Genomic DNA, 288,358 nt, shown 5'->3' on the forward strand with positions numbered 1-288,358 from the left:
GCAATTGCAAACGGTTTTGAAATCCATATTTGCCTCTTATTTTGTGAGGGAAGGTCAGATTTGAATTCTGTTTGCTGCCTCATATCGCTGCTGCTTTTTCTATCCACTCAGAATGCGATTAATTGGGGTTTGAGGGAACATTGTAGGGGGAAACCTTAACTCGAGTGCTATCTACCCAAATAGAAAAAGTGCTTCTATTCATCTGTGCTTTGAATATGTTCTTTTAGAAGGTTACCCAAGTGTATTTCAGTGGTTTTCATTGTAATTATCACCCCATTGGTGATTGCTGACCAATATAAAAATGGTGTGATTTTATTTGAATTTAAAATAAATAAATATTGTGTTACCACCCACCGGCCTGGTTCATGTTCTATTGTGACCCGGGGTATTTGTAAAAGGGGGTTGGTTGGGTATCAGCTCAATTCAAATTCGTAGAAAATAAATAACAAGTATTCTCATTGAGCTCTATATCCGAGGCTAAGACCAAGGGTCCTGGTCCGGTGTGTGACGCCCGATTGGAATCCTTCACAATGAGTAAATGTAACTCTAACAGCACACCAATGAAGACCTACATGAAGGGAAGCTCTAGACTGTTTGTTTGGTTACATGTCATTCTGGCAAAAAAACTGAAAATTATGCATTCTTTCATTTCCATACATGCTGAGAGCAAAGTCTGTATGTTGTTGTCTCCCATACATTTTACATTATTTCCCTCTACTGTACTCCTTGGCCATGCTTCCTGTCAACCCACAGACTACGGTCTGAATGCCACCCTGGGCACGGTCAGAATTTGCCTCTAAATGAAAAGGCTTGGAACTTTACAAACACTATGGTGGTGATGTACACATAATAAAATAAATATAATACAACATTCGTTTCTTCTACTGTTTCGTCTGCTATCTCCTCCTACCTACCCTCTTACCTCTGAGTCTTCTTGCTTGCTGATCCTGGCCATGACAGCTTAAAAGAAAGGTACTGTGTACCTGTAGCTATTGACCATGAACGGCTCATGAATGTGTTTTGATTCAATGAACACTCCTCTGCTCCTATCCCATTCTAGGTATACAATGCCCGACCCTCAGCATTCCTCCTGTTGTTCTATTTGCCTAATTCATCTCTCCAACCCCCCTCCTTCTTGTGTAGTGTGTACTTAGAACACATTATTCTGTATCTCCAACGGTTGGCTCTTGTTTTCCTGCTACTAAATGTGCATCTACCATCTTCCTTCAATTTCCACTATGTACAGTTAGTGTTTATGGTGATTACTGTCTTTCAACATGCATGTAGGACTTTTGAATAGCTGCTGCTTATCTGTTGCTAACTGCATTCCTTACAGTGACGTATGTCTTTGCGGAAGCATTTTGTATGTACTGTTATGTCTAAATGTAGACTCATGGTCAAGGTACTATCACTGGTCCTCCATATCCACGTATTCCCATTTCCCACACAATGTTGTCTTTACTGCACTGTAGGTACTAGCAGACTATTTTTTTAAATAAATATTCCCAACTCTCAATTATGTAAGTTCCTCTATTTCTATTGGCAAACTGACGCTTTATACCCCTCTGTTGCTGCTGCCCAGGCATCCACCAGCTGAATATCAAGCCTAGCGTAACATCTTAACATGAGTGACTGGCTAGTTGTTTTTACCATTCCACTGATTACTGATAGCTGACCCATCTTTAAGGAGAGATTCACCATTAACATCCTACCACAATGAAGTTGGTGATTACATCTATTATAACGGAAACATTCCTGTCCAAAGCAATCATAAAAATCCTTCAACTCTTTGATCCCTCCCATTCTATACATCACTCCCATTATCCAGGAGTAGTGATTATAGTGAGAATCAACCTAGCAGGGCAGGACTTTCCACTTTCATGGTCAGAGAACCCTCCGGCACCCAAAAACAAAAATCATTGTTTCTCAAACCACAATCTTGAAAGCTAAGACATTCATACATGTGGACACTTTAAATACCAGATTAGTAACATAAATGCATCTAGCATACATGAGCTAATAGAGAATCAAGATATTGGCTTTCTGGAAATGATGGAAACCTGGTTCATGGACAGTTGTACTCATCAGATCTGCACTCTACTACCAACAGAATACAAAATCAGGGCTATCAAAATATTAACTACAACTGGTGGGATAATGTGTCTCATCTCCCTACTTAAACCACTAGTATCAGGATTACTGCAGCACCCAGCTACTCCGTTGAATGCATAGTTTTACTCGTAAATGTTCCACTAACTCCAACAACTGCCTGATGGCCATGATCATCTATATATATCCATGCGACTCCCCCATAGAGTGCCTTCTGACCTACATACCATGAACAGCTATCATTCTGTCTCTGCATTGGATATTGATCCTATTTCATTGAACCCCATAATCTAGTTGTGCTTCCCAGACCACCGGCTCACCACTAGTCATTCTTGCCAACTGCTTTTTGAATATTTGCCCTACTTCTAACTCTGTGGAAATAGGGCCTCTCGAATATCCCAGCTTGTAACCTGGAATTTATGACCGGTCTACCCATCTCAGACCCAGAGCATTCCCTGAAATCACCTATTCCCCTATTCCACCTCGTTAGCCGATAAAAAGAAAAATAACCAACATCTATCACATTCCCACCCTGAGCTGTTGCCCACAGGTTTCCATCATTGCCACAATTCAGGCAAAAGAATAACAGACCTGCTGTTCTTTGAGAATATAACCTGTTTGCACACAAAGTTAATAGAATCAGACTTTGTAACTTAAAACCACTTATAGAAGACAGCAATAGCTTTGAAGCCAATCTAAGCCTCCAAGGTAGCTCAAATACCCAGAGTGCTTTATAATACTGGCACCTGAGTGATCCTGCAAAACGTATAGCCTCAAAAAATTCTTGATCCATGGCCTGTCTAGAGCACATCGCACCCTGGCAGAGCTAGCTCCACCTCCAACATAACTAAAAGACTAACATATCCTCCAAAATAAAAATTTTCACACTCTGGTACCATAAATGTACACCACTAATTAGCGACTAGAGCACCCTCACCAGAAAGATGCTGTAGCTCCTGATCAGGCATTCTATGAACGTGATAAAAAAATCTGCCACATTAGCTCTCAGAGAATGAACGGGCAGCAGTTTATCTGCATTGCATTCTTGCAAGATAAACAACAGCATGCCTTCTTGACCAGAAAATCTTTACTAACCCACTCCACTCCCCCAGTGTAGCTCTCCATATAAGCCTCAAGACGCTTGCCCCCATATCTTTGAAGTGTGCTACAAATGCCTTCCAGCATGTTGCACTCACCTCCCACAAACAATGAAATCAATTTATTTAGTCAATCTTCTCTTTCGGATTCTGACAGATCATGTGATAATCACCTTCCGGGGCATGATGACAGATTCCTACAACATTAGGTTCCATCCTGCTCAGGTAATGATTTACCCTCCACCATCCACGCCCTCCACCCTCTGATGCAATTCTGGTACCCTATTTTGCCCTCATTGTTCCAGCCAGCTGAGCCCACTTTTCTCCACAAAATGACATATTCCCCAGCGATGCATGATCACTCTATGAAGTCACTAGCAATCTTTGCCTCATGCCAGTAGATTGAGGGCAAACCCTAAAAAAATACCCACTGTGACTAAAAGAAAAATAATAAATGCTATAGAAGGATTCAATATGGGCATTGTGAGGGCATCAGAATGGGTAGAAATACCTGCATACATGGAAAAGCTCATGCCTACTCCATGTCGTTGTCATCCCCTTCACTGCACTCGGACATCTTTCAGCAATGACATCATTATACTTGCTTATAGGCTGGGATTTCGTTGTTCCACAACACATGGTTCCACAACACAAATGACAATGAAGTCACAGCTGCTGAAAGTACAGGAGGACAAGACTGAACTCTATCAACAACACATCCTGACATCAACTCAAACTTTCATTAGCATTGAAAAAGACCTTGATAGTGCTTTGCTTGTAGAAATAAAGCAACAAAAAAAAATCTAAATCCCAAGGATAACAGAGACCAGGATCACAGACAAAACCCACAGCATCTTCAACACTCTGCTCCACCTGGATATAATATCTTCAACCAAAATAGGTACTTGAATCTAGAGGAGAGGATGGTAGCAATTATCACATCTAAGAAACTCCACTGTGTTCATCTGCTCCAACAGCTTCTTATCTTTCCGTGCCTAAAATCGGTGACTCAGCACGAGCCATTGATCAATTGACTCTTGGTGAGTATGAAATGGTGTCCTTTGTGTAGAAATGAGGAGGTGAATGACGTTTTATGTTGAGCTAGCAACTTGCAACCAGAGCCTACCAAAATACCAATCCTTCCATTGCCCTAGTCAAGAGCACATAGCCCTTTGGGCTACAAAAACAAACTTACAAAACGATTGGGCAAACTTCATAACACACACTTTAACTACTTGTATTAAGTGACTTCATCATCTGCACAAGACCTTTTAAGGACTCTGGGCCTCATTCCGAGATTGGAGGTAACCATGGTGCTACTAGCACCATGGCTGCCTCCAATACCGGTACTGATTTCGACCTAGTTCAATGGGGACTTACCGGTGTAGTCCGACCTTTGCGGGATCGGTAAGTCCCCATTGAAAAAGAGAATCCCCATTCCCATTTGAGCCCCCATTGGGCTCAATGAGAATGGGGAGGGAGCTAATAACGGTACAACAATTTGCGGTACCGTTATTTGCTCCCTGGTCCCTTTTTCTGGGACCTCGTAGTAGGGCGTAGATGGATTACCGGCACCAATGTCCTTAATGGTCCCGGTATCCCTTTGCTCCCTACTCGGAATGAGGCCCTATGTCCTAAACCTGATTCTCACAATGTATCAGAGAGCCAAGAGGCAAAGCGGACCGACCAATCACTGGATTATCTATTTGCCCATAAAATCCTGATTGAGAATGCCACTTCCTTGTTCCTATTCTAGTCACAAAGTAAGCTAATGTCATTGTCTATTCCTAGCCCAGGTGAAGCTTACAAATGGAAGAAAAAAATATCCATCCTTGTAACCTGTGTCAGAATTCTAATACAAAATGTCACCCATGACTTTCTTGAACAGCATCTGTAACTCATGCTTCTCTGAAAACCTGTATCCTGCTACAGACATTATTCTGAAAAATTTCAATAAATTGATAAGCAAAATACTTGACAAACTTGCTCCTAAGATTTAAACAACAAGGCACAACCATCCTGATAAAAGCTTTAACAGTATCTTACCAGCTCATAAAAATACCCAGGATCTCCTCAAAACTTTCAATGTAATAACCAACAAAAGCAATCATATCAGACTTGTATCCTTCACACAATCTTAGCGATGCACTGTCATCTTTCTCAATCTATATGATAGCCAACATCATATAGGTATTGTCTCATATAGCCAGGTATGTGTCCCAATGAAGCTAGATTGATTCCTTGCCCCCTAAGTAGCTTACCCTGGTGCCTAAATGTATCCCCATTCAATGAACAACCCGAACAGGCACCTTTGAACTACATCTCCCAGTGGACAGTGAAGTTGCATTTGTTTGATGTGCATGGCTGGTATGTTTTCCCCTTCAGATGATTGTTATAAAAGCTGCAGCTCTTTAGGGGTGTGTCCAAAAGACAGAAGAAGCATCCCACACTCGAGGGGGATAAACATACAGACAGAGCTGGGGAATGAAACAGGATTGGCCTTATCCGCGGAGGAAAAGGGGACATGCAGGCCTTGGCAGAGTTACAAGACTACATTTCTGGGCTTGAGTGATATATACATACTCATTTTTGGGAGATAGGTGGATACATTGTCAAGCACAGGAGTGTGGGGAAAGGAGGTTGCAGGCATGGGCGGGGGCATATCTCAACTCAGGGGTTCGGGCCTGGATAGAGACTGCCTTGGGAAAGTACCATGGCGAATAGATTGTAAAACAGCCTTTCAGCCTTCACACTCTACCAACCAAGAGCCAACACAATCATAAAAGTAAACAGGCACAGTTAAGATATATACCTCCTCTGCCTTTTGTAGTAAAATGGGCCATGGGAAAGCTATGCTTTTAAGAGGGATGTGAATGTGATTAAGTAGCAACCCAATCAAAAAAGCATAACAGTCCAAAATAAAGGGAATGTCCTGTCAAGTACTCAAAGGATAAGGGTGAACCCCTATGTTATTTCTCTTTGTTTTCTAAAACCACCATCTCTTTATTAGTCAGTTACAGCTGCAGATACCTAGCATAGACTGTTATTCACTATTTGTAGTAACATAAACAGTTAGGGAGTATGCACTGAGTCTTGTTTTAAATAAACCAAGAATTACCATTCAGTCAATTTGGAAAAAGCACTCTACTTATAATAAATGTTTTTATGTATCTGAATTGAATTTCCCAACTGCCTACATTTCCGAAATGCCAGCATTAACCTATTGGTGCAGGTCATTCTTGGGTTATTTAAAACAAGACTCAGCACATATTGCCTAACTGTTTATGTTACGAATGTCCAATCAAGGTTCAATACATAGACATACTTTAATAAAACACACCATCTGCAAAAATAAGTAAATAGAAAAACACTGTAGAAAACCAACCCTTGCGAAAAGAACAGTGAAGATGCAACATACAGAAGGATGTATCATGAATACAGGAGTGAAGGGCACATTCTAAACCACAAAATGGATATGTCTTGGGATGAAAAAGGTACACAAGTGAACTAACCTGTCTCTAGGGCCCAAGATTGAACAAGGTTGCAGTTACTGGTTGATAGTGCCTTTTTTCGGGTCTTTGGCGGGTCATCAGTGTTGAACCCGGCTTCGAGCAGTGGTGCGAGCGGATCAAGCTCAATTTGGGCACATTGGATGTTATGGGCCGAAGCAGTAAGGGAGCATCGAGCAGATTCAAATGAGGTAGCTCTGTGCAGCTGCAAGGCACAGCTTGGCGACATAGGTTGGGGTGCTTACCAGGAAATGTTTGAGGTTGAGTTGAGCTGCAACTGCCAGGAAGGGTTGATGTGTGACACTCCAGTGCTTTGAGACAGTGGGTGGTGATTGTCGAAATGGTGGCAAAAGTGTGCTTTGGCAGCAGTCCTTCAGATATTTCGGAGTTATTGCAAGCAACTCCTCTGGATTCCAGTGCACTGGCTCTACATTCTATTATTTTGGTCTGTATGATCGGACCGCAATTGTTTTCCCTGCTGCCTGAAATATTTCAAACAGAACACGGCGTGTAGTGCGCACATTAGAAGTGTGCTTTGGCAGCAGTCTCGCAGTGTGATCTGTATTCTGTAAGCACTGCAAAGACTTGATTCCACTGCTAGAAACATTTACCTAGGAATACCGATAATTTATATAGAATACAGGAATCTGTGTACTATGTAATGGTCGGGGTTCTCCCCCACGGTGTGATTGACCCAGTGAATAAAGATACTGTGAATAAGTGTGATATGCTCATGGAATCTTCTTTAGTTACACAACAGTCTAAGCGCCTTGGGATTGGGTCAGACTACATTATGAAGACAGGTGCAAGCTTCAGTTCAAAACATAATTTGGCTATTATATTGTCACAATATATTAATGTACTGACCTGGAATGGAGCAGTTGCTGTGACTACAGCACATGGTTGTGCCATCAGCACTGATCGGCCCCACTTTAGTCTAAGCAGAGAGCAGTCTGCAGGGCCTTGCATGAATGTTGTCCCAATGCCTGAAGACACTGGCATAGCCGGGGCCTCCACAGCTCCCGCGGTGCAGGGGGCACCACCACCACATGTCCTGGGAAGGGGCCCACTCAACAAAAAATGGACCAAACCATAACTTTCTCTTTTAAGTGTGAAAGCACCCACTTATGGACTGCTGTGAGAATGAGTGGTCTCCTGTCCCTTCTCTACCCTTCCTATCACTCCCCTGGTACTAAACCCACATCACAATTTCAATTGCCTAAAAAATTATGCATTTGAGTGGAGGTACTAATTGTGAAATAATGTACTTTAGTAAATGCCGGGCCTTTGTTAACGGTGAAACCCAGGCCGCTTTTAGCATCTGTGTCCTGTTTGTCAATGGCTCTGTAGGTCAGCCAGGTCCAGTCAACATAGCCCAAAATTTCAGGGGGGTGGATGGCTGAAACCTAGTCAGATCAACAGTGTTGCGCCACTGCTTGTGTTTAATGCCATGCTTACTTATTGGTAATCTTCATTACTCCTAGCCCAATTCTTCCTTGTCCCAGTACTTGTCTCTTTGCCTAATGCACAAGTACTGGGATGAGGTAGCGGGATATGAAGGTAAGGACTGGCTTATTTACCTGTAATATTCATTACTCCTAGTCCCACTCTTCCTCGTCCCAGTATTTATCTCTGACTCAAGGTGCCTCATATGTAAGCACTCGGACAAGGAAGAGGTAATTGGAGTTAATCAACGCTGAGGAGAACATTTTTGGGGTTGCGGCTGGGGGTGGGAGGGAGAGGGGGTGTGTAGGGGGGTAGGGTGGGCCTGGGATTGTGTGATAAATCATAATGATATGATATGTTATTTATAACGCACTTAATACCCAGAGGTCTCTAAGCACGGACCCGTGGATCGAACATGTTGTCTTGTTTCCAAGGCAAGCATGTTGCCCCTGAGCTATCCTCCTGAGACTCTAATGGTGGTAGTCGTGACTAGAGAGGCATTTTGATGCTGCCATTCTAGTCATTTCTTAGTTTGGCATCACTGATAAAGCAGTCCTGCTAAATGTATTTACCAGGCTAGGCTATCCTTTGGGTGCTGCCAGTCTAGCCGTTTCTTGCTGTGGCATTGTATATTTTTCTGGGCATCTGTATTGCTTCGAATGGCATTTTGGTGCAACCAGCCTAGGTATGTCTAAATGTGGCATGGCATGTTTTACTGTAATATGTTATTACGTGTCTAGACTGGACTATATTGTGCAGCCTCTTGTACGTATTTTCATTGTGGAATGGCATTTTTAATAGCAAAACATTACATTAACTAAATCATGAATGTACCTTTGCACTGTTGGTGACTTGGAAGTATTGGGTTTTTGGATTGGTTTTACCCTACAAAACAATTGAAAATGCTCTGGCTCTTTATATCTTTCTCCTAGTGCAGTGTGCGGCGTACCCCTGCAGCAGCATGCTTCTGCATATTGCACAAGCGTGGTGATCTAAGCCGGCCAAGAGTGTGGCGCAACCCGTTATTTGTTGCCAAGCTGGGGGCAGGGTGGTGCTCGGTATGGCTTGCAGCGGGGTGAGCCACATTTTGTGCTATGCCACTGCCTAAAGAGCTTGCTTCTACTCCAAATGTACCTGTAATTGGAAATCCTCTCATAAAAGCTATGGGCAAACAACAGCAAAGATGATGGATTTCTTTCCAACGGCTGGCACCAGTACCGTTTTACGTACAACTCACACACAGTGCCCTTCCATATTTGGGGGACCCACATGTGATAAACAACGGTAGTCTATTAGAAATTGATCTCAATACTGCTGAAGTTCCACAAGTGGCACAAGTTGTGTCCCCAAATGGAAATGATTTTCAGGAGAAAGGAGTACAGGAGTTAGGAGCCCCTAAACTTGATTTGGACAATATCCCATCATCAACAGGTAGAAACAGGACCAATGAAATCTGCAAAGAAGTACAAAAATGGGTGTAAAAATAATGAAAAATTCTAGAAAATTCATTTTCAATCACCATTTCACAGAGGAAGAAACTTTTGTCCGGCTAAAATGGATGTGCATTTGGGAAAGCACTCTAGTGTTGTGGTTCATTCTGTAGCAAATGTTTCTTCTTTGACACTCTTGATCAAAGAGGCCTTGACTCAGATATTGACTTTGTTAACTGTCCCATTTCCTATTGAATTTACAGGGCCAGATAAACCTGTGGTGGTGGATCAAAAGTCAATACGATTAGAATCTATTTCATCAGGGAAAAAACAATTATCAATTACAAACTATACTATTCTTACTTTAGATAATTCTGGTTAGCTGGGAAGTTTGGGCCAGGAATTGCATTGAAAAACCCAGGCATTGCCAATATTAGGATCTTTGTCTCATGTAATTGGAACCTAGTTAAAACAACCTAATGTAAATACCCAGACAGCATTGGGTTTTACAGCTCAACGAATCTCCCCAAATGTGGGGCCAAACCATTCTCTAATGCTGCCACTGTGTTCCCTCTCAGCTCAACTAGCCATTAGAGACCCTGCTTTGTTGCAGGACTCAAGTGTTTCTAAAGAGCTATTTGAGGAAAGTTGTTACTATTTTATATTAGAAGTGATAGTTATATCAGACGATCCAGTGATTCTAAATAGATCAAATCGTTTAGGCCTCTTTCAGGAGACTCCTTCCTTGCATTTCCTTACTTCTCAAGACATAGAGAATAGATTTTTCTTTGATAATAAGCATACGGATAATATGGAATTGTGTATGAACACATTGCTAATGGCTAAATTGATTTTGGAGGAAGCAGAGTCGATTTATAAACTTGGCTATGATATTCTTCCAAAAAGGCAGAGTAATGTATTACATAATAGTCTTTGCCATCCCAGGAGTGGATTAGCTGCACCTTATGACCCTATGGATGTGCTAAAAATCACATGCAAAAATACTCTGGGTAGCAACCATATGGTGCATTTTGAAACTCCAATTTGTAATGTAGCGCAAGGAGAGGGAAACAATTGGTCATTGGTGTCTGGATCTCATTCAAGAGTATTTAAGAGACTTGTGGACAGTGGCACTGGGCTCTAACCCTTTCTCATCTTCAGGTCTTGGTTTTGCACACACAAGGGTTTAAGAGTATTATGAACGATTTGACAAGGGCTCACATGTTCTCTAGTCCTGATATTCTCATTCTGCAAGAAACGTGGCTGATGTCCAACATTACTATTGATGTTTTTTGATAATTGAGCAACATGCCAAGACTTCAAATGGATGTCGCCTCTATGGCAGTTGTTGGTCGCTATGAAAAATGGCTATATAAAGCAGGCAGAGGTTGTTTCAATATAAAGAGATGGAATATTGACCCTGAAATTGTATTTGAAAATGGATTCTGATCTTTCTTACATGCTTCTTGTTGATTTGTATTGGAATCCTCAGTTATTGATCGTATTGTCCCATCTCGCTTGATGTTTTTCCAAGTGCACTTTTTTTAAAGTGGAAGAAATGCCTCCCAGTGACCATAATGTGCTAGTTGCAGGTTTTAACATAGGTAGCAAATCAACATTCTCCTTGCCTTATGTTGACCTTAGAATAAACCAGGGGCAAATAGAATGTCAAGATTCCCCGCTGACAGCTCCATATTAATTAGAAACTTGTGGAACTGCCTAGTCTCCACTTCTTGGGTGGAACAGTTGGATCACGTGACTGCTGGTAAACCTCTGGAATTTTTATGGAATCTTGACTCTATAAGGATTTCAATTGGTACACGGGCTTGAGACAGCAGGCATTGTTTTGATTACGTAATTTGGGACAAGAAAAAAAATCCTAGACAGAAATCTTACTTTTTTTTTAAACCTAAATCTAGCAAACCATGTGGTATGTCGTAAGAAGAGGACTCTGCATCAGTAATATATATATTGCCTCAGGGCCCATCACTACTTGGTAGCTCAAAGAGATGGTGAACATATGTTAAATGTATTGGTTAGAAAAAACACCTGTTACTTTTTGGTCGATGATAAATGAGTTTAATAATCCATAGTTATGGTCCCTGTCAAATCAAGTGCCATTTTGAGGAATTTCGAGCTCTTCCATTTGGAGAGGTTAAAGATAATTATGACACCTCAAATTAGGAACTTGACATTGAGGTGGATGTTAACGTAGAATTTAAAACAAAAGCACCAATATTCTGCACTAAAGGGTCTTACATATCACATTTTGAAATTAGATAGGATCCTGTGGTCCAATATTCTCGCTATACTTTTGGGGACAATATTAAAAATAGTACTATTCCACCCTCAGACCATCTTCCATCATTAAACCAATTTACAGGAAGGGCCATCATGGCAAACTAGCTAATTATAGGCCAACGCCCTTCTTGACGGTTTTAAAGGAGCTGGAGGCCTGGGCCAAGTGGAAAGGTGTACTAAAGAAGTTCCAAATTGGATTTCATAAGGATATGGGCAATGACTCAAATGGTCTTGTTTTAAATTGATTACAGCAAATGCTTGGGCCAGTGGTGATAACTGCCTTCAATACTGTTAATCAAGCCTTGCTTTGGGATAAATTGGAACAGTGGGGCTTGCTGGTGACATTATTGGCTATTATTAAACATATACATGAAAACACAATAATTCTGGTTAGGCTGGATGGGCAGGGTCATTTGACTAATCCTATCAAGACATAAAAAGGCCTATGCCAAGTATGTATATTGGCCCCCTGCCTCTACAATCTATACCTGGCAAACATTGATGATTCATTGTGAAAAGCTCCTTTTGTTTCACTAAGATCAGCAACTTGAAGTTTGTTGGATGGCCTCCGCCTTATGAATGCCATGGTGCGGCATGCCTCTGTAAATGGCCTTGTCATAAACCCAGATCAATCATAGGTAATTCATTTTGTAAAGAAGAAGGGGAAGGAATATGGTTTTTCATGGTCTTTACAAGATACTAATATGCTCCCTATGTTGAAGGTCACTTATTTGGGGTTTGAAATCCTAGCCTCTTCTTCTCAGCCTCTCATTTTAACAAGGTTAAAAATAAAATGGAATGATTTGCTCATCAGATGTGTAAAATCCTGAATAAGTACTGCAGATTCTCTGTTAAGCCTAGAAGGAAGACTGTGGAAAAAGGTTTTTAATCTCCCTACAAGCCTCACGATGGCTTTGTTATGCTTTGAATTCGGCCTCATATCATTAAATGGCAGTTTTAATTGGTAGATTTTAACATTGTATGGTAAGTTGCTATCCTCCATTAATACCTCATTGCATTTTGATTTGAAAGTTAGTAAGGAGATGGGTAAATCAAAGGTTTGTTTGATTTCCAAATTCTAGCTGAATCTATCTTATATAGTTGTGGTAGATCTTTGAATGATCTAACTACAAACCCTGTTTTGCTAAAAAGAACTTTGTTTAATTTACATTCATTTGCCACTATTGAGAGTACTCGTAGCTTTTGTTTGCACTCTACTTTTTCATTAATTGATAAGCCACTCAGTACTCTACCAGGATATTTACTCCGATTTCCCAATGCCTACTGGAGAAGTACATTTTTCCAATTACATTTTTGCATTTTTGTTTAAACTTACTCTACACTAATGAAGTACTTGCTACTTGTTCGAGTCAAACGAATAAGGATGGCATATGTCATTTCTGTTCAGAAAGCAAATGAGCTGCAGACCCCCAAACATCTACTGATTAAATGTTTAACATCTCAGGAGCTTAGCAATCCTGTTCTGGGGTGCTTTGTTGACAATCCGGAACGGCTAAACGCATATGCATTTTGGCATCATCTAAATGGGGGCGATGAGACCTTTTTAGCTCTGGAGGTTTTAAAAATGATAGGAAACATTTCCCTAATTGAGAAGAAATGGTGATTTTATATTTTTATTACATGGTAAATATATGTAAATAACAGTGGATTCTAATCATGTATTTGTGATATTGTTTATGTGATTGCCGATTGTGTCTCTTTTTAAATCTTAAGCATTAGCTATTTGTTTATATTAAAATGAAGGTTTTGTAGTGAATTTATATGTTACTGTTCTTTTGTGAAAGGCCAAGTTGTCTTGATCATAACATAATGTTAAAAGAAATTGTTGAAATGGTTATCCTGTTGCTCTGATGTGTGGTTTAGCGAAGCAGCAGTTGAATGATACAATGTGATATGATGTGGCATTTATAACGTGCTTGTACATAAGTGTTTTTAGGCACGATAGGGAAACAAGGGAGGAAAAAATAATCATCTTACTAGGCCTTGTGTCATTCAGATTGCACAGGTGCAGGGAAGAGGGAATGGGAGAAGTGCTGGGGAAGCGGAAAAGGGAGAAGTGCCAGGTGGGATACGAAGGGGGGAAGTGCAGTTAACTATGAAGTGCAGCTAGCGGGTGGCTCATAAGTGCAGAGAGAAGGGACTGTAGGCTTGTAGATACAGACCCTTAAGTGCTGGTGAGCCCGGCGGCAGTGCAAAGGCAACTAGACATGCAGGAGCCTGGGCCCAAGTTCAGAGAATCCACATGATCTGCCCTCGGCAGAATTTGCTGCAGCTTGAAAATTTGCATGAGAATGGTGCAAACTACCAAAAGTTTACACCTTTCTCATGCAAAAAACAAATACATACCCCCACCCACGCCCACAACACACCCATTACACACACCCCACCCACACCCTCAACACACCCCCACCCATACTCCAACCCCACTTACCTTGTCTTCACGCTGGTCACCTGCGGCGCCAGTTACCTTTCACTTCCGTGATCAGGAACCAGCGCTGCAGGATCCTTTTCTTTTTTTTTTTTTTGCTTTTACGGGGGCTGCAGGGGTTTCCCCCATACCCCCGCTCACTATACTGTAAAGTATAGTCAGCGGGGTGTTGCGGGGGACACCACCGCAGCACTCCTGAAAAAAAAAGAAAATGGGGGCTGCGGGGGTGCACCCCGCAGCCCCCATTTTCTTTTTTTTTTTTTCCGGGAGTGCTGCGGTGGTGTCCCCCGCAACACCCTGCTCACTATACCATGGAGTATAGTGAGCGGGTTGTTGTGGGGGAGACCCCCGCAGCCCCCGCATTCTTTTTTTTATTTAACTTACCATAAAGGTTTGCATGGGCAAAAAATTCTACCACCAAAGGTGCAAACTTTTGGTGTTCGAACCTTTGGTGGCAGCATTTTGCTGACTTTTTGCCCATGCAAACCTTTATAATCTGTAAAAATATACAAAACCAGTTCAGAGGGTGACCAGGTAACCAGTGTGCAGAGCAGTCAGGTGCATCAGCAGGGGAGAGGAAGAGCAAAAACAGAAGTGAAAAGAAAGATCTTGAGCTGTTTCCAGAACCAGAGGTGGTTCTGCTCAAGTTTGAGAGAGGCAGGGAGGCTGTTCCAGAGGGAGGCCCCAGCCAAGGAGATCAATCTGCCCCCAACTCTCTGCTTGGAGAAGCATCTGACCCTCAGAGAGTTGGAGGTGGATGAGCGGAGAGCTTGAAAAGGTATATGTTTTGGAAGAGAAAGTTGGAGGTAGAGCATTCCCAGGCCCCAGAAATCCTTGTGGACAATACAAAGCATCTTGAAGTTGATCCTTGCACACACGGGGAGCCAGTGAAAAGATTTCAGAGCTCTGGATGTTGTCAGACACACCTCATGGGCTAGAGTACAGCATGAGTCATTTCATGTTCTTCTCCCCAGCTTTGGGAGCTTCTGGTGTAGAGAGTCCTAGTCCACAGCAAGAGTCACCCTCAATGTGCCCGGGTTTGGGCAGAATTTTAGTCTGCCTTGGACTGCTCTTTCTTCACCTGAGTTTTTGCGGGCTTTGTACCATACAACTCTCCCAAAAGATGTCCAAGGAATCCTTCTCATGTGTTTCCTCTAGAGTGAATAAAATAGGTGGTGTGAGACTCCTTCTTTAAAAGGTCAAAGTCCACAGGTGATTGAAACAAAAACTAGCCTGATTTATGGTTCCAAAATCTGCTCTTGATATAAGTGGCCTTCACCCTTCTGACATTGCAACCAAAAATATTTGTGCTACAGGAAATGTAGTGGCCAGGAAGGAGGGATAGAGGCAGAGAGAAAGAAGATGATGGAACCTTAACAAACTGCACAGAGATCCCCGGCCTAAACTAAACCTACCCCATACCTTCGCAATGTGATCAAAGGCCCCTTTGGTATGCAGCACCATGGTGTTGGGGTTACCCCTTTCCAATGGCTGCCTGTTGATTGGCTGTCTCTGGGGGAGGGTGTTATCTACCCTCCAAAGAGATCAGAGAAGGGGTGTGGCCATTCAGGTTCCTGCCATGTCACTTGGCAGAACCAGTCTGTTTGGCCAGAATACACATCACCTTCAACAGCTGAGCTGGCACACAGGTGCTGGAAAATTTGTAATATCAAATTGGATGTTGCTGCAATGATTATGAGCAGTGCCATGCACAATGCCCAAATTCAGGAAATGTACCCCTATGTTGCAGTTACTTTGGGTGTCACTTTAGCTGTCAAGATGATGCCTGTGACAGAACCTGCTGTGCGCCACTTTAGGCCAGGCATTGCAATCAGGCTAATGGGAGGATATCTCAGGGGCAACATGCTCGCCTTGGTAGCAAGATGACACAGAGCACCACAGGTTCCATCTCCGGGTTCTGCTTTGATAAGTCAATAGGCCTTGTCATTAAACAATATGCTGCAGAACACACAAACTGCACCCACAACCTAGTATAGAATTTATTGGTTGTATACTAATTGGACCTCAGGAGAATTTACCTAATTTAGAAGGTCAATTAGGACATATATGCGGGGGGAGACCCCCCAGCCTGACCCAATCCAAAACCCCCCACAAACCCCCACCCAATCCCCTTATATTATTTATAATCCAAAACATATCTAAAATAACTAAAATAATATAATAATATAAATAATAAATAATATAAAGGTCTATAATTAGGTAAATTGTGCAAAAGGTCAATTGTAAAAAAGGTCAATTTGGGTAATACCAATTTATTGGCATCACCTCTGCTCCTAATATCCCAAATCACGCGGCGTTAAAGGCACATCTCCCCCTTATCTCCTTCAATCCCCAGGTGCCGAGTAATGACGTGACCAGGGCCCCACTCTTGAGCCTGAATTTCAGTGGTGTATTTGTTTTTGGCAGTGCGTCTCCTTATCTTTCAAATTGTATGACCACTCTTGGGTGAGTGCAGTAGTTCTAAAAATTGTTGCCTGGGCTATTGACATCACATATCATCATGCCCTGTTCTCATGAATTTGCCATTCACAGTGTGCATCCCTACCTGCCCTACACAGAGCTAACATTCCAGTCCCACTGTATTCAGGCCCTGCAGCTGGATACAATTAGCACTTATCTGTGCACTGTGGGCGCCTCTGACTTCAGCTTCTCTCCTGGAGTACGGAAAAGAGATTTGTCTCGGGACTGAGGCTAAACGGAGCCACAGCTTCACATCATGGCCTGTGTTCTATTCTATTCATTGTGTACTAGGCCTTAAACTCTAATGTGACAGCAGTTCTGCCATGTTAAGACACTGACCTCATTCTAACCACAGTACCTTTCTGACTTCATCTTCCATCTACTACATCTCTTTCCTCGCACCTCACTGAAAAATTAAACTTTATATTCGACTACTAAACACACGGCCCATAACACTGCCCTCTTACCTTTGCAACTGCAACATGAATACATTTATTATTCCTTCTGTGCTGCAATATTTGGGTATCTAATTTGTGTCAAAAATAACTCCAAGTGATGTATACACCTTCTGCCATGTAAAACTCACCCTGCTACTGTGGTATGTGCTAATAGGTTTATCTCAGCCTGAACCTTTTTGTATGGCTGGGATGCTGTAATGCACCCGAATATTCCCCTCCTTTAGTTAGTACTCAATTAACTAACCCTGCTGCCTCCTTCCTTCTATAGTCATCATATATGTGTACCCATGCCCTACACACATGATGTAACCCCCCCCCTTTGGGCATATTATTCCGGAGTGTATGTCATAAAGCAACACCCCTCATCGTCTGCTGAGTCAACCCAGTGCTCTACATAGTTGTTTGGATCGTTTGGGGGTGGGTGGGGTAATCATGGTCTGATATCCTGCTCTATTCTCACCATCCATGGTTTTATAACTCCATCCCATCTATCAATCTGGGTGTACTTGCGTTTTGTGAAAGGCTAAACTCTACCCAGTGTTATTGACACTTTCATAGTCATTCTTTTCGAGAGGGTCTTCATACAATATCTCAGGATCATCTGACATGAACAGAAAAGCATGTGCAGAAAAACCACAATGGGAACCAATAACTTTATGGCTATTGCCAACCACAACGGGGCTCACGAGAACATCAAATCGAACCAGTAATCAACGTTTGCTCTTGCTTCTTTCTCCATGGCAATCCTCAAATAATGAAGGGCCCCTATCACAGGGAGCAAAGACCTGTTGTTTTCGTCATTTGGAGGAGGTACATGCAACAAGACAAACCAATGTTCTTGCACATACCCTCTTCCATAGCCTTGTGCAAGTCCAGAAGGTATCTGCCTGATTGCCCGTAATTCAGTCTTTATTGAATGAAGTCCCTGCTCCATTTGGTTCACCAGCTGAAGCATCTCTCTCCTGGTGATCTGCAGCCACTTGGCATTAGCTGCAGTCCTGACACCAGGAGGGAGGTAAACAATTTGAACTGGTCCGGGATCGCCTTCAATTTATCAGATGAGTAATTGTACCTTTTGTGGTGATGGAGCCTTGGTAAGCAGTGGTTGTGCTGGTCAGCTGGGGCTTAGTTGTTTCTGGGGGACACATTTATGACAGTTAGATGGGTGTGAGAAAATACCAGAACCGCTGAGTATATGGTGGTCAGTGAACATAAGCCCATCTGTGATGGCTGAAGGTAGTGGGTACGGGTATCATTCACACATCCAGCAGACATCCATTAACACTGCTGTACCTTCAGTCAGGTCAGGGTTGAATTATGTCTTGTTACAATTAATGTTTGTTCAAACAGGTAAAGTACCCTTTCATCAGAAGCAAAATCAATAATCTACTGGCATCTGCACTTTTGCTGGCTTCTCACTTAACTCGATCCACGTAAATCTCAGCGCATAATTTCCCCATGTCCTGCCACAGTTCATATTCAAACGAGCCATTACATCCTCCGAGAACCCTAGTAAGCCTCCTGCTACACAGCTTACTACTTCTACAACCCATCTTATTTCGAAACAGGCTTTCTCTTTCTTCTTGTCATGCTCTTCATCATCTCTGTCCATTATTACTGTTTGGCCCATGTGCCACTTGAAAAGACTTTGTACTCTGCAGAGGACCGGGTGTACTAAACATTGGGCTATAAGAGGCAGCATTTCTTGAGGTATTAACAACGTGGATGCACCTGTCGGGTGAGGTATCAAAGAGCATACATAGCAGCTCTCTTTTCAACTCTGCCTCCCCACTTTGCACATGTGAGAATGAGAATTATGAATGGAGAGAGGCTGGGAAAGCCATGTATGGCTGCTACTCAGCAGGAGAGTCCACAGTACGCATAGGCGTGCCTCTGGAAACACATCCTGGAGGGGCAGAGCTACGCAGAGAGTGGAGCTAGTGGTAGTTTAGCAGGAGTGAAGCCCGCAAGCTGCAGGTTACAAAGCGGGTATGCTGAGCAAGCAGGAGGCTCTGAGCAGGAGGGGCGTTTTGGCAGGAAGCTACCCATCTATTCTGTTCATGCTACAATGAGAAGTCAGTGGTGGGTGCCCAGCAATAGATGTCAAAACTAGAAACAAGAGAAGAGCCAGAGATGCCAAGCTCCACACAGTGTATGCTGTCCAAGTGGGATGAGCACAACCACAGAAGTGAGGGAACAACAATGAAGGAAAAACACAGAGGTGTCAGCCACTGCTGTAATCATTGCTGGTATGAGGCACCCAGAAACTGAAACAAGCAAGACCTAGTGAACCCAGAATAAGATTGTTGCTAAGTTTACTTGGTAAGGCTGGAAAAGTCACCATGAGATTGGTAGCTGAAAAGCATGGAACTTGCATGAAGCCCCTTGTAAAAATAGAGAAAGAAACACAAGTACTTTCAATGCAGGCTGGGGAATCCAGGTTCATTATCAGAAAGTAAGAAATATTCACAGACACATGTATTGTGGACAAGGGAGAAAAAGGAATACATGTGATTTGTTTCCTGGCTGGGGAAACCAACATGTATCAAAGTGTTGCCATTGAAGATAACAAACCCACCACAGAGTCACAAGACTCCGGGGAGACACAGTGCCACAGGAAGTGGGATCAAAGAAAATATCTGCAAAAGTAATCCTGAAGGGATGTGTGCAGCTGGAAAAAGCTAAATTCATCCAGAAGGAATGTAGCCAATGGTAAACTACAAATGAGATAAAGCAATAGGAATTGGCTTTTGTTTCCCATAGAAGGGTAAAGCAAGAACTTTATAGAAATACTCTTTTGTTTTACTGACAAACTATATCAAGGACTGGATATCATGTAGGGGTATCCTGATTGAACTTTGGGACTGAGAGAATTGCTCCAAGAACTGGGTCAGGCATAAGCACATGCCAATGTTGTTTTGCAAGTCTTTTTTTTTGTTTTAGATATTTTTCTCTAAAGTGGGTTAGGAACCTAGGAATTTGGACTCTTAAGTTTTTGTTTGACAAGGCAGAGAATCTCCCTCATTGTGATGGGGCAAGTTAGGCATGTTCTTTTTATCTTGAATAAATATGTACCTACCATGACACATTGCTGTCTGAGTCCTCCTTCTGGTTTGCCCCAACTAGTTACTTTGCCCCTTTTCTACCATAAAAGATCTGCAGGTTGCACATATTCACATTGTTTGATATCTCTTGCCATTCTAGAGGTTGAGGGAAATGTGTAGAGTGCTAGATAGTCAAGTAAGAAAAACTTGATTAAAAGAACATTAAAATCAAACTATATGCAGTTTTTTTCTCTTTCAAATCAATGGTAAGTGAAGCATTTGTAGTGAGTATATTAATATTTTTAAATGAATGTTCAATAAAATAACCTGTGGCCTGCTACTCCATTCATCAGCATGATGTTCCTTGTGGGACTATTGTTTTATTAACTCAATCATTTACACCAAAGAAGAGACAGACCAATGCACTGACCCTGTCCACCGCCCACCACACTGTTACAGGGGGAACTGCCTTGCCTCGTATCTCTACATCATTGGCCAAATACACTCTCTCTCGGTTAACAACTCTACAATTAATGTAGATCTGTCCTAACAACTCTCACAAAATACATTGTCATGCACACCGCAAGATAAGACAGAGAAAGTGTCCCTAAATGCAGATGTCCCAGCTTTCCCTCGAAACCCAAGTTTAGCAGGGAAGCACCTCATAATGTGAGAATAATACTACAAATTAACATGGTCAATCTAACTAAAGTCTCAAAGTAAAAACAAAATGTTATCCTAACTAAGCGAAAGAAGGATCCAGGCTGGTGTAGGCACACAATCTGAAAACATTAAGAAGAATTCAGAAAGATTAATATAGAGTGAGGTACGAATACATAACTATCAGCTGTTGGGAGGGAAACCTACATGAAACTGAGATGCAAGCATGTACATATGAACATGTCAGACATTCTAATTATTACTTAAATAAAGTTGGTGAAACCAAAATATGTCATCAGTTGACCGTTAGATTGTGTTTTCCTCCCCCTTCTGTTGCTGGTCTCCTGGTTTTGATAGTCGTTCTGGGTGAGGCACAGCAGACCTTGACTTTTCCTGATAATCCAAAATGCTGCAGGAGTAATGAGGGAACCAGTGTCCGGGCACCCTCTCCCAGAGACAGACAAATGATGGGCCCGCAGGACCTGGCACCCTATGCCATAGAACAGATCTGTTGATTAGCGTGGTGAAGAGACAGTGAGGAGCGCTGGCCAAGGAGCTGGATGTTAAAAACAATGTTCTTGCACATGCCCTCTTCCATAGCCTTGTGCAAGTCCAGAAGGTATCTGCCTGATTGCCCGTAATTCAGTCTTTATTGAATGAAGTCCCTGCTCCTTTTGGTTCACCAGCTGAAGCATCTCTCTCCTAGTGATCTGAAGCCAACTGGCATTAGCTGCAGTCCTGACACCAGGAGGGAGGTAAACAATTTGAACTGGTCCGGGATCGCCTTCAATTTATCAGATGAGTAATTGTACCTTTTGTGGTGATGGAGCCTTGGTAAGCACTGGTTGTGCTGGTCAGCTGGGGCTTAGTTGTTTCTGGGGGACACATTTATGACAGTTAGATGGGTGTGAGAAAATACCAGAACCGCTGAGTATAAGGTGGTCAGTGAACATAAGCCCATCTGTGATGGCTGGAGGTAGTGGGTACGGGTATCATTCACACATCAAGCAGACATCCATTAACACTGCTGTACCTTCAGTCAGGTCAGGGTTGAAATATGTCTTGTTACAATTAATGTTTGTTCAAACAGGTAAAGTACCCTTTCATCAGAAGCAAAATCAATAATCTACTGGCATCTGCACTTTTGCTGGCTTCTCACTTAACTCGATCCACGTAAATTTCAGCGCATAATTTCCCCATGTCCTGCCACAGTTCATATTCAAAAGAGCCAATACATCCTCCGAGAACCGTAGTAAGCCTCCTGCTACGCAGCTTACTACTTCTACAACCCATCTTATTTCGAAACAGGCTTTCTCTTTCTTCTTGTCATGCTCTTCATCATCTCTGTCCATTATTACTGTTTGGCCCATGTGCCACTTGAAAAGACTTTGTACTCTGCAGAGGACCGGGTGTACTAAACATTGGGCTATAAGAGGCAGCATTTCTTGAGGTATTAACAACGTGGATGCACCTGTCGGGTGAGGTATCAAAGAGCATACATAGCAGCTCTCTTTTCAACTCTGCCTCCCCACTTTGCGCATGTGAGAATGAGAATTATGAATGGAGAGAGGCTGGGAAAGCCATGTATGGCTGCTACTCAGGAGGAGAGTCCACAGTACGCATAGGCGTGCCTCTGGAAACACATCCTGGAGGGGCAGAGCTACGCAGAGAGTGGAGCTAGTAGTAGTTTAGCAGGAGTGAAGCCCGCAAGCTGCAGGTTACAAAGCGGGTATGCTGAGCAAGCAGGAGGCTCTGAGCAGGAGGGGCGTCTTGGCAGGAAGCTACCCATCTATTCTGTTCATGCTACAATGAGAAGTCAGTGGTGGGTGCCCAGCAATAGATGTCAAAACTAGAAACAAGAGAAGAGCCAGAGATGCCAAGCTCCACACAGTGTATGCTGGTCCAAGTGGGATGAGCACAACCACAGAAGTGAGGGAACAACAATGAAGGAAAAACACAGAGGTGTCAGCCACTGCTGTAATCATTGCTGGTATGAGGCACCCAGAAACTGAAACAAGCAAGACCTAGTGAACCCGGAATAAGATTGTTGCTAAGTTTACTTGGTAAGGCTGGAAAAGTCACCATGAGATTGGTAGCTGAAAAGCATGGAACTTGCATGAAGCCCCTTGTAAAAATAGAGAAAGAAACACAAGTACTTTCAATGCAGGCTGGGGAATCCAGGTTCATTATCAGAAAGTAAGAAATATTCACAGACACATGTATTGTGGACAAGGGATAAAAAGGAATACATGTGATTTGTTTCCTGGCTGGGGAAACCAACACGTATCAAAGTGTTGCCATTGAAGATAACAAACCCACCACAGAGTCACAAGACTTCGGGGAGACACAGTGCCACAGGAAGTGGGATCAAAGAAAATATCTGCAAAAGTAATCCTGAAGGGATGTGTGCAGCTGGAAAAAGCTAAATTCATCCAGAAGGAATGTAGCCAATGGTAAACTACAAATGAGATAAAGCAATAGGAATTGGCTTTTGTTTCCCATAGAAGGGTAAAGCAAGAACTTTATAGAAATACTCTTTTGTTTTACTGACAAACTATATCAAGGACTGGATATCATGTAGGGGTATCCTGATTGAACTTTGGGACTGAGAGAATTGCTCCAAGAACTGGGTCAGGCATAAGCACATGCCAATGTTGTTTTGCAAGTTTTTTTTTTTGTTTTAGATATGTTTCTCTAAAGTGGGTTAGGAACCTAGGAATTTGGACTCTAAGTTTTTGTTTGACAAGGCAGAGAATCTCCCTCATTGTGATGGGGCAAGTTAGGCATGTTCTTTTTATCTTGAATAAATATGTACCTACCATGACACATTGTTGTCTGAGTCCTCCTTCTGGTTTGCCCCAACTAGTTACTTTGCCCCTTTTCTACCATAAAAGATCTGCAGGTTGCACATATTCACATTGTTTGATATCTCTTGCCATTCTAGAGGTTGAGGTAAATGTGTAGAGTGCTAGATAGTCAAGTAAGAAAAACTTGATTAAAAGAACATTAAAATCAAACTATATGCAGTTTTTTCTCTTTCAAATCAATGGTAAGTGAAGCATTTGTAGTGAGTATATTAATATTTTTAAATGAATGTTCAATAAAATAACCTGTGGCCTGCTACTCCATTCATCAGCATGATGTTCCTTGTGGGACTATTGTTTTATTAACTCCATCATTTACACCAAAGAAGAGACAGACCAATGCACTGACCCTGTCCACCGCCCACCACACTGTTACAGGGGGAACTGCCTTGCCTCATATCTCTACATCATTTGCCAAATACACTCTCTCTGGGTTAACAACTCTACAATTAATGCAGATCTGTCCTAACAACTCTCACAAAATACATTGTCATGCACACCGCAAGATAAGACAGAGAAAGTGTCCCTAAATGCAGATGTCCCAGCTTTCCATCGAAACCCAAGTTTAGCAGGGAAGCACCTCATAATGTGAGACTAATACTACAAATTAACATGGTCAATCTAACTAAAGTCTCAAAGTAAAAACAAAATGTTATCCTAACTAAGCGAAAGAAGGATCCAGGCTGGTGAAGGCACACAATCTGAAAACATTAAGAAGAATTCAGAAAGATTAATATAGAGTGAGGTACGAATACATAACTATCAGCTGTTGGGAGGGAAACCTACATGAAACTGAGATGCAAGCATGTACATATGAACATGTCAGACATTCTAATTATTACGTAAATAAAGTTGGTGAAACCAAAATATGTCATCAGTTGACCGTTAGATTGTGTTTTCCTCCCCCTTCTGTTGCTGGTCTCCTGGTTTTGATAGTCGTTCTGGGTGAGGCACAGCAGACCTTGACTTTTCCTGATAATCCAAAATGCTGCAGGAGTAATGAGGGAACCAGTGTCCGGGCACCCTCTCCCAGAGACAGACAAATGATGGGCCCGCAGGACCTGGCACCCTATGCCATAGAACAGATCTGTTGATTAGCGTGGTGAAGAGACAGTGAGGAGCGCTGGCCAAGGAGCTGGATGTTAAAACGGGTGATAGTATCTGTAGACAGTAGCTGATTGCAGCTGGAGTTCTGGAACTAGATGGCTGAAGGGCATGGAGTGACCAGGCATAAAGGGGGAACCAGCAAACCACAGGCAAGTAGATATAGCCAAGAAAGAGGGCAAGGCAAGGAAAACAGGCCAAGATGGGGAGAACTAGAAAGGGGAGCAGAAGGTAGAGTCCCGTAGGACAAAAGAGGTAACATTCCAAGGAACCAAAGTGGTTGCAGGTGAGCATACAGCAAATAGGAAGTGTTAAGACGTATCCATGTTCTGGGTCTTGGGTTTTATTGTCAGAATCCGCCTCTACTTGCCTTTGTAATGTAACCGATGGATTCTTCCCAACAATATAACCTACTGTCTGTGAAAAATAAACAGGACAGTAGGATCTATTCGTTGAAAGAATGGATCCCACGAACACCAGGATGAAGAAATAGAATGGAACCAGGGAACGGCAGATGACCTAAGAAGATAAGTACACTAATTAATCCTGTTCTCTCAGAAATGACTTTGTTATGTACGTAAGAAAATAACCAAACTGACCTTCGTATAATGAGGACAGAACTGCTGATGTCACCAACTGTTGGAATAGTCTGCCGGAAAATACAACCTGTAAGTCATGTACCCTGATGTTTAGCAAAATGATGCGTGAGTCTGCAAGAGAGAGTGTGTGTGTGTGTGTGTGTGTGTGAGAGCGAGCCCCTTTTGACTATACCCGATGAAACAAGGACACCTGAATTCGAGAGTAGCTAGTCAGAGCACTAGCCTGACGAAACGAGGACGCCTGACAGTGATTGCTAACCACACATAGAAATTCACCAGTCCGTGTGTAGCAACACATAGGGGTATTCCAAATTCAGCTCAGTGGGAACATCCAGAAAGACCAGGAGGTTCAGCAAAGGGCAAAGAATCCAGACGGCAAAAACGTTCCCGGGTCAAGAAGGCTGAAGCAAACGTAGCAAACCAGGGAAAGGCAAAGCAATTCCAGATGACGTTCTGGGTCGAGAAGGATGAAAGCAGGAGTTATATGGCAAACGTAACAGACCAGGTGAAGGCGAAGCAAATCCAGATGGCAGGCAAAGTTCAAAAACCAGACATTCCAAAAATAGAAAAAGAAAAGCAAGGCAAAAGTCAACGCACTTCCGCAAATTCAGAAGCACTGCGGAATGGGATGGAGGTGCTCAAATGTCACAGGATGGTAACACGTGACCAGAATATGGCGTGAGTTGCAACTGGGCCAGTGTCAAGGTTGTCATGTCAATCTACATGGCAACCTCCAATCCGGGCCGTAACGTCCGCTCTTGCGGGAGCGCAATCTGAGCTTTGTAGTGTGGATACTGCAAAGGGGAGAAAAGACGGCTATTATTGGGCAGGGAAAGTAGATGTGGTTGCAAGTGGAAATTGTGCTCTCGTTTTCTCATGGTGTGAATGTGTCCTGAGTTGCTCAAATGAGGAAGGCGTGATTTAGACATAGTAGAGTAATGTGCATTCCTGACATTTAAATACTCTGGCACGAGGCATTCAGGCCCCACATCCTCAAGCATCATTGCTGTATCAATGTCAGATTCTAACCAAATTGCACATGTGCACAACCGTGACACTTGTCCACAGCGCATGCACAGTGTAGAGGTTATGGTGGTGCCCACGGTGCGGCCACCAACCCATCCCCCATGACCGGGGTGAGCCACTGGCAGCTGTTGGATACGGTAAAACACCCTCCAGCTGTCGGTGTACTGACACAACAGCGCGGCTACAGGAACCACATAAGCAGCTGCAGCCGGAGGTGGTGATGTGGGTGCAGTGGCTGCCTGACACTCTGCCCCCCTGCAAAACAGCTTTTAGCCCGTGGTTTCCAGGGAAAGTTAGGAAAGTACTGGCGGATCAACCGGGGTGCATGGACCACCGCGCAAGCAGGAATCACAGATCTCTTGCCCCTTATACTCTGCTCGTCCATCAACATCCAAGGGTGGAGGACGGGATGGACCCAGGCAGTAGGTATCCAAGCGGTATGGTTTCAGAAAGGACGCATGGAACATTTTGTTGTCTCTCTGACTCCTGGAGAACTAGGGCTGCTTCCTACTGCACATGCTGTATATGTTGTATCAGGGCATCTTCAGAAGGTATGGCACATTTCATGGGCATAGACAAGGGCAAGATCTTCGGATGCAGGCCATAATTTCAGTCAAATGGACTGGTCTTAATGGAGGTGTGAAATGCGTTGTTATAGACGACTTCAGCGGTATCCACGTACTGACACCAATTGGATTGCAGGGCATTGGTGTACCATCACAGGTACTGCTCTGGGGACTGATTGGTGCACTCGGTCTGGCCATTGCTCTGCCTGTGGTATCCAGAGCTCAGTGCATGATGGATGCCGGAAAGGATGCAAAAGACCTTCCAGAAGTGAGAAACAAATTGTGGTCCCCTGTCAGAGATTACCTTCTCAGGCAACTCATGCAGTCAGTAGACTTCATGGAAGAAGACTTGTATGGTTGTAACTGCCGTAGGCTCGGTTGGCACTGCTTTTAAGTGCACTAGTTTAGAAAAGCAGTCCACAATGACATTGTACAGTTATTGCCAAGGGATTCGGGCAACTCAACAATAAAATCAGTGGCAATGGTATGCCATGGATAATGGCGTTTCTCCACTGGCTGTAAGAGGCAAACGGGATGATGTCTACTGGTTTTCTCTAGGGTGCATAGGGGACAAAGAGCAACCTATTCCTGACCCTGCTGACAGAGGACAGGCCACTAGAATTGTCTTGAGACCAAGTCCAGAGTTGCCTTTAATCCCCAATGGAGAAAGGATGTAAGAACATTGAAACATGGCAGGTAAAGACAGACGGTTGTTATGGAACAATTATCTGGGGGTCCTGTAGGAGGACAACTTCTTCCGGATCCCGAGCTGTCTTTTCCCTTTCTCGTTGTTGATAGGGTTTGATGGTATTCTGGACATGTTTGGGGTGCAAGACATGTTTGTTCTGACCATCGTACAAGGACTCATGATGGTGAAGCCGTGAGAAGGCATCAGCTCATTGGTTTTGTTATCCAGGAATATAAGTCAAATTGAGAGAAGAAGAGGACCCACTGGGCGTGATGGCTATTGGTACAACAGTTGGACCACAGAAACTATAGATCACAATGATCGGTACATACCTCAATCCTGTGGAACCCGCTGAGTCAACGGTGTCACCATTCTTCAAATACCTCTTTAATTGGCAGCAGCTCATTTTCGATGAACAAATGGCGTGTTATACAGAGTTTGAGGTTTCTGGAGTGTTAAGCAACGCAGTGATCAGAATCTGTGTCAGGATTGTGTTGAAGAAGAATGGCCCCTTGTGCCTTATCTGAGGCATCACGTTTGATTATGAAAGGATGCATGTCCTTCAGATGTTGCAACACCAAAGCCTTCATTAAGGCCTTTTTCAGGGCCTGCAAGGCAGCTTCTGCCTTCTCGTTCCAATGGAATCTCACCTTGGAACTGAGGACACAGGTGATATCAGCGGTGGTGTCAGAGTACCCAGCAATGAAATGTAGATACGAATTGGTGAATCCTAAGAACCTCTGCGTGGCCTTGAGATCTTGAAGACTGGGCCATTGAAGAACTGACCGAATTATACTTGGATCAATGTGGATTCTGGAGGGACTAATGATGTAGCCTTGGAACTAAATTCGTTCCTAATAAAAGAAGCACTTCTCAGGTTTAGCATGTAGATGGTTGTCTGCCAGGAGAAAAAGGACTTCTGAGACCTGAGCCTTCTGAATTTTTAGGGTAGGGGAAAAGGGCAAAGTCTGTTTCAATGTAGTTCCACAAAGCACTGGAATTGAGCAGTGCATTTGTGGACACCTGGATTGTTCTGTTGTTCCACTGCAGTTGTATTTCCAAAGACATGAGATGGGAAGACATCATAGGTAATAAGGAGGAAATCAGAAGATGTTTTCTGGTAAATTGGGCTGCTGCTCCTTCCTGGTCCAACAACAAGCTCTTCAGTTTCCATCTGGTATGGGGGGAGCAGGGGACAGGTACTCAAGTAATACCTGCTTCCTTCACAGTGAACACATAGCCTATTGAGGCATTGTCTTATATATTTTTCCTCCGCCAAACGGGTCTTGTAGGTCTCCTAGTTGCATTGGTTCCTCCGGGGTAAGGTCAGAGTAGTTATTGCTCTAAAGGGACCCTCTCCAGTCATCCTATGCTTGCTTCTTCGCTCTGTCAGTTGGTGTGCTATTCGAATGATATGCTCTACCAGTCCTTGAGACATCTCTGGTTCCAGTGAGTGGACAAGTTCATCTTTATATGCTTCATGAAGGCCCCTACAGAAGAAAGTGTGTTGCATGATTTCTGGACACCCGGAATCAGCAGCGAGCTGGTGGAAGTGAATGATGTAAGTAGATGGAAGAGATGGTTCTGGGCGGTGGCTGCTAGATTGGGTAATTGAAATACCACCAGGAAGGATTTCTGAAATTCTCTGAAGTCATCTAGGATTTTACTGTTAGTAGAAGAAAACAGGGCTACCTATGCTAGCACATTACCTGTTAAATTGGTCAGGATGAATCCAATTTTAGCTTTGTCATGTTGGAAAGGATGTGGTCTAAACCTAAACTGGATCTTGCAGTGTTACAAAATTGCATGAGGTGCAGCCGTATGATGGAGATCATGTATTGTCACGTATTATGTGCATTCCTATGAGCCATGGCACTCTCAGCCAGAGAAACCACAGGGTATCTTTTCATGACTCACATGAGAGCAGTATTATCTTGCTTCAAGATGACTACCTCTCAGAGGGCGCTAGAGACCCGACCAAGATGGCGGCTCCCTTCAGAGCTCTGTGAAGCTCTGAATAAATCCTGTGCAATCGCGCTCTAATGGTGTGTAATCAACCCATATAATGAACGAACAACACTGAAGGACGTCGGCATCTGCAACACGTTCTGCATTGCCCCTGAAAAGACCTCTCTGGTCCACACAATTGTGATTGCAGAGGGCCGTGGGGAACAGTGCCTGGGCCGCGTTGCTGCGACCCAAAAACATGGAGCTGCGGTCCCTGGGAACAAGGAACGGAGCCGTGGCACCGCGCTCCTAGACCATCTACTGACTGGCAGCAGACACCACAGAACAATCGCCCAGCACCTGCGACCAGGTGCAGGTCGTCTGGAGAGGGCGCGGAGATGCCCGCCCACGGGCCGCACAGGCAGAATCAGAACCAAGGTGCCTACCATGAATAAGAGGCCATTGGCGGTGGAGGGGCCCTGCCCCGCAACAGTGGTGCAGCCTCTGCCCTCCTGTCACCACAAGTGGGCAGCAGCGTGGAAACCGCTCTGAGGATCGAGCACAGGCCACAGTGGTAAGTGCAGCGGTGAGGGAGCATGACGCAGCGGAGGTCCTCTTGCTCCCCCCATACCAGACCCAGTCAAGGAGAGCCCGCAAAGCCAAGACCCCATCGGTCCCGGCGGGCGCTGGCCGTGGTCTGCTTTGGACGCCCTATGATTCATACCGGGCGGAGAACGGCTTTCAAAAACCACACTAAGCTGCTAGGCAATGAACACTTTCACCTCTCCTAAGTAAGCCTCAGATCCCTGCCGGTGCCGGCCCCCACACCATTCACGGCCCGGGTGCCAAACCCCTTACACCCTGTGGCCCTGCAGAAGACCCAGAAAGGGGCTGTATATATTCTAAAGGGGCGCACAAAGCTCAGCAAATCAAACGCCAGACAGCATTCAAAACATGTTTAAACATTGGTGACAAGGCAGGCGCTCTGTTGCCAGTCAAGTTTTGCTGCATTAGCTTCTCCTCCAAACGCACATTTTCATGACTCCATCAATCTTCAGGGAGGCTGTGTTTCTTTGCTTTTTCAGGCATGTCTTCATTTCCTTTTCAGGTGTGGCAAGTTAATTGACTCTAAGGATTCTGGTACTTAATTTTTGTTGCAGGTGGCTGGAAACAACTCCCTCCATAGCACAAATCTTCCCATTGATGGGGGGGGGGGAAAGCCATGGTTGTGGCTCTCCATTGTAAGGCATGATGGCCGTGCTGCTGCTGCCTTTTGAGCCCGGGACTCCTGGAACAATGTTTAAAAATTGGTGACAAGGCAGGCGCTCTGTTGCCACTCAAAACATACACAACTCTGGGCCCCCGCGCCCACAGGCAACAATGGCCTACAGCACACTTCGAATCAGGAGCCCATGCCCGACGGGTGCCCACAGGTTGGGGACCACCAGCGGAGAACGCCACCCACAGCACTGTATCAACATCCAAGCAGTTTGAAGGAGGGCACTACTCCAGTCCCCTGAGCTACACCAGACGCAACCCAATAACACACGCCCAGCATTCAATAAGTGGCAATGACAAGATGTGCACCGGAGATAATGAGCTAGTGAGCTAGTGTGCCATCTGAGCACCACTAGTTACTGAGGATCACCAAAATAGCCACAGATCACTGCCACAACTAACCAACGCAGCCACGCAACTAACCCACTACTGGCGTTCTTGAAGACACCAGTCCTCATCAACTCTCACCCCCTCTCACCCTGGGCATTACAGATAACCGTGGCTTGAACAACTCTGTTATACACAGAGACGTTTTTATGGGAGGGCAAAAGGGGCACTTGCCCAGGGCTCCCACCTCGGAGGAGGGCCCCACAAGGCTGCCTGATGTAAAGAAGTAAGATTCAATTGTTCACCAGTCTTAAATAGCACATGTCAGGATATTTTATGGGGTGCTGCTGAGGCTCTAAACCCATTGCCTTTCTGTTTTGACAAGTACATTCTGCATTGATCAATTCATCATGTATTTCATCCTGTGTTCAGTGTGGCATTCATAATTTGTGTGTTCCTTACAGCACAACTCTGTAGCATTCTTTCCATCCTGTGGGAATTATGTTGATCATGTGCAATAGGCAACGATGAAATGCATATTGATAAATTGAGTACCACAATGGTTCAGAAGTTAGCTCAGTGTGTGAAGCACCCATTACAGAGATATGTGTTCACAAGCAAAATTAGAATATCACATTCCAGCAAGGCTGGCTGAGCCTTTCCTGTGTCTGAAATTTATAAACCTGCCTGCATATGTACCTGGTTTTGCAGAACAACATCTGCTATTATCAGCAATGTACCTGCACCAGATGTGGGTTGGTAAAAAACAAACATCATCTGTATGGCGAAGTCTAGAAATTGGTTTGTTCAGATGGGGTGTTGTAAAACACAGGCAATCGCCTTCAACAACGGCATAAACTGTTAGTCCAAGAGGTGAATAAGTATCCAAATTTGAGATTATGTAACAAAAGCATTCATGCTTGTATCCTGGATTTGCCAGCAGATGATACAGTGACCCTGGTCAAATCGTCTAATGTATCTTACTTTACTGTGCTGTCCTCTGTGAGGTTTGACTTCTTGCATGCTGCTGCTATCGTGTAGCCCATTACTTGATCTTTCTTCTTATGTAGGCCATGTGGGTGTAAGGGTTGGTAGACAGAAGAGAGCAGACCAAATGTTGCAGGCCTCAGGCAAGCATATTTTAAGGTCTGCTTGTTTGACACAAAAAACGGTTGGCTTTTTGGTAAAAGTCAAAGGTTGTTATGCACGTTTATAACTGAAAATGTCACAAGCCATTGTTTTGGAAGTATTTAAATCTTTAAAATACAAAAGTCAAACCCAGATTAAATTTGTTAAATCACATCAATTGGTATGCTGGTACTTATATACATCCCTTGATGATGGAGAGCATGAAGCTAGAACCATTCCCATTTTGCATAACACCCTTCCATAATATTTTGTTTACAAATGGTCATGTTTGGTAATGGGATTTGTGTACTTTCCAAGTCCATTTTTATAAAATGAGATTGTTTTAGTTCATAGTAAGAACTGGAAAAGAAAGTGATCAAATGCAGAAATTGCAGAGTTGGCACAAATCCCAGCTTCACCTATTAACCGATGTGTGATCCTGGGCATCTCATTTAATCTTGCATTGCCTAATCTCTCAATATTGCCAGTCCCTAAACCTTTCAACATTGTCAGCCCTTCAGAGTGATTTCCATCTCATGGTATGATCTTTATAAAATACTTATTCATGGTTTCACTGGCTATAGGGTTGTTTCCACTTTAATAGTGAGCATATTTATATCGCACACCACAGGCATTTGTTCCTTTGATAACTAATGGCTACACTATTTGAAAACCATATCCCACTTTTAATCTCTGTCTGGATAAAGACACCTTCATGGTAGCTTCTAATCTGCATCCACTATCCATGCTACGGTATGTGAAGCTTTCTCTTTCCTTCAATTGGTCTCCTCTATCCATGCATGAGCACTTTTGCATTGTGTGAGGCAGCTAATGTGAGTTCTCTGTCTATTATGGGTTGCATGTACCTTTGACGTAAATCCTGCATTAATACTACAGGCTGCATACCTTCCTGGATGTTATTGATGCACATTATCCTGTATGAACTAGAACAGTAACCTCTTCGTAGACTGCTTATGTTGGTCTTCAAATGCTATTTATTTATCATTCTGATTAGAACAAGAAGGAAGAGGGTAAGGGGACTTAAAGGGAGTAAACATGCTTATTATGCTGCGAGACCGCATATCAACCTATAGGTTGTGAGCACAATGGGTAGGGTGCCGGGGGCGCGACCTGTATTCTTGATCCTTAATTCCTTTGGTTTGGTGGAGGGGGGCCCCAAAGATGTCCATGCCCAGTGCCCCAAAATTGCTTAAGATGGCCCTGGTTATACAGCACGCCGAAACAGCACGGTGACGTCTAAAACCTAACTCTCGATCCCCCCCAACTCTCAACATGGGAAAGACTGACAAATCACAGCGCAAGCTCAATGTGGAGCACAGAACCTCCTCCAAGACACCTAAGCTGAATAGGAGGTCGGAATCACCTATACAAGATGCACCCCAAGATGAAGAACTCCCCCAATTATTTGATATTAGGGAGATTCTACTCGAACTAAAAAACTGGGATAGGCAACCTTGACTGCAAAATTGACACGCTATCCTCCAAGGCAGACCTATTACAACATCGTCTTGACAAGCATGAAGATAGACTAGACGCAGTCGAACAAAGTGTTTACGACCTGGATGATAACTCGACTGCACTGACAGCTAGAGTGTCAGCATTGGAGGGTAAGATGAAGAAGGTAAGTGCAAAGAATGAGGACTTAGAGGGACACTCTCACAGAAACAACATCTTACTGGTCGGGGTCAGGAAACAACAACTGCGAATAAAAATGAAAGACCATGTTGAAAAAATCTGCTTCAAACTTTTTGGAATCGAGGCGCTATCTCAACTGTTTGTAGTGGAAAGAGCTCATAGAATTCCAACTACCAAACCCATTACGGGAGCAGCCCCACAACCGATTATTGCTAAGCTACTCAAATACAAGGATAGGGACACAATCCTGAGACTCGCCAGAGAAAAGGGAGACCTCCAGTTTGACGGCGATAGCATCCAAATCTATTGAGACTTCTCCCCAGCTGTCGAAGCACAAAGGTGATCCTTTGCAGGTGTCAAGCGATGTTTGCAAGATCAACAGCTGACAAACTCGATGATCATCCGGGCAAAATTACGCATCCAACACAATGGGAAGACCCAATTCTTTCATTCACCCGAAGAGGCTAACACCTTCCTCGACAGAATTGGCTGCAGACCCCCCAATAATAATCTGCAACCACCGCCAAGAGACCAAGCTAGAAGAAACCCGCCATGAAGATGCAACACGACATGGAACAATCCACTTCCAACACCAATACTACCACCAAAGGAACATAGTTCTTTAATATGAAAGGAGCCCATTTCCTTGGAAAGCCACTAGCGCCCCAAGCGCAGTCCTGTTACTGTTTTAGGTTTTTGGGAGGGCAATCACTTTGGGCCAGTTGGGGGTTGCCCGAGCATGGGAGGCTTTGCTGCAATTGTTGTGGGAATAAGCCTCTTGCACCCAGTACCCCCGTCTCCTATACCCCGACTATCAACAGCTGCAATTATGCGCACTACAAAACGAGAAGCAAAAAAGCGCTCTGCGAGCCTCCCCGCACCATCATCACCAATTCAAGCCAGCAACAGGAACCAACACTATCGACGCCACGACACCAACTCAACAAATTCAAGGTAGCCACCTGGAACATTAGAGGGGGCAACATACCAGCGAAAACTTGTGAAACCCTCCAATACCTCAAGAGGCACAAAATCTATGTGGCCCTAATTTAAGAAACCCACCTCCTTCCAGAGTCAGAACACTGCTGGGCCTGTGAATGGGGGTGTCATAAATACTTCTCATCATACGCCAGAGGGGTAGCCATCCTAATAGATAAAAGAGCCAACTTCAGTTTACTAAAATCCGAAAAGGACACAGAGGGCAGAGCACTCCTGGTAAGAGGGATTCTGGCGGGCAGGGAGATGGTCTTTGCAAACTCATACAGCCCCAATGTTGACGGTTCAGACAACTTCAATTGGATCCAATCACATCTCGGAAAATCATGTCCAGTGACAATCATCTGGGGAGCTGATCTAAACACAACACTGAATCCCCAAAAGGACAAATCGCACAACATGAATTCAAAACCGTCCAAAGCATGCCTCCAGGTTAAGGAAATCTGCCAAGCGTTTGACCTGATAGACGTGTGGAGACACTCCATCTGGGAAATCAGAGAATACACTTTTCACTCAGCAGTCCACAACACTAGCTCACGTATTGACTATCTCCTTGTGTCCACAGATAACCCTTTTCAGTGGGGGACAAGCCAGATCCTTCCTAGAACACTATCCGATCATTCCATGGTGATGCTTGAATTCGATCCTCCTAACATTAAACCAAGCCCACCCCACTGGAGATTCAAACCAGGTTCAATGTCAGACCTGGTGTTTGCGGCGGTACTTCAAAGTGAAATCACCACATTCCTGGAGTTCAAGCAAAACTCAGTCGATTCAGCGGGCACACTTTCGGAAATGCTAAACTGCTATATCAGAGGCGTGTGCATAGCAAAGGAGAATGGGATCCTCAAACTGATCAGACGTGATTTGAACTCCAGCGATACCCGTCTAAAGGGACTCGAACTCAAATGTGCCAATTCGAATGACCCACACACCCAAGCAGAACTTAAAGAAGAGCTGCTAAAATTCAAGGCCACGGCCGAACGTGAGATAAAATGAGATAAAATTCCTTGATCACAGACATCAGGTTCGCCAATATGGTGAAGGCCAGAAACCGGGAGCCCTCCTGGCCTGCTTCATAAATGCCGATAAAAAGCCCACCTACATAGAAAGAGTATGCAACGCCCAAGGCACACTGGTGCACACACAAGGAGAAATTGTTGACACATTTCACTAATTCTAGCAAAGTCTATATAGCTACCAGCTCAACACTCACCCTGAAACTTTGCAAAACTATTTAAACGGCATCGAACTCTACTGGGTAGAGCAAGAACTTTGTGAACCCCTAAACACTCTCATCTCATTAGAAGAGATCCTAGACACCATAAAAAAGCTTCCTAACACTAAAGGCCCAGGCCCCGATGGACACACAGGTGAATTCTATAAAGCCTTCGCAGCCACAGTGGCCCACTCCTCCTTCATTTATACGAGGAGGCGCTAGACCGTGGGGTACTGCCAACGATCCTACGCAAAGCCAACATTATTCTCCTACACAAAGCCGGCAAACCCCCCAAAGAGTGTGCTTTTTATAGGCCAATCTCACTGATTAATCTCAACAACAAAATACTAGCCAAAAATACTAACAGCGAGATTACTGCCCTTCATGCTGGATTAGTATTGGGTGACCACTCAGACTTTGTGCCCGGGCGGAACACGTCTTTTGGCATTAGAACGTTATTCTGTGTCATGGAAGCTCTTGACCCAACATGCCAGGTGACACCAGTCCTGCTCGACGCAGAAAAAGCCTTCGACTCATTCGAATGGCCTTACCTCTTTGCAGTACTACACAGTCTGGGCCTAGGGACTATTTTATCAAGCTAATCTCACTATTGTACAATAACCCCAAATCCTTCATCACCTTGGGTACCTCGAAGTCGGCACACATTAATTTACAATGAGGAACCAGACAAGGCTGCCCACTCTCAGCTTTAATATTTGCATTGATCATGGAACCCCTAGCATACACACTACGCTCCCGACAGCTCCACAGAGGCTTGACACTGGGTCCCTACCAAACTCGTAGTCTCTCTCTACGCAGACAATGTAATATTCTACATCCGCAATCCCCAGGAGAACTTGAACCCCGTAATGCTCCAGGTTGTTAAATTAGGCACCATTTCGGCCTTAAAAATGTACCATTCTAAATCTGTAATATTTCCCTTGACACGAAACACTAAACACTTTAGAGACGATTGCAGATTTTTTAATTTTTTTTTACTTTTATTTTTTCAAAGAGAGTTACATCGAGACATAGCTACAATCAGTTAATAGGTTATAGTAACAGACAGTGCACACGTGTCTATTTATAAATTATGTTCCTTTCACAGGCAGTTAGGATGGTGACAGGGTAGTACCATCATCTTCAGGGAGCATATTACACAGGTCAGTTCGGAAGAGTGACCATATGTCCTTAGGTCGGCTCGCCGACGGTACAGTTATAATAAATTGTTCCTCGCATTTGTTTATCATAGATAAGTCTTTCAAAAACTTTTCCCTTTTGGGGGCCTCTGCAGATTTCCAGCATTTCAGGATGTTTCTTTTCGCATCAACACGGGCTACGTTGAACAGTCATCTGGTGGTCTCCGCTACCTTGCCGATGTCCCCAAACAGGTATTTCAATAGGGAAGGAGAGGCCGGGATCATGGTGATATCTTTTAGGATTTCTGCGACCTCCCCCCAGAATTTCGCCACCGCTGGGCAAGTCCAGTACATATGGTATATGAGTCTGCCTCACATTTGGGACATTTACCTTTGTGGCCTTCAATGAACCTGGCCAATCTGGTGGGGGTGTGGTGCAGCTGGTTGAGTACCTTAAATTGGATCAGTCTCAGGCCTGAATTCATGGAGACGTTCTTGGTGAGTTGGCAGTATCTCAACCAGCTAGGTTCGCCCAGCTCTACTCCCAGATCCCGCTCCCAGGCCTCTTTGATGTCATTGCATGTTTTGGAGTGTGTTTGGACTAGGTTATATAGTACATAGACTCCTTTCCTGTTCCATTTCGCTTCTGTCATTGCACTAATACATTTGTGTATAGGTGGTTCCATCAGGAATGTGGGACATTTAGCAGTGAAAGCGGTTTTCATCCTATAAAATTGGAATTGTTTTAGGTGTCCCCCCCACTGCCTCGATGAAGTCCCTCAGTTCACAGAACTTGCCATTTGGAAACATGTCTCGCATCTTAAATTGGTTATTTGGATCCCATGCCCTCTGTATTGCTTTGTGAAATGTGGTTGTTATGCCAGGGAAATTCCACAATGGTATCTCCTGGTCATATGGGCTCGTGAGACTGATTCTTTTATATATCTTGAACCACTCGTGTGTGGTGGTACTTATGGGGTCATACTCGCAAGCGTCCTTACGTTTGGGGTTGAACATTACAGATCGCAAATCTGTCGGGGATCCTGCATATTTCTTCAGGGGGATGTGTGTGGCTGTATCCTCTGGATCAAACCAATACTATCAAAGTATGCCTGTGATACCAGATAGTATAATTTGAAATCAGGGGCAGAGATCCCACCCTTTGAAAAAGGTTCCACCATTTTGGACCATTTCAGCCTAGCGGTTTTCCCACCCCACACAAATGAGGAGGTTAATGTCTTAAGTTTTGCAAAGAATGCTCTACCTGGCTATATCGGCATGTTACAAAAGAAATATAGCAGCTTGGGGAGCACCACCATCTTAAGGAGTGCTACCCGTCTGTACAGTGAGATAGGGAGTTTGGTCCAGAATTGTAGTTTGGTGGAGAGAGTCTGTAGTAGTTCCCCCTGGTTCTCGGCATATAGTGTGTTTTTGTCCCTGGATACCATGATTCCTAAGTAGCAGACATGGTCGGGGGACCATTTGAATCCTTGTATGTTGGACATATCTCCTATGTTGGAGTTTAGTGGGAACAGTTCAGGCTTAGAGATATTTATTTTGTATCCTGAATATTCAGAGACCCTCTCAATATCTTCCATAATGGGGACCAGGTTATCTTCGGGTTTCGGATGTATAGTAGGGTATCGTCTGCATATAGGGAAATTATTTGTGGGGTTCCAGTCATTCTGAGACCTCTGTGCGCATGATTTTGTCAGACAGTTTTGGCCATGGGTTTGATTGTACGTGCAAACAGAATGGGGGAGAAAGGGCATCCCTGCCTGGTGCCTCTGGTGACATGGTATGATTAGTTAGTACTCTCGCACCTGGGTTCGTGTAGAGTAACTGGACACACCGTACAAAGTACTCTCCCAATCTGAATCTCTCGAGAACCAAAAACAGGTAGGTCCAGGAGACGGAATCAAAGGCCTTCTCGGCGTCCAGCGCAACTATGGCGGCATTAGCCTTCAGGTTTATCTGTGCCATTATCCCGAAGAGGCGTCTCAAATTCAGGGCCGTGGACCTCGTTGGTCTTAAGCCGGCTTGGTCAGGGTGTACTAAGATGGGCATATAGGGCAGTAATCTGGTCGCCAGTACCTTTGCAAAAATGTTGGTATCTATATTAATAAGTGAAAGGTGTCTATATGAGCCCATGTCTTGTGCGGGCCGACAGGGCTTAAGAACCATTATCACTGCCTCTCGCATGGAGTCTGGCAGTATTCCCCACTCCATTGCTTCTTTCCAGACTTTCAGCAGAACCGGGGCTAGTTTGTCTTGGAATTCTTTGTACAGTTCGGCTCCCAAACCGTCCATTCCCGTGGCCCTGCCTGAAGTTAGAGCTTTGATTGCCTCTACGATTTCCTCCAATGCGATGGGCGTATCTAATAACGTTTGTGTTTCTGGGGTGACTGTCGGGAGATCCAATGTTTGCAGATAATTTGTTATCTTCTCCTTCGATGTAGTATCCTGATTGGACTATAATGTTTTATAGAATTCACCAAATGTATCGTTAATACCTTGATCTCGGTTCACTATGTTCCCATTGGGTGTCTGTATGCTGGTGATGGGGCTATGCTGGTTCTCGGCTTTCAGTATCTGAGCCAGGAATTTCCTGGCCCTGTTGCTCTCCCGTATCTTGGCGCCCGGGCTGGGATGGCCATGTACTGGACCTCCCACTCGGCGAGCTTACGAAATTCTCTCAGTGTAGTGTGTATGTCGGAGAGGGATTCAGTACTATGTTTGGTGGTGTATTTGAACTCAAGTAGTTCGAGCTTCGCTTCTGCAACGTCTAAATCTCTCCTGACTGATCTCAGCAGTCCGGTGGTCTTGGCTATAATGGCGCCGCGCACCCATACTTTGAATGTTTCCCATATCGTGGCATATCTGTCTACCGATCTATCATTTAGTTGGAAAAATTCTTCTATTTCTGTGTGTAGTGTTTCGCACATGTGGGGGTTTCTTATCATGGCGATAGGCATCCTCCAACGTTTAGCGTGTGGTGTAGTGTTTCGGATAGTCAAGGTGATTGATATTGTGGAGTGGTCCGAGAGTGTATGTGGATACATCTCACTGTATCTGAGAGGGATGAGCTGATGAGCCAGTAGTCGATCCGTAACTTGGAGTTGTGTACTGAAAAATAATAAGTGAACCGCTTTTCCTGGGGGTGTAATTCTCGCCATATATCCACTATGAACATTTGCTGCATTATCTGGCGTATGGTCAGTGCAGCCTTAGTTGGGGATCGAGAGGCAGCTGAGAACCGGTCAAGGGTTGTGTTGAGTATCGTTTTAAAGTCCTTCCCCCATATTACTGCTGAGTCGTCAGTTGTGGTCAGCATGTTGTGTATAGTGCTGTAAAATTCGGGGTCGTCGATGTTGGGACCATATGCATTAACAATAACCACCTGTCGCTCTGCCACCTCCCCCCAGACCAGCACAAACATGCCTTGCGTGTCTATTTTGCTATCCCAGAGCCGGAATCCCAGTTTCGGATGAATTAATGTGAGAACCCCCCTAGTGTGAGTCCAGTATTCGGTGTAATGTCTTAAAGGGCCCCATCTTGGGAGAAAGCCATTGCAGTCTTGGCCAAGTGCATTTGTCTCTTGAAGTAATATGATCTGGGAGTTATGTCTGGTAATGTATGCTGCAGTTTTCCAGGCCTTCATCGGATTGTTGAGGCCTCGGACGTTCCATGAGAGGAGTTTGATGGTCATACCCTTGTCAACGTGTGCCATAGTCTTTTTTAATCTTGGATCTGTGTCGTGGACAATGAAGAGGGACTGCTAATATCACCCTGTCCGATGCAACAAAACGCTCTGATTTTAAACATTTACCAAGTATAACCAAACTTCGTGCCCCATCACCTCCCCCACCCGCACCATCAACCCCAACCCGATGATGTATCCCATTTCCCATAACTTGAACCCTTACGAACTTTTGGAGTTCTCCTGGGGTTGCCATGTTACCGTCACATGGTCACCTCACGAGGCATAAGAAACATTACTGTTACTCAAAAGGATATTGGTTCATTTCTCGGTCAGTCTGCTGGATCTTGTTTTTCTTCTTCGGGAATCGGTTGGCCGTTCTGGTCTGGTCCCCGCCCCCTAGGTGGCAAGGCTATAGAGGCTTCAATGTATGCCATGACCGCTGCCGGAGTTTTTAAAAAAAATGGGCTCTGCCTCCATGTTGAATTCTCATTTTAGCTGGGAATATTAATGCATATTGTATTTGGCGCGCTCCCAACAGCCTTTTAACTGGATCATACGACCTCCAGCTCACCTGCACCCCCGCCGCGAAATCCAGGTATATATGGAGACAGTTTTCTTCAAATTGCAAGTGCCCTGCTCTCTCGCCATTTTAAGTATTGCATCCCTATCTCTTTAATTGAGAAGACGGGCACTTATTGTACAGGGGAGTACCCCAGGTTTAGGCACAGGAGCGAGTTTTCAATGCGCCCTCTCGACCAAGAAATGGCCAGAGAAGGCCTCAGAACTAAAAAGAGATTTAAGGAGCGATTCCACCTGGGGTTCCATCGCACCTTTACCAAATTTCTTGGATACACCCACAATTCGTATGTTCTTCCTTCTGAATCTTGATTCAAGATCATCACACATGTTTTGCATCTTGGATAGATTGTCCTTGAGTTGTGCAATATCTTTGCTATGGTCAGCAATAGTGTCCTTGTTGGAGCTGATTCTACCCTCCGCCTCTGTTATCTGTCAGCTCTCCTTGTCCACCCTCGCCCTCAGGGATCCGATGGTGGCTACAATGTCATCAAGTTTGACGTTGATGGCCATGAAGCCATTTTGTACTATCGTTGTTAGCCGGTCTTCTCTTTTGCTGCCTCCAGCTTCGGATTGTGAGTTAGGTGTAACCGGTATCTCTGTCGAGGGACCCGGGATTTGGCTGTTCGGATAGGAATCCATTGGGCCACTCTTCATCGCTCCTGATCCTTTAGTCATCTTGTCGATTACCAGTGGATTGGCTTCCTCGGCTCTGCTCTCCACCGGGATTTTTTGGATGAAGCGGGTCCAGCTGGTTGTGCCTGACAGGGATGTTTGCAGAAGGTCAAAGGTGTTCAGTCTCTAGGCTCTGTATGGCTTGTTGCGGCTGAGCCAGGAGCTAGGTATTGGATGTTTGTTGTGTATTCCTGAGGGTTGGATTGTTATATAGCCCACAGGGTTGGTGTGGCTTTCACAGTGTCCCAACAATCTCAGCTCGGACCGCCCAAACACCCTCTTGTGCTCTGCAATTGGTGCGTGGGTCTCTCTTCGCACACATATGCAGAAATTAATGTAGCAATTAAGTAGGTAGTTGGGTTTAGTCTGCCTCTGTTCAGCGCCACCAGTATTTCCCTTCAGTTTGTAATGGTGTATGAGTGGACTGTGTTCTCTCATGTAGTCACCCAACCCACATAAACTACCTTCCCATGCGCCGCAGTTCCCTGAGGGCCTGAGGTTCCCCTGCACAGATTTACTTCACAGCTGCGATTATTTGCCCACTGGTTCTCAGAGCTTCAGTGTGCGATGTTTTGACCCAAATATAGGTATCTTTCCCACGTTGCTGTGGAGGGGGTTGCAGAACTTGTTTGTCCTTCTCGCTTTCTTGTTAACTATGGGCTATTAACTTGTTTGCACGACACCATCGCCATACTTGATGATATAAAGTGGTATTTGGGAGTCACCACTCGGAGTCACCACGTAAAGTCAGGTATTTCGGGCTGTGCCCACCACGTCCAGCCTCCAAGTAGTAAAGACAGAGTCTACTTACAGCAGGAAGCATTGCTCACCTTCCTCTCTACCAGTTCTGAATTGTGAATTATGGCTACCAGATGGGTCACAAGTGCGTTAGTTCTGCTTTAGTGCACAGGGGTTATGTCACGGCCCATTGAGGGAGTCCCTTGTGTCCTTCACTGTAGCTGTAGCTGAAACTGTCGCGGGCACTGAGCCCGTTCAGGGACCAGGCATCCAGTGGTCTTTTTTTGGTTCACCGGGGCTGAAGGCCCACACAGCCGCCAACCCGCTTTTCGCAGCCGGGTGCCAGCGGCAGCGCACCCATCGCCCCGTTCTGCCGTTGGTTGCACCAGAAACCACCGGCTATCTCAGCACCAGCTCCACCCTTAAAGGGAGGCAGTGCCGGCCCAGAGCAGCACACTCACTCAGAGGCTCCGGCGGGATTGTGGGGAAATGACCACCTCCGGCAGGCTGCATTCAACGACCGCATTTCGCCACCAGTCCGGCAATCCTGCAGTCAAGTAAGTGGGGGGGCCTTGGGCACCGGGAAAGGGTAGGTCGTTCAATGTACTTGCGTGGGTCCTTATTTCCGCATGCTGGAAAGCCACCGACCACCACCGTACCCGCCTCGGACAGGCCCATCCAGGGCAGGTGGCCCGCTGGTCGCGCAAGGTTCAGCAGATTGGCAGGTCCTGAGTGCCGGCCTCCGAGCCGCCCACAAGCAAAATCCACAGCCAAGTCAGGGATAATCGAATTTCCAACCGTGCCACCCGTGTGTGAGCATGAGAGTGGGGCCCACAACAGCTTTCAAGCTCCTCCCACATTCGTGGCAGCAGCGTATCTGTACAGTCCCTCTGAGCGTGAGCCCGCTGAAACTTTGACACAATGTCACACAGAGCTGGTACTTTGCAGCAGCCCCATATTTTCGCCAGTTGTAGACCAGGATTTCAGTTGCAGACAGGTCTGTTTCTGTGCCTTGCAGTGACCCCCTTGCAGTATAATCTTGATTAAGGATTATTACGGGCCGGAGCACCAAAATCAGGCGGCCATTTCTGATGTGCGCAACAGCACCCCCCAGACGATTACGGATTTAAATGGGAATACTACCATGTGCGATATCTGGGCATTTGTATGTCCCTTAACCACCATGACATATACAAAGATAACTATGAGACAGCACTAGGATCACTCCAAGACCGAGTTCACAGATGGAAAACCCTTCCACTGACATTATGGGGCAGAGCCTCGTTGGTCAAAATGGTGATTCTCCCTAAATGTCTTTATCTGTTTGCCAACATACCCTTGCTATTACCGCTATCCTTTCTCAAAAGAGTTAAGAGCTTAATACTGGAGCTTTTGTGGATGGGTAAACCAGCACGAGTAGCATACACAGCACTCAAATTTCCAACATCCCAAGGAGGCCTCGCGCTTCCAGTTCTAGAACGATACTACTGGGCAGCTCAGGCACATTATCTTAGTTATTGGTACACCATTCACTTCATTAAACCACATTTGCACATACAACGGGCTCTCGCATCTCCCAATCTACTAAGAGCAGTTATCATCGGCCACCTCGCAGTACCGCACAACACAATGAACATTGTTCTGTCCACATATGCCAGCTGGGAAAAAATAGCACGAAAGTGTGGCATACAAACCAGATTTTCACCCCTCCTACCAATTAAATTCATACCTGGAGTTCCCCTCACTTCAGAAAAAGTCTTTCATCAATGGGTAGACAAACTACAAATACAGACCATAGGTGACTTATTCCCCGAGGATATGTTCTTGACACCCCAGCTAGCCAGGGAGAGAGGAGGCAACACATCCCTAGACACATTTGTATACTTCAGACTTCGTCACACCCTACAAACACTGTTTCCAACATTTCCGCAACAACCGCCCACGTGGCACCCCTTCATGGTGTGATACAAGCAAAAGGTGAAGGTAGATTGATATCCCTGATACGCAATTCCCTACTAACAGATACCGTGCTCACGGATAATCACATGAAAACATGCTGGGAGAAATCACTACATACCACGATACCTGATGATGATTGGTCCTATATGTTAATGTTAATGTTGAAGGATATTTTTACGGTGCACTATCACCATTGGAGGGGTCACCTGGCACTCGTTCGACAAACCCAAAAAGTGCCACTGACCACATGTTTTAAACAAATCCACTTCAACTATCTTCATCAAACTTACTACACACCAGCCAAAAAATGCCGACAGCAGCCTGAATCCGAGGCATCATGTGAGAGATGTGGTACTCCAGCAGATGACTTTCTTCATCTTGCCTGGAACTGACCCAAGGTGGCCCAGTTTTGACCCAGGTCCTAAAAATAATAGCCACAATTATTAGAGAAAACCCGACACCCATTTCAGCCGTAGCCCTTCTCGTCTAACAAAACATTTGTTACCAGCAATAAGAAAACTCGCAACCATCCTACTGGTGCTCACACGCAGGAGGGTCGCAATGTCATGGGGCCAAGGACCAGCTCCCACACTGGCAACCTGGAAAAAACACATACTATATTGCCAAGACGTGGAATCAGAATGTATTAAAAACCTGTCCCTACATGCACGCCCTCCTGACATATGGGGCCCATATGTCACATACTTACTGTCCATGTCAGCAACCTCTAACCCAAAATCACCTGCATAGTGGAGACCCTGGGACACTTAACAGACACTGTGAGCAGGATGTCCTTTCTTCTGTGCGAACAAACCATCCTGAGTACCAACCGATTGGGAGGGGTGGGGGTCAGTCGAGACGGGGAAACCCAGAGGCGCAAAATGTGTTTTACACCCACTGAATGTTAATTGAGTTGTAATTGTTTTGAAAATACCAAAAATAAAGTTTAAAAAAAAAAGATGGCTTCCTCGAGTCTGAGCGCCTGTAGCTCTGCCTACATTTCTTGCACATCTTCCATGGCATCTGTGAATTGTAGACGTCTTAAGCTGTCAAATGGCTGATCGTGCCATTGTGGGGTTCCTGGTGTTGATAGTCATTCTGGAAGAGGTACATCAGAACTTGGACATTTTTAGTAATCCAGAGCTCCACCAGTCCACAGTAGTAATGACACAACCAGTGCCCAGACATCTTCTCCCCGAGACAGACACAGGATGAGTCCCTGTGTACCTGGCTCCCGACGCCATGGAACAGCTCCCCAGATTTGCGTGGCGTAGAGACAGCGAAGAGTGCTGGCCAGGGAGCTGGATGTTAAGCCGGGTGATAAAATCTGTAGACAGCCCCTGATCGCAGCTGGAGTTCTGGAACAGGCTGGGCAAAGGGCAGTGAGTGACCTGGGATATAGGGGAACCAGAAGACCACAGGCAAGTAGGTATAGCCAAGGAAGAGCGGGCACAGTAAGGAAAACAGGCCAAGATGGGTAGAACGAGAAAGGGGAGAAGAAGAGATAGAGCCCTGTAGGACAAAACAAGGTAACATTCCAAGGAACCAGAGGAGTGGTAGGTGAGCATAAGGCAAACAGGAAATGTTAAGATGCATCTGTGTTCTGGGTCTTGGGGTTCAAATTCTCTAGCACCAGGCCCTCAGGCCCACACCCTCAAGCATTGTTGCCAGATGCTAGCTGAACTGCACATGCGCAGTGTAGAGGATATGGTGGCATCCACAGTGCAGCTACTGACCCATCACACGTGACCGGGCCAAGGCACCAGCAGCCAATGGATGCCGTGGCCATGCCTTCCAGCCTCTGATGCAGCAGCACGGGTACAGGAACAGGAACCAGTTAAGAAGCCGCGTGCGGCTATGGTGACATGGGCATGGCAGCGGCATGCATGACACCCCTGGACAAAATGTCTTATTTTTTATATTCTGAATAACAACAACGTAATGGAAGTGCCAGCACTGGTGAACCATCACAAAAATCGCTTCCCATGACCTCTGTCTTGTGTCCAATTGTACTGTGTATAAACACTATAACACCTTATTTGTCTGATATCATCCTCATTACAACTCCATTTGAAAGTTCATGGAAATCCATTTGACATTGTTTGATGTACATTCTGTGTCTGTTTTTTTTTTCCCACGGGTATATATTTTTAGCTATTTGATTTTACTCCAAGATATTCACAACATGCATTAAAGAAATGTCATGCCTGAATCGCTGAAAACGGCCTCTGTCTGAATGAGGAACGAAACAGAAGTAATCATCCTTGACGATTCCAAAATACTTGCTGCTTCATGTGGTAGAACATTCTTCTGGTTCTGAACTACCACCATAATATGGTGATTTAATGGTATCCCTGGTACTAATAATTAAGGCTTTTGTATAGTAATGTCTATGAACGTGTTATGAAAACCACACTTTAACATTTTCCACTATTTCTGAGCAGGGTCCAAAAAGAAAAGACTTTGGGCCTCATTACGGGTTCAGCAGTGTGTGAACAATTGGTTCTAACAGAATTACCCCATACTTTACCACCACTTTCACGCACTGCTGAATTTGAACTTCAGTGGTGTGGTAGAGGAGAAACCTCCAGCATTTCTCTAGGGGTCTTTCCTGCATTTTAGCACCATAAGTGCTGTTAAAGCCACCTGCAAAATGTCCTGCAAATCACCCATGGAATACAATGGTTTCCAAGCATGGGGACTAACACTACCATTCTGACAGTCATAATCAGGTGGATTTAGCCCAATTATGGTATATCCACATCGTTAACAGCAATTGGTGGGTTTCTCATTGAACACCACCAAACCCAAAATGGGGGATATGCTAAATGCTATAATCCCTCCACTTGTTGCTGAACAAAGGAACCTCTTTGAAATAGGTTGTATGATATATTGATCTGTTAGTTAGCCTGGCCAAAATACATTGAAATTTTTTTTAACTAATGAGACATTGGAGACCAGCTCACCAAGGCAGATGATTCTCTATTAATATTAAGAAGCTACTCCCGGGTCGATGATCACTGAAATGTCCTAAAATGGTGGATACGCTTTCCTGAGGAATGAAGATGCCTGGTGAAAAAAGAATAGTTCAGGAGCCACTAAAAGCACTGCTGTTCACCAGTAAAAAACACTGACAGCCCATAGTCTTTCTAAAACCTCAGGCTCGTACAACCACAATTAGGATCCCTGCTCAATCATAAACAATTCAATTGTGGCCAGCTGTGAAATATTATTTCCACCCATTGCTTTCATTTCTTCCCCTCTCTAAAGACCCCATTAAGCAAATGCAAGCATCTCAATAAATACAATGTGTGTGTGTTCCTTTACAATGAACAACAAATTGGAGAAATGAAAACAGAAGCATTTCTGATGTAAGCTCATACATATTGCAACAATTGAATGTGCTGTACGTATACCAAATGTATCATTTACACAGAGATTGGTTTGTTTGCATAGATGAAAGTTACAGCTTATTAGGTTTTAATAGACTGCACTTTGAATGATCAGGGCCATTATCGAGGCTGATGACAAATAGAGCGCCTGGGCAGGCCCTGGAACTAAAACAGAGAGAATCTGAATTGTTTGTAATCAGTGAATATCTTGACAATTAGCATTTTATGTTGCTTTGCATGCAAGAAGCATAATGTGATTAACCAATGTCATTGTAATTCACTGGAAACAATGTGTATGTAATGTTCTGTGAAATATGCCAACCGAATTTCTAAGAATGCAAAACATTCCTATCTTGAGAAGATGCACAGACTACTGGAAAAGGGAATAATTAAGAAGGATGAAGCCACTTCCTGTCAAATTGTATCAATGTGCAATGTCCTCGACCAGTATGCACTACACGATAACTGCAGCGGAGACAGATGTGAGCCAATTCATGACCCTGTTATTCTAAAGGTTCAAATCAGCAGAAGATAATTCCTTCTGTTTTCTAGTTAAATTAGCACACTTGTCAGCTACAGAAGCTTGCATTTACTCAGTAATTAGTAAAATAATATGTGAGCTTAAAGAATGAGTCTTGTAACATCATATTAATGCACACAGTCTTGTCTGGCTGAACAGGAGGTGGATAGTGGGATTGGGAGGAATAGGAAGCACACAAATCTACCAAGTTTTTTTCTCTTAGGAAGTATGTTGACTAGAGGCAATTTACAGAATAAACACCATCCACCAAAGTGAGCCAAACTAAATATTTCTGCTCAGGTGGGCACTCCAATCAAACAAGGATTACACAAAGTGGAGGGAAGGGTGAAAAGGTCAGCTTCTGGTAAAGGATGGTCACAAAGAAGATGAAACACATTTCAAGAGTCTCCTTTTCTAAACTGAGTAGTGAGCCTCAGTCAACTTCCTAGTGGGTTGTAGGTAGTCCTGGTTGTTTATCTGTGGGTTTTCACCTTTTCCGATTCTAAATCTGAGCATTTTTACCCCTTGCTTTTCAAGTTCTGAATTCGTATCCTGCAGTGAAGCAGTGGAGGCAGATATTATCCAGATTATGAAAAAGTAAACCTCAATACTCCAAATCCTACTGTTGTAAAGGTCTAGGTTCAATGTGCTAAGCGGGGTGAATGTACCAGTTGTACAAGTAATGGGGTGATGTTGCGAGTGATGTGGTGGGTGACATCGGGAGGGGAGGGACTTCATTGAACATGGCCCTGCTTGCATCAGGGGACACAGAAGCAGGCTCAGTGTGACTAGTCCCACAGGAGAATGCATTGAAGGGTGGGTGATTTGGCTGTAGTAATGGGCAGTTGTATAGTGTGGGCACCGGGTTGGGGTGCAAGGGGCGCTTGGGGGTAACGAGGTAGGGGGTATTTTGAGCAATATGTAAACAGTAGAGAAGTCCTTTTCTCTTTGATGTCCAGGGTGTTAGTCCTAGCAGTTCTCCTGGTGTAGTCCAAGTTGTCTAATGGGAAAAGCGATACTACAAGTCCCAGAATGGAAATAAAAAAATGAAGACTTGATAAGTACCTACAGATTAGAATGGGTCATGTTGGCAAGTATGCATCTGCTGTCAACATATTGAGCTTCCACACATCAAGTGCCACTTAAAAAATGTTCTGCAAATAAATCTACTTTTTATTTATTTTAGAAACAAGTTACACAGAGCTGCTATAAAGGCACATATGCATTTTTTTTTACTTTCATGAAAATTCTCCTAAAAAGAAACATTTTGTAAACGCTCATCATTTTCCATTTTTCTTTCCATACAAATGTCACACTTTCCAACCTCTCTCATCAAATCCCTTATACTGCCACCATTCTCCACCTGGTCACACATATGCACATACTGCCAAAGTATCTATATACAACACTTCACATTACATATAAAGTACTCCTCTTTCCCAACCTCTACTATAAGACACCAAACACTGCTGCAAGAACAATCCGCCATTGCATTACCACTAGACCACAGTTTCTCTATTCTTTAAAAACACTGCCACACAAATACATTGCACCACAAACAGCACTTCTTTTATTAAAATCCCCAGCACAAATGTAACCTAGACATGCATCTTTTTGTCACACCCATTTTTGCCCTGTTCCTGGTAATGTCCCCAACAACACTTCTCATACTCCTATTGTACTAACAACATAGTTAACATTCTTTACTACACCACCCAAAACACAACTTTATCAACTCTTTTCCCCATGAACCCCTCCTACCTTCATAAATAACAACCTCTCTTATTAAAAGTACTTCACCATTACCACATATACCCACTAATCCTCTTTCACAATTACATGAAAAAGGACACTGACTACTGAGAAAAGAACACTCTTCACATCCTACAAAGTAAGTGCAATTATATAGCATGCATATATCTCTAATTGTAACAATGCACTTTCACTATATATTAGCCTAAAATATTCTTTTCTTTCAAGTTAACATTTATTACACTCTTACTCATTATATTGCAACACTCACCCTCTTTCTATTCCATTAAAACATTTATCTTTATTGAATACCTCACCCATTCTTTACCAGCTAAAAATACATGCATCTCTCATCAACTTATATATCAAAACTGTACTTCCTTACTATTCCATACCCTTATCCACATGAGGTCCTAATTCCAACCCAACAAGTTTCACACTCATTGCATTCCAAATCACTAATACACATTACCACACATATACACTTCCTCACCCAATGTCCATGATAGCCACACAACCCACATACCTATTCACTAAATTGCACCATTACAACAACCACTGTTTTCCTCAAAACATCATAATGTCCCTACTTATTCAATCACATCACCACTACCTTACTCACTAACCCAACCCGTCACACCTGTACAGACTCTTAGTCTTACAACATTCCCGCACACAGCTCTCATCCCACGTCACAATCACAAAGCACTATATTCATCTCAGCAATCATGCCCACACACCCATGGACAATACATGCATATACATTCTGCAACGTTCAAAGCCCAAACTTTCTTTTTTTCCCAACAGACAGAACAGAATGCCTATTAATAACCAAATCTTTAGAAAACAATGAAAGAATACAGCAGATAAGAATAAAAGCAAGCCATATAGTCATCCGCCTCTAACACAATGTATTGAAAAGATTAAAACAAAACAGTTAGTAACCTCACTGAATAAAAGAAAACCAGCCACCACTAAAACAGTAAGGCACCTCTTGCAAAAACGAAAAAGTAAAACACGATGTAAAAACAAAAACAGACCTACTAATGCCCTTAACAATATATCTACCAATGTTAACACAACCACAGTAAAGCATTCCAAAAGATTAATTATACAAAACATTTTCCACCGTAGAGATCTTCACAATCTGATAAAGGCAGCTAAAAATGCACAATCTACCCTCAAAAACTACTGCATAAGATTAATCCTCGAAGCTCTAATTGGCAGTACATTTCTACTAAAAAAGAATGTTGTTTATATTGATTTTAAACTGAATGAAAGCACTAATTAAATTAATCAATTAATTATTTTAAAAAGTACTTCAGAACAGGCACAGTGCCATTATAGATACCTTTTCAAACTTCTGTGAAGGTGACTGGATTCACACAAGCAGCACAGAACCATATTTCAATCAAGAGGCTTATAAACAAGAACAAAAAAACAATTGCCATAGATAGTAATGTCTGAGGGTCTGAAATATTAGGAGACACCATTATGGCAAGAGACACCCTTATAGAAAAGTATTCCTCAACAAACTTTCAACCAAATGTTCCTTTTGCCCAAACAAACTGTCCAGTGTTCAAATGGACATGCAGCTCAATTTGTAACATATACCAACAATCCTTCAAATCTTTACAACAATTCCTCAATCACTATGTGAAACTAAAAGACAAACGTAGAATGAAAACTTTACAAACCATAGACTCCTGCCAAGTGCACAGCGACACTGGAATGCAAGGACATTCATCAGCCTGCATTTCAGGAACTGCTTGCAAAAGCACCTTCCACCACTTCAAAATGTTAGCAATTCACCATTCCAATAGACAAATTCTAGTGCATAGACTGTAGAATGCAAAAAGTCCTGCTCTAGAACTCCAAAATGTAAATAACTAAATAACATTCTCCTACATGGAACAGCCAAAGAACTCCTTCAAGAAATAGAGTACATCCAAAGTAAATATTGTGGAACTGAAGTTGACTTTTGAAAATTCAGTAACTTCACAAAACATTAGAGAAAGCCTCACAAACACCAACCTCCTAACAAACACATACAACACAGACATTGCTAACTTTCAAAACACATCTGCTGAAATACAAGACCAAGTATGTGTCTGTTGTTGCAGGCATGTTTATAAAAAGAGCACACAAATAACAGACATGGCCTACAAAATAGAGGACAACGAGTAATCCCAATGGTTCCAATTAGCTTTAAATCTAACAGAAAATAAATACAAAATAACTGACTCCTCAATACTTTGCATGTACTGCAATACAAAGCTTGACAATATCCAAATGCCACCACGTGCTATCACTAATAACTTAGAAATATGTGAGAGCATTATAATCCAAACAGTACACACATTTCAAGCTATGATATGCCTTCAACCGAAAACATCCAAATTGCCTACATTTGAGTTGCTAAAAGGCAGTATGACGAAATCCGCCAATGCAAAATGACCCAATGGGATGTCGATCTTTACCAAAGCATCTGGCTCTCTTTCGGCCTGAAGTGCCAGCCAATCATGTCACATGCTGCGGCTGCAAGTTTACACATGACTCGTGGCCAACTCAACAAATAGATCAATCACAAGTTGCAATGTATTGCCGCGGATACACCCATGCCATGTGACAAAATCTGCGCATGTGAAATCACCCAATGGGATGTCAAGCTTCTTCAACGCAGCTATGCATCTTCACACCTGATGCACCATCCAATCATATTGCATGCTGCTGCCGCACGTCTACACATGATTCCTAATTTGCCTCAATGAATGTTCCAATGATAACTTGAGTAATATTGACGCTGTTACGCCCACGCAGTACGATGAAGTCCATGCGTGCCAAAGTAACCAATCAGAGCACGAGGTAGTGCATAGCCGTGAATAATCACCACTCACAAAAAATAAGTTTATATTGATCATTGATACTAGTGCTTGTTAGTGAAAGGTTTACCAAGTAACTACAATAACTTTGGGTGATTTAACCCTTTAATTGTTCCTCCATTTTACACACTTGTACCCTAATTGTCTATTTCCTTGTCTTGTCAATTGTTCAGTTTGCTAGTTTTCGTTTCACTTTTTTTTTGTGGCAACAACAGCACTGATGACAATGCCATCTGGGTCCCCAATCCATCACCACCCAGGAAGAAAGCCACAGGAATGAAAACCCTGGCAGACAGTTGGCGATATTTTAATGTAAAAGAACACTGCTCTAAAAAGGAGGCATAGGATGTACAGTGCACATTGTGCATGAAGACTCTAAGACGCAGACCATCAAATGTGCCATTGCAAAGCCTTGGAACATCGCTGATGATCAATCATCTGGTGAGAGTTTGTTGGGATGATGTGGATGACACATATTGGAAATCGCTCAAACATCACAAACTTAAAATGCATGGCGCTCATGGATTACCTGCACGAAAAATACAAACAGCAGCACGCCTCATGTTGTGTGGCTGCAAAGTTAATGCAGTCATAGTTGGGGAGAGGGTACAGGTGTACAGATCGACAACAGCGCACTTCAAATTACGAGGGCTACGGTGGTCATGCATGTTACGGCAGAGAGAAAAAGGCAAGAAAACAATGATAGGTTTCAACATCACTAGTATTTTCACTTTGGCAGAGGGAAATGTGCACTTAGGCTCTTGAAGATGCCACATAAAGGCTTCATCTACGATCAGTATAACAATGGTGGAATAGGTCATATGGCGGACAGGGATGCAGAGGTTAAAGCAGTGCATTTAGTTTGAGGTCAGAAGGCATTGTTAAGCGTCCCTTTCAAGGCGCGTGAGACCACAATGGCAAGGCCTGGTTGGTAGGAGCATGGAACAAGGTGACCGAGTCTCGGCACTGAAGCCAGGGTATGCAATGGTAGAGACAAGAGGTTAGCAATTTAAATAGTCTTTAGAGTGTTCCGGCAGAGTTTAAGATGAAAGATAGTGATGTAGGGATCATTGAAAGTCACAAGCAACACCGCGCACAGGGGCAGGTAAAGTACGGGTATGGTCCAGGTGAAGGAGAAGGGGAGTATGGCGTGTTAGGTTTCGCATACGAGCGTGGTACAAGACAAAGTGGCAAGGTAAATGATAGACAACCTGAGTTGGGTCGAGGATCATGAGAATGTACACCTCTTACCCGATGTTTGGAAGGGCATGTCCTGAAGTGGAGGTGGGAGTCTCGAGGCCCAGCACTCGCACGTAGGATAGTGGTGTGATCCCATGGACATGACAGGAAAAAGACAGGGGCCCTAAACCAGGCCTTTAATACCGGGTCTCTGCATTTGTTATAGAGATAAGCCAATCCGATAAGCCAATCAGGTGGCTCCATGTTGCTAGGTGTCTCTCCCTCTCCAGGCATTGCAGGTGGCCTGGACTGCTGCAAAAAGATGGTGGCCATCTTCAGAGAGGTCGGGATTTCTGTTGTAAGTAGATGGGACAGCACACTTTGCCCCACAATGTTAGTGGCCACATCCTTCCAGCACTGCAGTAAGCCTAAAAATGAAGCCTAAACCTTTGCAACAGTGTCAACTGCACGAGTTTCAATTGTGCCGGCTCTCAATGTCTGACTATGAGAGTCATGTGTGAATTATGCCACCAATGCATTGACGTGGGTGGTGCCACAACTAAGCATTGTGAGAATTTAATATCTCAACACCAGATTAACTATCATCCTTAGTTATTTATTTTTTAAGCAGATATTTCTTTTGACACCTTTTTTGGAGAAAGGAAAATACAAAATAAAAACAAAGACAATGCCCCCACAAATATGTACCTTTGTATTTTAATTGCCTTTGTTTTTTTGTGTCATCCTTATGTGTTTTCCATCCTTGTTCCACGTCCCCTCTTTCCTAACCCCCAAAACAGCCTTTTTACGGGCTACTCTTTAAGTTACAGAAACAGATTAAATTGAACAGAAACTGCAAATATATATTACAATATCTATTGTAATTTATTTTATGTAGCTTGCATGATTAAAATCCCCCAAACGTAATCACGGTTACAATGCTGCCGGAGAGGACTGTTGCTTTAGATATAAACACTCCAGTCGTTGCTCACCTTAGCCGTGCCTGTGTATACCTGCATCTCATTCGCTGATGCTGTAGCTGCAACTATAAATAAAACTATAAAACAAATATACAAATCTGTCTGCATACAAATGTGCATTCGGCATATGCATATTATATTTATTAGATGTCTTACCTAATTCCTTTATATGTGTCATCTCCTTTGTACAATAAGACTAATTCTGAAACAGAATAAAATGTATTTCACAAAACAATTAAAAGAATGATTTTTTCATAATTTTACTAAGTGAATACTGAATGTATTCATAGTATACAACCTGTAACGGTTGTATTCATTAATCATGCCACAGAGGAAAAAAATTCTCGTTGCAGAGAAAAAAATCTCTATGCATTTCTTTAAAATATTTAACAATATATATTATAGGGTGGAGGTTGCCACCCTGTAGTTAAGGTGATTAGGAGACACATAGGAACCCCTCAAAATTCTATTGTTAATAACCTTTGATTTGAGTAACAGATTTCTCAAAAATTTTGAAAGTGATAAAAAGTCTGCACCCACCCAGTCTGCAAAGTTTCGTAAAGATTTGTTCAAAAATAAAAAAAAGTCCTTAAGCGTCCCAACATTTTTTTTCCTCCAAAAGCACTGCCTACTTCCCATTTTTTGTCCCATAGAAAAGGGTAAATTTTTGGCAAATTGCACAGCCTAAACCACTGGACGGATTTCGACCAGTTCGAAACAACTTGGGCTGGAAGCATTGACAGGCGATCCATGTGTGGTTTGGGGTTATTCCGTACTGTATTTATTGTAAAAATATGACAGAGATAGGGGTGCACCTTCCCCAAAAATTATAGTAATATCTCCCATTGTGCATTGCTGGATCATGGTTTTCAGAAATGAAACAACCGCCATCTTGTTTTTCTCTCGATGCAAGAGGTTTTTTGTGGCTACCGACGAGATTCTAAGAAAATGAAATGCAGTAAAGAGCTATTTGCAGGTCAAAACACATACAAATGCCATCACAGTGGAGGTAGGGGATGACTAGAAAGCACTGAAATTGAAATTAGGGAGTTGATGGGGGTCTAGGGACTGAGTTTGCGACACAAAGCTTTCTGTAGCCTCAGTCTATATCTTCACAATTTGGAAATCGCCTGACCTTGCACTTCACCCCGATGAGCCCAGCTGACCCAAGTAATCAGCTCCATGCCAGACAATCCGGGAACACCACCCCTACAGAATGGATACAGTCCTGTCCCCTTCATACAATGACCACAATTCAATGTATCCTCTATAACACACTTCATAGATGACGTGATTTTGTAATATAATGTGCATTTTCTAATGTTTTGGCAGAACGCTCTCAGAGTTTGCAGAGTTCTCTGCTTGCCCTATTTGACTTTAGATAAACTTTACTTTTTATTCTCACCCGCACTTGGTCTTAGTCTCATTCCCTCCTGGGGTGTGTCCATTATTGACTCTCATTGGGGAGTTCTGACTGCATTTTTGGGGGATGCTAACTTTCACATCCTAGCATAATATTCTAAACACAATGCTGAGTTTGAAATGATTAGTAAGCAATGAGCACTAAATACTGTGTCTAATGATGAATATGTAATGAAAAGCAACAAGCATGCTGGTCTCTGGCTATTTTCTCTTATGTGTCAACCACCTGCCAGTTACCGGTATGTAACATTATCTATATTATTTGATCCTATAATTTTATCTACAAATTCTGTAAATATATGTTATGACATTATCTGTTGTAACTTTTCTACACAAATGTACAGCCATGAAAATTAGCAGGTGTCGAAAAACGTGTTGTCTGTTAATAAGAAAATAAAACAAGAGCACAAACAAATTGACTTTGCAAATTACTGTATTATATAGGGAAATAAATATTCTTTGGCAAAGTGCTAGTCTCCAGCACAATATTATCAGTTGTACTTATAGGGAACACTTGTACATATTAATATATACACTGTTTTCCACAATAAAACAAAAGAAAAAGATTGCACAATATTGTTTTGTTCTTCTAATTTATGTAATATTCATGATATCTTAAAATATATCCTAGTAACAATCCATTTTCTACTTGACATAAAACCCTTATTACCCTATTCTTCTATTACAAACTTTTATTTTGAGTGTTTATATTCACAAATAATATAAAACATATATTTTAAAACTTTGGTTCAAACAATATTAAGTAAGCATTATTTAAGCCCTTTGGCAATCTAGCTTGGTGAGTGACTATAGAGTCATTAGAAACAAGCAAATCTACTTCTGTATGCACCCATGTTGTGAAATGTCCACAGTGAATGGATGCCTTCATTAAAAATAATTGCACATGTCTTAAAAGTTGTCCTACTAATAGAAACGTTACTATTCACAACATTAATTACTGATGTGTCGATTTTCCTACCATCTACACTGTATCTTTGAAACAAAAACAATACATACTTATTGAAAACTAGATTTTATCCGGAGTAGTGTAATCTTTGTTACATTGTGGACACATATGAGTCCACTCATAACTAATTCCTACATATCTATCTGCATTAAGCGTTTCCTGCAGTAATAAGTCAAAGATAGTAATTACAAATTATTGACTATCTTCCTGTGCACTATGTGAAAATTGTAGATTTCCACTTGCAAAAGCTTTTATGTTTTGGATTGGCATTGCCGAATGTGTTCTGTGTGGTTTTTCATCTACAAATATTTTAAGAAAGGAAAGTTCCACACATAGCTGCTTGTATGCTTTGGAAGGTATTTCTTGCACCAATGGTGTCATTTTAAACAACATACACAAAGCTGGATTAGAATAGCATTCAACTCCTGTTTCATTACTAAATCTTCAATGAGCATAAGTCATAGTGGAATGACTTTCCAACTCCGGTAGGTTGTGATAGTCATTAGTCATAAAAGGAATGATCTCACTTGAATGTACTTTCACTGACTCCTTAGGTTTCCTGACTAAGTGCTTTGTAGGTACAGGTATAAGGTTCAGGTGAGGAGCATACAGTACACAAAACATATTATGTTCTTCAATGCACAAAATATCAGCTGTCACTTTTCTTTCATCAAACTTTATTAAAAATAAAACTTCATTTTTTTTTCACACGTGACAGAGCTACATATGGCATACCTTCTTTAAACTCTGTATGACCAATGCCTATAAGGGCTGCTTTTAAAGTCAACCTTTGTGATTTATGAATAGTAATTGCATAAACTGAGCACAATGGAAATTGCACTCCCTTTACAAAGGTATCCTTAAAAAGCATGAAAGGTGCAGAGATCTGAGAAATCAAATGAGTATCTTCTACACGATCAAACTTTACTTCAACATGTTCAATATTTGTACTGTGAGGTAAAGTGTGAAATGCAATCACACTTCCTATCGCTCCATTGACTAGACCAATAACTACATTCATGTTCCTTGTTGACATTACTCGTGCATTGATGCACACAGTTTCAAAACTGCTTCTAGATCTGCTGTTTTAGAATTTGAATTCTCTAGTTGAACTTATCAAGCTTTTGGAGTTGTATCCAAATCTAACAGCATAACATGACCATCTAAAACCTCACATGATTTTATATGCACAATATTTTGCTTCTCTGACAGTAGCCTTGTAGAGTTAAACTGGTTACACTCTGCAAGTATGCACATAAAAGCAACACAAGAAATGTGTATTTATTATAAAGTAAACATGATATCAGACAGACTGCAATCTGCATGAAACATGTTAGAAATCAGTTTTCCCATTAAGACTGTTTTCACATTCTTCTCAAGAACACCTATACAAATCTTATTAATCATTTCTGCATACTCTACGTTTGCAGATGAACTCATATTAATGGTAAATTCCTGGAATTCAAAACTATTTAAAAGGTTAAAATGACCAATACTTCATATAGGTTTATGACTATCCCTAGATTGCAGCATTTTGAAAACTGGTTGACCTTGCATATGAGGTTATTGTAACACGTCTCAAAAAACAAGTACATCAACAGTCAATGTAAAGTAACACCTCCTACATTGAATGCTGCTAAACCTGTTGTAGCAGTTACAATGCATGACAAAGAGCAATCCATTGCATTTTAGATTATAGCTCGTATTGCATGAATTTTAAAAAATGTACCTGTTCCTGTGTGTCCACTAACATGCAACAATACAGGTTTGTATTGGACACAAGAACATTCATTGATGTCATGCTGTAAACCATTTAAGAATATATCTTTGATTGTATAATAAACTTATTTTTGCTCTACATTAGGTTTACTAAATATTTCATCATAATGTGCATCTGCAACTTTTGTTTGTTGAATTGCACTTTCGACTTCTTCCATGGCAAGCTCAACATCAGTTTGAATAATTAGCGCACTAAGCACATTTTGACTTCCTGCTGCAGAATCTTGACTTCCCTCAGTAGTCTCTTTTGCCAATTCAGATGCCAAAAGTTCTTCTTGACGTAGTTCTTTCTCCAGTAACTCCAAGTACTGCTCACATTTTAGATATGTTAACAAGCTTTTGTTTTAGCAAACAATGATTCTTCAAAAGTTTCAAAACTTCCAAACAAATCACTATCTGCACACCGTGGGAAGAACAACTGCAAAAGACAAAAAAGAAATAATTCCTTTTTCTCTGCAGTTTGCCAGAACAGTTTTATGTGGGAATGATACTTGCCATGTGCATTAAACCATCCTCTGTCACTGTTTGCTTCAATATTTCAATATGAGTAGTGTTCTGTTACTTCATATAAACAGAGATTCTCCTACTCTACAGATCTATTTGGATAATATGTATCAATCATGTTGGTTTTCAGAATCTGTCAAGTACTGTCAGTTACTGTTTCAGCTAACTGCGGAAATTTACTCAAAAGCTTCAGTACCAGATTTCTAGTACTAGCTGGGCCAAGACTTAACCAAAGTACATCAATGCTACGTCCATAGAGAGGCAAACTAGTAAGTCGATCTGCAGCTTCTTAGTTATCACACTCTCTATGTGAAAGCATCTTCAGACCAAAGCTCAGAAGTTTCTGACTAAGACTTTTGTATGCTGATAAATCTGCCCATACCTCAGATGCATTGCTCTTTTCAGCTTTTGTCATGTATGCTCTAATATAGCGAGCAACAGCTGTGTAACATCAGCAATATACTGTACATCAGTATATGCATTTCAAAGCTGAGCAATGATAGGATTGTTATTGGCATTCTGTATCTCTTTTTAAATTATAGGTATTTCTTGTTCACTTACCAGTAATATGGCATTGAACATATGGCATCAAACTATTCACTCAACTAACTGTGGTCACAGGTCTTGGAAAGCCAAATCTGCACTATGTGTAGTACTTGTCTTTTGTATTTTTTCTGCCAGTACTTTCCACATGAGTCCCTCTGAAATCCTTCCACCTTGTTCTGTAGATCAGAGTTCACATGTTGAGCAGGAATGGAACATGTAACACATGTTTCTATGAACGCCATCACACAGCCATAACTTTTTTTTCCCAAACTGAGGAGTATCTTTCATCCACAACAGCATATGTATATGTGGAGCCCCATGTGCCTGGAACTATTTCCTCTAAAATAAATGTTGTGGACAAGTGCCTAGTGGACCATTTTCTCTATTAACGTGTCACATGGCTACACATCTGTGATGAAAGGACTGAGATACACTTATAGGGTCCATGGAACACAATTTTCCTGGTGTCATGTGTTCTATGTCTTCTTTCTGTGGATTACTTTCACAAATCAACTCTGCCAGATCATCCAAACCATACTCAGCGCAACCTAGAGTCACAACCAAGTTGGAGAGCCCACATTTTTTATCATGCATCTAACCTTGCATTGTCTCCTAAACCAATATGCCTTGGTTCCTCTCATTGTAGCAAGAACATTGGTAAGTTTACCCTCTAAAACTAATTATTTTCTTTCACCTGTTGCAGCATTTCACATGTAGAAAGATTTTGAAATCTAGTTCCAGTCTGAAGTGCATGAGCAACAGCATAACATAATGTTGAATATGCCCTTTCATACAATCAGTGAAGTGAGTGTAGAGGATGAATAATATAAACTATTCCCTTCTGCAACAGATAGACATTGGAACAGACCTTCACTGCTTCTGTTTGTTGGCTCAACATCAAAAATAGACAATTCTGGTACAGTCAGACTGTCTTTGTATAAATCAGTGTGAGCCAATAGAAATACCAATGTGTTTTTCACATTTCCAATATCTATAAGCTGTTGCCATATGTTCTTATCTTTAGTGACAACATTATTTACTAAAACAAACAACAAATCTGCATTGTCATACTTCATTTCAAGAGTGTTGACATTTCCGTCCAAATTGAGAGGTAATACACAACTTTGCCCTTTCACACCTTGCACTAATGATTTTATAGGCAGGATTGTCATCTTTGTTTGAAATCTAGCAATAGCTTCAAAGGAAGGAACTGTTTGAAATGCAATCACTTCAAACATGTTCAATGTTTGAAGCACAACAAAGATATAAGCCACTACCATGCCATTCAAGCCACTTCTTGTAGGAATACTTGTTTGATTATAAAACGCAACGCAGTGTCTACAAACTTATAGTGCATTACTTTTGTCGGATCGTTTTCCTACAAACAAATACAAATCGAGTTATTTCCAAACATCATCTACACTCTGTTTAATGTTCTCCTGAATCTACACTAGTTGCACTTTAGACTTATGAAAAGTGTGTCAGCAATATATGCAAACAATGTCAGTAGAAGACAACTCAAACATTACAATACTTATTTTATACTGTTGAAAAAGCAGATCCTTTTAAATCATAGGATCATCATTTCCACTTTCTGTAAGGGTTTCATCTATGTACGCATTGGGCCTCATTACGAGTTTGGCGGTAGCTGTGACCTTAATAAGGGCACGGCTACCTCCAAACTCGCTACCGGCACCTGAGAATGGGCCATTACCGGCCCATTACGAGTTGAATGGGCCAGTAATTGCCCATTTGCGGGTGCTGGTATGGCCGGGCTCCCGATCCTGGTCTGACCAGGTGTGCAGCGCGGTACCCACAAGCAGAACTCGTAATGTGGCGGGATGGTAACAACAGCACTGTTGTTGCCTTACCACCACATTCGTAATGAGGCCCATTATCTTTTAAATGCATTATATTTATCATTTGCAGTGTGGAAACTAAACGTTCTATAGTTCCAGTCAAAGAGACATACTTGGTGTTTTGCCCTAGTACAGGTTAACTAGAATGTATCTCATTTTAATATTATGTGCAGCCAGCATCTGTATATGATGAAACTGCCTCTTATATCTAGTTTTATCAAAACAAGCTGGAGAGTGATCCAGAATACCTGTTTTTATCTTAAACTTCACAGTCATCTATTCTCTGTAGCATCTTGATCTGTCTTTGAACATAATAAATTGTGTGCAAAACTTGCAAAAATCTCTTTAAGACTTTACAAGAAAACATATAAATAGTGCACAAAAAATTCCACGTTCTTATCTCACTTTGCTTTTTTGGTTTTTATTATAGACTGACCGAAACTTGCAATTTCTGCATTATCAAACCTTAGCATTCCTTCTTTTTTTTTTAGAAATCACACCATTTTGGACTTCATAGCTATACCCACTCTCATCAATAGCAAGAGGCACATTATTTCCTTGGATGTAACTCACCTCATTAGAAAATCTTTCTGTATGAGAAGTGTGTTTCCACTCTCCGCCAAACACTTCACAAAAGTTGTAACGTGTAAGTACGAGAACTGTTTCTGCATTTCTATGGAATGGTGTAGTCACCTTAAATAATTTCTTAGATTTATTCATTACACAAATAAAAAATGTTCTTTTCATATGAAAAGATTTATTAATTATTACTTCTACTTTTTCTTTTGCAAAAAACGCTTTACAACATATCTAGATTTTGGTTTCACACTTCTCCATATGTTTGCAAACATTCGAGAGTAGTACATTTTCCGAAATATATCTTTTTTCCTCTGTTTCAAATTGACAGCAGATTTGCTATCTTTTCTTCTAAAAAATACTTTTTTTCTACTTACTACTAACATTTTTGATACGTTTATTTATTTTATTACTTTGACTAAAACATTCTGGGTTACATTCATTTGTTCAGTTGGCACATCTCCTATTTAAAATTGCACCTTTTCAAAAGTGTTATCAATAACAGATATTGTTGTATTATCTACAGAAGTTTTAATTACAGATTTGAGAACACTAATTAAAAAAAAATGTTACATTGTAAATGTTTACTTCCCAGCATATGATTCTTCCCTCTGGCACGCTGTTGTTGCTTGCTTGATGGCATCTTAGAAAAAAGCTGTAAACAAACAAATTTGGGATGGGGAAGGTCAGTGATTGTGTTTTTTTATATTTCAATATATAATATAAATTATTGCTTATATCAAATGTATTCAGTATATTTAGGTTTGTAATTTAGTAGAGTTTTGGGTATTACTTTTATGGAAAGTAGAGTTTTCCATATTGTATTTCTGTGTATTCTGAAGAGTGCTCAAACAGTAGTATATGTTATGTTGTGGTTAGGTGTGTGAAAAATGTATTTCCCATATCGAATGTCCTTGCTTCTTTTTCTTAGGCTGTGAAACAAATTGTCAATATTATGTATGCAATTAGCTAAGGTTTCATTCAGGTTTAGCATTTTGAATATGTACTGTGCCAACTACAAATGCTTCACAAACTGAGAACCTCAGTTGCCACTCATTGAAACTCTACTTTGCTCATCTTATTTACGCTACATGCAATACTTCACACACTTTCTCCAATCATATGAGGCTAATCTACAAGAGGTATGTCAGCCTATTAGACAAATGGTATTCCTTCACCAGAAATTCAAAGGAAGGACACATGGTCTTCTCTCCCAACATTCATTGATCACTATAAACGTAAGGTGCAAAGTGTGCATCTTACTCCTGAGAACAGTAAACATAGCATAGATTAGCATAACTTTTTAATTCCCACTCATAAAGGTGTTGCAAGATAATCTGTTAAACATCTTTGGTTAGATGTACCAACCTGCCATTCATTCATCTCTTGTGTGACCTCAATTCATGAGGAAGGTTATGAGGGAGGAGAGCAGGAAGGTAATGTTCTGCCACTCAGTTGTTCACACCTTACATGCCTCTACTTAAGGACTCTAGGCCAGCTATATATAGCATTGAGTAGGCTGATGGTCACATGACCAGGCCCTGCCACTCACTTGCTCCTCCCACTAAATATTTAATCAGTCGTCTTTAGCCATCCTCATAAAATGACGTGCAAAGACAAGGACCTCACCTGTTTGTACCTGTTCATGCCTCATACGGCCAATGGCCTAACCCGCTATCCTGCATTTCACCTGCAAATTAATCGCTACTACTGCTACTCAACAAAAGATATCACCATGCATGTCTTCCCTCCACTGCCCTTTCAGACTCTCACTAGGGTTTGAATGGCCAAGTGCCCTGGACAGCCATAGAAAGCTACCCCAGTGAACCTCATCAATATTGCCCTTGCCCCCATCCCAGTGAACATTTCTGGCATCCTGTAACCATAACTTCATTGTAAAATTCCCAAACCACTTCCAAAGAGAAGAAATGTCTACTGTAAACTTAACAGTTAAAATTAACTTTCCCAGTAAGCAGGTAGAATCAGAAATCTCCAGAAATAAGCAAAATTACATTTGCGAACATCATAACCAACGGGGAGGCACTGCCATTATTCTGAGAGAATCCTTTGCGGTTTTCTCACAGACACTATTACTGTACTGTTGAATGAGTATCAATATACTTTTGTAAAGATAGGTGTTGATCACAATACCACCATTGGGATTCTCACCCTTTATCGCCCACCCATGACTACTCCTCTCTTTGCAGAACAGCTTCTTGCCATCATTGGGGTGTATAGAAAATCCTCATTGTATATTCTTTTACTTGGTGATTTTAATTTGTGAACTTATCATAGTAATGATAACCAGGCAGAGTTTCTTCTGTCATTCCTCCAAGCCATTGGCTTCTTAGAGTGGATTTAGCTCCCCACTCATCCATAAGGCCACATCCTGGATCGGGTCCTGACCTATAAAATTATGATTTCTTCCACTGATATATCACCATGTGCATGGTGTGATCACTTGTTGGTCACCTTCACCCTGATGTTGCCCTCAAAACCTATTAAATGGAATGTTAACCCTAGAGTCACTACTAGGGTAAGGAATGTCAATAACATTTCCTATGCAATATTTACTGATACCATCTGCCCACTTTTGGTTAACTTGACATCTTCGTTAGATGTATGCGTTCTTACAGATCAATTTCTTGATATCACCACCTAAGTTATAAATACATTAGCCCCTGTAGTGATTAAAACACGCAAATTTGAGACCCTATGCAAAACCTAGTTTTCCGATAATATTGCTGAGCTTAGGAAGGCTAAGAGACGGGTAGAAAGAGCGTGGCAGAAATCCACTGATCATTTGACCCTGTCCTCCTATCAGAAGGCAGCCAGCAAATATAAGAACGCTACAATCTCAGATAAAAGGTCCCATTATGAGAATAACATTCTTATGGCAAAATCCTCTCAAAGAGAACTATTTTCAATTCTCAAAGATTTTAAGGGCAAAACCAGTATCTATCCTGATATAAATCAATCAATAGAAGTTTATTTGGATTAAAAACAGCCATTAAACACAGACGCATCATATACACATACAAATTATTAACACTAGCCATTACCTCACATTTTAAAACACAATACCATTATAAGTGGAATTTGCAGATAAAAATACACTAAATGAGACCAGATTCCTTAAAACAGTTAAACCATTTTCCATTCAACTATGCGCCCAAGAATCTGCCCACTGGTAATAGTATGTGTAAAGAAGTGTAGAGGGCTGCAGGCGGTTTAGGGTAGGAGAGTGGAATATGAATGGTTGCAAGTATACCGCCACAGTTTGTGGGTAGGTCCTCTGGCGAGTAGCTTATGTGGGGACTTCAGGCAGGCTTCATTAGGGTAGGGGAGTGGATTGTAGATGATATGGGGATGTTTGTATAGGCTGCATTATGCTGTGGTGTGCGTGGCCAGCTACTAGACTCTTGGGTGCAGGGCAGTAGGCCATGCACCCAAGAGTCTGTCCACTGGTTGAAGTACTGTAATAGTATGTGAAGAGAAGTATGCAGGGCTGAAGGCGGTTTAGTGTAGAAGAGTGGAATGTGAATGGTTGCAAGTACATTGCAGCAGTTCATGGGTATGTCCTCAGGCAAGCAGCCTATGTGGTGACTTCAGGCAGGCTTTATTAGGGTAAGGGAGTGGATTGTAGATGATATGGGGATGTTTGTATAGGCTGCATTATGCTGTGGTGTTTGTGGCCAGCTAGTAGACTCTTGATTGGAGGCCATGCACCCAAGAGTCTGCCCACTGGTTGAAGTACTGTAATAGTAATTCAATTACAGACATACAACCACACTGCACCAACGAGTCCTTGATATTGCATTTAATTAAGAAATTTGCAAGGCGAGAAATGTCTGAACCAGCCGACACGTGTTTCGAGCGCATGCTCTTTCTCAAGTCTGATGTCCCTGTTGCATAGGGATGAAATGAAGACTACTGTGAAGAAATATATAGAGCGGGTCAGTGCCCAAGGCTTATTCAGTTCAGAGACGCTGTTGCATGAAATAATTCAAACTGTGCTGGCCTTTCATCCATGGCATCTGTGTATTAAATTGCTTAATTAAATGCAATATCAAGGGCCAATTGGTGCAGTGTGGTTGTATCTCTGTAATTTAATTGTTTAGGTCCATGGAACTGTAAGGAGAAGGTCCACATCTGACACAACTGCCCGCAGCCTTGTGCCCGTTTCAACTCACATGCACCTTATTTCTAGGTATAAGCGCTGGGAATCCAGTTCTATTCTGATTCTTGTTGGTTTCTATACTGTAATAGTATGTGTAGAGAAGTGTACAGAGTATGCTGACTAGTTGTATGTACTGGAATACTACGTGTCAGGTGGTTTGTTGGACTGTCTCGAGAATCTTGGGTGCATGATACTGTATGCAGTGGAGGGTAATTGTATCCAGCTAGTATAGTTTTGGGTGCTGTAATGGTATGTGTAGAAAAGTGGACAGGGCCTCAGGCGCCTGGCTTATTGGACTCAAGTGTGTGCTGAGTGGTTGCATGTACTGGAATACTATATATATATAGAAGTGTACAGGGCCTCAGGTGGCTGGCTTATGTGTGTGGGTTGTGGCCAGTGTACAGATTGTTGGGTGCATGGCTGTATTAGGCTATGTTGATTTTGACCAGCTACTAGAGTCTTGGGTGCATGGCCAGAGGCGATGCACTCAAGAGTCCAAGAGTGTGCCCAGTGCTTGAGGTACTGTAATGGTATGTGTAGAAAAGTGGACAGGGCCAGAGGCGGTTGGGTTATTGGACTCAACAGTGTGCTGACTGGTTGCACGTATTGGAATACTATGTGTGCAGAAGTGGACAAGGCCTCAGGTGGATGCCTTATGTGTTTGGGTTGTAGCCACTGGGCAGATTCTTGGGTACTTTACTGTATTATGATGTATTGGTTGTGGGCAGTTAGTAGAGTCTTGGGTGCAGATGCCATGCATCTAAGAGTGTGGTGGATTAGGCCTCTGATGGCTGTGTTATGTGTGTGTGTTTTGGTAAGTGGGCAGATGTTCACATGCATGGCTGTATTATGTTGCAGTGGTTGTGGCCAGGGTTTAGACTCTTGGGTGCATGTCCGTAGGCCGTAGGCCATGCACCCAAGAGTCTAGGCCCTGGCCACAACCACAGCAGCATAATACAGCCATGCACTCAACTTTTTTGATACTGGCATATGGATTGCATAAATAGGTGTATAGAATATGAAACATGACACCAATAATTGTATACCCACTGTATGTATTGTTGAGGCCATGTGCACCTTTTCTGTATGCAATTCAGAATAATGTTGAAGCGGCAATAGCAGATTTCACTAATGTGGTATGTGGGAATGCAGGAGAAATCATTGTTTCATTGTCTGTGACAAAAGAAATCATAACATGTTAAAGTAGGTACTTCGTAATATCATATTGTATTGCATTGCAGACATTTGTGTACTTTGTGGACCCCCATAATTAGTAATTCACAACTACTATGCTTGAACAAGTGTACGGTGCAATGTGCTTAGTTCCTGTGTTTGTTCGAATAAGAATTGGGTCTGTGGGAAAAGAAATCCATGCAGGATAAAACAAAAAAAAACTTCTGTGTAAATTTGTTGTTATGTGGAACACTCTGTCTCAGTGACATGTGCACCGCGCACAGTAATGTTTAAGGTGCATATATATGCAGTATTCTGGTTATAAGCACTGTTGCAGTAGGAAGAATTGAAATGTGTATGATTTTCCTTTTGGAAGTGGTGGTAATATGGTTGCAGTTAGATACCAGCTGGCGTAATCTAACTGTATTTGTTTTCTATTTTTAGCAGTAGTTGTTTATGCATTTGCTTGCTGTTGATGTTTTCTCAGTACTGTGGTATTGCAGAGTAATATTATACAATTGTGGCAGCAATTAGATTCCTGTTGGCTATTCTAACTGTTGGTAGTTTGATAGTTGTTGAGGGTATGTGTGTAGCACTGTAATTGTTAAAGGTTTATTTTGGCAGTTTGACCGCTGGAAGTAATATTGTTGTGCTGCAGGTGCAGTAAGATACCAGGTGGTGTATGCTGGTTGTTTATATTTAATAAATGTTGAAGGGTTTCCTCAGAAGAACTTTCATTTTTGGAGGTGAATTAATGGGAAGTGATATTGTAGTATTATGGTTGTAGTTAGATACCAGTTGGCGTATTCTATCTGTTAACAGTTTCTCATATGTGATGGTGGGTATTGGGTATTAGCTAAGTGAGTACATTTTGGTTTCAAGAATATTAAGTAGACATTTATAAGATTTGCTGGTAATCTCTGCTCCAGAGTAATGGAAGTATCATTGCATTCAAACCATCCACATTTCTTTTTAATGTATGCAGTATAGTGACCTGCACTGGTTGTGGCGCCCATGTGGTAGATTATGCTTACTGTTGTGAAGGTTTTCTTGCCAAGTGATACTTGTCCGTGTGTGGAGCTAGTAAGCCTGCAGTTGTTTTTGGTACCATCTGCATTGTATCGTGAACTCATTACTATTATGTATTGGCTATGTGATTGTATCTGTAAGGTGGAACGATTGTCGGAATTGCAAGTAGTGCATAATATGCCATGGTTTGCATTTTGTACCAGCTGCTGAAATGGAATGGGTTCACAGTTAGGTATAGATACATACACAACACGCTCGTTAGGGACTTGTTTGTGAACCATGTGTCTGCAGAGAGTGCATGTATGTTTCACGTGTATGACATCTCAAACTCTGTGGAGGATCAGGAGAAAGGCTCTGTGGGGTCCAAAGTGGACACCAAGGATGCTGATAAGGGTGGAGCAGCAGGTTCCGATGAAGGGAGGATGTAGGACAAAGACAGAGAGAAGGAAAAAGAAGAGAAGACAGAATTGAGAAACAGAAAGAGTGAAGAAGGAAGAAAGGGAGATGGATTGGGGAAAATAGGGACTGGTCCCAGACCCTCCAAACAGGATAGGTTGGATGGCGATAGCTGGTGATGCGAAAGATGGAGCTGCCCCTGTGCAATGAACACAGTTGCCCCTGGTACAGAAAGGCAGGGGAGGTGCACAGTATATAACATGGCTGAGCCTGGACAGAGATCATTTGATGTATAGCTTGCCATCCCTCGCAGAGGGTGTAGGCACATGGATATATACTCTTGAGAATTTGACAGCAGGGATTTACCTTGCATTTGGCGTCATGAAGAGCTTATTCACAGCCATATTGGGCGAACGAGGAGAACATATAGGGGGGAGCACACAGGAAATGTAGTAACATTGAGTAGAAACATACCCAACAGTGCACCCTTTAACAACTGCCACACACATGTGGAAAGTATTAAGGACTTTGTAGCCGGGCACATCCGACATGGGGGCCATGTTGGCACGCAAAATGAAACCAGATGAGGACCCTGCAGAATTCATACACCAGATACAGGAGATGTGGTCATTAGAGATGCGACAATAATGGGACGTGAACATACCCATTTGTTACCACTGATTGGTCTGAGGCCCTTCCTGAGATGCACAAAGATGCCTAGAGAAGGTGTTTGGGATTGAGGCAAAGGGATGGCCAGAAATACAGACCACCACAGTACACTTTTGTAAGAGGAAACAGGAAAGAGAGAAGGACATGGCAGACAATGCAATTAAGGAAGAGGCAAAATTGGTGCAAAAGAAATTAGCAAAAATATCCATGGAAGGGGCTGTACTTATCAACATTGCCCCAGGACAGCTTGAAATAGCACCCACCCAAAAAGGGAATTTTCCTGCAGGCGGCATGCCACACGGAGGACTGTACAGGGAGGGTATCCCACAGGGAATGTATCAGCTAAGCAACAATGTGCTTGCCTTGGAAGCAAGACGACACGAAGCAACACAGGTTTGATCCCTGGGTCTGCGCTTAGAAACCTCTGGGTATTTAAGTGTGTTATAAATACACAACTAAGAGAAAAAAAACAGCTACGCAACTAAAACAAACATTTCCTGTAACAGCGCCTTGATGCCCGTGGGCTGTGTGAGCGCTTTAAAAATGCAAAAATATAATAATAATAAATAACATCGAAATCACCTACAAGGGGGTATTACCCACAGACAGGATTTTACCAACATGGTAGAGAATACTCACTGAGGGAGTTTGGATATGGAGGAGTGGGACCCAGATTTGGAGGACCATGTTTTATATGTCCGCAGAGGGACACTTTGCATGGATGTGCCCACATGGACAACAGCAGCATTATGATTAAGGGCGGGGCAGGTATATGCTCAATCCAGGCAGTCACAGATGCAGCCTATACAACCATAGATGCAGCCACATCAAGCACAAATGCCACCAAAACAGGTAGAGTCACACTTCACACAGACAATACAATCTGTAGGGCCCACAGTTGCCTAGACACCACAGGTAAACATACAGCAGCAGGCAACAGTACTACAAAACACCTTATATGCTCAAGCAACTTGTAAATGCACAGCACAGTCATCCGGTCATCCAGTAGGTGGATGACCTCCAGCTGTGTAGCACAATGGAGAACCAGTGCAGGAATGATTCAGTTAAACTTCTCACATTGATAGAGCTGAGAATGGGGTACAAGGTAGACAAGGAGAAATTGCAATACCGCACCTAGGTCAGATAATATCAGTAGATGGCAGGAGAATTACTCCGGAGAGGTCAGAAGCAATACCCAGCACACCTCAGCCATGCATTGTCAAGCAAATTCTGCTGTTCTTAGAGCTGAGCAATTATTGCAGGGCCTGGGTGTTAGACTATTTGACATTTATGAAGCCCTTCTTCAGGGATTAAAAGAAGCACAGAAGGAAAAATGACCTAAAAAATGGACATCTGAAATTAATTACTCTTTTGGCAAACCTAAGGAAGCATTAGCACACAGACCAGTTTTTTGCAGCCCCAAATTATAAAGAAACATTATTTCTGTTTTTTCATTCTGATAGTGCAGTGATGACAGATGTTGCCACTCAAAAGAAGCCACGAGGACACAAGCACCTGCCCTACTACTGTGGTCTTCTAGGCCCAGAAAAGCAAGACCACTTTTGATGCGAACAGTCACTCACCTCAGCAGCATTTGCACTCAAGAAATCAACACCAATAACGATGGGCTGCACAGTGACGCTCTTTGGAGCATTCACTTTTTGCAACACTAGAAAAATCAGTCCATGTTAACAACTCAGAGAGCATCAGGGTACAAGGTCATTGTGTCTAATCCAGCAATTGAGGTTGTGAGGTTGTAAAGACTGGTAGGGGTGTCTGGACTTCCGCTCTCTATATGGTAGAGGAGAGGCACAGAAGACCCCTGCTAAGATTCTCTATAAGGTAGCAATGGACGAGCAATCAAGGCCTAGCTTCTCAGGAGGTGATGCGGGCTGGTTCTTAAGTACAGTGTAGTCCCCGAACCCCCACAAAGGAATGTCCACACACTGTATTACTGAAAACACAGTCTTTATATAATTAATATTCAAAAGTATGTACACAATCACAATAACGCACTTTGTACTTGGAAGTCAATAATGATAAATATATACAGTTCTAAAGTGGTACCACTAATGTTATGAAATCTCATTAAAGTGCACCAACTGTACAGTTAAAATGTCACACAGATTATTAACGAGGAAACCAGCAATAGAGATAGGCAGGAATGTGAGAGGGTTGAAACCATAGGCAGAATGCTGACCCCTACCGCTAGGCACAGTTCTGTGTGGAGACCCCCCCACCTGGGCAACCTGTAAAATAAAGATATCGCACAAGCCCAGTCCATATGATCAATAGTCTCACTTCTTCCTATTAAGGTTTTACCCCCCCCCAATGTACCTGGTGGAGTAGAGTTCTCTGACGATGCATTGACCGATCCTTCTTGAGTGCCTCCCTTTCAGGTGGGAGCCACGGATCGTCGAGAGGTGTTGGGGAACTTGGCGTTCGGTGTCCGGGAATCGACGGCCCTTCTTGATTGCCCTCCCTTTAAGGCGGGAGTCGCGGGTCATTGAACGTCTGACGGTGAACAGGTTGAACTACGGCAGGGAAGTGGCAGCTTCGTTCCTAGTGGTCCTCGTCGACGACAGAGCATTGGCATCCTGCAAGGAAGAGACGTGCGGGGCACCTCAGTGACGATAGTTCTGGACAGCAAAGAGATGATGAAGAACTGTGGCCCAGCAAGGGCGTCGAGTCATTGGCGTCTCTGTGGTCCTTAGGTGGCGGGAAACCCACCGGTGGATACTCCTTGGCGCGTCGACGGTTGGGCCTTCTCCAGCGGGAGACAAGCGGATGACGATGCAGGCGAGAGCGTACGATGATCAATGGAAGTCCTTAGGCAAACGGAAGCACGGCGGCTCAGTTCGGCGACGGCGGTCGTCGACAGTGGCGGACAACAGTCCGAGTGCTTCTCCTTGGAGTTCCGCAGCAGTCCCCGTATCGGGTCAGCAGCCTGTCGAAGGTCTGTCTACCAGGGAGCGTTGGCAAAGATCAGCTGTGCACGATGGTCCCTCGTAGCTCGGGAAGAGGGCGCCTTACCAGGTCCTCTCTGGGTCAGTCCTTGGAAACACAGCAGCCTTCAGATTGCGAGGGAGAGCCACAGCACTCCTTCTCGTCCAGTGGGGCTTCAAGGTCAAGCGTCAGTTACTCCAGTTACTCGTCGTAGTGGACTTCAGCTTCTGAACACGATTCCTAGTAGTGAGAGGTCCCCAGATATACTGTTGATCTCCCATTCATTTTGCTGGGTCAGACTCAAGCATCCAATCACGACTACGGGCATTCATGCAGGCAGGCAGCCAATCAGGCACACGAGGTATTCAGGCCATTCACTTCTCTCCAGACACTCACAACAAGTTATGTGTATTGGGGCAAGTACCGAGCCATTCAACACTCCAAGCTGCATTCATACCGGTTTCGGGCAGGGTTGTCTCAGTCATTGTGTCAACCACCAGATACTAGACACCCACAACACAGAATGCATATTCGTCACACACTCTATTAACCCAGGTCCCACCCACAGGAGGTACCCACCACATACATCACCGGGAAGGCTCCAGCTAGTCTGGCCGGGCCTTCATAACAACACCATATATGGCATTTCCACCCAACAGCCAGTCAGGGGGAAGGGACAGAGTTAGGGCTTCCAAGGACTTTGGGAAAACAAGGTAATGGGTAATAGAAAGCAAGAGGCCACAGGGGCCATCTTGTTTTCCATTAGTAATCAACTGATCCCAATGGCAGGGCCGGGGTATCCCAAAATGGAGGATACTCCGCGCACCTGTCAAATTCAGCATGGAGCTGCCACCAGCCCATACCCTCCTCTGCGGGCCACCCACAGGTGCCCAAAAACATATACTAGGGGCACAGGGTTGTACCCCCACCCATGGGTGCCATAAGGGTATCCCACGGGTCCGTCCACCAAACCAAAGAGAGAGAGCTGCACCACCAGGAGTCCCACATGAACTCCTGTGCAGAAAACACGACAGAACACACAATAAAAAGCAGTAAAGGACAATGATACGAGGCCCTGTCCCTCCGATGCATTTCCAGCACCACAGAGGTGTCGGGTTGTCAACCCAGCATCATACATAGCACATCCAGCAGAGGTAGGAGAATATGTGCAAGAAAATGTGCCCCATATATAGACAGGATGTGGGTGATGCCAAGGTCCATAGAAGTAGGAGACATGCCCTTTGTTTAATGGTTCATCAGCGATAGATTCAACCACGGGTTGTCGGCATATGGATGTGATGGTGGTTTGGTATCATGAAGGAGATTTTCATGTGTGTGCTCAGAGGAGGTTGCCACTACAATATTTAGTACAGGCCGCTGAGCTATCAGGCTTGATAATGGCCATACATATGTCAGAAGGAAATGCTGTCAACATCTCATCAAATTCAGCATATGTCACATCCACAGTGCATTCGGGATTGGCCCGATGGGAAAGGGGGGGTTCCAGAGGAGCAATGATTCCCCCGTACAACTTGCAGAGATATTGTCCTGGTTATTAGACATACTGCCCCTCCCAGTAGAAATGGCGATAATAAAATCAGCTGCCCATACCAACGGCACAGATGTAATTTCACACGGCAACAATAGGACCAATTCTGCAACAAACGTAGCAGCATATTTGCCACTACACACAACACTGTTGATGCCTTTTAATAATCATAATAAATCAAACACCCTTGTAAATCAAACGCCCCTGATAGTATTGCTACAAATGGCAGCACCCCACACTAACAGAGTAATTGAGCACATTGCCCATTGTCCAAGGGAGTTACAGGGGCTGAACCCCAAAGAGAACAGGAGTTATCTAAAACAAGGGGTTGCTCACTGTCACCCATTGACCTGGTGGGGAGATAGAACAGTACAGGGAAACTGGTAATGCCCCAGGCGCTGCTCCAAAAAGCCCATGATCAACTGCTTTACACAGCACATGTGTCAAAAGAGCATGTTGCTGTAGAGATTAATGAACAATGGTTTGTGCCTAACTTGCAAGATCTGGTAACTGAATTTGTAAATAAGTTATATTATGTTATGTTAAAAGTTCTTATACCACACACTGTTGCCACCTGCATGGTCTATTGGTGCTCTGGCGGATCTGTAAAGCAAGGAGGGCGAGGGGTAGGATTAAGCAGGAAAAACATCAAGAGAGCTGTAATGTGCTGTTGGCAGCTTCAGTTTGGATACACTGTTCACTGAGTCTAGGGAAGTTTTTAGGTTGGTGCCCACCATGTAGTGTTGAGCGAGATTATATGTGGTTTGTTTCCTTGTTGTGGTGTTGTGAAGTATGTGCAGTTTGTGGTGCTCTAGAGGTATGGTTGAGTTTAGTTCAGAGTTTGAGTGGTGTATGCGGAAGGGTGATTTTTTATCATGGTTCGTTAGTAGCTGTGCATTTCCTATCCCTGCTGTTTAGACTCAATGTGATCCATTTCCCTTCCCCTGTCGATCATTCAATTCAAGAGATAGCAATTACTGCCCCCGCCGGTTCCTACAGGGGTAGTGTATTCTCAGTGCCTCATGATCAGCCCACAGACTTCCTGGTTTCTGAGTCAAGCCCTATTCCTTCATGTGTGATGAGTTTCACATCCTCGTTGGTCCAATTAAGTGGGTCACATCTTCTTCCCATGTGTATGTATAGGAGGTAACACATTAAAACTGTTAAGGCAACATTACCATGCCCGGAGGGGCCCTTTTGGCAGTTGCATTTTGAGTTTGTCAATATGCAGGATTGATGTAGCTCTTATGGGTATCTGATCATCATTGCATGTCCTTTTTAAAGTTGGCTTGAGGCTTATCCATGTGCTCATAATGATGCAAAATCTGCCGCCAACATTTTAGTATGTGAAGTATTCCCAAGGTGCGGGATATGTGACATGTTGAGAATTTAGCCAGCAATCTTTTTGTGAGGCAACCTCCTTACTGGGCATCAAGCACAAACTGTGCTCTGTGTACCATCTCCAAGCCAACGGTTTTGTTAAGAGCCTCAATGGCCTGCTTAAAGAGCACCATGCCAAGCTGTCAGTGATTCTTGGTAAGAATTGGCTCTATTGTCTGCCACTAGCTTTATTTGCACTATGCAATTCTCCTGCCATGGATCACCATTTTACTCTGCAAAGAAATATCACTGGGAGGAGAATGTATGCGCCTCTCACTCCTTCACATATATTTTGGACCCTAACAGCCCAGCCCAACTCTTGGGAGATGAATTCAAAGTATATTTGCCTGAGCTCACTAAATCTCTCGCCTACAACCACATCAAGGCAAGTCTGCTGATTCAGCATTGAGCACAGACACTCCATCAGTGTCATGATCCCATTCAGTGAGCATAGTCCTCATTCAGGTATTCATGCTAGGCAGGGAACATTATATCAGTCAGCAGGTCAAAGGTGGGTGTTAGCCTGGCACATATGGCATTAACACCATTCACAGCATATTCTTTCATAGACTCTCGTGATGTTTTACAATACTTTCATACACTAAACATGGCCGCCGCAAGATCCATTTACAAATTGATGCACGTTCTATGCATATCGCAGAGGGAACTACTTAAGCCCTGCCTCTCCTGGAATGGGCACTTTGCATCTGCTCTGCTGACAGCGGGTAACTCTAACGGCGTTTCTCCTCACAGAATCTGTAAAATGAGAAAATAGAGACATTAGCTTCACAGAAAACTACAGAATGCTATAGTTAATAGAAAAGACTTACCTGATCGAAGTTATCTCCGAAGCAGTTATCTTAGTCAGAAGTTTCACTCATAGCCGCAGCATCTTCAGTCAGCAGTTTTCGACAAACGAACCTAACAGTTAAAAAGAAAAGACTTTTAACAAACATTTACGTACCTAAAGGTTCTTCAAGTTTTCACCTCACAGTTTTTTCACGCTCTTCCTTAAAGGCTGCAGTTACGCCGTATTGGCGAACATACGTGTTAAAATAAAAATGTTCTCATCCTGGGTAACTCTGCAGCCATCCGCAGCCATAATTCTTTTCCCACATTCCAAGAACCTGCAAAAAAGAGAAAATGAGCAAATTGTTAGAAAGAGAGATCTCTCCAACGTAGGAATCAATTAAAGCCCTTAAGGAGTACAGTATTTCACCAGCTTACTTGCTAAAAGACTCATCCTTAAATTATAGACATTTCAAGGCAAGATGCTATAGAGTACATCAGCTATCCATTGTTCCTTCATCTCAACGTGCACCAGTAGAAAAGCAGGATGGAGAGCTCCACAGTAAATAAACACAGGTGAGAAAGGAGGGATTGCAGGAGAATACATCTCATGCAGTACTATCTCAGTTAATAGATGTTATAGCATTTCTACTGTTGCTATTGTTTGTTTAAACAGAAAGAGAATTCTAAAAGTGCCAAGGTACCAGGTCCACAGGCTGGGAAGGCATTACGCTCCTGAGGAGTCCAGGTAAGCATTACAATCAGCTCAAGAAACATAGACATTCGTAGCAGAGCCTCTTCTTTCGCTGGGTGACAAGATACTAATAGAAAACTTCATGAGATCTTGGAAGGAACCACGCTTCACTGGACCCTAAACTGTAGCTTACTGAACCCCAACAGCAGTGAAGGTAGCAGAGAGTAGACCATGGATTCATCTGACAAACCTTTGCTGGGACAAGGCCAGCGCTACCCTCACAGGAGAAGAGAAGCTGGTCCACTGATGGGAAGTATACACCAGTTAACCATAACATTGTTATCTTCCTTCCACTTTAACAACTGACCAGTAAGCAGTCTGAAGGAGTTGCAGCTAGTTGAAATAGCCAGAGTGGGAAGGACATTGAATATGCTTTGTTGTTGTAGTATAGTGTTTTTGTTTTTTGTTTTTATGTTTATTTGGTTTTTAGTTGAAAGGGGTCTGTTTGCCCCTAATACAAGTAATAAAGAAGGAGTACACAGCAAACGAGAAGCATTTACTTCTGAATTGTTCGAAGATGGCATTACGGGCAGTCATGGCCATGTGCCTGGCAAGATACGGTATAAAAATTTAATACAGGTGGGGAGAGAGAGGGCCTATGACACATGTTATGTGTGCTCTTTATGGAAGGCATATTATCAAAGTAAGACAGACACAAGTGACCACAGTTCAAGTGTGTTTATTGAACCTTATCAAATGCCCATCTAAACCTAAATCTAAGATAGGAGCAGGCTACGACCATCCAATAATAATAATGCAGTCCTAGTAGAATCTCGTCAAAATTAAAAGGGCCTATAATAAAAAAAACCCATTGCCAATCCTTAATTCTAATTTTCAAATAGTGTGGGGAAATGTTCATGAAAAAGAAAGAAGTGTTCACAAAATGATAAGTCAGGATGTTCAGGCCGTTGGTCTCCGTTCCCCATTTTCAGCACGGAACAAGGTAGTTCACTCAAGCACATCACACTCTTGGGCTTCTTTGGCATGAGGACATAGTTCTTTTACAATCACCAGTGCATTCTATGCCCAGCTCTCTTAAGTTATCAAATGTCTCTTGATACAGAGGGTCTGATGTATCAAAAAAACAAAAGAGTTCCTTTTCAAGTAGTAAAGTAGGGCGATTCACTCTTCACCCTGGATCCCCCTCAGCCGGGGTCAGATCCTCTTTTGCAACACAATCTTTTCTCGGGTGACATATGGTTCACCCCGGATCCCACTCAGTCGGGCTCAGATCCCCTTTTCACAATTAGTCTCCCTCAGCCGGGCTTGGACCAATTACAGTTCTTATATCTTTTCTCGGGTGACTCAAGGTTCACCCCGGATCTCCTTCAGTGGGGCTCATATCCCCTTTCCACAATTAGTCTCTCTCAGCCGGGCTCAACTGTGGACAGGGTTTGGCTTGACCCATTACAGGACCATTTTGATTTCACAGTTTACAGTTTTACACTCTCAGTTGGATACCTTAAATATACCTTTGAATGCACACCCACGTGGTGCCAGACCACTCTGTATATGACATCAACTTTGGTTTCAAAAGTTCACACACTCCTTAGATATTCATTATATTTGCATTGCTCATCACATACACCTCAAGCTCTGTTCTTTGCAGATTTCTTCATACACTGTTGCCACTTGCAACTTTGGTTCTAATACAGACTGGTTTGCTCTCAGTCTCTAGACTCACCTGCTGTGCTGACTTTACTGGAGCGGCATTGTTGTCATTGCCAAGGACAGTACCACAGCGTCAATTGCTCCTCCTTGCCTTGGCCTTCGTTATGGGAAAGCCCCGGGTACCTTTGACACACAATGTACCTTTCTTCAGCTTTAATTACCGGTCTTATGTTTCTTATCCTCGAGAGCTTGTGAAAATAACGTTTTTCTTCCTCTGAAAAGGCCAAAGGCAATTCCCTCCTTGCATTCATTTCTGGTCTTGCTGCCTTTCTCCTGGGATTAAACTGCCATCTTGGAACTGCTCCTTCCTCAGGTGCTTTGCCTCGCTCAGAGTGTGCTTTTGTGATGTGCCTTTTATCCATGTGGGAAAGTGTGATGGAAGTCAGGTATGTGTAATTATCAGTAATTGCCTGGGTCTGCCTGACACTTGTGTTGGGACATGTCAGGTATACGGCTCTGGTGTTATTCCATTGTCGCTCACAGTGAACTGTCCATGACAACGTGTTTGTGTCAGGAAAGGGGGGGGTTGACTTCCTGGGTATCCTACCTGGTAGGATGGGGAAAAAGTGTTATAAGGAAGGGGATAATGCGTCTCACCTTCCGGTATCCCACTCCCCTCCCTGAGGACCCCTCATCGAGGTGATCCTCCCACACTGGTCCACCCCTTGAACTGGATCCAAAAACGATGGCCGCGTCCTGGCCACCTGGATGACAAATCCCTGGGGATTACCGGGTGAGACACCTTCAGGATTCTCACAGCTCTCTCATTCAACACTTTACAGGGATGCCCAAGCTCTTTTGCCCCAAGAAGTGTGAGTTGAAGGGGGGCATTTATCATTATATAAAACAAGTATTTTTTTTGTTCAGGGACAGTCAGTCACTGTCCAATGGATAGGTGAGGGCGAGGACGTATATGCCGACAATTATATGAATTTCACGAAAATGGCGAACAAGGAGGCCACAAAACACATTTTATTACAATATGTGACAGAAGGGATAAGAAGGGGGAGAAACTGTTCACAACCCACAGCAAATTAAAGTGTCACAATGCCACAGGGCACATTATTCTGTGATGCCATAGAAGACCATTGATGCACGTTGAGGGGATTCTTTTCTATGATGGGCATGGGACGGGGGAATGTTACAATGTAGGGTGGAAGGGCTGGTAAGGTGCAATGAAAATGTAGTGAGAAAAATTCATGACAGTTTACAAATAATTTGGAACAAGTATGTTCATGCTCTAACATGGATTGATGAGAAAAAACAACGGTTGCACATAAGGGAACTCACATGCTTTTCTTTGTGTTCTAGATCCACCTGCTTGATATATTTTGGGGCCAACATCGGTTGCAAAAAAGTGATAAGTCTCCCTTGGCTGAGGAGTGGGTATGCAGTTATTATGGACTGATGGTGGGCATGCAGGTCCCAGGCATATGCTCAGCTTCCTCCAGATTGGGGAGGCAGTTGCTCCCTAGTGACTCTACACTGCCCTGATCTGTTGGTGCCCCGTTCAGAACTCATACCATTTTCGATCATCCTGCACTACTGAATAAAGATGTACACACTAATAACTATTTGAGAACGGCAGTGCATACATGATCAGCCTGAACCCTGAACTTGTACAGAATTTGCACGGACAGCAATTACTGGTCCCAGAAATCATCTGACAGATTTGCTGTTAATCCACCAGAATATTGTTTGTTCAGCAACGCATCTGCTTTTTTTGGATCATTATTCATTTCAGGTTTCCAGGGAGCGGCCAATCCAAAGTGGGTGCAGATCACCTGTTACAAAGTATTAGATTTGGCAAATGCAACTGAAAAGCAGTTAAATACTGTGATAGAGGAGGTAAGGGCAGTAAGAGTGGTTGCTTTTCAAAACCGGCATATTTTGGATTTGTTAACAACAATGGAGGGTGGAGTGTGCAAGAAGATCAGAAGCAGTTGCTACACTTTCATGTCTGCAAGTGATGCCGCCAACTTTACTTTGTTGGAAGCTATTGTAGAGCCATTAGACTATGACAAAAGAAACAAGCACAGTTACGTATGAACACTGGCTCACTAGCATATTTGCCTGTGTCCCCATCTGGTTGGCTAACGCATTTAAGAGGCTGTCCCCATCCTCTTGTCGGCACTCATCACCTTTTGTGCATGTCAATTAGGGTTAATAATTTGTAAAGGAAGTCTATACAAAAGAAAAGATACAAATTAAACCTTCACATTAAAAAAATAATATATGAACTGCATTATGTGCAAAGCATTTGAAAGAAACACATTTGAGGACATGTTGTAATATCAGCAGCCCATCTACAACAAAAGTGTATTGGTCCACATTAAAGTTACATGGAAACATACAGCAATCTTTAATAAACAGCGAAGCGTGAACCTGGTGTGAAAAAGGTCTGCATTTTATGAAAAAGAGTGAACATTGAATTGAAGCATACTTTATTTGAGCTTTCTTTGCGAAATTTAAAAGGACTTGAAGTGTAGATTTTATCCATAGGCCATTGATTTCAAAAATGTTATAACATCCCCTTTTAATGAGCATCATAAAACATGGAAATCTGGAAAAGAATATGATATTAAATGCTACAATTGTGAATGAAACAGCAACTTTGTGTCAGATTTCTCTGAATCCGGGAACAGTGCTTGGGAAATGTTTTCCAAAGAAAGCTGGACTATACACGTTATGCCATTGCTTGTATTCACCTTTCTTTATTCCCAACAACATGCTTTGCTAGTAAAAACAAATTCTACTCACATTAACAAACTCAATTTGTCACTGGGTCTATCCAAGCATTCCCTAAAAATACAAGGAACATATTCTGAAACTTCAGCTTGCAGTGGACTTGCCCCATATTTTCAGCATTGTTCATCAAACAGGTCTTCCATTAAGGATTCCATGTATGCTTACTCTAACATGACATCTGACATAGGTGACAGCAAATTGGTGTAATCACTCAAGGGGCACAGGACTGCTTTAAACAAGTGGCTTTGAGCAACTGAACTTCCAAGAACCTTTGCTTTGACAAGCAGCCCTCTCTAGTGTAATAAATGGCCCAGCTCTGAGCCTCAAATGAAAGAGCACCACCATGTGGCCTGTTACCAGGTCAAGAACTGGAAAAACCCTTAATATTTTGTGAACCAATCAAATCAGAAGGACAATTATTGCATTTTTTTATTTTGTATATGCAATCACATTTTCTTGAATGTCCTTTGATAGCAATATCGTATCTGCTTGCTGTTTTTAATTGTTCAGAGGTAACAACTCTATCAGCTGGATGAAAAAGAATATGTTTTTTGTATATGGAAATTATACAAATATGATATTTTTGCACTCAAACATTGCCAATCAGGTATTCCTATATTCTATCATCCATGCCTGCATGTGTAGTTAAACAACAAAAGGTGATTTAAGTCTCTTGAATAGTTATGAGTCCATTCCAACATTGTGCCCATTGTTAGCTTGTAACAAACCATGATACACATGATACATCCAACAGTGATTACGTTACCTTTATTTTTGTAACACCAAAGTATTGGTTTCAGACACGGAAAATCAACTGACAATAGACACTTAGGATTGGCAATATGAAACTGCAGACTTTGAAATCATAAATTCCATAAACCGCTGTAACACAACGATAATTTGGTTTGTTTACAAGCGTCAAACTTACAAATATTGCAAGGTGATGGACCCAAGCGGACACAAACTTAACCAGAAAATATGATTGCTATCTGAAAACAAATTCTGAAATCATTAAAAAAAGTTATAAAGAAATAATGGTGAGACACAAGTAAGTGAAACATATTGAATATGATAACAGTTATTACAATTGCTTTCACACTGATCATTTCCCTGTGAGGTGCTCTGAAAACAAGACGATTTTGATAACAGTAGTAAAAGAGTTTGAATTGAGATACATTGTACTGACCTCTGTGCTAGGCCACTAGAAATCTATGTTCGCTGTACATTGTCAGGCCTAAACACACCCAAACCTAAGACAATTTAGTCTTACATTTTTAGAAAATGTGGTATTTTAAAACAATTGCTTTACAATGAGAGCAAACCAAAAGCTATCAATAACGTAATGTGACGACTTAACATGTTATTTATGAACTGGAATTAGTAAGGTTAAAATATGTTCCTTACAGGTTGTTGGCACACATACTATGCAATATGACATATACTGCATGACAATTGGATTAATGCCACAAATCAAGATTGGAGCAAGATATTTCAATATAAATCTTTAAAAACCACCACTGAAGAAGTTCATTTATTTGCATCGTACTGAACCCCAGTAACGAAACATGTTGGGTTACTTTTGGCTGTAAAAAGTAGCCACACATCAGTAGATTGATCCTTATGCAATTCGGATAATTAGAACTGTGTTGAATAATTGAAAGTGTTGTGATTATCAGAGAAAACATTGTAGCATTGCAGTGATGGTTTTACGGAGCACTAGTCACTTGAAATGTTGATGACTTATTGTATGAATGTAGAATTATTAATGAATATATATTTTTGTATTGGTATAAATATGTGTTGCATGTTTTACAAATTCCTAAAGGGACTTGAAGAAATGTTGATGTGTATTATGTCCATGCAGGCTAGGCCATTAGTCTGAGATGGGAATAGAATATTTGAGTGAATGTATCAGAGAATAAAAGGTTAAAATATGTCACACACACAAAATATTGTGCCAAAATAAGTTGTCTAGGGTCTTTGACAAGACAGACCTAAACAGTATGTTCAAGGCCTCTATTAGGACACCCCATAGTACAGAAATCCATGAAAGTGTAGGAGGTGGAGTGGCTATTGGTAGAAGATGGAGATATTTCATCTTTGAAGGTTAAGGATAAAATAGTGTGATTTTTCTTACTGTTATACATGCTTTCCATTGCTCTAGGGTTCGGGATGATGGTATGAAAGTGTCTAGCAACAGAGTAACAGTGCTGACAATTAGGTACATGCACAGTATCATATGTAACAAAAGGTTTCAAAAATGGATGAGAGTACATAGAAAAGTGGAAAGGATTAGAAAACGTGAAGAGGAAGCATAAAGTACACATGTTTCCTCTTTTTAAAATAATATTGATTTGTGAAGTGTTCTGCCATGTCTCTAGCAGCAGTTCTTGCTGGATATAATTCGTCGGTATGAAGAGGATTTGAAAACAATGTATGAATGCAGTCCAAATTAGTGGGACACTCTAAAAGGCAAATGCAAAACCTATGGTGTAGATCAGTGCAGGTCAAATGTAACTGGTGGTTCATGAGTGACAATCTGCTTCTAAAGCTTTGGCAGAAGAAACCTGGGAGTATGTTATCCTTGAGAGGAGGTAAAGCACTGATACACGACAATGTTCTAGTTTTCATTAGCTGTTGACGCAGAGGAGCACGGAAGTGCTAAAGAGAACAGCCAGGGTTCAGATAATATCTCAGTCATAGCTCAATTTGTGTTGATATGCTAACAGCTAGGGATCTGGCAGCCTTCGGTTGGGGGTTATGTGTATAGTGAAAGGTGGTAGGTAGTAGTTAATGCTAAAGGGAGACTCTTAGTTGGGGCAAGACATGAGTAGGCCATTGAACAGTGCTAACACATTTGAGTAGAGAAGGTTTGTATTGGGTGTTGAATAGTGTGTGACCTTCAGTGCATAGCAACTGCTTTTGAAATTATTGTCCAGGAATGTTAAGGAGACAGAGATAAACAGTGTGTTCAAGGGCTACCAAAACGCACATTGTAGTGCAGAAATGTTTAAGGCTAAAGATTGCATAGTGAGCTTGTTCTTAGCATTGTACATCATGATGCTTGCTGTTGTTCAAAGGTTGTATATGCTGTCTGGAAATTGTCTAGCCGGAGAGCTACAGTCCTTGAATATAGTTACATGTACTGTACAGTGTCATACGGAAAAAACATGTGTAAAAAATGGATTAGGGTACAAAAGAAAAGTGGAAAGGATTGTAAAAGGTAAGTGGAAGCATACAGTACTTCTGCTTCCTTCCTATAGGACAATACTGATGTGTTAAGAGTTCTGCCAGTTGTTGGCAGTGGTTGTTCCTGTAAGCAGTCTGTAGGTGTGCATAACATTTGCAAACAATGTATGCATGCAGTCCAGAATAGTGGTAGAATGTACGTCATCTTGCATACTGCCTTTCTGCCACTATTAGTGGCCTTGTGCTTAGGTCTCTTACAGATAAGGAGGCTAGCGTTCATTAGTGGGACACTCTATCTGGGGTACTACAGTGTTTTGGTTCTGATTAGCCACTAAAGCAGGGGAATGCAACAGGGCTAAATAGAACAGCTTAGTCATAGCTCAAATAGTATAGATTTGCTAACAGCTAGGCCTGTGGTGACCTTCTGTTGGGAGCTTATGTGTGTAGCGAAAAGTACTATCAAAGTTTGTGTTAATGGTGGTAATGCAGGGGTAGGCCATACAAATGTGCTAACAAATGGAGTACAGAAGAGTTTTATTGGATTTTGAATAGCGAATGCTCTTCAGTGCATATCAACTGTTTTTATGCTTGTGGTCTAGGGTTTGTAAGGATACAGAGCTAAACTGTGTGTTCAAGGCCTCTTGTTCAGCACTTTGTAGTACACATATTCTCCATGAGGAACAACACATGCATCTTCAAAATAGCAGATGAGCGGATGGGGCAATGTAGAAACTCAGACATTACTGTACTCTACTAAGACTTTTGTGAGGCAAGAGCCTAAGCTTCAGAGAAGAGGCAGCTTAATATAGAAAGACCTCAGACACACATTTCACTTTCTTCACTATAGCAGGCGGAGATATGCACCAAACCTTATAGATTGTCATTAGTGAGCTCTACTATGGTTCAATAGGCGTTATACAAATATAAATAATAAACTTGCCTAAACCAATAGATTTTGATGTTACAGTTTTAGGCAATTCATCTGTATCTTCTTCATCAATTTTGTCCTTCGAATGGTAGTTGTCTTCCAGCAATTCTTGAAAGCTTTCCATCTATTTTGCAAAAATGTTTGTAACGAATAATGTTTTTAAGAATTATGGACAGGCTCTTAATTTTAAAGCTATAAATAAAATGAAATAGTTTATCTATCAAAGTAACATATTGTTAAAATATGTTTTTGTATAAACGTTTAAATATGTCTCTAACAAATTAATATTAAAATTATTTAAGCTCTTATTTGTGAAATTAGTCCTTATGTTATCCAATTGTTTCTGTTCATATTGACATATTATTAATATTTAATGTCATGTCAATGTGTTTGCTGTCATATTTGTTTCTGTAATTTTATAATTATTGAAGCTACTCACGTTTTCTGTTCCTTTCTGACCAGTAGACTAGGAATCTTTCCCCTTGCTTGTATGAATTGAAAAATGAAAAAGAAAACATTAATTTGAGAGTCAAGGGTGGGTTAATTCTTTTTGATATGTCATTGTTTCTATGAGCTTTGAACAGAATATAAAGTAGCTCAGCTGTTGTCCTGCTATTGTACCACTAAGACAATGGGCCTCATTACAACTCAGGCGTTAAGGGTTTAACGGCGCCGTCGGCGCCGTTAACCCTTAACGCCTGATTACCATTTTAACGCCTGCTTTTAGCAGGCGTTAAAATGCAAGGCGCTAACCCGCCTTGGTGCTAATTACGGCACCGTAATTTACGGTGCCGTAATTAGCGCCTTCCCCACTCCCATTATGCCCTATGGGGCAAAAATGGGAATGGGGAAGGGTAAATGGGGAATGGGGATTTACCGCCCCACTCACCTTGGAATGGGGCGGTAAATCTGCCATCCACCATGGTGTAAACAGAGTTTACACCATGGTGGTAAAGTAGGGAACTTACCGCCTGGGTTGCAATGAGGCCCAATGTCATGTTATAATGGATGAGTCTATGGACTAATGGAAATGGAGACATTTATTTTTTTAAATGACTATGTAGTTTTAGTTCAGTTCGTTATAATCTGGTGATATTTACATTAGCTTACTATTCGACAGGATGGGTGATGATGGTAATGAGAGCTTCATTTTGATGAAGACCTTGATTCATGCAAATGCAGCATTATTACACTAGTAGAGCAGGAAGTGCAATAGAGGATGACTAGAGTGAGGAAAAGTGTTACTGTCACTTTTTTAATTATTTACCTGCACTTTCAATTGTATTAAGAAGAAGACTGCATTGCCACAAGATGTGATCAGCTCTTCCTCACGGGTTCCCAATAACTTTAATCTTTAGGGAAGAACAAATTAGTTTCTCATTTAAAAAAAGAAAACAATGTGATGTATTCAGATCACCTATACATGGCACTACACACTGGCATATTAGAATACTGTTAATGATTTTTGATCTGAGTATTTTGTATGGGCTCCCTCAAAACCCATAGACTCTTTTAATTGGTGACAATGCATTTAAATGTAGAGGAAAAAAATGATACAATTTTCTGAACTTGTAAAATGGAAGCTCGTTTTTGAATCGATATCTTTAAACATTGCACAAGCTTTGCACCATATGCCTCACTACCCATAACATATAAATGACATTCCACAAAACCATACACTAATGTCTTTCTGTTTCAATAATGCTATGCATTTGAGGTCTCAATCTTAGCCTGGCTGTAATTGCGGTGCTCAAATCTTGAGCTTCAGCATGGTGTCCCTCCTCAAACAAGATCTCATGCATTCACATTCACATTGCATCGTTTCCAAATTTGACTCTAATCATCTTTCCCTTTTACACCCCTTACTTCCTACCGTCACTCAAATTACACTTAATCACATCATAAAATCAAGGTTTTAATTTCATTAGGAATATGTGCAGATCGAGATCTGTGCATAGGGATACTTTCATTCGAGAACCTGTTGCATTATCACCACCTCCAGATCCCTCTTCCTCCTCCCAGTACCTCAATATTATTCAGTTCCATTATCCACACATCCCTATCTCTCATTCAAGTACCCCATTCAATCTCAATCGGAAACCTCAAAGACAAACTAGCAATCAAACACATTGAATATCAATATTTTATACTTGTGAAATGTTTATTCTTTTCATAAATAGTGTGGACGATTATCCGTGCACATTCCACCACTTTAATCGCATCCAAAAAAAAAGTTTACAGTTCATTAGACATATACAAAGATCGAGGCCTGTGCAGTGGAATATTTGAAATCGAGATTGAAGCTTTTACGTCATGAAAAACACTTCTCCAATCAAGTAGCAATCAAAGCATGCCTCAGTATTGTTTGTGCCTCTGTACCATATTATTTTATCATAAAACATGAGAATATATATATGTAACAGGATATAAAAAGCCCAAATACCCCCACCTCAGACCTCCCCACACATTCCAATCAATATAGCAATCAAACTGTGCATTTTTATTTTCTAATTCAAATTCACAGTTTTCGTCTTAAATGAACTTGAAATACTTATTTTCCCCTAACTAGAACGTACTGTGCTTCCCATATACAAATATGTTATATTTGTAAAGTATTTACTCTTTTCTTTTGCCTTTTACAGCAGATCGAGATTTTACATCTCGATCTCAGCAAAATCCTAAGAAAAAGGTTTTGTACTATCACTCTTTGACATCGCTACTGTAAAAATCTTAACCCTAACATTACTACTTTGCATAATAACTGCTACCAGGTACGTTGACCTTAGAAGCCAAGCATACTTTGCTCAGTTCCCGCCTGCATTTACTTTAGACTCTAGCATGCCCACCTCTACTAACATAGTAACGAACACAGGCACTATGAGCCAACCTCCACATAACTAGGCCCTCGTGACAACCACTTACGCTTCTCTACCCTGTGCCACGTCTAATAGAAATGCCAGACTCCATGCCAGACTATCTAAACTACATGAACCCCTGAGAAGAGCCCTCCCGACTACGAACCCTAAAACTAACATTAAGGTTAACCTGACACCTTGTCTTTCAAATCCGTCACCGCCACAGTCCACTTCAAATACACATGTCCTCCAGACCAATAATCACAAAAGTAAATCATGTATTAAGAACTCTGACAAATCTACCCTAGTCAATATAGCAACTGAGCCCCCCCGCACCCCTTCTAAGGAGCGCTGCGCAATGTAAGATCGCTGGTTGCCCATGCCACTGACACTGCAGACATAATTACAGAAGGTAATCTGTATTTCCTGGCAATTACAGAAACTTGGCTCCATAATGCAGCAGGGCCCTCACTCATGCTAGCTATCCCTGATGGCTACGCTATAGTGAGACAAGACAGTGACAGCGCCCGAGAAGGCGGCATCGCCATCATCCCTAGAACATGTCGTTGCCTAAGACTAGCCCCTATCCATTTGTCACAATCATGTGAAGTTCTCTCAGCCAAATTCCAGATAAACAACTCACAAACACTCACCATTCACCTAATATACAGACCACCTGGTCCTCTTGGTACCTTCGAGGATGATTTGCATAATATACTGACCAGCAACCTCAAACCCTCCTCGCAAATACTCTTATTACGGGACTTCAACCTAGGCTTTAATGACCAAACGGACAAAAACGCTACAGAGATAGTCAACATAATAAATTCACTAGGTCTCTCCCAAAAAGTCAACAAACCTACCCAACAAAAAGGGAGAATACTGGACTGGATTGCGGATTACAACTGCACAGTGACTATCTTCTCCATCCTGCCACTTCCATGGACAGACCACTCTCTGGTGTCCTTCCACCTATCCACCACAAGACCCACACCATTGGCTCTTCCATGAGCGCCTCCATGCTTAACTAGAAATAAAAAAAGTATCACAGTAGAGAAAGTTATCCCTGCTACCTTCCCACCCTCAATGCACTGTCAGATAATCTTGACCCCAGTATCCTAGTTTACAAATTCAATAATATCATGCTCACCTCCCTGGACAGATTTGCCCCTCTTAAACACAGACCCAGCAAACCTATGGCCCACTTAAACAAATGGTTTACACCACAACTTAAAGACCTTTGCACCCTAAAAAGAAAAGGTGAATCTAATTGGAGACTCTGCCCTTCCAGTGAGAACAAAGCCGAAGTAACCTCACTTTCCTCACATTACAAGAAGGACATTTGCCTGGCAAAACTTAACTCCTATGATGAGCGTATTACCAAGTCCAATTCTAGTATGAAAGAACTCTTCTCTATACTTAAAGAATTAGAGTCCCCAATAGCCACACCAGACATCTGTACCAAAGATACATTTTGGTGTACAGACATCCAACATGTGCTAGCTAATAAAATTGATATGCTCCAAAGTAAAATTCAGCTAAAAAAAGAGACATTGAACCTTGAGCACTCTCCCAATACCCCTTTGCCTAGTGCCTCACTACCGGTGTACAATAATACTTTACTTCTCTAAAATGACCACCCTGGAGGTAGAAAAAATCATCCTGTCACTGAAACTTTCTAACTGTAAAGGCAATATCTGCCCAGAACAACTAATAAAAGATGCCGTTAGAGACTTATCCTCATTTATCACCAAATTGATTAATGCTTCCTTCGCTACAGGCACTATCCCAACCAAACCTAACCAGTCCTGAGTGCTCCCCCTCCTCAAGAAACAGACATTAGACCCTCTCATCCCTACCAATTACCGGCCTATCACCACGGTCCCATTCTTACTCAGATATTGGATAAAGCAGCTTAAAACCAAATTCAAAAACACCTTGAATTACATAAACTCCTAGGTAATAGACAATCTGGCTTCCGCCCTTTACACAGAACGGAAACAGCCTTAATTGACTTAAAGTGCCAAATAGATGAGCTGAGAGACAAAGGGAAGTCAGTACTTCTGCTCCTACTTGATCTCTCAGCTGCATTTGATTTGGTCTATCACAGTGTAATGCTCACCAGGTTCCCACGGGGGCACTGGTCTAGTCTGGATTGCTGTGGCCTCTTCTAGCGTGATGCGCAGGACCCGGAACACCGATTGGACAGGACCTCCAAATCGTGCTTGCCTGGCCCGTACGAATATCCTTCTGCAGATGAGAAAGGGGTTAACAGTCTGCAGAATAGTGTGCTAGCTCCCCCCTTTTTCCCTTCGTTCCTCTCTAACTTCCTCCAAACCCCGGTTTAAGCTCACCTTATGGTTTGGAAGGATGAACTCTCCATCCTGCTTCTGGTGCAGGGGCGAGCGTTCGTCCAGTTACTTCACTGGTTTTCAGAATGGCGCTGGCAAAATCCACTTGACTTTCCTGAGCGATGCGCCGTAAGTATGAAAGTTCAAAGTTCAAGTGAGGCCCCCTTTATGTTGTCTTTCTAACCTGTGATCTGCCCTTTATTTCAGGTGCAGAATGAAGGCGATGCGTCGAGGGGTTAAACTGCCGAGGTGAGTAGTGATGAGGGCGATCCCTCTAAATGTCCTTATCATTCCCCAGAAATGTCTCTTGTCCTTTCCCCATGGGGCCGGGGTACGGTACTTGCCAACGGTGCGGCGCCGACCCGAAATGTGGAAGAAAAGCCGGTAAGTATTATGGCTGTTAATCAGGCTTTCCTTCTGTGTTCCTTCTGCTCACCTTTTGTGTCTTCCTCTCTCCCCTAGGTGCAGAGATCTGGCGTCCGATGCTGACAGCCACGATGGAGCCGGGAGATGTCTCGAGGACAGGTGAGTGAAGCGTGGCGCTGCAGCGAGCAACGCAATGATTTTAAATGGAAGTCTTTCTTCAGGGATGCTGGCGAGAAGATTCCGGATGCAGGTAAGAAGTTTGAAATAGTCCTTGATTTTCACCTTTCTCTTCTCTTCCTTCCTTGCAGGTCTTCCAGGTTCGAGGCGGGCGTGGCTGGAGTCCAGGAGCAGGAGCAGACACGGTGAGCATTAAGCTGCAGGAAGCAGAACAACGTGAAGCATGAGCTGCTGTCTGGGCGTGGCTTAAATAGCCTCCAAAGAAGTCCCAGGTATGTATCCTTTCCCAACTAGGTATGTATCCTTCCCTGGCCACGCCCGAGTGAAAAAATAGTCCCTATGAAAAAATAGTCCCTTTCAGGTCTCAGGGAGGCCTGAAGCGTGCAGCATGGTCTGCATCAGGTAAGTGCATAAAACACCTGCCTTTATGAACCTGGCGCCTATGGCGCCAGGACTGATGTCCAACATGAGCCTGGCGCCAAAGGCGCCAGGACTGAGTCCAAAGAGCCCCTATAAGGGGCCGCTGGGCTTTTACCCGAGGGCATGATGCCTGCTTCCGGGGGTGCTGGGCCTGGCCTGGTGCTCCGGGGGTAAGCATCATGACACACAGAGTACTCTGTCGACACCTTGACTCTGCTGCCCACTTCTCCCCGGAAGCTATCAAATGGATCGAATCCTTCCTGAGTGAGAGAACAATGAGAGTCTTCTCTCCCTCAGCAGCTGCAGACCCAACACCGATCCTGTACGGTGTTCCCCAAGGCTCCTGTGTTTCACCAACTCTATACAATATCTTCACCAAACACCTTGTTCGATGATCTTGAACATCTGGGTATTACCTATACTAATTATGCAGATGATACCCAGATTCTTTTCCCGCTTTCTGGGGATCATAGTAAGGACTCGGGGTTGGTGAACTGTCAAGGGTTTTGACCCATGTTGAATCAATAGATGGGTAGATGTGGGGATGAGCTGTCGCCGCCCACACACCAGAATAGGAGAACTGCACAGTTGGCACGAGACCACTCCAAAGATACAACCTTCTTGTGGGGGGTTCCACATCACCACTCTACTGTAAGGATGCCATCAAAACAATGTTAAGCAAGGGTCCTATACTATCAAGCAAAAGACCACTCTATTGAAATGCAATAATTCAAGACAACTCAAAAATGGATGCAGTACCGGCAAATTCCCCAAGGTGGCGCTAGCGGTCTAAACTATGAAAGGGAAACTGTATTTAGGAGTTGCAAGAGGGGCAGGGACTTCAAAGCTTGTTAGTTAATTGGAAATCTTAGCCACCTGCTGTTCCCAGCGGCCAAGAGGCTGGGAAACCTTAACACCTCAGAGATCCCACACTAGGAGGCAGGATATCACATGACCCTGTTGATTGATTGAGGAGAGACTTCCAGGCAGCCTGCTGGAGCCCACACAAAAGGGTCTTTCTGTTGAATGTGGTATGTTAATTTTGAGTGTTTCCTGTCAACAGCCCTCTGCCAGCAAGGAGAGACATGTGATCACTGACCCACCCAGACTCCTGGAGGCGTACCCAAACACTTGGGGGAGTTGAATTGCAACAAATATATATTTTATAGAAACAGTGATAATTTATTGTAACCAATGACAGGAATGTACAACTTTGAGAGTCTTAGTTTGAAAAATGCCCTCACGATTTGAGTCCAAACTCCAATTTGTACCATGTTCTGGGGCCAAACCCCGCTAATTATGATTATTGTAGACAATGGCCCTCATTACGACCCTGGCGGAAAGTGACTGACCGGAGCGCCACAGCGTAAATAGCGTTTCCGCCATTGCACGAAGGAGCAAAGTGCGGCCCATTCCGACCCATCGGGCACGAGCACCACGCCACGGAGGAAGTGCAAAGTCCGCGATGGCGGAAATGATCCCAAAACGGCCCACACCGCCGCCGTACGGCGCCCTAGGTGCAATACCGCCACCCCTCCTAGCGGTCACCGCAGTGTGCGCCTACCGGAAAGTACGGTGACCGGAAATATACGGAAACGGAAGTTAAAACATGGGCCCGGAACGGGAAACATCCCGGCGTACACCTATAAAAACACTAAAACCACACAACCACTAAAATCACTACCCTGAAACACACCCCAACCCGTCACCCACCCTAGCGAAACCAAGAAAAATGGGAAAAGTAGCGAAGAAAGCGTGCGACCGCAAGCGGCAGGTCCACTTCTCCCGTGAGGAACTCACCGTGCTAACAGAGACCCTCCAGGAGAATGCTGCCGTCGTCTTCTCCACGCAAATGACCAGAACGGCACTTGCAAACAAGAAGACCATATGGGCTCTTGTGGCACAGCGGGTAAGTGCGGTGGGGACCGCACCCCGCACCCCACAGCAATGCCGCAAGCGATGGGACGACCTGCGGATACCCGTCCGCAGCATACTGTCTGCCAACCGCAACATTGCCACAGCCACCGGGGGAGGTCCTGAATCACCCATCAAGTTGACCCCCTGGGAAGAAATCTGTGCCTCCACCATCGGAATGGAGAGCATAGAGGGAGTCGGAGGGATGGAGAAAGGAGTGCAGACATCCGAAGATTCAGGTAGGTGGCCCAGATAAAACAATGCCAAATCCACACAGTCCATCCATGTGAAGTACCATGCGTCCACATAGTGCAACAGAAACACATGTCCAGGAGAACGTCCACACACATCGGCCTGATAGCGCACGTTAAAACCCACAATAAATACATAAATAATTAAAAACCCCTAATACACGCACTACACGTGCAGCAGGCACACCCAAACTGCAGGCTGCCAAACAACTGCACCCTCACTCCACACACAAATGAAAGCACCTCCAAGGCCCCGACCCAAATCACCCTCAGGTACCACCCCAAAGCATGTGATACAATGCCATTCCAATTCCCACAGACCCATCAATAACCCTCGCCCTCCTTTACTCCACCACAGGGTCCGATCCAAACGACGAGCTACAGGACACCCCTACCAGCACACCTGCAAAGAGGGCCAAGACCAACGGCCAGAGACCCTCCACCTCAGCTGCACGCATCAAGACACGGCAGCAGCACAAATCAGGTGGCAGCACAGAGGAGGGAACATCAACAGGCACCCCAGCAGCCAGCATGGCCACAACACCACCACCACAGGTCCCCCCAATGGATGCCACAGAAGGCACTGCCTCTGGTGGCAGCAGCACCATAGGTGACACCCCATTGATGGCAGCATGCTCGGACACAGAAAACGGGGATGTCGAAGTCAGATCCATCCATGACCTGTCCCAATCCCCCTGTCTGTCCCATCCCGTACAACATGAGGATACCACGCAGGTGCAGCCACAAGACGACGACTGGCCATCCCCCACAAGCCCTGTGGCAAGGCAACATGAGGACAACAGCCCCTCTGTGACACCCCCGCAAATGGCCATGGCCCAGCAGAGGCAACAGTCCCTCGACAAGTTAATCGTCCAACAGCAGCAAATGGCCACACTCCTCAAGGACCATGCCGATGAATGTGGGGGCACTAAGGCAGACATAGAAACATCAACTGAGACACTTAGGGCAGAAATGGAGAGAGGTACAGAGACGCTAAGGGCACAAATGGAGAATAGCACAGAGAGCCTGAGAGTCCAAATGGAGAGAAGCACCGAGAGCCTGAGGGGGGAACTGCATGCGACGTCCAAAGACGTATGTGCCGAACTTGCCGCAGTGCGCCGTGTGCTCACTGAGCTCTCGCAAACCCTTAGGGACATGCATGGACGTGAGCAGGCAGACACATCATCCGTTGCAAGTTCCGTCCAGGGCAGCCCCCAACGTAGATCTGGAAGGAACCTGCGCTCCACAGGCAGGGGTGCCCCTGATACCCGCAGAGGGGGCTTGCAATAGCGACAGCCCACTGACAATGAGCATCTTTGGACACTGGTGATCGGGGGGGAGGTAGGAGGGTGGAGGGGGTGTGTTGGGCTCACTTGGGTGGCGGGTCGATAGGGTGTTCAACATGATATCACATATGCCATAAAAAGTGCACGATCAACCAATGAGATGTGTGGACATTGATCTTTGTGTACTAGGCCATCATAGGCGTACAGTCCATATTGTGCATGTCCCAGACACACGCAGTGCCACGAGTCCCGTGTCCATGTATCAGCCACCAGGCGTGAGTGCTAGAAGCATACATCAATGAGATGCTGACGAATGTCACGGGCCTCCGGTGCCTCGCAGACTCCATGAGGTGCTGCCACATCCCCACCCTCATCATGACCATCATCAGGTGCTTGCAGTTCTGCGTCAGGGGGCATGGGCACATTTCTACGTACGCACATGTTGTGGAGCATGACACATGCCATCACCATCTTTGCAACCTTCTCATGGCGGTACAGGAGTGCCCCGCCAGACCTGCTGAGGCAGCGGAAACGGGTCTTCAGTAGGCCGAATGCCTGTTCTATGACTACACGGGTACGTGAGTGGGCATGGTTGTAGTCCTCCTCATGCTGGTCCCGTGGGTTCCGGACTGGTGTGAGGAGCCATCTCTTCAGTGGATATCCAGCATCACCTGTATGTGGACGAGAAACGTATGATGTGGAATGCCATTGATACGTACGCACACCCCCCCCCTTCCTGCCAGGTCATTGCCAATTCACATACCCCACATCATCATGCATGTAATGAGACTCACCGAGTAGCCAGGATCTGTTCCCTGCGTGTCGCTCCATGTAGCGTGGTATTGTAGAGTTCCTCAAGACCATAGAATCATGGGTTGATCCAGGGAATCGGGCACAACAATGTGTAATGATCCTGTTGGAGTCACACACCATTTGTACATTCAGGGAATGAAATTGTTTCCGGTTGCGGTACTGGGCCTCCATGGTATGTGGGACGACCAATTCCACATGGGTGCAGTCGATGGCACCAATGCAACCCGGTATGCCGGCTAGTGCATGGAATCCCACTTTTGTGTTGGTAATTTCCTGCTCCGAGCGTGGTAGAGAGATGTAGTCGTCTGCGTGCTGCAGGAGGGCATCGAGCACTTGCAATAGTGTCCGTGAGAACAGTGGCTGAGAAATGCCGTGCAACTGTCCGACTGTGTGCTGGTAGGTGCCTGTGGCCAGGAAGTGGAGTACAGACACCACCTTCAGTAGGGGTGGGATGGCGGTTGGGCTATCAATCATGCTGACAAGGTCAGCCTGTGTCATGTCCACAATGGCGGCTATGGTGTCCCGGTCCAAACGGTAGAGGGTGTGGATCTGCTCATCAGTGAGGTTGAATGGATGTGCTCGGAGGCGTGGGATTGCGGGCTGCCTGCGTGGTGGTAGTGGCTGTGCTGGCGGCCCTTGCTGGCCCTGCCTTGGCCTCCTCCTCCTCCTGCGTCTCCTCCGTGCGGCTGGTTGTAGATGGTGTTCGTCTTCTTCTTGGAGTCGGAGCACTTGCAATGCTATCAGGTCCCCCAGGGCCAACATCGCGAGTCCTGCCGGTAGCATTTCGGTGTGGTTGTGGGAGGAGGCTGGCTGTGCAATTTATGTGTTTTCAGGCTGTATGGCCTCCACCTGTGGTGATTAATTCCACCTGTGCAAACTGCTCTCCCCTTTGGCCGAGCACGTCCCGCGCACAACGCTGCAATTCGGGGAATGGTATCTTGCTATTGCAATCATGTATTTGTACCCGATGGCCGTGTAAGATTGGTTGATATGTTCATTCTGCTGTGGTCCCATTGTTTCCCATACTATCTGTGCAGTCGCGAACAGACTTGTGAAGGGTCAGTGGAACGTAGTACTCGAGTAACGGTGGGCCCTCATGCATCACTGTACCGAGTTGCAACGACGGGCGGGGCGTCCCATTTGTGGGTGAAGGCAGTTGCCATTTTCACACACAGCCGCACTCGATTGAATAATTAGTGATTTCAAACGGCCACAGATGCCTTTTCGACGTGATGTTGCAAATGAGGAATTCGAAGGGCGGCGCTTTCGGTTTCCAGCTAGCGGCGAGGAGATGCCCACAGGTCTGACTGCAAATATAACGTTCTATTGTTCAGTGTCCTTGAGCCAGGGCCCATGGCGAGGGAGCAATGATTGATATGAATAGTTTGGGATGCGCAATAGCTACGTGGGAGATGAGGCCGGCCGTTCCCAGATACATGTTACTTCACAACACTGGAATTACGGCCTGGGGCACTGTGGATTTAGCAGGCTGCATAACGCACAGACTCAATGGATGTTTCTAATGTCATGTGAGTAAATAATCAGGCGTTTTGGTCCCGGGATGGGGGAATGATGAATGGATGCATGGGCAGGTGATTTGATACAGAGTTTGCCATGTACAGGGCTTCTTGGGATCTTTCCGCCTCCCCTACGCTATGTGATGCAGGGCTGCCTTAGTGGGACCATCGTCTATCTGGCCTTGTTGAGCCCTCCCTGTCTCGAGGCGCACTCAGACACTTGTGTCCATGCACGTTGACATTCCCATCTGATGGAATCTGTTTTGACAGACGCATGCACAGGTACACTCGTTTGTGATGGTGTTTGCACCTCGATATAGATGGTTATGAGTCGCAAGTGGTTTTGGGGTGGTGATGATCCTTTTGAGTGGGCTAGCATGCATATGGCTGTGGATTTCGTGTGATCATTGAAGTGAGTTGTTTGAATGTAGTTCTGATGGCCATTCTGTTCTTTTTCTTTTCTTTTGGTTGACAGGTATCTCCTCCCCTTTTGCCACTGCCATCTGTATGCCACTCCTGCAGATGGGGTTTACTCCCGACACCTGCTGCTTCGTGTTAATCAGTGGAGCAGCATTACGATCTTATGGGACGATCGCCAATGGCCCACATGCCCTTACGCAGTACTGGTGGCTCGGAGCAACATTTCGGCCTTTCAGCTGGACTAGTGCCTCCCCATTGGGACGGCCCTGCGGTTCTGTGCGCTTCCATGTTGCCTTTTCGTACGTGATTGTGGCTCTGTGTACCATGGGGGAACAGGGCGACACACAGGTAGTGGCTGGTCATTTCTTGCGGATGCAGCCCACGATGGTGATTAGTGTTTTGGAGTTCATGGCCTGATGGCTGTATGGGCTTGGTGACTTTGATGTGCATTAAATTTCTATTCTGATTTGGCCCGTGTAGCGTTTTTCTTTGCAAGTGATGTGGCATATGCCGATTTGGGGGGCGATGTGTTGTGAGGAGATCTGCATTGGGTTCCAACTTCGGGGTTTAGTTGCGTGGTACTGTGCTGGGCGCGTTTGCCTACGAAGCCCAGTGAGGTCAGGGATGGGGGCTGCCAATATGACTGTTTGAATGTTGTCATGCTCAGGGGCGGGGGATTGGGTTTTGTGTAACAGATGCCGGTCAGCCAGGTGGACTGGTGGAATGATGTGATTTTCGGAATATTGCTGGTCTCAGGTGCCTGTGTTAGCATGCGTTTCTTGGTGGGGGACTGTGGTCATGTCCATTGGGATGGCTTCTGTATTCGTGCCATCTGTGCCCTGCAGCTCCCATTGGCACCTCTTGTGTTTCTTTTGTTCGTTGCCATGCATGGGTGACTTGTACTTTTCAATGGTTGCATTGTGACTTCATTGCACCTACGGGGAGTTGTACTTTGTGGGCAGGGAGCGGTGTACAGGCACTCAGTGGGGCCGTTTACGGTTGATTCGCGATGCCGTACTTCTCGCCATGGCGGAATGGTACATTACGCCATGCCTGATGGCGTTAGGTACATGTCCGCTAGGGTCGGAATTGGCGTACCCTTGCGCCATGGTGGTGTTTGCGGTTTGGCATGGCGCGCGCGCGCGTGCTTGGTGCAGTTAGCGTTGGCGTTCACTACGGTGTCGCTAATGGCTTCGTACTTTGCGGTGACGGGTCATAGTCGCACCGAGCGCTATTCGATGGCGGTATTGCATTTCCGCCATCGTTTTTCGATTTCCGCCAGGGTCGTAATGAGGGCCAATGGCCCTCATTATGACCCTGGCGGAAAGTGACTGACCGGAGCGCCACAGCGTAAATAGCGTTTCCGCCATTGCACGAAGGAGCAAAGTGCGGCCCATTCCGACCCATCGGGCACGAGCACCACGCCACGGAGGAAGTGCAAAGTCCGCGATGGCGGAAATGACCCCAAAACGGCCCACACCGCCACCGTACGGCGCCCTAGGTGCAATACCGCCACCCCTCCTAGCGGTCACCGCAGTGTGCGCCTACCGGAAAGTACGGTGACCGGAAATATACGGAAACGGAAGTTAAAACATGGGCCCGGAACGGGAAACATCCCGGCGTACACCTATAAAAACACTAAAACCACACAACCACTAAAATCACTACCCTGAAACACACCCCAACCCGTCACCCACCCTAGCGAAACCAAGAAAAATGGGAAAAGTAGCGAAGAAAGCGTGCGACCGCAAGCGGCAGGTCCACTTCTCCCGTGAGGAACTCACCGTGCTAACAGAGACCCTCCAGGAGAATGCTGCCGTCGTCTTCTCCACGCAAATGACCAGAACGGCACTTGCAAACAAGAAGACCATATGGGCTCTTGTGGCACAGCGGGTAAGTGCGGTGGGGACCGCACCCCGCACCCCACAGCAATGCCGCAAGCGATGGGACGACCTGCGGATACGCGTCCGCAGCATACTGTCTGCCAACCGCAACATTGCCACAGCCACCGGGGGAGGTCCTGAATCACCCATCAAGTTGACCCCCTGGGAAGAAATCTGTGCCTCCACCATCGGAATGGAGAGCATAGAGGGAGTCGGAGGGATGGAGAAAGGAGTGCAGACATCTGAAGATTCAGGTAGGTGGCCCAGATAAAACAATGCCAAATCCACACAGTCCATCCATGTGAAGTACCATGCGTCCACATAGTGCAACAGAAACACATGTCCAGGAGAACGTCCACACACATCGGCCTGATAGCGCACGTTAAAACCCACAATAAATACATAAATAATTAAAAAACCCTAATACACGCACTACACGTGCAGCAGGCACACCCAAACTGCAGGCTGCCAAACAACTGCACCCTCACTCCACACACAAATGAAAGCACCTCCAAGGCCCCGACCCAAATCACCCTCAGGTACCACCCCAAAGCATGTGATACAATGCCATTCCAATTCCCACAGACCCATCAATAACCCTCGCCCTCCTTTACTCCACCACAGGGTCCGATCCAAACGACGAGCTACAGGACACCCCTACCAGCACACCTGCAAAGAGGGCCAAGACCAACGGCCAGAGACCCTCCACCTCAGCTGCACGCATCAAGACACGGCAGCAGCACAAATCAGGTGGCAGCACAGAGGAGGGAACATCAACAGGCACCCCAGCAGCCAGCATGGCCACAACACCACCACAACAGGTCCCCCCAATGGATGCCACAGAAGGCACTGCCTCTGGTGGCAGCAGCACCATAGGTGACACCCCATTGATGGCAGCATGCTCGGACACAGAAAACAGGGATGTCGAAGTCAGATCCATCCATGACCTGTCCCAATCCCCCTGTCTGTCCCATCCCGTACAACATGAGGATACCACGCAGGTGCAGCCACAAGACGACGACTGGCCATCCCCCACAAGCCCTGTGGCAAGGCAACATGAGGACAACAGCCCCTCTGTGACACCCCCGCAAATGGCCATGGCCCAGCAGAGGCAACAGTCCCTCGACAAGTTAATCGTCCAACAGCAGCAAATGGCCACACTCCTCAAGGACCATGCCGATGAATGTGGGGGCACTAAGGCAGACATAGAAACATCAACTGAGACACTTAGGGCAGAAATGGAGAGAGGTACAGAGACGCTAAGGGCACAAATGGAGAGTAGCACCGAGAGCCTGAGAGTCCAAATGGAGAGAAGCACCGAGAGCCTGAGGGGGGAACTGCATGCGACGTCCAAAGACGTATGTGCCGAACTTGCCGCAGTGCGCCGTGTGCTCACTGAGCTCTCGCAAACCCTTAGGGACATGCATGGACGTGAGCAGGCAGACACATCATCCGTTGCAAGTTCCGTCCAGGGCAGCCCCCAACGTAGATCTGGAAGGAACCTGCGCTCCACAGGCAGGGGTGCCCCTGATACCCGCAGAGGGGGCTTGCAATAGCGACAGCCCACTGACAATGAGCATCTTTGGACACTGGTGTTCGGGGGGGAGGTAGGAGGGTGGAGGGGGTGTGTTGGGCTCACTTGGGTGGCGGGTCGATAGGGTGTTCAACATGATATCACATATGCCATAAAAAGTGCACGATCAACCAATGAGATGTGTGGACATTGATCTTTGTGTACTAGGCCATCATAGGCGTACAGTCCATATTGTGCATGTCCCAGACACACGCAGTGCCACGAGTCCCGTGTCCATGTATCAGCCACCAGGCGTGAGTGCTAGAAGCATACATCAATGAGATGCTGACGAATGTCACGGGCCTCCGGTGCCTCGCAGACTCCATGAGGTGCTGCCACATCCCCACCCTCATCATGACCATCATCAGGTGCTTGCAGTTCTGCGTCAGGGGGCATGGGCACATTTCTACGTACGCACATGTTGTGGAGCATGACACATGCCATCACCATCTTTGCAACCTTCTCATGGCGGTACAGGAGTGCCCCGCCAGACCTGCTGAGGCAGCGGAAACGGGTCTTCAGTAGGCCGAATGCCTGTTCTATGACTACACGGGTACGTGAGTGGGCATGGTTGTAGTCCTCCTCATGCTGGTCCCGTGGGTTCCGGACTGGTGTGAGGAGCCATCTCTTCAGTGGATATCCAGCATCACCTTTATGTGGACGAGAAACGTATGATGTGGAATGCCATTGATACGTACTCACACCCCCCCCCCTTCCTGCCAGGTCATTGCCAATTCACATACCCCACATCATCATGCATGTAATGAGACTCACCGAGTAGCCAGGATCTGTTCCCTGCGTGTCGCTCCATGTAGCGTGGTATTGTAGAGTTCCTCAAGACCATAGAATCATGGGTTGATCCAGGGAATCGGGCACAACAATGTGTAATGATCCTGTTGGAGTCACACACCATTTGTACATTCAGGGAATGAAATTGTTTCCGGTTGCGGTACTGGGCCTCCATGGTATGTGGGACGACGAATTCCACATGGGTGCAGTCGATGGCACCAATGCAACCCGGTATGCCGGCTAGTGCATGGAATCCCACTTTTGTGTTGGTAATTTCCTGCTCCGAGCGTGGTAGAGAGATGTAGTCGTCTGCGTGCTGCAGGAGGGCATCGAGCACTTGCAATAGTGTCCGTGAGAACAGTGGCTGAGAAATGCCGTGCAACTGTCCGACTGTGTGCTGGTAGGTGCCTGTGGCCAGGAAGTGGAGTACAGACACCACCTTCAGTAGGGGTGGGATGGCGGTTGGGCTATCAATCATGCTGACAAGGTCAGCCTGTGTCATGTCCACAATGGCGGCTATGGTGTCCCGGTCCAAACGGTAGAGGGTGTTGACCTGCTCATCAGTGAGGTTGAATGGATGTGCTCGGAGGCGTGGGATTGCGGGCTGCCTGCGTGGTGGTAGTGGCTGTGCTGGCGGCCCTTGCTGGCCCTGCCTTGGCCTCCTCCTCCTCCTGCGTCTCCTCCGTGCGGCTGGTTGTAGATGGTGTTCGTCTTCTTCTTGGAGTCGGAGCACTTGCAGTGCTATCAGGTCCCCCAGGGCCAACATCGCGAGTCCTGCCGGTAGCATTTCGGTGTGGTTGTGGGAGGAGGCTGGCTGTGCAATTTATGTGTTTTCAGGCTGTATGGCCTCCACCTGTGGTGATTAATTCCACCTGTGCAAACTGCTCTCCCCTTTGGCCGAGCACGTCCCGCGCACAACGCTGCAATTCGGGGAATGGTATCTTGCTATTGCAATCATGTATTTGTACCCGATGGCCGTGTAAGATTGGTTGATATGTTCATTCTGCTGTGGTCCCATTGTTTCCCATACTATCTGTGCAGTCGCGAACAGACTTGTGAAGGGTCAGTGGAACGTAGTACTCGAGTAACGGTGGGCCCTCATGCATCACTGTACCGAGTTGCAACGACGGGCGGGGCGTCCCATTTGTGGGTGAAGGCAGTTGCCATTTTCACACACAGCCGCACTCGATTGAATAATTAGTGATTTCAAACGGCCACAGATGCCTTTTCGACGTGATGTTGCAAATGAGGAATTCGAAGGGCGGCGCTTTCGGTTTCCAGCTAGCGGCGAGGAGATGCCCACAGGTCTGACTGCAAATATAACGTTCTATTGTTCAGTGTCCTTGAGACAGGGCCCATGGCGAGGGAGCAATGATTGATATGAATAGTTTGGGATGCGCAATAGCTACGTGGGAGATGAGGCCGGCCGTTCCCAGATACATGTTACTTCACAACACTGGAATTACGGCCTGGGGCACTGTGGATTTAGCAGGCTGCATAACGCACAGACTCAATGGATGTTTCTAATGTCATGTGAGTAAATAATCAGGCGTTTTGGTCCCGGGATGGGGGAATGATGAATGGATGCATGGGCAGGTGATTTGATACAGAGTTTGCCATGTACAGGGCTTCTTGGGATCTTTCCGCCTCCCCTACGCTATGTGATGCAGGGCTGCCTTAGTGGGACCATCGTCTATCTGGCCTTGTTGAGCCCTCCCTGTCTCGAGGCGCACTCAGACACTTGTGTCCATGCACGTTGACATTCCCATCTGATGGAATCTGTTTTGACAGACGCATGCACAGGTACACTCGTTTGTGATGGTGTTTGCACCTCGATATAGATGGTTATGAGTCGCAAGTGGTTTTGGGGTGGTGATGATCCTTTTGAGTGGGCTAGCATGCATATGGCTGTGGATTTCGTGTGATCATTGAAGTGAGTTGTTTGAATGTAGTTCTGATGGCCATTCTGTTCTTTTTCTTTTCTTTTGGTTGACAGGTATCTCCTCCCCTTTTGCCACTGCCATCTGTATGCCACTCCTGCAGATGGGGTTTACTCCCGACACCTGCTGCTTCGTGTTAATCAGTGGAGCAGCATTACGATCTTATGGGACGATCGCCAATGGCCCACATGCCCTTACGCAGTACTGGTGGCTCGGAGCAACATTTCGGCCTTTCAGCTGGACTAGTGCCTCCCCATTGGGACGGCCCTGCGGTTCTGTGCGCTTCCATGTTGCCTTTTCGTACGTGATTGTGGCTCTGTGTACCATGGGGGAACAGGGCGACACACAGGTAGTGGCTGGTCATTTCTTGCGGATGCAGCCCACGATGGTGATTAGTGTTTTGGAGTTCATGGCCTGATGGCTGTATGGGCTTGGTGACTTTGATGTGCATTAAATTTCTATTCTGATTTGGCCCGTGTAGCGTTTTTCTTTGCAAGTGATGTGGCATATGCCGATTTGGGGGGCGATGTGTTGTGAGGAGATCTGCATTGGGTTCCAACTTCGGGGTTTAGTTGCGTGGTACTGTGCTGGGCGCGTTTGCCTACGAAGCCCAGTGAGGTCAGGGATGGGGGCTGCCAATATGACTGTTTGAATGTTGTCATGCTCAGGGGCGGGGGATTGGGTTTTGTGTAACAGATGCCGGTCAGCCAGGTGGACTGGTGGAATGATGTGATTTTCGGAATATTGCTGGTCTCAGGTGCCTGTGTTAGCATGCGTTTCTTGGTGGGGGACTGTGGTCATGTCCATTGGGATGGCTTCTGTATTCGTGCCATCTGTGCCCTGCAGCTCCCATTGGCACCTCTTGTGTTTCTTTTGTTCGTTGCCATGCATGGGTGACTTGTACTTTTCAATGGTTGCATTGTGACTTCATTGCACCTACGGGGAGTTGTACTTTGTGGGCAGGGAGCGGTGTACAGGCACTCAGTGGGGCCGTTTACGGTTGATTCGCGATGCCGTACTTCTCGCCATGGCGGAATGGTACATTACGCCATGCCTGATGGCGTTAGGTACATGTCCGCTAGGGTCGGAATTGGCGTACCCTTGCGCCATGGTGGTGTTTGCGGTTTGGCATGGCGCGCGCGCGCGTGCTTGGTGCAGTTAGCGTTGGGGTTCACTACGGTGTCGCTAATGGCTTCGTACTTTGCGGTGACGGGTCATAGTCGCACCGAGCGCTATTCGATGGCGGTATTGCATTTCCGCCATCGTTTTTCGATTTCCGCCAGGGTCGTAATGAGGGCCAATGGCCCTCATTACGACCCTGGCGGAAAGTGACTGACCGGAGCGCCACAGCGTAAATAGCGTTTCCGCCATTGCACGAAGGAGCAAAGTGCGGCCCATTCCGACCCATCGGGCACGAGCACCACGCCACGGAGGAAGTGCAAAGTCCGCGATGGTGGAAATGACCCCAAAACGGCCCACACCGCCGCCGTACGGCGCCCTAGGTGCAATACCGCCACCCCTCCTAGCGGTCACCGCAGTGTGCGCCTACCGGAAAGTACGGTGACCGGAAATATACGGAAACGGAAGTTAAAACATGGGCCCGGAACGGGAAACATCCCGGCGTACACCTATAAAAACACTAAAACCACACAACCACTAAAATCACTACCCTGAAACACACCCCAACCCGTCACCCACCCTAGCGAAACCAAGAAAAATGGGAAAAGTAGCGAAGAAAGCGTGCGACCGCAAGCGGCAGGTCCACTTCTCCCGTGAGGAACTCACCGTGCTAACAGAGACCCTCCAGGAGAATGCTGCCGTCGTCTTCTCCACGCAAATGACCAGAACGGCACTTGCAAACAAGAAGACCATATGGGCTCTTGTGGCACAGCGGGTAAGTGCGGTGGGGACCGCACCCCGCACCCCACAGCAATGCCGCAAGCGATGGGACGACCTGCGGATACGCGTCCGCAGCATACTGTCTGCCAACCGCAACATTGCCACAGCCACCGGGGGAGGTCCTGAATCACCCATCAAGTTGACCCCCTGGGAAGAAATCTGTGCCTCCACCATCGGAATGGAGAGCATAGAGGGAGTCGGAGGGATGGAGAAAGGAGTGCAGACATCCGTAGATTCAGGTAGGTGGCCCAGATAAAACAATGCCAAATCCACACAGTCCATCCATGTGAAGTACCATGCGTCCACATAGTGCAACAGAAACACATGTCCAGGAGAACGTCCACACACATCGGCCTGATAGCGCACGTTAAAACCCACAATAAATACATAAATAATTAAAAACCCCTAATACACGCACTACACGTGCAGCAGGCACACCCAAACTGCAGGCTGCCAAACAACTGCACCCTCACTCCACACACAAATGAAAGCACCTCCAAGGCCCCGACCCAAATCACCCTCAGGTACCACCCCAAAGCATGTGATACAATGCCATTCCAATTCCCACAGACCCATCAATAACCCTCGCCCTCCTTTACTCCACCACAGGGTCCGATCCAAACGACGAGCTACAGGACACCCCTACCAGCACACCTGCAAAGAGGGCCAAGACCAACGGCCAGAGACCCTCCACCTCAGCTGCACGCATCAAGACACGGCAGCAGCACAAATCAGGTGGCAGCACAGAGGAGGGAACATCAACAGGCACCCCAGCAGCCAGCATGGCCACAACACCACCACCACAGGTCCCCCCAATGGATGCCACAGAAGGCACTGCCTCTGGTGGCAGCAGCACCATAGGTGACACCCCATTGATGGCAGCATGCTCGGACACAGAAAACGGGGATGTCGAAGTCAGATCCATCCATGACCTGTCCCAATCCCCCTGTCTGTCCCATCCCGTACAACATGAGGATACCACGCAGGTGCAGCCACAAGACGACGACTGGCCATCCCCCACAAGCCCTGTGGCAAGGCAACATGAGGACAACAGCCCCTCTGTGACACCCCCGCAAATGGCCATGGCCCAGCAGAGGCAACAGTCCCTCGACAAGTTAATCGTCCAACAGCAGCAAATGGCCACACTCCTCAAGGACCATGCCGATGAATGTGGGGGCACTAAGGCAGACATAGAAACATCAACTGAGACACTTAGGGCAGAAATGGAGAGAGGTACAGAGACGCTAAGGGCACAAATGGAGAGTAGCACCGAGAGCCTGAGAGTCCAAATGGAGAGAAGCACCGAGAGCCTGAGGGGGGAACTGCATGCGACGTCCAAAGACGTATGTGCCGAACTTGCCGCAGTGCGCCGTGTGCTCACTGAGCTCTCGCAAACCCTTAGGGACATGCATGGACGTGAGCAGGCAGACACATCATCCGTTGCAAGTTCCGTCCAGGGCAGCCCCCAACGTAGATCTGGAAGGAACCTGCGCTCCACAGGCAGGGGTGCCCCTGATACCCGCAGAGGGGGCTTGCAATAGCGACAGCCCACTGACAATGAGCATCTTTGGACACTGGTGTTCGGGGGGGAGGTAGGAGGGTGGAGGGGGTGTGTTGGGCTCACTTGGGTGGCGGGTCGATAGGGTGTTCAACATGATATCACATATGCCATAAAAAGTGCACGATCAACCAATGAGATGTGTGGACATTGATCTTTGTGTACTAGGCCATCATAGGCGTACAGTCCATATTGTGCATGTCCCAGACACACGCAGTGCCACGAGTCCCGTGTCCATGTATCAGCCACCAGGCGTGAGTGCTAGAAGCATACATCAATGAGATGCTGACGAATGTCACGGGCCTCCGGTGCCTCGCAGACTCCATGAGGTGCTGCCACATCCCCACCCTCATCATGACCATCATCAGGTGCTTGCAGTTCTGCGTCAGGGGGCATGGGCACATTTCTACGTACGCACATGTTGTGGAGCATGACACATGCCATCACCATCTTTGCAACCTTCTCATGGCGGTACAGGAGTGCCCCGCCAGACCTGCTGAGGCAGCGGAAACGGGTCTTCAGTAGGCCGAATGCCTGTTCTATGACTACACGGGTACGTGAGTGGGCATGGTTGTAGTCCTCCTCATGCTGGTCCCGTGGGTTCCGGACTGGTGTGAGGAGCCATCTCTTCAGTGGATATCCAGCATCACCTGTATGTGGACGAGAAACGTATGATGTGGAATGCCATTGATACGTACGCACACCCCCCGCCCCTTCCTGCCAGGTCATTGCCAATTCACATACCCCACATCATCATGCATGTAATGAGACTCACCGAGTAGCCAGGATCTGTTCCCTGCGTGTCGCTCCATGTAGCGTGGTATTGTAGAGTTCCTCAAGACCATAGAATCATGGGTTGATCCAGGGAATCGGGCACAACAATGTGTAATGATCCTGTTGGAGTCACACACCATTTGTACATTCAGGGAATGAAATTGTTTCCGGTTGCGGTACTGGGCCTCCATGGTATGTGGGACGACCAATTCCACATGGGTGCAGTCGATGGCACCAATGCAACTCGGTATGCCGGCTAGTGCATGGAATCCCACTTTTGTGTTGGTAATTTCCTGCTCCGAGCGTGGTAGAGAGATGTAGTCGTCTGCGTGCTGCAGGAGGGCATCGAGCACTTGCAATAGTGTCCGTGAGAACAGTGGCTGAGAAATGCCGTGCAACTGTCCGACTGTGTGCTGGTAGGTGCCTGTGGCCAGGAAGTGGAGTACAGACACCACCTTCAGTAGGGGTGGGATGGCGGTTGGGCTATCAATCATGCTGACAAGGTCAGCCTGTGTCATGTCCACAATGGCGGCTATGGTGTCCCGGTCCAAACGGTAGAGGGTGTGGATCTGCTCATCAGTGAGGTTGAATGGATGTGCTCGGAGGCGTGGGATTGCGGGCTGCCTGCGTGGTGGTAGTGGCTGTGCTGGCGGCCCTTGCTGGCCCTGCCTTGGCCTCCTCCTCCTCCTGCGTCTCCTCCGTGCGGCTGGTTGTAGATGGTGTTCGTCTTCTTCTTGGAGTCAGAGCACTTGCAGTGCTATCAGGTCCCCCAGGGCCAACATCGCGAGTCCTGCCGGTAGCATTTCGGTGTGGTTGTGGGAGGAGGCTGGCTGTGCAATTTATGTGTTTTCAGGCTGTATGGCCTCCACCTGTGGTGATTAATTCCACCTGTGCAAACTGCTCTCCCCTTTGGCCGAGCACGTCCCGCGCACAACGCTGCAATTCGGGGAATGGTATCTTGCTATTGCAATCATGTATTTGTACCCGATGGCCGTGTAAGATTGGTTGATATGTTCATTCTGCTGTGGTCCCATTGTTTCCCATACTATCTGTGCAGTCGCGAACAGACTTGTGAAGGGTCAGTGGAACGTAGTACTCGAGTAACGGTGGGCCCTCATGCATCACTGTACCGAGTTGCAACGACGGGCGGGGCGTCCCATTTGTGGGTGAAGGCAGTTGCCATTTTCACACACAGCCGCACTCGATTGAATAATTAGTGATTTCAAACGGCCACAGATGCCTTTTCGACGTGATGTTGCAAATGAGGAATTCGAAGGGCGGCGCTTTCGGTTTCCAGCTAGCGGCGAGGAGATGCCCACAGGTCTGACTGCAAATATAACGTTCTATTGTTCAGTGTCCTTGAGACAGGGCCCATGGCGAGGGAGCAATGATTGATATGAATAGTTTGGGATGCGCAATAGCTACGTGGGAGATGAGGCCGGCCGTTCCCAGATACATGTTACTTCACAACACTGGAATTACGGCCTGGGGCACTGTGGATTTAGCAGGCTGCATAACGCACAGACTCAATGGATGTTTCTAATGTCATGTGAGTAAATAATCAGGCGTTTTGGTCCCGGGATGGGGGAATGATGAATGGATGCATGGGCAGGTGATTTGATACAGAGTTTGCCATGTACAGGGCTTCTTGGGATCTTTCCGCCTCCCCTACGCTATGTGATGCAGGGCTGCCTTAGTGGGACCATCGTCTATCTGGCCTTGTTGAGCCCTCCCTGTCTCGAGGCGCACTCAGACACTTGTGTCCATGCACGTTGACATTCCCATCTGATGGAATCTGTTTTGACAGACGCATGCACAGGTACACTCGTTTGTGATGGTGTTTGCACCTCGATATAGATGGTTATGAGTCGCAAGTGGTTTTGGGGTGGTGATGATCCTTTTGAGTGGGCTAGCATGCATATGGCTGTGGATTTCGTGTGATCATTGAAGTGAGTTGTTTGAATGTAGTTCTGATGGCCATTCTGTTCTTTTTCTTTTCTTTTGGTTGACAGGTATCTCCTCCCCTTTTGCCACTGCCATCTGTATGCCACTCCTGCAGATGGGGTTTACTCCCGACACCTGCTGCTTCGTGTTAATCAGTGGAGCAGCATTACGATCTTATGGGACGATCGCCAATGGCCCACATGCCCTTACGCAGTACTGGTGGCTCGGAGCAACATTTCGGCCTTTCAGCTGGACTAGTGCCTCCCCATTGGGACGGCCCTCCGGTTCTGTGCGCTTCCATGTTGCCTTTTCGTACGTGATTGTGGCTCTGTGTACCATGGGGGAACAGGGCGACACACAGGTAGTGGCTGGTCATTTCTTGCGGATGCAGCCCACGATGGTGATTAGTGTTTTGGAGTTCATGGCCTGATGGCTGTATGGGCTTGGTGACTTTGATGTGCATTAAATTTCTATTCTGATTTGGCCCGTGTAGCGTTTTTCTTTGCAAGTGATGTGGCATATGCCGATTTGGGGGGCGATGTGTTGTGAGGAGATCTGCATTGGGTTCCAACTTCGGGGTTAAGTTGCGTGGTACTGTGCTGGGCGCGTTTGCCTACGAAGCCCAGTGAGGTCAGGGATGGGGGCTGCCAATATGACTGTTTGAATGTTGTCATGCTCAGGGGCGGGGGATTGGGTTTTGTGTAACAGATGCCGGTCAGCCAGGTGGACTGGTGGAATGATGTGATTTTCGGAATATTGCTGGTCTCAGGTGCCTGTGTTAGCATGCGTTTCTTGGTGGGGGACTGTGGTCATGTCCATTGGGATGGCTTCTGTATTCGTGCCATCTGTGCCCTGCAGCTCCCATTGGCACCTCTTGTGTTTCTTTTGTTCGTTGCCATGCATGGGTGACTTGTTCTTTTCAATGGTTGCATTGTGACTTCATTGCACCTACGGGGAGTTGTACTTTGTGGGCAGGGAGCGGTGTACAGGCACTCAGTGGGGCCGTTTACGGTTGATTCGCGATGCCGTACTTCTCGCCATGGCGGAATGGTACATTACGCCATGCCTGATGGCGTTAGGTACATGTCCGCTAGGGTCGGAATTGGCGTACCCTTGCGCCATGGTGGTGTTTGCGGTTTGGCATGGCGCGTGCGCGCGTGCTTGGTGCAGTTAGCGTTGGCGTTCACTACGGTGTCGCTAATGGCTTCGTACTTTGCGGTGACGGGTCATAGTCGCACCGAGCGCTATTCGATGGCGGTATTGCATTTCCGCCATCGTTTTTCGATTTCCGCCAGGGTCGTAATGAGGGCCAATGTGTTTAAGCTATAGACATGGAAAGTTACTGGGATATATGTGGAAGGGAAATGTACCTTTGAATAATTTTTGATGAAAAACCCATGTTGCAAAACCCACTAAAATCGAAAATAAGTAGCCATTTTTGAATGCAAGCTCCTAGAAATGCCAGAGTCAGGACAGGGACAGGGACAGTCGGGACAGGGACTATCTTTAGTAATATATGATGTGTGTATGTGATGTCAACCACTGGTGTACCTGGGAAATATGTATTTGGATCAGGTATAGATCTGTGGGAAAATTGACTCATAAACACACCTCATCACTCTGACTCACAACCCAATTCCCCAATCATGGGAGAGTGGAGAATTGGGCCAATGACAAGTAGAGAGGGGCAGGCTCAGTTATGCCACGCACACACCCACTTCCAAAACACATAAAAAGAGACTGCTGGGACAGGTAGAAACATTCAATTCCATTTTCTGCGGGACGCTCTGCCGGGAGACTCCAGACTTCACATCCATCAATCTTCAGAGACCAGATATTTACTTCAGAACTTAAAGCAAGGGCCTAAACCCACAAACTGAGAACTCTTCTCAGCAGGCCTCAGCATCCTTAAAATCATTTGCAAACTATTCCACAGCCGGGCGAGCTGTTTGAATTCTTTGCCAAGAACAATTGCCAGAGACCAGACCAGAGATCCAGAGAGCTGAAGTGCCGAGACTAGAACCGGAATCCTGTCCAAAACCTGACCAGATCCCTGGCGAGGCCCATTCCTGCCCAAAATATATTGTGAGTACCGCCAGAACTGTGCAGAACCCAATCTCTTAGTTAAAATAATCTAATCCAAACTATTTTAACCTAATTAGAACAGCCTCTTAGAAATCGTGTCATCTGTCATTTTTAAAGCTGCACAACTGTCACCTGTCAATTCTGCAGCTGCAAGCTGTCACCTGTCATTTTCAGTTTTACTTTAAATCCGAAAATCTACCTTTATTAAATCATCTGTATCTCCGGAACCATTTGTGCTAGGAACGAGATTTAACTTTCATCTGAAAGCTTAGAATATAGGCTTTCCAATGAACCTGACTCCCTATACTTTTTCCGTGATCGCGAGACACGCACTTGCGAAATTTACCGTGATTTGCGATTTGGCACGATTTCTTCATCTGTAGAAATCAGCAGCTTTTTGCTTCTCTTTGCTAAAATTCGTTTGCAATCTGCTAATCATTCATAGAGTATTGTTAAAGTGAGCCTGAACTAATATAAAGTAGCCATCACCTACCCTGAACCTCCAGAGGGAATGAAAAGCAATTTTAGCACCTTTTCACTTCCTTGCAAACCACATTAAAGTAATTTGCCTGTGTTTAAAACTCATCCCTGTTTTCCCTAAGCTTGCTGGGAGCACTGGAACTGTGTATTGCATTATAAAGTGTGATTTGTTGGGATTCTTGAAGACTGTGTGCTCTCCTTCCATTTCTTGCATTGCATAGGGGGGGGAGTGAATTGTCAAAAGAAAAAGTGATCATATTACTTTTTGCTAAAATCATAACAAGTTATTTCTGTACTGCATTTTACTCCACCTTGCGTTTCCTTGAACCAGATAAAGCATTCTTTCCCACTTTATTCTTCTGTTCCTATTCATAAGTTACCTCTTGCTGACTACTGCTCATATTCACAAGTATAATATCCATTATCAATTTATTTATAGAAGTGTGATATATATATATATATATATTGTTTAAATTTTCAAATAAACCTTTTAATTTGCAAAACAAACCTACTTCTTGGCTCAGTGGGGTCAGGGGGATTGTTTTGAAGAGGGGGGTGTTATACAAGGGTTGTCATCCAGAGTACTGAACTGGATATAAAAATACATCAATAAGGGTTTTCCTCAGCATCCCAGACTAGGCATTGACTTAGCTGTAGTGTTGATTGAATATCGCTTACAGAACAAAATGTATCTTATCATCCAAGCATGGATGTCCACTCATGACTTATGCTTGAACGATGATAAGACCGATTTGATAATTCTGGGCTCTCAGGCCAACATCAAAAAATTAGGCCAGGAATTCTCCTCATTCAATATTGATGGAAATTCCATCAAAGTTTCCAAGGAGGCAAAAACCCTTGGCTTCTATTTGGATTCCACGCTGTCCTTTGATAAACAGATCAAATCTCTGACCTCCTCCACAGCCTACACGTGTAAGCTACTCAGAGCCGGCAAGCCTTTCCTGTTGGACGACAGTTGCCTGATCCTGGCTAGAGCCTTAATACTCTCTACAATTGATTATTGTAACGCCCTATTCAGTGGTGCTAATAAAACGACTATCCTAAAGCTCCTAACATTACAAAATAATGCTTTAAGAGCAGCCTTGGGTATAAACAAAAGAACTCCCCCTTTAGACGCCAACATAAATGGTTATCCACGGCCTACAAAATACAGTTAAAGACATTGGGTCTCATTACTACCCAGGCGGAAGGGGTTAATGGCGCCGTAAAAGGCGGCGGCACTGTTAACCCCTTAACGCCTAATTACGAGGTCCGTTTGTGGGTCCCTACCTTAACGGCTGGTTTTACCAGCCATTAAGGATTGGAACCGCAAAGGGACCTTGGAGGTAATTATGGTACCGCAATTTGTGGTACTGTAACTACCACCTTCCCCATTCCCATTGAGCCATATGGGGCAAAAATGGGAATGGGGAAGGGCCAATGGTGAAAGGGGAATTACCGCCCCGCCAACCTTGGAATGGGGCGGTAATTCCGCCCTTCACCATGGCGGAATCCTGCATCAACCATGGCGCTAATAGCGCCATGGTTTAACGCCAGGGTCGTAATGAGGCCCATTATCATTGACTCATAAAGCTCTTAATAATGCCGCTCCTAGCTACCTCACTGACAAACTTCAGAGAAGAATTTCTCATAGACCTACCAGAGCTGGTAACACCAACTGCCTGACCATTCCCAAATACAAGCTTACCACTATCGGTGGTAATAGTTTCCCTGTAAAGGCTGCTAAATGTTGGAACTCTCTGCCACAAGACCTGAGAGCTGACCAACCTTACCTCCATTTCAGAAAAACATGTCATAAAACACATCATCGCTACTGACCCGTAGCCTCCCACCCGTTAGAACATACCTATTAATACTACTTGTGAGCCCCAGTGGTATATGTAGAGTACTACCCTGTAATTTGTATTTCTGCACCCTATTCATGGCCTATTACTGCTTCTACGTAGGCCGCCGTATCTTTGTATATATTTGCACATTCTATATATTCTTTATTTTTGTAAGTACTGTACCTGCTGTATATTCTGTAACTATGTAAGCTTTGCATCTTCATTCTGCTGCGCCCTTTTACCTACGGTTCTGGTGTGCATAACAAATAAATAAACAAACAAACAAACAAACAAACAAACTAAGCCCCAAGTGTTCAGAAATCATCCATTCTTAACCTGCTCACATGCTCTCAAGCCTCAAAACGAACCATCTGCCACCCTTATATCATTTTAGGGCAAGTTTCCAAAAACGAATCAAGATCTGAATCAATATCTCATAATGACAGGTTTTCAGAAATGAAATGCCCTGTGCCCAGCAATGTATCATGGGAGATATAATACATTTTTTTGAGTTCTGGGGTAATCGTCTCACCGCTAAATAAGAACAATAAAAAGAAACTACTCATCAGATGTACACCAAACCTACAAAGGATTTTCTTTAAGCACTTTTGTTTTGCCAATTTTTTAGTTTGATGATGAATGTGGTGCCCAATCCTCGAAAACATGTATATATCTCCCATGGTGCATTGGATCAGTAAGGCTTTTAAGAACTGAAAAGCAACCATTGTTTTCCTCCATGCAAACGATTTCCGCCTTATTGCCAAGGGAAGCTTGAACAAAAAAAGCACTCAAAATGATATTTGTATGAAGGTAGGGGTGGTTTAATACCAAGGATGAGGTGAGGAGGGAGACAGTTGGGACAGTTAGATCAGGGCCGGGAAGCCCATTTGTACAAGACCATGTTCGTCTCACGAGGGAATGCCACCGGATTTCAGTGGGAATCCTGCAGAAATGTTATAAGACAAGGTCTGAAAAAAATGTGTCACAGAAACCACCACGTGAAAGAAGGTCATAGGAGCGGGCCTGAGGGAATTTCCAAAAGGTGTAACCTGGCAAGAAGGAGGGGGATACATGGAAAGGTACAGTAGGGATGAAGAAGAATTTTAAACTGTCTAGCGTTTTACCATTCCAACAGGTAACAGCAAACAATGCCATCTTTTTTTCCATCGATGAGAGCCATTATTGCAGTAAAATCATAGTCATTTCACAGTAAATGTGTTGTAATGTTACAGAGGAACAAGCGGAGGTACTGAGATACATTTTTCAAAATGTATGCTAAAAATGAAAGGGAACACCAACATTAGTACAGCGCCCATGCTGGCTGGGATTTGATAATTTAATTATGAGGTTGCTATGAACTCAGCTGTAGGTGTGGCCCACTGGCCATGGCCACCGTCTTTTAGCCTATTTGATGCAATGGGGAGAGTGGACATGGTTGAATGCTCTGGACACTGGCCATGAACGAAGGCCATGGGCAATTGCTGATGCTCTTTTTGGCTAAGTTGTGCAATGTGTCCGTCCACTGGCCAATGTGATGGCCATATCTGGTAGCATCTGGGAGTTTAGTAGGCAGGGTGGTATGGACCATGGCAGAGTGAGGCGTACATGGCCCTTAGTGGGAATATCAGCGCACTGTGTATGGGCAGCGTATATGGGTTGAGGGCATAGGGCATTGGACATAATAATGTGTACTTATTGTTGCAACATGGACTGTTTACATGGATCAAAGACATGTCTACTTGGCATGGCCATATGCCATAGCTGGTGGGATCTGGTTACTTATAAGGAAGGGGACAGCTGCCGTGTTTTTCTCCATTGAATGTGGCTAATGTTTTTGCCCATTCTAATCTCCTGTTGCCCTTCTGTTATGCTCGTTAGAATGCTGTTTGCGTTGTGGTGCCATGCTCCAACCAACAATGGAAAGCTGTTAGCGTCACTGCTTTATGCCTCCCCCCCAGACTCATGCACTATGCAATTATTTATGCTGTCACCTGTTCCTTTTGATCAATTTACTTTCCTCACTTCCTCATTTCTTTTCTAGCAATGTTGGTACGGCCCATTCCATCCATTATATGTTTTTCTGGATGGCTACAATTAAAGTAAAGTTTTTTTGTTCTTGATCCTCTGACTGTGATTTGAGCTCTCCCTATATGGTTCTACTGAAGTGTTCGTTTTCTGTATGCTGACAGTTTCAAACACACTACTTCAATACATTTGCCATACCAAGTGGATGCATTATGCTCATTTAAGGTGATGTGCCTTGATGGGCACACACCTGAAGTGACATGTGTGCCTCCAGTTACCATGTTTTATACCAGTACATGGATGTGCTACATGGATGTGTTCTAATTGAGTTAAAGTGACATCTTGTGTAAGGTAGATCCCTGTTTTGCCACATTTTATAGTAATTGAATATGTTCGGACCATGAACATGTGGGCGAAATTGCTGCTTGCATTATACATTTGCAAGTGTTGCTCAGAGTGTTTAATGTATGTTTTAGAACATATCATTAGGTCCTAATGTGCTTGATATAATCCAAGATCAAACGCCACATTGATCGGCCTAACATCAGGAACCTGTCCAGCAAACGTTTTATAAAAACAGGGGCATTGTTTTTAATACCTCAAATGTTGCATGTGTATTTTGATTTGATTTTGCGTATGGTTTAGGTAATAACATGTTTTTCTTTTCTATACAAAGACATTGGCTAATAATAATAATAATAATAATAATAATAATAATAATAATAATAGTGATAATAATAATTTGGCTCGATTGAGCCACACACATATTTTTGACGGCACACCCATTTGATATTCCAGTATGAAACAATAATAGCAATAGTAATAATAAAACAAAACAAAAATATATTCTGCAACGTCATTATGATGTTACTTTAGGATTATTTTTTCCATGAAGCAATGTTATCTTTTTCCACTTTCACATATTCGGTGCCCTGTAACCTTAAACATGTTTCCGTTCAGGCAAAGTATTTATCTTTCAACTGCCGCACTTTATAATGTGATGTTGCTTTTTACACCTGACAAAGGCCAAATGTATACTTGTTTTTAATATTGTTATATAAGGGACGCTCATTTTCGCAAATGATCAAAGCGCACACATGGATAGTTTAAACGTCCGGAAATGTACACATATACGCAGTGTTTTCAAGAGATACCATAGACATTCGACGCAAAACGCAAGACATAACAACATTAAAAAAAATGCAGGCTTAGAAATAAAAGCGTCCAGACAGCTAAAAAGAAGTAGCATGTGACTTATTCGCAGAGAATTAACAGCAGAGGGAGTGATCAAGCTTGTTGACTGTATTGTACAATGTTAATTATCTATTTATTTCCTGCCTCGGGACAGCCATTCATAAACTCAATATTGGAAAAGTATTCCCTTTCCAGCAATAACCATGGATGTGTCCAATGCTCTCAAGTTATTGGCGCACTGATAGGATGTGAACTGCCCGTAGGAAAAAAACTCATTAATTCCTTTAAGCGAACATATGTGGAAACATGGATTTTTACATACATTTAGCTTGCGGGCGAAGCATCCTCACGCTTCTCTATAATGTCTTACTAATACGTTTTTTTTACTTTCTCCTGAATGAACATCGAGCTATAATTTGCAGAGATGGAAGCATGACAGGTGAAAGAAAATATCAGGCAACATATACACACACTGCCATCAGAAAGAGGAGAGTAGACTTGCATAGGGTTGTCTGAGTTTCTATACAGTTCACAGTGACCGGCCATTTAACCTCTGAGAGTTCTACTTTGGGATGCATAAATCATTTCATGTGTCAAGAGACTGCCCCCTGTCTTTACTTTAATCACTTCTAGTGCCCCTTTGGGAATGTATGTCCATACTCATGTACATGAGGCATGAAGAGTGTCTGACTTCAGAGCGACTTTGAGGCAACAAAATTGCGTTGGATATTGGTAATAAACTGTTGGAACGCATTGTTTACACTCAGGTCTCCATTTTGTTAATCAGCACTCTCGTCTTCCTCCCTTTTAATCTGCATTTCCACCCCATAATTCGAGGGAAGTCCTTCCTTTCTTCACGTTATGCTAAACTATCCTCTCTTCCTGTTCTCAAACTATTGGCCGAGTTCGATACAGTTGACCTTTTTATCCTTCTTTCTTCTCTTTTTAAACTTGCCTTCCAGGGCCCTGTTAATAGTTGGTTCCACTCCTATCTCTCACACCGTTTCTGTCTCCTGTGCCAGTCCTCTTAGGTCTTTCCTTAATCCTATGGTGTACCTCAAGGTTCAGTTCTTGGCCCTCTTCTATTTTCTCTTACACCTCTGCTCTCGGCACTATCATCGGATCATCTTCATGCTGATCACTCACAAATTCTCCAATCCTTTCCTTCCTTCTCAGATTCTACCCCTCTTGGGAGAATTCTCAGAAATGTGCTAATTCCTCTCTACTTTAGAGACCCCAGCTTTTTTGCTGGACTTTAGGACTTATCATTTCTAACCTGGGGAGAGAGAGAGACCTTTTTCCCACTCTTGCATTTATTTTGTCTGTGATTTGGACTCTGTGTTTCTTTTGACTTTGGAGTCTGACAAACTCCATAGGCATCATCTTTGCATTGTGACACACAGCACCTTCAGTGCAGTGGCACAGGGAAGTCTCTTAGATTTCCCAAAAGTTTAAATATCTTCTCTTGGTGAAACTACTGTTTCCAAGAGCAGTGAAGTGAAATTGACTTTACCTACATTTTGTAACTTTCTAGACCCAGCACACACTATTTTACCATAGGGTGCTGAATGGGTTACTTAGTATCCCCTTTGTCTAGTTTCTCACGTAACATTTTTATGTTACCCTTTCTACAATTAATGGCTGGTGACAGTGTTTAACTTTTTACTATTATTGTGTGTTTTTACCGCAGACTGTGTTTGTCAAAAGGGTCCTGGTCTTCTTTTTTTTGTGATTTCTTGTCAGAAAGGTCCTTTTTTAGATTTACTCTGTGTGCCAAACCTGGTTTGGTCCCTTAGTTCATTTTGTATTTGGCGGGATTCACGAGTGAAGCCCATCTCTGGCTCCAGTATGTCTGGCAGGGGCAGGAAGTGAGGGAGGTACCAAAAACTTCCTGTGCTTAATCCCCTTGGTTACATGAATGCAACCAAAGGTGATTGGCCGGCTGGCTGTCCAGCAAGGATAGACACCCTGCTGTGTGATAACAGCTAGTATGGAATGAATGGGAGAAATCTGCATAAAAGGCAAGACTTTTTGGCTTGGAAGGCAGATTTGACCACTGGACGAAGGAATCCGAAGAAGAACTTGGAAGAGACGCCTGTTGCAACTCCTGGAACATTGGTTTGCCCGGTGAAGCCCTGCTACTGTGCTGAAGCTCTGAATTAGTTTCAACTAGAGAAGACCTGCAAGGATGACTTCTCCCCTTGAGTTGGTGGGACCAATCAACTCCAAAGTGAACTCGTTTGGACATCCTCTCGGAGATGGCTGTACTTCCACTGCTGCTGCTGTAATCGAAGTGCCAGGAGATGAAGAGCAAATCGAGTGGATCGCTTTTAAGTTGAACCCGGGCTCCAGGAAGATCCTCCGGACTCCCTGAAGCAGGACTGACCAAGCCTGAGCCACCTCAGCAGACTGCAGGACCACAGATGTGTGGAAAGTATGAAGTGGTATCCGAGAACCGCAGTGTTGCTATTTTCTGTCAGATGCGAAGAGCTGAAACACTGAAGTGCAGCTGAATTAAAGTTTGCCCATTGCTGCCACTGACCTTCACATTGCAGTGCAGGAGTCCCCAGACTGAGGTCCAGGAACACTAGGATCTGCAGAGCTGTACAAGAACAGAAGCCAGCTGGAACCTTCTAACTAAAGGTACTGTAAAGTCTAAGTGAACTTACCACTTGTTGTGTAGCCTTTCTTGCTCTCAGTTGAGACCTGTCTTGGTTGCCCATGCAGAGTTGCTTACAGCTTTGCCCCTCATAAGCCTCCCAACTTGTGGCCCTTCAAGTGAATCATATTTCTACAAACATTTCTAAAAACATTTTGCAAGACTTTTACTTACCTACAAAGAAGATTTTCAGCTCCACTAGACTTTGCTTAACTAATATTGGCTGTCCTGGCTCTGTGAGAGACTCTTCTACATCTGACTTTGTGTTTTTGCCTTTCCCCCAGGAAAGGGTTAATTTACTTTGCATTGGAGGTTTTTAAAAGTACTTACCAGTTTATTAATGTGTTGTTAACCTTTGTTGTATTCCCCTACCTAACCTTTGCAACAAACTCAGTATTGCTCTGAATGTACCAGTGATAAATCAATGTACACAGTGTCCTAGCTATTTAAGTCACCTGAGGGTGTAGGAAGTGTCTGTGTACCATACCCAATGGGTATCATCTGATTTAGAGAACTAAGAGTGTGTTTTGAAGTATATTATAATTGTTACATTTGTTGCTCTCTTCTGAAGAAGGCTTATAAATTAACAATTGTTTAATCAAGAAACCTTGAGTGAAAGTGTTTATTTGAATGCTTGTCACTGAGAAAATCTGTGTTACAATCCTACTGCTCACATTGACCCCTCTTGAGATAAGTTTGGCTGCTCAGCCACACTACCAACCTTTGTAGTACAGATGTATATCAAAGGTTGGGTTCCTATTACCAGTAGGTCAAGGTTGCTGTAGTGCACCCAAAGGGTACTGCACACAATCTTGTCTAAAAATTCTTCTCTAGCAGCTTGGCTTCTAGCTATCCAATCCTATATATCCTCTCATTATTTTCATCTTAATACTTCAAAAACATTATTTTTTACCTGCTTCTACTACTTCTCCTCCCTCCTTTCATCTCTTTTCTTTCCTCCCGCCTCTCGTTCTATCTTTACTTCTGCCAGAAATTTCGAAGTTACTGTCGATTTGTATCTCTCTTTCTCTTCCCACATCTCCTCCCTTTCTCGCTCCTGTTCTTTATCATAAGTTTGTTATTTCCTCACGTTCATGCATACAAAATTAATATTTCTTCTTTGGTCGTCTCCTGCCTATTTTACTACTGAAGTGTATTTGTCAGCCTAACTGCTCACCATCTGCCCCCTCTTCATTTAGTTTACCAGTGTTCTATTTGTGTTATGTGTACTTTCTCTCCCTGTCACTTTATTCCCTGTGGCTTGCACTCTCTTTGTGAAGGTTGTCCTTCGAGTCCTGGCTTCTTTTTAACTTCCTTTGTTTTTTATTCAAATGTCTCCAGGGTCTTGATCCCCCCCATGTCTCTTCTCTAGTGCCCTTTTATTCTCCAACTAGTTCCCTTCAATCTAAATCTCTCTTTCTCTAAGTCGTTCCCCCTTCCCCTTGTGCATCTTCTCGTTTCCGTTCTTTCTCACTCTCGCTCCAAAGCACTTACTCTCTGGTATCTGTCCTCTCACTTCAAAACTCGCCTCACCTTGATTTGGTATTCACCATTGCATACTTTGTACCGCAGTTTTTTTTATGAAGCACTTTGCCGTTGAGCTCTATGTAAATACAATAAATAAATACAAATAAAAAAAAAGAGAATGTGATGCAAAAGAATAGACCACTGACACCAGTGGTTACATACATTACACTGAAGGGCTGATTCATAGAATGTGTGCGCCAAAAAACGGCGATTTGTGCACCATTCTGCCCGCAAATCCCTGTTTAACATATGGGGATTTGCGGGCAGAATGGCACACAAATCCCCGTTTTTCGGGGCACACATACCATGAATCAGCCCCTAAATGTGTTGATGCATAGTCGTTTTGCACTGTGCAAGTACAATATGTAATTGCCATTTGCATTCATGACTGGTGAAAAAGTTTTGCTTTGATTGTTGATGCAGATGTCGTTTTTGCTCCGGTGGTTAGTACATCTGTGCAGAATTCTTAGCCCTCTTACCCTTCTATCCCTCTGTCTTCTACCCTTCTCTTTGTTCTTTATCTTCCCCTTCTCTTCTTAATCTCCCTTCTTCCTACTATTCACTTTAATCACTACTCTCTCTCCCCCTTCTTTCTCCACTCCCCTGCTCTCCTCTTCTTTCTCATATGTACATTGTTCTACATGCTGACTTTCTGGTTTGACACATGTTTACCGTTATTGCTCCTACTGTTCCATGTTTAATGTATATTTTGTTGTTCATTATAAAGCGCCTTGGATTAAGGCGCTATATAAAACAATAAATACAAACACAAAATACTATTCTCACAGATGCACCACAGTCTGTGGGTTCTAGTTAAGATCTGCTTCCATGACTGTGGTTGTCAAACAAATGTAGATTATATCATCACCATCCAGCCAGTTATCTGACTAAAGGATGATTTGCTCTTCACCAAGGAAACTAGACACATTATGGAAAAGGAGAATTGGTAAACTGAATTGCTCACTTATGGAAAGGATTAGCTTAGCCAAGTTAGAGGCAGTATTCATGTCACAAAAATAACTTTCACAGCATGGCAGCATATGTTCACCTTTAGTTCATGAATGGTAAGAGGGTGGAAGACCTGAGCATAACTCTAGTTTTACTAGACAAATTCTTCACAAATATTCTATGGGGGGTATTTAAACTAAGTTTTATCAGACAACTCTGGTCCGTCGATGTTCTTCTGCTTCCCTTTTATGGGGTAACTGTTTTGTCATTGTTTTCTTGTGTTCATAGTTAAGTGCTAACATCATGTCTCCAGTCACTGTAGTGAATGCTTAATGTATGTCCTTTTACCTGTCCCAGACAAAGAGCCTGTGCAATCAGAGCCAGACAACGTGTCAAATACATGTATGGCAGAGGCTCTCCAGGAGCATAATGATAGTAATATCTCAGAAATGTTAAAATGTTTTTTTGACGTAGGCACAAAGTGAAGTTCAGAAGGAAGTTGCACATATCTTATTATAGCAAAATCGAAAACATCTCTGTATTGTGCAAATATATAGTTCTGTAGCACGTCTTCCTCGCGCCTTGAAACACTCGTGTGTAGGCGCGTTATGAATGTCATTTCATATGATATCATTGATGACATGATGAATTACATTCATGGCTGCTTCTTCTAGGTACAACTAAGAAGGTCCAAAGAACTCTGTTAGTTTGCTATTTACTAATAACACACTACTAAAACATACTTGTTGTCATGTTTGCATGCAGAAGCATTTTCGATACAGATAAGCAGTTCGTTCATCTTTGTATTCATGCATGAAAGTAGCTGTTTGATTATAACATTTGCTTTATTTGTGGCGTCCTTGATATTGTAGTGGGCGGACGCAATTCCCTGGAGTTTCTTTTGCCCTGCCATACTCTTGACAGAGTTTTACTTTGTATAAGTGAAGCATTATGTGCACTACATTTTACTTGCAGTACTTTTTTGTTCAAAGGTTCTTGTGAATGTGCTAGGAACACATTTTGTTACCGGAGGCTTTTCCCTGTGCTAGAAACATATGCGTTCCATCCTAAAATGGCCACTGTATACACCCACATTCATGTGCCATAAGCACGCAACGCTGACACTTCCTGGAACAAAACACCACCCCAGTGGCTACGCTTTTCCACTTCTCAACACTCTGCACTTCGAGTGGAAGCAGTTTTTGTATCCCGGACTCCTTCTTTCTTTTAGAGTGCAGCCCACAGGTTTACTCTCCAGTCCTGGTTTCGTTTTCTTCCTTGTCCATCTGTATTTTCTACCGTGATGGCCCAGGTCGTCGAGCCAAGTGATTCTCCTGCTGCTTCTGTATTACACCTCCATGGCCTTTTCTTACCAGAGCTTCTTCTTGGTTCTCCAAACCTGATTGACTCCTTCCTGCTACATCTCTGCTGCCTTGGAACCCCCTTCTACTAGTTTGTGGTGAATTACAACTATCTTGGAGGTTTTTTATGACTCGCTGTTTTTGTTTCCTGGAGGTTACTTTACTAGGAGTGTTTAACCTTCACTCCAGTCAGAATGGCTTCTAGGCTTCAATCAAGTTCACAATGTCCAGATAAGGTAAGGCCTGTCACTGACAGAACGCTTTAGTCAGACCTGTATGAAGGGTTTTTTGACTTATCCACGGATGTTCCCTCTGCCATGACATTAACAATTGCAACAGATAACAATCCCTTTGTTTAAAGTATGTGTAATTGCTGTTGTTGGAGTTATTTGCTTGATGTTTGCAATGCTGTTTTAAAGTGCATGTGGCAATTACTTCAGTTTTTAGGTGAGTTTGCTTTTCTGCTGGCAAAGGTGCAACGTTTGAAACTCATTAAACAGTGATTGCAGTACACTAGATAAATCAGAGCGTCCTATTGTCTAAGGTAACTCCAGAGGGGTTGCTGGCGGGCGGGGGGCTAAAGGGGCTATAGCCCCGGGACTTTTGGTTGTAGCCCCAGAGAGAAGCTCAGAGGTTACAAACAAAAAGCTAGCTAGCCCTGTGTCCTGACAGTCCTGACAGCGTCGCCCCAGATCTTTTCCAGACCTACCAATACCCCTGGGTAACTCTAATTGATACTGTGATCTACTTCAACAAATAGTCTGGCAATTAATGATTTGTCTGCTCTTACCTCTGCAATAGTACCAGCTTATGTTATTTTCTTGGACCTTGAATGCACATTAAGGTTGTTCTTCTTGATAGGAACTCATGCATTTGTTGTACTAGTTTCAGAGATGAGTGTCCATGTTTAGAAATAATCATGCAATCTACTAATGTCAACTGCACTGAGTTGACCAACATCTTTTTTGTTATTCTTACTACAAACATTCTTGGTTTCAGTGTTGAAGGGTTCAGGTCCATCATGAGAAAATGGAGTTCCAATCTTTTATATTGAATAAGCCATTCATCCTCATTAAGATGTTGGCACAAATGACAGCTTGGTTAACCTTTTGCACAAGTAGGTACAATTCATCAGGGGACATTTTAGAAATAAATTCCTCTCAGGGATAGTCATTAGCCAATTGAGGTAGGGTTCTTAATCCAAATGTGTTTTCGCTTTGAAATATTTAATAGGTAACCATTTCTCATAAGATCTGTTCATGAGGTGCACCAGGATCAATTCCCAATAAGCATTGTTTATAGAGCGGAGGATGAATATGTAATTTGCTAAAGACATAAATAATCCATGTTGATCTTTGGAAGAACACTCTTCACATGCATTAACCAAGGCCAAGTTTTGGCAGTATTCTACCTTAAAACATGGAGGATTCTTCCTTTATAATCAAGCAATTCTTTGTTAATCCACAATGTTAGCTATAACAATACACATCTAATTTGGCTAGCATTTTCAATGCTCATCATATCTAATTCAAACAGTCAAATTCTCTGTAAGCCACATCTATGAGCCATAGAGGATCGATTATAGAATCTGTGCCCTGTGTCCCTTCCACCAATCGATCATCAAATATTTTAGAGAAATGTAAATTGACGCCTGAGAGTTTCTTCATTGTTAGGCCACATCTCTGGATCTGAATCCAGATAGTCGAAATAATCAACATTGTCTATCATGGTGCCATTCAATTCTAATGTTATTCAGTTATAGGTAGCAAAGATTTCCTATGGTAAAACGTTGTTCTGGTTTTTCCAGCATGGATAACTAAATCCTTATTGTTACATAAACTGACATATTCATTGAAAACTTTCACAGGCCCATTTGGGAAGCAGATAACAAAATGGCATGATCAGCAAAAAAATATGTACTGTTAAAAATCGGTGCATCCACTGGCAGAGACATTCAATTAATGGCACTGTTGGTAGTAAAAGGGAAGAAGTAAGGGGGTGCTAAGACAGCCCCTTGCAGACACCCTTTGTTACAAGGACCCTCCTTGGCCCAATCTGACAACTGTGCCATTATCAGTGTAAAGTGATTTAATCTCAGTTAGCAGCTGGGGTAAAATATCCTGATTAGTTAATGTTCCCATCTTAAATGCTGGTTGACGTTATTAAGAGCCACTGTAAGAACAATGAACTTTACACATAAATTAACACATTCCTAAGCAACATATTTCGGCCAAACTAGTTTTAATCTGAACGTCTATTGATTTACTCTGATTTCAAGGTCTTTTGCAGAGGTCTTCCCAAGACCAGCCACAGGAGATATAGGCTGATAATTAGCTTGATTGTTATGCTCTTTTTTTTTAAATGGGAATTATTTCAGCTATTTGCCAAGATCTGGGGGTTGGGTGGGGGTAGTATTAATATTAAAGAAATTTAACAATTTAGTCAAAACTGGGACCCACATTAAATATTCCATTTTAAACAAGTAAATGGATACATGATCTGACCCAGGAGCCTTCCTGGATCTTTGCAGGTTAAGTGCTAGATCTGTATCAGAAGATGAACATTTAAGATCTGTACCTCTTTTATCCTGCACTCCATCTCTTGTAATGATAAAAGTAAATAATGTTTTGAAATGCTCATACCAGACGTGTGGGAAATTGGCATAACTGTGGTCAACGATATGTTTAATCCACCAAAGGAAAACGTTTACACAAAAGGCAGATTGATTGTGATAACTCACGGCTAGTACAAACTGGCCCCTTCTCTGCATTTAAGAATTTTTTTTTTGTTTCTGAATCATGACTTATAGACTAGTCTACATGGGTTTAATTGTTTGTGTGATTTGCCCTCAATATTTGACTTTATTATCATAAGTAGTTCTTCAATAGCCTTCCTACAATCCTTGTCATACCAATAACAATTAGACCATAGAATATGTTTTCAAAATAGAATAAGGTTGAGTAACAAAGGTTTAAATACATTCCACATGATTTTCATAGAAATACATACCATAGATCCTACTCGGTGCCTCTTCAAGGAAGTATTCACACAGCAACATTTCTGAGTGCATCATTGTCTGTTTAAGATTTTGAAGAGTTACAACGAGTTCAGTGGATAATCCCTAGATTTAGATGCATTCAAAGTTCAGACCAGAGGGTCACAATCACTTTTGGTCATTGGAGGACCCTTAATTCTTTCACCAATCCCGAGTGTGTGAAGTCTATCAGAAAGTAGTCAATGCTTGACATGTTACCTCCCCTAAAGGTTGCATTAGCAGGTACCTTCCCTTGGATTCAACCTTTACAAGCTCTGACATCTTTTTCTGTAAGCAATGCAACTAGCTGTAGTTCAATCCCATGGAAAGTCTTAATAGAAGTGGTATAACGTTTGGGAATACCCCAGGTTTCCTCTTCATCATCCAACATACCTCAGATTCATGCCAGTTATGTTTTGTGTTGCTTACGACCCTCTATGCTAATTCGTGAAAGATCACTAAAGCATGGAAAGTTCTGATTTCTGTGGCACACTGGTCTTACTACGGAAACCTTGGAGAAGGCATAGAGCATCAGTGGAGGTCACAGCAGAGTGCAGTCAGCAGTCTGCGGGAGCAGCAGGGAGAAGTGTGCATCCACTATTTTGCCACCAAATTTTGTCAAAACATTGCTACAAAGGGTTTCCAAGTAGCAGTCTTGGTGGTTGACATGACAATCACCAACCAACTCAATTTCTGTAGTACTACACAGATGCAATTCAATAGTGGCTTGTTTATCATATTTTTGACCAATCAGGAGTACTGTCACATATCACGTATCTGTGTGACTTTTGCTGGAGCTGAGGAGTGATCTCAAAGGAGACTGAGGCCGGCATCCAGTTTCTTTTCATTTTCCCAATGGTGGAACACGCTACATAGTTCATAGATGTGCTCTCTCTACCCCATCTCACTCTCTAGCCCACCCACACTATCCCTGCTCTCTATCCCACCCATCCACTCTACCCACACTCTCTCTACCCCCACCCACCCACTGCACCCGCACCATCTCTAAAACATACCCACTCACCTTACTCCTGCATGCTTTACACCAATTTACCTCTGTTCTCTCTACCCCACCCACACACCCTACCCTGCTCTCTTATTACCCCATCCCCACTCTCCCTACCCCCACACACCCAACCTACTAAATCTACCATGACACTCTCTATCCACCTTACCCACTCTTTCACTACCCCATCCACCAACCCTAACCCCCTCTCTGTACCAACACCCATCCTACCCCTCTCTTTCTCTACTCAGCTCTACCCTGTCTCTGTTTACCCCGACCATGCACCCTACCTACCCCCTCTCTCTCTACCCTCACCCACCTTACGCCCTTTTTTCCCACCCTACCACACCCAAACCCCTCTCCCTATCTCCTCTCATCGTTCCTCTCACACTCTTGTTTTATTTCTTACCCTCATACTCACACTTTCTCGTTCATATTTCCTCTTGCCCATCATTGATGGCACCCTCTATCAACATCTTCCTCCCTTGCTCTATTCCTCTTCTCATTCCATTGCATTCCAAATGCTTGTTCTGCTTAGGCGCTCATCGCAGCGAACAACTTTCAAAACAACAGTCGATACGTGAGTACTACTATCTGTCATCTGCTATGCTTTTTTTGTTTGGTGTTTGTCTTGTGTTTTTTATGACTCGCTGTTTTTCTTTCCTGGAGGTTACTTTACTAGGAGTGTTTAACCTTCACTCAAGTCCGAATGGCTTCTAGGCTTCAATCAAGTTCACATCGTCCAGATAAGGTAAGGCCTGTCACTGACAGAACGCTTTAGTCAGACCTGTATGAAGGCTTTTTGACTTATCCACGGATGTTCCCTCTGCCATGACATTAACAATTGCAACAGATAACAATCCCTTTGTGTAAAGTATTGGTAATTGCTGTTGTTGGAGTTATTTGCTTGATGTTTGTAATGCTGTTTTAAAGTGGATGCGGGAATTACTTCATTTTTTAGGTGAGTTTGCTTTTCTGCTGGCAAAGATGCAACGTTTGATCTTCATTAAACAGTGATTGCAGTACACTAGATAACTCAGAGCGTCCTATTGTCTAAGGTAACTCCAGAGGCGTTGCTGGCGGTCGGGAGGCTAAAGGGACTATAGCCCCAGGACTTTTGGTTGTAGCCCCAGAGAGAAGCTCAGGGGTTACAAACAAAAAGCTAGCTAGCCCTGTGGCCTGACAGTCCTGACATTAGCGTCACCCCAGATCTTTTCCAGACCTACCAATACCCCTGGGTAACTCTGATTGATACTGTGATCTACTTCAACAAATAGTCTGGCAATTAATAATTTGTCTGCTCTTACCTCTGCAATAGTACCAGCCTCTGTTATTTTCTTGGACCTTGAATGCACATTAAGGTTGATCTTCTTGATAGGAACTCATGCATTCGTTGTACTAGTTTCAGAGATGAGTGTCCATGTTTAGAAATCATCATGCAATCTACTAATGTCAACTGCACTGAGTTGACCAACATCTTTTTGTAATATTCTTACTACAAACATTCTTGCTTTCATTGTTGAAGGGTTCAGGTCCATCATGAGAAAATGGAGTTCCTATCTTTTATATTTAATAACCCATGTGTTTATGGCAATATTCTCCCTATTTCTATGTCTGCTTCTGCAAAGTTGTTATGATGTTGGTGTGATGCCCGTGGCTCCTGTATTCCTGTCATGCTCAAAGTCTTTGCATATATGGTCAAGTACTGGCACAGCTAAAATAGTATGTGTGTGGCTTAGTGGGTTGTGATATGCCTACTACCTTCACTTTACTATTTTGAAGTTTAAGCACTTCATCTGCTCATAGAGTGCAGAATGGAATATTAGTTTTTCTCAAAACTTCCCCTTTTGGAGGATCTGACTTACTAAATAGACTTACTTTTTCATTGGAAACAACTAGGTGTGTTGAAGGTCATTAAGCTGATGATATAACATAAAACGTGATATTCATCCTCATTGAGATGTTGGCACAAATGATAGCTTGGTTAACCCTTTGTATAAGTAGGTACAATTCATCAGGGGACATTTTAGTAATAAATTCCTCTCAGGGGTAGTCGTTAGCCAATTGAGGTAGGGTTCTTAATCCAAATGTGTTTTCGCTTTGAAATATTTAATAGGTAACCATTTCTCATTAGATCTGTTCATGAGGTGCACCAGGATCAATTCCCAATAAGCATTGTTTATAGAGCAGCGGATGAATATGTAATTTGCTAAGGACATAAATAATCCATGTTGATCTTTGGAAGAACACTCTTCACATGCATTAACCAAGGCCAAGGTTTGGCAGTATTCCACCTTAAAACATGGAGGATTCTTCCTTTATAATCAAGCAATTCTTTGTTAATCCACAATGTTAGCTATAACAATACACGTCTAATTTGGCTAGCATTTTCAATGCTCATCATACCCAACACAAACAGTCAAATTCACTGTAAACCCACAGCTATGAACCATAGAGGATCGATTATAGAATCGGTGCCCTGTGTCCCTTCCACCAGTCGATCATCAAATATTTTAGAGAAATGTAAGTTGACGCCTGAGAGTTTCTTCATTGTTAGGCCACATTTTTGGATCTCAATCCAGATAGTCGAAATAATCAACATTGTCTATCATGGTGCCATTCAATTCTAATGTTATTCAGTTATAGGTAGCAAAGATTTCCTATGGTAAAACGTTGTTCTGGTTTTTCCAGCATGGATAACTAAATCCTTATTGTTACATAAACTGACATATTCATTGAAAACTTTCTCAGGCCCATTTGGGAAGCAGATAACAAAACGGCATGATCAGCAAAAACATATGTACTTAGTTTTTCACTGTTAAAAATCTATGCATCCACTGGAAGAGACATTCAATTAATGGCACTGTTGGTAGTAAAAGGGCAGAAGAATGGGGGTGCTAAGACACCCCCTTGGCAGACACCCTTTGTTACAAGGACCCTCCTTGGCCCCATCTGACAACTGTGCCATTATCAGTGTAAAGTGATTTAATCTCAGTTAGCAGCTGGGGGAAAATACCCTGATTAGTTAATGTTCCCATCTTAAATGCTGGTTGACGTTATTAAGAGCCACTGTACGAACAATGAACTTTACACATAAATTAACACATTCCTAAGCAACAAATTACGGCCAAACTAGTTTTAATCTGAAAGTCTATTGATTTAGTCTGATTTCAAGGTCTTTTGCAGAGGTCTTCCCAAGACCAGCCACAGGAGATATAGGCTGATAATTAGCTTGATTGTTATGCTCTTTTTTTAAAAATTAAAGAAATTTAACAATTTAATCAAAACTGGGACCCATATTAAATATTCCATTTTAAACAAGTAAATGGATTCATGATCTGACCCAGGAGCCTTCCTGGATCTTTGCAGGTTAAGTGCTAGATCTGTATCAGAAGATGAACATTTAAGATCTGTACCTCTTTTATCCTGCACTCTATCTCTTGTAATGATAAAAGTAAATAATGTTTTGAAATGCTCATACCAGACGTGTGCGAAATTGGCATAACTGTGGTCAACGATATGTTTAATCCACCAAAGGAAAACGTTTATACAAAAGGCAGATTGATTGTGATAACTCACAGCTAGTACAAACTGGCCCCTTCTCTGCATTTAAGAATCTTTTTTTTTTTTTTTTGCTGAATCATAACTTATAGTCTAGTCTACATGGGTTTAATATTGTGTGTGATTTGCCCTCAATATTTGACTTTATTGTCATAAGTAGTTCTTCAATAGCCTTCCTACAATCCTTGTCATACCAAAAACAATTAGACCATAGAATACGTTTTCAAAATAGAATAAGGTTGAGTAACAAAGGTTTAAATACATTCCACATGATTTTCATAGAAATACATACCATAGATCCTACTCGGTGCCTCTTCAAGGAAGTATTCACACAGCAATATTTCTGAGTGCATCATTGTCCGTTTAAGATGTTGACGAGTTACAACGAGTTCAGTGGACAATCCCTAGATTTAGATGCATTCAAAGTTCAGACCAGAGGGTCACAATCACTTTTGGTACATTGGAGGACCCTTAATTCTTTCATCAATCTCGAGTGTGTGAAGTTTATCAGAATGTAGTCAATGCTTGACATGGTACCTCCCCTAAAGGTTGCATTAGCAGGTACCTCCCCTTGGATTCAACCTTTACAAGCTCTGACAACTTTTTCTGCAAACAATGCAACTAGCTGTAGTGCAATCCCATGGAGAGTCTTAATAGAAGTGGTATAAAGTTTGGGAATACCCCAGGTGTCGTCTTCATCATCCAACATACCTCAGATTCATGCCAGTTATGTTCCGTGTTGCTTACGGTCCTCTATGCTACTTCGTGAATGACCACTAAAGCATGGAAAGTTCTGATTTCTGTGGCACACTGGTCTTACTACGGAAACCTTGGAGAAGGCATAGAGCATCAGTGGAGGTCACAGCATAGTGCAGTCAGCAGTCTGCGGGAGCAGCAGAGAGAAGTGTGCATCCACTATTTTGCCACCACATGTTGTCAAAACATTGCTACAAAGGGGTTCCAAGTAGCAGTCTTGGTGGTTGACATGACAATCACCAACCAACTCAATTTCTGTAGTACTACACAGATGCAATTCAATAGTGGCTTGTTTATCATATTTTTGACCAATCAGGAGTACTGTTGCATATCACGTATCTGTGTGACTTTTGCTGGAACCGAGGAGTGATCTCAAAGGAGACTGAGGCCGGCCTCCAGTTTCTTTTCATTTTCCCAATGGTGGAACACGCTACATATTTCATAGATGTGCTCTCTCTACCCCATCTCACTCTCTAGCCCACCCACCCTACCCCTGCTCTCTATCCCACCCATCCACCCTACCCACACTCTCTCTACCCCCACCCACCCACTGCACCCGCATCATCTCTGAAACATACCCACCCACCCTACTCCTGCTCGCTTTACACCAACTTACCTCTGTGCTCTCTACCCCACCCACACACCCTACCCTGCTCTCTTATTACCCCATCCCCCACTCTCCCTACCCCCACACACCCAACCTACTAAATCTACCATGACACTCTCTATCCACCTTACCCACTCTTTCACTACCCCATCCACCAACCCTAACCCCCTCTCTGTACCAACACCCATCCTACCCCTCTCTTTCTCTACTCAGCCCTACCCTGTCTCTGTTGACCCCGACCATGCACCCTACCTACCCCCTCTCTCTACCCTCACCCACCTTACGCCCTTTTTTCCCACCCTACCACACCCAAACCCCTCTCCCTATCTCCTCTCTTCGTTCCTCTCACACTCTTGTTTTATTTCTTACCCTCATACTCACACTTTCTCGTTCATATTTCCTCTTGCCCATCATTGATGGCACCCTCTATCAACATCTTCCTCCCTTGCTCTATTCCTCTTCTCATTCCATTGCATTTCAAATGCTTGTTCTGCTTAGGCGCTCAGCGCAGCGAACAACTTTCAAAACAACAGTGGATAGTGAGTGCTACTATCTGTCATCTGCTATGCTTTTTTTGTTTGGTGTTTGTCCTAAGAACTTGCTAGCCAGAGATTGAGACCAATCATGAATGGACTGCTGAGCAAAGCGCTAGCAAAACGTGACCTAGGTGTTACACCCCTACAAAATGAGGTGGGGCAAACCTATGCATTAGCTCCTTGGAAATTAACTGCAAGTAAACATCGAAACCTGTTTTAAAAAACGCTCATTTGAGAAATCAATGTTTACGCAGTCTGAGAAACAAGAGAGATGCCTCTCCTTGTGATAAAGACCTACTGATGATTGCAGATTCAAATAGAATGGATACTGAATTTTCGCTAATGGCAGAGCAACATCTCACAAGCCAGTGCATTAATGTATTTATCAGTGCTTCTTTCTTTTCAAAAACACTCTCCGGTAATTTGTGGACTACTCTCAAAAACATAGTTTTGTGTCCACAGTTCAAACCTTTAACATCTCAGTTAATAATAGTTGAAGAACATGAGGCTACTAGGTGTTGTTTGCTAATACTGTGGGCGCTCAAAGCACTGCTAGAACATGATGTTAAAATAGTGCCATTAATCCCAACTTGAAACCATGGTGCATGTACAGCAAGATTGGGACAAAACCACCAGAAAGGCATTAGGCGAAAAACACTTTGGCTTGTTAGACAGGAAGGGACTAAGAGAAGAATCACTATGGCTTGTTAACAGTTTTGATTGGTTGACAATAGGGCTTTGGGTGGAACCAGAAGTTGTTGGGTGCTTCAATGCACTAGAATAAGTTCTGCTAGTTGATTTGATGGCAAAGTGGCTATTACTGCAGTATAACTATTTTACGGGAAATTCCCTAAAGAGCCTTTGAGCTTATTGTTCAGTATATTGACATCTTTTCTCAACGTTATCTCTAATTTCACACAATCTCATGTGTGCACTATCTCTATTTTCACAAAATCACAGGATTTAAAGACATCCTAGTTGTTAATAGCGTATACATTGTGAGGTAGAATGGCCATTGAGTCCATCTGGAGCGTAAATATGCTGCTAGGTTTTGAAATTCTATTATGTGTATTAGCTAAATAAGGCATCATGTTCAGGTGTACGCACATTTTACAGATATTCCTCACCAGCTGAGAAAAGTGGCGACCTGCCTATTGGCGGTTTATAGGGGAGTGTGGACTGCAATAGAGCAGACTGTATGCTTATGGGATTATGCCGTAGTGCCAAAACCACTTTGTGGGCAAGTCACGAGGTTATTTAGGGGAAACGTGACTAGCAATGGGCCCTTTCATTGTGCACCTACTATTAGCACCCTGGTGTCCTCTTCACCTAAGTCACTAATCATTAATCAGCGCCGTACGTTTGCAAAATGTACCGGTTTTATGAGGCAGAGCAATGTGCGACGTTGCTTTCCTTTTAGTCATGTTACAAAATCTACTCGTATACAAGTAAATCAAAAGTACACTAAAGAAAAAGTCGTAAAGCACACAACACTAGAATTAAGGCGGCTATCGTGATATTTGCCGCCCTGCATAAAAAGCAAACTGAGTTATTAGGCTATGGTGATACAAAACAAAGGTAATAGTCTGCCATTAAAAGGTAGCAGATGTACAAATGGAAAAAGTACACGAATACATAAAAAGCAAGAAATGCAAATGTTAAAGCTACAGTTCTCTTGTACTTTAGGGGGAAACACCCAATTGGCTTACAGGTCAACCATATTCAAACATCTTGCCCCTACTACCAGTGCCTTCTGATACCTAGTTGTCCATAACCCAATACAGGTTTTCGGTATGATAGCAGCACATGTAAAAGTGCAGTCATTCTACTTTCTAAACACATCAGCCACAACCATTCTTCAGTGCTTGCAGAATACAGAATGTGCCATGGACTTCATTCATCTATACATTAGTCAATAATTGTTCATCTGAATTGTTCTCCCAAATTCAGTTTTTTATGTTTGATGGGGGATGATTGTTATACCAACAAAACCTTTTCTTTCCAGAAGCAAAACAGCCACGCTCCCCTGATAACCAAATGCAAATAAATTAAAAATCCATCAGGTAGCACAAGAAATAGGAGAAACTGCAACACGTATGCTGTACTACAGATAAACTGTGTGCAATTATGTCTTCCAGTAATAGGTACAGTCCCGAATGGAGTGTCGGTAGCTATATCTGTAGCTGTAACTATGGTGATGTAACTGTAGTTGTACAGGTTTCATCCTGTGTGATCACACCAACAGCAAGAATATAGATAATTTAATAGCACAACTTTCATCACTCAAGGGTCACAATTTCTACATTTTCATAATCTCAATTCACAACCTCAGAGCCATAGCCACAGAAAGGCTGAGATCATGAGTCCTTAGGTCTCATGGATTCCACATTGATTACAGCCTTTACTGATTCTAACATAGTAGTAAGGATGCAGTAGAGGAGCAGCAACAGTAAAACCTCTGAACAGTGGGGAACAGCAAGAACAGCCTGCTCTGCCTACACGTTGTGCTTAGGTACCATGCCTCCTTAACTGCATAGGGTGGCATGCAATAGCAGCTGACACAGCAGGAACAGCCCGCTCCAACTACCTTTTCTGCCCTCAGACCTCTTTATCTGCATGGTGTGAAGTTGCATAGAATGCAAACTGACAGAGTGGCTCCCATCCCCGCTTCCCTCATCCCCAAAATATACCCTCTCCTTATTCCCTACCTAACCACCTTCTTCAACATCTGTTTCTCCTCTGCCACCTTTCCTTCAGCTTTCAAACACTCTACCATAATCCCTATCCTGAAGAAACCTTCTGCTAGCCCTCTTCTTGCCTCCAACTTCAGACCAATCTCCCTTCTCCCCTTTATCTCAAGCTCCTCGAGCGCCTAGCCTACTCTCAACTTTCTACTTTCGTCTCATCCCACTCCCTCCTCTCCACCTCTCAATCTGGTTTCTGCCTTAAACACTCCACTGAGACTGTCCTCACCTACGTCCTCAACTCTCTCCTCACTGCACGCTATGCTAAGCAATCTTCAATTCTCATCCTCCTTGATATTTCTGCAGCTGTTGATACTGTAGATCACCCCTTACTTCTTAGCACTCTGTCCTCATTCGGCTTCAAAGGTTCTGTTCTCTCCTGGCTCTCCTCTTACCTCTCCAATCGATCCTTCACTGTCTCCTGGGGCGGCCGTACCTCCGCTAGTCTCCCCCTGAACTATGGTGTCCCTCCGGAATCCGTGATGGGACCCTTTCTTTTATCTCTCTATAACTCCCTTCTCTCCCCAGTCATCTCTTCTTTCGGCATTTCCCACCACTATTACGCTGATGACACCCAACTCTTTCTTTCCCTCTCTTCCTTCATTTCTGACCTCCAACACACTCTTTCTTCCTGCCTCACAGCCATAAAAAACTGATGTCATCCCACTTTCTTTCCCTCAATACTGACACAACTGAGGTGCTTTTCTTCCTCCCAACACACTCTCCCCCCCCTTCATCCACTTTCCACCTTCCAACCTCCCCATATCTACCCATGCCTGCAAACTCGGCCTCATCTCGACTCCTCTCTTGCCTTCTCCAACCACATCTCTCTAACCTCTCTGGCCTGTCGTCACCACCTCTTCAACATCCGCAAGATCCGCTCCTCTCTCACATTCCATGCTTCCAAACTCTTAATCTCCTCCCTTATTTTCTCCTTCCACTTCTACTGCCCCTCTCTCCTCTTTGGACTCCCTGTCACTCACCTAACTCCCCTAAAATCCATCTACCACTCCTCTATTCGTACGCTATGTCTCCTCGGCCCTCGAGACTTTATTTCTTCCTCTCTCTCAACTTAACTGGCTTCCCTTCCTCCCACAACAGAAATTTCAATTCCTCTGTCTTGTCTACAAATCTCTCCATGACCTGCCCCCCCACCTTTCTTCCCTCCTCTCATTTTACTCCACCTCCCGCTCTCTCCGCTCAGCAGACCTCTACCTCCTCACTGTACCCCAGCCTCATGTGCCTCCTCACGCTTCCGCTCCTTCCAACTCTTGGCCACCCTACACTGGAACTCCCTCCCACTCCCCATCCGCTCCACCCCTACCTATTCATCCTTCCTTTCCTCCCTGAAAGCCCTTCTTCTTCACCCCCTTCACTCCCCTCTCTACCCCTATCCCCTTCTAACCCTCCCCCCTTCTCCTCCTTCCTCCCCCCTTCCCTAATGACCTTAAATTAGTCTCTGACACCACTTAGGGGCATTGAGGATTCCAGATCACTCCCCCTTCCCCTCCCCCTTCCTCCCACTCCCTGACCTCAAAACAGACACTGTAACCCCCATCACCTCCCCGCATCCCCTCCTCTTTCCCCACTCTCCCCCTCCTCCTTGTAAATAGTTCTACATATTGTTCTAATGACTTGTTTCATGTTTGTAAATATGCTCCTCTCACTTTTGTACCTGTTGTTATACTGTAAAGTGCTTTGGCTTAAAGCGCTATATAAATTCAATAAACATAAAGATAAACAACCGGTCTGCCTACTTATGACTGTGATGCGGCATACTATGACAGCTAACACAGCAGGAACATCATGCTCTGAAACCTGGTCTGCTCAGGTCCCAGGCCTTCTTATCTAAATGGCATGGCATAGAATGGCAGCTAAGACATATGAAACAGCCTGCTGCTTGCACCCACTCGCTGCTTGGGTCTCATGCATCCTTGTCTCTGTAGCATGGTGTGACAGAGAATGACAGCTGACACAGTGGGAACAGGCCGCCCCACCTACCCCTTTTGTGAGAAAGTGCTATTCTTCCCTTGTACATGTTTTATAACATGTTAATACATTTTATCCTCTAATTAGTGTAAAATTGAGGCTGACTCATGTCTCGCTTTTTATGTTGTGCCCAATCACAGAGTAATATGCAAGACCTCTTACACCCTACACCTCAAAAACATTTGCATCACATTATGTGTATGACTTATAATTATGCCTCGCAATTACACCTCATACCATCTTTGTACCCAACATTACTCATTCAAATTGTACCTGCTCATGAGTAGACCACCACAAATATTCAGCTGTAACACGCTGTGCTCTGTAAAGTGTCAGGAACATAAATGGTTCACTATACAACAGGAGAAGGGAGAGCTGGAGGCTTCAATGGTATGTGTACAGCACCAAAGCCTCCATTGGTTGTGCTGGCCCATGTTCAAAAGACAGATGAGGAACACAGGGCAGTGCAAATTGCAACACCATGCCATCCACCTTCACACATCACTATGACATTGCATAAAATAGCCTGCCAAGCATACAAAATGTGAACCCTGCTACTGTATAGGCAGATTGCATAGGGATCCATTGCAAACCATAACCATAAAAGGGTTGATAAGCATGCACTGTGTTCACAACAATGAAGCAAATTCTGAAATAGAGGAGTATTGGCAGTGTTGGCTATCACACTCTGCTTTTTTCCACCCTGTGAAATGTGCAAAATAGTATGCAGTGTCCCCAAAGGTAGTACAACGCTGATATTACCTTTCCTTTGCAGGACAACCAACCAATGTCAATGTCCGTAGGAAAAACTGGCTGAAAGTAGGGGAATACATACCACATACCCATTAAAGTGGTCAGCTCCACGCTATTTACCACGTCCACTCATGTCAGCTATATGTGGCTTTGTGCAAGGGCCAGCTGCATGATGGTGTCTGTCTGTACCATACTCTGTATCCCCCAGAAGATGCAGAATACACCATGCATCTGTTGCAGATGACACCACTGCGGAATCTTGTCAACCCCAGCAATCAATCTTACAAAGCTGGCCATACTCATAACTGGAACACCATTGAGTGGGTATTTGGCCTACTGAAGAACCTTTATGTACCATCTGGGGAAGGTCTGCCACATTGTTCTCATGTGTGCCATGCTGCACAACATTACTCATCGTCAGAATGTGCTCATACCATAGGAGGATGAGGATTACCTAATCCTAATTATGGTTGCTATGGCCATGATGGAGAACCACCTGGGCCCAGTCAGGAAACATATGTGGATAGACTTGTCCTGTGGGAGGAGGTCATTAACACTTTCTTCTGATAGAGGTAGGAGGTCTCAGCAGCAGCCTGGTCCTGGGCCAGACAAGCATCCTCCCTGGGCTGAGCACAGGCTACCTCAGATGCAGCTACAGCAGCATATGAAGCCTGCAATCAGTAATGAAGGACATCCACCCTGTCCTCTTGCCTAGTTGTCCACACATCTCACAACAAATCCTATTATGTTATGTTATGTTACTCTCCATTTAAATAGCGCTTTATGTATCATTGGTATGACCTCAAAGCGCTGGTAGGTTGAATGCTCTCGGGAACCGTAGTTAGGTCATTAGAGAGATACAGTGTTGTATGGTGCGTGGGTGCACCGGATATTTGTGCAGCTGGTGTGGTTGTCGGATGATTGCTGCTTCCTAGCTATAGGTGTGGTGCTGAGGATATCAGTTGGATGTGTACTCTCTGGTGGGTGGACACCCAGACTGGGTTCTGGCAGCGTTACGCCTGAGGAACGCCTATGTGAACAGCTAGGTCGGAATGTGCTCAGCTAGCTCCATTTTTATTAGAGTGATGAAGTGTTCATGGGGTTGTATTCGTATGTGAACAACTAGGCTGAATTATCAGGGGTATAGCTGTGTTCTAGTTGTATGATGATGTACAGTAGAGAGTAAGCTTAGTGGTGTGATATGGTGTTATCTGTAAAGCGCCTGAGACCTGTGGGATGTATTGACCCACTCTGCTATGCTATGCAGCATCTCCCTGCCAGTTATGGTGAAAGAAACGGCAACAATGGCGGCAAAACATTTGTGCGTGCCAAATACCTACAAAAATCTACAAAAACAGTGTGCTTCAGGACACAAAAAGAGGGATGCACAACCTGCCACCCATGGTGCATGTGCAGTGGAGCAGAGCACACCCTGCAGAAATGTGCCAGTAGGCTCCATGACCAGCAAACAGAGTGCAAAGAGAGAAGCAACACTTTGCAAGTGAAACCCCAAAATGTGCCTACAAATGACATTTGTTTTGTGGCTAAAAACTCCAAAATGCCTATAACACAACACTTCTCAACATTCAAAATCTTGTCTGGTGCTAAAATGCATGTATCTAATGAAGCATTGTGAAACATACAAAGTCCTAATGTGAAGAGCAAAACATTTTCTTCAGACAAACTGGATTGTCTGAAAACAGTCCATGCCAAAATCTGGGTGCAGTACCCTGGGCTACCTGAATGACAGCTGTCAGATGAGTTACTGATGAAACTTTAAAGTGAGCTAAAACTAAAAGTCTGCTGGATTAGCAAACATAAAAAGGATTGTTGCCAAAAAGGAATACAAATGTTAGTTGTGTTTTTGATCCCACAGAGTTTAAGGCTAAGAAAGTAATGTATTTATTTATGTTTGAAGCAATACATGTGGTTTTTGCTGGATTTAAAAAGTAAATTAGCCTGGCTGAGCTACAAGAACTGGAAAAGCAAGTTTTTCTCCCAGAAGGAGGACCTTTCTCTCAGCAGAACCTCACTGGGAGATTCTAATTGCAGGTTAGAACAGACTCTTGTCTACAGAAAGAGAAGGAACAATGACAAGCCTTTCAGCCCAGGAAGCGGAGATGTGAAGGTGGTCGTAAACTCTCCTGGAAGGAACTTCCCCCAAGGAGGGGGATGCACTGGACTCTCAAGAGAGACAAAGGGGTGGAGCCAAGCGACCATCTGCTGCTAAGAATGAACAATGAACAATTTTTACGAGACTCATAGCTTGTTATTCAAAGAGATGAAAAATATAAAAAGGACAGAGTTGTTAATATAATTTCTGGCTACACGTGTGAAGAGACACTATAACTGTGTGACATGTTCTGGACAGGAATGGAAATATATGTGGTTTTATGTGAAAAGTATTAATGTTAGAATTGTGAAAATGTACACGCTCATCCCTATTTTAAACACACACATTTGTAGAAAGTTGTATAAAATTTGTAAATTGTGTTCATAGCGAAAAGGACAACATTCTGTAGAAAGTTGAGACAAGATCCCACTGCTGCAGGGTTTTGAGGAATAGCTGCTACATAAAATATGGCATCACTGTGTGTGATTTTTATCAAGATTACCAATGTATAAATGTATATTTAGTTTCAAATCCGATTTTGAGACCAGTGGCTAAAGGGACATCATCCGGCCTTGATCCAATCACTCAAATTGCATGGCAGAGATTAATTTTTATTCTATCCCTGCTCACAGGGGCAGGCTTAGCTAAGCCGGCCCATACACCCACTTTATGATGTCATTTTAAAGCATAAATAGAGACAGCTAACAGCACATAGGGACTCACAGATCCACTCACTTTCCTGATTCCGGCGAAGCACTCTGATCCAGCATTCTACATCCAGCTTTACTATTCTTCCAGATCCTGGTGCCAAATCTCTTGCCAGCAATAGAGAACTATTGATTTCCAGCAAGGCCCAAATCCTCAAATGTATTCTCTCCACCCAGTAAAGCAATGTGTCGTGTGAGAAGGCCTTTTGAACCAGTATCCTGAAATCCTCTGGCTTGCCACCACTAGGCTTGCCTGAGGAACTCGCCATCCCACTGATTCAAATACTCACAGACTAGGAGGGCAGATCCTGTGCAAATCCGGCGACCGGCCTAGCTGTTCCAGTACTGTGCCTGATGTGCTGTCTTTCCTGGACCAGACCCAATCCAATGACCAGAGCTGACGATTGATTTAAAAATGTATCCTGTGAGTATTAATAGGAAAAACTGTGGCCCATAGTATATTTACATTGTCTTATCCCTACCTCAAACCCATCCTATCTTTCATTCAGAATCATTTTTGTTAGGAGTATCTTTGCATTGTCTTATCCCTATCTCAAACCTATCCTATCTTTCATTCAGAACCAGTATTGTTACAACTATCTTTGCGCTGCCCCTTTTCTCATCAGAAGAAGTTGAGTTTCCTTAGCAGATGGGTCGCACTGATCACGTGAATGTAAGATCCCTGTGTGGTATTCGCTTTTTCATAGTCATCATCTAGTGTAAGCAAAACCATTTGTCATTTTCAAAAGTGCATTTCTGTTTCCCATTCTCGCGCCCATCTCGCAAAATTGACATTTACTAAAACCTCTATAACTCTCTCCTTTTTTGTGATAGAAACGAATTTCAACTCCTTTTGTACCTAACATCTGTAGCTATCCATAGAACCCATTTCAAAACAGTGCAATTCTTCCGTTATTGCGAATCTCGCACAAGGAAAAGTTTTCCGCGATTTTAAAAATCTGCAAGGTTTACACGTGTTAAATAGCTTTGGACTGCTTCCAACTTGGACCTTAAGATTTCAAATGCCCTCTGCTGACTAAATCATTGCTTGCAATTGTTTGCACCTATTCCAAATTTGGTGTATTTGCCCAGTAATTTTGAAAGATCATTTTAAAGCCATTCTGACAGCTGAAAAGTCAATTCTGTTTGTTTGTAGGGGCAAAGTGGGAATGATATTCTGTGTGATTCATGCTATTCCTGAATACATGCTCTCTCCTCCCATCTCTCTACATTGCCTATTGGGGGTTGAGGGGTGTTGCAGGGAGAACCTCTAACCATAGTGCTATCTGATCTGATCTGAACCAACACAAACTTATTCTTTGCTGTGCTGCATATGTTTTTGGTACTCATTGCTTGATTCATAGTGTATTAAAGATATTCTTCAATGTTCTGTCCCCCCATTGGTGATTGTTGTTTATCTATTAAACATATTGTGATTACATTTTAAATACATAAATAAATATGTACCTTTGCAAACTAGCCCGATTCCTGGTTCAGGGTGACCCGGGGGGTCTCAGGAGAAGGGTGTGATATGAGTGGTATATCGTTCCGAATATTGAACTTATAGACACAAATAAATAAGGGTTTCAGTTGTGCACTACATGCTGGGCTTTGACTTGGGTGTGTGCCGGATTGAAATCACTTACAAACAGGCACGTGAACAGGACGGTGGGGTCATACATAGCGACATACGGATATATAGCGACAGGGGTCGATACAGATATACAGATATATGTCATTTAAAGGGGTTACAGATATATGGAAACAGCAGGGGAACAGGTGCACGGTGATACAGACTTTTAGTGCAAGTTCATAGTCGCTTTGCCGTACTATCTAGCGGTGATACAGTTTTGAGATGCAGAATGCAACACAGTGAAGTTTTTAGGGCACACTCAATAGCGCCTGACCAAAATATCTAGATGCAGAATTCAACACAGTGCAGCTTTTAGGGCACAATCAATAGCGCTTGACCATAATATCTAAATGCAGAATGCAACACAGTGAAACTTTTGGAGGGTGGTCAATGTTGTTAGGCCATAATATCCTGATGCGGAGTGCAACAAAATTAAACTTTGGAGGATGCACAATGTTGTTTGGCCACATTGTTGAGAGGCAGATATCTACACAGTAAACTTTTAAGGCATATTCATTATCGCTTGACCAAAAGTCTGTATGCAGAATTCAACACAGTGAAACATTAAGGGCACACTCAGTATTGTTTGATCATACTATCTAGATGCATAATTCAACAAAATTAAATGTTTAGGGCACACTCACTATCGTTTGACCATACTACATAGATGCATAATTCAACACAGTGAATCTTTTGGGGCACACTCAATATTGCTTGACCATAATATCTAGATGCACGATTAAACACGGTGAAACTTTAGGGCACACTTAATTGAGGAAGAGTAATGGCTTTGGGAGTGGGACCTCTCTTTCTTGCAGTGCTGGCCCTAGTCGTGACGGGTGAGCTCCTCAGCCTCGGCCTCAGACAACCGGATGAGAGACTTCGATGTCGGTCGGCCCAGGGCCAGTTTACCTGCTCTGGTCTCGCAGGCACTTGGGTTGTGAAGACATCCAGTGCGAAGACATCCGGTGCAAAGACATTGTGCATGTTAATCAAAATAAAACTAACTAAGGCATGGGGCGTAGTGACGTGGTATATGTATCAAGATGAGAATCTGCAGGAGAAAAACAATTAATTGACGGAGGAAGCACTTATCCATACAGATACTGTTTTTATAAAGTTGGGAAGACATATTTTGAAGTTTTGAAGAAATATGTTGGTCTCTGGCCTTTTTTCTCCAGGAGAGAAAGCCTCGAAGACTCCTCAGCACGATGTGCGGTTAGAATCTGAAGATGGCCTCCTGGGTGGGGCTTGTCACTCGACGTCCCATTGGCTGAGGCAGAACACAGACAAAAGGACATAGATTGGCTACTAAAGTGAGCTAAAAGCTCCATTACAAGCCATAATAAAATGTTACAGAGGACTCCCACCTTGTCGGCAGGAAATATTCAAAGTATGTTAATCCATGAAAGAGCCAATGCTGGAGAAGCTGCAATAACCCAGCTAGGAGTACTTAAGTGTTAGTATAGGCAGTCCCTGCAGTCCTGCATAATGTCCAATCACTCAGTTTTATTGGGTGGTGAGAGAAAACTAGTGTACTCCCCACGCTTAGTCTAACAGGAGCTAGTTGCACCAGCATTGTTTTGGGGTGCCAGTGGCTATGTTGCCCTTTATGTAGTTAATTTAAAAGCACTATGGCAACCCCAAGAGCAGTCCCCACCTTTTGACTAACCCTCAATTTCGCTGCAGCATACCCACCACACAAATACAAACCACCCACTTGCACACAGCTTAAAAAAGAAAAAGAAAACCTTGCCCCAAACTTCTGACATCACAAACTACACCCAGAAAGCTTACACGCATGCAAGTAGTCAGGGTACACAGCCTCAACACAAAGCACTTCAATATTGCCTTTCCTTTTCCTCCCACAAACCAAACACACCCACTCTCTTCCATATCCGTTAGTGTGTCTGGAGACCATGCAAATGGCTGCATGGTATAACTCCTCATAAAATAACTAACTGAATTCTTACTCTGTATTGCAAGGAAAATGGGAAGGTGCAGCAGAATCTCAAGAACAATACAACAAGAACCTACAGCACTGGGGGAGAGAGTGCCAAGGCAGTGGGGTCTAGTACAGTAACTCAACCTGCATCTTCTCCAAGGACTTGTTTTCAACATACAGAAGTGGGCCCAATTAGGAACAGGCATTAACCAGTTCCCTCCCATTCTCGTCCATGTGAACAGCCTCCATGGCTGCCACTACCTCAAATAGTTTAGTAAAGAGGGTGTCATTCAAAGGAATTGTGTGCTTGGGTTGGAGAGTAGGAAGGGTAATAGTTGTTGCCTTTCCTATCCAGGGACTGATAACACTATTCCTGAGGTAGTTGCAGTGAACACATTATGTGGCAGAGGGGTTGTTGGCTCCAGGGGAGTGGTGGTGCCCTCTAACACCACCAATATGTCACAGGCCACATCTGCTGTGTTTCTCGTTGGACCACACTGACATCAGCCTCTGAAGATATTGCTCGCCAGTGTATGTCCCTGTGGCCGTGAAGCTGCTTTCTCTTGCTGGCTGTGGGTTGGGTTCCATGTGATTGACCGACGGAGAAATACTGCCCATGGAGAATCTGGGTATTTTGTTACATGCATCTTTGAATCTCTTGGCCCGTTTGTGTGTCCACCATCATCATTGTCTTCATCCTGTTCATCACCCTCCTCAGGCGTGCCCTAATGCTCTCCTGTATGGGGAAATACACATTTAGTGGTCTTGTATACTCTATGTTACTTGTGCATGGAATCTGACATTGTCAACAGTATGTGCTGAGGATTTCTTAATACAAAATGTAATGCTAGGCATTCCTCTAACCGTTCATACCGAGAAAAACATAAGCAACCAGAAAACTACAATGTATATGAAGGGAGCATTCTGTATACAATTCATTTAAATATATACAGTATGATGCTACTGTTGGTAGCTATCCGCTAAGCTTAAAAGCACACGTTGCCAAGACAATCTGCATGTTATAAATGATTACATTTATTTGCCTCTACTTTACATAAAAGTGCAACATTCCAAAATAGAATATATACAAATGACTCACAAATGGAAAAATACATGGTTATACATAGACACATGGAAAGGGGTGCATTTGCACAATCTGTTTTTTAAAAATATTTTATTATAATTGTTATTATTTTTGCATACTGGGACATCAAATGGATGTGCTGTCATACACATATATAACTAAATGGAGCCAAAAGGTTTCAAGGCAGGAGTAATATTTGACACTTGTATATGTCCACAAAACACTGACAAGCGTATATAAACATGATCATACATGGCTAGCTGCAATAAAGGGGCAGAGACACATTGGTAGCATGACACAAAGTCACGACCTATGTACACCGTATAACATCCCTCTTAATATCAGGAGTGGGTCATTTTCCGTTTCATTGACCCAAGCTAAAAGGTCGAGAGTTTTCCAAATATTATCGGCCCACTGTCAGCCCCTGAGAAATCGGACTTGGTAAATGTGCATTAGCTTATGTGGAACAGAGCTCAATCGCTTTGCTAGGACGCCCACATATATTTTGGTATCCACATTTATCAAGGAAATAGGACAACAGTCTCGTCAAAAATGACGCCAGCAATGCCCAATGACTCTTATAAAATGTGTATGTGAACCCATCTTGTCCTGGGTGGAGCCTGCTTTTAATTTTGAGAACGCATTAAGGACCTCGTTCACGTTTTTGTTCAGCATCCATCACTGGTGTTTCCTCCTCTCATGTTAAAGTTTGGAGGGGCGTACCTTCCAAGTAGGTTCCAATGGTTTGTTTTCTGCATCTATTTTCTGTTGTGTTTAACTCTGCATAGTAACGTCCAAACCTTTGGGCTATGTCTGTTGTTTGTGTCCGCGTGCTACCCGCCTCACCCTCAATCCTGTAGACCGTTCGCTCTTCCCTCTCCTTAATTGGGCAGCCAGAAGAGTATAGGCCTTGTTGCCTTTCTCACGAAACGTGTGTTTGAGAAATTCCACTTGGGTTAAGGTTCTCGCTTTCCATATGTGGTTAAGTTCCCGACGCAGCTCAGTTACTTCCTGAAGATTCTCCTCTGACTGGTTTTCACTGTCCCTAAAATCTGCTTCCCTAGCCTTGATCAATTGTTTAATTTCTACTTCCCTCAGCAGTCTCTCCCTTTTTTGCAGCCCCTTTTCAAATCAAGAGACCGCAAAAGGTGCCTTTGGCCACTTCCGAGTCTGTGCTCAGTGGGATTTCTCCTGTTTTGTTCTGCTGGAAATATTCTTTAATCCCAGTTTGGAATGCGTCCTTGAACATAGTGTGTAAACAACAACATGGTGTCTAAACAACATGTAATTGTACACCCATTGTTTATGTAGGTGGGTTTGAGAGACCATGCCCAGTGAAACTCTACACATATCTTGATCTGACAGCCTACTACCTGTGTATCTGCAGCCATGGGAGTGTACTCATATGCTGCGTCTAGTAGAATGTCGTCATTGTGTGAAAATGTTTTGTGAGGGGGTGAGTAGACACGAAGGCCTTCTGGTGTGGGTGGGTTCTCTCCAAGTGTATGGGACAAAGTGGTTCAGAAACAATACTGCATAGACTGTCTTCTGTTCAGAAGGGGAGCTGAGTTGTTCCGATTCTAAGGGAGAGCCAGTCTTTTTCTGGATCTACTATCAAGTTAAAGTTCCCCCGACAAATAAGAAGCCTGCTCTTCCAGACATCCAAGAATACCTATACCTCTCTACCAAGAGATATTTGGTGTTGGTTTGCTGCATGAATGGTGAATAATATTATATCTATGGGACAGATAATCCCTTTCACTGCCAGAAGGTGCCCGTCCATACCCCTTCTCACCTGAGCTATTTCAAACTCCCCATATTTCCGGATCAATAAGCCCACCCCACCCCACCTTTCTTGCAGGGTCAGAGGACCATACAATCTGCCCCAAACCTTTACAACTAAGATTGTATTAACCTTCCCTCTTAAACCTATTCTCCTGAAGGAAGAAAACATCCAACCCAAATTCTTTACATTCCCTAATCACCATGGACTGTTTATGTGGGATGTTAAGACCTTTCACATTCAAGGTTCCCTGGTGAAATCCCTTGTCACACGTTCCTATAGTTGACCAATTTGTGCTTTTCCAAACCGTTCCATCAAATTATGTGGCTATCCATTTCCATCGGTGGTTTAGGTTTCCAAACTGATGACATCAATTTCTCGAATTCCCCCCCCGTCCTTTACCCCTCAAGATCCAGGGAAGCCCCATTGTTATACCCCAGTTGTCTCGTTCTTGTAATCCCCTGCCCTTCATCCAGTTCCCCCATTGGGATTGGCACCTCCCTGTGTCATTGATACCCCGCCATATAAGAGCCACCAGTCTCCTTGCATGTGAATAACTCAAATTTTGAGAGGAACTCCTACAAATATCGGCAACAATATGGCAGTTTATGTCTCTAAGTTAACAACAGAACTATTATGTCCCAACATTTCCCAGTGCATCCCGTGTATTCTGGTGCTTTGGAACAATTACATATTGTGGTGTAAACACCATGGCAGGTTATAAATGAACAGTCATGAGTTTTTATTTTGTGGAATTTCATTGAGCCATTTTGATGGACCCTTGTGGCTGATATTTTGATTGTCCTCTGATGGAGAGGAGCAAGTCTCTTGACTTTCCCAAGTCTGGCCTCCAGTCTTCTGCTGCACTGTATGACGCCTTCTACCTCGTTTGCTGATGTCACTCTAAACGCTTCTCCACAATGTTGAAAGCACAATGAGAAGAGATACCCCAATCTACAGTAGACGTCTTGTTCCTGCAACCACTGGGTCAGTGAATGGCATTCCTTCCCCTTTATTAGGGTCAGGACAAGATATGAAAGATGTGCAGATTTTTTAGCTTTCAAATTGAATCGTACCCTTTTCTCTTGCCCTTTGGGGGATATTCATTTTATGTTTGAAATAATAACATTTCGTCATTACGGATCACGGGCCTTGTTGGGTGTCCTGACCCACGTTTGAGCTTCATGCTGCAACATTTGGTGCTGTGGGCTTAGAAAATCCAAGATGGCCAAAAAGCCCACATGTACGCCAGAATAGGAAAACTGTGCAGTACTGGCATGTAAAACATCATGATGGCCAGAACTTCCCAGAAAATGCACAGGGAAATGCATGAAGAATAGGCTGCCACCCATTTTTGCCTATGTTGTGAGCACAGGAGGGCACTGCCTAAAACCACCATTGGGCTACCCACACAGTAGCCTGAAACCATTGGGAATGGCAATGCTGATTGCCAAAAGCAACCCACAACTATTGGGAATTCATTCCTTCAACGGGCACAAAATTATTTTACTGCAGAACCACACCAGTGCCATGTGCTGAACCTGGATAATATACTTCCATGTAAAATCTCTTGTTAGTAAACAGCAGAGGGTGATAGGTCGCCTACCCCTACCTCAGGACCCTGAGTCGAACAAGATTATGTCCAAGGAAACCTCATATAGTTTTGAGATTATAGAAACCAACCCTCATTCACATATGTAAGTTATTTTACAGTTTTCAGTTTATTATTCTCAGAATTAATATAAAAAACATTAGTCTAAAAAACAACACCTAAAGCAATATAAAAACAAACTGTGCTAATCACTTACAATCTGGCTAATGAAAGTGCACCAGACCTTTCAAAAAGGTCAAAACCATAGTGGAAGATAACGGGAAACACAGTATATCCTACTGTTGAAGTGTGTATGTGTACTTGCAAGGGAGAGTCAACATATATTGTGGTCTCCCAACTGCTGATGTATACCTCAAAGGTTTATAAACTGAGTGAATAACCTAATATTGTATGTTTAATTTATTAATCACTCTTGTTTCAGATAACTTGCATAGATATAGGGTAGCTCAGGGGTATTTGATACACGCCAGCTATCCTATTATAAATTGTTCAATATGAGAGGTAGGAATCGGCTAATACACACATTCCTCATAACACGTCGACATATGTTTCGGCCTTTGTGACTCATACGGGTCTCTCTCTGGTGCCGTTGGTCAGGGTGTAGATAATGGCCGTCTTCAGGACAGGAGCGGATTGATTTTTTCGTAGTAAATACTTTCCCATTAGTTAAACATCTGGATTAGGATATATAGAGAAGGATACATAAAAGGTTGTTATATAAATAAGGACACATTGTTAACCAATTCTTAAAAGAGGGTGTAGACTGCCAGTCTTGGAGCTACAGTGACTTGGACTAACCTGAAAGAAGCTCAATTTCTTGGGGTCTGATGGTAAGTGTCGATGAATTCAAATAAATTCAAATGGGTTCCTACAGGAATACCATCCATTTCGCGTCATGTAAAGTGTCTGTAAAACATACGGACAATGATCAGTTAGACGCCTATTTTTGTTCTTCATTATTTATTATATATTAATTAATTATTAATTAATAGGTACCGGTAGTTTATAATAGTTACCTTTCATGATACGGTCTTGATACGCTGATGGGCTAAGAGGGTTTCACTTGGCTCGATTAGCAGTAATGGTGATATTCTTCCGTTTATTGATATAGCGCTCTGGCTGTAAAAATATAGCATCAACAATTAGAGCTTACTAGTATGTAACAGATCAAAAACCTAGCTGTAACGGTTTGTATATCTGTGCATACTAGACATATGTGTTCTGGGCAGACCACAACTATTGGCCCAACGGCCAAAATTATTTACACTGTACCGCCAGTGTTACTGGTCATTGTAGTAAGTATACAATACTAGGGCGAGCAGCTAACGCAGTCTTGCATATTTAAGAGAAACCGGTGTGTTATAAACATCGGGAACCCTTTGGCTACTCATGTCCGTGTTTACACGAATAGCGTGTAACAGGTAAATTCAGCAGGCATCATGCTTACAGCGCCATAGATCTAGATAGGTCTAGACTCACCTTCCACAAAAGCCATAATCTGTGCGTTCCGATTTAGGGTCTTATGGATACGCCTTGTTCCAAATAGTATCGGCTAAGTCCGTACTTTAAAGGGGACGTCAGAGGCACGTGAGGGATATCACGTGTGTGTATGCACCACTGTTTTGTGCATCTCAACTTTTGCATTCAATTTCTTTGCAAGGGACCTGATCTTTTATGTTAAAGAGAAAAAATGTGGCAGCGGCAGTCTATGAACATTCTCGAATTTTAGTGAATCACAGCACCTCCGGCCAACTTTGGTGTTGGTCCGGCGGAGTGCACCTGTGTAGTGCATACTGGGAGATGTAGTGCCTAAGTCTCGTCTGTGTACTAATAACAACAGATATAGTGGGTGAAGCAGAATCATGTCGAGCATTTGTATTATACAGGGCAAGGGAGTAGATCTGATTGCCAATTAGACCAACCCACCTGTATTGTTCGTGTTCGGTACATGCAAAGTAACAGAGGCGAAAAGTCACCAAGCCTTAACGGCCGTGTATTGTGTGTCATCACGCAATGTTACAGAAAAATGTAGCAGGAACAGTTTTATGAACATTCTCGAATTTTCGTAAGTCAAAACACCTACGGCCGACTTTAGTGTTGGTCCGACGGAGTACACCTGTTTAGTGCATACTGGGAAGTGTAGTGCACCAGTGTAGTCTGTGTATCAATAACAACAGATATGACGAGTGAAACTACATCATGGCAAACAGGTGTATTATACATTGTAACAAAGCCTTACCGCCCGTGTGTTATGTGTTATTTGCAAGATTTACAGAAATTTGTTCCATTCAACAGCAATGTTTAAGCCATTTTTTACAGAGTTAGTTTCATAAATCCAGCGTTGCTCACACTTGATTAGAGTTAAATTACGGTCACCACCTCTTATCGCTTGTTTCACGGTTTGTAAGACGCACCACAGCATCTCTGTTGGTTTATGCTGTTTTTGCACATAATGTGCCACCAGTGGTTTATTTTCTATTCGGTTTTTTATGCATGACTTGTGTTCACAAATGCGCTGTCTGACTTGCCTTTTTGTTTTTCCAATGTATGCTAGATTGCAGGGGCAGAGGATGACATATACTGCCCAAGTGGTGGCACAGTTAGTAAAATCACGTAAGGGAATGACTCGAGTGCCTAAGGTGATATTCTTCATGTTTTTAGTTTGTGGGCAAACTGAACATTTGCCACACTTAAAATGTCCTGTAACTGGGGGGAGACCCCATAGTGTGTTCTGAGTAGATTGTGATATTTTAGCGCCTGGGTGAGTATGTACCAGGCTGTCTTTAAGATTTTTTTGTCTTTTAAAGGCAAAACGAGGCTTTACTGGGTTGAAATCTTCTGTTTTTAGCATATCCCAGTGTTTCAGAATGGTTTTCCTCAAACGTGCACTTATAGGACTATACGTGCTTACACAAGTAATTCTGTTTAGAGTGGTTTTCTGTACTGGGTTAAGACAATTTTCCCTATTCATATGTTGTGCTCTCTTATAGGCTCTTTGAATAGTTTGTTTTGGATAGCCTCGCTCTCTCAGTCTGATTTTGAGAGCTTGGCCATGTGTTTTGTAATCTGATATATGCGAGCAGTTTCTGCGAATGCGCAGAAATTGCCCGAAAGGGAGGCCCTCTTTTAGACTTTTAGGGTGGAAACTTGAGTATTTCAAAAGTGTGTTCCTATCCGTCGGTTTTTTATAGAGGACAGTTTCTAGTTTCCCTTCGTCTGTTTTAATAATCTCTAAATCTAGGAAAGAGACTTTCAGGTTATTGTGTTCAACCGTAAACTGGATGCACTGGTTTTGAAGGTTAAGCCAGGCATGGAAGTCTATCAGGGATGACACAGTGCCTCGCCATAGCATGAACACGTCGTCAATGTATCTGTACCATGCAATGATGTTGGATTTAAACGGGTTACTGCAGTTGTAGATGAATTTAATTTCAAAATCATCCATGTATAGATTTGCAAGGTCGGGCGCAAAAGTGGCACCCATACTAGTTCCTTGTAGCTGGTTATAGAAAGTAGTTTCATACAAGAAATAATTTTCTCTCAATGCCAAACGTATGCATTCTAATATGAAAGCTGTTGGAACTTTTGTCAGAGTGGTTGTACGTAAATTCAGATATTTTTGCATTACTGTAAGGCAGTCTTGTTGGGGTATGCTCGTATAAAGAGCCACCACATCTAGAGTGACCAGTATGTCATCTTGAGTAGTTTGGATGTCTGCGATGATTTTAATCATGCTCGTGGTATCTTTTATGTATGATTGCATCTTGTTCACGAACGATCGCAAAAACCAATCTGCATACATCGAGAGGGGTTCTAAAATAGAGTTAATAGCTGCTACAATGGGGCGACCTGGAGGCTTGAGTAGATTTTTATGTACTTTTGGCAAGATGTAGAAAGCCGGCGTGGTGGGATTTTGATTAATCAGGAATGACTGCTCATCTTCGTCAATCCAGCCCTCATCTAAGGCATATTTCATCAAACTTTGTATCTCATCTTTCAATCTATTGGTTGGATCAAGGGGTAGTTGTCGGTAAGCTAAGGGGTCGTTAAGGTGCCTAGCAACCTCTATATCATAGTCTTGCTTATCCCAAAGGACTATGCCCCCTCCTTTGTCTCCAGGTTTGATTATAAAGGAACTGTTTCCTTTGAGTTTTGCGAGGGCTTCTCTTTCTTTCCTTGATAAGTTATCTTTATCATTGTTATTCGTGGACAGCAGAGTTTTTGTTTCTGCGATAATACGATTCTCAAAGGCTATAATAGATGGACTGACCATTGCATTCAGTGGTACAAATTTAGAAGGTGGTTTGAGGCCCGTGGTACTTAAGTCTTTATCTTTGGCAACTGAATTTCTGAAGAAATATTTGAGTCTAATAGATCGAAAGAACTTCTGTAGTTCAATTTCTGTTTCAAAACTGCGAGCCCTTGTAGTGGGGACAAAAGATAAACCTTTCAATAGCAGGCTCTCTTCTTCCAAGGATAGTTGATATTTGCTTAAGTTGTAGATAGGAACTACCAATTGAGAGGAGGGCCTTGCCAGTTCCTCGTTTGCATTCTGGGGGGCCCCTGATGTTTGTTGCGGCCTCGGTTGCCCCGTCCTTGAAAAAATTGTTGTTGGGGCTGTTGCTGGGGCCTATTTGAGGTGTGGCCATCCGTAGAGGTGCCAGCTGTCGAGTCACTGCTTGTTGAGCTGTTCGATGAATTAGAGAAATTCACATACGATCTCTTCTTGGAAGTGGCATTCCTATACTGGGCTTGTTTACTGAGATCGTCGTAGTATGATTCTACCAGATAGGGGTAGGTACGTGTTTCTTTATACTGTTCTACATCTTTCTTTAGTTTCCAAAGTTTTTTCTCGATGATGGTTTTGTTAAAAATAACTATTTCTTCATCTATTTTGGCTAGCACATCTTTTAGATTTTTCAAAAGATTGTCCTGTTTAATTTTTTGTTCCAAAATCGCAATCTCATCTTGTTGAAGTTTTACTTCCTCAGCAGAAGTCTCGATAATAAGAATCAAAAGATCTCGGGAGCATTTATTACTAACCCCGCTAAATTTACCTTTGAACTTACTATTATAGGTAAATACTCTCGGGATATTCTTAATTTGCAAACCCTCTGGTATAACTCCAGCTTTCAAGTAGGCTAACATCAATTGGCCATGGCTTTCTGTCCTTACTAATTTTTTCTTCTTCTGGAGCAGAATCTCTGCCTCATTAGACTGTATGATTTCTGTGGGTGCTGAAATGTTGTTACCCAACAGTGAGGGCATCCCCATTAGTTTAAGATATACCTCATCTGAAAAAGACACTAAATTCATGTGATCCATTTTGGTTAATAAAAATGGAACCTGTGTATAGGTCTATGCTCACTAGACCTCGGTAGTTATTAGCAACCTAGGTCGGTTTGCGTAAAATAACTGAACCCAACAACCAAAGGGTTGTCCAAAATCAATGTTATAAGAATGGGTACTCCCAGGTTTTTTGTTATCGAGGGGGCGGCACTATCTAAGGGAGACTTATACGTAAACAGCAGAGGGTGATAGGTCGCCTACCCCTACCTCAGGACCCTGAGTCGAACAAGATTATGTCCAAGGAAACCTCATATAGTTTTGAGATTATAGAAACCAACCCTCATTCACATATGTAAGTTATTTTACAGTTTTCAGTTTATTATTCTCAGAATTAATATAAAAAACATTAGTCTAAAAAACAACACCTAAAGCAATATAAAAACAAACTGTGCTAATCACTTACAATCTGGCTAATGAAAGTGCACCAGACCTTTCAAAAAGGTCAAAACCATAGTGGAAGATAACGGGAAACACAGTATATCCTACTGTTGAAGTGTGTATGTGTACTTGCAAGGGAGAGTCAACATATATTGTGGTCTCCCAACTGCTGATGTATTCCTCAAAGGTTTATAAACTGAGTGAATAACCTAATATTGTATGTTTAATTTATTAATCACTCTTGTTTCAGATAACTTGCATAGATATAGGGTAGCTCAGGGGTATTTGATACACGCCAGCTATCCTATTATAAATTGTTCAATATGAGAGGTAGGAATCGGCTAATACACACATTCCTCATAACACGTCGACATATGTTGTTTACGTATAAGTCTCCCTTAGATAGTGCCGCCCCCTCGATAACAAAAAACCTGGGAGTACCCATTCTTATAACATAAATCTCTTGTTAGGAATGCATTCATTCAAGACTGATCCAAAAAATGGACGCAGTACCGATAAATACCTCAAGGCGGCGCTAGCGGTCTAAACTCTGACAGGGAAACTGCATGTCAGGAGTTGCAGGAGAGGCCTTTACATCAAAGGCTGGGAGTTAATTAAAATCTTAACCACATGCTGTTCCCAGAAGACAATCTGATTTAATTAACAGGCCTAAAGGCTGGGAAACCTCTCACCTCCAGAGATTCACACCAGGAGTTAGAATCTCACATGACCTCTTGATTGATAGGAGGCAGACTGGCTGGCAGCCTTCTGGAGACCACACAATAGGCTCTTGCACTTGAATAGAATATGCTGATGTTGACTGTTGACTGTACACAAAGAGCTCCCAGCAGAAGAGACATGTGATCACTGACCCACCCAAGTCTTGGAGGCGGACTCCAACACTCTGAGAACTGAATTGAAAGCAAAATATATATTTTACAGAAACACTGATAACTCTTGGTAACCGGATGACAGAAATGTGAAATGTGGGGAACCTTAAAATGGAAACATTGCCTACAATTCAAGCCCAAACTCCAATTTGTGTGATGTTCTGGGGCAAAACCCTGCTATTTATTGACACCACAGACACTGTATTTAAGCTAGACAAATGGAAAGTTACTGAGATATGTGTAGTAGGAGGGTGTATATGTGTATCAATTTTAATGAAAAACCAATGTTGCATAACCCATTAAAAAGCGCAAAATATTGCCATTTCTGGATGCAAGCTCTTAGAAACATCAGAGTTTGAACAGAGTATACCTCATGTGATACGTGATGGGTGCATGTAATTTCAAACCACTGTGTATCTATGAAATATGTCTTTAGGTCAAATATAGATTTGTGTGTAATTTGACAGGGGAGTGTCCTTTCTGCAAGCCATTAAATGACATCATTCTGACACACAATCCTGCTCTCCAGTGAGAACGCAAAGAATTCTCCAACCTATCAGAACTCTGAAGGGGTTGGGCCTAGAAAGCTAGCTTCTCCACCCACTTTCAGACCACATAAAAAGGGACCACTGAAATCTAGAGAGGACTTCTTTTTCCATTTTCTTGCGGGAAGCTTTGCCGGACCACACAACATCCAGAAGATACCAGTTCCAGACTGACTCCAGCTACATATTCCAGAACCTAGAACTTATACTTTAGAACCTAAATCAGAGGCCTAAAACCACAAGCTGAGTTCTCTGCCGCAGGCCTCAAATCACTGCAAGCTACTCACAGCCGGGCGAGCTGCTTGAATCCCTTGCCAAGAACTTTTGCCAGGACCAGTGCAGAGATCCAGGAGCCATGCAGAGACCGCTGTATCTGAACAGACCAGACCAGAGATCCAGAGTGACCCAGACCGCTGTGAGCAGAACCAGAGACCTGACCCAGATCACTGTGTAGTGCCGAGACCAGAACCGGAGTCCAGTCCAAAACCTGATCAGATCCGTGGCGAGGCCTATTTCAAAAATATATTGTGAGTACCTAGCAGAACTGTGCAGAACCAATCTCTTAGTTAAAATAATCTAATCCAAACTATTTTAATCTAACCAGAACTGCCTCCTAGAAGTTGTCACTTGTCATTTTGTAAAGCTGCACCACTGTCATTTGTCAATTCTGCAGCTGCAAAGCTGTCACCTGTCATTTTGAGTTTACTTAAAATCCGAAAAACTACCTTTATTTAATCCTGCGTATCTCTGGAACCGTTTGGGCTACGATCTTGGTTTGACTTTCCTCTGAAAGCTTAGAATCTAAGCTTTCCAACAAGCATAGAACCCACTTCTCAATCACGATCATGATTCACGCACTCGCGAATTTTGCCGCGATTTGCGATTTGGCCAGATTTCTTTACTTGTAAAAAGATAGCTGCTTTTGCCTGAACTGCTAAAATTCATTTGCATCTTAAGAACCATCCCTGAATCATTGCTAAAGTGAGCCTGAACTCATCCCAAGTAGCTACCACTCCCCCTGAACCTCCTAAAGGGAATTAAAAGCATTTTCAGCATATTTTTCCATCCATTGCCATCACATTTAAAAAGCATTTTGGGCCTGTGTTTTAAAACTCATACCGGTTTTCTCTAAGCTTGCTGGGGGGGAACTGAATTTCGTATTGTATTTGATTGCATTCCTGAGAACTGTGTGCTCCTCTTTCCATCTATTTCCATGTCTTACATTGCATAGGGGAGGGGGGTGAATTGCCAGAGAAAAAGTGATTATTTTATCTTTTGCTAAAATCATATCAAGTATTTCTGTACTGCATTTTATTCCTCATTGCTTTTCCCTTGAAATCATAAAAGTAGTTTTGCTACTTTATCGATCCTATACTAACTCCTCATTGATTGTAAAGAAGTGTGCTAGTGCCAGATTACCCATTGTTGATCAACATCATATGTCTAAGTGTACTATCAGATATTCATTTATTATAAAGTGTGATATATATATATATTGTTTAAATTCTCAAATAAACCTTTTAAACTTGCAAAACAGAACTACTTCTTGGCTCAGTGGGGTCAGGGGGATTCTAAGAGAGGGGTGTTATATAGGGGTAGTCATGCAGAACTCATGAACTGGACATAAAGATATATCAATAAGGGTTTCCATTCAGTATCCCAGACTAGGCATTGACTTAGCTGTAGTGTTGAATTGAATCCTCTTACAAATTGGGGGCTCGTCCGGGACGTCTGGGTTAGATCTATCACTTGTGCAGCTTAATACAGTGTGCTAACTGACGGGATGCATACATCCGGTCGGATCACCACGCTGTTTTACGCTGTAAAGCACTCTTCAAAGGGACACTCTAAGGAAAAGGTCTGTTTTGCAAAAATAAAATACTAATTTCTGTAAGTCAGGAAGGAACTCAAATTCCAGAATGACGACACTGGTAGACATCAAAATAGCCAGAGAGCACTTCTTACATAAGCTATTTGTGAGAGGTGAGTGGACTCATCAGGACCAAACGGTCTGGTTGCAGGCAATCGCGCAACAGGTCACTGAAACAGGGTCAGATATATGGGGAGATCAGGGTCCATTACATGTGGCCCTGAGTGAACTATGTATGGCCCCTAAAGCCAAAGATGAACATAATAAGATTGCCAGGATAGCGGCATACTTGTACCTATATATGGGAGACATGCAGGACAAATGTGCTGAAGGCCAGGATCTGGCAAATAGGCAACAGATGGCGTTAGAGAAGGCCCAATCTGATCTGGACTCTTCTGAGCAGAGGCTGCTCAGGAGCCAGGAGTCAGAAAATGACAGCAGACGGTACATCACTAAAATAAAGGAGGACATGGATGTGCTGCAACAGGAAAAGGCTGACCAGGATACCAGATTTCTGGCCTTGCAGAAGGAGTACCAAGAAGGTTTGGACTCCCTACTGCAGAGCCAGAAAAAGCTGGAGCAACAGTTAGACTTCAATAGGGCATGTGCTGAGCAGGTAGTCACCCTGCAAAGCCACCTAGATAGGGAGAAGGCAGAGAGCAATAAACTGATTTTGAAAGACCTGGATACCCAGGCAGAGTTTGACCAGGAGCATCAGAAAGCTGGTGCCTTCCAAAGGCAAAGGGACGACCTGGCGGCACAGATGCAGGCTCTTAGTCAGGAAAGGGATACCTTAGGCCAGGAAGTCTGCCACTTAAAAAGGAAAATGGAAGAAAATCACCTGGCCCTCCAGGGACTGGGTGACCTCCAAAAAGAACACCAGAACTTGTTAGAGCACACCCGGAGGGTGGAGGATGCTCTGGCAAGAAAGGAGCAGGCCAATAGGGACACAGCTCAGGAGGTAACCCTCCTGCAGCAGAGACTGGCCCAGTACTCCAGGACCAATCAGGAGGCACAGAGAGAAAATGATGCTCTCTGTCAGCACAATGATAGGCTCCAGCAACAGGTAGCCATGCAGGAGAGACTGATAGAGTCTAGTAAGGCCTTAACTGAGGAACTGAAAGCGCAGGCTCTTGCATTACAACAGGAAGCAGGGGCGGATAGAGATGAGGTTCGCTGGGAAAGAGAAACTCCTGAGCATAACCTCAGGAGCCCTAGTACCAGAGGCCTTCATCTCTCCCAGTCCCTGGACTCTGCCACCCCCAGGTCCCCTTGCGCACAAGGGCCACGGGGATGGCAGATTACTATCCAGCTAGAAGTATGGGGCTCATAAGCCAGTACCTCCCAGGAATGGAGGGGCGGGCATCCGGGTATGGGCACCCAAGCACAGTGCAATTTAGTGGGGAACCCCAGGAGAGTAGGCCCATTAAGGGCATCATGAAAACTTCTGCCCAGTTACGTCAGTGGGGGGGGTACCCATCAAATCCTCGCAGCAAGGAGGAATCTGAAGACTCCTCTGAACGGCGCAGGACACAGGAGACCAGGTCCCCACATTCTGCCAGCCATTCCCAGGCTCGCAGAATCCGGGAAATCCTGGAAGAGCAGACAGGAACCTCTGGGAGCAGTGCCTCTGAGTCAGAGGATGAATGGACCAGGGTTACCCGAACCAAAAAGGCCAATAAGGCAAAAAGGGCCTTGCTTAAGGACCCATTGAAGCAAATAAAGGCAATAAGGAGTGTCATCACGCCTTATCATAAGAACGCCAAGTATTCCGTTTGGGAACACTTGGAGCTCTATGAGCAAATGATGGAGAATTTCCATTTGAAGGACAGCAGTAGCTGCATCCAGTACGTCAAATGGACATTCTCCCCAGAATACTCCAGTTTCTTTGCGGGGCTGGAGGACCAAAATCATTTAAGATGGTCCACCTATAAGGCGGCCATCTTGAAACATTTTTCTGTTCACAGAAATCCTCAAGAGGCTCGCAAGGCAGCCTACAATTTGCAATGTGGGGAGGATCAGGCCCCACAAGAGTTTGTGCAAGAATTAAAGCGTGCTTTTGCGCAGACCACCAGAAGGGTGCGCACAGACAGCAAAGAGTTTGTCAATACATTTTTCCATGCTCTCCCTAAATATATAATGACCCAGCTCGTGAGAGATTTTCATGAGAAAAGATCTTTAGATTGGGTCATTAAACAGGCTACCCGGATCTATGAGGTGCAGAAGCCTATCGAAAATAAAATTAACGCGCCAAAAAACCCCAAAACCAACAGCACCCCTGCTGCTGCCAAGGTGGCAGAGGTAAAGGTTGCCCCCGTTTTAGATTTGGAGATGGGGGGGCCTAAAAACCTGCCTGCACCAAATAATTCACAGCCCAGAAGGCCCTCGGGCCAGTCACAGACAGGGAGTCGAGGAGGTAGTCCCACAAATGGGGTCCCCCGCTCCCCTGACTATGTAAGTCCCAGCTATAAGGGAAACCAACCAATCCTGAGTTATGTGTGGACTCCTCCAGCCCAAGGGGGGGGATCCAGCCAAGCACCTAACCCAGGGAACTTCCCTCCCAACTTCCCACATGAGGGCAGAAATTCTTCAAATCCTGGGCAGAACTTTTTCCCCAGGTATCCACCCAATTTCCCATCCCAAAATCATCCATCCTTCTTTCCCCAATTCCCTGAGCCCGGACAACCTAATCCGGGAGAGGGGAGGCCAAGGGTGGAGGGGTACCAAAATCTTCCCAACCAGGGGTACTACCAGAGAAGGGATAGCTACCCTGCCCGGGATCAGCCCAGGGGAGAAAATAGAGCCCTGTATCATCCTGAGCGGGTTTCCCAGTTAGAGTGCCAGGTCCAAAATATGGCACGGGATCTGGGTCACATACTGAGGGCTCAACAGAACCCTCAGATGAGCATGCCACCGCAGAATGCCCCAAACTCTGGACCTGGTGCTCCAGAACAATGACGGGGGCAGCACCCCGATAACCCACCGGTTCCCAGGGAGAAGGCACAAGGGGAAGGGGGGTGTAAATCCTTGGAGGAAGCTTCCTTCCCAACTTGTAAGCAGCCCCTGGAAAACCAGAGACCGGAAACAAAATCTCCTACCCCTGAAAGCCTGCCTCCCAAGGAGCAGAGGGGGGGTAGGAGAAACAAAGGACCCAAAGAGACCCACTTTGTGGAGGAGGTACAGGTCTTCCAATTTGAGGGAGAGGGATCCTCAGAGGATCCTGTGGAAAGGATCTTCTCCTTTAGAGATGGGGGAACTCCTCCCAAGGAAAAATGGGTCCCAAGGGATGCCAGTTCAGACTGGGGAGATGTGGAGACTGAGCTACCGCCGCCCATCATCTCATCCCAGAACCGACAATACCAAAATCCCCTGGTTCAAACCCATCCTGGTGACTGCCTCCAAAAAGGGGGGGGCGGCCCAGAACCGGAACCAGGGGAACACACAATGGCTCTGATCTCCAGTTGCCAACTTTTTCCTTCAGATTCCCAAGACTCTCCACAGAATTCTGCCCAAATCTCTTCTCTCGCAATGTCCAAAACCAGAAAATTAGCCCACCAGTTGTCCAAAAATGTGCATTATCTGTGCCCCCTTGAGGAGAAGGAGGGAAGATACTATGCCCCGGTACAAGTAAAGGGGCAGGGTACAATTTTGGCACTGGTGGACACTGGATCCCAAGCTACCCTTCTGTCCAAAAGGGCCTTTGAGGAACTAAATGCAGGAAGGGGGGACAATTACCGTATTCCTCTCACCTCTCTTCCTGGACAACTGCAGAACTTTGACGGGAAGGAGATTCCCGTTGAGGGGACTGCAGACTTGGACATTAAAATTGGGCGACACAAGGTGAAACACCCGGTCATAGTAGTGACTCCAGAGGGCACCCCTTGTTTACTAGGGAATGACCTCCTGAGAAGGTTGTCACCCTGTAGAGCTTATGGTTGGAATGTTGCTCTCGAGCTGGTCTTGTGCACTCTCTGAATTGTATGCTGGGAGAGCCGCGTGACCAGCGAGAGACAGTTGGAGGAGTTTGAAAGTGTTAGCGCTGTGTTGGGGCTCCGGGGAGCTCCGTTGATTAAAACTAAATCTTACTCACAGTGTCCATGGTGTCCTTTCATATGGCGACGGGGAGCGGAGCTCGCCACGGAGCCACCAGAGTGTTCCTGTGACAGAGGGACATCCAGGGTGCCGACCCCAAAAGATCGAGTAGCAGGGAGAGAGGTGTGGGACTGTCTCAGCAGCAGAGATTCAGAGCTGCAGGGAGACGTCTCCGCGGCGGCCGCAGGGGGACTGTCTCAGCAGCGGAGTTTCCCCACCTCACCAAGAGAAACCGGTTGGTGCTGCACTCCCCAGACCCCTGAAGACATAGAGGTGAGGAGGAAGTACGAAGGGGGAGAGGGGACTGGGGATAAGGAGTGAGCACAACAAGAGGGGGAGGAGGCACATACGAACACAGTGCCCTCTAGAGGATCCTAGAGGAAATCAGTGACATTTACAGGATCCCTAACAAATTATTTAGAAAGGGTGAAGTGCCACCCTAAGGAGAGAACCTGTATAAGGTTATTGTGAGGTAAATGACTGTTAAACCTACGGAGAGCACTTTTGAAGATTTGGACAGGATAAAGGGAGGAGCCACAGAGCCAGAATAAGTGGAATACTGGCAGAGATTATAAGAAGACTGATAAGAATAAATAAGGTGTAACAAGTGAATACATCTAGTGTGCAACTGTGCATATAGAGCATAGTGTTGAATAAATTGGCTTATACTACACAAACATGGCTGCAGCGAGTATGTCACCGCCACCCCCATTCCTGTCAGAACCCGGCACTCCACCAATAAGATGGGACAGGTGGAAAAAGTTGTTTGACACTTATCTGATTGCAATAGGGGGTGATAAGTTTGCATCGGCGAGAAAAGAAGCTATCCTACTCCATAACTTAGGAACTGAGGGCAGAAGTGTTTATGATGGATTGCCTGATCTCATGCAGCAAGGCCAAGGTGAAATCGACCAATATTCAATGGCAGAAAGAAAATTGGATTTCCATTTTGAGGCTAAGAAAAACCTAACGTTTGAGAGGCATAAGTTCTTCCAAAGGGTACAAGATCCACAGGAACCAGTGGAGAACTTTATTGCGGCACTAAGGTCATTGAGCCATACATGTGAATTTGGGCTGCTCACAGACTCCCTTATAAGAGACCAATTGGTCAGATGCACGAATATTGTGAAAATACAGGAAAGACTATTGTCAAAGGATGCATCACTTGAATCAGCCATTGATACAGCAAGAAGTATGGAACAAACCCATAAATATATGTCTACTATGAAGGGAGACAAGCGAGAAGTAGAAGTGGCTGCAGTGAAGGGGTTCCGTAAGATCGTCACAAACAAGGAAATAAGATGTTACAAGTGTGGGAGCAACCGCCACATTTCCACAAGTATGTTTTGTCCCGCCAGGAATATCTCGTGTTTGAAATGCAAGAAGAAGGGCCATTTTGCGAGAGTGTGTCGGGAATCTGGCATGGTGCAGAACATTGAAATAGGAGGAAGAGTACCAGAACAAGTAGAGGATCAAGAAATGGAACTGTGCAGCCGGACAAAGCATGTGCTAGAGATTTCTGAGGTGTCAAGTAAAGGAGGTGTACCCACAGATGTATTCATGATCAACGGGAGAGTAGTGACCATGAAGGTGGACAGTTGTTCACCGTGTACTTTAATGTCAAAGGCAACATTTCTGAGTTGCATGCAGGGAGACGTGAAATTGTTGAAAGAACACAACATTGAGCCTTATGCATATGGGAACGTGAAAATTGATGTGGTAGGGATGTTCCAGGCCTCCATAAAATATAAAGGAAGAAGCTGTGAATCGGAAATATATGTGACACAAGAAGGGTCATCACTCCTGGGGTGGGGTGAGCAATGGAAATTAGGGATCAGAATCCAAGCGAATGCAGAGAGACCTATTGATGTGGCCGAAGTGAAGGACAAGTGGGAGAAGGAGTATCCCATGGTATTCAAAGATGAATTGGGAATGTTGAAAGGATTTGAGCACCAAATTCAGCTGAAGGCGGGTGCGAGCCCAAAGGTGCATAATGTGAGGCCAGTACCTCATGAGTTGAGTGAGAAACTGAAGGTGGAGGTGGAGTCATTGCTTCAAAAGGGAATAATAGAAAAAAGTGAAAGCTCCGAATGGTTGTCGCCGGTGGTGGTGGCTGCAAAGGCGAGTGGAGACATTAGACTTTGTGTGGACCTGAGGGATCTGAACAGAAGCATCCTGGTTGATAGACATCCCCTGCCGATCATTGGTGATAAATTATCTGTACTAAACAACGCCAAAGTATTTTCAGTCATTGACCTTTCTCAGGCGTACCATCAGATTCCATTGAAGGAAGAGTGTCAACATTTGACAGCATTTATTACAATATTTGCAACATTTAAGTATTGTAGGATGCCATTTGGACTCGCCTCGGCAGCGGCGGTATTCCAAAGGGTGATGGAGACAGTACTGGATGGAGTAAAAAACATTATTGTGTTCCAAGATGATGTTCTGATATATGCTAGTTCCACTAAGGAACATGATGAAGTGTTGAAACAGGTGTTGAACAGATTGGGTGAGGCAGGGCTAACGGTGAAAAGGAGCAAATGTAAGATTTTGGTGAGCAGAGTGGTGTATCTGGGACATGAAATTGATGAGCAAGGAGTGAGACCTAAGAGGAATCTAGTGGAAGCATTGAAGGATGCACCGGTACCAAAGGATAAGGAACAAGTCAAATCATTTTTAGGGTTGGCTGAGTATTATCACAGATTTGTGAAGGATTTTGCCAAAGTGTCAACTCCTCTTAGAATGTTACTCAAGAAGGGTGTGAGATTTGAATGGTCAACAGAATGTGATGTGGCTTTTGAGTGCATTAAAAAAGCGGTGAGTGCAGCACCATCCATAGGAAGATTTGATTCTAAGGATAGAAGTGTGTTGGTGGTTGATGCGAGCATGTTGGGGTTGGGGGCAACGTTGGTGCAGTATGACAAAGACAACACAGAGAGAGTTATTGCATTTGCGTCTAGGACACTAAGAGGTTCAGAATGTAAATATTCCGTCATCGAAAGGGAAACATTAGCCATGTTCTGGGCTGTAAATCATTTTAAGTATTTCTTGTGGGGGAGACGATTCGTGGTCAGGTCAGACCACAAACCCATGGTGCAGCTCTTTGAAAGTGGAAGGTGGGCTTTGGGTTCTCCAAGAATAAGTACGTGGGGTTTAGGACTTCAAAATTTTAACTTTGATGTGAGCTACTTGCCGGGAAAGAGAAATGTGGTGGCGGACTGCCTGTCCAGGCTGCCAATGAAAAGTAACGGGGTAGAAGAAAGAGAAGTAGAAGAGGAGTCAGTGGTGGCGGAAATACAGTGTGCTGTCAGTAGAGAAGAGTGGACACTAGAAGAAGAGTCCGATGAGGACCTCAAAGGATTGGACAGTGAAAGGGTGGCCAGCTAAAAAAGATTTGGACAATAAATTCAACACATGGTGGGAGATAAGGGATGAATTGAATTTGTGTGAAGGCAGATTGAGGAGGGGTAGGTGTTTGGTTCCCCCTCAGCCAATTAGGTCGGTTTTGGTGAGATTGGCACATCAGGGACATCCAGGGGAAGCTGCCATGAAAAGGAAGTTGAGGAAGAACTATTGGTGGCCGGGAATTGACAAAAGTGCTCAAAGGTATGTTAAAGATTGCTGGAGTTGTCAAACAAGTGACAAATGCAGAGTGGTAAGAGAAGCCCCATTAATACCTAATGTGATACCAGATCAACCTTGGAACAATTTGGCAGTGGACATTATGGGCCTGGTGACCGGCCTGGGAGAAGGACTTAAATTTCTATTTGTGGTAGTAGACTTTCATTCTTAATGGTTTGAATGGGAAGCGGTGAAAGAAGTAACGACTAAGGAGTTGATTGGTTTTTTGGAAAAAGTTTTCCTTAAGGAGGGTGTTCCTGAGGAAATTGTGTCTGATAATGGAGTACAATTTGTGTCCATGGCAATGAGGAGATTTCTTGCAGGCTACAGCATAAAACACACGAGGACTGCACTGTATAATCCCAAGGCGAATGGTCTGGTTGAAAGAATCAACAGGTATTTAAAAGGGGGCCTACAATTGGCAATGAAGTCAGGACAACCATGGAGGGAGGTGTTGAGGATGTTAACATGGAGTTATGTCACTACACCACACTCCGTAACTGGTGTATCTCCATTTGTGTCGATGAAAGGCAGGGAACCTGGTACAAGGCTTTGTCCAGGATGGCTAGGGATGGCCAAGGTGGTCAGTGTGGATCGTGATCAAATAATGAGACTAATTAAATTGAATCAGGAAAGAAACAAGGAACTGTTTGATGACAGGATGAGGGTGAAAGAACAGGAGTGGAAGGTCGGGGAGATGGTGTATGTTAAAAATCCCAGGTTGGTGAACAAATGTGTAGAAAGTAAGTTCCTAGGACCAAAAAAGATATGTGCGGTTAAGAGCAATGTTGTTGTCTTGGAGGGAGGGGAAGTTTGGTCAAAAGGAAGGTTGGCAAGAGCGAAAAATGAGAAAGAGGATACATTGGAGGAGAGATTGAAGGGAAGAAGAGTGAGTGTGGACAAGAATAAGAAAGAGGAAGATGAGGTGAAGGAAAGAGTTGTTGATGAGGAAGTGAAAGGAGGAATGGTGGATGTGGAGGTGGAAAAGAAGGATACAGGTGTAAGAGTGAATGAAGAAGGTTCACATAGGCATAGGTCAAAGCCTGTGTGGATGAGAGATTATGAAACTGAAACTTAACATTCATATGCAAAGCAAATCAAAATTTAAATGTTCAAAATTTAAGATTTAATTTTGTATGCATAGCATATCTGTATTTTAGGACTGTTTTGGTAAATTGAGAAATGTAATAGAAATAATTTAGGTTTTCTTATTTTTAGTTCTTATTAGTTATTTTCTGCATAAGGGGAAAGATGTGTAGAGCTTATGGTTGGAATGTTGCTCTCGAGCTGGTCTCGCGCACTCTCTGAATTGTATGCTGGGAGAGCCGCGTGACCAGCGAGAGACGGTTCGAGGAGTTTGAAAGTGTTAGCACTGTGTTGGGGCTCCGGGGAGCTCCGTTGATTAAAACTAAATCTTACTCACAGTGTCCATGGTGTCCTTTCACCCCTAATAGATTGTGTAAACAAGGTCCTCTGGACCCAGACTAGCCGACCAATAAAACCATGTTAGTTTAAACGGCACCTGCCACATGGTTGAACAAAAATCTGACCAAGTAGAATTTCACTTCCAGAACAACCAAACTCCAGACGTGACAGTAATAGCAGTAGGACAACAGACTGGTGATGGGGGGTCCTCTCTATTTCTGAAAATCAACCTTCCTTCCAGTTTAAGGTGGTATTCCACACTGGAAGGAAACACTCTGAAATTCTTCACCAATCCACAATCAGAAACTCCCACTCCTATAGTCCAGAAAGATGTGAAATCAGCTCAGAGCCTGGCTGATATTCAGCAAATTGGAGAGCAGTTGTTCATCCCTGTTCAGTTAAATGATGGGAAGGACTCTGTTCTCGCTCGAGTGTGTGTGAACAACGGTAAGAGCTTCATCAGCGAAGCCATGTTCTGCCAACTCCCAAAAGATCCAGCCATTCCCACATTCAAACTGATAGACAAATGGGAAATGGACCTGGAAGCACCCAATTCCAAACATCTCCTGCCAAGCAGGTGTATGCTCAAAATCTCCATTGGCAACAAGAGCATAGTCCATAATTGTTGGGTTGTGCGAGACGTCACTGCCGCCTTTTACTTAGGCAATGACATTCTCAATCACTTTGCCATTAGTTTGGACCTAATAAACTTCAAAGCTTGGTCCCGATTAGCGGATAATCCCATGGGCTTTGATGATCCAGAGAAAGCATTTAGGTCAGCTCAATTGCTACCTTATGCAGTTGAAATTCAGATTAAAGAGGAAGTCACCATCCCAGAAAGGACCCGACAATTCTCCCTGGAAGTGAAAGTTAAAAGAGAACAACATTTGAAAAACCCTGATGCTTACATACATCTAAACGCTTCTCTCCAACAGCAAGGGTTGGGGGTAAACCCAACTCCATTAGTCAATATAGAACATGACACCATCCCGATAGAGGTGGATAACAGCGACTTAAAGAGTATTACTCTAGCCGCAGGCACCATTATTGGAATGGCGGTTGATGACCGACATTTCTCCATTGATTCAGGAAATGAACTGTTAGGACCAATCCCCAAGGACTGTTTTGACAGTGACAGTGAGGACAATACAACACCAGACAGGATTTTTACCCGGCATGGGGGGAACTTCCTGGTGTACACTTCCTTCCCCTATGGTAAGGAAGATGTGACTTGTGACTTCAGGAGGGATGAGGTGATTTTCCAGGTCCATGAGGGTTGCCTTTCCCACCTGAGGCCTCCAGTCCAAATCAGCACTCTGACCAGGGACTTCTCCACCCAGCTGGAGGAGGCCGCTGAGATAGCCAAACCAGAAGTCTTTCCAGGCTTCAGGCTGATGGTGGAAGAGAGAGTCAATCTAGCTGATGCCTGTGTGACTCTGGAACAAAAGCAAAAGTTGAAACAAGTTTTCTTGGATTTCCAAGATCTCTTTGCGGTAGACTCATATGACTGTGGCCGCACCGACATCCACACAACAACAATCCCCACGGACCCTGGAATGACTCCAGTGTTTGTGAAGCAATATCGCTTGCCTCTCGCATCCATGGAGTCCCTTACTAAAATAATTAAGAACCTAGAGTCCCGGGGAATAATCCGTCCAGTCCACAGCACTTTCAATAATCCGGTGCTGGGAATATTGAAGCCAAACGGCCAGTGGAGACTCTGCGCCGACCTTAGGGAGCTCAACAAACGGGTCCATACTTCCCGATGGCCTCTGCCCTACATTGACCAAGGGCTGGCCCAGATTCAGGGGTCACAGGTATTCACAGCAATAGACCTGACCAATGGATACTGGACCATGCCTGTCAGTAGGGAGGACCAATACAAACTGGCTTTTACCTTTGGGGGCCAGCGGTACACCTGGACCCGGACTCCCTTCGGATACTTCAACTCCGGCAATGAATTCAACATTTTCCTACATAAGGCCATGCCCGACCTGGGTGCGAGGGGTAACCTGGCTTATGTAGATGATGTCCTCATCAAAAGTTCATCTGTGGAGGAACACATAGCGGAGATCCGTTATGTTCTGACCCAGTTGAGGGCCGCCGGAGCAAAACTTTCCTTTCAGAAAGCACAGTGGTGTAGAACCCGTGTTAATTTCTTGGGGCATGAGATTACTCCTCAGGGTCTCTGTCCCCAGGAAAAGAAAGTGGAAGCACTTCAGAAACTGAAAGACCCCACCACTCTGCGGGAACTAAGGAGCCTCCTTGGACTGACTAATTACAGCAGCAAGTTCATTGAGGGCTACACAGAGATCACCAGACCCCTGATTCATCTCCTGAAGGGGGGGGTCAAGTGGGAATGGGGTCCAGAACAAGCCGAGGCAGTAAGACAACTCAAAAGAAGCCTCTCACAAGCGCCCTGCCTAGCTTACCCTGTCAGAAACAAGGAGATCTTCCTGGAGACAGGGTTCTCTAATACGTGCTTGACGGCAGTATTATACCAAAAGCATGACAAGGTCAATAAAGTAATCTCCTATGCCAGCAAAACTTCATCATCTGTGGAGTAAAAATTCACCAATTGTGAGAAGGCACTCCTGGCAATGTGTGGGCATTAAAGAATTACTGCCCGTTTATCCATGGGGAACACATCATAGTGGAGACTCCACACCAGCCTCTGCAATTTCTCCAAAGTGACAGAATCCGGGCCGGAAATGTAAGTAATTCCCGAATTACTTCCTGGATTCTGTCAATGCAAGGCTTTCCTGTGGAGGTCAGATATGGCCAAAACAATAAGAGTCCCCTCGCGCAAGGTCTGGCTGACTTGCATGATTGTGCCAGAGAAAACTGTCTCGAGGACGAAAGTCTAAAAATCAAGGACAACATGGAGGCATACCTTCATTCCCCACACAAAGTCTTTGAAGAAGACAAGTGTGAGGGAATGCCCACTGTCTATGTGGATGGATGCTCTTACCATGTTGACAACGACGGGGAGAAAGAACTGGTGGCTGGCGTAGGGAATGCATGGGTGAAGGAGTTCCCAGAACCCTCCGCTGGATACAAAATTGGTCCCCGAAGTAGTCAGGTAGCAGAATTGATGGCTGTGCATCAGGCCATCCTCACTGCTGTCCAACATCAACTCCACGAACTGGTCATAATCACCGATTCGGATTATGTACGGAACGGGTTCGTGGAGCACCTGGTTAATTGGAAAACCAAAGGCATGTTATGTGCTAATAACAAACCCTTGAAACATGGGAAGTTAATCCAAAACATTGATGATCTGGTCACACCGAATGGGATGACCATCTACTGGAAAAAGATCAAGGGTCATTCCAAAGTAGAGGGACCAGACAAAACTGAAAATGACTTAGCTGATCAGCTGGCCAAAACCGGGGCCATCCAAGGGGATCTAATCGAAATAGAGTCCCTGTTGGGGGAAATCCAGGTCACTGCTATCACTAGGTCCCAGACAAATGCTCACAATGATCTTTCAACTGCCCAATGGAGCAAGGAGACCCCTGATGCTGATTTGATTACAGCTCAGAAGGGGGATCCAATTATTGGTAAGTTTTACCAACACCTTGAGGACCCTGAGAACTTTCCCCTGACGGATACCGATTACATTGGGAAAGAGGACCTAAGAGTGTTGATGAAATGTCCAAAAAAGTTCCGAATCCAAGACGGTTTGCTGGTAAGGAAATCCAAAGCTGGCCACAATCAGTGGTTGGTTCCTACCTCATTCCGAAGCCTGATGTTAAGTCACGCCCATGATGCGGCCACCGCCGGTCATAGGGGGTTTCACACAACACTGGAAATCTTAAGAGAGGTTGCATACTGGCCACATATGGGGCAGGACCTTGGCCAATACTTGAAGGGGTGTCTTGTGTGTGCACAATTTCAGCCATCATCCCTCACGCACTGTGCGCCTCTCCAAAAGAGGGGGATGACACTGCCATGGTCAGATTTGCAAATCGACTTTGTAGGCCCTGTGATTCGCTCGTCTAGAGGAAACAAGTACATGTTGACCGTTACATGCTTGTTTACCAAGTGGGTGGAATGTCTCCCCGCCCCAAACTGCAAGTTCTCTGTAACCGTTTCACGCACTCGCGAATTTTGCCGCGATTTGCGATTTGGCCCGATTTCTTTACTTGTAAAAAGATAGCTGCTTTTGCCTGAACTGCTAAAATTTGTTTGCATCTTAAGAACCATCCCTGAATTATTGCTAAAGTGAGCCTGAACTCATCCCAAGTTGCTACCACTCCCCCTGAACCCCCTAAAGGGAATTAAAAGCATTTTCAGCATATTTTTCATCCATTGCCATCACATTTAAAAAGCATTTTGGACCTGTGTTTTAAAACTCATACCAGTTTTCTCTAAGCTGGCTGGGGGGGAACTGAATTTCGTATTGTATTTGATTGCATTCCTGAGAACTGTGTGCTCCTCTTTCCATCTATTTCCATGTCTTACATTGCATAGGGGAGGGGGGTGAATTGGCAGAGAAAAAGTGATTATTTTATCTTTTGCTAAAATCATATCAAGTATTTCTGTACTGCATTTTATTCCACATTGCTTTTCCCTTGAAATCATAAAAGTAGTTTTGCTACTTTATCCATCCTATACTAACTCCTCATTGATTGTAAAGAAGTGTGCTAGTGCCAGATTACCCATTGTTGATCAACATCATATGTCTAAGTGTACTATCAGATATTAATTAATTATAAAGTGTGATATATATATATATTGTTTAAATTCTCAAATAAACCTTTTAAACTTGCAAAACAGAACTACTTCTTGGCTCAGTGGGGTCAGAGTGATTCTAAGAGAGGGGTGTTATATAGGGGTAGTCATCCAGAACTCATGAACTGGACATAAAGATATATCAATAAGGGTTTCCATTCAGTATCCCAGACTAGGCATTGACTTAGCTGTAGTGTTGAATTGAATCCTCTTACAGCCTCCTTGAGGACCCCTCCTCGAAGAATCCTGTCAAATGTGATTTTGGCTTCTCTTGGTCCTTCAAAGAGGTTGCTGATGAGGGCTTTCACTGATCGTTCGAGGATGAGAGCCATTTCGCCTTGCTTCGCTTGTAAACCCATGATGCATAGGTTAGGCAACTTCTCTGTTTTCTACGTCATGATTTTTCAAGTCGCGATCCATTTGTTTTTGGTCCAGATCTTGCATATGAGCAGTAAATTACATTTCCATGAGGTCAGCTGTAAGTTGGTTTTGATGGGAGAGTCAGGCCGTGTCCCTTCTAAAAGGAATTGTTCAATTAGGGCTCCTGCTCTGAGTTGTTGGACCATGGAACTATCTGGTATAGTAATATATCCCTGGGGCCATAAGTGCAAATGTTGTCGGTCTTACTGGTGTGAGTGAGGTTACTTCTTCACTGCAGCCATGGCCTCAGATTCCGGTGTGCCCTTGATTTTTCGCGGGCGAGGTATGAGCTTTTGTGTCCTCCCAGCAGCCTTGATGTGTCCTGTAGTGTCCATCTGATGGTGGTGCTGGCAGGGTTGAAGGGGCCCCTAATGGACCCTCGGATGTGGAAACAAGGCACAGTCACCACACATGAATAGATACGCCAGACACGAGGTTCTGTTCCCAAAATCTAGGGTTTATTGCAATACAAAATAGTCCCAGCGGGCCAAGTGGTCCCACATCCCGCAACGTGTGTCTAACAGCCTCGGGGGTAGCAAGAGAATGCGAGACGTACCTCAGTTACATATATACAAATGGAGCACCTTACAATCAGCAATGACACAGTATGACACATTCGATGCCGCCCTCAATGCATTTCCCTTTGAATTAGAGGCGATGATTGACCATCGTGACAAATATGACACCTTAGACCACCATATTTAGTAACAGTTTGCAATCTCCAGTTTTACAGACACCATTCTTGGTTTGCGAGAACACAGCGTTTCTGTTTTTCATGGGCAAGCTGCGTGTAGGAGACTGGCACATACCAGACCTCTCTATCTCTAAGTTTCGATTCTCGCTCTAAACGTCAGCCCGCTCTCCGGGACCTCACTGGGCTCAGAAAAGGGGGCCGTAAAGAAGATCATAATTCAACTCTTTAAATGCTAGTTTCGTACATTGCTATTCTTTCAGGAGACTCGCTGGCATTTGTCTACTGATTAAATGCCTTGCTCCCTGTCTTCAAGGATATGTGAGGGAGGGAATCGGGCATTTCTGTCTGGCTCTCCAGTGTAATGTTTCAACATGTTTCTTAGCCTCGCCGTCCACTCCGATGGCAGGTTATGCCACTATCGTATCAGCCTGAGTTGCAGAGCCCAGAGATGGCTCAACAGGGCTGCACAACACCAATGATCCAGTCACTGGCGCCGTCGCTCTCAGTCTGCATGCAGGAAGCCGCTCCTTCTATACCGCAACCTCCACCGCAGCGAGCCAGGGTGTTGAATGTGTGGTTTGGATGTATCTCTTGCAGTGAGTGGTCGGAACCAGGTTCTTGGATAAGTAAACAGCCACTCCACTACGCGCCGGGACTCATTTAAATCTGGGCTGAAGTCTCCACCTTCTTCAGTCCACTTCCATAGGCCTCACAGTCACTGATCAGAGCGATAGAGGGGAAGGCGAGATTATCACAGGAATCTGACCAAAATGTGCAGATGTGATCCACTCAATGCACTCCTGGGACCTTAATATGATATGATATATGAAACTTTATTTATATTGTACCCATACACACGTGTTTCACGGCACAACGAGGCAAGGGAGGGGTACAAGAGACGACAAAAACATTGATCTTACTAGGTCCAGTGACATTGAGAATGTGCAAGTGCAGGGTAGAGGGAAGGAGAAAGTGCGAGGAGCAGGGGAGGAGTGAGAAGTGCACAACACAAGATCAAAAACACAGTAAGTAGTGCAGCCATCAGGTGGCAGTGCATGATTTAAGCACAGACAGCCGGTGTCTAATAAGTGTAGGAGAGGGGACTGTAGGGTTGCAGATACAGTGCAAGGTAAAGCGATCTACCACCACCAACTCTTGGAGAACCGACTGACCCTGAGGGAGATAGAGGTGGAGGAGTGAATGGCTCGAGTAAGACAGTATTTATGAAGCGAGAGTTGGATGTAGTGAGGACCCAGGTTCCAGACGGCCTTGTGGACAATGCAGAGGGCTTGAACTTAATCCTCGCAGCCACTGGCAGACAATGCTGGAGGGATACGATCCCTGGGCTAGAGGCCAAGGACAAGTATTGCAGTCCTCTTCTGGATGAGTTGCAGAGGGTGGAGAGTAGAAGCAGGCCGTTGCAATAGTCCAGCCTACAGAGAACCAGATCTCTGCAGACAGTGAACTGCTGGGGGAAGAAGAGGAAAAGAAGAATTCCTCTGAGGAGGTGAAGTTGGCAATTTGACTTCTTAGAGACGTCAGAGATGTGAGTAGAAAAGGAGAGTGTGGAGTTGATGATGACCCTGAGCTTCTTAGCCTAACAGGTGAGAGCAGGAAGAGGGCAAGGGAGGCTGGCCATAGAGTGCAAGTAAAGGAGGGTGCAGGTGTGATGATGAGGATAATCACTGTCTTACTGGCATTAAGGAAGATATCGTTGGTGGCACACCACTCCTGGTTAGCAGACAGACAATCAGAGATAAGAGAAGGAGAAGAGGTGGCAGAGGGGAGGCTGAAAAGGAGCTGAGTATCATCCGCATAGCACTGAAAGTTGGAGCAGAGAGCGGCAATGCGGTTTGTGTCAGCCACAATTTTTTTATTTACATTGAGAGAGAGAAGGGATGAGGGGGTAGGGGGTAACTGCTGGGTGTACCCAGAGGGAAGGGCTGGGGAGTGAGCAGCTGTAAGTGCCTTAGTGAGAGGTCAGCTGTCAACAAAATAAGTAAGTTGCAGCCAGCGGTGGCAAAGGCCAGTGGTTGCTAAGGCAAATGCTGGGAGCGGGCTGACGTTGAAGGCGATCGGGTGTGAGAGGCCAGGGCCCAGGAGGAAACATAAGGTCCCTGGTCACCAACGTCAGCAACTGTGGGGTTTAGCTGAAGAGGGATGAAGGGAAGGAGGAGGTGAAAAGGAAAGTCTTGAGGAGCTTCCGGAATTTGAGGAGATCTGGCTCAAGATGAAGAGGGAGGGAGAGACTGTTCTATAAGAGGGAGCCTGCTGAGGAGAGAGATTGGCCACTAGCTCGCTCTTTAGCAAAGTGCTTTACACACAGAGAGCTGGTGCCATAGGAACATAAACATCTGGAGGGAGAGTATTTAGTGAGAGCAAGTTGTAGATAGTGGCGTCCCTGGCCCCAGACTGCCTTATGGATGATGCAGAGGGATTTGAATTTTATCCTTTCAGCAACCGGGAGCCAGTGGAGAGCTTTTAGAGGTGGAGAGGTGCAGTCCCTGTGCTGGAGGCCAAGGATAAGTCTTGCAGCCCTATTCTGGATTAGGTGGAGGGGTCTTAAAGAGGAAGAGGGTGGATTAAGGTAAAGGCTTTGCAGTAGTCTAGCCTAGAGAGAACCAGAACTCTAGAGACATTGATCTTATGGGGGAAAGTGAGGAAAGGAAGAACATCTTTGAGGAGGTAGAGTTGAAAGTGGGAATTCTTGGCAAGGTGCTGAATGTGAGGAAGGAGAGAGAGAAGTCAAAGGCTTTTCTCTACACCACACATAGAGTGAACAGGAGTTTCTATTCACTGTCAACCAGTGGGGGTGGGGGCCCTGCACTCTCAGCTTTTAGGCAGAACTGCTCCAGCTATTCAGAGGACATCAGGTGCAGCTGGGAGACCAGTTGGGTATGTTGTTTTTGTTTGCCTTTTACACATTGTGTTTCCCCTTAGTGGTGCACTTTATATTTATTTCCTTTCACTGCTCGACTAGCGAGGCTGGCGGATGACTGGACTCCGCTTTTAATTGTGACAGCCATTCTCTTTTTATTTCTATTATTATTTTAATTATTCTTCTGTTCTGCTTATAGCTGGCATGCCAGCAGGAAAGTGCCTGGCTTCCCCTCCCACACCTACCAGGGCTCGTGCCTGGTAGCAGGTGGCCTTTCTTTTGTCTCCACCACGCATAGAGTGAACAGGAGTTTCTCTTCACTGTCTAGCAGTGAGAGGGACCTGGCACTCTCAGCTCTTAGGCAGAGCTGCTCCAGCTATTCGGAGGACATCAGGCATGGCTAGGAGACCAGTCGAGTTTGCCCTTAGTAGTGCACTTTATATTTATTTCCTTTCACTGCTTGACTAGCGAGGCTTGCGGGTGACTGGATGCCGCTTTTAATTAATTGTTACTGCCGTTGCATTTTTATTTATATTATTATTTTAGTGATTCTGCTATTCTTCTTGTAGCTGGCTCGCCAGCAGGAAGGTGCCTGGCTTCCCCTCCCACACCTTCCAGGGTGTGTGGCTGGTAGAAGGCGGTCTTTCATTTCTCTCCATCACACATAGAGTGAACGGGAGTCTCTCTTCACTGTCTAGTATTGGGTGGAACCCGGCTAATGTGATGTGTTTATTTTCAGCTATTTGCCTGAAGCGCAGGGATGGGTGCAGTGGGAGAGTGCCTTCCACGCCAAAGTCACGCCAAAGTCTAGCCTGTCTGTGCCGGTCCAGCCCATGGATGGCAGCAACAGCAGAAATAATTGGATCTACTATACACATCAGTCTATAGTGGATTTAGCCCCCTCTGACACAGTATTTCCTGTTCAGTTTGACGCAACACAAATATCGCTTCCTGTCCCTGAGGTGATCCTTTGTGGGAAATTTGCTTTGAATGTCTGCCTACTCAATACACCGTCCTTGGTGGCTCATGCCTGGTCTGTCTTTAAGTTTCTGCAAGATAATGCCCCAAACTTGCTTTGTCTGACTAAAACTTGGCTTAATGATAGCTTGGCGCCTACCTTTTTGGAGGCACTATCTGCCGGCTACAAGATTCTTCATTTGGATCGAATTGCAACCCATCCTGGTGGGGGCATTGGTATCATCTTTAAATCTAAATTCAGATTTACTGTGGTATCTGTATCCCACTGCTTGGGTATGGAAACATTACTTCTTCGCCTGGCAATAGATGCCTCCTATTCCATACATTGTTTCATCATATATCGCCCTCCTGGCCCCTATACTGCTTATTTTTAGCTCCTTTGCTGGACTTGCTGGCCTCTCTTAGGGTAAGGTTTGCCAATATTGTGGTGTTGGGAGACTTTAACATCACATATAATACCCATCTAGATCTTGACCAGGCTGGGGTGGGTATCCTCTCGGCTATGTGAGTGCCTATTGGCCATGAGGTGTTGGATGAACAATTGGCTGAAATTAAATGGGGACAAGACTGAGATACTTGTGGTAGGCTCCTCTTCTGACTCGGTTTCTTGGTCTTCCTCTTTCTGGCCCACTGCTTTCGGTGTTTGTCCTTGTCCAGTGGTGGTGGATAAGAACTTGGGGGTGTACCTTTCAACCTCACTCTCCATGTCCTCCCAGGTGAATGATGTATGTCAATCAGGGCACGTTCTACTCCGGGTACTTTGTGGAATACTTCCATACCTACCTACTCATCTTCGCCCTCGGGTAGTAGCGTGTCGTGAGTCGTATTGACTACTGCAATGCACTGTATTTGGCCCAGCCTCTTGGCCTCATCTACCCGCTGCAGCGCCTTCAAAATCTGGCAGCTAGGATAGCCATATCTACCCCGTTTGTGTCATATATCAGCCCAGGGCTTCATTCTCTACATTGGTTACCGGTGTCTAAAAGGATCGAGTTTTTAAGTCCCTGTTTATGGTGTACAAAGCTTTCTATCATCTAGGCGCAGAATATCTTCAGGGCAAATTCAGCCCTATGTACATGCTGGAGCCCTCCGTTCTGCAAAGACACTTCTATTTGCCAATCCCAAGTTTTGTCAGATCAGGATGGGTGGAATAGTCTGCCTGTTTCTCTTAGGCAGGGGGAGAACCTTCTTCAATTCTGTCATCTTCTGAAAACTTTACTGTTTTAGGTACTAAGCTCTGACAGTTAGGATAGTGATCTTTGTAAAGTTTATATAAGTGATTAACATAATTTTTAGTGTGCAAATCGGCTCAGAAAGATAAAATGGTGTGAAATGTGCACAATACGCATTTTAACAGATACATTTGTACATTTCTGCTTAAGATGATTGATCACATGATAACTCATCTTGCACTCTTCACTTTTCTTTGCATTTGAGATCCACTCAGGAGAGCTGCCGCTCCATAGCTTGCTTACCCTGTCAAAGTCAAAGCCCCAACACATGTAATAACACACCTCTGCATGCCTCCCCCACGCTCCACGTATGTCCTTTCCTTTGAGGAAAATAGAAAAATCTCAATCCAATATGAAGTCCTTGTAATGAGTGAGTTACTTATTTGCTCTCAGAGGTCTAAAGAATATCTCTCGCATATGCCGTCCATTCTTTAAAGGTTTAATGGGTGGAAGATCTAATTCCTATGAACCTCCTTGCCTCTTCTTTATCAGGCATGATATGTTCCTTTGGTTCCTACTGTCAAGGGAAGGCTAGGATCCAGATTCTTCACTGTGTCTCCATCTTAAATGTCTACATAGCTCTTTTTCTCATACCAGGTCTTTTTTGTCTTTAGATTTCCTGAGATGCAAACCTACATCAGTATTGTGGTAGTCTGTCTCACTTTGGGTATCCATGAAGGGACTACCATGGAAACAGCCTTCTTGCACTGCATCATATCGAAAGGACAAATGCATATGGCACTTGCAGTTAACCTATTTTCGGAGAATGCTTCTATGCCTAATGTGAAGGCAAGGTGGATAGACACCTTTATGAACCTGTTGGCTCTCTAAACCATCCAGCTTGTCTGTGGGTGGTACCATGCTTCTCTAACCCTTATTATGTTACGGTACTTGAGCAATGTTTCCATATGCACAGAGATGTGTAGTACACAATGGTGTGTGACTATTTCTTTGGTATTCCCTCTCTCATGGAAAGTGATTTGAGTGATCACAGTCCTTACTACAATGTAGGCATGGAGCAAACCTAAGTGAATGTGGGCATGTAGTGCAAATGCATCTCTGAATCATATGGTTGAAAACCAGAAGTGTCTGGCTGCCTTACTTCTTCAATGGGCAGAGGGAATTATGAGATATTTGGAGTCAGATGAATGTATATGTCATATTTATGTTTTGTTATATAGCTTACAAAGGGGTGTACAGTGTAACCCTATGTTGGCCAATATGCAGTCAGCATCTCAGTTTTCACTAGGAAACCTTGTATCATTTGCAGTCTTTTATTGTGATTGGCACATTATTGGCAGTTTATTAAGCATGTGTGAACATCTGCATTCATGTTGGGTCACCAGAAGGCTCCCCTTTGCGTCTGTTTGTTAGTGCAGTCCCAAGTGACCAGCACGTGCCCTTTCAACAATGGCTCTTGTTCTTTCTTGTGGTTGTTACAATTTTGTTTACTGTGGAACAGTAATACACTGTCCATGTACAAGTCATTGTGACAGAATAATGTTATCCAATCTTCTAACTGGGGCATTGTGGTAGTTTACTCCCTTTCATCCATCAAGGTTTGCTTACTCATAGTGCCTTACGCCTCATCCCATATGCATTCTACAGATTCCACCATACACGCATCTTTGCAAAATGTACTATCTTAATGTTTTTAGCTTGGCGAGAGTGAGAGTCCAACTTACTGCAGATTTGCTGAATACCTGGCAAGTCTATTAGAGAGGTTTTGCCCATCCATCCCCCGGGCTCAGCAGGTAAAACAAGGTTTTATGGTTCATTGCTAACTAGAATTGTGCACCCCCTCTACCTATGTCACAAAGTAGACAACCAAACAGGCACACACTAACATTTTCTTTTCAATGGACCGGCTAGCATCTTTATGTTCATCCTATAATGAATAGGGTTACTATGGCACTATCTGGCACTTTGGCAATCAGAATGTTATCAATTTTCCAGACAATACAGTGTCTCCTTTTTCTATAGTCTCCAATTACCATTATTTTAGTTTTAGCCACATTTATAATCAACCCATTATCAATGGAATACTTGAAGATCGCATTGATACTCCTCTTTATTCCTACATGAGTCCAGTCCAGTAGTATGGTATCATCAGCATATGATAACCACTCATATGGACAGGACCCAATTTTTGATGGAAAGTTTCTGCATCGCCTCATGTTGTGCTGCAACTCTGATAGAAAGATATTGTACAGCAGGGGTGCAAGTGCGCATCCCTGCCTTACACGCATTATAGTGTTGATGTGGTCAGAAGCAGTGCCGTCCTAGTCGAGTCTGATGCTTACTGTCATGTCTTGGTACAGCTGAACAATCGTGTCCAATAAACGAGCATTACATCCCATATCTAACAATTTTTGCCACAGCTGTATTGGGGAATACAAGAATATAGGGACTCTAATTGCAATGGAGAATACATCCAACGCCCTAAACGTGCACAGAAATACAAGCTTCAAAAGCCCCTGTAACACTGAGTAAAGAGCATAGAAGCCAATAGTTGAAAGCACACACGCACCCAACAGGGATCATCTCATGAAGGCCTAAAAATATCAGTAGTCATGCTTTAGTGAACCATAGAGAATTCACCTGATAGCTAAACATAATCCCATACCAGCATGAGTACACATGCATTTAACATTGATTAGGGTAATATGAATGTATTATGATAAATGACAGCAGCCTCCTACAGTAAGCTTAACACACAGTACATTTAGGCCTCAAAATCATGTTAGCTACTGCATAAGGATGAAAAACCTCAACTCCCGACCCCCCACAGCAGATCATATAAATCAGAGCCTCGAAAAGGAAGCATGCATATTTTAGTTGTAACTTTCCAGAGCAGATAGTTAAATGCCACAGCGTGATCGGGTAAAACTAAGGAAAGCAACCAGTTCCGAAGTTCAAGATGTGGTAGTGAGGTCATAAAAAGAGAAACAACAAGAAAACAGACCCCTGTACTAAAAGGACAGAACGTTGCATGCAGATTGGTCAAAATACAATTGTCACAAATGAGTTCCCAGGGAAATATTCAAAGGATACATAATAAATCATGTTCTTGGGAAGTATGACAAAATGTAATACAATGAAGGTCAAAGCTGTGCAAAAAATGCAAAAGATAGTGGACGATAGACTAGTTGAGGCTAAATGACCGAGGTGCAACACTGCCCTCTGTAGAAAAAAGCACACCAATAAGGCTCTATTCATTGTGGTATCAGAGACCAATTGTTCACTAATGATGGCAACAGTATGATGATGCCATATCGCTTAGGTCAATGGGTAAGGATGTTAAATCAAAATACGAATCTCACACTGTCACATCTCACAAAATGATTGGTTAAAGTATACGTAATCATTCACTCCACTCGTACTTCCTGTGAAGCTTTCTATTGCAAGCTGTGTTTAGCCAATACATGTTTAAAAGAGCTAACCGATAAAAACGCATGTGAACGGAGATGAGCTAAATGCTAATGAGTCAAACCTTTGCTAAGCTGACTTAGATACGTAGTTAGTTGTAACCAATCGAGTTAGAAAATGTATAAATATGCATACAGTGCAAATGATGTGAGTAAATCAGAAGCCTGGAAAATCCTGAATTCATTTTTGGCTCGTGTGGATTGATTTTTCAAATAGCATTATTGTTTGCTTTATCACTGCCTTTTTCAAATGTATTAAAAGAATACCAAACTTTACAACTCTCATTGTCAGCAAAAGCTCTAAACACAAATAACCAGTTACCATTATGTTCAGATTGTTTGTGCTGCCAGATCCAATTTTTATATCAAGTACGTATGTTTCGATTTAACTTTAAATCTAAGACACACAAAATCACAGATTTATTTATTTGCTTGTCTCAGCTCCGTTTGATAGCTCTTACTTCTATCATTAACTCTGATGTCAGTGCAGCCATATTTAGGTGGATTCTTGTATACCATTTTCCTGTCTTAATCTAGAATTGCTACTGTATTTATTTGGATTCTACACAGGATGATGTTTTTGCTATTTTCGGGGTTAGAGTCAAGCAGTTCTGATAGAAACCTTGTGTCTCTAAAAAGGTCCAGTAGCTATTCATTCAATTTCTCAACATGTTTTCCTGTCCAGCATAATCTATTTGTTTGTGTCTTATAATCAACCGATACAAGCACCTCATTTTTAGTAAATTGAATTAGGATATTCATTATACATGATAAGACTGCATGGTCACTGACTTTAATTTTGATAGAAAAATATTCTTTCATCAAATGAGTTAGTGACTGAGATACAAAGATATAATCTATGCAGGAAAACAGAGAGTTCCTACACCATGTGCTTTATAAATTCTTAAAATAATCTTAGTATTCCCTGCTTGGATTTTACAGTTCCAACCATTCATATATAAAGACCAGTCCACATCACTGGCTTGAGCACTAACATCGTTTTCATAGTAACTACCCTCAAAATCTTGACATTTATAGTTAAAATCACCCATTATCATAAAAACCCGATTACAGGGCTTGTTCACCCATTCAAATTGCATCTTATCTACACAGTCCTGCAGTGACTTGGTAATTTGTTTGCCTGAAGGATTGCATGTATTTGTAACAAGCAAATCTTAAATAATTGTAGTATTGAATCCAGATATAATCACAGCTAGAGCTTTTCGGGAAGCGAATTGTGGCATGAATTCATTCACATTCAAGTCAGTGGTCACCCCAATCCAAAGGCCTCCTGCAGGTCTACCAGCCTTTTTATGAAGAGTAAATCTTTGAATCAATGTGCACCTAGCAATGTAACAATGGTCCGTGAGCCACGTTTCTTGAAAGCAAAACATATCACAATCTAACACCACTGACTGACTTTCAGTTGATTTCTTAAAGGATGGATGAGCATGTGAGTTCCATGAAATAAGTTTAACTTTTCACAAGTTCTCAGAACTAGCAGAATAAGTAGAATCTTGGTTGGCTCTAGGTATGGAAACAGCCTGTGCTAGGCTCTGTTGTTGTCTGAGTCTAATAAGTGGTTCTTGTGTTGCGAGATCACAGGAGCTGTCATGGTTTAGCCAGCACCCCAAGTTGTGAAGTAGAAGGAGGAAGTTTTCTCCTGGTGATCTTGCTTCAGTGGTTGAAATAATGGTTCTAAAACAGTAGTTGTAGCGATAGAGGTTGAGCTTTTATTTGTGCTAGTGCTGGGTTGTTTTTCACATTCAATTCATATGCATTGAGTACATTTACGGGTTATTGTATGCCTTGTTTGTCAGCCGACACGTGTTTCGACCCGTGGGTCTTTATCAAGGCTGATGAAGATTCAAAAATCATGTGAAGTGTGTAGTTCGTGACATTTTGTGACATCAATTGTATTAGTGCATAAAGAGTGGTGTTTAAGTGAGGTGATTGGTTTAGGCATGTAATTCAAAGTAACATAGCACATACATTAGATGCAATGACAATTCATTTAAGGTAAAGGGAGAGAGGAGAAAGCACAGAGTAAGGTTAGCAAGGTAGTGGTAGGAGGTAGTTGGGGTTCCAATTATGAGTAACGAGGAAAGTTGCCTCTTACCTATTGTCAATACTCTCTAGCCCCCTATGGGGTCCTGGTCTGCGGTATGGGTGCTGTCCTGTAGAGAACATTGGCTCCTGTTGGGCCCTGAAAGGCTTGTAAGTTGCTGTTATAGTTGGCGTAGTGTTAGTGGCTTAATGCATGAAAGTTGTGCTGGAGTTGGAACTCCCAGCAGAGTTTGGAATGCAAGTTGTATGTCCAGTTATGAAGTAGCATGCAGTGGCGAAAGGGTTGCCTGGGTTGGTTGATGGGCCAATAGGCTGTGGTGGGTTAACTTTGGGCGCGGCCAGGTACATTGCAGGGCCCCTGACGGAGCAGGGCTGGTGTTAAGTGAGGGTTGCCTCTTACGCTGTTGGGTAATTGCAACGTGCCGATGCAGTCCGGATGGAATATTGACAGGGTTGTGCGTGGCCCCAAGTTAAAATGGGGGCTGGAGTCGGGGGATCCCTGGTTGGTGGGGGTGCTAATCCCCTTGGATAAGGGTTGAGATGTGGTGATGCCTGGAGGAATGGGGCCCGGCTGAATTGGTGAGGGTGCTCGGGATGTGCGCGACATGTTGGGTTCAGTTATCTTTAACTTGGACACGTTACATTTATTTAAACATGTCAAGAGTTGGGACTACTTTACCTTTACCGTTTCCACAAGGTTCACTTTTTCCACGCGTGTTTCTATTTCCTCTTCCACATTCATTTCATCTGCCCATTGGCTCTTGAGCAGGTGGAAGTTTCAGTAAAGTTTAGTGGAAGATCGCACTCGAGGTGCATTTTTCTTGTTTTTTTTTTTCCATTAGTAATTCACAGGTCCAATGTACCGTCTCTAACTGAACCACAAATATTAATTTTTGAGTTACTAATTCTTTTTCTAAGTCTTTTCCTTTGGCATTGAAGCCTTTTTTCTCCTTTGTTTAGTTCCTGCATCTTCAATGCATGTAGCAGAGTTATAGCTCAGGGTATAGCTGTGGATACTCTTGCCACAGCCATCCTTTTCATCACAATGATCAGATCACCCTTCAGGATCAACTATATTTCTAACAGTTGTTTGAGAGACTTTACTTGGCGTATGCAATATAATAATTTGTTCACCTTGTGAGATTAGGCCACTGTTAAATAAAATTAAGTCCACGGTGTGCCTAACACCATTAATTGCTCATTCTGTTTTTGAGCAATATTGTTGCAAATTTCAAGTAGAGTATTAACAGTTGCAACAAGTGTAACAAGTTCAAATTTCTTGTAGATAGAGAGGTTGTAAAGATCTTCAGAAGTAAAAAAGCTCTCTAGGAATAACCATATTTGGAGATTTGAATAGCCTATGGTCAGAAAGGTCACCTTTACTTTTGTCCAGTTAGTCCATCCATATTACTGAAAGGTGGGGAATGATCACCACCTAATGAATCGCGCAGCAAGGTATAGCATACATTTAAACAAGACTGTTTATTGTCAATAATATAAGATTTAAAAGAATAATTTATAGGTATTGCTTATGGAGAAGAGGCTGCCACCTCGTTAGAAAAGGCCGTGAAGGCCTTTGTTCAATTCACTGTTAAAGGCAGGAAAACAATAAGTGATTTTCACAGTTTTACAAATGTCCGCTGCTCCATTCGTTTCATGCTTGTCAGGTACCAAAACCCTGTCTTTTTCCACAACAACAATTCCTGCCACATCTCATGTGGGATTAGTGACTATGGTCCTCATTACGACTTTGGAGGTAGCCATGGCGCTATTAGCGCCATGGCTGCCTCCAAAATCGTGTCCGGGTCCGGTCTGGTGGAGTGGGGCCTTACCGGGACATTCCGCCCTAGGGGAACCCGATAAGTCCCCATTCCAAATGCCATTCCCCATTCCCATTTGAGCCCCCATAGTGCTCATTGGGAATGGGGAAGGCGCTAATTACGGGCCTGCTAATAGCAGGCCCGTATTTAGCACCCTGGTCTCCTAATGGGACCTGTAAAGGACGTGTGGTCCAACCACACGTCCCTTGTGGTTCCCGCTAGGGGACCTCGGAATTGGGCGGTAAGGGATTTCCGGCACCGGTCTCCTTACCGGTGTCCGGTATCCCTTACCGCCCAACTTGTAGTGACCCCCTATGTATGGCTTAGCAGCTTCATTCCTTGACATGCGCTGAAAGACCTTGCGCGTGAGAACCGGCATATTCTTAAGTGTCAGTTTCAGTTTTAGTAGTATCTATACCAGTCCAAATGAGGTAGGATTTGAAGCTGGCCGTTTCAATTCAATTGGAATCAATAACACGTGGTATAATAAGTAAAAGAAAGCTGTCCGTGCTACAGCCGCAAAAGTAATTAGAATTAATAATTTAAGCGTTTATGTCACTTTCAGACAAGCAAGCATCTTTGGAAATCAAAGGATCGTAATAAGTAACTACTGAGTAGTGTAGTGGTTAAATATACACAATAAGGCATGGTAATTAATACGTTGTTTATTAACGTTACACGCTTAGTAAGGGTGAATAGGCCCCACCGACTGTGGGCAGCAACTGACGAATGCAGGTTTGAAACTCGCATTCTACCGTCAGTCACCACATTCCATTCATCCTTCTGTCACGAGGAAAGCTCACGCGGAGCCTCGTGATGAAAGGATGATGAGATATTACACATCTCCCCTCCTTAGTCTCTTGTTGTTTATGAGACACAGTCTGGTGTGTATACTTCTTCCGTGTCTTCTGCATCATTAGACAAAATCCTTCATGTGGTCTGGTTTGCGGATTATTCTTCCTGTTCTTGACACACGCGAGGAATCTGGTTTAGGTTTTGGCAAGGAAATTTTCGACATCACATTTTTATTCAACATTGGTTTCACATGCTCACCACTTCTCTCTATGTTTCCATTACTACTCCAACTTAGTTGCTCTTTGCATTCTGTTTCATCAGTTCTAACATTCTTGCATGACTTCATCACACAGACTCTCTACATATTCCAGACTCTACCATCTTGTAAACTCACCGCATGTCTAAAGACTTCAATCACACCCACTGGTTTGGACCATTTGTAGGGTCCATCTCTTAGTGCAGGGGGCAGTTTAATTCTCACTAGACCTCCCACTCTAGGAACCTCATTTTCTTTCTCTTTGCTTATTTGTCTGTCGTGAGCTGCTTTATTCTTTAGCTGGATGTCCGTGATACTTTCTACTGCCTCTCCAAAATCCTTTCTCACAGCAGTTTCTCTCTCCAACCAGGATGGGGTCAATTTAGTGTTTGCTCTGCGTCCTCTACTTAATTCAAAAGGTGATAAACCTGTTGTACTATGTAGAGTAAAACGGTAAGCAAGTATTTTCTTTTTTACTGCTTCCTCCCAGCTAAGCCCATTGGCCCAAGAACAGCGAATGGCGTCTTTGAGTACTTTGTTGAACCTCTCAACTACTCCATTGGTTTGTGGATGGTATATTGCGCTAGTTTTGTGCACAATGGAATTACCTGTACAGAACCTCTTCATTTCCTTTGACCTGAATAGGACACCATTGTCCGTTAATATGCTTCTTGGGAATCCCTCCCTGGCACATATTTCTGACAAGAATTCTACCACTACTTTAGCATTCATATGAGGTTTAATTAAGACTTCTACCCATCTGGTCAGAAGGTCAATAACCACTAAGCAAAATTGCTGCTTACCATCACAATAAATGGGTCCTAATATATCCATACCAACTTCATCCCATACTTTTCCTGGAATGTTCATTATTACCATCGGGTACTTCACACTCACACATGCTCTGTCACTCTGATTACAAAGGATACATTCTCTGAATGTTCTTTATATTTGCAGGTCACATCCTGGCCACCAGAAATCATCACGTATTCTTTGTTTAGTCTTCACTATTCCTTGATGGCCTTCGTGACCCAAATCGATGATTCTTTGTCGTAGACTCTCAGGTGGAATTATTCGATCTCCTCTCAGAATCCTGTCATCAGCTATATTGAGTTCATCTGCAACTCTGCAGTATTCGACGAGACCAGATTCTTCAAATGTAACCTTTCTTAAACTTTTGTTGCTTTGTATAATTTGTTTCAACTGACCCATATTATTATCTTGTTTCTCTGCTTCTTCCCACTCAGCTTTGGATATGGACAGTGCTTCTATACTCAAAACAACTTCCGGATCATTTTCACTTTCATCATCTGTTTCAGAATTCTTTGTAAGCTGTGACAGACAGTCAGCAGCACGATTTTTCACTCCTGGTACATATCATACTGTACAGTTGTATTCCTGCAGAAGTACAACCCATCTTTTGATCCTGTTAGATACATTGTCCAAACCTTTATTCATAATGACATGTATCAACGGTTTGTGGTCAGTGCGAATCTCCACTTCCACTCCCCAAATGAAATTTCTGAACTTTTCTGTCACCCACTTGATGGCCAATATTTCCTTTTCTATTGCAGCTTATGATCTTTCTGCGCCTTTTGACAATCTCGATGCAAATGCAATAATAACCTCTTTTCCGTCAATTTCTTGGGTGACAACAGCCCCTAACCCCAGGTTGCTCGCATCTGTTGTTATTATGGTCTTCCTTCCACTCTTGAAGTTCTTCAATGATGGTGCTCTGTTTAATTCTGATTTGATATTTTCAAATTCCTCTTCACATTCCCTGTTCCACTCGAATGACTTCTTCTTTAAAAGTTCACAGATGGGAACTGTATGTATAGCAAAATCTCTTATAAATTTCAAATAATACTCTGCCATTCCAATGAACGTACGCACTCCTTCCTTTGTGTCCGGTCTCGGCATGTTCATTATGGCATCAACTAGTTGCTTCTTTGGCCTTATGCCGCCAGCAGAAATGGTGTGTCCTAGATATTCGATCTCACTGCGATTGATGTTACATTTGTCTCTACTGAGAGTCATACCTGCTTCATATAACCTTTTGTAGACATGTTGTAATCTTTCATTATGTAGCTTTTGATCAATGGCATGTACTAATATATCATCTTGAAAACAGATGATCTCTTCCTCACCTTCAAACAACTTGTGCATGATTCTTTGAAATACCGAAGCAGCTGATACCAGCCCAAACGGTAGTCTTCTGTATTGGTATAGTCCATCCGGTGTGATAAATGCTGTCAATTTCCTGGACTCTTTATGAAGCTTAACAGGATGGTATGCCAATGTTAGATCCAGGGTAGAAAAATCCCATCCTCGTCGCCACTTGTAGTGGTTAAATATACACAATAAGGCGTGGTAATTAATACGTTGTTTATTAACATTACACGCTTAGTAAGGGTGAATAGGCCCCACCAGGTTTGAAACTTGCATTCTACCGTTAGTCACCACATTCCATTCATCCTTCTGTCACAAGGAAAGCTCACGCGGAGCCTTGTGATGAAAGGATGATGAGATATTACAAGTAGTTAAAACGTGTTGTCAAGAGTGTTTATGTAACGTTCAAACAAACAAGCTAAAATAGTGCTCAAAGCGTTCAAGTCCCTTACCCTAGACTCATAGCAAGCAACTGGAGGGAAGTAGTTGTTCAAGGGCCTTCACGAGCACACCACTCACCCTTCTTCCCAATCTAACAGCCCAGTAGCACTCTCTGTGCACTCAGTGGTTTGGAGGAGTTTTAGGGACCTCCAAGCCTCAGACAGTCTTCCATGTTTATCAATTTATCAAGGGCCCTGTAGGCTCCCTATTCCAGGAACACACGGCAGGGTGCAGGTTGCACTTACCACCGAGATGCCAATATTTCAGGACACCTGCGACTCCCTTTACTATGTCTTTGAGTTATCATGCAGCCTGAGGTTACAAGCTAGTTTCCAACAACACAGCACCCTGCCCTCTACCCCCGGCAATGGACACTGAATCCACCGATCATGTCCACAAATTTGGGCCAGACTCTCATGGAGCACGTCATGTCACGTCTTCGGAGCAAAGCAGAACCGCCACCGCTGCCACCCAGCAGCAAAATGTTGGAGGAAAGGATTGGGGATCAAGCCGCACAACATGTGCTGCACAAATTCACACCAACTCACAAAGCAGCTGCTTCTGCGCTGATGCTGATCTCTCCTATTGTGAAACCATGGGTCCTTTTCAATGTGACTCTGTCTTGTCTCAGCATATCCATATCTGTGTTCATGTTTAATATGGTTAGATCCAAACCTGAATCAGCCATTACCCATTTTACTTGACATCAATATTGAAATTGCAGTGAGATTTCTCTTTCCTCTACTTTCTTGCATACACTGTCAGCATTGTGAGGTCTTCTTCGTCTGAAGACGTCTCATTTAATTTGTCCCTAACACTAAGCACTGCCATATCAATAGAATGACCATAGTACATGTCCTCTTTCTGTGTATTTGCTGCGCATGTGCACTGCTCTTTCCCATGTTCCCCATTCCCATTGAGCCCTATGGGGGCAAAAATGGGAATGGGGAAGTGCCATGGTGAATGGGGAATTACCGCCCCCACACACCTTGGAATAGGGCGGTAATACCGCCATTCACCATGGCGGACTCTGTAAAATACCGGCGGCAACTATGGCGCTAATAGCGCCATGGTTACCGCCGTCCGTGTAATGAGGCCCTATGTATTGTAAAAATAAAGGATTTATTTAAATACAGGTAGGCCCAGATAAATTTAGGGGTAAGTAAGTACTAAAACATTACAAGAAATCACAGTATAAAAACACAACACTATACTTGAAAGCACACAGAGCCAAGTATAAACCTTATTTGGAACACCTAACAGTAGTTCTAGGGATGTCAAAACCTTGTTATACACATTTAGTATAGGTCACACCTATTCTTTGGGAGTAAAAGACCAATGGTTACTTTCAGATTGCATTCAGTAATACAAGGGCAGTATGCCCTTCCAGTTGTACATTGACTCTTGGAACAAATCATAAAAACAGTCAACTGGACAATATACTTTTGGTGAATAGCGATACACTTATCTTAGGTGCAGTAAAAATCTATAACTCCTTTTGTCATAACACACATTTATACCAGGTGAGTAAAACCTAAGGATACAATTACAGATGCTTTTGAAATCAGGGAACCCCAGATTGAGGTAAGCAATAACTCTGGTAACTTGTTTTGGATGGCACACAGCTAACACAAGGTAAGTAAAACCCACATACTTTAACTTCACAATGAAGGGGAAAGTAACACCTAATGTCACACTTTACTGAATAATTATTCTAGGTAGGCAAAAACCTAATGAAGACTTATTAAGGACAGGCTAGCAGCAAGTCAGGGGAAGCAAGACCGAGTTGGGGGACACTCATAAATTTATCCTAACAGGACTAACCTGGTGATACCAACAGTTGGAGGACACTCATACAATTAACCCACAGGAATAATCTGGTGAAACCTACACCTTACTTTTGTAAAGAGGCACAACCTAATCACAGGAGAGTAAAATACCTTCACATCTACTTTCTATTAGACTGGCAAAACAGTGGCTAAAGAAGAAAAGATGTTAACCACACTTTTAAGAATAGTGCATCACACATTCAAGATCAGTAAGAACTTTTGTACTGTTCACTCTTAGAATTACAGTTACCAACCAACTCTTTACAAGTAAGTAAAACACTTGATTTCTTTTCTAGGCAGAAGTCCCAATCCCTTCAAAGTCTTTCCCTTATTCTTGGAGCATTAGTGTTCTCAGTGGCAGAAGGGGGGTCACTAGGACTAGTGACCAACAGGCAGTGTAAGAATATGTTTTTTAGTAGCAAAAGTCAGAGTTCCATAGGAAAACTGGGCAAGCAGGTGAGTACTTTACTTTTAGAGTTAGAAGAAGGATCAAGGGGCTTCACAGAAGACACTCAAGTGAGATTCCCCAGCAGGATTCTATTAGGGGACTGGGTGCACTGGACGAGAGACCTCCCAATCACAGAAAACAGCCCAGGACTACACAGGAATCCCAAAAGGCTTAAGGTAACTATATACCCAAGCAAACACAGTACCTCAGCAATGAAGAAGAGATTGCAGCAGGATAACTTCAGGGACTGCAGCCAAATACATGGTCAGTGGATTAATTGTCCTGGAGACTGAACACAAGACCTCAGAAGGGACTTTGCAGCAGGGATCAATGAAGAAGGCTCTAGGCAAGATTTTCCTCATGGCTGAATGTGGTTCTGCGGATTTGGCGCCTTTTCATGGAGCACAGAAGAAGACAGAATATCGCGATTGAATTGTTGTCATTACAAAGTGCCCGCACTCTTATGAGGGGACTTTTCAGACTGGATTTGTGTCTCGGGAGAAACACCAAGATGCCCACGAAGTTTCAGTGAGATTCGGAATTCGGAAGACCATGCACCGCACAGTGGCTGGAGGTCCCAGGGAATTGGGGTATTGCAAGAACTCAAGGTTGCAGCAACCTGTGCGATAGCTCAAAATGCAGGTCTTATTGAGTCTAGTGGGTCTCACTAGGCTTTGGTTCGGGTCGTCATTTTCGGAGACCACAGGTTGATTTGAAGGAATGGCTGCAGCAGGCTCCGGTTAAACAGCAGGCTCTCCGGTCGCTGGAAATCATCTGTGCCGCTTTTCCTTTGTCTTCCTCTTTGCTTTTCTGTTCCAGTGGTTGACATGACTTCAGCTTCCAGGTTTCCAGTATTTATCAGGAACTACAGCACAACCTCTGCATTCTCTCCCAGCAGGGCGTCTAGTTGTCCAATCAGGACAGCAAGCCCCCCAACGAGATTTTTCCCTATTGAAGCAAGGCGTAGCACAAAGGATGGGGAAGTGTTGGACTCCTCCCCCACTTCCTGTGCTTAAAGACTGACTGGAGCCTGGGGAGGGTGTTCAGGGGACTCCCTCCGAAGACAACAATCACACAAAAGGAATTTCCCACCCTGGATGGCAGGGGAAGGAACAAGACATGACAAGAAACACTAAGGTAAGCTTGTCACTGCAAAAGAATTGTTACAGTTTTAATGTGAAAGTGGATGCATTGTATCTCCCCATCACTCCACATAAGGTGGGGTGTGCTGGTTTCACAGAATAAAGTTTAAAAGTGATCCAAAGATCCTTTCTACCCTTGGGAACTGTAGTTCACTCAAGGATTGCACAGGAAAGTTAAATGGGGAGCCCCTAGGGCAACCTAGCAACAACAGGCACTTATTGCCAATAAGTTCTTAAACATGATAACCAATCCCTGACCCTAGAAAGAATTAGTGGCTGGAGCCAGCATTGGAAGGTACAGGTGGGATTAGGGTGTAGGTTTTGTAAAGATAGTGCAACTCAAGAAACCCTTAAACATCTAGTAATATTTTGCACTCATTTTGAGTCAATACGTGCACTAACAATTGCAAGTGATTGTTCACTAACTGAGGTGACTAGGGAATGGATATGGTTAGCCTGTATGTGGGGGACTCGAACGAGCCTCATAATAGCCTTGTGTAGATTTTTACTGGTAATAAACAGTGAATTGGTGAGGATGTTCAATAAGAAAATGGTGTAATAAACTTGTTGATGCTATTTATATCGCAGCTGCAAATCAGCTGACCAGATAAAGTATATAGACTAGCTGTGAGAATTCCGCATTACAGTGCGTGGCAAATTCACTCTACTGACATATATGCCTAAGTCTACAAAGATGTCTCTTAGTCAGATTCAATATGGTGATGCATTTTTATTATTATCTTGAAGACATGAAATGAAGCATTGTTGTTAATGTCTCTTCGCAAGTCTGTTGGTTTAGCAAAAGGAAATGATGTAGATGAGATAAGACTACATTAGAATGTATCAATAATTATATAGCATGAGTTTCAAAATTCTATTTATATAAAATTGTCTTTATTAGGCAAAGCAAATCCCGTATAAGAAATGAATAATGTAATTGAAATGAAATTTTGTAATAGATTATGTGTTAAATTGTGCAACATAGAAAATATTTTTATAAAAAGTTGTAAAAGTTTGTTGATCGAACTAATTAAACAACGGTTTGAAATAAAAAAAAAAAAAAATAAGTTCTTAAACATGATAACTTTAAAAATACACTATGGAGAGTCTTAAAAATGACACCCATAAAAAGAGTTAAAGATTAGGTGAGTGTGGAAAAAGGTTCCCACTCACTGAGGTATTAATGAAAAATATCCCACTAGAAAAGCAAAAAGCTCTGGGGTTGAACCAGGAAAGGAAGATTTACCAGCTCTGTGGAAATCTTACCTAACAATCCAACAGGGCACTGATGTACACTTTGCTTTTCTTATTGAGCTTAGGAAAAGGGGACCTGGTTGGCAGGTAACCCTACCTGAGACAGCATTACTTGCATCATTTTAAAACCTGCATCAAGGTGTTAACTCACGCAATTGATGCTTCATTCTACTCCCTGTAGGACAAGTTTCGCTTTGCCTCACGGAAATAGTCAATAGTTACCAACATTGTCTTCCCGATTCTTATGCAGCCACTCTTACAAAGGCAACCCATTGTCATTTATCTGCAACCCACTGATTGTGACTGTTGCAGCCCGTTGATGCTCATGCAAATTCACCTGTAACCCATTGTTCATGGTTGCTGCAGCCATGTGCTGCTAATGGTATGTACCTGTAACCTACCTATTATGACAGCTGCAGCTGTGTGCTGCTAATGGTATGTACCTGTAACCTACCTATTATGACAGCTGCAGCCATATGCTGCTAATGGTATGTACCTGTAACCTACCTATTATGAGTGCTGCAGCTGTGTTCTGCTAATGGAATGTACCAGTAACCCACCGATGTTTAGCCCTGTGCTGTATCGTATCGTGTACACTTGCCTGCAACTACTGATTTTGACTTCCTGTAACATCTTAACCAATGTAACTAGCGTCTAGATGCCTCAGGTCTTTGTGCACTGCTATAAATGAATACATATCATTAATTAATACATATCAGAAAAGCCAGATGTTCCACACCAATGCCAGATGGCAATTCCTCACAGTACATCCTGTTTTTTGAGGAATGTGACAAAGGACGAGATACAGGGGTAATGTACAGAACATGTTGGGTAATTCTCAATATATTAATCCGTCAAACAATAATCTTTTTAACGTGTGGTCCCTACCCCCCTCGTGAAAGTACCCACACATCTCTACCTGCCTCAGTCCTAACGAGAGTCATAACATGAGGAAATTATGATCTTAGATTTGCACAAGGAATTCTTGACTGAGTTACTTCTCAAAGGCCCAGTTAACAAGGTCAGGGCAGTGGTAAACTATGCTAGTACTTTTAAAACTTAGATGAATAATTCAGCCAAAAGGTCAAAGTGACCTAATTTGTGAGTACTGCGATGAGGGAATGGACCCAGGGTAATACTGATTACCACACCCAATCTGTGCATATGGTAATTGCAAATAAGATGGCTGAGAATACGTTCTAAAATAAACATTTTGAATAAACAGTTTCTCACTTTATTTCAAATGTCTTTGAAAGTTGAAAACATGACCCGATTGATTGGAGGAGTGAAAGCATGAAAGGAGTCTTAAAGGAGTCTTAAAGGAACTACAGCAGAATTGCGTTGCTTTGACACAGCCCAGAACTGTGTAACATCCCATGCTCTTTCACATTTCAGGACACGGATTGTGTGTCCGGTGCACTTTCCTCTTCTGGCCAAAGTATGAACATGCAATATTAATGAAAAGCAGAAAAAGCAGAAAGAAAAGCATGCATGAGCTACTAAATAATTAATATGAAACTCGTGAGGAAAACACAGATTTAGATTTCTGTGTATTTCCCTGAAATTGCATGCAGATTTTTAAGTCAGATTCTTTTATTTAAAAATATGCTTGTTTTAATTCTGGATGGACTAAATGGTCACGGAATTGTAATGCCGTGGGTAGACGATATAAGCCTTCTAAATCGCCCTTCTTGCCCCAGGTGCAATCAAATAATTGATTTCTAAATCCAACAAGAAAAATGCATATGTCTCATGATAAGGATTTCTTACCGAATGCGAGAAAAACATCCTTCCAACAATCCGTATAATGTTGTATTACAAGCGGAAGGACTGAGGCAGCCATGGTGCCCTGATAACCTCAAGAGACAGCAGGGGACATATGTCATCAGATGACTCAAAACGCTAGTCTCAGTTAGCCACCTCAGACGAATGCAAGAACCTAGAGCCTCTCAGTTAAAGGAAGAAGGACCACAGCCCAAAGCTGCTTGAATGTGAGGGACTCATAGCATGTCCAGGCATCCTCCACCCTAGTGATACCCACTCAGATGAGTTACCATCAGGGGCTTCTAAGGTGGGAAGGCTATAGGGATAGAATGACAATGCTATTGCTTGCCAATTCCAAAGAACTCAGAAGGGGCTCTCTTTGAAGGTGATTTTGCTAATCTAGAAATTACCTCTTGCAAGACGAAGGTGGAGAAAAGTTGGCAAATGTAATTTAGGCCAGGGTGGCCGAACGTGAGTTTTTGGACAGAGGTTCTGAGTCCAGGGCTAGGTGGAGAAGTGGACCTCTCGTTGAGACTCATTCATCAATGATTCACAGACTGCATCAGACAGCTGCCAGGATGCAATCTATTGGGTTGTTATATTCTGAATGATGCTCGAGCTGTGGCAGTATTGGATTCACTTTTTCCCACATGCCTGTGGTTCTGCATAAAAGTACCGGTAGTCTGGCAAAAGCTCCTGGGCACGATAGATCTGGTGTTTGAAAAACAAGTGGGGAACTCACTGGAGGTATCTTCACCATTACTGACTGGGTCCTCAGTGGGCTAAGCCGCTGGTTCCTAAAGGTTGCTTTCTAGAGCACTGCTGCTAGACAACAAACAGATTTTCAAGGTGTGAAAATTGTGGATGAAATCCAATTTAGAAGATTGGTTGGATCTTATGTTGAAGTGCTGGTCACAATGTTTGAGTAAAATACGTTTGAAATGTCTAATGAAAAGGTGCAATTTAATGAGGTCTGCAGTAGATTTACAGTGCAAACCATTGTTTTCTTTTGCCTTTGTAGTGCTGTCTGTCTTGCCCAGGCTATTACATGTGTTGATGTGTTCAACTCTTCTGTTTTGTGGCTCCTAAAATAGGTTTTGCAGATGTTTATGCCATGCACGATTTTTGGATTGCGATGCAGGTTTATTTGCAATATCAATAATGTTTAAGTACACTTTGGGCTTCATTTGAGTTTGTTGGTGTGGGAACAAAATTGAGGTACCTCTGTTACCACCACTTTTTTGATAGTAATGGAATTACCGCAAATTATGTGTGTTGGCAGAATTATAACCAATGGTACCAAAAATTGCAAGAATTATCACTTGGTAATTCTGCCAACAATCCATTAATGGGTACGCATACTGCCTTACCACCACTTGTAATCCTGTGGTAAACCCACAGGACCAAATGGTGGTAACAGTGACCGATTTTGGCAGTATTTCCGAGGAATTACCACCGAAATACCACCAAATTCAGAATGAGGCCCAATCTTTTCCCTTTTGGCCTGTTACTTATTCGTTTACCAGTTTTGTATATTCTTCTTTTTAAAAAGAAAAAATCTAGAGCCATACCCACCACACCACTCTTTCTATTGTTGATTCTATGTGCCTGGTGCCAGCCTGCCCACCTTCCTTGAACCCAAAGGAGCTCCTGCTGATTTGCAATGTTGTTGCACCTCATGTCTTCTGTAGAGGGAAAAGCACTCCCTGAGGTGTTATAAGATGAAGTCTGCCTTCCTATATTTTAATATATTAATTGCGAGTTAAGGGATTGTTTGTCACCAACCGTGTGCAGCCCCTTCAGGCCCCCCTCCCTTCCATGTTTGTCTGCCTCTCCCTCCTCCTTCCCCGCCCACCGTCCCCTGATTGTTGCTCCATCTAGGCCTTAACAGACACTCCCAGGGCAGCCCTCTGCTCGGCAGCCCCTACGGCTCTGGACCCCTAGGAAAAGGACGACTCCAACAGAGGCGGCTCCAAGAAGTGTCTGCATGTGTCAGCAGGGGAAGACAGTGAAGCCAGCAGCTTAACAGACACCAACAAAAACTGTAAGTGTGGCATGGGTGGGGTGTAGAGCAATTACTCTACACCAGAAAGTACCCGCCACTCTACCTTACATTCCCAGAGACTGCCATAGACTTAGCCCGTGCATACTTAGAAAGATTTGTTCCACCAGCCGGATGTTATCCATGACAGTATTTGAAATGTGGCCTTGCACTGCGTCTTAACACACTAGTCAATATTAACAAGTGTCACACCTGGAGGGAACTGTGCATGCTAGCCTGTGCCGCATCTAGATAGATTTGCGAATGTCGGCACCTGCCTACTTAGACGGAATTAGGAAGATTAGCATACACCACACTTGATTGAACTATGATATGATATGATATGATAAGGCATTTGTAACGCGCCTATACACAAGTGTTTCAAGGCGCGACGAGGCAGGGGGGGAAACAAGGGGAGACAGACAACGATCTTACTAGGCCAGGTGTCATTCAGATCGCGCAAGTGCAAGGGTAGAGGGGAAGGGAAAAGTGCATGGGGAAAGCGAGAGGGGAAAGTGCAGTACGGGGTTATTAGCATACAGCATACAGGATAAATAACAAGGGCCAGCTGGTGGCAAGTGCGAGGTAAGTGCAGACAAGTGCTGGGAAGAGGCTGTATGGATACAGACACAGTCCCGTAGTGCAGGGGTTGCCGTGGAGGCAGTGCAGGGGAGAGTGGCTGGGCCGAGAACGGTGAATGGCCCAGTTGCAGATTCAGTGCAGTTTCAGTAGTATTAGCAGGGGAGAGGGGGAGAGAAAGCGGAGGCAAAGAGGAAGGTTTTGAGGTGCTTCCGGAACCGGAGGTGGTTCTCCTCAAGTTTCAGGGAGGCAGGAAGGCTGTTCCAGAGGGAGGCCCCTGCAGTGGAAAGAGATCTGCCCCCAACTCGTTGTTTGGAGAAGCGGCTGACCCTGAGGGAGTTGGAGGCGGATGAGCGAAGAGCTCGAGAAGGAAGATATTTAGGAAGAGAGAGTTGAAGGTATTTTGGCCCAAGGCCCCAGACGGCCTTGTGGACAATGCAGAGGGTTTATGATAGAAAAGTGCTTGTTGGCATGCACTGCATCCAGCTAGAACTCTTAGCTTTGGCCTACCTCACATCTAGATGGGATTATGAATGTTAGCACATGTCACACCTAGATAGAACTTATACGTTAGCATGTATTCAAACATAGAATTGGGAACATTAGCCTGCGCCACATCTAGATAGGATTGTGAATGTTAGCATGCGCCATACATGGATGAAACTGTAAATGTTAGCATGTACCACACTTAGAAGGAATTCTTAACTTTAGCTTGCGTCACATCTAGACAGGATTGTGAATGTTAGCATGCACCATACTTGGATGAAACTGTAAATGTTAGCATGTACCACACTTAGATGGAATTCTTAGTTTTAGCTTGCGTCACATCTAGACAGGATTAGGATTGTGAATGTTAGCATGTTTCACACCTAGATGGAATTCTTAACTTTAGCTTGCATCACATCTAGACAGGATTGTGAATGTTAGCATGCACCATACTTAGATGGAATTCTTAACTTTAGCTTGCGTCACATCTAGACAGGATTGTGAATGTTAGCATGCACTACATTTAGATGGAATTCTTAACCTTAGCCTGTGTCGCATCTAGACAGGATTAGGAATGTTAGCATGTGCCACACTTGGATGAAATCATGATCACTAGCCTGCCTCCCATCTAGACAGAATATTAAAAATTAGCAAGTGCCGCACCCCGATGAAATAGTGAATGTTAGAAAGCATCACACCTAGACAAAATTGCAAAGACAACAATGCCAAATAACCAATCCACTAAAATTTCATCCCTCTGAATGCACCTTTCAAACTCTAACCAAACACAACCACAAGCTTAAACCACAGCAATCTGCGCAAACTTCACTGCACTGCAACAACAAAACAAACTGCACATAGACTTGACAACAGAACACAACGACTACCGACCGCAAAACACCCCAAGCCCAGCCAACGGACCCACCGGGCTGAGGCTGCCAACAGCACATCACTGCTCTCTTGCACTTTTCCGGCTTACTCTCACTAACTCACCACACCTCCCTTTTCAGAGCCGCCAGAGCACCAAGGGACCACTCCGGTGGTGATAGTACGCGGTACAAATACCCTTTAACATTAACCAACCCCAGTTGAAGAAAATGTGAAGATTAAGGAAACCTACACCCCTCCATGCCTATGATTGACAAAATGCAGGATTCCTTTTCTTTGTTCACTGTCAATCCATTAGGTACATTTTAAATTAAGGCCTTCTCTTTATTTCTCCCTTCAGCTGTAAAAGGGAAAACACGTAGTAGGAAAATGGAAGATAGTTTGCATTGAAATGTTAATATATATATCATAACGCACCATTATCACAAATTATTTCTACCTGTTCATGTGTGCCCGACTATAATTGCACCCTTTACCCTCAAATGGTTTAATGAAGTACCAGCTCGAAGAATTCATTTGGCAAATCATCATGTGTATGTTGGTACTAGCACAAATACGCCCTTGTTACAACTTTGCCAGTCTGGAAAAAAGTGCCAGCAACAACGATTACCGGCACCTTTTCTGGAGCAGCAAACTAGAAATCTGCTGATAGGGGCAGTGAACTATTGGCAGGCCTGACCTGCTGTTAGTTCAAACCCCTACTGGAAGACTTTTCACTGAAATTACCAGAATATCAGGCAGTGGAAACAGGCAGGCAGACGTTGCTGTTTAACCGGCAACCTCCCAAGGAGGGACTTGATGGGTCTCTTATGCCTAGACTTAGCATGTGAGTGATCTCCTCCTCTATTCACCTCCTGCTTGCCACACGGATACGATATGGCTTGAGGTTGCTCATCAGGGGTTTGTATGTAATGAAACATGTTTCTGGCCCTCCCTTAGTTCAGCAGATCTTGAAGAACCCTTTTTTGATATTGAGTTAGATTCCCGGGATTAGAGTGAGACCAGGTTTTTGCTCTGCCAATATGGTTTTCGTTGTACCGGCACTTTGCTTGACCTGGTCAGTTTTCCAGGTCTTTAGGAGAGGTACATGGTCGATTAGTGTTGTCTGCATCCTGCATCCCACATGACAGGGCTAGGGGTATACCTAAAGGAATCTTACTACACCAAATGGAAATTGTTAGACAGACATGGTCCAAACTATTTCAGAACCAACACACAAATGCACATCAATGCTGAGAGAAAGAGAAGTGGTCCACTATTTTAAAGACAGCTAACAGATCCGACATGCTCTTTTCATCCTTTAGCTTTGGAACAATATAATAAGATGGTTGGAGGCTGTAAACAATTAGGCTCTCTCTTTGACCCGTACCCACCATCAATCTTTAAGAAATTAGCTAAAGACCATTGTATTGCCAGGCACCCAAGACAGAGAATTTAGGGAATTACATCTGGATTTTTAAATGATTTTGCAAAAAAAAAAAAAACAAGTGGATTCACTAAAGTATGCAAACATTACACCAGTGTCAAACCTTTCATGTCTTGCAAAACTAACCAGGGAGACTGTAACTCATTCATAGAACAAATGTCAGGGCTAGCCCAAGTTAAAGGTTCACAATGCAGAAGCAGTAAAGATATATGTATTGCGGTACAACAAATGGATGTTGGATGCTGGAGGAGCAGTGGTACCGGTATTGTTGAGGCGTTCAATATTATATGTCACCATGCTCATGAATGGGTGTCCATATCTACAACTATGCAAACCAGGTGCACAACATTTCATAATGCTTCCATCTAACTTATGAGGAGATAAGTAACAACCATTAAACTCTCAGCACATTGAAAACAGAGGTCCTTGGGGTAGGAGTGCAAATGTCAGCTTGGCCCAAGTAAATTTGTCATTACCAGATACCTTTCTTTTCATCATACTCATCAAATGTGAAGAACGTATGGGTCACAAAGGACACTTTGCAGACAAGGGAGGCACAGGAGCCAGAAGTGTTGAAGAATGTATCAAAAGTATGCAAACGCTTTGGCACAAATGTACAGTTCTTAATATTAACTGTTGAACTCAGGCAATGCATTTGCTGGTGCAAACATGTGGAACAGGTAAATACTATATACTCAAAAGCCAAAGTACCAAGGATGCATTTGGACCAAAATATGGTTGCTCAGATTGTGCCATGGCTGTGAAAATGTTAACTCATAGCATGCACACAAGTCTCACTACATTAGCTGCACTAACGGCGTGCATCAAAACTAAGGTCATGTGCATTGTGCAAAGAGGCTTTTCTGAAAAGGGGAATTATTTAATTTCTGCAACATTTCATATATATCTTTCATGGTGCTCGCTATGCACAACCAACAATCAATGGGTAAGCCAAGGTGTCACCTGGCAAGACAGAACGATTGAACAGTTGATGTATGTGCAGAAAAAACCTTTAACAATGTGCCACCACATGAGAGTAATTAGGGACCACAACCCAACTACGATAAACAGGCAGATAGCAGACAGCTTCTATTTTTATATATTTTTTTTTTATTATTATTCTTGTTTTTAATCATTTATGATTTTTACAAGACTGTTATAAATAGCATTTTTACACAATTACTAAAAAACTGCATTAATTTACACACAGTTAGATAAAAAAGTGTATATTTCATTTTAACAAGTGAATTTGTCGAGTGCCCCTTCGTGCTATTTGATTATCATTATGTGCAAAAACTAGTTAATTATCCGCTATCACAGATAAACAGAGATTATTTACAAAATTTGCACAGGCAATAAGTAAACTCATATTAGTTGAATTTAGTAACCAAGACCATCTCTGGTTAGGTTGCACATTAGCAACAATAGATAGATGTTTTTTGTACATGTTATTTCTTTTTGAACATAATGCAGAGCATTCAACGATTAGATGTTCTAAGGTTTCCTTTTGTAGCGTATTGTTACAAAATCTGCAAACATTCTCTGAAATAACAATTTGCTTTCGCTGGGCTAAGATATCTCTTGTGGGCCACAAGTTAAAACGCAATCTCATAATCGCGGTACGAATTTGTGGCGAAGGTGATTTTATCAGGTAACTTGCTACTGTTCCCATTTTTTTATCCGGGAATATTTGGCTGTTAAAATTTTTATAACTTAAACAGAGGTCTCGATTAAGTAGCCAATCTTGAAGAAAAATCTTTTTCTTCGCTTGTTCCGGATTTTGAATTAAAGTTTCAACATCTACATCTGCTGTAGCCAGAATTCGATCCACGTTGGTGGTCCATTTTACAACAAAACAGTGATTAGTTGAAAACAGATAATTGGATAAAACAGCTATAACAGTATCAGCAGTTATATTTACTAAGCATTTTCTAAATAAAGCACAAAGTTGCCATTGGTATTTGGCGTTGAGTGACGTAAGTCCCAATTCATAGCGGATGCACGAAATTGGGGTTGATTGAGGTAAATGCAATAAGCTTCTCCAATATTTAGCTTCCAATTTATCTAGGTTTTTAGCGTCAGTGATATCTCGCGCTTCAAGTCCATATAGAAGTGTAGGAGTCACTTTTTGTAACCAATAGTACAGAGCAGGCTTGATGGAAAATTTACCGTATTTATATAGAATTACCTTTGATTGGGCAATTGCAGCCATCAGTTTGTTTTGTTGTAACTGCAGATGTTCAATAGGCATTGAATTTGATTCAAACTGAGTTCCCAAATATTTGTAGTTAGTTACAATGTCTAGGGTAATATCTTTAACCATCCATGCAAACTTTGATCTTGATGAACATTTTGGGATGTCGACTAATATCTGAGATTTTTTGATGTTCATAGAAAGCTCATTTTCTTCAAAGTAGGTTGACAGTGCAGAAATTAATCTTTGAAGGCCTATGGGGGTTTTGGATATCAGGACTAAATCGTCCGCATACCACAGTGCTTGTATTACTGTGCCATTCATTTTAGGTGAATCTGTTGAGATGGACATGAAAACTTCTTGGACATCGTGAATAAAGAAGTTAAACAGTGCCGATGCCAGAATACAGCCTTGTTTCAGACCTCTTGTTGTTTTGATTATTGTGGATAACAGACCGATGGTAGATAGTCGAACTCGTATGGATGTACCTGAATGTAAAGCACGTATTATGTCCAATATGTCTGGTGGACAATTAGCTCTAGTTAGCTTTTGAAACAATTTAACGCGGGAAACAGAATCGAATGCAGCGTTTAAATCGACAAAGGCAAAGAATAGAGAGGTATTGGTATATCGTGCTTGAGCTTTTAAAGAATTGAGAATCATGAGGTTGATAAACGTCCCCAACCCCTGGACAAATCCAGTTTGATTTTGCTCTCGGCATTTGGTTTCTTGTGTCCAGTTATTAAATGCTGATAGTACCAATCGAGTGAAAATTTTTCCCGGAGCGTCCAATAGCGCTATTGGACGATAGTTCGATGGTATGGTGCGATCTCCTTTTTTAAATATCGGCACTACGATAGAAGTACGCCAAGAGTTTGGAATTCTCCGGGTTTGTAATACCTGATGGAATATATTATTCAAAATTTTTGCCCAGTGCCTGCAGCTCTTGATGATGATGATTTAATAATAAATTCTTCAATGATGTCTTCAGAACAATCCAAGTTCCAGGACAATGAGCTCTGACCTTCATGTTCATGTACTTGAGAGGATTTATCTGTATATATAGGTTGGAGAAGTGCAATACCCACTCATTCTCAGGTACTCCATTTAATTGTGCCATTTGATTGTTTACATGCGATGTTGAATGAGTTTTTGTTTATTATGGCACTCAGGAAGGATTCCCCATCTTTTTGAAATAATTGTTCTTTATGGGAACGTACCCAGTTTTTGTAGCGAGATTTTATCAATTTGAAAGCAGCAGACTTTTCGGACCAAGGGAGTTGTCTTGCAGATCTTAATTCTTTTCTGTGTTCTTTTTTTTTTGAGACAATAAATGATCGTACGTATGGACCGGAACGCGATCTGAAGGGATGAAGGATGTTCTATAGTTAGACAACAATTCTACATATGATGTTACATTCCCTGAATCCATTTGTTGTAGCACATTGTTATTTAAATCTAATAATTTCGTTGGGTGCCACTTAAAACGTGATTTGGCATTGTTTACTATCAACTTTTGTGACATCCATTGGCAGTTGGTTTCTACTTCTACTTTATCTCTCGACCAGGTGAGTAGGAGCATATGATGATCACTGCTAGTTTGTTTCACTATCTTAAATTCTTTTGATGTCATATATTTCTTATTTGATAAATATAAATAATCAATAGTACTTGCTGAGGAACCTCTTTGCCATGTAGCTTGTGGAGGGATATCTCCAGGGAGAGAACCATTGACCATTCGCATGCCAAATTGCTTCATAAAATTACTCCATTTGTTGAATTCTTGTTTTTTCTTCACCGCGTCACATTTAAAGGCATTTAGATTAAGGTCCCCTGCTAATACTACATCTGTTATTTCTTTCGTTTTACCAATAAGTTCAAACATCTTTGATAGAGCTTTATAGAAACAGTCATCCGTAATTGCTACTGGATTTCTGTAGACATTTATTATTGCCAGCGTTTCTTGATCGTAGGATATTTTTACCATTTGAATAAACTTATTGGGGTTATTCCGCGCATGAAGTGTCATTTTGGATCCCAATTTGACGGCAACCATAAGCCCTGCCATTGGCCGTCCTTTTTGAGCTGTGATGGCTGGATTAATCACAATTTCGTGGTTGTCCCATACTGGTGTAGCGGATATCCAAGTTTCTTGTAGTAATATAACATCTGCATCTTCCAAGATTAGATTGGAATTTGTAAATAAATGAGAATGTCCTCTCGAATTCCAACTTATTAATTTTATAGAATCTGGCTTTTTCTCTATATTCTCTTGGAGTGATGATGGTTATGAATGAGAGGAAAAAGGGTATTCAATCCCACATACAGGCAAGTTACAGTTAGAACAGTGACAAACAGTGTTAATGGGATTAGGAGTGACTGGTGTTTCGTTTTTAATGTCTACATTTTTCCTTTCCGGGTCTTGAGCTAATAGAAATCCTATTGAGAACAATTTTAGTCGTACTTGCCATAATGAATTCATAACAAGCCCCTATTTCATCCATAATCGGACAATTCCTAGGTTTGCGTCACAAATAAATTCGACTTGGTCAATGTCTAATGATGTTAAATCACCTAGCTCCGGCACATCACTGAAGATGTTAAGTACGCTAGCGCGTGATAGGTCATATTGTGGGTAAGGAGCAGCGCGACATTTCAGTATTAAAGTATGATAGCTTGCGAGTTTCTTTTTACATTGTAGCTCCATTTTACGTGACTTCATTAAAGGGTCTTCAATGTTGGAGGAGTTCTTATGACTCAGTTCACTAGTCATTCTTTTTGTTTTTTGGAATTGGTTGTTATTTTTCAGTTCAGGTTGCTCAGCAAAAGTGACTCTTGCCTGACTTTCTGTCGTGATATTTGGAGATTTTACTGATGGCTCCAAGCGACTTGCCAGATATGTTTCGATTATCAATTTGATCTTCTCATCTTGTCCATTGCAATGGCCCACTGCATTAGATGTTTTTGTTAGGTTCGGCATTCCTGGTGTCTTTGCAGGTGTTGGCACTCTATTGTCAGGTTGATTCAAACAGTGATTCTCTACATCATAAACATTTTGTTGATCTCGATTTAAAACAGGTTGCACATTTAAAGTCTGCATGCATCGTTTGGATGCCAGATCTTTTATCTCGGATGTTCGACGAAGAATATAAGAGTCAACTGCACATCTTAGTTGATCAACTTGAGATGTGTCAGTTATAGACAGATTTGGTTGTATATTTACTACAGGCTGTAGAGTTACTTTAGATCTTGAGTAAGCATCATGATCGGAAGGTGCATTCGTTTGGCCATGTACGGTTACAGAGACATTGCCCAGAACTGAAACCAATTGACTCAGAGGAGACGGTTGTCTTAACGGTGTGGGATGAGTTGGTACTGGTGTTCCACTCATTATCACTTGATCCGTAGTTAGATTGACCACAGATTTCTGAGGTGCAGTTAGGTCAACTATCTGTGATCGTTCAATACGATTAATTGGTTTATTGTTCCGTTTCGATGGTTGGAACGGTTTGGTCATAAGATGTCTGACTCGTCCTTTATTTCTTGAGTGGTTATTAAACAGGTCATATTGAGTTCTATTACTTTTCTGTGTCAATGATTTAGGAGATTGTTCAACGCTTATCCATGAGGAGTTTTGCTGAATTTGTTCTAGACCTTCCTCTTCGATGGGACGAATTATATGCTCGAATGCAGGAAGACTTGAATGTAGTGAAGCTGGTATAGTCATGATTTCTACGTTTTTTGATAAGTCATTTATGACTTCTTCATGTTGACATACTTTCTCTGTATTGGTTGGATAAGATTTAATCCATGTGGATATTTGATCTATCTTGATTGACTGTGAATTAATTTTGCATTTGAGAGATTCATATAATTTAAACAAGCTCTGAATCGTTTGGTTGACGGCTGCAAGAGTGACCTCCAAAAGTCCAGCCTTACTGCTGGTCCTTTCTTTTTCTCTGGATGATTCTCGCTGTCGAGGGGTTGGTAGTATGTATGAGACGTCTTCAGAGATTGTTGAATCCATAGAGCAGCGTCGATGGAAGTCAATCGGCGACCTGCTAGTTGGTATGTTCTCTTTTCTAGCTGTTTGTTGTGAGTCCGCAGGGAGAACATCTTCATTGTTATTTTCTGGAATTTGATCTAATAGTACTTTTGGAGGCTTAATTTGCTCATTTTGTTTTATCGATTGTATCATGGTATTATCTGATATTGGCAAATTGTATGAGTTTCCAGATTCAAGATTTATCAATTCATTTAAATTTATTGTTGGTGTAACAATCAAACTTGACGAGCTTTTGCCAGTATGTTTTTGTCCACACTGCGCTAAAGAACTTCCTAAAGAGTCTGGTCCTGCAGGCTGGGCCAGTGGATCTTCCAGCACAAATTGCGCTGATTGAACAGGCAGTGCAGTGAGGAGGTCATCAGTTGTCTTTTCCACGTCTTTTTGTTGAGATGTAGGAGAGGCCGTTACTGGCAAAGAGTTTTTCACAACAGGGCAAAAGTCTCTAATATCTTTACTAGCAAGCTGAGTTTTAGCTCGCGTTTTAATACGTGGTGTTAGTGTAATTGACGTAGAAGATGACGATGAAGTTTTTTTAAGATTACTTTTTAATCTTGATGATATACCATCTGATGGAGTATTGCCATTCAGAACCGCTGAAGCCAAATTAGTTTTGCACGATTGAGGTATTGAGCTCATATTTAATCTACAATTACAGATACTTATAGGCACAGGTTATGTTAGAAAGGGCACCTAATCGTTTTAGGTTGAAGTCAAAATGTGGGAGTGTGGTGTCAAATTTTAAATTATTATGTGATATGAGTAAATAAGAGAGAATCTAATTACCTATTTATGCACACTGATAGTTCGAATCGTGATGCGCGGGCAGGGCGGGTAACCAAGAGGGATCAAAGAGGGAGTTCCTCCGCAGTCTCCCTCAATGCGCCACCTGCGCTAAACAGTTGTAAAACAGTCGGCGCCCTTCACCCCTCACGGGCTTAACGCCGCAAGGGTGGCTCGAGCGAGTTAATATCCTCGAGTAAGGTCACGTGATTGGTCACGTGCAACCAATCGGTCCCGCCTCCTCCAGGAAGCAGGGCGCTGGAAACAAAGAAGCTTTCCCAGCAAGAGCAATGCTCGCAGTGCTGTGGGAAAAGCAAGAAGCAGGTATGCGTCCCAATAAGCAAACACTCCTTGACTTTCAGTTCAGAACACACCGCAAGGGCGGCTCGAGCGAGTTAATATCCTCGAGTAAGGTCACGTGATTGGTCACGTGCAACCAATCGGTCCCGCCTCCTCCAGGAAGCAGGGCGCTGGAAACAAAGAAGCTTTCCCAGCAAGAGCAACGCTCGCAGTGCTGTGGAAAAGCAAGAAGCAGGTATGCGTCCCAATAAGCAAACACTCCTTGACTTTCAGTTCAGAACACACCGCAAGGGCGGCTCGAGCGAGTTAATATCCTCGAGTAAGGTCACGTGATTGGTCACGTGCAACCAATCGGTCCCGCCTCCTCCAGGAAGCAGGGCGCTGGAAACAAAGAAGCTTTCCCAGCAAGAGCAACGCTCGCAGTGCTGTGGAAAAGCAAGAAGCAGGTATGCGTCCCAATAAGCAAACACTCCTTGACTTTCAGTTCAGAACACACCGCAAGGGCGGCTCGAGCAAGTTAATATCCTCGAGTAAGGTCACGTGATTGGTCACGTGCAACCAATCGGTCCCGCCTCCTCCAGGAAGCAGGGCGCTGGAAACAAAGAAGCTTTCCCAGCAAGAGCAACGCTCGCAGTGCTGTGGAAAAGCAAGAAGCAGGTATGCGTCCCAATAAGCAAACACTCCTTGACTTTCAGTTCAGAACACACCGCAAGGGCGGCTCGAGCGAGTTAATATCCTCGAGTAAGGTCACGTGATTGGTCACGTGCAACCAATCGGTCCCGCCTCCTCCAGGAAGCAGGGCGCTGGAAACAAAGAAGCTTTCCCAGCAAGAGCAACGCTCGCAGTGCTGTGGAAAAGCAAGAAGCAGGTATGCGTCCCAATAAGCAAACACTCCTTGACTTTCAGTTCAGAACACACGGCAAGGGCGGCTCGAGCGAGTTAATATCCTCGAGTAAGGTCACGTGATTGGTCACGTGCAACCAATCGGTCCCGCCTCCTCCAGGAAGCAGGGCGCTGGAAACAAAGAAGCTTTCCCAGCAAGAGCAACGCTCGCAGTGCTGTGGAAAAGCAAGAAGCAGGTATGCGTCCCTATAAGCAAACACTCCTTGACTTTCAGTTCAGAACAAACAGCAAGGGCGGCTCGAGCGAGTTAATATCCTCGAGTAAGGTCACGTGATTGGTCACGTGCAACCAATCGGTCCCGCCTCCTCCAGGAAGCAGGGCGCTGGAAACAAAGAAGCTTTCGCAGCAAGAGCAACGCTCGCAGTGCTGTGGAAAAGCAAGAAGCAGGTATGCGTCCCAATAAGCAAACACTCCTTGACTTTCAGTTCAGAACACACCGCAAGGGCGGCTCGAGCGAGTTAATATCCTCGAGTAAGGTCACGTGATTGGTCACGTGCAACCAATCGGTCCCGCCTCCTCCAGGAAGCAGGGCACTGGAAACAAAGAAGCTTTCCCAGCAAGAGCAACGCTTGCAGTGCTGTGGAAAAGCAAGAAGCAGGTATGCGTCCCAATAAGCAAACACTCCTTGACTTTCAGTTCAGAACACACCGAAAGGGCGGCTCGAGCGAGTTAATATCCTCGAGTAAGGTCACGTGATTGGTCACGTGCAACCAATCGGTCCCGCCTCCTCCAGGAAGCAGGGCGCTGGAAACAAAGAAGCTTTCCCAGCAAGAGCAACGCTCGCAGTGCTGTGGAAAAGCAAGAAGCAGGTATGCGTCCCAATAAGCAAACACTCCTTGACTTTCAGTTCAGAACACACCGCAAGGGCGGCTCGAGCGAGTTAATATCCTCGAGTAAGGTCACGTGATTGGTCACGTGCAACCAATCGGTCCCGCCTCCTCCAGGAAGCAGGGCGCTGGAAACAAAGAAGCTTTCCCAGCAAGAGCAACGCTTGCAGTGCTTTGGAAAAGCAAGAAGCAGGTATGCGTCCCAATAAGCAAACACTCCTTGACTTTCAGTTCAGAACAGCTTCTATTAGGATGTTCCTCTTGATGTTGTAGTTCTCCTTGGGGCTGATAGTGGACAGCAGAAGAGCAAAGTAACATTCCCTAGCATGGTTTAACAACACACCAACAAAGAGGTACCCCACCGATCTTCAATCTGAAGTTCATGAATCACCTGAATGGTGGCCTACTGCCAAAACACCTAACTGATATGACTGAAGCAGGTCCTATTATTCAGTTTAGGTTTTTAACTGAATGACTTCTGCATTCACATTTACCTTTTGAAAGAAATGTATACAAGAAATAGGATGAAAATTAAGGAAAATTAGAGCCTTGAATCCTATTGTCGTTTAATGGTGCAATAGTCATTTCATTTGATCAAATAGCTCCCGTAAGTGAACAGTAAATAATGTTTTAGAAAGTTGGGAGTAGATTGCCTGGAGGATATTTCATGACATTTTCAGGATTGATATCATCCACATATGTACTATTGTGGCTGGCAGAGAGGCAGAAACAAAGAGGTGATGGCTGGAAGGTTTAGAATGAATCTTAACCACTGGCATTGTTCTGGGCAACCCTCCAGACCACCGTTCTTCGCCTGCCAAGCCATTACAGAAGGGGAAAGACCATATGCAAATCAGGCTTGGCCTCACCCCAAAAGGAGCAGTCCAGCCCAAACTGCTAGGCCACATCCCTTCTGCATGAGACCACAAGCATCCCCAAACATGTTTCGCCCTTGTTGGGGCTCATCAGTGAGGAGTAGCTTGGGTCTCTAGGCCTAGCAGGCACGGGACCCACGTCTGGGCATACCCGTCCCACTCGGGGTGACAAAGCAAAAACAAAGAGGTGATGGCTGGAAGGTTTAGAATGAATCTTAACCACTGGCATTGCTCTGGGCAACCCTCCAGACCACCATTCTTCGCCTGCCAAGCCATTACAGAAGGGGAAAGACCATATGCAAATCAGGCTTGGCCTCACCCCAAAAGGAACAGTCCAGCCCGAACTGCTAGGCCACATCCCTTCTGCACGAGACCACAAGCATCCCCAAACATGTTTCGCCCTTGTTGGGGCTCATCAGTGAGGAGTAGCTTGGGTCTCTAGGCCTAGCAGGCACGGGACCCACGTCTGGGCATACCCGTCCCACTCGGGGTGACAAAGCAAAAACAAAGAGGTGATGGCTGGAAGGTTTAGAATGAATCTTAACCACTGGCATTGCTCTGGGCAACCCTCCAGACCACCGTTCTTCGCCTGCCAAGCCATTACAGAAGGGGAAATACCATATGCAAATCAGGCTTGGCCTCACCCCAAAAGGAGCAGTCCAGCCCGAACTGCTAGGCCACATCCCTTCTGCACGAGACCACAAGCATCCCCAAACATGTTTCGCCCTTGTTGGGGCTCATCAGTGAGGAGTAGCTTGGGTCTCTGGGCCTAGCAGGCACGGGACCCACGTCTGGGCATACCCGTCCCACTCGGGGTGACAAAGCAAAAACAAAGAGGTGATGGCTGGAAGGTTTAGAATGAATCTTAACCACTGGCATTGCTCTGGGCAACCCTCCAGACCACCGTTCTTCGCCTGCCAAGCCATTACAGAAGGGGAAAGACCATATGCAAATCAGGCTTGGCCTCACCCCAAAAGGAGCAGTCCAGCCCGAACTGCTAGGCCACATCCCTTCTGCACAAGACCACAAGCATCCCCAAAAATGTTTCGCCCTTGTTGGGGCTCATCAGTGAGGAGTAGCTTGGGTCTCTAGGCCTAGCAGGCACGGGACCCACGTCTGGGCATACCCGTCCCACTCGGGGTGACAAAGCAAAAACAAAGAGGTGATGGCTGGAAGGTTTAGAATGAATCTTAACCACTGGCATTGCTCTGGGCAACCCTCCAGACCACCGTTCTTCGCCTGCCAAGCCATTACAGAAGGGGAAAGACCGTATGCAAATCAGGCTTGGCCTCACCCCAAAAGGAGCAGTCCAGCCCGAACTGCTAGGCCACATCCCTTCTGCACGAGACCACAAGCATCCCCAAACATGTTTCGCCCTTGTTGGGGCTCATCAGTGAGGAGTAGCTTGGGTCTCTAGGCCTAGCAGGCACGGGACCCACGTCTGGGCATACCCGTCCCACTCGGGGTGACAAAGCAAAAACAAAGAGGTGATAGCTGGAAGGTTTAGAATGAATCTTAACCACGGGCATTGCTCTGGGCAACCCTCCAGACCACCGTTCTTCGCCTGCCAAGCCATTACAGAAGGGGAAAGACCATATGCAAATCAGGCTTGGCCTCACCCCAAAAGGAGCAGTCCAGCCCGAACTGCTAGGCCACATCCCTTCTGCATGAGACCACAAGCATCCCCAAACATGTTTCGCCCTTGTTGGGGCTCATCAGTGAGGAGTAGCTTCGGTCTCTAGGCCTAGCAGGCACGGGACCCACGTCTGGGCATACCCGTCCCACTCGGGGTGACAAAGCAAAAACAAAGAGGTGATGGCTGGAAGGTTTAGAATGAATCTTAACCACTGGCATTGCTCTGGGCAACCCTCCAGACCACCGTTCTTCGCCTGCCAAGCCATTACAGAAGGGGAAAGACCATATGCAAATCAGGCTTGGCCTCACCCCAAAAGGAGCAGTCCAGCCCGAACTGCTAGGCCACATCCCTTCTGCACGAGACCACAAGCATCCCCAAACATGTTTCGCCCTTGTTGGGCTCATCAGTGAGGAGTAGCTTGGGTCTCTAGGCCTAGCAGGCACGAGACCCACGTCTGAGCATACCCGTCCCACTCGGGGTGACAAAGCAAAAACAAAGAGGTGATGGCTGGAAGGTTTAGAATGAATCTTAACCACTGGCATTGTTCTGGGCAACCCTCCAGACCAACGTTCTTCGCCTGCCAAGCCATTACAGAAGGGAAAGACCATATGCAAATCAGGCTTGGCCTCACCCCAAAAGGAGCAGTCCAGCCCGAACTGCTAGGCCACATCCCTTCTGCACGAGACCACAAGCATCCCCAAACATGTTTCACCCTTGTTGGGGCTCATCAGTGAGGAGTAGCTTGGGTCTCTAGGCCTAGCAGGCATGGGACCCACGTCTGGGCATACCCGTCCCACTCGGGGTGACAAAGCAAAAACAAAGAGGTGATGGCTGGAAGGTTTAGAATTAATCTTAACCACTGGCATTGCTCTGGGCAACCCTCCAGACCACCGTTCTTCGCCTGCCAAGCCATTACAGAAGGGGAAAGACCATATGCAAATCAGGCTTGGCCTCACCCCAAAAGGAGCAGTCCAGCCCGAACTGCTAGGCCACATCCCTGCTGCACGAGACCACAAGCATCCCCAAACATGTTTCGCCCTTGTTGGGGCTCATCAGTGAGGAGTAGCTTGGGTCTCTAGGCCTAGCAGGCACGGGACCCACGTCTGGGCATACCCGTCCCACTCGGGGTGACAAAGCAAAAACAAAGAGGTGATGGCTGGAAGGTTTAGAATGAATCTTAACCACTGGCATTGCTCTGGGCAACTCTCCAGACCACCGTTCTTCGCCTGCCAAGCCATTACAGAAGGGGAAAGACCATATGCAAATCAGGCTTGGCCTCACCCCAAAAGGAGCAGTCCAGTCCGAACTGCTAGGCCACATCCCTTCTGCACGAGACCACAAGCATCCCCAAACATGTTTCACCCTTGTTGGGGCTCATCAATGAGAAGTAGCTTGGATCTCTAGGCCTAGCAGGCACGGGACCCACGTCTGGGCATACCCGTCCCACTCGGGGTGACAAAGCAAGAGAGGCAGGCCTTACTCCGGTAGTTCCCAAATTGATAGTTTCCAATTGACCGTATATTAAATCTGGCCGCATTCGGCCATTACCATTCGATCATTTGGAAACAATCAATTTGGGAAATCACTACCAAACATGGGGAGCAGAGGTTCCGGGGGTGTCCACTGCATCCCATGTTTGGTAGTGATTACCCAAATTGAATGTTTCCAGATGGCCTTTCAGGGTAGCAGGATTGTCCCCTGCTTCCGGAGGTTTGGAGGCGGGGGATGGGTAGGAAGAAAAAAAAAATAATAAAAGCAGACCCTGCAGCATCAGATCCAACCGCGTTGGAGGTATGGATCCTACACTGCAAGGTTGGAAGATGAGTGGATGCTGAAAGGGTGTTGGAATGGAGATGAACCTACCCCACCCCCCTTGGCGCTTCCAAGTTAGGTGAACCCCATAAAAAGTGATATAACCCACAAGGGGGGAGCCCCCCCCATCCACAGGGCACATTTAAAGTCCATGTAGCGCATAGAAGAGGGCGAATAGCGCTAGCCCTGTCCCTGCCCTGTGACTGCATTTTGTATTAGGCCAGAAAAGACACAGTGATGGTCTGCGATGCGCGTGTCCCTATTTCAAACAGAGGTATCAGGCTATTGGCATGCAAGGCCTGCTCCACACGAACCCTGTTCCCCCAGAAGTCCATTTCCCTCCTGTCCCTTCAGTGTTGTGAATATCTAGTATCACTTCCAGGAATGCGCCCTGCAAAGAGAGTGAAACAGTACCAGGCTCCAGCGCTGTGTCCATCCATCTCCACTAAACTCCCATTGGGCCTCTGACCCCCACCCCGCCAGGCCGGAGATGGCCACATTTTACCGACCCAACCCCCAGACCCCAACCTCCCTAAAGGTACTGATCACAGATCTAAAGCCTGCACAACTATATATCTCTCCATTAGTAACAAATGTATCTTGTAACATGAGGTACCGGGAAAGGTAAATCACAGATCAAACCCCATGGGGGAGACCTTGGGTGTGGGATCTGCGGTTCTAACGAAGCCCTGAATGTAGGGGTCAGTGTGACAGCATTGTATCCTCCTCTCTCCCTGGCACCCCTTTCCTGTGATGCCCAGGTGACTGCCATAATAGATGAATAACCATTAAATGTTTGCCCTGACTTTCACCACAAGGATGAGCCTAGCTGAACCATGTCCACCAAGATCGACGAGGAAGAACCAGCCAATAAGCTCCTGGCATCCCCTATGGAGCAGGCCCTTATATAGGGTGCTTCCACTCGGGAGCACCAAAATGTCCCATACAGAGATGAAGTTTTTGTCCTTATAAACTCATGTTTGCTTATGAAAGACCAGAGTGCTCTGGGGCAGCAGAGTTCCTTGCTGACACATGTATTTTGTATGAGTAAAACCTTGTTATCCTTGCAAATCTATATCTTGGCTTTATTCCCTAGGTGGTTGTATTCACTCTGGAGTGTGTATGCAGAGGTATATGCGTTCATTTGGTTACCCTTGTGAAGTGATTCCTTAGCCCCCATAATTGGAGCGATATCCAGGGGCCTCTCTGGAAAGGCGGTGCCCATCTACAGCTGGCCAGTCCCCCAAAACACGTACCCAGCGGTGGTGGTCCTTGTGGGTGACGGCTTTGTGAAAATCCTGTCTGCCCATTGGAACCGGATACAGCCCCAAGGAGAGGCTTAGACGTGTTGCGGATTAACCGCAAATGGAGGCTTTCGGAAGAACATGGACACATAAGTTTAAACTGCACGGGATAACAATGTCTGGGTTTGAGAATGGAGCAGTATGATACAGAGGGACATGCAGTGACTGGATGTGAATGGGTAGATTGTTAAGTTGATTGTGGACATTTTTTTATGGCCATTCATTTTCTATTTTTTTTTTTTTTTGGTTTTTAAGGTATACAGAGAATATAAAAGTAAAAGTAAAGGAAGCCTATCCAAGCGGGGGTAGAAGTTGGCAGCCACAGTGCACTGTCCCGACCAGTGCAGCAAAATATGAACACAGAGAAATATTAGGAGCCCCATATAATTAGAGGGCTTGGGTAAAAAGTAGTGATTATTGTTTTAACTTATTATTTAGCTTAATATTTTCACTGTCTTTCTTCATATGTAGAGAGTAGTCCCAGGCGGTGCATGTCTGGTTTGAATGAAAAGTGAGTAGGAGAGGTGTGGGGATGCTCCAAGGGGAAGAAAAGCATTTGTCAAGTATATGTATGTTTTTATGTTCTAAAAAGCGATTGTTTTTACATTGTCTGACAGTACAGAGACAGTTCTAACACACATGTGACCAATATAAAGCATCTGACCCTGTGGGCCCTGAGGATATAGATGGATGGGAACAAATATTGCACACACATTTTGGTGACACTCCATTTAGACAGACAACAACCATGGGGACAGACACACCCCTAACTCATATATGTAAAAGCCTGGCCCTGTATAGTGACAAAATTAAGAAATACCAGAGTCAACGGGCGACACAAACAAAGGGGGAAGGAATGCCCTACTCCTGGCCAGAGGAAGGGTCCTTCAATAAGGGTGCCTTAGACCACATGTCCAAATACCTCACTGCCAAATACAAGGGGAAGCCCCTACGCAATCAAAGAGAAATACTGGATTTGTGGCAGAAGTTTGAAGAAACACCCATCTTAGAGAAAAGAGAAATAACCTTTGAAAATTTGACAAAGAGTAACATGGGAGAGGGTGAAAAGGGGGATGGGCAACCCAAGAAAATGCACCCATTACTAACAAGACCAAAGAAGGGTATTCAAATCCAACCTATGTGTCCGGGGAAAGTGCTCTAGCAAACACGAGCACAGTGCCGCCCCCTCAATATTACCCACCAACAACACACCCAACCACACAGGAGTAAGTTCTAGGAACATTGAGGTAGCATCATCCCCAACCTGTACAGAGTTAGCTAGATTACAAGTGGCATCTGAAGCAGCTAGAGGATCAGAGAGTACAGCACGACCTCGGGCCACCCCTCCTCCCTCACAGGATGATGAGTGGAAATCAGGATATTTTCTGTTCAGGATCAACATCGCTCCCATACGGGAAATGCACGTAGAAAGGGACGGGGAGGCAGACAGTTTGGGATATGAAAATGTTGGGTCATTGAGGGATGAGGATTACTGGAGTGACTTTGATGATGAGGGAGAAGGAGGAGTAGGAGCGGTTCAACAAGTACACCTGACAACACCAAGTGTGGAAGGGATGTGGGAAGGGAGGCTGTGAAAAAGGTTAGAGAGAATGGCCCTAGCAAAAAAGAAAGAGAGTGGAGAAAAAATTGGGAAAGTAAAATCAAAACTGCAAATGTCCCTGACCCACAAGGGAGCAGGTCAGCCTCAATATGTTCCATGGGCACAGATGGTTAAAAAAAAAACTCCTCAAATCCTTCCCCCCACTGGAAAATGGATTTACGCTTTTGAGAAACACACAGCAGGGGTGCCCTTAGCTATAGGAGATATCAAGAGCTTGCTAGTATCTGTGGTAGGAGATCAGGCAGAATCAGTTTGGGTGAAAGCAGGGTATCCAGGAGTACCCATAAGTAATGACACCCATGATGGAGCTTCATGTAACAATATCAGAGCATGCGTGTGGGATGCACTGTGGAGAGCCATCCCAGATACTCCAGATGTACACTCCATAATGCAATGCACCCTCAGAGATGAGGAAGATGCTGGCATTTCATTCTTTGGGTCCAAGAGGTGTGGAGGGCAGAAATAGCACTGCCTGGGACCAATTATCATCCTTGTTCTATTTTATTATACAGCGGGGACTCCCAGAGGAAGTACCTAAGTACCTAATGCCCTAGATAAAATAGCAGGGATAGAAGCAAAAGGTTGGCCCGAGATTCAAAGCATCATTGTACATCATTGTAGGAGGATCAACGAGAGGGAAAGGAAACTATTCAAAGAAGGCAAGCTGAGGAAGCAAAACTAGTACAAAACAAACTAGTGAAAGTAGCCGCAGTATTAGTAGAACCACCCCCAGAACAGATGGGAGAAGAGGGATGTGCCTCCATTGCCACACAGTTGATGATGGCTGCTGTGTGGGCAGACAACGGGCAAGAGCAGTAGGGAGGAAATCAACAATATGCATGACCCCAATAGCAAGGCAGGCCACCAAGAGGACAAAGTGGGTCCTGGGGGAAAAGAGGAGGGGGATTTGGAGGACAGGGGCTGAGAGGAGGTGGACAAAGGCAGTGTTGGTCATTGGGGAGGTGGGGGCACTTTGCTGGAGACTCCTGCAGCAGGTAGACAGAGAACTACTCATATAACTAACCATACTACAATCAATAACAGTATGGGAACCCCCACCCTGATTGTCCACAGGGGCCAGCCCAAGGATCAATGATGAATGCATACGACATAAACCAAGCTTACACCCAGCTACCTCCCCCGATGCCCATCCCCACCACCTATCACCACCCCCTCAAGCAATGCAAACACAACAGAACCACCCTAATTCTCAGATTGGGGGAAAAGACACCCTTTTGCCACTGCTCCGAATGTTGCAGCATCCTCTTACCAAGGTGCCTGTGTGATGGGAGGGGACCCCTTCTCATGCCCGGGGACAGAAACCTATCCAAAGTAGGACAGCCCACAGAGAGCATTTGCGTGTCCAGTACGATCAATGAACTTGCATCCAGAAGAGGAACCACTAGTGTGGACAGATATAGGAAATAAGCAATTCATCTTAATGGTGGACTCAGAGGTGGAAAAGTCATGCATTTGTGAAGGTGACTTCCCGTTATCAGGACAAACTCTCAACATGCAAGGATTCTCTGGGGCTGTGTTAACGGTTCCATATACAGAAGTTTTGGATGTCAAGATAGGGGGAAACATAGTACAAGCCCTTCGCCTCTACTATGAAAGTTCACACATCAACCTACTTGGGAGGGACCTGCTCAGTAAATTAAACATTACCATATTCTTCACAGACAGAGGGGTTGTTTGTGCCAACCCTGGCTTGTGCTCCGTCAGAGCAATGCAGGTGATCCAGGCAGTGGCAAATGAAATGGTTGTAAGAGGGATACTGTTGAACCCTGACATGTTCATTTATAGGGTTTGAGTATTAGACAGGGCAGTACCCCAGCTTAACAGGAAAGAATGAGGAGTACCTGCAGATTTTATCTTCCACCCTGTAGCAACACCGTAAGTGGTATCTGGCACCATTCTGTCTCTAGATTTGGAGGGGTTGCAAGTGTCTCCAAAGAGAATTGTTGTACTGGGAACAGATATCCATGGGTTTGCGTGACGAACAGTGTTATGTATTGACCCTAATATACCATTGTGAGAATTGACTGATGAAGACTTGTTTGAGGATGATAAAAATGATAGGGAAATAGTGCTAGAGATGTGCATCCCTTGTGACATCATGGTCCACTATAGGAACGTACCAAGCCCTCTCATGGCTACTGTCAGTGGGCCCCCATCTTTTTGTGAAACAGACCTGCAGCAGGTCCCACCCCATCTGTGGACAACTAACCCGCATGATGTGTGAATGCTAAAAGAATTCACCCCTGTAAATATAACACTCAAGCCAGGTGCTGTCCTACCAAGAGTAAAACAATACCCCCTATCCAGGGAAGCAGAGGAATGGATGCAAGTAAAATGATGGGTCATCTTACAGCAGGGAATCATTGGCTCCTCCATGTCACCATGTAACACCGCTATCTATCCAATCATGAAAGCAACAGGGGGAGTTGGAAAATGATCCAGAACCTTTGCTCTCTTAACGATACTGTACAGAAAGAATGTCCTCTTGTTCCTAGCCCTGCCTCCATCCCTTGCAACATCTTGTAACAGGCCACCCATTTTATCATGGTGGATCTAAACAAATGCACTTTTCTCAGTGTCCCTTGAACCAGAATCACAGTACCTTACAGCTTTCAGCCTGGGAGGGAAATGTTTCGATCACTGCCGCTTACCCCAGGGATACTGTGAAAGCCCGAGCATCTTCAGTAGAATACTGCATGAAGATCTTGGTATCATTCAGGTCCTCAGCACGATCATACAGTATGTAGATGACCTACTGGTCTGCAGTGACAGCGAGCAGAGCTATCAACGGGACTCGATCACTTTACTCAAATTGCTAGTGCAAAAAGGCTACTAGGTAGACAAAAAACTCCTGTACTGTTTGGCAGACATCTTGTACTTAGGCCAGCTCATTTCCAAAGGTGGTAAGAGAATAATTCCAGACAGAGCGGCAACAGTTTGTGCTACTGCCAAACTGAACACAGTGAAGGAGATGCAGAAGTTCCTGCAGCTCTGCAATTACAACAGGGCTTGGATCTTAGACTATGCAGCATACACCAGGCCACTCCTGCACGGGCTCACAGAAGCACAAAAAGAAACAAAACCTATTAAATGAACAGTAGAAATGATAACAGGTGTCAATGACCTAAAGAATTTGATCTCAACAGCTCCATTACTAGCGACCTAGCGACCCCTAAATATGACCAAGAATTCTATTTGTTCCCGCATTCAAATGGTACCCTCATGACCGCAGTATTAACAAAGAAAAGCTCTGTGGGACATAAAGCACTGGCCTATTACTGTGGCACACTCGACCTGGTGATGAAAGGCCATTTCATTTGCGAACAGGTGCTCGCAGTTGCTGCCTTCACCATTGAAAAAAGCTCCACCATTATCATGTGGTGCTCCGTAACTCTATACATCTGTTTGCAATATTGGAACAAACGAAATCCACCCTCACTACACAGAGAGCATCAGTTTATGTATATATCTTGTCCAGTCCAAATATCCATGTGGTCAGATGCAAAACAGTGAATCCTGCCACATTCCTTACATAACCATGCACTGTTGCAGACATGCAAGAGCATGACTGTGCCACATATGTGGGAGAAGGAGATGACATACCAAAGGCAAAAGAGTATGCCCTAGAGGAGGGGGAAGTGCTCCTTGCCGATGGATCACTATCCATTGATCAAGAGACAGGTGATAAACATGTAGGGTCAGCTGTAGTGAGAATGGAGGATGGGGAGTATGAAACATTGATTATGAAACAATTACTAAGGCATTATTCCGCATGCGGCAGAACTTGTAGCTCTAATCGAAACTCTTCAAGCATCCAAAGGATGCTTTGTGACAATTTACTCTGATTCTGCATAAGTCACCACGATGTTACAGTCAGGATTATCCAGATGGAGAAGGAGAGGGTTTAGGAGAGCAGACGGCTCTCCAGTGCAACATGGAGAGCTATTAAACAAATTGATTACAGCCCTTGCGGAACCTTCTGTGGTGGCTGTTGTCAAATGCCTCACACAAACACGAAACACGGACAAAATATCTTTGGGGAACACAGCCGTAGAAGCGGCAGCCAAACAAGCAGCATATCTCCCAGTACACATGGATGCAGAATGTATTTTAGCAAGCAACGATTCCACGCAGAAAACAGAGGCATACACAGTGCTCCCCATTGCACAAATATAGAGCTACAGAGCAGAGCACCAACCGCAGAGCAAGATCTATGACTTAAACACGGATTCACCCAATCACCAACTGATCTGCTCTGGAGGCAACATGCCACAGGAAAGGTTGTTTTGCCTGTTGAGCTACTATACATAGCATTTGAAGAAATTACATTTTCCAGCACACAGTTCAAAGCAACATATAGCAGCCGATCTCCAGGAAGATTGGTTCATTCCAAATTTACAGGAGTACCTGAGACAAATTGTGATCCAATGTATTGAATTCAATTGATATTTTATTTATATGGCGCTTGTACACACGTGTTTCAGAGTGCAACAAGGTAAGGGAGGGGAACAAGGGAGAACAAAACAACCTTCTTAGTCGGACCAGTGGCATTGAGAACACGCAAGAGCATGGGAGAGGGAAAGGGGGAAAAGTGCATGGAAGGGGGAGAAGTGGAAAGGGCAGAGCAAAGGAATACAGATAAATATTAAATGAAGAAATAATAACAAGCAACAAGCAGTGGTAGTGCAGCCATAAGGTGGCAAGTGCTAGGTTAAAGGCAACAGACAGGACGAGTCTGGTAAGTGCAGAAAAAAGGGGGGGCTGTATGGTTACAGATACAGGACCCAGAGAAAGGGAGTGCCAGGAGGCAGTGCGGGTAGGTGGTAAGGTGAGCGGGTAACTGAGTCTGAAAGTCAGAAGGTAGGGCAGGTGCACAGTGCCAAGAGAGAGAAGATCAGCAGGGGAGAGAAAGGGCAAAGGCAGAAGGAAATAGGAAGGTCCTTCAGTGCTTCCGGAACCAGAGATGGTTTTCATCAAGTTTCAGATTGGCAGGGAGGCTGTTCCAGAGGGAGGCCACAGCCAAAAGCAAGGATCTACCCCCAGCTCATTTCTTTGAAAAATGACTGACCGTGAGGGAGTTAGAGGTCGAGGAGTGAAGAGCTCTATGTATCACCTGTCAGATGTTCAGCACAGGGATGACTTTGAGAACATTACCGGAAATGTCATCCTGCCCTGTGGGCCCCTTCCATGAACTGCACATTGACTATGCAGACATAGGAGGAAGGTGGTATGGGGCCTAACACTGGATTATGGTGGTTTGTTCATACTCCTGATGGGTGGAAGCAGGGCCCTGTGCCCACCCGGATGCAGAGTGTGCAGTGAAAATTCTTTGTCAGAGAAGTAGTCCCCCGATGGGGAGTTTGTGAGGTCATACGGTCAGGTAATGGAGCACACTTCTTTAATGAACTGTTTAAAGAGGTAACGTCCCTCTTAGGGATAAACCACAAGATGTACTCAATTTACGACCCTCAAGCAAATGGAATGGTGGATAAAATAAATGGCATCCTTGAGAGTAGATTATCCAAACTATGCAACACCCTAAAGAAACATTGGGTGTACTGCCTGCCACTGGCACTGTTTCAGTTACGCACACAACCTAGCAAGGACCACCACCTGTCCCCCCCATGAAATAGTGACTGGCCGACGCATGCAAACACCACTGTCACCAGTAAGGAGAGTATCTGATGCACACAGAACAGCCACTGTCCTAGGAGAGGAATTCAAACAGTACCTCACCCAACACACTCATGTAATAAGGTGTATATCCGAACAAATTGCACGCCCAAACAGAGAGGACAGAGAAACAACAACAGGGACTCCAGAAGAGAGCACCCCTACTTAGCCCTTTCTACCAGGAGTATGGATCTATGTGCAGAGTTTTGTTCAGAAGTGGAACACTCCAACATTCAACAGCCTGTACGAAGTAGTGTACTGCACACCACTTGCTGTAAAAGTAAAGGGGTTGCAATACTGGATACACTTTTCAGATGTTCAGAAAGCACAGGGCAAGGCTCACCTGAATACACAGACAGGTAACAAACAACTGCCACTACCTCAGTATATTTATCTCAAGGTCATTTTGTATTTGTGCATGTGAAAATGTAAGAAAGAACATGCATCGCTGATAAAGCATGAGCATCAACAAGTAACTCTCACTCTCTCTCTTTCTCTTTCTGTCTCTCTATCCCCTCCTACCTCAAATGTAACCATCCTAGTTTCTCCCTCTCTGCAGGTGTCATGACTATGGAAATGACACATTAAATGAAAATGCAAATGTAGATAGCAGTAGGAATAGGATTAGTTTTACAAGAACATATAGTTTTAGTTGTGTAATGAGATTTGCAGTAATTTTTATTTTGTTTGGTTGAAGTTTATGTTAGGTATTTTCTGGGGGATCCATCTAAAAGAAGCGGGGAGGGGGGAAATTGGGTATGGGATGGACATAAGTGGAACTGGAATGACAATATATCATTAAACCTCACCACTTTGCACAACAATACAAGAAGAAGGGTCCCAGGTATTCTTGTATCCACTGAAAATGTGACTGAAGAGTCTCCAGATGCCCCAAATGCCACTCTTATACCCTCTAAAGTATTTAATCCCCAACTATCTACCTCAGTATTTAACACATTGTCCACTCCAGTCCCTACCATGATTATAAATTCCCCCATCTTTCAACACCGAATGAGAGTATGAATGTAAATAAGGATGGTCCAATAACAAGCAACTAGCAGTATGTAATTGGAGTAAACCACACTGTGTCAAATACCACAAATACTGCCTGTAGCATCTCCCAACCCACATTGTGTAATGTTTCAACTGTTGACACCATGTGTACAAAGGTCACTATTTAACAGAAGTAGATTATATAGAACAATGTTAGAAGGAAGAACGTTTCCCCTGTGCATTGACAGAAGAAAACGGCAAACACGCCAAAATAAATATGATGCTTATCATGGTCTAGGATTAGATAAGGTGGTAGACCTCACTATCCCGGGCACTCAAATAGACAGTAAACTGACTTGAGTGCAATGGGAAGACAAACAACTAATGGGAGTTGCTACATTTGTTCCTTCATGCTGCACACATCTGGGGCTCCCTAGGTTTTAGTGCCACAAGATGTACCCTTAGAAGAAATACAATGTCTCATCCAACTTTCACTATGTAGCATAAAGGGCACTTTTCAGGCATGCAGCGTCAAGCTAAAGCTCCTTGAACCGGACATTTACAAATGCAAGGCAGTCTTGACTGATCCCAAATGCTTCAAGGAACCCTTCCTGGCATTACAAGGAACATGTTTCACAGAAAACAAGTGGCAAGAAGCAACTTTCATGTGTAAAGCAGAAGGACTCTGTGGTTATTCCGAAGAAACGTTAGCCTTTGCAGACAAAACATGTGTGCAAACATGGACAGAACATGTCACAAAATTGACATGGATGACCACAATCGAGAAGCCAGTAAAAATACAAGATGAACAATTATGAACTTTGTTTCTACAGTGAAGGAACTGTTCCTGAAGGGTCCTGAAGGTTTCAATCCATTAGAACATTGCTCATTCCAGACCTCTGAAAAGGTACTGCAACGCTGATGGACTACTACTTGGTCTGCGGCAAAAAGGCATACTTGCACCTTCCGTCCTCATGGAGGGACTATTGTTTGCTTTCAATGCAGCATTCAGCCCCATTGGTAGTGCCCGAGTAGCACCTAAAGGGGGACCCCTGCCTGACGAAGGACAAGCGACTCCTGAGACAACAGAAATAATGCCTAGTGTGTCACCCCCAGGCTTCCGTGTCCCTCCAGAAGAAGAGTGCCATGACCCACTGATCAGGAAGAAGCGATCCTCCAATTACCTGCCCCAAGATTCCTCTGATCAGCTTGCACAAATACCGAAGGAATATTATCTTTTCAGCTCAGCTGAGAAATTTTTTACATCCCTCCTGCCCAGCATCCAAACCAGGGCAAACACCAAGTGGCTGCAAATTGTCTGTTGCGAGTGGATCCAGTTAGCACATGACACTGAAGAAGGGTTCAACATCATTAAAGTGGAAATGAGAGCACTTATGTTAATGACAAAGCAGAAGAGGTATGTGCTTGACTTCCTCACTGCAATGCACAGTGGGGTCTGCAAATAGATCTAGAGTTCAAGCTGCACATTCATACCTTCTACAGACGCTGAAAATGGTACACTACCACACGTAATAGCAGCAGTGTATGAACCTGGAGTGAAAATGAAAAAGGAAGCAGGAATACAAGAAGATGACTGGGTAAACATGGCATTCGGCTGGGTACCATCATGGCTTGGGACAACTGTAAAGATGCTGATCCCTATCATCATGTTGATTTTGGTGATTTCTTGTGTGTGCCAGTTGGGTCTCCTTTGTTGTGCCAAAGAAGTACCTTTAGTGGAATGATGGTGGTGACAATTGGGAATAGTAATAAGATGCTACCTCATGATACACAAGGAGTAGAAATACAAACAGAGCAAAATGATGACCCTAAATATCATATGGTGGCAATATATAATGGTCATGGGGATGATGTGGACACACTATATCACATGACTATTGCACCCCGCCAGACCCCGAGAATTACAAAGAAGTGTGAGTAGATTTAGCAGGGGACGAGTATGCACTATACTTGTAAACCTGAACAGTATGCACAACAGGGGGAACGTTTCTAAATCGTATGTAGAGCATGGATACCCATAAAGGGCACCCAAGCCTTGGAAGAAGCAGAAAGATGAGCAAATTAATGAAAACATGGGGGGGGTGAATTTGTTATTGTAGAAGCAATGAAGGGGTGAATGGAGGGATGGAGATGAGCCTATCTCATTCCCCTAGGTGCTTCCAAGTTAGGCGAACCACATACAAAACCATATAACCCACACGGGGGGAGCAGCCCCCATCCACAGGGCACATGTAAAGGGCCTGTAGTGCATAGGAGTAGGCGAATAGTAGGTGAGTACAGCTAGCCCTGTCACTGCCCCATGATTCCATTTTGTATTAGGCCCAGAAAAGACATACTGATGGTCTGCGATGCGCGCGTCCACAGTTCACGCAGAGATACCAAGCTATGGGCACGTAAGTCCTGCTCCACACAACCCCTGTTGCCACGGAAGTCCATTTCCCTCCTGTCCCTTCAGTGTTGTGAATATCTAGTTTCGCTTCCGGGAATGCGCCCTGCGAAGAGCGTGAGACAGTACCAGGATGCAGCGCTGCGTCCATCCATCTCCACTAAACTGGCATTGGGCCTCTGACCCCCCAATTCCCCAGTCTCAAACTGGCCACACTTCACTGAACTGACCCCCAGGCCCTAACCTCCCTAAAGGTACCCACCACAGATCTAAAGACTGCACCACTGTGTATCTCTCCAATAGTAACACGTCTCTTGTAACATTTGGTACCGGGAAGGGTAAATCACAGATCAAACCTCAGAGGGGAGAGCCTGGGTGCAGGAAATGCAGTATTAATGAAGCCGTGAATGCAGGGGTCAGTGTGACTGTATTGTATCCTCCTCTCTCCCTGGCACCCCTTTCCTATGATGCCCAGGTGCCTGCCATAATAGATGAATAACTGGGGTCTGTTGTTTAGCTTAGATTAGATATATTGTATAAAATTACCTTCACCGCAAGGATGAGCCCAGCTGACACACGTGCGCCAAGATCGACGAGGAAGAACCAGCCAATTAGTGCCTTGCATGCCCTTTGGAGCAGGCCCTTGTATAGGGTGCCTCCAATAGGGAGCGCCAAAATGTCCCATTCAGACATGACGTTTTATGTACTTATAAACTCGTGTTTGCTGATGAAAGACCAGAGGGCTCTCGGGCAGCAGAGTTCTTTGCTGACACTTGTATTTTGTATGAATAAAACCTTTCTATCCTTGCAAGACTATCTCTTGACTTTATTCCCTAGTGGGTTGTATTTACTCTGGAGTGTGAGCACAGAGGTATATGCCTTCAAATGTAAGTAGGGGGTGAGTGGGGGAGTGTATGGGTGTTGGTGGGGGCTTTTAGTTTCCGGTGGATTTGGCCACTGCAAAATTGGCTTTGCGGCCAAATTAACCATAGTCAATTCAGCCACGAACAATTGTGCCACAACCAAACCGTATGCATCTCTTAATCCAGATCCCGGTCACCTCCCTCCCCTGCACACTGCAAGCTGGTGTGAGGATAGTCCTTTTGGGATGGGTGTGTCCCTTGATTCATTTTTCCGAGGCCAGCTTCTGCTATGAGGATGGCTAACTGAAGAGATGAGTTACCCAACCACAAAAAGTTTAAAACATGAGGCATAGCCTTTCACGCTCCTGCTTTGCCACTTTCCTGGTCCAAGCTGTCTGGTTATAATACACATAAGCTGAGCTAGACTCACAGTGCAGACACATTTACAATAGCAAATTGATGTGACCTGGCTAATTATGAGAGATAATAGCCTCCCTACCTAAAACTCAGGAATGTTTTTAAAGTTTACCACTGCCACCAGGATAGTAACTTTCAGAGTTATGTGGTTTTGTGGACAGTGGTGCATGTCATAAATGCAGCCGCTGTGCTGCAGAGACTTGGCAGTCATTGCAGCTGTCAAGTGGGCACCTCTGAGCCCTAGACATGCTCTGTGCCACTGGATGTCAGGTACTGCAAAGCCGGGTACTGATCTAACAAGGCCCTGATGTACACTTTGCTTTTGAAATCGAGCATGGGAAAAGGGGACCTGGTTGGCAGGTCACCCTTCCTGAGACAGAATTACTTGCATCATTTTAACACCTGCATCAAGGTGTTAACTCACGCATTTGATGCTTCATTCTACTCGCTGTAGGAAGAGCTTCTATTTGCCTCACTGAATCATCAATAGTGACGCACATTGTCTTACCAATTTCTTGTGCAGCCGTTCTTACAAAGGCAGACCATTGTAATTTCCCTGCAACCCACTGACTGTGACTGTTGCAGCCTGGTGATGCTCATACATATTCACCTGTAACCCATCGTTCATGATTGCTGCAGCCTAGTGCTGCTAATGTAATGTACCTGTAACCTGCATTTTATGACTGCTGTTGCCGTGTTCTGCTAATGGAATGTAACTGTAACCCACTGATGTTCAGCCCTGTGCTGTATTGTGTAAACTTGTCTGCAACTACCGATTTTGACTACCTGTAACCCCTTACCCAATGTAACTAGCGCAGAGATGCTGCTATAAATGTAAAAAATAAATACATATTATTAATTAATAAATATCAGAAAAGCCAGATTTTCCACACCAATGCCATATGGCAATTCCTCACAGTACATCCAGTTTTTGAGGAATGTGACAAAGGACGAGATACGGGGTAATGCAGAGAACATGTTGGGTAATCCTCAATATATTAATCCTTCATAAAAGAATCTTTTTAATGTGTGGGTCCTACCCCCCTCATGAAAGTACCCACACATCCCCACCTGCCTCTGTCCTAAAGAGAGTCATAACACGAGGACATGATGATCTTTGCACAAGGAATTCTTGACTGAGTTACTTCTCAAAGGCTCAGTTAACAAGGTTGGGGCAGTGGTAAACTATGCTAGTACTTTTAAAACGTAAACAAGAAATTCAGCCAAAAGGTCAGAGTGACCTTATTTGTGAGTACTGAGATGAGGGAATGGACCCAGGGTAATACTGATCACCAAACCTAATCTGTGCATAAGGTAATTGCAAATATTTATGTTTGAGAATACGTTCTAAAATACACATTTTGAATAAACAGTTTCTCACTTTAATTCAAATGTCTTTGAAAGTTGAAAACATGACCCGATTGATTGGAGAGAAAGTATGGAATGAGTCTTAAAGGAACTACAGCAGAATTGCGTTGCTTTGACACATCCCATGCTCTTTCACATTTCAGGACACGGATTGTGTGTCTGGTACATTTTCCTCTTCTGGCCAAAGTATGAACATGCAATATTAATGAAAAGCAGAGAAAGCAGAAATAAAAGCATGCACGAGCTACTAAATAATTAATATGAAACTCGTGAGGAAAACAAAGATTTAGATTTCTGTGTATTTCCCTGAAATTGCATGCACAATTTTAAGCTAGGTTATTTTATTTAAATATAGGTTTGTTTTAATTCTGGATGGACTAACTGGTCACGGAATTGTAATGCCTTGTGTAGAAGTCAGATATAAGCCTTCTAAATCACTCTTTCTGCCCCAGGTGTAGTCAAATAATTGATTTCTAAATCAGACAAGAAACATGCATTATGTCTCATGATAAGGATTTCTTTCCCAAAGCGAAAAAAATGCTTCCAACAATCGTATAACGTTGGATTACAAGAGGCAGCAATGGTGCCCTGATAACCTCAACAGACAGCAAATACAGATTTCAGCAGATGAATCAAAACGCTATTCTCAGTTAGCCACCTCAGACGAATGCAAGAAACTTGAGCCTCTCAGTTAAAGGAAGAAGGACCACAGCCCAAAGCTGCTTGAATGTGAGGGACTAATTGCATGTTCAGGCATACTCCACCCTAGCGATACCCACCGAGATGAGTTACCATCAGGGGCTTCTAAGGTGGGAAGGCTATTTGAAATAATTAGGGATAGAATGATAATGCTATTGCTTGCCCATTCCAAAGAACTGCGAAGGCGCTCTCATTGAAGGCGATTTTGCCTAATGCCTTTTGATAGTCAGAAATTACCTCTCGCATGATGAGAGTGGAGAAGAGTTGGCAAATATCACTTAGGCCAGGGTGGCCGAACTTGAGTCTTTGGAAAAAGGCTCTGAGTCCAGGGGTAGGTGGAGAAGTGGACCTCTCGTTCAGACTCATTATTCAATGATTTACAGAGTGTATTAGACAGCTGCCAGGAGGCAACTATTGGGTTGCTGGATTCTGAATGATGCTGGAGCTGTGACCATCTTGGAGTCACTTTGGGCCACATGTCTGTGGTTCAGACCGGTAGTCTGGCAAAAGCTCCCGGGCACGATAGATCTGGTGTTTGAAAAACAAGTGGGCCTCTCACTGGAGTTAACTTCACCATTACTGAGTGTGTCCTCAGTGGGCTAACTCACCAGATCCTAAAACGTTATTTTCTAGAGTACTGCTGCTAGACAACAAACAGATTTTGAAGGTGTGAACATTGGGGATGAAATCCAATTTAAAAGATTGGTAGGATCATATGTTGCAGTGCTGGTAGCAAGGTTTGAGATAATACGTTTGAAAAATCTGATGAAAAGGTGCAGTTTAATGAGGCCTGTACTCGTTTCGCAGTGCGAAACTGGAGACATGTTTCTTTTGCATTTCTAGTGCTTTTTCTCTTTCTCAGCATATATAAAGTGTTGATGTGTTTGACTCTTCTTTTTGTGGTTCATAAGATAGGTTTTCCAGATGTTTATGCCATGCACGATTTTTGGATTAGGATGCAGGTGTGTTTGCAATGTCAATAATGTTTAAGTACACTTTGGGCATAATTTGATTTTGGTGGTGAGGGAAAAAAATGGAGGTACCTCTGTTACCACCACTTTCTTTTACAGTAATGGAATTACCGCAAATTGCGAGTTTGGGCGGAATTATAAAAGGTGGCACCAAAAATTGGCAGAATTACTAGTTGGTAATTCTGCCAGTGGTCATTCTGCCAAAAATCCATAAATGGGTACGTACACCGCCTTACCACCACTTGGAATCCCGTGGTAAACCCACAGGACTAAGTAGAGGTACCAGTAACCGATTGTGGCAGTATTTCAGAGGAATTACAGCTGAAATACCGGCAAACTCAGAATGAGGCCCTTTATCTTTTTCCTTATGGCTTGTTACTTTTTCGTTTGGCAGTTTTGTATAGTCTGCTTTAAAAAAAATAAATCTAGAGCCATTCCCAACCACAACACTCTTACTATTGTTGATTCTATTGCGGAAACAGAAAGATAATATGAGGCCGGGAAGCCCAAAAAGAAACACACCAACACAGGTTACAAAGAACATACAAGTGCTTTATTTAAAAGCTACAACAGTTACCAAAGTCAATTGACAAACGGATAGCTATTCGGCTCTCAGAGTAACGTAACAAACTTCAACGAAGGTTCGATGCATTAGTGAGAGAGACCGTACATTGGAATACTTGGGCTTTTTATACTCTTTATCCAGCCCTTGGCCAACACCCTCGCGGGTTAACCATTCTAGGAGTCGGGCCTATGGGTTCCTTGCCAGGTCAATCCTATAATATATGCATTTTGATTAGTTTCGCTGATATAATTGTACATTTACACATAGGTCAATAATAGGACAAGGTCTCAGTTCGCGACCCCGACAAGTGGCCTGCAGGCATATTAATTATTCGTGCGTACGGAGGTCACTACGGCCAGAATCTTACTCAGAATGTCATTCGGCCTCCATTTTGATGTTCAGGGTGACTCCACATTACAAGAGAACCTAAAATGGCGGCTTAATCCAAGATGGTGACTTACATTACTTTCTCTAAGGTCAAGACCTTGCCGCGGAGTTTGTTCGCATATGATGTTTAGACAACTTGGCGTAGGTCAATACACATACAATTGTTGCGATAGGAGGCATAATATTGTTTCAATTCCAACACTATGAGCCTGGCGCCAGCCTGGCCACTTCCTGAAACCCTAAATGAGCTCCTGTTGATCTCCAATGTTGTACCACATGATTTCTGTGGGAAAAGCACTCCCTGAGGTTATAATATGAAGCCTGCATTCCTATTTTGTAACATAGTAATGGCGAGTTAAGGGATTGTTTGTCACCAACCCCAGTTGAAGAAAATTTGAAGATTAAGGAAACCTAAACCCCTCCATGCTTATGATTGAGAAAATGCAGGATTCCCTTTCTTTGTTCACTGTCAATCCCATAGGTACATTTTTAATGAAGGCATTCTCTTTACTTCTCCCTTCAGCTGTAAAAGAAAAACAAGTAGTAGGAAAATGGAAGATAGTTTGCATTAAAATGTTAATATATGCATCATAACGCATAAATATCTACCTGTTCATATCTCTGTCTGACTATCATTGTACCCTTTACTCTAAAATGGTTAAATGAAGTACCAGCTCAAAGAATACATTTGGAACATCATTATGTGTATGCTGGTAATAGTCTCATTACAAGTTTGCCAGTCTGGAAAAACGACCTACCGGCAAACTTTCACTGACGCACCAGCAGCAGTACTAACGGTGCCCATGCTTCAATGTTTCCATGGACTCCACGGGAATGTGAACTTAGCGTTCCTCCGCTGCCGGTAATATTTGCAATTGGAAAGGGTAAATGGGTGTTGCTGGTGGGCCCCCGGTACTAACGGCAGCTTACCGGAAGCCTCCTAATGAGGACCATAGGCACCATTTTAAATGCCAAGTGTTTTTATCATCCACCCTAATTATGGGTTGAATTTCCGGATGCAGTTGGCACTATATGATCATAAATTGCAATACTAGTAGGACATCATAGCTAACACCTTATAATTTGATCTCCTTCAGAAAAGAGGTCTCTTCTGTTTGTTTTTATTTATTGCACTGTTAAATCTATATAAACATGTTATTGCAGGATCTGTGCAGTATTAGCATGTAACATTGACTTAAGATACATGTAGTATGTCAAGCATATCCCTTGCAGGCAGAACATAGCAAACAAGTTAATTCAGGGTAGGACTATCCAATTGCGCTTCCGGACCAAATTAGCTTTTGAATTGCTACTGCCATAACACAGACAGGTTATTTCCCACATAGATGATGTTGTTTATACTTTCTTTCAGCAAGGACATTTCCAGATATGTCAATCTCCCAGGGTCTGGCTTCAGCAGCAGAGAGGTAACCCTAATGTGCATATAGGGCACCTTTTATAGTCAGGCTTTAAACATACACATATTGCCCAGTATTACATCTCCTTGGAGCCGTGAAGGACCCTGCAAGTCACAATAAGGGAGAATATTGTCCGCTCTGGCCCCATCCCTGAACTTCAGAGGTAGCTCTCTGCAAGTTGTTAAGGCAACTGTCCTAACCTCTGAGTCTAGGACATTGGCTACAAAATAGCCCCAGTATTTGATAGAGTCCATCCTAAATGTCCCGAAGTGCCACCCTTCTCAAGTCTCTGGTGATCTCATGGAGGTGGATTAGGTGTCCCTCCCAAAAACTGCCGTGTCTCATGATTCTATTGATATACACCCTTGCAAATGTAGACTAGGGCCTCGGAATATTGTGCATCAGCCTTTGGAAATGTAGCTGGGGTGCAATGGAGGCCAAGCAGTGATTTGAAATAACCCCTGAGGTGTGGAGAAAATTGACATTTCTTGTCTGAGGGGTTCAGGTGGACCTGCCAATTGCCCTTGGTGAGATGTAGGGTGGTGATGTATTTAGCATTGCCCAAACTCTCTATTGGTTTATCTATTCTTGGCATTGGGGGATTATCGAACAATGAGATGAATTATGTCTTCGAAAATCAATGCAAAAAAGCCAAGGACCATCTGGTTTGGCAACAAGCACATTTGTGGAGGACCAATGACTCTCTGAGGGGTCTAGTATGCCTAGCTTTAGCATGTGAGTGATCCCCTCCTCTATAACCTTCCTTTTTTAGGACCTCCACGTCTTTAGGAAATTTACATGGTAGATTCATGATTTCTTCCACCTGACAGGTTGGGAAATTAGGTAAATGAGGGGTCCCTTTCTTTTGGGTATTTTGTAAGGGCCATACCGCCTATAGAGTGCATCTTATTGTGCAAGGCGGGTAGGAGGACCAACACTTAATCTCCCAAGAGAAAGATCTAATAATCGCCTGTTGATCATGAGTGCTTTTCCGGAAATCCTGGGATGTTAAGAGGTGTTAACTCACATTGTCACTTATGGCTTTCATGTGAGATTTCAGGTTATGGGTGGCTTGGGCTATGGATAATGCTGCCTCCTCCCTTTATTCCCAAGTTTCTCATAACATGTCAAGTACATCTCTGGATTCTCTCCCATATAGGCATTCAAAAGGGAAGTATGCCAAAGATGACTGGGGATTTATTCTGACTCCAAAAATGCCCTATAGTATCATCAGATCTGAATTTGTGCCATCGGTTTCCGCCAACTTACATATTATATCTGTGCCAGGGTATGATTTAAAGGTTTGACTAGACTATCAGTCTGCGGGTGGTAAACCAATGTTCTCAGTGTTTTGATGTTTAGTACCTCCTTCACCTCTTTAATCAGGTGGGCCATAAATGTCATAGCCTGGAGCGTGAGGATTCCTTTTGGAATCCTGCGTGGGAGAGGAAGGGGATAACATGTTTAAGAATTTGCTGGCTGGTGTTATTTCTGATGGGAAGGCCTCTGGATAATGGGTTGCATAGTCTAGGGTGGACAACATATATTTGTTCCCTAGTTTATATGCTTATGGTGGCCCCAGAATGTCCATTGTGATTCTCAAAAAAGGCTACCTCTACAATCAGCAATGGTTGTGAAGAAGCTCTGTCCTACAACTATAAAATAATGAAAGAAAAACAAAACTTCAAATTAACATAAGGATGAGCTTGCACACCTGATTTGTGTAACACCACCTGTATCACCGCTCGAAAATTAGGGTTGAAAACACCTGCTGCAACATCAAGAGACCATCACCAATCTACGCCACATTTAGTTGGCAACCTAACATAGTTATCTTGGGAGTAGAGACGCTAACCCTGTCGGAAATCAGACTCCTGATCTCTACTTGCTAGGCTCTGAAGGAGTCAAAAGCTATGGACAGTGGTCCACCCTTTTCTTGCAGTTTGCCCACAAGATTAAAATATCTCTCTAGCATGAGTGTCATCTCTGTGTTAGGTTGTTCGTATTCCCCAACTGACAAAACTTGTGGTCGGTCAGATATAGTAGACAGACAAGATGACATGTTTGAACCAGACGGTTTAATAAACACCTTAAAGAAAAACCTACACTAGGCCCTATTTCTATGATGACTCCCATATGCTGTAAAACAATAAATGGGCGTGCATCAGGATGTCTTCTTTCAAAACTATGCTTACCTATTTTTACCATACCACTATGAAAGAATGAAAGAAAGAGAGAATAAACTTCAACTTAAAACTCGGGTAACTCCCCCTTGGGAAAGTTAGTGGTGGCTGGTTTTCTGACCCTCATCCACAGTGTCATCACAATCTCTTCCAGCTCCCAGCTGCGTAGACTGGTCACATATTAAAATCAACAAAATGCATGTCTTCACTTCTTCTCATCAGGTAGTCTGAATAGTTTCCAACATATAACCCATTATGAGATGCATTCGCCTGACGTGGGTAGTTCTGCATTCACAGCAAAACAAACACAGTTCACTATTTGCAGTTCATGTGTTGTCCAGATGTATTGTCTCAGGTAGGCTACGAGGCTGCTCCACCCTCTTTAGTTTATCTCTTATCTCAACCCCTAACAGGTTTTCTGATCTCCCAGATCCCGGTGGGCAACAGGCCTGCCTAGCCCTGTTGTATCTGCCTCTTCTTTCACTCCCTTCTGGAGTATCCCGTTTCTCAGCCTGTCATGAGCTAAGAGCTTGTTCAGCCCTGTTCAATACATTTCTTTCACCATTGTATAGGGTCTTCACCTTCTCAGCCCCATGTGGGATATGGACTTGTTCAACCCTGTTGGTAGGTTTATTTCCCTCTACCCCCGTCCTGGGGTCTTCAGTTGTACATCCCCACATGAGATATGGGCTCGTTCAGCCCTGTTTGGTGTGTTTCTTTCACCCCTTTTTAGGGTCTGCAGCCTCTCAGCCCCGGGTGGACTGCAGGCCTGTTCAGCAATGTTTGGTGTGTTTCATTCACCTCATCGTGGAGTCTTCAGGTTCTAAACCACGAGTTGGGCTACAAGCTGTTATGCTCACCTGGTCTCTGCGGGAACATTGGGGCATGGTTGCAGCCCTCCCTGGAAATGGATTTCCCTTGTCAGGCTTCTGCCCCTGCTCGTGTGTTGTGGACTGCACTGGTTGTTGGCACTGCCCCTGCAAGGATCTGAGAGGTCATGAGAATGCTGTGATACGACTGCTTTGTCCCTCAAACCATTCTTCCCAAAATGTGGTGAGCATGCGCTGACCCATATAGTCTCATCTGTTTTAGATGGACCTAGTTTCTTCACTGGTCCATGTGTGTGGCAGCCCAGGCCAGCTGTGGCTGAACCACTCCGAAGGTAAGTGTCCTTTCAATAGTGTCTTTCCTTGATTATTGTCTGTATCCTTTTGTAATGTCTTTCCTTGATTATTGTCCTATCCTTTTGTAATGTCTTTCCTTGATTAATGTATTTCCTTGATGAATGTCTTTCCTTTGCTTTCTCCCAACACGTGATATGTGGCCCAGAGGTAGTTGCAATGCAAGACGTGAGCCCCAATGGAAGAGAAGCAAGTTTAGGATGTTCGAATAGATTGTAAGGTTAATTTTAAGGTCAACCATGAGGATTTGTCTGAGTGCGACCTTAGCTTAATGTCTTTAGTGATTTTCTAACCTTGTTCGTATTTTTCTCTTGCAGGAATTGTTTGCCTTTGTCAAATTGCAGTGCTGCTATCCAGAGATCTGAGGTGAATGATGGATGCCTGGATACGCGGTGATGCTGACTGAAAGTGGACTCCCGGGTAAGTGGTGAGGCTGATAGCCGTTATAAGGTAAGGATGCGCTCCAACTGCTGTTGTTGCTGGAATCAGGTAAGGATGTGCTCCGACTGCGGTTGCTGCTGGAATCAGGTAAGGATGCGCTCCTCTGCAGTTGCTGCTGGAATCAGGTAAGGATGTGCTCCGAATGCAGTTGCTGCTGCAATTAGGTAAGCGTTACGCTGCCATAAACAGATTAACGCGAAGCGTTCACATGCGGGTGGGGCAGGCTTAAATACCCTGGCTCCAGCCACGCCCATTAGTTCTGACTCGTGACCCCACCCTGCCACTCCTTGAGGATGCTGCACGTGCAGCCCAATTCACTTCTATGGCCAAGCACAACCTGGAGGCACGTGGAGGCCCTGCCGGGGGAAACCAGCCCTTTCACCAGAATAAAAGTGTGCAGGTCACACTCACTCATGACCCTGGTGGCAAAGGCGCCAGGACTGGGTTCAACTGGACCCTTTAAATTGTGGAGTCGGTGGTTCTTGCCCAGAGACCATGACACAGGATCATTCAACCCTGTTAGGTATCAGTCTCACTCCCCTTAAACCATTCCCATTCGGCAGCTGCACACCTTCATTCCAGTGGTGTGACTTGGTGCTGGAGTCAGATTCTCTGGCCTCTGTGGTTCTGCACCCTTGACTTCTCTTCGGTCTTTCTTTGGTTTTCATTCTCCCCGTTCAGGAATTCGGTATCTATATGACGGGATGCTGGTATTTTTGTTGCTTCTTCACTCAATCCTGCTTCAGTGGCCCATTGCCTGGTTGAAGTCTCTGCCTTTGTGTAAGTGACAGTGTTCCTCATGGAGTCCTAGAACTCTGCACTCCATGTCCTCTGCATGGCTCTCCATTCTTTGTCAGAGGGACCACCTCCCTCCACTGCATCTCTGCATTGGCCGGTGTTCCACTTTCTGCAGGCTGATCCTCCTTCAGCTTGCTTTCTGCTTGTTTTAAGTTCCTCCTTCTAGTGGAGACAAATATTTCATTGATCATTTGTTTCTCCGAGAGGCAGAAACAAGTACAGGTCTGTAATCAAACCACCCACATTAAAGGGGCCTTGTACATTATTAGCATGTTCAATTCCCATATAACTAACAGAAATTGGGTTCTTGGAATGGAAGTGAGGTGGGATGGAGCCCTAACTTGTGCCTTCCTTGTCCTAAGAGGGGGTCACCCCCAGTCCCAAATGTGGTACCACCCTTTTGGGAAGTGGGAACGGATTCCTGGATTCATCAGACATGATATTGTGAAAGGTCACCAGTTGATATCCCCCTCCTGGAAAGAGGCTGTTAACATCCCAAAACCTCAGACTGTCAGGCAGATTTCAGATGTCTTGGGGATAGTCGATCACTGCTGACAATTCTCAGATAGTTAAGCCCCTACTAGAACCCAAAAACTCTGGCACCCTTACGATGAACTCTGAAGGTGGAGGAAGTCTTCAGAAAGATTAAGTCATGTTTATCTTAGGAAACTGCTTTGTGACTCCAAGACTTTACAAAGCGATTTACTTTGTATTGTCATGAGAAGAACGAGTCTGCTACAGCAGTCTTTACCGAGAAGCATGGTATTCATCATAGAGTTATTGCATAATACAGTAAAGAGTTGGATTCTGTGGATGCTGTAATGCCACCCTGTCTGAGATCTGTTGTTGCAGCATCATCGGCAGTAGAACAGAGTGAGAACGTTGTGTTAGCCCTAGATTAGATGTAGCAGTCCCCATGCTGTAGTCTCACTGCTATTGAAAATCATGATGCAAGTCATGCCTGTTTCTAGGGCAAGGAAATATAAGATTATTTTGTTTAAAATGCTGAAATATCACTGTGACAAGAGGATCTGTGAATCCAGCTTCCCCAACCCGCTCCCCTAGAAGGAGAACCGTTTGATAGCATTCCCCATGACTGTGTAGCCATTACGGACTGTCTTTTGATGCCATCTACTGATCTCACAGATGTACCACTGAATCAGATCTAGTGTACTTTGTTAAAAGATGGTATTATAGTGATCAGAATGGGGTATGATGTGTAGCTATTGAGAAAGTGGTAGAAAAGGCATGTTGACCCAAGTTACCTCTGCTGAGGTGGCATAATAAGGTGCCCTTACCAGAACTTGTCTCTTGCCAGCACAGCAGCCTGTTAACATCTGTACTGATTTGACGTATGCCTTTGCCTTGCCCATGATTTTGGTCAACTCTGGAAACAGAGTGGCTTCTTAACATTGACAGGAACACCCATAAAGAATGGACACTATGTAAAGGGTCAGTTAGATGTCATCAGGTTACCTGAAAAGATAGTCATCATCATGCATGTTAGCCTTTGTATGATCCAATCAGTTGTAGATTATATTACCAAACTGGTCTCTACATTGGAGACCTTTTGTGGGTCTTCACATTGACTTCCTGCAGCTCCCACACAGCAATAATTGTCAGCATCTTCTTGGTATTTTGCTTGTGTTGTCAGGTGGAGTCTTACCCTTGCAGGAAAGCAGATCCAACAACCGTTGTCCTGATCTTAATGAAAGCATTTATCCCAAGTGTTGGAGTACCCATAAGCACCAACAGTGATCAAGGTTTTTGTTAAAAAAGATCATCGAAACCTGCCTACTTTGAACATTCAACACAATTTGCAGTGCTATTTTGTATTTGGTTTTTATTATTATATACTACAAATTATAAAACATCATCAAATCCAATCACAAATAAAAGAGATAGCTCAGTAGAATTCCGCTTAAATCAAAACATTCAATCATCTTTAAAAAAACAAATCAATTCCTAATCCTTATCCTCTTTAAAAATATATAGAACAAATGTCATGCCAGCTAAAACCAAACTGATGTTTTCCCCTATTAAAAAGATCTCCCACAAGTCCCTTGCTGATAGGGACCTAGCCTGCTCCAAAAAGGCTCCCAAATAGTAAGTCTTTGGTTCCACCTGGGCTTTACATGTCATCATCAGATGGAACAATCATTATCTCCACAATATCTACAACCTGCTGCTTCCATTCCTATTAACCTCCTGAACAGCGGAATCTCTCTTGGTGGCAGAATGTTAAAGCGCAATCTCATGAACATCTCCCCGATAATGAGCGGAGGGGAACATTTGTAAGTACAAGGGGATTTGATTGAGGGCTTTACTCCCTTGGTCATGCCACAGCATCAATTTACTTTATTTTCTTTGCTCTTGGGTAGTGATCCAATCACGCTCTTGCTTTTCTTTCACCTTAAGTGGATTTTCAAACAGCATTCCTAATGGAATGTCACCAGTAGGGTGATACATTTCTCCTTCCAGATCCCAAACCATCTATCCCCAGATATTATGTGACTGCATCTCAGGATATCAAACGTGTGAATGCTATCTAGAGTCACATATTTCCTGAATAGAGAGATTGTTTTGTCTATGACAATTGACTCTATTGCAGCTATTGGTAGTGAATTAGGCAATCTTAAAACCTTGCACCAAAAGTACACTTTTCGGAGCCCCCACGCTTTCAATGGCAAATTCAGCATGGCTTTCGCTCGAAATGTTAAAATCTGCACAACCTTTCGCTTCTAGAAGGGGAGTAGTGGAAGCACTAAAAAAACATATCTCCTATGAAGAGCACTAGCCTGAGCCGCAAGCAGCTTAACCTTTGCCCGGAGTTTTAAGAGATGGGCATTGTCATTGATATTCCTATTTATTAATCTTCCCAGAAATGTAATACATTCAACAATTTTCAATCTCTCCCCACCTACAACCCACAAGGACAGACCTTTAAGGTTTCTCCTTGCAGATGACATTATTAGAACTTTGGATTTTTGTACATTTACGCAGAGTCCATTTAACTCCAGATATGACAGGAAAGCATTTAGTTGATGCTGCAATTATACTGGTGTTTGATCTACGAATACCAAAATGTTGGCATACAGAGCCAGGGCAAGTCTATTCCATTAATCTTAGAAGAAAACGCCGGGATTGCTTCTTGAGAGCCTCTCAAATCACATATATACAAATTGAATAGGATAGAATCTCTGTGTAAGCCCCCTAAATGTGTACATTTTCCTTGAGAGAGTGCCCTTTATGGACAATCTCATCTGCATTGAGATATCAGTGTACAGGGCCCTGATCGCTTCCACCAAGTCGGCTGGGCGGTTCCAGCTTAACAATTTGTGCCACAGCCTCTCCCTATTCATCCCGTCAAAGGCTTGTTTGTGGTCCATAAAAGCCAAACAGTTGTTGGTTTTCGTCTCTATGGATCTCAGCTTCAGCAGGTTGAGCAGGAATACATTTAATGGAAGTTCCGCAACCTTCACAAAAGCAGTCTGTTTGGGGTAAAACTGGCCCGGAGCAGTGGCCCAGATGTTCAAAACTCTCAGCAGAACTGTAGCAAAGTATTTCACCAGGGAATCCAGAAGGGCAATCAGACGATAGTTTTGGGATTGTCACGACCGTCCTTCTTGAAGATCGGGACTATAATTGCCTCTCTCCCGGAAGCCAGAACTTGTTTCACCGCAAGAATCTGCTCAAAGATACTAGTTGCAAAATCTGCCCAGAATTCAGCATTTTCTTTAATACATGGTTTGCTAGACCGTCTGGCCCTGCTGCCCTAGATGAATTCAGCCTCCTAATCATGGTTCTAATCTCCTCCCGAACCACATCCATAGCCGCTTTCCCCCAGTATTACTATATTTGTGTTGCACCATTTCCTTCCCCTCCCCAAATAGTTTGGTAAAGACATCAACCTTTTTCTCTTCTGATACCTGGCTAATCATGAGAACAGAGTGAAGGCTTCCCACGTTATTCAGCATGGCCCATGTATTCCTATTATTACATTTACACAAAGTTCACAACATCTGTTCTGCATCCTGTTGCAATCTTGTCACTTTGGATACTAAGAGCCAATGGCAGTATTTTTGTTTTCTTTTTTTAATTTGGATTTGTGTGCCAGTTCCATTTACTTTCATTAATTTCCTAATGTCTGAACTTAACTCCCTCTTAGCCTCCCTTACAACTTTATTATAGGCATGGGTGGGAAGGAACTCCGGTCTGCTAGAGGGACTCGTTTTTCTCTCTATAATCCCTCAGAATCCAACTGTACTCCATTGCATTTGGGTTCGCGTACACAAACTGCTCACAACATGCCATCATTTTTGGAACTTCCGACTGTTTGATTCTGATTCAATTCTGTCCCCCATTATCTCCACCTGATTAATTGTAGTTTCCCCACTGAAGCGGCTCGGTCATTATCCAATTGTTATCAAGTTGTGATTACTTGATGGCATATTTAAGACCTCAAGGTTCTCTATAGCAGCGGCCACCAAGTTTGAGACAAAAAAGTAATCCAAAAAGGCATGAGAGCCCCCTCTGCTCCATGTGGCTGCCCCTGGGATGTCCTTTCTGGTCTGCCCATTCAGCATAACTAGATCACAAGCCCTTGTTTCATTTAGCCAAATCAGCTCTCTTTCCTCCAGCATTGTTTCACCAATCACTAGACCCTGTGGATCCAGGAAATGGAGGTTCAGATCTCCACAAACAGGTATATGGGGGTTCCAAATTGCTACAAGTACTCCATCTATTATTAATATAGTCACTTCAACAAAGCTCTGATCTGAACAAATCTTTGAGCACCAGTATAAATGTATAAGGACAATATTCATCTTGTTTTGCCTCGGGTTAAGTCATTCTAGTCATAATAGCATATGGGTACGGGTTAGAGACTTGGATAACCTCTAGGGCCTTGCCCATTTTACTGAGTGTCAGCAGGCCAGAATAGGGTCAACCTAGCTTTCCCTTGCCACTTTTATTTAGGAACACAGTATATCCTTCACAGATTGGTTTAGTTATCAACCAAGTTTCCTGTAGGCATATAAGATCAAAACAGTCAAGACCCAGTTTCTCATTTACAAATAATTCAGCTAAACCTCTAGTGTTCCACGACCCCACCAGGAGACCCTCTTTTTCATCCATTATATGGCGTTAGTGTTTCTGCGGCTCTGGCCGCCAACCATTCCCGGATTTGACGGGTCCCCCCGCTTGGCAGGGCCTTCTGTCCAGTTGCCGTAGGGGTTGCCCTAGCTGCTACATTTTCAATCTTAACCGAAAAGGGGTTTGGATTCTTGGCCCACCTCCTCTGTATCTTTCAGGGAATTCCACATAGGGAGCTTTCTGCATCGAGAGGTGGCTTCTTTGGAGGCTGATTTTGCCCATTCAATATGACTACCCATGGAGTCCATAACATTGCTTAACCCGAAGCCCAGCGGGAGCAGATGGTTGCCCAATTCCAACACCATTGATTTTGTTAGTGCAGAAGTAAAATGCAAATTTACCCAGTCAGTGCGTTTCTCATTTACAAATTGAACAATATGAATGTCTTCTGAGGTGATGGTTCTCAATTTAGGAATGTCATGTAGTAAAATCATCACATTCCATTGATTTAGTATTAAATTATCGTCTATGAGTGTGAAACGCTGAAGATATGATCGATATATTTCCCTCTTTTTGTCAGCTTTCGGGCATGTCAATATAAATAATGGTTTATTACACTTGCAGAGTTTCCTCCTGATCTCTTCCCATTTGGCAATGGACAATTTGCCATGATCTTTAACTGTCATTGCCCCTTTTCGTTCAACTAGAGTCTTGTTCATCAGCTGGGTTTTGTTCACCTTGTCTGTGCAGACATCCTCTTTTCCTCCAAGGTCTTAAACGGCCGATTAGTCTGGCCATTATTTGATCGTTTCCCCGACCTTTGTGCTCCAATAGTGATCCGAAAGATGGTCTCTTTGTAATCTTAGAGACCAGTCGGTCTATTTCCACCAAATCCGATTGACTCCGATTTTGTCGTCATCTGCATCCGTATCACTGTTAATTATCTCAATTAGCTCTCTCAAAAACGTGTCGGACAGTGATTCGGCTTTGTCGCTTCCCTGTATCTAAAGCACAGTGCTGTCTGCTGGTGTTGATTTTGGGTCTTGTGGTCTCTGTAGTACATTGAGATCCCAGCACAGATCCTTTTTAGCATGTATCAAATATGGGGCTGGGGAAATAGGTGGCAGTGTTCTCACGTTTCTCATAAAGGATTGGAAGCCATTAGAGTTTTGTTTTGCCCCATTTTCATGCGTTCATAATGTTTTGGTCCTTATGAATTGCTTTCCCTTGATTCAAGACTTTCCTCTCCACTGCAGCAGGATTTTGAAAGATCGAAAATACATTTGCATCTGGGGGTACGGGAGCTGGAGACAATTTTCCTTCTTGCATTTTTAAGGTGACTGAAACAGCAAGTAAGGAATGAGATAGCGATGCTGCTTGACCAGCTTCCTTCTTGGGTTCCAAAGCCAATTCATCGTTAGACGCTGTCTCCACCCCATCCATAGTGCTCCCCATCTGTGGATCATCACATTGGACATACGCCTCCTTCTGAACCTTCTTGCCGGTCACAACCTTCTTGCTGTTAATGGGACTCTGGCATCCTCTTTGCTCCACCTCACCGGATTCCTTAATTGGAATTTTATGTGACTTCGCATCCATTTGCAATTTTCCAACACAGCTGCCAACAGAGATGATTTATCCAGCTCTTCTCTTCTTGCAAGATCACATAGCCAGTTTTGCCAATTTGCAGAAGTTTTCCCTTCTTTGTCTAGCCGCTCTTTAACCTTTGTAACAAAACCTTCTAGATATGTCATCTTTGAATAGGTCATTGCTATTAGGGTTGCCTGATCTTTCAAAGAGTCATTGAGGGATTCATACAATTTTCCAAAGGGGGCCCAGGATATTGAGAGAGCTGCCATTACAGTATTTTGAAGGTGGGACAGATCCCCTTGCGAGATGCAAAACTCTCTTTTCATTTCCTCATATTGCAGGGGTGAATTGCTTCTCCTTTCTTTAATTGAAATAGAGGGTATGCTGCGGTCAGAGGATCTGGCATCAACATCCTGCTGCAGCGGCCTCATCACCTGTTCCACAGCAACCTCCACTCTCTTTCTCAGAGTTTGGTCCATCATCACTCCTAATGATTGCAAAATCCTCTGTTCAGACAGAAAGATCTCATTGTTGCTACCTTCAATAGTAGGGTTTGTGCTCAACCAAAGTTTGTTTCCTATGTTTCATTTAAGCCTTGCCAAACATAGGCCTTTTTGCCTCTCAATTTAAGATGTTAAATCCAATACATATTTGGATAGGCGTGCCACCAGGACCGAGGATTTGGTGTCCACCACCCCTACCCTTCTTTCAACAGGGGCACTTTCCCTGATTTCATGTTGTGTGGCAAAGCTGTTTACAACTACCCCACATTCCAGAGATTACCGGAATAAACTTTCCAAAGAGGCACCTTCCTATGTATTTTGTTTGGAAATATAATCCAATACCTCAAACACCTCTTCGTGTATTTGTTTCCCATCCATCAGTTCCAAGATTGACAGTGAACCATCATTCATTCTTTTGTCCAGCAGCTGCCTTAGTTCTTCAGAGGCTACAGAGTCTTCAGAGCTGAAGATTATATTAGGTGGCTTCTGCATCATTCATATTGACGTAGTCATTGCCTCACATGGAGAGGAGGGAGTTTTGTTACCCATCCCGTGAGTGTGCAAAGAATGCCCTGACCCACTATGGGCAATCAGTCTCCGGAGGTAGGAGAGTGGAGGGCTGGTTAAGCCCTAGGAGATTTCCTTGGATTGGGCGTTCGACTTGCACGGCCTCTGCTTCCACCTCTCCCTTATCCTTGGGCCCCCATATTATAGCAGATAGCATGCTCTCTACTTTCAGGGACTTTGATGTTTCAAGGGAATCAAGAGACTGAAGGGGCTCAAGCCATCTCACTTGCTGGTTTGATATCCCGTCCCTGACATAGGGACCTTTGGTGGGTTGGAAGGCATAATCACAATTCACTGCCACCAACACTCTGTAGTCACTCTGTCCAGTTAGTTCAAATTTCTGTGTAAACTCACCGCAGTTTACAGGACCAGATTACACCATCCTCAATCTGCAGTCTATGACAGACCACGTCTGCCCCACTTCCGTGCCGCGCTCCACGTGGAAAATGAAGTTTTAAAGACACTGCAAGCCGGGACCTCAGCAGTAGCTCTGCCTCCACCGCAATGGAAAGAAAACATTTTTTTTTGCCTGCTCCTCTCTGCAGCAACACAGACCAGACCACAGCACACCACTTCAGCCCCACTTCCGTGCCACGCTCCAATTGGCAAATGATGTTTTAAAGACACTGCAAGCCTGGACCTCAGCAGTAACTCCGCTTTCACAGGAATGGAAAGGGAAAATGTATTTTGCCGGCTCCTCTCTGCAGCAATGTACATCAGACCATGGCAGACCACTTCTGCCCCACTTCCACAATTTGCATTGCTCTTAGCACCGCCAATCCAGAGTTGCAGTAGAGAGGAGAAATGGAGTGTTGAAACAGCCTGACAAAGATATGCGAATAAATGTGCTTGAAATGACCTAAGGTCTTACCATGGTATTGATTGCAAGGGGAGTACACCAAAATAGAAAGACAGGATTTAGGCCCTACAAAATCCTCTGTGGGCCCTCTATGTGATTGCCTCTGAGTATGAAATTAACCTCTTCTGTCAATCTTTTTCATGATCAAGTCAAGGAAGCTCTGCCTAGAGAACCACTTTAACATGGCCGTTCCTTGGAACCCGGGATCAAGTCCTCATAAAGATCCACCAACGGAAATCTGCTTTAACTCCAAGGTAGAGACGCCCATATCAGTTTCCCCTGACATCAAATTCTGCATTCAAGCTCCAGGGCACCCCACATGGATGCATGTTAGCAACTACAGGGGGGTGAAAGCCCTAGCAGATTAAGGTATTACATGTTTGTATTCTGTCTTCTTGTATTGTTGTATTACTTTCTGGTTTATAATATGTATAATGTCACTATGTTACAACCTGTAAAGCAGTATAACCATGCAGCGTTAAAGATCTGAATGTGTTGTTAGGAATGGTTCTAAATTAATAACATTATTTGCTGACTAAAAGATTCTGGAAATAAAACTCAAATCACAAATGTGTGTTCTAATTAATTCAATGCACCATGTAACTAGGAATTAGGATAGCGGGACTTGAACTATGATACAGAATGTGCTATCTCCAGCTATCTTAAGATCATGGAGTTTATGAATAATACCCAGATTCATTGTCAGTCTCTCTTGTTTGACAGTGTACACCATATAGAGAGGTCATGATATTGATATATTGTTTTGAACACTACTTTCATAACCATCATGTTTACTGTACCTCTTTCTGCTTTTCAGGTTACTAGACAGTTTTCTAATTGCACTGAGGGGGCTGCTAATGAACTCCAGCAGCAGAGTAAGGTAGAGTAAGGTATAGCATAGCGGAAAACAGAAAATGGAACTAGAAGATCAGGTTATGAATGTAGTTTGGTGTCTATAAAGCAAAGGCCTTAGGTGGCTGTATTGACAGTTTAGAAGAAGCCACCTAGCTTATCTCCAGGCATAACTCTCCAATACCAATACTAAAAAGGGGACACTACATGCAATAGTGACTTGCAGTAGACTGACCAGAGAAGCCCTGCATAAGCTGATGATGAGTGTAATGATGACAGGAAAAGAGCTGCAGTGAGATATGGCATGTGAAGAAGTGCAACATTATCTAAGCTCTCAGATGTTCATTGTCCAAGATAACTTTCAACACACCAGATGGCAGAGAATCCTGAGGAATGACTCAGGAGTGCCAGAGTACCCTGGAGAGACTTCTGGCAATAAAACAGATGTTTCTGTGAGATGAAAGACTGTACCTTTTCAGCTAAGGGGCCACTCAAAGGTATATGGGGAAGATAATGCCTGGTCCATTGTCAGGATGTAATTGGGAATGGATAACACACTAGTAATTGTGGGAAGTAAGATCTTCTGGCCATCGGGCCAGGTACCTATATCTGCCCAAGGGACATCACCTGATTTGTGGTTTGAAATTTGCTCAAACTGACAATAATGGTCCATGCAGCCACCCCTGTTGTGTGTCCCAATATGCTAGATTTAGATTAGTTGTTGCTAGGGGATAATCTAACTTGATGGGTCATATAAGCCTTTTGGTTGTCATTTAATGACAGAGGGTTGTTTCATGGTAAGGATAGGTGTAAGGAGTAAGTGTTGGTACCTGAAACAGATGTGTTTTTTTTATAGTACACACAGAAACCATGAAGCTTAATGTTTTTTAGTCACCAGCGGAGAAGAAATGAGTTGCCATCCTCATAGAATTTCTGAAAGAATGGCCAATGTTAGCACCAATTAATCTATAGAGTTTAGCAGCAGAAGTTAGGAATGCAGACATATGACATATACAAGTTTTGGCAGTGGTATCCGATGACCAGGAGAGGTAATTTGATGTGTTGCATCCTACAGCCACTGTGTTCTCTCCAGAAGATATTGTATGTGTAGTTAGCAAACACATGTCTGATCAACCTTATATAAAACAGCAGTGTGCATAAGTGTCTTTTTCTTAATCTTAGCAGAGATTGTTTCCTGCTTTTGCAGATGCTGTAACATAAAGCGATCTGTAATTATATACACAGTGCCTCCAGTACTGCCTCTTATGATGCAACCAGCCCTCAAGACGAGGGTACATGCGGCGGGTTCAGAGGGTGGACTACCACCTAAAATGAGAAACATTGATTGACCTCTTTGAATTCATGAATTATAGATGACCTCGGGATCAAACCGCAGTCGTCCGGTTTGTGGGCTGGAGACTTCATCACTGCACTATATAACTTGATGAAAAATAACAACCAACTAAAGGTGAAAAGTTGCATTTCAGTACTTCAAGTTCCAAGGAAAATATTTGTATTGGTTCTTGGAGTTTAAAACATGCACACCTTTTAATGTTTTCAAAAACACTATTAGAGGAAAATATCCTCTCTTGGTTTTGGGTGTGTGTTGATTTTATGAAAGGCAAATTCCATTCGTCCTGTGCAATTTGGGTGGTTATGCAAAGCCAATTTAATGAAATGGGCATATTTCACCTTGATATGCTAATTTCTGGCGACATCACATCCAATTGCGCTGTTGAGGAGTCCCCCCACTTTAATTTTTAGGACTTGACCCCTGGACTCAACCTCTGAGATGTTTGCTTCTTTTGCATTCATAGAGGTGCATAGGGAAGCACATGCCCTGAGACATGACATAGACTCCCTTGTGAGAAGCAAAAGCAGTGCCTATTAAAAAAGATTGCAATTAGAGTGTAGGGGTGGAAAATAAAGGCTTAAGGTTGATAGAAATTCTAAAAAGATACACAATTTGCTGTATTAAACTGTGGTCATTATGGAGGAATTGCAAAAGAGTGGTTTGTGAAATTATAAGAAAAATAGATTGATGTCTTGTGAGACATGATTAAGTGTGGGCAGGGTGGTGAAACTACCAGGAATGGCTAAGAAACAGGAGGCTAAGAATGCCGATTGAAATTGCCGATCTAGCCTGCATTCCAAGCCGTCTGATGGCCGGATAGCCTGCCCACCATCTTCCCCCCACCTTCTGTTCCCTTTTTTCAATCCAGTCTCCCCATTTACCTCATTGTGGCGGCAAGTGCCACCGCAACAGCTGCTGTGGCTGCTCCTTCCGCTCTGCCCCATTCGGTTGCCATGTAAATGGAAGAGGACTCTATATGGAGCCCCGCCTTCCTTTTCTATGGAAGCCATGTTTGTATATTAATTTATTTCCATCAATGGGACACTGCGAGGCGACCCGTTCATGGAAAGAAAATACTTTCAATTAGCCCCACCCCAGTCCATAGGATGAGTGGTAATAGCTATGCTCAGGCCTTCAACTCAGGCCCAGGAATGTTACCACCCATTTCAGCACTTAGAACAGATGGTTTACACTTAATTATTTTTCTTTTAATCACAGTGGACTCTGTCGAGGGTTTCCCTCATTTTTTTGTATGAAAGCAATACTTTATGTGACATTAGGAACTAAGCATGCCTAGCCCATGAACTAGTGTGCCTAGGATTTCTCAATGTGTTCACGGTTAATGTGTCAAGGACAATGTCCTGATATTATTTGGATTACACCAGTTTCAACCCGATGAGAAATAAGCCCCTTATGTGCAACCCGATATGCATAAGGGGGTGGCGGACATACACCCCTCGCCTGAGAAGGATAAAACCAGAAGACATCAAACAAGTCATCATAACCCAGACGCTGATTGCCACGTGATATGTAGGAGTCAGAGCAATAGAAGACAGACTCTCATGACAATCCAATTAGTTATTTTGTTAACCAGACTGTGGGAACAGCATGCCGGAAGGCCTTTGTAGGCCTCCTTGAAGGTACGGGGTTGAGCGTATTGAGGAGGGAATAAGAGCTGTGAATGGACGAGGTTGGTTGGGTTGCCGAGGTTAGGAAAGAATGCTGTCTGTTTTCTTGCAAGAAAACACTGAAAATAAACATTTGTCTGTTCATCTATTGAGCATTCAATCATCATGTTTACAGTTTGTGTAATATTCCAAGTACCTTTCAGGCATAAAGCATGTGTTGTGTTTTAATAGTGGCTATTTTTACTGCAGTTATTTTAACCATGGCATTTTTATCTTGGCCGTTTTTGGTGATTTCTTTTTTTTTTTTAAATGGGTGGTTCCCATCAAACCCACCCACAACACTTCACCCTGACACCCATCACCCCAAAATTTCCTATCCAAACCCATAACACATATGAATATTTTTGTTTAAACAGCCATCGTGAAAACACCATGTTTAAAATAACCATGGTGAAAATAGCTGCGAATAAAACAAAGTAACCCGGTGTCAGGTGCTCCTGCAGGGGAAGGAAAAGACCCCTTCTCCTCACAGATTATGACCCTTGGACACCTGGCGATTTGCGTACTTAGGGTAAAGAGTTCCTTAACATGCAGGAAGAGGCTCTGCACATTGTTGAAGAGATTCTTAATGTAATTCAGTGCTTTATTCATCCTATGCCTGATATGAATCTGTTCATGAGGGTAATTATACATTTAGAAGAGAGTCAGCTAGGCAGAAATTAACACAGCATGCAAACTGGCCTGTGGCTAATACAGGCAGTGGTGATGATCTAGATGACGAAAACTGGCCTGTGGCTAATACAGGCACTGGTGATGATCTAGATGAAGCTAATATTAGATGGATTATTTCATTCCCAGAGGTGTGCCCCCTGAAGACAGACTGAGGCAACATAGGAGATTGCAATCAAAATATGAATCACAGTCAGATTATTTGGAATGGCTAAGGATAGTATTCACTTTACATTCAGACATTACTAACCCTGATTAGACAGCACAGGAACCAATCACTAATTCTCTTGTTTAGGGTCAGCAACCCAAAACACAAGTGCAACTTCACTCAATTTAATAGGGTGAAACATAAGCCATTACCAGAATTGATGGCTATGGTAAATCATGATGTAGTGGCTCATGAACAAAAAAAAAAATTGTCACTTTGCAAGTGTAAATCTGCAAGGACATGGTCAGCTTCTTTCCGAAGCAGCCCCATCATGTTCTGACTCAGCCTGCGAGATAACTGCACTCTCAGCCCTCTGATACAGGTAGTTTAAGAGGGTCCACAAATTCAATGTAAGAATGATGGGCTGCCCATTCTGTACTTAGTGGATAAGGGTGCAAGTATTGAATTGTAGCATTTGTTTATTTGCATTGTATTTATTATTCTTTTTTATTGTGCAAATGGTTTTGAATCATTGAAACGTTACACACACATCAATTCATTACAAACATATTGATACATATACAATTACCTACAATTGTGTATTACATTCATACACATGTATCTAATTCACTTAAATGCATAACAACTAAAATACATTATAATGACAACCTATCTTTATGCAGAGTGAAATCCATACTGACTGAGTATTGATATCAGCGTTTTCGCCAGTCACAAGTTAGGTTTTGCACATATAACCACATATCATCAGCTGACAGCTCCAAATTTCATCCAGAATATTTAAAAACATTTTCCTCTTAATATATTCGGATTTGAGTAAAAGATGACTAGATGTTTCATCTATTTTGCAAGGTTAGTGATCATTTCAGTTTTGCATCAAAAATGTATTTCTTTAGTTGTTAAAATGTTCAGCCTAATACCCAGCAGCATATTGTAAAAGGATTGCAAAGGAAATTTACATAGGTAGGGGGCACATACATTCACCCACTTGTGTACTGTCCTTAAATCTTCCCCAAGCTTCTATTTTCCCACACCGTCTATTGTTCACCACCAGTCTGCTCTCCATACACGTTTTTGTAGATGCGTAAGGGTCTTTTATTGTCTCAGCAAAATCTAACTTATATTTATTGAGTTTAAATTTGCAGTTTGCAAGATGCCAGTCATCATCTTTTGCCTCCCCTAATTTCAGTTCTTCATATATGGAGAACTCTGGTGGGTATATAAGTTTGTTACACATCTGAATTTCTTTCCACAACACATGGGCATTCAGAGAAATAAGACCCAACTCAAATCTTACCATGATCATGGGAGTTGATTTAGGCAAAGAGACCACGTTTTCCATATTAAGCCTTCTAATATAGTACAATTGAAATCACCCTATGCATGGTAGATTTCTAATCCATAAATCAGAGCAGGCACCACCTTTGCTTCATAAAATGTATGTGCTGGAAGCAAAAAGAACTTTCCGAATTTGTAGTGGAAATGTTTCATCTGTATAGCTAGTCTGGTAGCCCTTTCTTTCAGATGATGTACCAGTCCAGGATAACTTAATTGAGCAGTAATAAAGAATCCCAAATACCTGAACTCGGGCACCACCTCCATTTTCGAGCTCTCAAACCACCAGGCATCTTTTTTCCTATGCCTCTTAGAGAATATAATATGTTTTTCCATTCATATTTAAATAATTTTAATTGCAAACATTCTCGAAGGCATTCAGAAATCTCTGCAGCACTACTACATTTCCATGCAAAAGGACTACAACGTCCACGTAGTAAATCCACGTACTCTTCATTTTTTAATTACCAGTGAGATGAAAGCTGCCTCATCCAATTGCATCCCAAGATTGGCTAAATGCAAATTAAAAAGCACTGCTGCTAATTTACAGCCCTGCTGTAGGCCACAGGCAGTTGGTATGTTTCGAGTATATGTCCCCTCCTGATTCAATCAGATCTTTATTGTGGTATAAAAATGTAGGTATATCAGGATCTTTAATATATTCATCGAAAGTCCCCAGTCCGTTAATTTAGTCCATTAATGCTGTATATTTACAGAGTTAAACGCCAATGATAGATGATTGAATATAATCAACCACGTATCCCACAGTGATTGTACCCACTCCTGCCTGAAAGCCCACCTGGTTAAAACGTAAGATATTAGACGAGTATATCCAAGAATTGATATCAATCGCAATTATTGTGGCAAACATTTTTGAATCCACGTCCAAGAGGGCAATCTGGCGGTAACTTTTTAAATCTTTTTTGAAGATTGTTATGATGTTTGACTCCTTCCAACTTTTATTTTTTTTCCCGCTTGATAATTTCTTGAAATAGTTCATATAATATTTGCTCCCAATTTTCTGGGTCTTCCATCAAGATCATATTACACACACCATTTGGTCCCAGTGATCTTGACTTACTGCTCTTTTAAATAATTTGTGTTTCATCTCCAGGTTCCATCTTAAGTTATACATCCTCACCTCACCATTTAATCCTCCATCTGCTACTTCATGGAGTGATTTGAAATGATTTATCCATGTGGCTTCAGCAATTGGATTAGTCTAGACCAACGATTGGAAGTTATCCATATCGTTGACCAGCTTCCAATAACTGTCATCCTTTTTTTTTTATTATGCAAGACAGCATACTTTCACATCTTTCTGATATTGAACTCCCTATATGTTCCTCATTTTATTTTTATATGCCTGCTTTGCCCTTTTAAGTGCCATTTTAAGAGCTTCTGTTCCAATGCAGTTCTCCTTTAACCACCCGCTATTCTGCCTATGCAATCTATTGATACCCTGAATACATTTCTTATACAATCACATCTTAATATTTGGACTTCTCTTTTTTAAATTCCTTTAATACGTTCTTGTGATTTTTAATAAAAATTGAGACTTTTCCCAGAGTTTCATAGGGCACTTTATGGATATCAATCTTGGTAGTATGCCATATTAGTTTGTTTTTCCCTCTAGTAATCAAGTCCATAGTAGGCACAACAATCCTCCTTTCGATCGTCCTATGGGCCCCTTGATAGCTTTCTGTGAATATGCCTCATAGCCAATAAAAGACCACCTCCTCCTAAAGAAAGGTTTCCTAAAGGCATATTACATCATACTCATTCATGATTTCCCCTGCTAGCCTTATCTTCCAACAAATGGTTGAACCCCCTGCGTGATCCAACTGCATACACTGAAAACCAGGGCCACTACATCCGCCACACATTTCATGTGCACCCACGCTTCCTGCCAATCATGACCAATCATCTTCTAGTGGTCACTTTCTATTCACTTTCTCCTGCATGGCCACAATTCTATGATTTTCTGATAGTGCAACACATAGTTATACGTGGTATCACATATTCTACTTCATTCAAATTTCGTTTTATGACCCTCTTAGTCTCAATCCATCTACTAAAGACAATAATAACTCCCTAATCAATGTAGATGGAACAGTGATCACGACAATGTCAAGTTTTGTCTCATGTATCAAATCTATGTGTTCAATATCACATGGATTCAAAAATGTCAGCTTTGTGTTATGAAAGATTGTCAATTTGCTCTGCTGATTTAGACAAATATTGTCTTCTCTTGGGAACATTCATCCTAAAATATAACAAATCAAAGCCAGATCACACTGAGGACTCCTCTCTTCAGCTTTTTTTAGAAGATTTTTGTGTTTGAGCAAATTCATGTGTAATATTTTGAGACCGATTATACTAAAAACTACCTTTCAGCAGATGTTTCCTTAATTAAAGGACCAAGAGGGTGGCACTCTCGTCATCTACTCATCTAGTTTTTATGTAGGCGTTCAACATGGCTGTCACTACTGGGCCCTGGATTGTCTCTTTGTACCAGTGCTCAATCTGTAAGGGAATCTGGTCTTGTCTCTCAACTCTTGCATGAACCCAAACATCTAGTTAATTAAATAAAGTCACATTTTTGGGACTACCCATAGGACAATGTTCGCAGCCTCCTGCTGTAACCTTCACATTCCTTAAGATTGGTAGAAACGGGTCTATCGATCCTATAGTGCCGTTTGGTTTTGTCCGAGAAAACTTGTTGGTGTTTTTGGGTGCCTCTTCTTCAGTGTCTATTCTCCTTCTTTTATGCCCATTCCTACTTTTTCTGAAATTTGATCTATATTTAGGCAATTCCTTTTGAGTACTGTGCCCATTAATGATTCGCTCCCCTGCTTTTGATAGCTGATTTTATTTAAAAAGTTTTGAATTGGTGCTTGGGAGACACAGCTGATCCACAGAGGGCCGTTCAGGATCAGAGGCACCCACCCGTTTGCACGCTGAACACTTTTGCTCCCTCGGGGGCCACAACATGGAATTCTTTTTGAAACGTGTTCTCGGATCGAGGACCTAATTCTAGAAATTAAGTTGAGAATGTTAAAAGTCGCAGAATTGGGTATAAAACCATAAGACATGCCTTTCAAATTGGAGGCTAGTATGGGACAAACACTGAGTTCAAGACGTAGTTAATCTACCAACACACCTGATTGATACTGCTGCAACTGTCTTGATGAACCACCCTAACACAGGTGGATAAACACATGTGGGAAAACATGGGAGGGGAACGTGTGCCGATAGAACATAGGTGGTCTGAACTCCACCAGTACCTCACAAGACGAGCTCACTCTGTCCACCATGCCAACAACCACGTATTGAGAGAATCCAAGCAGGTGCAAACATTTGGATTCCCTGCCATCTCTGCAGGTAGCCCACGCTAGCCCTGGCAGTGTGTGAAATTTGGGGTCACTGCCCCTTGTGAGGAATAGTGAAGCAGGTGGTTGCAGCAGGTGCTGCAAGGAGGGAGGCTTGGTCGTCTCACTGTGAGACAATTCCTAACCCCAAGGAGGAGGGATTCAAAGGTGCAGGTGTTGTAGTTGAAACCCACCGTCTGTGGAGACAGCAGAGGGCACACAGCGCCACTACTCATTGGCAGTGGAACATTCCAGTGGAGTTGAAAATAGGGTGACAGCCCCTCGGAGTCTACGGGCTCTGCCCCATCACACGAGCACCCACCTACCCCCCTGAATGTACAGTCACCCCTCCTACAGACATAGGTTGATACCTTAAGAGAGGCAACTCCGGGCCGGGAACTGCGTACCTGAGACTGCTGGGAGAATACAGGAAGAAGGTGGATTGGACACTCCATGAGCTGGAAGGGGGCCTTGGTAAAATTCCAGTATCAAGCCGAGGGCACCTCTATGGAATCTGGGAGAGCCCAAGCTGCGCAGGCAGAGCTAGGCTCTATAAAAACAGACATTCAGACCATACTGGAGGAGATCTGGGGGATGAGAACTGACATGGGGGTGAGATTGGCCGATGTGTCAGCTAAAGTGACTGCTCTGGAAGACAGGATGGATGGGTCGAAGCTAATCAGACATCCACTGGGCTCCTGGAGACACATATGGAGGTTTGCTTCATGGAAATGGAGCGCTGGGAGGAGGAGCTGCATTTTAAGGTGGACAACATTGAAAATCGTGAGAGTAGGAATAACCTCCGATTCTTCGTCCTGCTGGAGACGGAGTGTGAAACACTGGAAGGCCTGGAACATAAGGTGCAGGACATAATGAGGATGGTCCTTGGAGCAGAAGCCGAGGGGAGAGTCACTATAGACAGAATGTATCGAGCAGGAGGGGGAGCACGTGGCCCCTGCATGGTCCTGGCACGGATGCTTTATTATGGAGACACAGCGAAAATCCTGGAGAGAGCTAAACACCTAAGTGAAATACAGTATAGTGACTCAAAAGTAGCCATCTTTCAAGACCAAATGGCTGCAGGAAAAAGGGTTCAGGGCATAGGAGGACATTCAGAAAACGACCTTCTAGGGAGTCGAGAAGGACCTTTGGTGGAGCAAGGTGGGGAGGGGTCAGACCATGCCCGGGAGTCCGAGGTCTGGAAGCAGCCCATGGAAAACAAATGGGGAATGGTGGCTGAAATTTTGAGAAGCTGAAAACCCCTTCCCCGCAGAAGGAGGACACATGAAGGGCTGAGGTGCTTAATATGAATGCTGATTTGTGACCTCTCGAGGGTGCCTCTGAAGTCCAGGGGTCTCGGAGCTGAGGTGACTGACTACGGTATTGCCACTGTTTGGCAGTCCCTAGCGGGCATGAGTACAGGCTAGGGAGGTTCTTGTTGAGAGGTTTTTGCTTGTTGAAGTTTGGGGTATGTTTTGGGGAGTGGCGTTGCTGAGTTGAGAGGGAGGTGTGGGGGTGCCTGGGGACGGGTTGGTGGTCTCAATTTGGTGTTATCAAGGCCCACACACCCCCCCACCCCCAGTTTGGCTCAAGGAGAGGAGAGTGGTAGTCAAGCACTTCATGATCCTCCAGGCATGGGGTGGTCCCTGCTGGTTCGTTGCATATGCCAGGCTCGATGGGATGAAGGGGGAGGGGGTTAGGGTGGGGATCAGAGGGGAGAGGTGGTAATGTGGAACACGCTATGGAATTTGTTTGCTGAAAGGACCTTGGGCACAGTGGAACACGGCAGGGTCAGTCTGTGAGGGGAGGGGAGGGGAGGGACAATGGTTGAGGGGGCAGTGGATACGCTCAACATCAAGGGTCTGAACTCACAGAACAAATGGTCTCTAGCAATATGTTTCGCAAATACAGAAAATGGTGGTGCTCTTTCTACAAGAGACGCATTATTGACAAGGGGCAGAATCACTGATAAAGGGTAAGGAGATAGGGAGACATTTCTGGGCCTCTCATAGAACCTCCAAGAAGTCTACCATACTGGGGAAGTCATTCGAATCATGGACATTGAGGTCAAAAAGGGCTTTGGAGGAAGGTTCCGGGTATAAAAGGGACATGCGAAGGGACATGAGTCACACTAGCCAGCCTCCATGCTCCCAATGTGGGCCAGGTGGGCTTTATACGCCAGGTGCTTGGGGTAATGGATGAGGGGGTGGAGGCTGAAACGTTGCTGGGCATGTCTTCAATCTGATAGTCCTCCTCAAATTGGACTAGTGGTCAGCAAAGGGACTGAGTACGAAGGAGGAGAGTAGGGAAAACCTTGCCCTGAGAGATTTGCTTCAGGACCATTTTTGGGTCCACGTCTGGCATGGAGCTTGGCCAAGGCCTGGGGGATTACACATTTTCTCCCCCCCCCACACCAGATATACACAAGGGTGAGGTGAGGAACCCAAGGGTGGAGGCCATCACATGGTCCAACCATGAATTAGTGGTGGCAGACTGCCAACTACTGGAGTTTAGGAAGACGTATAGGTGGAGGTGCAATGATACCTTGTTGAGAGACCAATTATTTAGAGATGTCTTGAAGGGGGAGATGCAGGTTTATTTCAATACCAATGACAACGGGGTGGTAGGTATGTCAATGGTCTGGGAGGCAGCAAAGGCCAAATTCCAGGGCCTGTTGATTGCAGAAGGTGCCCGCAAGAAACGCGAAAGGGCACTGATTGAAAACAGGCTGCGTGGGGAACTGAGAGCCCTCCGCCTCCAACTAAACCAGCGAGAAGCAGAGAGAGGGGCCTTACTGAGTGATATGAGGGATAAAAGGCAGGAGCTCCACACGGCCTTATTGAGGAGGTCGTCAAGAGAATGCAATATACCCGGCAGAGATATTATGAAAGGGGGGACACGGCGGAGACTATTGTGGTGAGTGAGAGGCAGTAGAGTGCAAAGGATGGTGGAGTGAATCCGAGATGGAGGGGGTCGGTTCAGGAAGGATGGGAAGGACATAGCAGGATGCTTTGCAAAATTTTATGAGGAAATATATGCTAGGCCAGCGGAGCAGTCTCAGGAAGATATGCAAAAGTATCTAAATGAACGAGACCTCCACAGGCTCACGGGAGCCGGAGAGGGATGCTCTAGAAGGCTAGGTAACCAGGGAGGAGGTGCTCGGAGCTATCAAGAGGTTGAAGGTGGGAAATCCCTGGGAAAGGATGGATTCATGGCTGATTTCTATAAGCAAATTCAGATGATCCTAGCAAAACCACTGGCCAAATTGTTTAATCAGATAGTGGGGTGGAACACCATCGCATCCACATTCTTACAGGCCATGATAGCTGGTATAACAAAGGCTGGAAAGGACCTAACAGACTGTGCTTCTTATAGGCCTATCTCCCTCCTTAAGATTGATGCAAACATTTTTGCCAGAATGATGGCAACGACGTTGGAAGCGCACATCCCCCGACTGATCCATCCGGATCGGGTTGGGTTCATCCTCGATAGGCAAGGTGCGCAGTGCGCACAGCATGAGAAAAACCCATCATGTGCTGAATTCATGGGTGGTAGGAAGGGAGGGGGTGCTCGTCTTGTCCCTGGACACTGAGAAGGGGTTTGATCAGGTGAGCTGGGCTTTTATGAGGGAGGTCATGGTCTCCTTCGGGATGGGCCCGAGGTGATTGGGTTGGATGGCAGTTCTATACTCGTAGCCCGTGGCTAGGGTTGTGGTTAACGGGAACGCGTCTGGGTCTTTTCCACTGAGGCAGGGTACACGCCAGGGTGCCCTCTCTCCCCGTTGATATACGCGTTGGTGATGGAGCCATAGGCAACAGTTGTTAGGGCAAATGAAAGCATTGAAAGGGGTTAGGATGGGGGGTACATTGTAAAATAAGCCTGTGTGCAGATGATGCCCTCCTATGTATGGGATCAGGTAATATTATCCCCACAAATATTATCACCATATATAGTTGTGGGGTAAGGCCATAGGCAATATTATTAGTGGGGAAAATATATGTGGTTATTGGGACCAGGGGTTACAGGGTTGTCCCCCACTCCATTAAAAATTGACGGGGGTTGCTGGGGTGTCCCCCGCAGGTTCCATGGCTTAATATTGCTGCAATAATATAGCAATATTTTTGTATGGTGATATTTTTGCGGGGATATTAACACATTGAAGCCCATATAGTACCAGACCATCTCAATCGGTCTCCCAAATGCTGGACAGCTTGGAGCAGTATGGGAAACTATCAGGCTTTAGGATTAACCTAGGGAAATTGGTGGTGTTCACAACTAGGTGGTTGCTAGCGGTGGAACAGGAATATGAAGAGGGGCTCCCTTGCAAACTGCAGAGGGAGATGTTCAGATATTTAGGGATACAGGTGACAGAGTATCACAGGGATCTCTTTTCCAGTAATTTTCTCCCCCTGTGGATGGCGGTAAAACGGAATATGGAGAGGTGGGCGAGACTGGGATTGTCCTGGATGGAGAGGCTGAATTCCATCAAGATGGCGGTTCTCCCCAAATTTCTATTTTTGTTTCAAATGTTGCCTATCCCAGTACCGGCGTCCTTTCTGTCTGAAATAAAGAGATGCATTTTATGGTTCCTCTGGGTTGGGAAGAAGCACAGGATCTCCTATGCAGTGTTGACCAAGCCAAAAGAGGAGAGAGGAGCTGGATTCCCAGACTTTGCCACATATTACAAAGAAACGTGGCTACGAGTCTTGGTGGAGCATCTTAGCCCAAGATCAGGGAAACAGTGGGCTGCCTTGGATAATGAGGGACTGGCCCTGGTCATGCAGGGCGAGTGGTTACCTGTTCCCAAAACCCGCATTCTGAACGGGGTCCTGCACTCATTCAGTTTCATATTGTCTTCCTCTCTGGAAAGATACATGGATTGCATGTGTTCTACCAGTTTCTTCACCGACTCCTTTACACCCAGAGATTCATTTATTGATGTTTCAAATAAATCAGGGGTTGCTGAAAGAGAATCTCCTAATTGCAATTTATCAACTTGTTTGTTTGAATCGTGTTCTCTCTCTGCATTTATCACACTCATTTCGTCCAGAAGGACGTCTCTTATATTAATATCCCTTGGGTTAAGCCCCCTACTGCAGGTATATCTCTTCTGAGGCTTTGATCGCCCTCATCCAAACTCCTTACCTGTTTATAACAGTCACCAATCTTGTTTTTTGAAACCAAGGCCTAGCCTCAAATGGCTGGTTGAGGCAATGGGTGATACCTATCTCACCCAGTTTTCCAAATGGGTAAACATAATCTTCTGGCCTTTACTGGAAATTAAAGTCATAAAGTCACTGCAGGATTTTGGGTGAACTCTGACACAGGAGCAACTTGATCAATGGCTCACACAACAATTCTACTTCCACATCTAGGCGAGTAGTTTTCAAAGTCACCTGTGCCAGGCCATTTCTTTGTAGATTGTACATTGGCAGTTTTGAGCCCTAATACGATATTTTCTGCATAACATCTCAACTAACAATGATTACCTCTTAGGGGGGCCGACGTCCAAAGCTCAGCTGCCCAGACTGCCTTGACTGCAACAAACTCTGCAGCATACTCTTGCAGATGCACTTCTGCAGACGTGGAGTCTTACAACATTTAAAGTATTCAGTCTGCAGGCAGTAAGGATGATCCCAGAGTGCTCCAGCAGTTCCTGCTTTAGGCAAGTGAAAGGATTCCTGAAAATGCAATCCTCCATTCAGGAAAATACACCAAATGTCACAAACGTGCCGTGTTTGTGATTGCCTTGGCTGCAACACACTCTGCTGCACACTCTTGCAGAAGTGCTTATTTTTGTACTTATTTTAAGTACACGGATGTTGATTGCCAAAAGAAATGACTTACAATAACACATTTACACATTGTAAAGGCATTCCCAGGAATGGTGGCTGTACAATTCTACATATTTTTTTTATTGTATTTTATGTGTTTAAAGTGCAGACCTAGCTCGAGAGCAGCAGACCACTGTACAGAGTGTGGGCAAAATGTGGGCTGTCATGTTTCAACAGAAGCTCAGTACTGTGAGGTCTGTGCGATGGTATGTGCGTCCATTGGAATTAGTGCTTGGTCCGGTGTTGTTGAATGAGCCCTGTTTTGAGAGATTTGAGAAATTGGATATTTGTGGAGAAATTCTGAGCCGACACCCCGGGATCGGGTTCCACAGGGTCAGTGCAGACGAGTTGTGATTCAAGTCAGTTGATCGATTTGCTTCACGAAGAGTGTGTTCCACCAGATATATGGAGCTTAGCCACCAAGTACGCTGGTGTGCTGCTCGTGACTGCTTTGTAGACATGCAGTCTTGAAAAGAATCCTGGCTTGGAGTGGAAGCCAATGTAGTTTGTGTAGGATGGGGTAATTCAGTCAAATCTACATGCACCGATAACAAGACGGGCTGCAGCATGGTGGACTGCTTTCAAGAAGCCAAGTGAACATCTGGGAGCATTGTCAGGAGAGCATTTCCCCCATCGATGTGCGAGACCACAAGAGCCTGCACTACCGTCCGGTAGTCCTGTGGCAGGATGAAAGGTTTGATGTTTCAATGGGTACAGATTCTGAGCTCAGCTATTTGGGTCTTCTTGGATATGTGTTTTTGGAAGCACAAGCTACTGTCACTGGTGAAGCCTAAGGATTTTGCTGAGCCTGCGTTTTTGGTCAAATCCTTCTAGGTGCATATCATTGAGCTATTGCTGAACATGCAGTTTTTTTGCACGCTGGGCCAATGAGGATGAATTCAGTTTTGGATGTAGGCAGTTGACATCCAGGACTGGAAGATAGCTACATAATTGCAGAGACAAATGATGTCCTCCGTGCTATTTCCTTATTATACAACTGTGTGTCGTCTGCGCATTTGTGGATTGCTATATTGGGATCCTTAAGGTGAGTGCCCAGAAGATCCATTTAAAGGTTCAAAAGGATTGGTGACTGACACCCTTTGTTCTCTTTCCTTCCTAGTACTGCTCTGCGATCTTGGTCCCACCCCCTGCCTTCAAGCACACTACTTCTGCTGGGTGCACGCGCATCTGCGCACGCATCCAGAAGTGCATGGAAGTGCCATGCTGGTGTGCTGTTAGGCTGGGGCTGGGGTCTGAGGTGCAACCCTCCAAGTATCACTGTTGTATTTGCAGCACCATTACCGACTTTAAAGTAGGTTTATTCTTTGATAGTGTGTTCTGCACACAGTCATTTGGAAAGATATACGTCTCCGCTATTGTTTTCATCTTTGAACTTTGCTCTGCATTTGCCAACAATCTAATGACAACCAGCTGCATTGTCCCTTACATAGTAGGACTGTTGGTGTGCACTCATGTAAATACTATACTGATCAAATTAATTGAGAAAGTACTTTCTGCTGGTTGATTCAAATGATTGGGTGTGAAATATTTATATAGGACGTGACCCTCAGCCAATTGCAATAAGCTCTATCTGTGCTATCTTATCTTACATTTGTACTCAAGAAACCTGCCTAACGCTACCATGTGCCAGTTTGTTTTCATGAGAGCAATATGGTGGGAGGGGTGATGATTCGCAGTGGTGGATGTTTTGAACCTAAGATTGTCAACAGTGCGAATGTTAGCGCTATCTCTCTCTCTCTCTCTCTCTCTTTCTCTCTCGCTCAACTGATTAATATTGAAAATTCCACTATGCTGTCACCCCCAATAAGTGTGGAACAGGAGTGTATGGCCAATATGATGTTTGGTGGTGCAGGTTCTACTGTAACGTTTCCTCTTGCTGTGCCCCTGCCTGAGGACACCGTTTTTTCCTCCTGCTCCTTTGTCTCCCGCTAACACAATCGCTCAAGTGCCTTGCTCCACCTATCAAATCATCATACTCTCATGATTTTTTTGTATTCTCACAAGAGAAAACGATGTTGAGCATTGAGGCTGAGCAGCTCCCTCCATTTCATCGATCCTCTGATATCGCTAATTCTATGGATCTTCACTTTAATGTCATTCAATATTTTCCTATCTTAGGACTGGGAGTTGTGGATGAATTAGATAAACGTATTAGGCTCCCTTTAGGCTCCTGCGTCCCTCGGAAGTCATATGATAATGCAGCTGAAGAGTTTGAGCTTTACTCACGTGAACATCCTTTGGTGAAAATTTCGAAACCTACTGCAGCTTTATTCTGAGTAGAAACTGTAGGGGACTCTTATTACCTCTCCACTATATCCCTCCAATGATATCTCTGCCATCTCTAATGATAATAGTGCTTTGGGCAATGATGTAGGGCCTTTAAACGTGTCCTTTTCCACCGCACAGAATAGCGATGCTGCAGTGGCAAATGATGAGAGAGATATGATTCCCCACCCTCCAACAAAAAAGAATGTATTTCTCCGACACCAACAAGTCACAATATCTCGAATATTGCTGAAGAGTCATTTTCATTTCCAATGATCATTAGGATCCTGGACTTGCTCGATTAAGGGCACAATGTGACCCATTTTGAAATTAGAGAAATTAAGCAGTCTATCGCGGACATACTGTCTAAAATTATTCATATTGAAGATTTCATAATAGCAAGAAAAACCTGCAGACAACTGGACAATGAAGTCCGTTAAGATCTCAAACGAATCATCTCCACTCTCCCTAATCTCATGCCTAAACAATCTACTTTTAATCAATTAACCCAAACCGATCTATTCGATTCTGGCCTTGAGGAGGTGCTTCCTACTACCACATGTACTAGCGATTTGCAAAATGATCAAATGGTGCATCCGTGTATATCGCCCAATATGGAATCCTTCTTGGCATCTGTTTCATGCCTCTAACAGGAAATGAGAGACACAATACAGGAAATGAAGGATATTAAGGAACAAATTCACTTTCGCTTTCTGGAGGAAAGATTATATCAAAGCCATGGGATTTCTGATCAACAACTTAGCAAAAGCGCAACTACTTGTGAAAATAGCCCAAATAGTCCTTCAGCTCTTATGGACATTATTGACCATGCTGAATTGGATGCAGAGAAATTAAATAATACAATTCCAACATTATCGGGTAAGCACAAACGCTTACAGACCAGAGCAATTAAAGTGCTAAGAAGAATAATACCCGTTAAAAGGCTGTTAAAAAACCAACAAATGATGAGTCTCCTCTTAGTTGTCAGCTGCCACTGATATTCTAACCGACTACCTAGACCTTTCTATTGAAGATGACTCAGCTAACTGCAGAAAGCCAACTAAACTTACGGCCAAAAGAAACAAATCTTCATTCTACTGCCCCTACACGTTTATGTCAAGACCCCCAGCTCAAACCATCGTTTGATGTACCAATAAAAGCTTTGCAAACTAAAATGGGGTTGTCTAAACCTGGTGAGGTGGTACATCTCAGAGATGATTTGACTACTTCTCTGTCAAATTGTGAAACATCGCAATCTTTACTCTATCATTTTTTCCCTAGCTTGGGTTGCAAACATGTAACCACTTGTTCTGTTCTCGTAACACCTAAACAAGATGTTACAACTCAGGCCTACTGTGATACCTTGAACTGTAAGTTGCCTACAAGACCCTATGCTGAGGTGTGTGGCACAGGCATAGTCTTGGCCCCCTCTGTGATTATACCAAATCTGTCACTTCCATCATCTCAATTGATGCTAAACCAATATTGGCTGCTAACAAAGAAATGGCTCTGCTTTCATCGGTTGGTGCCCCAATGAGTACCACTCCAGTGATACCTGCTGACCTCGATCCACACTTTACATTACTCAGGCAATTGAGGCAAGCTTTGTATGATGGTTCCATTACAGAGCACACCTTGGGTGCCATAATCTCGGGCTGTGACTCGGGGCTAAGTACCGTTGGAGTAGCTCTGGGTACTGTCTCTGCCTTGACACATGTTGTCATTGATGGGTTGGGGACCTCCTCAACAAAGATGTCTCAGTTGAACTCTGGTCCACCTAATACTTAACCTTCGCCTTGTACTATGTCTGTCTAAATGCCTGATAAAGCAGGGTCAGCAGTCTTGCCTAAGTTAAAGTCCTTGCCAGATACTAAAACTGCTGATAACTCTATTTCAAACAAATCTACTTTTTCCTGTGAACATATTTTCTCTCCAGTTAAGCTGGGCAGGAGATCCTGCTATGCCAGGAAAGGCTCCCATGAATCATCCATTTATTTTGGAGGATATTGGCCACATTTCTGAATTACGAAATTTGATCTCAAGAGACTTCGTAAGAATATCTCTACCGCATGAAAACAATTACAGGATGCTTAGTTATTTGTCATCTCCAATTATTCAGAAACTCTTATGGTCCCATAGGTCTGACTTATTTGAGGCGGGTCTAGAACTGCACTCTTTTGTGTCTGAAATGGATGAAGTAGAATTCTTGAATACCAATATCCAAAGATGGAAGAGGAGGTGAGCCAATCACTTGAAAACTCAGATGGGAATAAAGATGGTTCAACTAACATTGGGCAAATCCTTTTCATTGCTGGGTTCATAAAAGATTGGTCTTTTATGGAGCCTTTGATGAAATCATTATTATCGTTCACTTCAGTAACTAAAGCCACATAGCCGGATTTGTGTTCTAAATTCATCACATTTTCATGGAACTCGTGTGGTTTTTCTAATCTGGTCAGCTATTTTGGTTCAGTGCATCCTTCGATTAGACCATCTGTGATAGTGATACAGGAGACTATGAAAACGGCTCGCTTTGTATTGCCCGGATATGATATGTTTTGTGCTAATGCTACTAGGGCTGCGTTGGGTAGACCATCAGGGGGTTTACCAATCGGAGTTAGCAATGCAATGAAATGCTCCAGTAAGTTGATCTCAACTTCTGACCAGCTTATGGTTGACCTTGCATGGGCATCCCCCCTAGTCACTCATATTGATAAAGCTTTATTTGAATCCCTGTACAAATTTTGCAGGATTTGTTGTTTACTGAGCTTGATTTAATCTTAGAACATGTTGTTCTGTATTATCGCTCTGCTGATATTATCATTGGAGGAGATTTTAATTCAGATTGCATACATAACATATCTTCCAAATTGGGAGGCACCAGCTCTGTCATGAAATCACTTTCATACAAAACCCAAAGTGGGAACCTCAGCAGTCACTGGCACCTTGAGGTAGAAGCATACAATGAAATACAAGGCACCACCTTGTATTTCATGAAATCACTTTCAGCCATCAGGGAGGAAAGTGGGTTTCATACTTAACTGTGTGGGATATTGATGTTGTCACAGCTTTGGTTTCCAGGCTCAGGAGTGGCACGAACCAACCATCCCCTCCGCGGTCTGGGCGCCTGCAAGACAACGCTTACACAAGCCTCCGAGACCCCAGTGGGGAAAGAGGGTTAGGGACTTAATGGTTGGATGGGTACAGGTACAGAGGGTAACTGGTAAGAGGGTCAGGTGAGGGGAAGTGGATAGGTAGGGGAACATAGGGTAACACAATTGAACACAGTATTATCACACAGAGCATGTACTGTATACATGACAAGGCTTAAGAGCTGGAAAGAGACTTATCTCTGGGATGAGTACTGGGCTCCTGCCTGTGCACTCTTGGGTCCGGTATCTGGAGCAGTATCAATGTTGCAAAGAGAGCAAGAGTTACTAATCTGTGTGTTTCCTCACTCACATGGAGTTCAAACAGGTTCTTCTCATGCAAATGGTTAGTTATACCCTTCTGAGTGCTCTATGGAGCGTTGGTCCGTCTCTGCATTAATGAGCATGCAACTACACAGGGTTAAGCCATGCACATGTGGATCTGAGGCCACACGTGGCTCTGCACTGCATTTCGTGCTGTTCGCTGCTGGCTGAGACACCCTGAGCTGTTTGTCACCTGTGGTGAATATTTTGTGCTGTCTGTCGCACGTGACAAGTTGCAGCTGTTCTAAGAGCCACATGGGGCTAGCCGCAACTGTGATGTGAGCCGCTACACATGACTACTTAATATGCAGAGTACATGCAATGCTGTGGCGAGCAGCTACACGTGGCTAATTAGTATGCAGAGTACATGCACTGCTCTGGCGACTGTTGCCAAACATGGTCTTGATCAAGTAGTTCTTGGCCTGGGGATGCCTGGAAAATGTAGTTTGTAGGCCTTTCTTTCTGCAAAATGGACACAAAAGCCTTTTATAAGGCTTGAATGTTTTGCTTTCTGCTTGTTTCTTCCTTGTACTTGCTGTCAATTGTCTATGGGCCCCAGCAGGGTCCTTTACAATGAGTCCCAAGCTTTGCCTCATGACAGATGTTGTGCCCTTCAATGGGATAGGTCCTTTTCACACAAGGTCAAGAGGAGGTGCAAAATAACTAATAGATTTTTTTGGGAAATCAAATTCAATTATCCACCGGGTCGTAGATCATTTTGCCAGTATATCTTAGTGATCATGCAATTATCCAACTTACTCTTGCCTACCCGATTCCCATGCACATTATTAATCCCCAACTGGCACTCCTTGAAATGGATAGACCTAAACTATCCTTTCATTTCCATATCTCACTCTTAGTATCTCAAAACATAAACTCCCTCAAGAAATCAGGATTTGATATTCTTTCCCTGTTAGGTTTTGATGATGTGATCTCTCAAATGGTTACAAAAATCATAGCTTATAAAATGGAAACCCAAAAAATAATAAAAAGATAGCTCAGAATAGACATCGTTTTGAACCTCAAATTTTTAAAAAGGTCTAGGAACAGAGATATTAGAGCAATATCGAAATTGGATATTCCTGTGCAGGCATCTTTAGCGCAAAAGAGGTCTATTATACAATCCTATGAAAATGATTTGAATATTTCCATACTGAGAACTCCAATCAAGAGAACCTTGAGCTTTTGAAAGATATTCTCTCACAACACCAAATAAATCTGAAATATATTAAGACAAGGAGCTGTACCTAAGACTGCCTTCAGCTCCCATGTAGCTGCTGATGTATGGGTTAAATACACCTTAAATAAATGTAGTCTTCCTTCTAAATGTAAGGATATTGGTCACCATTCATTAAATACTACTTACATTTCTAACATTGAAATGTCCACTGAAGACATTATATGGGCAATAAATCAATTGAATCCTTCTAGAGCTGCCGTACGGTATTCCTTCTTGTCTTTATAAAACAGATCCTCTTTTATGGCTGCAATATTGAAAATTACATTTGATCTCATTCTTGTCACTGGTATAGTACCTGAATCTTGGGTTTAATCCATCTTTGTCCCAATTTATAAAAAAAGGGGACCCTGCATGTCGGGAAAACTATCGGTGCAAAATGTCCAGTCTTGGGATCCCAAAAGGATTAATATCATGGATCATGAAGTTACATACAGGTACCTCTTACAAAATAAGAATTTCAGAAGATGGTGCAACAACTGCTCAGATCCCAACTCAAATTGTACTGAAACAGGGTTGCACTCTCGCTGTGACCCATTTTAATCTCTACCTTTGCGACCTAGATTTGCAATGGATATCTCCAGAGGTGTATGTGGTTAGGCTTGGAACTACTCGATTACATTGACATGCTTTTGTGGATGACATCATCCTCTTTGACGCCACTCAATATGGTCTCCAAACGAAACTGGATGCGTTCTCAAAGTTTGCTAATGAAAATAATTTAAGTCCAAATGCAGAGAAAACAAAGATGCTGATTTTTACTGCAGGAAAAAAAAAATTAAACACTTTACTTGGATGATTGAAAAGGTTCTGATTGAGTTAGCTACGACTATGACCTACTTAGGTTATATTGTGAGCAACTGATCATCCTTTAAGCATTGGTCAAATATACTAAATGAAAAAATGTGACCACTCCTTTCACAAATGTGGCTGATTTTCAACAAATTCCACAAATATTGAATTTTGCCTCTTATTGAATTCTTAGCAAAGAAAGTAGAAATCTTTATCGGTTATGGGTGAAAGGATCGAATACAAAGGATCGAAATGCAATAGTTTCGAGTCAAAAGGACTGAAAAATAAAAGGTCGAATTTTTTTTAGGGGGTCTGCCCCCAAAACCCCTTTTTTTGTTGTAAAAAACATTTTTTTTATCCTGTACAGAAACCAAAAAAATATATATATATGGACTCGATCCTATTGTATTTGATCCTTTTGTTTTAGATCCTTGGACTGTACACCATCTTTAACCACCTTTAATAAACGTATGAATGATATACTTTCGGATTTGGGTGTTACACACCTAGATCTAACACAGCGTCCAGGCTTTTTAAGAAAAAAACGATATGAAAAGGACTGGATTATTTCTACCGATTAAGTACATATAAAACTTTTAAAGAATATGCTAAACATACTAAGAAAAAAGTGCCCTGTAGCAATTACATCATTTATTTTCCTTCCCGAACATCCTCGGAAATGTAGATATGTTTTAAATTAAATCAATTTCATACACGGGAGCACATGTTTCATTGGTTGGATGCAAAAGGAATTATCTCTGCCACTTCATGCAGTTTCCCAATTTGTAACTGGCCTGTTGAATCTCTTAAACATCTCATCTTGGAATGTCCTTAATTTAAGATTCCACTTAAGCTTTATCTGAACAAATTTGTGAATCCTGCTTTCACTGACTCATATGATTACTTATGGGCCAGAATGATGCTAGGAACTCTAAAACCTCTGATCTTTGCCCTAGTGCAGGTGCTTTGAATTGTGGAAACTGAATAAAAAATCTATGAAGTGAAATGAGGATTAGCAATTGCTATTGAATCTTATTGTTATTTAAGATTTGTGGCTATTAATTGGCGGAACACAGGTTTTTATGAATTGTATGAAAAGTGTAGTTTCATCTTTCTATTCGCAAGAAGTCCCTCTACCTTGTACCTTGATATTGCTTTGCCTTTTTGCCAATGACAAACTATGCCTCGATATTCGCTATAAGTATAAAGGAGCACATTTTTGCACATTGCAGTTTGCACAGAGATATTTGCACAATGTATTTTGTATGGAGAAGCTCTATAATTGTTTCATTTGATTCTTTCTTACCTCAAATCGAATTGTTTATTATTTACATTTTAAGGTTGTTTGTGTATTGGATACATGGTTATTAATATTGTTTTGTTTACTTTGTATGATATTGTTATACTTTTTATTAAATATTGTAAAGGTTTTAATAAAACTATACACAATAAAAAAAAGGTTAAAAAGGATTGGTGAGAGGATTGACCCTTGGAGAACTCTGCAGGAGACCAATTCAGGATAGTGACAGGTAAACCCATCCTGTCAGCAAGGAGGGAGAAAAGGGTGCAGTGGTCGACAGCGTTTAATGCAGCTGAGAAGACAAGGTGGCTGAGGATGCATGGGTCACCCCAGTCCGTGATTTGGAGAGCATGATCAACGACCTGGATGGTGGTTGTCTTAGTGCTACACTTGGGGCAGAAAGAACCCTGACTGATAGTCATTTAGGAGGTGTTTTCCTTTTTTTATTCTGGTGACTAGCTGTGAAGCAACTACACTTTCCAGAATTTTGACAATAAAGGGAGGTTCGAAATGGGCCTGTAGCCGGCCAGGTTGTCTGGATCTATGGTTGCTTTTTTTAAAGAGCACATATGAGACAAGTCTAGAATGTGTCTGGGAATGATCCTTCTATGAGGGAGGCATTGAAAGATGCTGAGGTCGAGAAAATTAAGTGCCGGACCCATCAATTCTTTAATGATGGAGGCCAGAATTATATTGTCGGAGTAAGAAATCGGTTTGAGGGAGGCAATCATTTTGAGGAGATCCAGGGGAAAAAGAGGAGCACATTGGGTCTTGAGGGGCCGAGGTTCGTGTGGGGGATGTTTATGCTGTGGGAGATTTATTTGATGGTCTATCGGATTATGTCTTTTTTTCAATAAAACAATGTGTTGATTCTGTCACATTTTGTTCTGAGATGCTGGTACACCAGGGTCGGGTGAGGGTTTGATAGAATGCTTTCCTATAGAGGCTGCCATAATGGTGGTGTAGTAGGAAGCAGCTTTGGCCTCGGTAATCAGAATTCTACGATTTGTGTGGAGGAATTTGAGGTTAGTGAGGTCTCCTGAGATATGGGTTTTGCACCACTCTTTCTCAAGGGCTCTGATTGAGCATTTGTTGGAGGCTAGCTCAGTGGTGTAGCATGGGGTTGATGGTTTGGTGTTTAGGTCTGCTGCATTTTATGGGGGCATGAGTTTCCACCAGTTCCAAAGCAGAGTTGCTGAATAATTCCAGGAGGCCGGAGGTATTCTCTGTGGTGGGGAAGTCTGCAAAGTTTACTTCTACCTCGTTGATTGGGAAGGTTTTGAATGAGCTGCATTCAGTGCGGGGGCATTTAGCCTGACTTTTGTACGCTGTAGTTGAGTGGGTGACTGATAATGGCAGGGCAGGATGGTTATACCAGTCAAGTGGGAAAGGGTCTGCACAGGTATTGATGGCGGCTGATGTGAAGACTAAGCTTATGGTGTTGCCTTTAATGCACGTGGTGGGGAGCACAATTATCTTGAAGTCCATGCAATTGGTCAGTGCAAAAAGCATGCTTTGAATGTGGTTATCATCCTCCGACTTTGTGATGTTAAAATCACCAGAAAGACATTGTTAGTATGTGCGAATTTGGCAGAGGAGAGTAAATTGGAGATGTCAGCATTGAAAGAGTCTGGCAGCAAGTTCTTCAAATGAGCTTGCTCTAGGAGAGAGGATGATGGATCATGGACAATCACTCATGAGGATGATTGCCACTCTGCTTCCTGCCCTTCATGGTCAGCTGGCATGTTGGATGCAGTAGCCTTGGGTAGGAGGACATCAAAAACATGTGGAGACGATGGGGTAAATCATATTTCATTGACAAACAGGGCATCAAGGCTGTTGTATGAGATGAGGTCAGCAATCTCTGCAGTGTGAGCCACTGCTGAGCGAGCATTGATCAATATGAGAGGGCGTGTGCATGTGATCCGTGGGTGTTGGATGGGCCAAGGGAAATATTGATGAGGTTCACTAGGGTAGCTTGCCAGGCTGCCCAGAGCACTTGGATTAGCACAATACAATAGCTCAAACATGGCAAAAAGTGTGGAGCCATGTTATGAGTTTATATGGGTGTAAAACATTGGATTATGTGAAAACAGGTTACTTCCTGAACCTAAGGGGTAGTGTTTCAAAGTAAAGAAGAGTACTCTTTAAATATACACAATTACATTGTTAAGTGTTACTGGAGGCAGTGGTGGTGTCAGGTAGGGAGGATTGGGAAGAGAAAAGGGATAATTCCCTCTTGAGAAAGTGAGTGAAGTTTAAGTCAAGCTTTGAAGAGATCCACAGTTGGGCTGAATTTGATTGTTATTGGCAGTGGGTTCCAGTGGAGCGGGGCAAATAGGGAGAAAGAATGGAAGTAAGAGGAGGCACAGCACAGGTATGGGATAGATAGTGAGGTTGAGTGCAAAGGAGGATTGGAGCGAAGGAGATGTCAACTAAACTTAGATACAATCAGACAAGTACTGAGGATCAAAACCATTAATTGATTATGAGAACACATTTGAAAAGCGAGAGATTGTGCATTGAGAGACAACCAGCATGTAGTTGATAGGAAGAAGTGGGGGGGGGAAGTGCGTGTGCTGGGGTGTGCTCTAAGGCATGTGCGTAGCAAAGGTGAGGATTTTGTCTAGAGGGAGGAAGGGGTAGAGCGGGAGGCCAAAGAATAGGACTAATCATTATTCAAGTTTTCTGAGCATGAAAGTGGAGATTAGAGTGTTTGTAGTGTGGTTCATAAGAAAAGGATTCATTTTCAGAATGTTGAGAAAATAATATGAGCAGTCGTGGCAGTGTTATTGATGAATTGTTTCAATTTCAAGTCACAATCAAGGAGACCCCCAAGATTGCTGTCTTTGGTGAAGGAACAAGAAGGTCAGGCAGGAAGGGGAAAGGAGCGCAGAGAGTTATTTCCTGAACTGCAGCAGTGTCGGGGCAAGTCTGATGCTAATGGGGAGGAGGCTTGTTCTCTGGTCTTTTCCTTTTTGCAGCAGGAGATATGAAGTCTGCACATATCCTGGCTTCTGGCTGGACACTGTCCGATGGAGATGCTGAGTTCCTCTACGAGGTAGCTGGGTGACTTGAGGGTGACTGCCTCATAGATGATGCAGCAAGAAATGAAGTTGTTTGTGCATGCAGTATGAACCAGTGAAGGTCGATGAGGGCTGGGTGATGTGGTCATATCTCGGTAGACCCTTGATGAGGCATGTGCCCGCATGTAGGACTCTTCTCAGGGCCACAAGGGAGGATGACAGGAGGCCTTTGTGGAGAGCATTGTCCCCATCCAGGTGGGATAAAACAAGTACTTGAATTTTGGATCTAAAGCTGTCCAGAGGGAGGAAGGGCTTGACTTTCAGAAGAAGGGACAGATGATACCAAACTTTTTTTAGCTACATGTGTCTTGAAGGAGAGGAGTTTGTCGATGTGGAACCCGAGGGACTTCATGCAGGAGAGGAGCTCAGGTGTGAAGTCCTCATAGTCAGGTCTGTATGTCTGGGTGTTCGGTGTTGTTCGGTGTTGTTGGTGAGGAGTAGGACTTCAGCCTTGGAGCAGTTGCACTTCCAGTATGCACTGTACATCCAAGACTGGAACAGTGAGAGGGAGATTTTGAGTCTGTGGATGTTCTTTATGGAGTTAATCTTGAGATATATGTGTGTGTCATTGGCGTATTGGTGGATGAGGACGTTGTGTGTGACTAGCATAGCTCCCAGTGGCTCCATGTATAGATTGTGTAAGCAACACGAAGATCATTAATACTAGCTCTCTTTGCAGCATTTGAACTGCTCCTGACACCGGACCTGAGAGTGCGCAGGCAGTAGGCCAGCACTCACAACCACAGCTAAGTGCCTTTCTGGTTACCTTGTATTGTGTGTGAATGCAGTGTGAGATGTATGCATGCTTATACTGTACTGTTGTTAAATTTACCTTGTGTCCCCCTACCTATCCACTTCCCCTCTCCTAGTCCTCATTCCGGTTACCCTCTGCACCTGTACCTATCCAACCATCGTGATCCTAACCCTTTTTCCCTGCTGGGGTCTCTGAGGCTTGTGTAAGCTTAGTCTTGCAGGCACCAGGAAAGCATTGGGGATGTTTGGTTTGTGCCACTCCTGCACCTGGAAGCCGAAGCTGTGACAATTGCTTGGTGTGCAAAAACATGACATACATGAAAAAGAAAGGATGTGCGGTGTGTTGCTTTTCATATACAATTAATTGTTTTTCTACTGGATGTTATAGTTTAACGTTCCTATTCTGTCATAGCCGATGAACGCCAAATAAGACCCAAATCTAACACACAGTGGTCCTTGTAAATAAGGCAATGGGATATTGTTTGTTATTCGAAATATACAGAGAAAACGCCACCATCCTTTGACAAAGTAAAGTCAAAACTGTTCTGTGCATTCTGTAACCGGTGGAATTTAACAAACTACTTTGCAGTCTATTTAACCTATCAAGTAAACTTAACCTCTGTAACGAATGCGAGGACACAAAAACATCCCTCTTGACTGCCAACATTCTTATTAAAAATGACAAGAAACCGTAATGAAACATCATGTTCGTTTTCCAATGATTGGCGCAGTTCCAGATCAGATATTGTGCGAAAATCAGTTTCACAATTTTCTGGAGTCAATTCCTTCATCCAATTCAATATGTCTGAAAATGGTTATGCAGTAGATGTTTAAGTATATTTCAAACCACAATGTATGAATGCATGATCGTTCCAATATGCATGTGTTCTGCTTCACTAAATTCCAATGTTTGTTCTCAGGAGCTTAGAGACAGTCTATAAGGCATCGGAAGTGTACACTGTGAATCATGCCTCCTTGAGTTGTCACATCATGTTACATCACACTGCACTAAGGCTTCAGCGCACTAATGTAATATAACATGACAACATTGTTGCACAAAATATCCTTTGGATAACCTCCAAGAAAGAATATACCTAATATACATTTCAAAACTTTTGGCAGATGGAATTGGTTGGCATGAATTATTTATGCTTAGTTGGAAACTGGAGATTATTCCTCGTCTGCTTGGTGCATCTCTAAGGAGTAGGACATAATTGAGCTGCTGTGTCTTATAGTGATTACTCTCACAGAATATTGTAGGCTGAGCGTTTGTGATTATTGGAAATGACACTTTGTCAGAAGGTGGAGCTACACTAGAGTCACCCTGGGGGCCTTATTTTGGTGCTAGCTTGCCCTAATCACACAGCTGTTCATTATAGATGAAAACCATAACAATATCACTTTCTTTTTGTGAATAATTCCATATGAGCTTTGATCACAACAGCGTAAGGAGTTACATAAGTAGAGCGTGATGTGATCTTTACAAAGTAAGCACGTGTATCTGAAGCTGCATTTGGTGGTAATGTTGGTTGCCAGAATGAGCAAAATGAGATGTTGTTATTACAATGCATGCAGTAACGTTAAGATTATTTGACAATTCATTATTGATAAATGCGGTGAAAAGGGAACATGTGTCCATTAAAAGTAACAGTCAACACAGCTCCTGTAGAAGCTTCCTGCCTCCACCATTGCCGAGTTTGGTCACATAAGCCACCATGTGACTTCCCACAGTAGGGAATTCATATACACAAAATAAAGTTCACTCAGCACATAAGAAACCACAGTCCCCTCAGTCAATTGATGAAACAATATAGATTTTGTTTCCTAGGAAAATACACATGAGGCACTGGTATCATTCAGTAAATTCGAGGCAAATACATCGCTTTGCTCCAACACAGTGCATCCGATAGACAGCTAGGTTATTTTTCTTGCGTTTGTCCTATATGATTTTTATCAATTTTCGTGAATATAAATCTTTTTTCCGGAGTGTGCACCACACTGCGTACTAGGAAAATAGTGTCCAAAAACCTCCTCAATAGAATCCATTCCAGTTTTAAACAATGTCACCCAATGCCTAAAGCCTCGCCAATCCTTATACTCGAGTATATACAGTAAAATACCCAGTACAGCAACTGGGTAGTCCTTTTCTAATTCTGGTGCTGAACGAATAGCAACAAAAAATAGTATGAGTCCAAGGAAAACATCTTATACCCTGCTGAGCACTGAACCTAAATCAATCAGTCTTGGTTGTTCAGAGTTGACATATAATCTGTGTTAATTGTCGCATTCCGTTCCTTATTCTCTCTGTGCCCAGCCCACCCTATTTCTTTACCAAGCATTCAGTGCTGCCCTGTATACATTAGGAGTCATGTTCCGGAAAGTGGCAATTGCATGGAAAAAACCGTCTCCATTTGGACTTTTCTACAAAAACGTCATATCCATGCATTTTAGAGCAGTCCACCATGTAGTGGAAAGGTAAAGAGTAAAACAAAAGCAAAACCAATTTCAGTTTTCACTTTTCCACTACATTTGGATTTTTATTTTTGGATTTGTAGAGCGCACTAAAGCCCACGGGCATCGAGGCGCTACAAGGAGACGTAAGAAGGCTTGATTCATGGTTACAGGCATGCGGCCCAGCAGAATAATACTTAGTACAGATTGTTTTGTTACATAATCAATTGTTTTGTTACATGATACGTTTGATGGACGTTACATGGATGCAGACACAGAAATGCATAAAGTAGGAAGTACAGCCCTTTCAGACAAAGAGCCTCGTGAATGCTGCATGAATGCTGCATGAGAGTTGATCATCCTGATCTGGGCTGGGAGGGAAAAGTGTGAATGGCACCCATGGGAAATGATTGCAGGAGGCATGTACAATAATTCCTATGACATCCATTCAGGATGTGAATTCAGGCAGTTTCCATAGGAACATTTCAAGTTGATGGTAATGAAGGGGAATCTTTGTCATATGGAGCGGGAAATGTCAACTCTGACCATGTCCACAACTCTGCTGGACAAATCCGACAGCATCCTCTGGATCAGGAAATACAGTAAAAAAAAGTGGTAGTAATGAGTACTGCCATTTTCACTGCAATGTTTCATCAATTTTGGGATTTGAAAAATCACGACCCACTGTCTCTCACTTGTTGGGTTCCAGACAGAGTTCTAGATCCATGAGCCGTTCATGTGAGTGAAGACAATTGTTTCAAAGTCCAGCTCAGATGTCTTCTAACATCAAGAGAACAAGCGATTATTGCTCCAAGTCCCTGCATTGGACATTTTGCACCATAATGCATTGTTCATATTTTCTTTCCGTTATTTATTTCTGTTTTGTGCCACTTTCGACACCACACTGCTGTCGTACACGGTGTCCTTCCATGTATCATTCAGTTGAGTCAGAAATCAGGGGGCAGCCTACGCCCAATTCCTTTAACTACTCACTGAACACACTGCACATGTGGTTGAACCATCAAATGACAAGGGGTATAAATAATATGGGGCTATGTGGGAAACTGTTTGTCTTTGGTTTCCATCAGATCAGTAGGAAGATATTGAGAAGCGATTCTAATAGCCACTGAGAAACAATGCACATCCATGACCATGGCCGATAATGTATACTCCTTAGCTCTGAAAGGCTGACATTCAATTAACATGGTCAATGCTCTACTTCAGTCACCTTATTCCATGTGTCACAAGTCCTGCAAACATAGCATGTATAGGCGCTGTGCATCCAGGTCACCCACCAAATATGAACTCATCCAAGGAGGGCTGAATGACATGCACTTGGATAGGTTAACTTCTCAACTTGTCCTTGGTGCCAAATACCTTGGCTTCATTGAAGACAACATCTGTTTCTAGCAGCATATTTGCAAAAGAGCTCATACCGGTTGATATCAGCTCACACTGCTCCACAGGTTTAAGTGATTATTCTCCCCACAAACATTTTGGACCATGGAACAAGGCCCTGTGATTGTACACATCAATCAGGAAAAGCCCCCGTGGCTGGTTCCCTTGCTCAACACCTCAATGTGGCCCACTGCGCTGTAGAGTGCATCATATCTGCTGCCAAGAAATTCAACCATATCACTCCTATTTTGCGTGACCAACACTAGCTATCTCTCCGTGCCAGAATTCTCTTTAAAAAATCCCCTTTATCCAATGCAAAGTAGCGACGGTCACCAAACGTATTGCTTCTGATTTTACCTGATCCTCCAGGAGCCAGACCATTGCAAGGATTGACATAAAATTTGGAATGAAGGGAGAAAGCTAGATTAATTGATTGATGTATTGATTGAGATGGATTTGTATCAGTGCTAACAACCTATGGGGTAGCTAAGTACTAGGGATGCAGGGCCATAAAACCATGTGACATGAATCTACAGGTGGAAGAAGAGAGCTATTAGAGAAAGGCTTCATTCTTTTCCTGCATGCCAGCAATGGGTGTATGTCTAGAATTTACAGCGACAGAAAGAGGAAGTTGCAATAACTTGAAATGAGCTGCAAAAGGCTCTGGGATATTTGAAAAATGGCACAGAACATATTTTTGACCATAGATTTCTCAATGGCAAATACCAATGAATCAGGTGCAGCATATATTTAGAAGCTTGTCCAGATAATCTTTAATGTACCCTGGTCATGGCCTTGAACTTTATCCTATTCTTAACAGGAAGCCAGTGTAGGTTTCATAGCACTGGCAGAATACATGCTCTCCCTGGCGTGTTAGTCACACAATGGGTTGCAGAATTAAGTAGGATATGCAGCGGTTGTATAGTTTACTTATTATCCCCCAAGAATAAGGCATTGCAACTGTCTAGCTTGGTCCAATAATGACCCTGGCTATGATGGTTAGATTTTCTAGGGTGAGAAAGGTATACATTTGTTTCAGCATCATCAGATGGTAGGATGAACTTGAAAGCACTTAAAACACCATTTGCCTCCTGAGGAAGAATGGACATGCTGGCACCAACAATGGCATCAAGGTTAACAGACGTTTTAAATCAGTCTTGTGCTAAGCACACTTGCGCTTAGTCCGCTTGCATGTTTTGTCCAATTTTTTCTGAGTAGGGCAGAAGAAATTCAGTTTTTCAGTTATTCAGATTAAGTCCATCTTGCATCATCCAGGATTCACACAAAAATTGCCCGGATACGAGCGTGTGTGTTTTTCAGAAGTTTCAGTTACTTTAAACATGATCTGCTTCATTATGAAATGTGACCCCGGACTTAACTAAGAGATTGGGCATAGGCTTAAAATACAAATTGAAAAGCAATTGTGACAAGCAGGACCCCTGCAGAATACCGCAGGAAAAGGGAGTAGAGAAATATTCAAAACCTTTAAAACTGACTATGGCAGATCATTCTGTCAGTAATATTGTCATTGGATCATTCCCTAACACTACTTAGTGATGATCCAGCAGAATATGAAGAGCAATGGGATCAAAAGCTAGTGATAGGTCTAATAGCATTACAAAGCTGGCAACTTCTGATTCCAGTAGACACAATTAATTGCCCTTGATGTGTAATAGGGCGGGCTCCTTCAGTGTTATGCCTGATTGTATAACCCCACTGATATTTGCCCAGCAACATTTTACTGTCCACAAAGTATATCAGTTGAATATAAGCAGTCCTGTTGGGAATTTGACCCAAAAAAGGACAATTGGAAATTGCCAGCTAATTCCACTAGAAATAAAGGGATAAGAGATTTCTGACCGAGCTTCTTTTTCGGAAAACTAGAATAAATCCCTCTGTAAAAAAAAAGTAATTGACAGTATTGGTCAGAATTGGTGCCAACATTACAAGATGGTATTTATTGCCGGACAGGGATTCCCTGGACCAGAGGTAGGGCCAAGTGATTTAACACATTTTGAACGATGTCCAGTAGTAATTGGCCGCAAAACAAACCAATGCGAGGGAGATACTATGGCAGAAGATGTAATAGTTGCAGGATCTAGCCCTCATGAATGTCATGTATGATGCATTACGTGGTATGACACCACCTATGTCTGATCACAGGTCACTGCCTCACTGTAACCCAAGGCACAACCTGTACCCATTGTAACTAAGTTTTCCTTACAAGTAACAGTGCCACAATGCCCCTGGGCTGTCTGCGCGCTATATAAATGTAATAAATAAATAAATAAAGACATCTTTCACCAGTTGTAGTGGATCCTTGGCTAAATATATTTTATTATGAATGTCTGCATGTTTGTCAATATAGTACATCTGTAAATCATTGCACCAACTCCTTGATGCAACAGGGCCAGGGTAGAAACAGCTAGGAGTTCTTTGTGATAGGATCTTAAGCAACATCCCGGGAATAGACTTTGAGAATTCCTGGCTCCAAAAATAGCCTTTTCATAAGTTTGCTAACAATTCTTCAGCCCAAGTGGCACACAGTAAATCCTGCATTTCATTTGATGGTATGCACTCTGTAGATACAAGTTGGAGAACAAGGTGAAACCCCCTGCTCTGATGATCATCCCCCCCGATATCAGGGAGTGAATTGTAATCATCTATGACTTAGATTACGTCCTGTAACGTTTTGATGCTTTGTCGATGTGTTTTTACTATGTGTATCACTTCTTCTAAAGAGAGTTCTAAGTCTTTTCGAAGTGTAGAACTGTTCTATGGTGTAGAATGTGTGCCTTTCAAGTATCACACTTAACTTTAATAGACACTGTCTTTCTAACTCTTCAAAGGCAATCACTCAATACCCTTCTCCTGTTTGCACTGGGCACAAGGTTCTGCTTGCCCTTGCTCACACCTTTTGTCCTTTGGAACATAGAGCCCAGAGAAAGACAGCAAATGTACTTGCAGCAGAGCATTGTTTGCCATCTATTGTCTCCAAATAGGTGTTAAACTCTTTCTTGACATATTTCCAAGGGTGGTGGGTTCCTAGGTCTCTGGAGAAATTGGGTGGATCACCACATTTATGTTTCCGTGTACTTTAGACCAATGATGTCTTGTATTTGGTTTTGATGGTGTGACCTGTGAAGGTCACACTGGGTTTATGTTCATTTGTTTTGTAGTTGAGGTGTTAAACGTGGTTTAGTTTCATTTTGTTATTTTGGCATCATTATTACCTCACTTACAAATTCTGCACTACTGTGATTTAGAACACCTGTTGCCAATAGTCTTCCCTGTTGTTATAGATTCTCTTTTTGTTTCCATACATCCTTGTTATTACTGCGCTGAATCATGTTGATCCCTCTGTAGCACAATGTGTGTTGCCAGCAGACGCTCTGGAGCATTCTACGTCTGCCAAGATGCACAGGCCTTATGAGACTGGTTTGCATGTAAGCTGGGCAAGGTGCGTTCACCGGTGTTGCTGTTGCTCATTAGATGTAGACACCATTATTTCACTTATCAGAACAATGTTTGTGTATTGCCTGAGTGCTTAGATCATAGGTTTACCTGCTCCCTCACCATGTTGTATCATGTTGAAGCAAGAGCCTTCTTTCTATTCCCGAGAGTGTCCTATGGTGCAGCTGCAAACCTGTGGATCAGTGCTGCATGTGGGTCATCATTTCCTCTTTTGGAGGTGGTCATTTTAGCAGGGAGGCCAATTTCATTGCCTCGTGTAATGAGGGAGGCAAAGTTACATCAGAAGGTTTTGTTCAAGACTAAACTTGCACAACCAACATATCCTTCTGGTCCTCCTCTTGACTGGGATATGGAACCCATTGATGTCACCAGATTGATGCATCACGCATTCAACATGCCGGTGAAGGTGGATCACACAGAAAAAGAAAGCGTACAGTATGAGTCAACAAAGGTTACCAATTATTACAAGAAACAAGTATTAATTTTAATTTCCCATTTTACGCTTAACTTGAACTAGCACTAACAGTTTATATTAATTCAGGAATTACCAGTTTGAAGCAAGCTGGTTTTGATATTTATATAGATATGTGGCAATGGACAATGGCCATACTGCCCAGTGCTTGTCTTCTGGCCATGCAACAGGCTATACAAGACCTCCCAAAGTAGCCACTGGACCTGTCTATCATCATAATGTCTCTGCTGGTATACTACATGTCTGTTAACATGCAGTACACATACACCTATGCAACATGTTTTCCATATATCTTCAAATAGACAAAGATAATGTTTTATTCTGATTAATAAAGCAATCACCCATGAGTCAGGGGTGGATATGGATGGTAACAACCCAGCATCACGAGTCTAGGTAGGTCTGGGTGAAGTGAGGACCAGCCATATCTCCACACCCCCCCCACACCCCGATAGGGGGTGATCTCATTTACAGCCCGGGGTTTGCCCGGAGTGCAAATAGATATATATATATTTTTTTAATGGTTGTTGGGTTCTGCATGTATTGCATGTATTGTGCAAGCCAAATCTCCTGAAAAAGAAAATTGCCTGCTGCCATAAGCGCTGGGATCTGAGCAGAAAGATCTGGTCCGGCAGGTAAGAGTGGAGGGAGGGGGAAGGAAAAGGAGCCAGATGCTCCCTGTTTCCTCCCCAGAATCAAGATGGTACCACCTGGGAAAGGGTCTTGAGTGGCCTCAAACAGTGTACGGTACACATTGTGTTCTTACCCGCTGTTCCAGCCACCTGGTTGGCTGAATGCCCTTCCACAGGTGGAATTCCGTTTATATACATTGGACATCATATTTGATATCATCTGTGATATCATCAGTGTGCTCTATTTTCCAGTGTTGTCATTGATTTGTTAATATGTAATGTCATAAGTGTTATAATTCATAATGTCACTGGTGTACTCATGAATTGTGCAATAGAGGGGGCACAGAGTAAAATTGCCCTGGCGTCCAACACGAGACACATTTCAAGGCATATGTTGAATCAAACTATCACCGTAACATGCTTCACCTTAAGTTATTTCACTGAACTTCAAAAGATGTATTGAGTTGAACTTTGTCCACATAACTCCCTATTAACTAAAGATTTTTCACTGAATTCCACGGGTTTTGTTATGCTAGATATGATGCCACTCGTATTTCATTTTTTTTTTTACTTTTCACATCATTATTCCAGATGTCATATGAAATATTACCTTACTTGTATGTTTCTAAGCTAGGCACCACGGGATGTTTGTCCCATTTTGGGTCCATGGCCAGCAGCCACTTAGCGATAATGATGAACCAGGCAAAGAATGTCTACGATATTTGATATAGTTTAGCATGCAATTTGAAAAAAGATATTAAGATCCACCATGTTCTCTGAAGAATTTCCGACATGATTTTAGTGTGAAATGTTCTCAAGGGAATGCTAAAACCCTGCACACTGCTTACACACAAGATTCACCCAATAAGTCAATCATACTCTCAAGAAGACTAAACTGCCTAAAAAAATTAGGCCTCCCACAAATTTGAAATGTTCCCACATACTACGCTTTTATGTTTCCTATCCACATGGACAATACAATTCCCTAAGCCAATGTCCAAATATAATTTCAACCAAAATCGTATTCATGCATCATACTTCAAAAAGTAAACCATATTCTGGTGAGAACATCTCCATTCTAATAAAATGACTTAAACTAATACAAATAAATACTATCCCCAGCCCACCACAATCTCTCAAACATCTCAACAGCTCCTGTTTCAGCTTTCCCACTTCCCCCTTGCATGCACACATCCCCTTCAAACCTTCCTAATATCATTTGAGAACATTGCAATTTCTCATTCTCATTAGAATACTCACAAGAAACGCCTCAGATTGATGAAAGAAGGGGTGGTTTTTAATTTCTGAAAAGGCTCAGTTGCTGCAATGCACTGTGGAAATAGACTTTGGTTCCAGAAGCACCCCACTTGCCACCAAATATAAAACAAAACACACACGGGACATATTTCTTTCAAACCAACAAAAGGCACATTTGCACCGCTTTTTTACAGCTTATGAAACAACTATAAAACGAATCCGACCAGTGGTTTACGCTGTGTGCCTGTCCAATGAATGTGCATTTTACTAATTTGAAAACCAAAGCAAAAAGATAAAAGCAACAAAACCAAAAAAAGGTTTAGCTGTTTATAATTTGAAACTATTCTAAAATCTGTATCAGACTTTTCCGTCTTGGGGCTCTGGGTAAGAACATGTATTTTCAAGATGTCATACACGTGTGTCTAACAGGTCAAATTTTGCTAGCAAACATTTTTGCTAAGTCAATACATGTCTGTTTTCACGTTAACTATGGGGTAAATAGCATTGCCCTATAAGGTGTGTGTTGTTAAGGGTACAATATGGTGATATAAAAAAAACCTAAGCTTCAAAGTTCTATGAAACATCAACCATATGTTGTGCTCCCATAATGCACTGAACAGACTGAAAGAGATGATAGCGCAACAGGCATCCTCAATAACATAAGAATGAAAACCCATATAACAACTACAATTGCATCAAGTGTGCAACGTGATACTTCAAGTACACTATGCAAAGAGGTCACACAATGTAATAAGCCCACACAATGTCTACGCCCTCTGAGGATGTTCATATTTAGTGACACTAGCCACAATGCTTGGCCTGTAGGTAGTGCTTTGAGAACATGGCTGAAACATACAGTGGAAGTGATGCATTTGCACACGATTACATTAGACAATTGATTTAAGTGAGTGTCGTTAGGATTTGGACTGTGTCAGCGGAACACCTACACTGAAATAAGCATTAAGCAGACTTGTTACACCATTTGTATACCTTGTATAAAGGCAAGGCAGCACTATTCCCATGCTCATGACTGTTCATTGTATTTGTTCTCTCACTACCAGATGTTACCTGTCCGTGCACCAGATTTGTATGTACCAACGTATACTCTCTAAATCCACACGCATACCCTGTGACTGATGTATTTTTCATACTTGACTGTAAGATCAACATTAGCATGAGTTATGATAGGCCTGGTCATGCAATTATACTGCCCAAGAACGTCGTGTGAAAACCATTCTACTTCCTATTGCTGTAAACTTCAGTATTTTTGATAAGATTGTCAGAATATGTCGTGGCTGCGCAGGGTGCCAGGTTTACCCATGGGTATTAATGCTGCACATTGAGTAGGTACCGTATAGCTGCAGGTAAATACACCAGTTGTTCTTTCCGGTAATGATCCTCAATGCACCAATCCCCCCCCCCTTTTTGTATAGCTGCGCCTATCAGAATTTTTTGTTTTTTTAAATCTGAACATGGAACATAAACGACAAAAGAGACATTAGTCATACAATGGTATATTAAAGGTTTCAATACTATAAATGACTGTTCATGAAGTTAAAATTGATGATGA

The sequence above is a fragment of the Ambystoma mexicanum genome, chromosome 4p (genome assembly GCF_040938575.1).
Source record: "Ambystoma mexicanum isolate Mex_15411 chromosome 4p, UKY_AmexF1_1, whole genome shotgun sequence".
Classification (NCBI taxonomy): Eukaryota; Metazoa; Chordata; class Amphibia; order Caudata; family Ambystomatidae; genus Ambystoma; species Ambystoma mexicanum.